Source organism: Bufo bufo, chromosome 6, assembly GCF_905171765.1.
Source record: "Bufo bufo chromosome 6, aBufBuf1.1, whole genome shotgun sequence".
Lineage (NCBI taxonomy): Eukaryota > Metazoa > Chordata > Amphibia > Anura > Bufonidae > Bufo > Bufo bufo.
In genome coordinates this window covers 106,182,945-106,471,302 of record NC_053394.1, presented here as the reverse complement: position 1 = coordinate 106,471,302, position 288,358 = coordinate 106,182,945, and the positions used below count along the sequence as shown (strand labels likewise).

Here is a 288,358-nt window from a genome sequence, read left to right as displayed (position 1 = left end):
CACAGTTCTGGTGAATTGTTTTCATCATGTTTTTTTTCACATAAAAGAAGAAAATTCCTCTTGTTATTACAAAATAATGGACATCCGAGACCTGAAATCCCAATGGTATAGAAAGCATGATGCTTGAGGTGGCCCACTTTCACACGGAGATATTTTACATCAGTATTTGCAAGCCAAAACCAGGAATCCGTCCAAAGGTAGAAAGATATGACATGATATTAGCAACACACTGTCCCCAATGGAGCTCACAATCTAAGTTCCCTATAAATACGTCTTTGGAGTGTGGGAGAAAACCAGAGTACCCGGAGGAAACCCACGCAGACGCGGGGAGAACATACAAACTCCATGCAGATGTTGTCCTTGGTCAGATTCAACCCAGGACCCCAGCTCTGCAAGGCCCTAGTGCTAACCACTGAGCCACCGTGCTGCCGATAGATCAATAGAACGGTAAATCAATTGATCGATTGATAGGATAGATAATAGATAGATAATTATTAGACAGATATACAGATATGAGATAGATAATAGATAGGAGATAGATAATGTACTGTTGTTTTATTGCTCTGTTCTCTCTGGCACCGGTGATGGGATGTGAATCATGACTATTATCATTGTGAGATGACAGGATTGATAAAAACGATTTTTTTTTTACAGAAAGGTAACATTAGTAAATCAGTCACATCAAGTGTCTTGGGTGAGCTCTTTTAATTCTGTGCCCCGTGTGTAACCTCCAGCGATGTGAGGGGTGTATTGGCCGGCACGCTCCGTGTTAGACACAAGGGATTAGTGGCTTCGGGGGGGTTTGCCTCTGATTAGTTCGGGTTTAATGTGACCCTCCATTGTTTGTGTATCTCTTTGCTCGTTCAGATCCCCTTTGTGTGTTGTGGGACTGCTGGCAGGTGTTAATGAGGCACTGACAGGGCCAGCATCTGTGGACCAGGCCACAATCCATTAACCCTCCAACTCCTGAGACAATGCCAACCTGGCCGTACCAGACTGGCATCATAACTACCCCACAAGATATATGGGTCATCATCACAATGATTATTAAGATACCATCACTCATTGCACTGGTATATCATTATGTGTGTACAACTAGTAAAAGTTATACATCGTTCTGTATATAGTGATATGGACCATGCTGGTATAACCTGGGCATCTTCTGTATATAATTATATATCTACAGCTGGTATAAGTTATACATCGTCCTGTATATAGTGATATGGACCATGCTGGAATAACCTGGGCATCTCTGGTATATTATTATATATGCACAGCTGATATAAGTTATACATTTTCTTGTATATAGTGATATGGACCATGCTGGTATAACTTGGGCATCTTCTGAATATAATTATATATGTACGGTATACGTTATACATCGTCCTGTATATAGTAATATGGACCATGCTGGTATAACCTGGGCATCTCTGGTATATAATTATATATGTACAGCTGGTATACGTTATACATCGTACTGTTTATAGTGATATGGACCATGCTGGTATAACCTGGGCATCTTCTGTATACATTATATATGTACAGCTGGTATAAGTTATACATCTTCTTGTATATAGTGATATGGACCATGCTGGTATAACCTGAGCATCTTTTGTATACATTATATATGTACAGCTGGTATAAGTTATACATCGTCCTGTATATAGTGATATGGACCATGCTGGTATAACCTGGGCATCTTCTGTATATAATTATATATGTACAGCTTGTATACGTTATACATCGTCCTGTATATAGTGATATGGACCATGCTGGTATAACCTGGGCATCTCTGGTATATAATTTTATATGTACAGCTGGTACAGGTTATACCATCTTCTAGTATACAGTATAGTGATATGGACCATGTTGGTATAACCTGGGCATCTTCTGTATATAATTATATATGTACAGCTGGTATAGGTTATACCATCTTCTAGTATATAGTGATATGGACCATGTTGGTATAACCTGGGCATCTTTTGTATATAATTATATACGTACAGCTGGTACAAGTTATACATCTGGTATATAGTGATACAGACCATGCTGGTATAACTTGGGCATCTTCTGTATATAAATATGTATGTACAGCTGGTATAAGTTCTACATCTTCTTGTATATAGTGATCTGGACCATGCTGGTATAACTTGGGCAACTTCTGTATATAATTATGTATGTCCAGCTGGTATAAGTGATACATCTTCTTGTATGTAGTGATTCGTACCATGCTGGTAGAACCTGGGCATCTTCTGTATATAATGATGTATGTACAGCTGGTATAAGTTCTACATCTTCTTGTATATAGTGATATGGACCATGCTGGTATAACCTGGGCATCTCTGGTATATTATTATATATGTACAGCTGATATAAGTTATACATCTTCATGTTTATAGTGATATATTTTGGCAGATAATATTCTATACAAGCTACCATAAAACATGTGCAGATTGACAGATGTCTCTGACCAACAGTCAATGAAACATCTGCTTGTCTGGAGACACTCTGTTCATCCTGAGATTATACAATACAAAAAAAGGTTAGATCTTCTGAGGTTTTGCAGCTTTTGAGCTACTACTCCCATTCTATCCAAGACATACATGGATGTACTGCATCCAATAAAGAGGGTATTTTCTCCTATCCATGCGCTTCTTACTCAAGCCCTGGCATCCAGTTTCCCAGTCAAGTCCTAATGCACTCGTCTTCTCAATTGGTTGTATGGCAGCCCTGCTTTGAAGGGGTTAACTGGCTCTTTTTTGACTTGTTCATGGCATTTGCCTCATGCCAATCAGGCGGAAGGAAACTAAGAATGTTACGCTGTGGCAAGCAGCCCGCTGATGGCACCATGCCAGTTTAGCATACTCCCCTCTTAATGGGCTTAGTAGCTGGCAGGGTGTCAAGCCAATCCCAGTTCCTTTAAGCAGGCTGTATCTCAAGTTCTTAGATGTCCTTGCAATGCAATGTGCCTTACCTGAGACATCATATACACATATAGAGCACGTGTCACGTCACACCAGCTGCTTCCAAGCTTCTCACCATAAGAACCAGATTCAATTCAGCTGTATGAGATCTATGGGGCATATCAACTCATTGGCGCTAATTGGTAACAATTTGGTTTTCCTCCAAGTTCCACCTTTAAGATTTCACCAAGGAAGAGGTGTCGGCTGCTTTTTAGCTCGACTTCATTACGACACAGCTATGATCAGTGCCTCTAGCTTAGCTCAGCTGCATTGTTTACTGGAGTTTGTGGTAGTCTAAGATCCACCTCATGAGAGGTTTGGGCTGCTGCTCATTCCTCCATGCTTTAATACTTGGCTTCCACTATGCCCTAGATCTGTGATGGCTAACCTCCGGCACGCCAGCTGTGATAAAACTATAACTCCCAAGATGCACACTTGCTTGGCTGTTCTCAGAACCCCACAGAAATGAATGGAGCATGCTGGGAGTCGTAGATTCACCACAGTTGGAGTGCCGGACGTTAGCCATCACTGCCCTATATTGTAGTATGGCTTTTTCAGATTGGCTGCTGTGTACAAGATGGGATGCCGGCAAATCACTTATCGGTTCAGGTATCGCAGTCTGATTCTGGAAGGGGGGAATTTTGGTAGCAGCATTCTCCCTGAGATGCCTGTCTATAGAACTGGACATCAGCAGAGCAATTAAATTTTTTTTCCAGATGCCTCAGATTTTTGTGAAAAAGGGCAGTATTATCGGGGTGCGAGTTGCCATGGCTGCTTGTTTTCTACCATTTTGCCTTCCTTAATGCTTTCTCTTGCTTCTGCATGAGACATATAGCAGTTACTCAGTGCAGAGGCTCTGCCTACATAGTGTACCAGCCAAAAATATGCAAGCCCCATCTGCCATCTCTGCTACGAGACCGTTCATAAACCCAACTCACTCAGATATTTCATCTCTCTTTTACCTCAAGTCATTATTACTTGTGTGTAGGCTTTATATCACATTATAGAACATCACTGACCAGGTGGGCTATCCTGGCTGCTACCTGCTAGTCCAGGTCTAGACTGGTCTTTAATGTGATATCATTTTAGGTGCGTTATCTCTTATGCATGTTTAGGACCACCCTGCTAAAAGACCTTGGTCATCTGAAAGTGGTTTCAATGGTCTGGGAAATTCTGGTGTAGATTAGTGGTTGCCTTCCAATAAGATGGCATCTAATAGCCTGAAATCGCTGATGGTTAAGTAGCTTATAATTGGTCTTCCAAGAATCTACATACTAAGTATAACACCATATAGTGCCAAAATAATCTACATTGTCAAAATAATGCCCCTTTAAATGGGTTTTCCATCTTTGTGCATTTATTTTTTAATTTTGAGCTCAGGCTGCTGTACCTGTTGAAAAAACCATACTTACCTGCTCCCTGGCTCCTTTCTGCTGTCTTTTGGTCCCCATTCTACAAGCTTCTGGATGGATAGGGTCACCTGTGCCGCTGTGGAGAACGACTGGCCTCAGCAGTGACGTGTCCCCAGATGGCACATCACTGCTGAGTCACGTGCCGCTTGGGACACCTTACTGCTGAGACAATTCATTGGCTACAGTGGCACAAGTGACCCCCATCTGTCTGGAAGTTTACAGGATGGGGACCAGAAGACTGCAGAAGGTTAGACAGGGACTTAGGGGGCGGCGGGGAAAAGGCACATTGCTGGAAAACCCCTTTAAAGAGCCCACAAGATACTATTATATATCTGAAACCAGGCCTAGCCAGACCCTCACCAATTATACGTTGATGTCCCATATTCCCTTTTATTGTACTGTGAGCCTTGAATGTAAATGCTACAGTATAGCTCTCCTACGTAATCCATCAAAGATTCTATACCTTGCACTCGGGTTATATGCAACTTTGCAAAAATAAAATGTCTATTATGACACCCTGGTGAGCCAGCTGCATAATGCGCCTACTAATTCAATATTACGTCTCTCAGAAGGCGAAAATGGAAGGGTGGACACTGCCCTCACACCTCCATCTCTCATCCCTCGCTGACATGCTCCCTGCATCCTCTCCCTGACATTCGATTAATGGCTCACACTTTGGCAAGTATAGTGAGTGGGGGGAAAAAAAAAGCTAAAAAGAAAAACTGGTTGCTAGGCAACCAGCCAATGGTTGCTATGGCATTTTAAGTAGAGCATTTTGGTCCAATCGTATGTAGCTGGCAGGGCCTGGCTGTGGAGTGAGCAGTGAGGATGATGTTAAGGCATGCATGATATGGAACGCGTGCAGCCCCCCGTACACTCGCAGCATCCCCTGAGCATGGACCAGCACGCATCAATATTCATTGGCCTGAGCAAAGCAATTACCTACTTGACTGCTCAGGTTTTCTTCTCCATTAACCCTTTGCGTGCACTGCTGGCAAGGTTGCTGCCTGCTCTGCCTACCGCACTGTGCCTCTCCCGACCAACCTAAGCGTTAACCGTTTTCCTTTTCGCTATCGTAGCTAATGAAATTTTCATCCCCTGCCTGTTACATCCCTATACTATCTATTGTTGTGTTAAACATGGCTACCTGGGAAATCCAATACGGTGGATTTACAGCTGGTGCTGTGTCAGTTCGAGAAGCAAAAAAAATTCTACCCTAAGTATAAAAGTCTGCAATTTCTTTGATGTCTAGATTAAATAAGTTTGGAAAGGGACCAGGTGACCGTATAAACACTGGGGTACTCGGTAGTGTAGCTTTAGTAGGTGCAAATGTAGCAGTGGCGTTGGCACCGAGGGACCGTATAAACAGTGAGGTACTCTGTAGTGTAGCTTTAATCGGTGCAAATGTAGAAATGGCGACTAGGTTTTGGTGCCTGAGGGAGCCAAAAGGCACCAATGCCATATAGAAAGACACTAGTGTTATAAATGGTGCATGGTAGTTCAGCATCCCTGTTAGGCCACGTTCATATTTCCGGTAAATGTTTCTCTGCCAGAACAGCCTACCGGAGTTCACCGGATCCAGCGTTGCCAGATTCTGCAGATCATCCCTATTGACTATAATGGGATCTGGTGGTGATCCGGACGCTTTCCAGCATACATATTGGATTTCGGCCAGATAAAAACCATTGCATGCCACAATGTTTAGTCTGGCCGGATCCTCTTGCTGCAGATGCAAATGCAACCAAGCCGATCTTGCATTGGGGCCCAGAAGTTTTGATCTTGCTTTTGGGTAGATTTATCAAACTCTGTGCAGATCTAGCTAGCCATGAAGTCAGGTATAGACAAAGTCTCCCAGGCTTCATAGAAATGGAGGCTTCTCTTGACTCTTCCCTTCTGCATTGGACTCCAGCATCTGTGAGGGGAAAACAACACCATGTTGGATTTCATCCCATGCTACAGTATGCGTTGAGGCCTAGGCTGGTCACAGACAGGTAAATATCTCCAAAACCCCAATGATATTGATGAAGTGAAAGGATCGTGGATCAAGGATCATAGTGAATATACAGGGAGTGCAGAATTATTAGGCAAGTTGTATTTTTGAGGATTAATTTTATTATTGAACAACAACCATGTTCTCAATGAACCCAAAAAACTCATTAATATCAAAGCTGAATATTTTTGGAAGTAGTTTTTTGTTTGTTTTTAGTTTTAGCTATTTTAGGGGGATATCTGTGTGTGCAGGTGACTATTACTGTGCATAATTATTAGGCAACTTAACAAAAAACAAATATATACCCATTTCAATTATTTATTTTTACCAGTGAAACCAATATAACATCTCAACATTCACAAATATACATTTCTGACATTCAAAAACAAAACAAAAACAAATCAGTGACCAATATAGCCACCTTTCTTTGCAAGGACACTCAAAAGCCTGCCATCCATGGATTCTGTCAGTGTTTTGATCTGTTCACCATCAACATTGCGTGCAGCAGCAACCACAGCCTCCCAGACACTGTTCAGAGAGGTGTACTGTTTTCCCTCCTTGTAAATCTCACATTTGATGATGGACCACAGGTTCTCAATGGGGTTCAGATCAGGTGAACAAGGAGGCCATGTCATTAGATTTTCTTCTTTTATACCCTTTCTTGCCAGCCACGCTGTGGAGTACTTGGACGCGTGTGATGGAGCATTGTCCTGCATGAAAATCATGTTTTTCTTGAAGGATACAGACTTCTTCCTGTACCACTGCTTGAAGAAGGTGTCTTCCAGAAACTGGCAGTAGGACTGGGAGTTGAGCTTGACTCCATCCTCAACCCGAAAAGGCCCCACAAGCTCATCTTTGATGATACCAGCCCAAACCAGTACTCCACCTCCACCTTGCTGGCGTCTGAGTCGGACTGGAGCTCTCTGCCCTTTACCAATCCAGCCACGGGCCCATCCATCTGGCCCATAAATACTCACTCTCATTTCATCAGTCCATAAAACATTAGAAAAATCAGTCTTGAGATATTTCTTGGCCCAGTCTTGACGTTTCAGCTTGTGTGTCTTGTTCAGAGGTGGTCGTCTTTCAGCCTTTCTTACCTTGGCCATGTCTCTGAGTATTGCACACCTTGTGCTTTTGGGCACTCCAGTGATGTTGCAGCTCTGAAATATGGCCAAACTGGTGGCAAGTGGCATCTTGGCAGCTGCACGCTTGACTTTCCTCAGTTCATGGGCAGTTATTTTGCGCCTTGGTTTTTCCACACGCTTCTTGCGACCCTGTTGACTATTTTGAATGAAACGCTTGATTGTTCAATGATCACGCTTCAGAAGCTTTGCAATTTTAAGAGTGCTGCATCCCTCTGCAAGATAGCTCACTATTTTTGATTTTTCTGAGCCTGTCAAGTCCTTCTTTTGACCCATTTTGCCAAAGGAAAGGAAGTTGCCTAATAATTATGCACACCTAATATAGGGTGTTGATGTCATTAGATCACACCCCTTCTCATTACAGAGATGCACATCACCTAATATGCTTAATTGGTAGTAGGCTTTCGAGCCTATACAGCTTGGAGTAAGACAACATGCATAAAGAGGATGATGTGGTCAAAATACTCATTTGCCTAATAATTCTGCACGCAGTGTATTTTGGGGAGATATTTTTGAAGCTCCTAGGATCTGAATCTTACACAGAAAAACATGTCTACGTTCTTCCAAATACAGCACCATTCCTTAGGTTGCATGTGGTATTGCATCTCAGTTTTATTCAGTTCATGGAGTTCAGCCACAATACCTGACACAGACCATGGATTGGTTTGGCCATATTTCTGAGGTAAAGCCACATTTTTCTAATTCTGAACAAAACCTTCAAATTGGAGTGGAATTGTATGCTATGGTTCAAGTACTAAAAAGTCACTTACCGAAGGTCATCTAAGCATCATAAAATAGTCTTAGCAAAGCTCATAAAAGCTTGGTGACAGGCAATAAAGCCTTATTGCGGCCCTCACGCAGAAAATCTGCCTAGATTGCATGAAGGCTTGGTAATAATCCCTGTGGGAGCAATAGTGATTGTCATCTACCTTCCCAGAAACAGATATAGCCAAGGAATGGCTCTCTAGATTTTCTTTAATATCTTGGAAGAAGACAACTTGAAGTTCAGAGTTAAGGATCTTTTGGGTCACATTGAGAGATCTGGGTTCATTAAACTGTTATACAAGGGAACCATCTGTGAAGAACAAGGGAACCATCTCCTTACACTGCCCTCCCTATATTTATATAAGAAGTGCAGGGTTTAAGACAGCTGTACAAGAGCCCAGTGGTCTGGAAGATGCTGTCCATCCATGCAAGATAAAACCCGTAGAGAAAACAATAATTTAGTAGGGATTCTGTGTGTGCAATCCCTGGTGAGGTCTGAGCTTCATAACACACACACCTTCACTGTAGACAAGGCTACCAAAATGAGAGCTACAGTAAGGGCATGTATACCATTGGGATAGCCAGGGGGCTCTTTAAGAGAGGCCATCCTTCATATAAGATAGGGCCAGGGGCTATTCATAGTATTCAGTATATTGGGTAAACTAGATGGGCCAAATGGTTCTTATCTGCCGACACATTCTATGTTTCTATGTACTATTATTGGAACACTATATACCCTGGATCTATATGTAAAAGTATATGTATCATAGGTAACATGCCATTATAACTGGTCTACTGAGGTCTACTTCAGTGGACATAGGTAAAAGTTAGGTAAGTCCTTGCAACTAGTCCTCTATAGAGATGGCCTTGCGGTTCGCCCGGCGGTCGTTTCGCGGCAAACTTTCCGCGTTCGAGATTCGCCGAACATGCAAACATATGGCGATGTCCGCCGGTGCCATATTCTTTTGCATTGCACCCAACTTTGACCCATGACACACACATCAGGTGGGACAGGACAGCCAATTGAGACGTTTCAGCACATGCACACACCCCCACCCTATAACAGAACCCGATCTGGCAACCATTTTACATTTTGTGTTTTGCCAGTGTAGGGAGAGGTTGCTTTGTGGAGCAGGGACAGACTGTTTGCAGACACCAAAACGCTAATAGGGCCACAAAAGGCCTTTTAAGGACTGGTATAGGTGTGCTATCGATAGGTGTTATATACTGAGGGGTGTGATATACTTATAATATACTTTCTAACATAGAAAGTATATTATAGAGCATTTGTATTGTGCAGCAGTTGTGTGCGGTTCTGCTGCGATACCGCAGCTATATAGAGGGACAAACGTTATTGGAGTAACTAATTGCAACTGGTGTGATATACCTGTTGCCCCCCAAAAAACTGATTGAGTAGTGCAATATACCTGCTTTCACAAAATACTGATTAAGGTGATTGATATATCTGCTTCCATCAAATATTTATTGAGGCCTGCGATACACCTGCTTCCACAAAATACTGATTAAAGGGATTGATATACCTGCTTCCACCAAATATTGATTGAGGCCTGCGATACACTTGCTTCCACAAAATACTGATTAAGGCTACTTTCACACTAGCGTTCGGGTGTCCGCTCGTGCGCTCCGTTTGAAGGGGCTCACGAGCGGCCCCGAACGCATCCGTCTGGCCCTAATGCATTCTCAGTGGAGGCGGATCCACTGAGAATGCATCCGCCTTCCAGCGCTCAGCCTCCGCTCCGCTCAGTGAGCGGACACCTGAACGCTGCTTGCAGCGTTCGGGTGTCCGCCTGGCCGTGCGGAGGCGAGCGGATCCGTCCACACTTACAATGTAAGTCAATGGGGACGGATACGCTTGAAGATGACACTATATGGCTCAATCTTCAAGCGGATCCGTTCCCCATTGACTTTCAATGTAAAGTCTGAACGGATCCGCTCGGGCTACTTTCAGACTTAGAAAATTTTCTAAGTAATAATGCAGACGGATCCGTTCTGAACGGATGCAAACGTCTGCATTATCGGAGCGGATCCGTCTGATGAAACATCAGACGGATCCGCTCCAAACGCTAGTGTGAAAGTAGCCTAAGGGGTTTGATATACCTGCTTCCACATAATACTGATTAAGGGGTTTGATATACCTGCTTCCACAAAATACTGATTGAGGGGTGCGATATACCTGCTTCCACCAAATATTGATTAAGGGGTTCTATATACCTGCTTCCACAAAAAACTAATTGAGGGGTGTGATATACCTGCTTCCACAAAATACTGATTAAGGGGTTTGATATACCTGCTTCCACCAAATACTAATTGAGGCCTACGATACACCTGCTTCCACAAAATACTGATTAAGGGGTTCTATATACCTGCTTCCACCAAATACTGATTGAGGCCTGCGATATACCTGCTTCCACAAAATACTGATTGAGGGGTGCGATATAACTGCTTCCACAAAATACTGATTAAGGGGTTTGATATACCTGCTTCCAGAAAATACTGATTGAGGGGTGCGATATACCTGCTTCCACCAAATATTGATTAAGGGGTTCTATATACCTGCTTGCACAAAATAGTGATTGAGGCCTGCGATACACCTGCTTCCACAAAATACTGATTAAGGGGATTGATATACCTGTTTCCACCAAATACTGCTCTTCTCTAGGGACTTTGGCACAGCGTCATTTTGAAAATGACAGGCAGAGGAAGAGGCAGGCCGTTCCGCAGGGGTGGTAGAGGTCGGGCAGGTGCACCAGGCCGGTGCCTAAGTGGGAAGTTGGAGAAGGTGAATGCAATTATGTCAAAGGACGCACCAGAGTTGGTTGAGTGGCTCACTCAGCCTTCTGCTTCTGCGCCCTCCTCATCCTCTGTATCTGCACCCTCCTCACTCTCTGCTGTGTGCACCCCCAAAAACACCACCACCACCATAGCCCCTCCACTCGAGTCAGAGGAATTATTTTCCAATCCATTCCCAGACCTTACCGATGCACAGCCATTCTTGGCATCGGATGAGGAAGAGGAGGTAGCAAAGGCGGCCACCCAGCGGTCTGACGACAGTACCCAGATGAGCCCAAGAAGGGTGGTCCCCACTTTTGCTGCCTACTCCAAGATCTCTAATGTCAGTGGTGGTGAAGGTGACGATGATGACGTGTCGATGGAAGTCACGTGGGTGCCCACAAAAGAGGAAGAGAGTTCAGAGGAAGAGACGGAGCAGCAGACAGGGAGGAGAAAGAGGAGAAGCAGGCAGAACTCGCAGTGCACAGGAGGCGAAGAGCAGACTGCAAATGTATCTGGAGCGAGCCATCCACCATGCACGGTCACATCTTGCGCTCCCAGGATGCCGGCTCCGCATTGTGGGCTTTTTTTTTAACGTGTCAGCTTCTGACAATAGTGTTGCCATCTGCAGCCTGTGCTGTCAACGCATAAGTCGCGGTAAGCCCAACACTCACCTAGGGATGAACGCCTTAAGAAGGCACCTGGCCTCCCATCACCGAGCCCAGTGGGAGCAATGCCGCCAGAACCCACAAAGCCACACTCCTGGTGTTCCACATCCTGCCTCTTCTCCCTCTCCTCCCATTTTTCCTCCTCTCCACCTTCCACCATGCTGTCGTTGCGTTCATCTGGCAGAAGGCAGGCTTCCGTGGCCCAAATGTTCGAGTGTAAAAAGTTGATGACGCCGGATAACCCTCTTGCCCAATGGCTGACCGCTGGCTTGTCGGAACTGCTAGCCCGCCAACTACTGCCATATAAACTGGTGGACTCGGAGGCCTTTAGAAAATTTGTGGCCATTGGCACACCGCAATGGAAGGTCCCCGGAAGGAAATATTTCTCCCAGAAGGGCATCCCAGAGCTATATGGCCATGTTCAGCGGCAAGTGAATATATCTCTGGCACACAGTGTCGGAGCCAAGATACATCTGACCACAGACACAGGGAAGGTACATATCTTTTACTGCCCACTAGGTGAACTTTTTGACGGCCGTCAAGCATGTAACCTGTGGATTTGGTGTTACCACCACGGATTGCATGCAGGCCTGCCTTTTCTTCTCCTCCTCCTCCATCCCCCGTCTCCTCCTTGGGTGACTCCTCCTTTTCCACTGCTACCGCCTCTTCCGCTGCACCCCCCAAGCTCCCCAGAACCTTTTTGACATGCCAGGTGAGACGTTGCCATGCTGTGCTGAGGCTGTTGTGCCTGGAAGCCAAGAGCCACACTGGTCCTGCACTGCTTTCAGCTCTGCAGTCACAGGCCGATTAGTGGCTAACCCCGCTCAATTTGACAGTTGGTAAAGTGGTGTGCGACAACGGTGCCAATCTGCTGAGCGCGCTGAAACAGGGCAAAATGACACATGTGCCTACATGGCAGACGTCCTGAACTTAGTCGTGCAGCGATTTGTTGCCAAATACCACAGGGTCCAGGACGTCTTGCGGCAGGCCAGGAAAATCTCTGGCCATTTTAGAAGATCTTACACGGCCATGGCTCGCCTTGCTGACGTTCAGCAGCGACACCACCTGCCTGTCAGACGTCTGATTTGTGACAGCCCGACGCGCTGGAACTCCACCTTGTATATGCTTGATAGCCTGCTCCAGCAGCAACGCGCCGTTAACGACTACCTGTAGGAACTCTGCAGCAGGACAGATTCTGGGGAGCTTGGCTTCTTTTCACCGCGCCAGTGGCTGCTCATGCACGACGCATGCAGACTTCTGCGGCCATTTGATGAGATCTTTATTAGCCTAGAGATTGTACCCTTTTAAAATGTAGCTTTTATTGGTTCAATTAAAAAGCAAAATATATCACCCTATGATAACTGGGTGACCGAAAAAATATATACACTCACCTAAAGAATTATTAGGAACACCTGTTCAATTTCTCATTAATGCAATTATCTAGTCAACCAATCACATGGCAGTTGCTTCAATGCATTTAGGGGGGTGCTCCTGGTCAAGACAATCTCCTGAACTCCAAACTGAATGTCAGAATGGGAAAGAAAGGTGATTTAAGCAATTTTGAGCGTGGCATGGTTGTTGGTGCCAGACGGGCCGGTCTGAGTATTTCACAATCTGCTCAGTTACTGGGATTTTCACGCACAACCATTTCTAGGGTTTACAAAGAATGGTGTGAAAAGGGAAAAACATCCAGTATGCGGCAGTCCTGTGGGCGAAAATGCCTTGTGGATGCTAGAGGTCAGAGGAGAATGGGCCGACTGATTCAAGCTGATAGAAGAGCAACGTTGACTGAAATAACCACTCGTTACAACCGAGGTATGCAGCAAAGCATTTGTGAAGCCACAACACGCACAACCTTGAGGCGGATGGGCTACAACAGCAGAAGACCCCACCGGGTACCACTCATCTCCACTACAAATAGGAAAAAGAGGCTACAATTTGCACGAGCTCACCAAAATTGGACTGTTGAAGACTGGAAAAATGTTGCCTGGTCTGATGAGTCTCGATTTCTGTTGAGACATTCAAATGGTAGAGTCCGAATTTGGCGTAAACAGAATGAGAACATGTATCCATCCTCTGATGGCTACTTCCAGCAGGATAATGCACCATGTCACAAAGCTCCAATCATTTCACATTGGTTTCTTGAACATGACAATGAGTTCACTGGACTAAAATGGCCCCCACAGTCACCAGATCTCAACCCAATAGAGCATCTTTGGGATGTGGTGGAACGGGAGCTTCGTGTCCTGGATGTGCATCCCTCAAATCTCCATCAACTGCAAGATGCTATCCTATCAATATGGGCCAACATTTCTAAAGAATGCGATCAGCACCTTGTTGAATCAATGCCACGTAGAATTAAGGCAGTTCTGAAGGCAAAAGGGGGTCCAACACCGTATTAGTATGGTGGTCCTAATAATTCTTTAGGTGAGTGTATATCAGGACAGGATATCGCCCAGCTACCACCGTGAATTGGTGAAAATAATAAATAAAATGTAAATAGTGCAAATTCCAAGGGCACTTATGACATTAATGAGAGGTGTGGGATTTGGGGAAAAGTTAGGGCACTTTTGATGGGTGCTGGGGATGATTCTCTCCCTCTACCCGCCCTAGGTTAACCCTTTGCCCAGGGATGATCCCTGATGGTGGGATCGCCCTGTCCCCGTAGCTACCCTGTCTGGCCCTGTACAACCCTGTACATTGGGAATTTCACATATATACTGATGTAAATTTTAACCCCATCAGTTAAAATTAACATCAGTATATATGAGAAATTCCCAATGTAGAAGCGAGGAACCCCTGGACTACTGGGTGTGCAGGCTTGACCTGTTGCTAGAGCTGGCACAATTTGCCATGGAACTCTTGGCTTGTTCCTCATTGAGTGTCCTGTCTGAAAGGACGTTCAGCGCAGCAGGGGGGATCGTGACCGATAAGCGCACTCGCCTAGCTCATATCAGTGTGGACTACCTCACATTTCTAAAAATGAATGAGGCATGGATCTCGGAGGAATTCAACACCTGTGACGACCACGTGTAATTAAATTTCCTCATGCCAGCCCACACATATCCGCCACCACCCAGAACAAAGAATGGTCCTTGTCTTATGTATATACAGCGGCATAAAAGGCCTTTTCTGTCAGGTGAATGCCTAATTTTTGGGGCCTCTACTGCAGTGGCCTACAGTAAAATTGTTATCCAGTGACCGCCTAATGTACCTCCAGCCACATAATCACATGTTCTTTTCTGTCAGGTGAATGCCTAATTTTTGGGGCCTTTACTGGCCTACAGTAAAATTGTTATCCAGTGTCCGTCTAATATACCTCCAGCCACATAATCACTTGTTCTTTTCTGTCCGGTGAATGCCTAATTTTTGGGGCCTGTGCTGGCCTACAGTAAAATAGTTATCCAGTGACCGTCTACTATACCTTCAGCCACATAATCACTTGTTATTTTCTGTCAGGTGAAGACCTAATTTTTGGGGCTTGTACTGGTCTACAGAAAAAATTGTATACAGTGACAGTCTAATGTACCTCCAGCCAGATAATCTTTCTTTTCTGTCCGGCGAAAGCCTAATTTATGGGGCCTGTACTCCACTTGCCTACAGTAAAACTGTTATTCAGTGACTTCCTAATGTACCTCCAGCCACATAATCACTTGTTCTTTTTTGTCAGGTGAATGCCTACTTTTTGGGGCCTGTACTGGCCTACAGTAAAATTGTTATCCAGTGATCGTCTAATATACCTCCACCGACATAATCACTTGTTCTTTTCTGTCAGGTGAATGCCTAATTTTTGCAGCCTGTACTCCACTGGCCTACAGTAAAATTGTTATCCAGTAACCGTCTAATATACCTCCAGCCACATAATCACTTGTTCTTTTCTGTCAGGTAAATGCCTAATTTTTGTGGCCTGTACTGGCCTACATTAAAATTGTTATCCAGTGACCGCTTAATGTACATCCAGCCACATAATCACTTGTTCTTTTCTGTCAGGTGAAGGCCTAATTTTTGGGGCCTGTACTTCACTGGCCTACAGTAAAATTTTTATCCAGTGACCGCCTAATGTACCTCCAGCCACATAATCACTTGTTCTTTTCTGTCAGGTGAATGCCTAATTTTTAGGGCCTGTACTGGCTGTGACACTTCGCGATTTCGGCAATACGAAGAAATCGCAAATGCATCATGTTCTAAAATCACAGAATCACCAGAGCCTTTTCCTACTATCTGAAGTCGATTAACATCACGACTGCCCGCTGGACACAGGCACACCGCCATCTTGGATTATTCCTTGCAAAGACTTTATATTTTACTGGACACTACCACGGTAATTCTGAACTTACAGACATTCTACTCCTTTCCATTTCTTACCTATTTCCATCCAACCAATCTGTTCGACTGGCAGGTATATTTATCTGTCAGTTTTAATATATATTTTTGTGTATAGTCTTTAAAATAAAACTAACGATTTAATCGTTCCAGTTTTGCCCTTGTTACCTGATTATCTGGTCTATGCTAAGAACTCTGTCCTCAGAGGAGACATACTACCGCATTTGTCTTATTTTTATACATTGTTAATTGGTTAGCTAGGTTGCAAATAACGCTTTCGTCCCTTTAGGATTAGCTAGCCGGGGTCTCTTCGCCCCGATTCAATACGAAGAGTGGTGGCAGCAAATTAATTTGTTTTCCAACGCGAAATCGATAATTTTATTTTACCGATTGTACCTACAATCGCGATTGTATCATGTATGGGCACATCAACCAATTTTAAACGTCTACTGTGCTCACAGTGGATTCGCCTCCAGAAGTCTCTAGTGGACGAGACCTGTATGGCAACTGTGGCATAGTACGATTGCCGGGTGGTTGTCACACTGGCGTACTGTAAAATTGTTATCCAGTGACCATCTAATATACCTCCAGCCACATAATCGCTTGTTCTTTTCTGTCAGGTGAATGCCTAATTTTTTGGGCCTATACTCCCGTGGCTTAAAATAAAAAATTTCTAGGCTCCAGCAGGGCACAATTTTGAGAGTTTCCCTTTAAGACGCATAAAAATGGCCCCTGATTAAAATACATATTTTTTGTGGGAATTTTTGCCATTGACCCCCCTCTGGTATGTCACTGTCCATGTTGTGGGACCATTTGTGCACTGAAAGTAAGTATTTGGTGGCTGGAAATATGACCTGAAGGTTTTTCATGTTTGCCTGCCATTAAAGTCTATGGGGTCTGCCGCAAACGCGAATATTTGATCGCAAACGCGTGTTTGCGTTTGTGAATCGTATGTTCGTCCATCACTAGTCCTCTATTGCATATTTAACTAAATCAGATGGGTCACACACTGGAGACTCCCCTTTATAAGCTAATAGCAAGAATCACTCATAGCACTGGAGGGAAGAAAAACTGGCATAGAAATCAGTGGGCATGATGGCTGATCCCCCTAGATGATCCCATAATTGATCATGAAACAATAGAATCCCTTGTGTTATCCCAATAGGGCTCACCATCATAGGTGGACATGTCAAAACTGAACCCTTTTAAAGTATATTGATGTTTCTATGCAGTGTAGTCCTTGTACTTAGAAACAAGGTAGCTCCGAAAAGGGAGATGCCCTTTAAGGCATTATATGTAGTCGTTATCAGACAGGTTCATTCTGGTTCGTCGGACAGCAGTACACGTGTCATGATGTCATTGGATTTGTCACCCAGTAGGTGACAAAGACGGAGCCCATATTTATACACCTCTTGTCCAGCTCGCAAAGAGATGCTTGTGCTACAGAAGGTCCTGCTAATCCCCCCCTCTCAGGAACAGATCAGATTAAGGTGGGAGTGGGGGACTTATAAACCATCTGTCACAGAAGGCTAGTGCGGGATACCCTGTGTCTTACTTACATAGAGGAGGGGGCATAAATCAGGCTTTACCCCAGACAATACGCAGAAGAATCTTCCTTTCTTAGTTATGCCACCTATAATGTTCTAAATGCAAAAATTCTCATTTGAAGAATAGTAGTACTTCAGTCGTTCTCTTCTTTCGAGTTAGATTTTAGTTCTGTCTGTACCTGGGAAAGCTGTGTGACAACCAATATGAGCAACATGACAGCCTCCATAGATGATAACTGCCAGCGTTCCAGGAGTTATGGATGGCAAAGCAGCTCTGTGATACTAGAACTGGAGATATATCACTGAATAACTAGACAGATTTGCCCTTCAGGATTCTAGGAAAGCTGTGACTGGGATATGTTTATAAGACCGGTGAGCTGCCTACCATTTCTACCTCTTCGACCAACTTGTTGCTGAACTTTAAGGGTTAAGTCCTTGCAAAGCAGATGAACTGGCCATTAAGGACATAAGCTGTCAGCTTTATACACTGAACTGGTTAGCTATAGGGAAGGTATTCCAGCTAATGTTGGGTGACGCGGGGACACAGCCTATCTCGTATGACCTCGTATATCCCAAGAACATAGAGATGGGATTGGAGCAGAGGCCTGTGATTGGCTGGCTTGAAATCCACCTCTCTGTGCTGTCCATGGTGCTAAAAGCAATAAGAGGTTTTCCAGAAGGGTTAGGATAAGACTCATGCTTAAGCTGACAGAGCTATTACCAGTTCTCCTGAATGTGAATCAAATAAGTGATGAAGTGCTGCATGAAGATATATGGGCACGCAGCCTTCTATGTGGTATTTAGGGTGCATGGGTAGGAGGTACATCACAGCCATGAAGAGTCAGCTGTCTCACCAGTGGGATAACTGTAGGATCTTTAGGATCTACAGAATTTCCTGTCACTGGTGAATAAGGGGACCCTCCATTGCGGTACATAGAAAAAAAAGGACTATATAAAAACCCATTATCATGACCACCCCTTACGTGCTAATAATGGCGTTCCTTTGGAGAGGGGAGTCCTGTGTAGGTTCTCACCACCCAAAAGGGTGGAATAACTAGAGCTGGGTCCCTACTAGCTAAGAGTAGTCATATGACTGCCTTTATGGTACATACATCCTTCGGCCCCACTGTCACACAGCAGTACTGTAATTGGGCAGTACACGTGTGCTGACAGATCAGGACATCTACACACTAATGTACCCTAAATCATCATGGCTGAATATTGAGGTGTCCCCAAGCTAAGCCAAAATGGTGTCCCTAACATCTACCCCGAATCCTCTCAGCCCTCCAGTATTTCTGGTCTGGAGTCCACAAAATCTCTTGACAAATCATTGTAAACTTTTTTTCCCTGGCGATTTTTCTCTTACATATCAATGTCTTTCACCTATTCTGTTCTCCAACACATGGTCAGTGTGGATTGTGCCTGCATCATGGGTCTCTGAAGGCTCTCCTCTTTACCAAAGGTTATTCAGTGGTTGAGTAGAGTTGACAATGTCATGAGAGGAGCTTACTACATGGCTGCTGAACTCTGAGGACAACTTCAACACCTCTTGGTTCCTCTGGATTCATCTTCAGACCTCAGGTGTATATACGTCAATGCTGATACCTGATAAAGACTCCACCACATAGTCCTTTAGTAAAATAATAACAGATATGGTCATCGCCCTTCCCACTTTTTTCTTCTACACCTAGTGCTGGTTATTGCCACCACACCTTTTTAGAGCTTGTTCTCTTCTTTGTGTTGAACTCAGCCTTGTTAACCTTGCTTGTGGAGAGTGGATCCTGCTCAGGTAAAATAGTCCATCTAGAAGAGGCCTACCTGAAAGAGGGCTGCTTCCTTCACCGGTATGTGAACTTATGAGCTTGTGACATTTGGAGAGGGACAGTGAGGTTCCTGCATAGGGTCCAGCTTTACCCAACATTCATGGCTGGAAAAAAAAACTATTCCAGATGTTCAGTAGAAATTAGTATGTTGTGAAAGACTAAGATTAGGATTACCATTTCAGAAGACCTAATAAGTTTTGATGGGTAAGGAGTTGGGGGTTTGTTAGAAAAACATCTAATATCTATGAACAAGTCAGTGGTTCCACATGGACTGCTTGTGACTGGCCAAGAGGGGTCCAAGGAAGGGCATGGAGCTGAATTATAATATAGGGGATCTTTGCCCCCCTCCCCAATGAGATACATGATTGGTTTATAACAGGGGATCAGAAAATGGATGGGAATTTATGGAAAATATAAGCTTTGAAACAATGCGAGAAAAGTTAGTTATTTAAGGAAAGGAACATTTGGAGACTGGGGGATGGGGGCTTAGATATATTCAGTGACAATTGATTCATGGGGATGATGACTGCATCTTAGTGCTGAAAAAAAAGCATCTTCTATAACCATGGAAACAGTCACATTACAGTGATTAACCCCTTAAGTACTGGAGAGACATTACGGACTGTGTGCTCAGGCACGACCTGGGTGAATCGTGACTTTGCGTCACACACAGTTCTCTGGATCTTTCTATTAAGCTCTGAATTGTGTTATTCGCTTCCCCAGATAGATCGATATATAATACTGTACATAATTAGGAAAATACATCTAATACATCTGTCTATATCTATCTATCTATCTATCTATCTGTCTATCTACTGTCTGTCTGTCTATCTATCTATCTCTCTCATATCTATTATCTATCTATCTATCTATCTATCTACTATCTCATATCTATCAAATTTAAATTTGATACTGCCAATTATATTATTGGCAGTACTAAATACACATTTGCAAAGCAATGAGAATAATTGGGTAGTAATGGGGAATGTTCAAAGGGACACATCCAGGGTGCGGATATAGAAGTCCATGGCATATCACGCTGCTCTCAGTTTATGGCTCCATTCACACGTCCGCAATTCTGTTCCGCATTTTGCGAAACGGAATTGCGGACCCATTCATTTCTATGGGGCCGCACTATGTGCTGCCCGGATCCGGAATTGCAGATCCGCACTTCCGGGTCCGCAATTCCAATAGGCATATTCTATTAGTGCCGGCGATGTGCGGTCCGCAAAATGCGGTGTCCGTGTTTTGCGGATCCTCAGATATGTGGATCCGCAAAACACACACGGACATGTGAATGGACCCTATGGCAGACACTGACATATCGTGCTGCTATGGCTACTGTGTTTTCCTCTCCCCCCAGCAATGTGGATAGTTTCTCTTCCTCCTCCATGGAGGTGAAGTCTGGGAAGAGATCAGGCAGTCTCCTGAAAAGACTCTCCCTCACAGCTGAGTATTTGGGACACAGGAAGTGGGTCTCACCCTCCACAACCTCCTGGTAGTACCACTGGCACAGTCTGCTTTCCTTGGGCTTGTACTTCTGATGCCACCCAGATTCAATGAGTAGGCTGTGGGTGTCGGCTTATCTTGTATCTATCTATCTATCTATCTATCTATCTATCGATCTTATATCTATCTTATATATATTTATTTATATATCTATCTCCTATCTATCTATCTATCTATCTATCTATCGTGTATCTATCTATCTATCTCATATCTATCTATCTATCTATCTACTATCTCATATCTATCAAATTCAAATTTAAATTTAAATTTGATACTGCCAATTATATTATTGGCAGTACTAAACACACATTTGCAAAGCAATGAGAATAATTGGGTAGTAATGGGGAATGTGCACATCCAGGGTGCGGATATAGAAGTACGTGGCATATCACACTGCTCTCAGTCTATGGCAGACACTGACATATCGTGCTGCTATGGCTACTGTGTTTTCCTCTCCCCCCAGCAATGTGGATAGTTTCTCTTCATCCTCCATGGAGGTGAAGTCTGGGAAGAGATCAGGCAGTCTCCTGAAATAACTCTCCGTCACAGTTGAGTATTTGGGGCACAGCAACAGGAAGTGTGTCTCACCCTCCACAACCTCCTGGTAGAACCGCTGGCACAGTCTGCTCCCCTTGGGCATGTACTTCTGACGATGCCACCCAGATTCAATGAGTAGGCTGTGGTTGTCGGCTTATCCTGTATCTATCTATCTATTATCTATCTATCTATCTATCTATCTATCTATCTATCTTATATATATTTATTTATATATATATCTATCTATCTATCTCCTATCTATCTATCTATCCATCTAGCATCTATCTATCTATATCTGTTTTCCCCTCTGCTTCGTCCACAGAAGAATTGCTGGTGTTTCGGGACAGGGGTGGAGCGGGGGGCTGTAGATTACACACAGTGCAGCAATTACACCTTCTCTGCTGGTGAATATCATACTGCTTTTCCAGCAGAACAACTCAGGTCAGGAAGCTGCAGGCTGCAATTTAATATAAACATTGTACTAATGAACCAGCTCTTTGCTCCGGTGGTCTAACATACATTCAACAGATGCATAGAACTAAAAGTCCCAGCACTTTCACATCCCACATATTGGTTTAGAAGCCGACAGAACTTGCATCAAACCAATAGTTCTGAAAGTTGACCTACAAGTTCCAGCTATCCTACCTGTTAGCAACAAATATATATCTGAAACAATCTAACATCTATGGTGGAAGGTACATCCAAAACCAGGTGTGAATCAAAAACATAGGACTGGTGCAAATCTTTCCATTATACCTTATCTCTGTGGAGGCTTCACTCCTGGTTTTGTTTCACAATCACTGATCAAACACTGATCAAATGCTGACTGTGTGAAAGTGGCCTAAGGCTACTTTCACACTTGCGGCAGAGAGATCCGGCAAGCAGTTCCGTCGCCGGAACTGCCTGCCGGATCAGGCAAAATGTATGCTAACTGATGGCATTAGTAAGACTGATCAGGATCCTGATCAGTCTTAAAAATGCCTGATCAGTCGAAAAAATGCATTGAAATGCCGGATCCGTCTTTCCGGTGTCATCCGGCAAAAACGGATCCGGCATTTATTTTTTCACCTTTTTTTCAGTCTGCGCATGCGCATACCGGAAGGACGGATCCGGCATTCCGGTATTCAGAATGCCGGATCCGGCACTAATACATTCCTATGGGAAAAAATGCCTGATCCGGCATTCAGGCAAGTCTTCAGTTTTTTTAGCCGGAGATCAAACCGTAGCATGCTACGGTTTTCTCTTTTGCCTGATCAGTCAAAACGACTGAACTGAAGACATACTGATGCAAACTGAACGGATTACTCTCCATTCAGAATGCATGGGGACATACCTGATCAGTTCTTTACCGGTATAGAGCCCCTGTGACGGAACTCTATGCCGGAAAAGAACAACGCAAGTGTGAAAGTAGCCTAAGTCCTATGAGTCTCCCCAAAACCCCAGGGCCCTCACCAGATGTAGCACTGCACAAAGTGACTGATACCCAAATTATTAACATCTGTAGACTGTTATCTGCAGTAGAGATGGCCTTGCGGTTCGCCTGGTGGTCATTTTGCAGCGAACTTTGCGTGTTCGCGATTCACCGAACATGCGAACATATGGCAATGTCCGCCGGCGCCATATTCCTTTGCATTGCACCCAACTTTGACCCATGACACACATATCAGGTGGGACAGGACAGCCAATTGAGACGTTTCAGCACATGGACATACCCCCACCCTATAACAGAACCCGATCTGGCAGCCATTTTACATTCTGTGTTTTGCCAGTGTAGGGAGAGGTTGCTTTGTGGAGCAGGGACAGACTGTTAGGGACATCAAACGCTAGCTAATAGGGCCACAAAAGTCCTTTTAAGGACTAGTATAGGGTGTGCTATCGATAGGTGTGATATACTGAGGGGTGTGATACTGTGATATACTTATAATATACTTTCTAACATAGAAAGTATATTATAGTGCATTTGTATTGTGCAGCAGTTGTGTGCGGTTCTGCTGTGATACCGCAGCTATAAAGAAGAACAAGCACTATTGGAACAACTATTTGCAACTGGTGTGATATGTCTGTTGCCCCCCAAAAAACTGATTGAGGGGTGTGATATACCTGCTTCCACAAAATGCTGATTGACGCCTGCGATATACACTGCGTGCAGAATTATTAGGCAAATGAGTATTTTGACCACATCATCCTCTTTATGCATGTTGTCTTACTCCAAGCTGTATAGGCTCGAAAGCCTACTACCAATTAAGCATATTAGGTGATGTGCATCTCTGTAATGAGAAGGGGTGTGATCTAATGACATCAACACCCTATATTAGGTGTGCATAATTATTAGGCAACTTCCTTTCCTTTGGCAAAATGGGTCAAAAGAAGGACTTGACAGGCTCAGAAAAGTCAAAAATAGTGAGATATCTTGCAGAGGGATGCAGCACTCTTAAAATTGCAAAGCTTCTGAAGCGTGATCATCGAACAATCAAGCGTTTCATTCAAAATAGTCAACAGGGTCGCAAGAAGCGTGTGGAAAAACCAAGGCGCAAAATAACTGCCCATGAACTGAGAAAAGTCAAGCGTGCAGCTGCCAAGATGCCACTTGCCACCAGTTTGGCCATATTTCAGAGCTGCAACATCACTGGAGTGCCCAAAAGCACAAGGTGTGCAATACTCAGAGACATGGCCAAGGTAAGAAAGGCTGAAAGACGACCACCACTGAACAAGACACACAAGCTGAAACGTCAAGACTGGGCCAAGAAATATCTCAAGACTGATTTTTCTAAGGTTTTATGGACTGATGAAATGAGAGTGAGTCTTGATGGGCCAGATGGATGGGCCCGTGGCTGGATTGGTAAAGGGCAGAGAGCTCCAGTCCGACTCAGACGCCAGCAAGGTGGAGGTGGAGTACTGGTTTGGGCTGGTATCATCAAAGATGAGCTTGTGGGGCCTTTTCGGGTTGAGGATGGAGTCAAGCTCAACTCCCAGTCCTACTGCCAGTTTCTGGAAGACACCTTCTTCAAGCAGTGGTACAGGAAGAAGTCTGCATCCTTCAAGAAAAACATGATTTTCATGCAGGACAATGCTCCATCACACGCGTCCAAGTACTCCACAGCGTGGCTGGCAAGAAAGGGTATAAAAGAAGAAAATCTAATGACATGGCCTCCTTGTTCACCTGATCTGAACCCCATTGAGAACCTGTGGTCCATCATCAAATGTGAGATTTACAAGGAGGGAAAACAGTACACCTCTCTGAACAGTGTCTGGGAGGCTGTGGTTGCTGCTGCACGCAATGTTGATGGTGAACAGATCAAAACACTGACAGAATCCATGGATGGCAGGCTTTTGAGTGTCCTTGCAAAGAAAGGTGGCTATATTGGTCACTGATTTGTTTTTGTTTTGTTTTTGAATGTCAGAAATGTATATTTGTGAATGTTGAGATGTTATATTGGTTTCACTGGTAAAAATAAATAATTGAAATGGGTATATATTAGTTTTTTGTTAAGTTGCCTAATAATTATGCACAGTAATAGTCACCTGCACACACAGATATCCCCCTAAAATAGCTAAAACTAAAAACAAACTAAAAACTACTTCCAAAAATATTCAGCTTTGATATTAATGAGTTTTTTGGGTTCATTGAGAACATGGTTGTTGTTCAATAATAAAATTAATCCTCAAAAATACAACTTGCCTAATAATTCTGCACTCCCTGTACCTGTAATCTGTTGCCCCAAATAAACAGGGTGGTGTGATAAAACTGTTGTGGCAAAAAAATAATTGAGGGGTGTGATACACCTGCTTCCACAAAATACTGATTAAGGGGTTTGATATACAAACCGGATTCCAAAAAAGTTGGGACACTATACAAATCGTGAATAAAAACTGAATGCAATGATGCGGAGGTGCCAACTTTTAATATTTTATTCAGAATAGAACATAAATCACGGAACAAAAGTTTAAACTGAGAAAATGTACCATTTTAAGGGAAAAATATGTTGAATCAGAATTTCATGGTGTCAACAAATCCCCAAAAAGTTGGGACAAGGCCATTTTCACCACTGTGTGGCATCTCCCCTTCTTCTTACAACACTCAACAGACGTCTGGGGACCGAGGAGACCAGTTTCTCAAGTTTAGAAATAGGAATGCTCTCCCATTCTTGTCTAATACAGGCCTCTAACTGTTCAATCGTCTTGGGCCTTCTTTGTTGCACCTTCCTCTTTATGATGCGCCAAATGTTCTCTATAGGTGAAAGATCTGGACTGCAGACTGGCCATTTCAGTACCCGGATCCTTCTCCTACGCAGCGATGATGTTGTGATTGATGCAGAATGTGGTCTGGCATTATCTTGTTGAAAAATGCAGGGTCTTCCCTGAAAGAGATGATGTCTGGATGGGAGCAAATGTTGTTCTAGAACCTGAATATATTTTTCTGCATTGATGGTGCCTTTCCAGACATGCAAGCTGCCCATGCCACACGCACTCATGCAACCCCATACCATCAGAGATGCAGGCTTCTGAACTGAGCGTTGATAACAACTTGGGTTGTCCTTGTCCTCTTTGGTCCGGATGACCTGGCGTCCCAGATTTCCAAAAAGAACTTCGAATCGTGACTCGTCTGACCACAGAACAGTCTTCCATTTTGCCACATTCCATTTTAAATGATCCCTGGCCCAGTGAAAACGCCTGAGCTTGTGGATCTTGCTTAGAAATGGCTTCTTCTTTGCACTGTAGAGTTTCAGCTGGCAACGGCGGATGGCACGGTGGATTGTGTTCACTGACAATGGTTTCTGAAAGTATTCCTGAGCCCGTTCTGTGATTTCCTTTACAGTAGCATTCCTGTTTGTGGTGCAGTGTCGTTTAAGGGCCCGGAGATCACGGGCATCCAGTATGGTTTTACGGCCTTGACCCTTATGCACAGAGATTGTTCCAGATTCTCTGAATCTTCGGATGTTGTTATGCACAGTTGATGATGATAGATGCAAAGTCTTTGCAATTTTTCGCTGGGTAACACCTTTCTGATATTGCTCCACTATCTTTCTGCGCAACATTGTGGGAATTGGTGATCCTCTACCCATCTTGGCTTCTGAGAGACACTGCCACTCTGAGAAGCTCTTTTTATACCCAATCATGTTGCCAATTGACCTAATTAGTGTTAATTGGTCTTCCAGCTCTTCGTTATGCTCAATTTTACTTTTTACAGCCTCTTATTGCTACTTGTCCCAACTTTTTGGGGATTTGTTGACACCGTGAAAATTGGAATCAACGTATTTTTCCTTTAAAATTATACATTTACTCGGATTAAACGTTTGATCTGTCATCTACGTTCTATTACAAATAAAATATTGACATTTGCCATCTCCACATCATTGCATTCAGTTTTTATTCACAATTTGTTTAGTGTCCCAACTTTTTTGGAATCCGGTTTGTACCTGTTTCCACCAAATATTGAGCATAAAAAGTTGATGACGCCGGATAACCCTCTTGCCCAAAGGCTGACCGCTGGCTTGTCGGTACTGCTAGCCCGCCAACTACTTCCATATAAACTGGTGGACTCGGAGGCCTTTAGAAAATTTGTGGCCATTGGCACACCGCAATGGAAGGTCCCCGGAAGGAAATATTTCTCGCAGAAGGGCATCTCTGAACTATATGGCCACTTTCAGCGGCAAGTGAATATATCTCTGGCACACAGTGTCGGTGCCAAGATACATCTGACCACAGACACATGGTCTAGCAAACATGGGCAGGGAAGGTACATAACTTTTACTGCCCACTGGGTGAACCTTCTGACGGCCGTCAAGCATGTAACCCGTGGCACCCGTGTGGATTTGGTGTTACCGCCACGGATTGCATACAGGCCAGCCTCTTCTTCTCCTCCTCCTACTTCATCCTCCGTCTCCTCCTTGGGTGACTCCTCCTTTTCCACTGCTACCGCCTCTTCCGCTGCACCCCCGAAGTTTCCCAGAACCTATTCAACGTGCCAGGTGAGACGTTGCCATGCTGTGCTGAAGCTGTTGTGCCTGGAAGCCAAGAGCCACACCGGTCCTGCACTGCTTTCAGCTCAGGCTGATCAGTGGCTAACCCCGCTCAATTTGACAGTTGGTAAAGTGGTGTGCGACAATGGTGCTAATCTGCTGAGTGCGCTGAAACAGGGCAAAATGACACACATGCCGTGCATGGCACACATCCTGAACTTAGTCGTGCAGCGATTCGTTGCCAAATACCCCGGGGTCCAGGACTTCTTGCGGCAGGCCAGGAAAATCTCTGGCCATTTTAGAAGATCTTACACGGCCATGGCTCGCCTTGCTGACGTTCAGCAGCGACACCACCTGCCCGTCAGACGTCTGATTTGTGACAGCCCGACGCGCTGGAACTCCACCTTGTAGATGCTTGATAGCCTGCTCCAGCAGCAACGTGCCGTTAACGACTACTTGTACAAACTCTGCGGCAGGACAGGTTCTGGGGAGCTTGGTTTATTTTTACCGCGCCAGTGGCTGCTCATGCGCGACACATGCAGACTTCTGTGGCCATTTGATGAGATCACCAAACTGGTCAGTCGCAGCCAGGGCACCATCAGCGATATCCTACCTTACACCTTCTTTCTGGAGCGTGCATTGCGTTGTGTCATTGATCAAGCCGTCGAGGAGCAGGAGCTGGAAGATGAGGAAGTCGCAATGCTGAATGAATTCCCAGGGGGTGCTACTCCATCTGAGACAAGTCAGCAGGAGTCTGAAGAGGAGTCAGAGGAGGATGGTGGCTGGGGGGAAGAGGAGGAGCAAGAAGAGCAGGCTTTGAGGGGGATTTTAAACTTTTCGGGGATCCCTGGTGTTGTCCGTGGCTGGGGGGAGGAGACCGAGGACGACATTCTCCTGGGCAATGAGCAGGAGCAAGGGCGATCCACCTCTTCCAATTTATTGCAAATGGGGGCCTTCATGCTCCAGTGTTTGAAGAGGGACCCACGTACAAAAAGCTTAAAGGGCAAGGACCAGTACTGGGTGGCAACATACTTAGACCCCCGTACAAACACAGAATGGCGGACATGTTACCAGCATCATAGATGGCTGTCAGAATGCAGCATTTTCATTCTGCTGTTGTGGGCGCTGGCAGAGGAATTTCCACCCACCGCGAAACAGGCGCGGGTACCAATCCTACCGCGCCTGCAAGAAGAGGGCGGTTTGAAGATGTGTTGGTCACTTCGCATATGAGATCATTCTTGCAGCCAACCCATCAACAGCCGCCCTCCGAATCCAGCCTCAGGGAACACCTAGACCGACAGATGTCCGACTTCATCGGGTTAACGGCCGATGTGGACACTCTGAGAAGCGAGGAACCCCTGGACTACTGGGTGTGCAGGCTTGACCTGTGGCCAGAGCTGGCACAATTTTCCGTGGAACTCTTGGCTTGCCCCTTGTCGAGTGTCCAGACCGAAAGGACGTTCAGCGCAGCAGGGGGGATAGTGCCCGATAAGCGCACTCGCCTAGCTTACAACAATGTGGACTACCTCAAATTTCTAAAAATTAATGAGGCATGGATCTCGGAGGAATTCAACACCTGTGACTACCAAGTGTAATTAAATTTCCTCATGACACATATCCGCCACCACCCAGAACAAAGAATGGTCCTTACAGTGGCATAAAAGGCCTTTTTCTGTCAGGTGAATGCTTAATTTTTTGGGCCTGTACTCCAGTGGCCTACAGTAAAATTGTTATCCAGTGACCGCCTAATGTACCTCCAGACACATAATCACTTGTTATTTTCTGTCAGGTGAATGCCTAATTTTTGGGGCCTGTACTCCCGTGGCCTAAAATAAAAAATTTCTAGGCACCAGCAGGGCACATTTTTGAGAGTTTCCCTTTACTGTCACACTCATGGACGGATCAATTCAGATAATACAACTGTTTGCATCCATCTTGAACACCATTAAAAGTCAATGGAGGACGGATCCGTTTTCTATTGTGCCAGATTGTGTCAGTGAAAACAGATCCGTTCCCATTGACTTACATTGTGTCCCAGGACGGATCCGTTTGGCTCAGTTTCATCAGACGGACAGCAAAACGCTGCAGGCAGCGTTTTGGTGTCCGTCTCCAAAGCGGAATGGAGACTGAACTGAGGCAAACTGATGCATTCTGAGTGGATCCTTTTCCATTCAGAATGCATTTGGGCAAAAACTGATCCGTTTTGGACCGCTTGTGAGAACCCTGAACGGATCTCACAAACGGAAAGCCAAAACGCGAGTGTGAAAGTAGACTAAGACGCATAAAAATGGCCCCTGATTAAAATACATATTTTTTGTGGGAATTTTTGCCAATGATCCCCCTCTGGTATGTCACTGTCCATGTTGTGGGACTATTTGTGCAATTCTAGTAAGTATTTGGTAGCTGCAATTAAAGTGAATGGGGCCCGCCGCGAATGCGCAGTTCACAAACATTTGATTGCGAACGCGCGTTTGCAAAACGTCCTGGCCGATGTTCGCCCATCATTAATCTGCAGCTTATACCTGACAGATCCCCTGTACATACTATCCAATGCAATGTGGGGATCATTACAGGGGGGCTTATTTGAGTGCAGGGTATCTATCTATCTAATATATCTCATATCTATCTATCTATCTATCTATCTATCCATCTCGTATTTATCTATCTATGGTTCTCATGTTTGTCTATCATCCTATTGCTATTAGCATACAGAGTATCTGCTGGTGCTACATCTATAATTATGTCCACCTCATCTATATACTACACAGATGTCTGCTATACTGTGCGGTCAGTATGTGGTTGTGTTCTCACAAATTACAGATGCTGAATGAGAATCTCAGAAAGAGAGAAGGGGAGGGGGCTGTGTGTGACCCTGTCATACGGGTGACTGAGCCCCAGGACCCCCGCTGGCTCTGCATGGACTTTCAGCATCATCTCAAAAATTGGTGTGATTTGCCTGGGAACCCAGCATTGCCTGTCCAACTGCCCAGCCTCATGATGAACAATGCGGAGATTGAAGGCTGGGGGAGGGTGCTAGAGCTGCACCCCTAAATCCATCTTTCCAAGGCTATACCACACTACATCCCATCCTAATGGATAGCTATGTAATTAGTAGTGTACAACCCAGATACATGATACACAAAGCAAAGACTAGGATAGGAGGCAACACCCCAAAATTTATCTTGTTGCCCACTATGTTACAGTTGGTTATTCCCATATAATACATATATATTAGATAGATAGATAGATAGATAGATAGATAGATAGATAGATAGAATATAGATAGGATATAGATAGGAGATAAATATTAGATAGATAGATAGATAGATAGATAGATAGATAGATAGATAGATAGATAAATAGATAGATAGATAGATAGATATGATAGATAGATAGATAGATAGATAGATAGATAGATAGATAGATAGATAGATAGATAGATAGATATGAGATAGATAGATAGATAGATAGATAGAATATAGATAGATAGATAGATAGATAGATAGATAGATAGATAGATAGATAGATATGAGATAGATAGATAGATAGAATATAGATAGGATATAGATAGGAGATAAATATTAGATAGATAGATAGATAGATAGATAGATAGATAGATAGATAGATAGATAGCAGGAGTTAAATGGATACTGTAGACAGGTTTGTGTGAGACAAATAATCTGGAATTGTGATTATTATATCATTATATAGGATATGGTGCAGAGTAATGTGACTGTGTATTGGGGGTGTCTTATTTGGGAAGCTCCATTGACTAATTAGAACATTGCTGGGGGTAGTCTGAGGTAAAGGAGTGGAGGGGGAACATCACCCTACATACACAGGAGAGGGTGCCCCACACAGTGTCCCGGTCAATGCAGAAAGGGGGGAGGGGACCTGTCAAGCTAAGGAGGGGGTGTACACTGGGGGATACCCTTCCAATGATGTATAAATAAACTTCACTATCTATCTACAGTGTATAACTATCTATCCATCCATCCTTCTAATTATCCATATATTTGTCTATATTGTATAGCACCAAAAATGCAAATATGGGAGACTGTGCCTCTCAAATTTCCACAGGGAAGCTCCTTAGTCTCCAAAGCTATTGAAAGGCTAAATAAGTTTAACAGCTATAGGCATGCTGAGGGTTATAGTACTAACACATGTGGAGTTTCATAGCTTGTTCTCGATAAGGCACTACCACCCCCATCCTCTGATATGCTATATTGGAGTGTTCTAGTAAGAATTAATATTTGCAATAATAGTAGAGGGGTTTGTGAATAATTATATGTTGATACCCCATTATACAAAGATCTGGTGTCACCTGGAGATGCCACCATAGTGACTAGAGCAAGAAATGTGGAGTCTGCTCTACAGAATTTAAGTTCCAGGATGGTACCTGCCCCTTAAATATCTCATACATCATACTATAACCCTCTGCATGCTAGCCCTCAGTTTCGCATGGGTAACAGAACCATGTTGCACTGTGGATATTAACCCCTTTGTTCCCCCACAGCAGGTTCCACTGGAGAAGAAGCTTTGAGGGCCCCATAGTTAGTTTCAGTCCTGGATGCATTCTTTGTGCGGCTTTAAGATTGGGGGCGTGAGTAGGGGGCTGCAGCCACCCCCTCCCCCTTCTTTAGGTTTGGTGTCCGTTGGAAGCAAGAATGAATGGGTATAAATCTGATTGCAAATCTACCCTCCTTCCCACTCCTCCCCTCCTCCTTCCCTGCCCCCTCCTCTTCTTGTCCTCTAGAAGATGTGGGGGCCAGGCCATACAGGACAAGGGGCACAAGCAGCTTACACACTGGTGATGCTGTTCTTACACCTTGTCTTCCACATCACTCAAGGTCTCCAGCACTAAGGAAGAGCAGGACTGGATACTATGGAGGCCTGTGGTCACCCTTCCTCTTGAAGACTGTAAGTTCTTGTCTTAGATGTTTCTTTGTACTAACAGGTGTAAAGGAGGGTACACGGTAGAAGCCTGTGGGGTCTGCTTGAAGGAACCTATGTTGATAAGGAGGGGGTATTTATAAACTTGTCTCCTCTGTATGAAATATGTAAATCCTTGACTAAAAGATGCTTCTTGAGTCTTGGGGGGGGCATCTTAGAAACGTGGAGATCTCAATTGAAATGGGGGGGGGGGGGGGCTTGTTTAATAAATGGATTTGCGTCCTGGCCAGGAGGAATGGGGATTCATGATGCTTCATGGATGCCCAGCAGAAGAGCCCACTTATAAACTTTGAAAGTTCTGGTTTCGAGGGGCACATTTAAGATGCATGAGAATATTCTTGTCAATATGGCCCTAATTGAACCATGGGCACTGTAAGAAGGAATTGGGTAAAGAAAGGGGGTAACCATCTTTGATGTTTGTATTTTTTTTGTATAGATTGTTGGTCAGTGTAGGAGGAGTACAAGTATTATAATAATCAGTATCTTCCTGATAGAAGCCTAAAGTAAAGGCATGTGTGTACGGGGGTCAACTTCTTCACACTATGCATCTTTGCACCCAGTTGGTTGGTCATGCCCATGTTTTTCGGTTTGGCCTTGGGATCCCAACAATTTCATTTGAATCAAACCAAGGCATTAGGGGTAACCTAATGGGACAAAAGACACCTCCTGGGCCTTTCCACATAAGCCGTTCATATCAATCTAAATGCAGAATGTGGGTTGGGGGTCCCACTGGCCCCCGTTTTTTAATTCACCCCCATTACAGCCATGATCCCCCACCTGCAGCTCCAGATGTCTATATATAATCCCACCCAGTGTCTGACTTCTTTGTTTCCCTATGTCTGCCATATCTTGCCGTTTCTGGGTGAATTCCGTTGGTGTGCAAGGCTATAGAACATGTTGGAGCGACTAGTACTTGGTGCAATGATTCCGTCTGTATCTGGTTATTAATTGTATTATTAATTATAAGATATAATGTAAAGGACCAGCGAAGCAGCGAATGATGGGGGGGGGGGGGGGGGGGCACTGTCAGACTCATAATAAATATGTATATATTTCATGTTATATATTCCTTTTATAAGTTATCAGACCCCTTAAAACAGGAAAGGTATAAGTAAAATATATAAGAGTAGCTACTAACAGCAAAGTATTTATAACCTGACAAAGTATTTGTATTAACTGTTATGCCATAAGACCCCCTTATAGCATTTGTATGCTTTTCTAAAAGCAGTGTTAATTTTCCACAATTCATAGGACAGCACAGCTACAACTCCATCACTTGTCTTTGGATGATTTATATCAGAAGCGACATTTCACCTGTGAATAGGCACATCAGACCAGCGACTTTACACCGCCAAGTCGCCTCGACCAGATATTGTACATACATGCTTGCCGGCCCTGACTATTGTGGTTCTGGTGTGATGGTGACGGTGGGAGGGGAGTTAATATTCCAATATTGCTCAGTTTCGTTTGGACATTTCCTAAACTAAATGTGACATTCAGTGTCCTGATATATAGAAGTGCATAGGGCAATCTGTGCTGAAAACTGTAGGCCTCTGCGGTCCTCTAAGTAAAATGAGGGATATGTTTACAGCTGTAGATACTCAACACTATGATAATATACAGTCATTGATACATGTGTGGATAGACAGATAGACAGATAGATAGATAGATAGATAGATAGATAGATAGATAGATAGATAGATAGATAATGATATGGATAGATAATGCCTGTAGTGCTCAGATCAATAATATTATAATTACTTGCAGATGTACTAGATGCTATAATACACAAAATTGACATACATGCACTCATAGAAACATAATGATACTGTTACATGAACATATATAGATATAGACAGATACATATGTACATAAATATAAACAGAAAAAAAATACTTAGCAGCACTTTGATAAGAAAGAAAAAAAAAGAAATCAATTGGGGTGACAGCCCAAAGGTGCTTGACTTGGTAGCACTTACCAAAAAATACCAAAATAAAGTTAATTTTTCACCCAGAATGGGAGCCTTTTGATAGATATGAGAGAGATAGATGGATGGATGGATAAATAGATAGATAGATAGATAGATAGATAGATAGATACTGGTACATGGTTACAGTATATATATATATATATATATATAAATATAGTTACAGACATACATATACCTATATATGAATACATAATAACATAAACACAAATATATAGCTATATACTGATAAATAGTTACTACGTAGACACACATATAGCTATACACTGATATATAGACACACAAATAAAATAATGATGCATGGCTGTCCCTCTTGCTTTGGTTATACAGTTACGGGGTTCAGCTGTTCTCTAGTAGGCTGAAAAAACACATGACATTTCTCTGCACTTTTGCAGTTTTATTAGCGTTTTCTGTACCTGCAGTTTTGACACCGACTCCAGATGTTGAAATGCAGGGCAGAAAAGTGCTTCTTGCCTAGTGGCGTTTTTTTTCTAACTGGTGGCATTTTTTGTCTCTCGTTTTTTTTTATAACACAGCATGTTGATGCTTTTTGCGTTCAAACATTGGTTTTGTTTGCAAAAATACACAACTGAAAAAACACCGTAAAAATTTTACGATATGATAAAAACCCAAGTGGCTTCTATGGCGTTTTTCAGTTATCAAAAAACGCCAGACCAAATTTGCGTGCGTAGGGGTCCTAACTAAGGACAGTAAGCTTATGACAGTGTGTATATGTATATATGTCTGTATGTGTGTGTGCCACATTATACACTAATCCTTTTACTGCAGGCCCCTCCTCAGAATGTACATGATATAATGATATTATGCACTATGTAGCATCTACTAGGTGCATTTTGACCCCCTGTGACTATATGTATGTATGTATGTATGTATGTATGTATATATATATATATATATATATATATATATATATATCCCTGTATATAGCTATAGTTATATCTGGTGTTGGTCTAGTCAGTGTGCAGGCATCCCCAAGCCTATACCTGCACACATTGTGTGGTCAGTCATTGTATAATCTACAGCCAGACAGATAGTTAATACAAATGAGAGGACAGCCATGTACTATGCAAAATCCTGGACAAAGTGATGATATATAGATGACAGGCAGCATGTTGAGAGAGGGTGCTGGGGTGGCCTGGACCATCACCAACCCCCCTCCCCTCCCTTCCAGTCTCAAGGACACATCTCACTGATGGGATTTGGGGAATGGTGGTGACGTCATTGGGTCTGGTGTAATCCTCTTGCAGGAGTCAATCAGTAGATGCTCAGGGGCTGGAAGGGTGGAAGGCTGGATGGGCAGAGAGAGCTGTAATCCCATAGACAGGATCAGATCAGGTCCAGGAACAAACCCCAGACCCCCACTGGAAGGGAGATCAGGAGCAGAAGGATAAATTCTCCCAGCCCCCATCCTAGTCTCTTTATAGAGGAGCTGCTTGGAAGACAGCAGTGAGGAGGAGGTGGAGGATGCTGAGGAGAGGATGAATAAGCCCAGACCCTGATCTGTCTCCTCAAGGATGAGCAAGGAACCTCCTGTGCTTCTCATTGGATTTATGTGCTGAATGTGGCCACCGTCCCTGATGGCTGAAGAAGGAAAAGATAAAGCAGTCAAGATCCTGACAACAAAGGATGAAGGTTCTCAACCCTCTTGTATTTCCCAGCCCTCTGTGCTCCATCTTTCTCCATCTGATGTCTGTTTAATGAATCTTTTGGAATATAGGACCCAGCCTTGTCTTATCTTCTTAAGAAACCTGGCCCCATGATGGTGTTCCTCTTATTGAAAACTCATCTTTGGTGGTCCTTTTCTCATTTTAGTTTGTTTATGATTCAGCCTCCAACATTAACCCTAGTGGTATGCGGGATCCCTTTTTATCCTACTTTTCCTTCTCGACCCTCAATAATACTAAGCTATCTATCTATCTATCTATCTATCTATCTATCTATCTATCTATCTATCAATCATCTATCCTTCTTCTGCTATAATTCTTGTAATTATAAGTTCTATAATCCAATAGGCTATAAATTACTCTGCAGTATATTCCAGTATGTATGTCTTCTGTTGCCTTATATATCACTATCCTGTCCTATCATTCTGCTTGTCATGTAACTGTACTGCCCTTTAGTTGTCCTCTCCTACCTAACGTGTCATTGTCTTATGATATATGCTCCTTTTCCTGACTTAAATGTTTCTATTCTGGCATTTGCTTGTCATCTCTTGTCTAATATGTCACTGTCCCAGCCTTTAGTTGCCATCTTTTGCCTAACATGTGACTATTCTTGCCTAATATGCCCCTATCTAGCCCTTTGGTTATCCTCACCTACCTAACATGTCATAATCCTGCAGTTTTACTTGTCATCTTCTGCATTACATATTACTATTCAGTCCTTTGCCCGCTCTCCTGCCGGGCATGACACCATCTTGCCCTTTGGTTGTCCTCTCCTGCCTAATGTGTCAATATACTTTCCTATGCAAGCCTTCTACTGTCTAACTTATTAACGCCATACCCTTTCCCGACCAATATGTCACTGTCTTGTCCTATGTGAGTCTTCTTCTGCCTGTCACTTTCTCCCTTTAGTTTTCATGGCCAGAGCTGTATCCTCTGTACTGCCTAATACTGCCTCATTCCTTGCTAACCCACTTTGTGTGCTCAATATATGCCTAGATAATGATTTATATTATCTGGACCTAAGATTTCTATCCTCGTCTTGCGCCTAATATGTTCCTAGTCCCTCTTCTACTTTACTGCCCTTTGTGTGTCTACCACTATTGAGCATTATCTTTCTGCATTGCGCCTAGTGTCTTCTACTGCCTAATATTTTCCTAAATTCCCAATATTTACTAAACTTTTCCCACTACTGCCTACTTTACTTCCTAACTTGTCCTGTATAAGGTCTTTCCTGCCTAATATGTGCCTTCCTTATAATATTCCTCCTAAGATATCTCTGCTCTGAACAATTAGCTTCCATCTTCTGTCCACATGCCTCCCACACTTACTGCTCAGTACAACCACAGCAATAAATAATTCAGGCCAGTATATAACAATCTTGTCAGTTTAGCCATTTACATTTAGCTTTTAAACCTTATACGTGTATGACTGGGCAGGGTTCTTTAAACTCCACTGTAATATGCGTATGCTGCTCATATGATGTGAGAATATGGTTATGTGTGCGTCTGGTGTCTTGTGTTCCTTAGAATGAGGTCTTAACCCATACGCCATGAGGCCTGCATTATATGCCCCTGTTGATCTATTTTAATATGTACTGCCCCCTTCTGCCTGATATGCGCATTTACTAGACTGCCCCCTTCTGCCTGATATGCGCATTTACTATACTGCCCCCTTCTGCCTGATATGTGCCTTTACTACACTGCCCTCTTCTGCCTGATATGTGCATTTACTGTACTGCCCTCTCCTGCCTTATACATCCCTACACTGCACTACTCCATTTTATGCTTGACATGTTCCTAATCTGCACTGCCCCTAAAATGAGCCTACTCTACACTGCCCCCTGCTGTATACTGACCCTCTATTGCCTGTCTACGAGTTCTTAACTTTTCTTGTGACATGTCTATCCCATACTCCTGATGACCTGCTGTCTACCCTTTTTCTGTAATAAGGATCTCCATTTTCGTTTCCATTTAATAGGTACATGCTTATAGATCGCAGTTCACTAGAGGGTTTCCTCTACTGCCTAAGCAGGCCATAAACTAATAATAGGCATGACTTCCTGCCTAGCATAATCCAAAGCTGCACTGCCTAATCTGCTCACAAATATCAATATGTCTTCATCCTTGTCTTGTATTCTACAAGTCCTTGAAATAGAGATTCTTCCTATTTATTACTCAAAGTCCTCCATAGATGCACAAATCTCATGTTATATTCCTTCTGGTACAAAATGGATATCCTTCCTCCTGGCAAACTCAATGCCTATACCAGTGGCTCCACCTGCCAAACACATTTTTGCCTAACACTCCTGCATAGCTTGTCTCTATCATATACTAATGTTCTCTCCTTCCAAACTTGCTGTCATACACTGTGTGTTCTCTCCTGCCTATCTTGTCTATATCATTTACTGTGTATTCACTCCTACCTTTCTTGTCCCTAGCATATATTGTGTGTCCTCTCCTGCCTATCTTGTCTTTATCATATACTTTTTTTTAACTCCTACCTATCTTGTCTCTATCATATACTGTGTGTCTTCCCCTGCCTATTTTGTCTCAATCATATACTGTGTATTCACTCCTACCTATCTTGTCCCTAGCATATACTGTGTGTTCTCTCCTGCCTATCTTGTCTCTTGCATATACTGTCCATTCATTCCTACCTTTCTTTACCCTAGCATATACTGTTCTATTTGTTTTCTCCTGCCTTTTTTGTCCCTAGCATATACTGTATGTCCTCTCTTGCTTATCTTGTCTCTCTCATATAGAGTGCATTTACCTCTACCTCTAAGACCATTCTTGTCTCTATCATTTATTATGTGTTCTCACCTTCTTATCTTATCTCTTTCATATACTATGTGTTCTCTTCTGCCTATTTTACCTTTGTTATATACTGTTTTCATTCCTGCCTATATTGCCTCTGTAATATACGGTGTATTCACCCCATTGTTGTGCCTTGCATATAGTGTGTCCTCTCTTGCTTCTCTTGTTTTTCCCATATATAGTGGATTTACTCCTACCTATCTTGTCTCTATCATTTACTATATGTTCTCATCTTCTTATCTTGTCTCTTTCTTTTACTCTTGTCATTTATGGTGTGTTTATTCCTAACTATCTTGCCTCTATGATATGTTGTGTGTTCTTTCCTATCCATTGCGTCTCTATCATATGCTTTGTGTCTCTATCATATACTCCTTTATAACCTGTAGTATGTGCACTACAGTAGGGAGATATTCAGAGTGTTTTTTTTTGTGGGTATTATATTTTTGGTGCATTTTTGTCTGCAGTTTTGCTGTGTTTTTAGGCAAACAGAATTATCACCTCCAGATGTTGGCTGCGTGAAAAAAACCAAAGTGTTAATGTTTGTTACATTTTTTTTTATTGCTTTCTTTAACTGTACATTTACATATTGATCTACAGAGGAACTGATATCAGAGGGGGTACATTCCTATAGAAAAAAATGCATGGCTTGAAAAACACACTATTTGTAAAAAAAAACTGACTCAAAATGGCTACAAAGCACCATTAAATATGGCAAAAAAAAAATGCAGCACAAGGTTGGTGATTTTGGGTGCATTTTTTTTTACAAAAAATGCAAACCAAAATAATGTAGTGTGGCAGCAGCTATATGATGAATTATTTTCTATCTGTGCTTCAGCTTTGACTACAAATGCTTATACCGCTTGCTCTATCCTGTCTAACCTATCTCTTTAACTGTCCTACATTTTATCTCCTGGCAATCACATCTCTGTCTTCTACAGATTGCATACTGCTCTACAAACCTATATTCCTCTGAGAGCCTACACAACATACATCTGTCTGGCCTTACATGTATCTATCAGAATATTTTCTCTACAGCCAAGCAAGTCTACACTTCATGTTCTGTCCTCCCTAAGATAACTTTTATATTCTTTTGCATATTCCCTCCTACCTAACATACTATTCTACTACATGCTCCCTCCTACCTAACATACTATTCTACTACATGCTCCCTCCTACCTAACATACTATTCTACTGCATGCTCCCTCCTACCTAACATACTATTCTACTGCATGCTCCCTCCTACCTAACATACTATTTTACTGCATGCTCCCTCCTACCTAACATACTATTCTACTGCATGTTCCCTCCTACCTAACATACTATTCTACTGCATGTTCCCTCCTACCTAACATACTATTCTACTGCATGTTCCCTCCTACCTAACATACTATTCTACTGCATGTTCCCTCCTACCTAACATACTATTCTACTGCATGCTCCCTCCTACCTAACATACTATTCTACTGCATGCTCCCTCCTACCTAACATACTATTCTACTGCATGCTCCCTCCTACCTAACATACTATTCTACTGCATGCTCCCTCCTACCTAACATACTATTCTACTGCATGTTCCCTCCTACCTAACATACTATTCTACTGCATGCTCCCTCCTACCTAACATACTATTCTACTGCATGTTCCCTCCTACCTAACATACTATTCTTCTGCATGTTCCCTCCTACCTAACATACTATTCTACTGCATGTTCCCTCCTACCTAACATACTATTCTTCTGCATGTTCCCTCCTACCTAACATACTATTCTACTGCATGCTCCCTCCTACCTAACATACTATTCTACTGCATGCTCCCTCCTACCTAACATACTATTCTACTGCATGCTCCCTCCTACCTAACATACTATTCTACTGCATGCTCCCTCCTACCTAACATACTATTCTACTGCATGTTCCCTCCTACCTAACATACTATTCTACTGCATGCTCCCTCCTACCTAACATACTATTCTACTGCATGTTCCCTCCTACCTAACATACTATTCTACTGCATGCTCCCTCCTACCTAACATACTATTCTACTGCATGCTCCCTCCTACCTAACATACTATTCTACTGCATGTTCCCTCCTACCTAACATACTATTCTACTGCATGCTCCCTCCTACCTAACATACTATTCTACTGCATGTTCCCTCCTACCTAACATACTATTCTTCTGCATGTTCCCTCCTACCTAACATACTATTCTTCTGCATGTTCCCTCCTACCTAACATACTATTCTACTGCATGCTCTCCCTTCCTAGCATGCCTATATACTCAACTGCCTCTATACCACATGCTAAACCCTGTAAAACATGCCTCTATAGTACATGCCCCCACCTAGAATGTCTCTGTACTGCACGATACTCCTATTTCTTCTGCCTAATATGTCCCCACATCTACTGCTTCTATATTCTACTGCACATTACTCCTTTCTAATATGTCTATATACTGTATGTTTTCTCCTGCATAGCATAATTCTGTATTGCATATTCTCCCCTGTCTAACATGCCTGCCTCTATACTATATGTTCTCCCCTGCCTAACATACCTCTATACTATATCTTTTCCTCTGTCTTATATACCTCTATACTATAAGTACTCCCCTGCCTAATATACCTCTATACTATATGTTATCCTCTGCCTAACATACCTCTATACTATATGTTCTCCCCTGCCTAACATACCTCTATACTATATGTTGCCCCTGCCTAACATGCCTCTATACTGTATGTTCTCTCCTAACATGCCTCTATACTGCATGTTCTCCCATCTAACATACCTTTACACTATATGCTCTCTACTACCTAACATGCCTTTATACTTTATGTTCTCTCCTGCCTTTATCATACACTGCATATTTGTACTGACTAACATGACTCCATAGGAGAGATCTAGAGCCGTGAGCCATGAGGATCACATTAATCCTCATACACAAAGTATTTCCATTAAGGACAGACTCCTACACCTATGTATTGTTGCAGAGCTCAGATTATCTCTAGTCAGGGTTATAATGAACCACCAGGAAAGCCTGGGGCAGGGCTTGGCACCTCAGTGCATTGGCCTCTAGACTACCTACCTGCCTTCCCTCCCTGTGCACATCTCACATTGTATGTTTCCTGCCTAACTTCACTCTAAGTAGTTTTGCTCTAACTCTTATGTCTATATGATCATATATTCTCTATGACTGTGAAATCTGGGCCCTGTCCTGCCTCTTACACCATCATTTACAATCAACCCTAACTCTGTTCTATAGCCCTATACCTAATCATAGCCCTTTCCCTGGTACCTCTGCTTTCCATCTATTCCTATCCTCCTCACAAGCACTGGTGGCCAAACGAAATCCACTGGTATCTTGTACTCTTCCCCATATTACCCATCCACTTATTCCCCCTAGACGTCACATAGTACCTCCATACCCTAACAATGTTACCAGGTGACCCTCCATGCTCCTGGTTTCTTCTCCAGTTGGCAGAGATGTCCACCAGTACAATCCTTGTAGACTGGCCTTGAAGGGCCCATGATGTCATTGTCCAATTGTGTTGTAATATCTTTAGTGTCAATAGTTCTAGAGCCCTTATTTTAATGGGAGGCAAGATAAGTCATGGTGCTGTAGCTACAGTAGAACTATAAGTGTCAGCGTGCCCTTAAAGCAAAGGGTTCTCTATACTGTAATATAGTCAGGATATAATAGCAGGACTTAATTTGTCGTTTGGTACTTTGTGTTACATGTGGACGGAGAATAAAGCACAAACAATGTAGAGTTGGTTTAACCTGACATGAAGAATTACATGAATACAAACGATATTTGGATTTGATCTGCACATGGAAAAATCTATAGAAAATTGGTCTTAGAGCAAAAAAAATACGATACAACTAAGTGGATACCTTGTAATCTATGGTAAACCTTGTCTTACAAATTCAGCTCTGCTACATCATTGCTGTACGCCCCCTCTCCCATCATGACATGGATCTGCACTCTGCGTGTTCACAGCGGACCTTGATTTAATGTCTATACAATTAAGGCACGCGGTGAATGCCAAGAGACGGGTCTAAGAGCTACCAAGGATGTGTGTACCCCAAGCTGAGGTATATATGGAGATGCATGTTATTTAGAGTCTGTTATCTGATTGACTTCACAAAATGGCCGTATCACCTCATTGTGACACAGGCTTCTGGGTAATGTGAAGGCCATGTTCTTATTTATATCCATACAGTTCACAAAATGGCTGCTTTACTTCCAGCGTCAGTGAAAGACTCATTTTCTAGTGAATGAAAGGATTGCATTTCTCGCCTTTATCAGTACAGCTCTCAGAATGGCTGCCTCTCCTCATCAGCGGCTGTAAGTCTATCGTGCTTTAGGCTTTAGAGGACACGGTCTCAATCATACTAGTTCAGCTCACAAAATGGCAGCTTTCACGTCACGTGTCACTGACTGCTTCAGTTTCTAGTATAAGGGGAAGACCCTGGTCTCATCAGCAACAATTCATATCACAAAATGGCTGTCTTCCTCATGCTTCAGCGACTGCTACCGGCTGCTCTATCGAAGCTACAAAGTGTGCACTCTCAAAATGGCTGCCGACAGCACACTGTGCATAGGAATAGTCACAGCTAATGAGGCACTGTGCTGTGATACTGTCTACTGAGCTGTATATCTAAGCCTGTCATGTGTGATACTGTCTACTAAGCTGTATATCTAAGCCTATCATGTGTAAAACTGTCTTCTAAGCTGTATATCTAAGCCTGTCATGTGTGATACTGTCTACTAAACTCTATATCTAAGCCTGTCATGTGTGATACTGTCTACTATCATGTGTGATACTGTCTACTATCATGTGTGATACTGTCTACTATCATGTGTGATACTGTCTTCTAAGCTGTATATCTAATCCTGTCATGTGTGATACTGTCTTCTAAGCTGTATATCTAAGCCTGTCATGTGTGATACTGTCTACTAAACTCTATATCTAAGCCTATCATGTGTGAATCTGTCTACTAAGCTGTGTATCTAAGCTGACCATGTGAGATACCCTCTGCTGCGTGCTGTAAATAAATCTACCATGGTTGAAACAGTCTGCTGAGACTGTGCATCTAACCCTACCATATGTGATACCGTCTGCTGAGCTGATGTATCTAAGCTGAGCATGTGTTATATGGTCCACTGAGCTTGTGTATCTAAGACTATCACATGTGATACTGTCTGCTCAGCTGTTGTAGCTATACCTCCCATGCATTATACTTTATGCTGAGCCTGTGTATCTAAGCCTCTCATGTGTGATACTGCTTGCAGAGCCTCTGTATCTGTCTATCATGTCTGATACTGTCTGATAAGCTTATTTATCTAATCCAATCATGTGTGATACTGTCTGCTCAGTTGGTGTATCTAGGTCTATCATACATGATATTGTCTGCTAATAATGTATGTCATGCGTGATACAGCCTGCTGAGCTAGTGTATCCAAAGCTGGCCATACACATTAGATCTATGTTGGCCGATCCCACTGGTTTTGGGGGAGATAAGGGCACATTAGATCTGATCTGCCCTATCCTTTTCTTCTCAGGAGATACGGTACTGTCAGAGGTGTCTAGCACCCTATTCACTCCCTCTGCATGCTCGGCTAAGTCAAGCATGCATGTGTGTGTGTGTGTGTGTGTGTGTGTGTGGAAGGCTAGGGAGAGATAGCAGTCGGCCCAGTGGATTCCCAGCCTATAGCTACACTACCTGATACTGTCTGCTGAGTCTGTGTGTCTAGGTGTCTAAGCATATCATGTGTGATACTGTGCCATAAAAACTAGTCTATTGGAACAGGGGCATAAATATTATATACCATTTATAGGGTCTCATAGCACCACCACCACCTAATGTAATAAAATTATAGCAGCATAGGTAGCATAATAGCATCATATATCAGAAAACCAATAGTACAGCAAAAATTCACCCTATTGTTATTCCCCGCAGAAACCTACATGTTCTTAAACCTAACAGGGCCCCCCAACCTCTGGCCCCTATAGCAAACGCTGTGGCCGCTATGGCTATAGTTACGCTCATGCACTGGAGGAAGGGGTTAAGGAGCTGCCATTTTATTGGTTGGTTTGGGTAATACCTCCATGTTATGTGCGAGCCTTGACAGAACACGGTAAGGGCGATTAAAGACGCCCCAGACGCCTGCCTCTGAGACCAACAAATTAATTCTGACATTTTAAAATGTAGAGTTTCCACTCGAATAAAGATGCAAAAAGTGAAAAATAAAATTCTACCTGTCTCTCGTAACTAGCAATTATGACATATTTATTACATAGTTGGAGTTCATGATCAATTCCTATTTAAATTTGTTTCGCATCAATATACTTATGATACTAAATAGAAAGCATAAGGTTAGCCCCTGCTCCAGATAGTTTCAGATGTAGCTGTGTGGTACTTGTAGTCCCACAATTCCTGGGATTTATTTATTGCTTCAGTGTCCAATCAGCAAAAAAAATATTCTAGTTGAGACTTATTATTTTAAGTAATTTATACCGGGGAGGGCCAGGAACCCCTCAAAACATGTAACGGCATTGTATTTATTGATTTTATTGTTTGTACTATATAGGACCCTATATAATTATTACTTTATTATATTTAAATCTTATAGTAATATAGTATATATTATTAAAAATGGTATTTATGATAAAATATCTTAATATCTATCATCTGTCACGTTGTATACATAATTGTTTAATTTTCTAATGTATTTTTATTTGTTTATAATTAAATTATCATTATTTTAAAAAAACATACATATATTGTTTAGTAATATATTTATATATATATATATATATAATTTTCTGTCAATATTGTGCATATTGCACAATATTTATAAAATAAGAAATCTAAAAAAAAAATAGGATATATATATATATATATATATTATAATTTATTTTCTTTTTTTTTTTTAGATTTCTTATAGTCTAATCATAGCAGTGGTGTATAATAGTAGTAGTAGAAGTAGTAGTGTATATACTGTATGTATAAATCACCCTTTGCTAATATTACAAACCAATAACATGATCTGGATTTCTCAGTAAATCAAAAACTCAGCAAAATAGAATTAGATAAATGAGAAGCTGCGTACATTGAGGATTAAGGCGAGTAGCTTCAAGACTGGGGAGCTTTTAACCTGCTTATTTGTACAGTACAGCCTTGTACATAACCACCCCATAACATTATTTTCTTCATGTCATCTAATAAATCCAAAATTCTGTCCTGTTTGATTTCTTAATATATCTTCATAGGGATCACGGCTCCAAATCCCCTACTAACAAACTGGGTTAGGTTACTGTATACTGTTGATACATTGAACTAAATAATAAACCAGTATACAGTAAGCTCCTGAGCCCCCCCTTGTGGTGGCTACAGGAGGACAATTTCATCCTATAACTTTATGTCTATGCGGGGGATTTAGAGTTCTGTATCAGAAAGTTCCACCCGTATAACGATATAGAGTGTTGAACCCATAAATGACACGGCATTATGCAGCAGATATTGATTTTTTATACCGTAGTTCCAACATATTCCAGTGTACATGTTAAATACATGGAAACTGCAGCAGTTGTTTCAAAGGTTTTACGATTTCCTTACATGTGTTTCTTTACACTTGCAGTACCGCTCTGCTGTGGCCGATTCCTTCCATGAGCATAAATGGAACAGTTTCCTCTGCCCAAGCTGTGCCCAAACCCGAGTGTGTTGGATTTTTGGAGTGAAAGCACCTGATTTAATGAGCGCGAGGAGATTAACAACACATCTGTGTGACAGTATGATCCTACAACTCTTTGAAATGGTAATTATATGTTCTGCCTTGACCAGTTCTTTATCTATCATCACCACTTTCTCAGACCATATTAGAATATGCAAATTACTGTAAGGAGACAAAGGAAACAGTACGCTAATAATCTATCTATCTATCTAATGTATACACAGATCCCATAGGGCACCATAGCTAAACTTAGTATGCCCCCCCCCACCCAATGAGTTGTATGACAAATTACTATTTGTTTTTAGAACTAAATGGAAGTAGTAAAAATCGGTATGTGCTGAATCCCCCCTAGTGGAGAAGTTCAGTGCCTGACCCATCTCCCCCCCCCCCCTTCCCTTTAAGCCCCAGAGCAGTCTTATGGTCTGCCTCCATTGTAGCTTCACCATTGTATCATCTATCCATCCATCTCTGACAGATCCTCTGTACATACTAACTAATGCAATGTGGGGATCACTCCAGGGGGGTTATTTAAGTGCAGAGTATCCATCCATCTATCTATCTATCTATCTATCTATCTCATATCTATCGATCTATCTCTATAATTTATCGTTGGACGGAATTTTCTTGGGTCCACCAGAGGAAATTATTCTGGAGGCCCATCCTCTGCTAGACCTTAGCAGCCCTGCTTTATAAGGGGCTCTGTTTTATAAAGGGCCCATTATTGTGTCAGATCTTGGGCCCACGAGAGGATCCTCTGGTGGGCCAGCCCAACCCTCTATCTATCTATCTATCTATCTATCTATCTATCTATCTATCTATCTATCTATCTATCTACCGTATCTATCTATCCATTATTCTAATGTATATTTTCAGAAAATGTTTTGCATTGTAATTTAAATAAAGATAATTATACCAGTCTCTGTTCTTTTGTCTTTTATGTTTCATTGGATATTTAAATAAAGGTGACATTTGTTCAAATTCTAGAAAAAAAATTCTTATGACAGCATTTTTGCAGTTATGGTAGTGGATGACACCCAAAATTGTCACTAGAGAGGAGCGAACCCATTCCTAACAAATCACTTTATAAATTTCACAAAAAATGGCTAACAAATCGGAAACTTTAGCGATTCGTTTGAATCCCTCAAAATGGCGCCTGCCATTTTATACACGAGATGACAGCACAGCAAGGAAGATGAACAAGGAGGATCACATGACCAAGGGCAGTGTCCTAGCTGGTGGTCTTGCCCATATTGCCTTGCAGTCAGCCTTAGCCAGTCAGGATGAACTAATACTAATATGTCTCATAGGCACTAACCCAACCAGGAAATGCATGTGTTTTCTGGGGTTAAATATTGCTGTGGTAGGACTTCTGACAGAGAGAAAAAATAAATCATATCTTTAAACACAGAATACTGCTAGTTTGTTATCAGGAAGAGTTTAGTTAGACAACAGATAGTTAGATTTAATTAAAAGACAATTGGTTTAAACTAGGGACAGGAAAGGAGTCAGTGTAGTGTGTTCAGTGAGTGCTGTAGCAGCATTTAAAGCTATACCACTCTTTTTTTATTAATATGTATCACCTCAAAAATGTACATCACATAATTCACAATCAGAGACACAATTCTTTTTCACAGTTTGTTATGTTGCGGCCTTGTGCTAAAATAAAAGTTTTCCCAATCAATCTGCATTCAATATCCCATAATAGCAAAGTAAAAAAGGAATTTTAGAAATATTTAAAAATTTATTAAAAAGGATATTTTGCATAGACATAAGAATTCAGACCCTTTGTCACAACACTTGAAATTTAAATCTGGGGGCCTCCCATTTTTCTTGATCATCTATGAGATATTTCTATATTTTGATTAGAGTCCACCTGTGGTAAATTCAGTTGATTGGACATGATTTTAAAAGACACATACTTGTCTATAAAAGGTCTCACAGCTGATTGCATATCAGAGCAAAAACCAAGCCACGAGAAGGAAAGAACTGCCTGTAGAACTCAGATACAGGATTGAGTGGAGGCATAAATCTGGAGAAGGATACAAAAATTTCTGCTCCACTGAAAGTACCCAATGCCTCCATAATTCTTAAATGGAAGCTGTTTGGAACAACCTTCCTATATAGCGGGCTGCCCCCACCAAACTAAGTAATCGGAGGAGAACGGCCTTGGTAAAAGAGGTGTCCAAGAACCCAATGGTTACTTTGGCTGAGCTTCAAAGATCCTGTGTGCAGATGGAAGAAAATTCCAGAAGGTCAACCATCACTGCAGCATTTCACCAATCTGTGGCCAGAAGGAAGCCTCTCCTCAGTAAAAGACACATGAAAATTTGCAAAAGAGCACCTAAAGGACTCTTAAAAAAAAAAAATTCTCTGGCCTGTTGAAAACAAGATTGAACTTTTTGGCCTCAAATCTAAGCGTCATGTCTGGAAGAAACCAGGCACTATGGGCAAGACCACCTAGCTGGTGGTCTTGCCCATATTGCCTTGCAGTCAGCCTTAGCCAGTCAGGATGAACTAATACTAATATGTCTCATAGGCACTAACCCAACCAGGAAATGCATGTGTTAAATATTGCTGTGGTAGGACTTCTGACAGAGAGAAAAAATAAATCATATCTTTAAACACAGAATACTGCTAGTTTGTTATCAGGAAGAGTTTAGTTAGACAACAGATAGTTAGATTTAATTAAAAGACAATTGGTTTAAACTAGGGACAGGAAAGGAGTCAGTGTAGTGTGTTCAGTGAGTGCTGTAGCAGCATTTAAAGATATATACCACTCATTTTCTATTAATATGTATCACCTCAAAAAATGTACATCACATAATTCACAATCAGAGACACAATTCTTTTTAACAGTTTGTTATGTTGCGGCCTTGTGCTAAAATAAAAGTTTTCCCCATCAATCTGCATTCAATATCCCATAATAGCAAAGTAAAAAAGGAATTTTAGAAATATTTTAAAATTTATTAAAAAGGAAAAACTAATATTTTGCATAGACATAAGAATTCAGACCCTTTGTTTGGCTGAGCTTCAAAGATCCTGTGTGCAGATGGAAGAAAATTCCAGAAGGTCAACAATCACTGCAGCATTTCACCAATCTGTGGCCAGAAAGAAGCCTCTCCTCAGTAAAAGACACATGAAAGTTTGCAAAAGAGCACCTAAAGGACGGGAAAAAATTTAAAAAAAAAATATATATATTCTCTGGCCTGTTGAAAACAAGATTGAACTTTTTGGCCTCAAATCTAAGCGTCATGTCTGGAAGAAACCAGGCACTGCTCATCAACTGCCCAATATCATCCCTCCCTACAGTAAAGCATGGTGGCGGCAGCATCATGCATCAGGAAGATTGGTCAGGGTTGAGGGAAAGCTGAATAAAGCAAAGTACAAGATATATTCTTAGTAAAAACCTGAACCAGAGTCCTCTGGACCTAAGATTGGGCAAAAGGTTTACCATCCAACAAGACAGTGATCCTACACACACAGGAGTGGCTTAGGGACAACTGTGAAAATGTCCTTGAGTGCCCCAGCCACAGCCCTGACTTGAACTCAATCGAACATCTCTAGAGAGACCTGAAAATGGCTGTCCACCAACGGTCCCCATCTAACCTGACAGAGTTTGAGAGTATCTGCAGAGAAGAATGGCAGAAAATCCCCAAATCCAGGTGTGCAAACCTTGTGGCATCATACCCAAGAAGACTGGAGGCTGTAGTTACTGCCAAAGTTGCTTCAATTAAGTCCTGAGTAAAAGGTCTGAATACTTATGTCAGTAAGAACACAGCCTCGGATCAACAAAAAAAGCGCGAAACAGCATTTTGATCAGGTGAACCACATCTCTGTGTCTATGCAAACAGTTTGATAGGGAGGTTGCTGGTGACAGAGCTTGGTTGGATACACCACTAGGAGACCTCAGAGTGGCTTTTCAGGGCAATCGGGGCACTTTCCATTCAGGATGAATTTATTTGAACTCAAATCAAATGTGATGACCAATTTGTGCGAATAAGACTTGGAACAAATTTCAAGAAATGTGCTTGTCTCTAGTGGTCACCGATCGTTTAGAGGACCCAGTGTGACATATATGTCTTGTTATGCAGAAATATGAGCAGTGGTATGTAGCACTGTACGATTAAAGGAACACAGAGATTTATGCTGCTGGAATTTTGGCGCGGACACAGTAGCAAAATTTATTTGATGGCCATGTAATGCCTGCCTCCCATTGTTTTCAATTGGGGGGCAGCACTGTAGTTTGCCGACAGACATTTTAAAGCTGCAACTGTGCCAAGAAGGGACACGTTCTATCTTGGTGTAGTGTCTGGACAGATGCTGCTTGAACTAAGCTGAGAGTAGGTCCACAGCATCCAAAAAGAACAACCATGGCAGAAACCACAGCATCAAAATCAGATGATTTTTAATCTCTGCCCCTGCTGATCATCACAAGAGGTTTTGCTATCTTCTGTATAGGTTGTCATCCACATATACATACTATACAAAGATTTATAGGGCAACTCCACTCGTGACCGATATTACCATGAGGGGCCCAATAAAGTTCCATGGTGCCCCAGGATGCAGCATAGATTTCGTATTCTTTATACATTAGGAGGTGGTTCTGCTGTGCTCATTATCGCCCCCTGCTGTCACTTTTCAAGTCCATTCAGACATAAACTAAGGGGATCTTATCAGTGCTGAGTGCTTCGTGAAGTCATCAGTTCATGTCTTGTGTAACGTAAAGTTGTATTTTTATTTATGTTGCAGATTTTCACCATGGATTTCACCCTTTGCAATGTAATGGGTGAAATCTGTTGTAAAATCCGCATCATAATCTATGACAAATCCACAAAGGAGAACTTTCCTTAGTTCTGTCATACCCCTGTACCTAAGGAAAAGAAATTGTAAATAGATAATGGCGGTCATTTACGAACGGAGCTACACCTATATTAGGCATTAAAAAAACCTGCAAGGGTTTGTGACTTTATAAACGCCATTGGGACAGTCTTGTGTTGCACAGGTGTTTTTATGCCGTGTTCAGCACTTGGAAGTGTTCAGGGAGTGGTGAGGGTGTGGCTGGCAGTGATGGCCAGTTCGCAGTGTTCGCCGACGAACACATGCGATCTGCCATCTTTATTCCCAAGTCTGGCGATGCAGAGGTAAGTCCTTCTCGGAACTGCCTGCTCCCGGTGACCGCATGTGTTTCAGAGCGGCTCGCGGCGCCGGCATAGGTAAGGACTTACCTTTGCATCGCCGGGCTTGGGAATAAAGATGGCAGATCGCATGTGTTCGTCGGTGAACACTGCGAACTGGCCATCACTGGTGGCTGGGGCCGGGACATTGGCCCAGACAGATTTACCAACATTTACGCGTAAGTGGAAACAGGCGTAAGTGTTGGCGAAAAACTACGGTACTCCAGTGACTGGAGTATTTTTAACTCCTGGCACATGGACTGCGGGAGACATGCCTTAAATTAGGCGAATCCTCCGGCAGCGCAAGTCTTTGTAAATGACCGCCACATGACATCCCCTGTGAAATATAGACCAGGAATTGCACAGAACCACAAAAAATAATAATCCGGTGAAAAAATCGTCCTCCTTCATTCAAATATTAAATCACCAGGACTGATAGTTATTGTGAACAGACAAGAACACATTATAAGAGAATTCCTGTGACTTACAAACAGGCTTACTACCACTGCGCATAGCAACAATTGGGAATTGCCTTTAAGCAATTTTACAAATACCATTCTAAAGTCTGTATTACACTGCCCAATTTTTCGGCAGATAATCACTAGCGCTCGTTAGCAATCATCTGGCAGTGTTATATTGACACTGATTACCCGATGAACGAACAAACACTCGATCATAGGGCAATCCAAATCTTTTGACATGTTAAAAAATTATCATTTGCAGGCGGCAGATGGTGGTGTCTAATCAATCTGATGCCGGCAAACCACTAGACAGCATGGGGACGAGCGATGGCATAGCGATCGCTCCTCTCCATATACTGTGGAGGAGATCGCTGCGTGTAATAGCAGAGGTCTCCTCCCAACAATCGTCTGCCACATCGGGCTGTGTAATGCAGCCTTTAGTGTATGAGTCAAAGACAAAGGATTTAATGGGCAGAAACTGTGACAAAGATGACACATTTGGGTTATGGGCAGCTGTCCAGGGCTCTAGTTGAACAGAGGGGCAGATATGCAGCGTTAAAGTGGATGTCATTACACTACGTGATCACCCAGCTTTCCCAAGCCCCTGAATAGCAACTATGCCAAACGATTTGCTACAGAAATCACAACCACACAGTCATATTTATCCCCTAAACCTCTATGATCTTCCAGATCACTACATATTACAGAGAGAGAGAGAGAGAGAGAGAGAGAGAGAGAGAGAGAGAGAGAGAGAAGAGAGAGAGAGAGAGAACACAAGGTTTTTAACCCCTTCAGATTTACAGAACATCAGGGATGTTGCTATTGACCCCTCTACTACACTAGTTGGCCATGGGTGCTAATATCAGACTCTTCACATCCATGAACACCAGGGGTTATGCCATCGATGTGAAAAAAGAAAACCAGACATCATATAGTACATGACAATCTATTTATAACAAAGCTAGAACCAGCCCTGTACCTCACATGGACCCAGAGATCTTCTCATTCATTGCTCCAATTGCTCTGCTAGATTCTTTTCAGGCTGGCCGCTCATGGAGTGTGTCCATTCTCAGGGTGTGTGTCCTTTCTGTTACAGTTGTCTCCTATCATAGCCCAGGAGGCGTGTCCTTTCTGAAGAAGCATATCTCTCGCCCTGTAACTGTTACAGCTTCTAACAGTAGATATGGCTCAGTTGAACTGAGGAAGTAAACTTCAATAGGTGGACATGCACATTACTATACAGATTAAACACCAGGGGGCGCCATTAGAAGGCCGTAAAAATAATATCTCACAACTGGAGCATTTTTGTAATAGAAAGTAAATTAGTAACTAGTCTTTCATGCTGCATTATATTAAAATAACATTAAGTAGAGTATTACATCCTCGGAGTGCTCCTAACCATATTTCTTACTTACCCTCACAGAAGGTCACAAAGTCCATAACCCATGTCAAATTGATAATATGTTCGAATCCTACTATTCCTCTCTTTATAATATCAGGGGACAGTATGAACCTGGATCTGATGCTAAGTACTTAGAGGAAACAGCCATACCCAGGATACCACCCAAACTAAGAGAAAACTTAGATGCTCTGTTTACAGAGAAGAAAATTTTGATAGTTCTCTCCTCTCTCAAGGGTATGAAGAGTCCTGGCCACAATGGTTTAATGGTTTCCTCTTTTAAGTCTCAACTCCTTCCCTCCTACAAAGTATTTCTCCCACTTACCTATTCCTACAATATGCACTAGAGACCCATGTAGTGGTTCTGCCCAAGTCCAACAAAGATGTTACGTAACAACTTGGAAGTCCAAGGAATTGGGGATGGGCAGACTTGCTCTTTTGGTAGATCATTTGTTACTCTACGTTTCCTCTCCTAGAGTATCTTTCCCTTCGATTCTCAAAGAATTCGACCGATTTGATACACTTAGCAACTTTAAAGAACCGAGGCCCTAAAAATCTCTTCAGCCAGTTCCTGAACTGCAATCACTATGCCAGGGTTTTGGGTTTAAATGGCACATGAAAAGCATCACTTATCTTGGCGTAGAGATCCCAACGAAGTTGCATCATTTGCACTTTTTTTTTATTATATTCCCTTACAGCAGAAAACCCTGGCAGATTTACAACAATATAGAAATAGTTTCCTCTTTGTAGTTTGGACGTATGAATGTGGTAAAAATGGATATACTTCCTAGTTTTTTTTAAAACTGTTCTTATCTGCGTACCGGACAGCTATTTTAGAACACATCATCGAGCCTTAACTCAATTCGTTTTGGACACTAGCAGACCAAGACTTAGTAGAAGTGTGCTGACCAAATCCAAAAGCATGGGAAGGAGGGGGGGCAGGACTGACAGATTTAAAGGTCTACCACGAGGTGACATCCATCTCTAGGATTTTGGATTGGGTTCATACCACGTTGGTCAAATTATGGGTGGAGCTGGAATTCAGTATCGCCTCCCAGTTATAGGTGGCTGCTATCTTTTATGACTGCTCATTCCTTGTTGTCCAAATATCTCTGCTTGACCTGGCCCAATGTCCCCATTGTTTCATAATCAGTTTTTCCAGCCCGAGCTGGAGAAGTGCAGCTTTTGGATTTGGGAGCTGGACTCTGCGCCTCATTTCCATCATGTCATTTCAAAATTAGAAGTGAGATCTTACATTTTCATTGTAGTTTTTACCATACAGGTAATATAGTTTTTCCTTGGCATCACAGGTAAAGGAGAAAAACTTCAGATTTCTTGCTGGTACTACTGCCGAGTTGTTGTGCATCATATGTATGTACGCTTCTCTCTCTAATCCCTGGGACTCTAGCTCAGAATAAAAAGAGCCTCCACTCAGCGGCTAGAATGGTGATTCCTAGGTGTTGGAAATTGGTGAAGATGCCCTTTCTCTGTGAGTGGGCTACAGAGGTTTGTCACATTAGGAGAATGGAGGAGCTGGTTGCAGAGGCCCACGATCGTTCCTCTGCGTTCTTGACTCTATGGACACCATGGATGGATTTCATGAACTCCTCAGAGTTTGAAAGTCTGCTAGGTTAGCTGTAGGGGGTGCCTACCGGTTGGCTAGACCCTCTCCTGAAACACATAGAAATGAAGGCTAGCCCCATAATTTGGAGTGACCATGTAATTTTTCCCTATTTTTTTTATTTATCCTCCTTTCTCATCCTACCTATTTTTCTAGCCCCCTCTTGTTTTTAGGAATAGCGTTGAGGAAGAGCATATTGCCATGACACCAAAAAATAAATGGTACCACTCAAATGATATTCAAAGTTTTCATCTCATATTGCAGGAGGGGGTTGGGGCAAGGGTCTAAGGATTATATTCACAAGGTCGTTCGGAACATCCTTGACTGTTTTATACCTTGGCTTCTAACATTTATCTTGTAATGTCTAATGGTTGTCTATACCTTACTTTATGTCTTATACCAATGGCTTTATTGTCTTGGCTTTGTATAATGCTTGCTTTATGAAAATAAAGTCAGATTAAACAAAAAATAACAATTAAAAGTGGCACAACCCCTTTAACTGCCATACATCTATCCATTAATCCCTCCCCAAGACCACAAGGGATGCTGGCATTAACCTTTTTCACTACTCCAGACTACCAGGAATCGTATACTTCTGAAGATTACAATACTGCCACAAAGTCCTTCTTGCCAAAGAAAAAAAGAGGAGGCTGACATCACTTTTCTACACCACCAGATGCTGCCATTAAAGAGGTATTCCCATCTGAACATTTATGGCATATCCTGAGGATTGGACAACCCTTCTAACCCCATCAGGATGCTGCCATAAACCCCCTCACCAACATGGATGTTGAAATGAGCACCTCCGCTAGCCTAAACTATCAAGAACCCATTGTTGCAAAACAGCCTTGAAGCCAGTATAGCTCCATAAGATACCAGAATGTATCATGTGACTTGCAGGTGAACAGCAGCCAAAATTACTACTGTAGATTCACTTTAAAGGGGTTGTGTGAGATTAGAAAAACATGGCTGCTTTCATACATCAGTGCCATACCTGTCCATGGGCTGTGTTTGGGAATGTTAATGAGCTGAGATGCAGTACCACATACCTTGTAGACAGATCATGTTTCTGGAACAAACAGGTCCTTTAAAGGAAATGTGTCACCACATGCCTGCCAACAAAACTTTCTCCCTGTATAGATGTGCACTTCTCCACTGGTTCCAGTACACGCTGTGCCCTCTTGATCCGTGACCCCTATTCAGAGAAATATCCCTCTTTAGTTTAGGCTAATGAGCCCCTTGGTGCAATAAGAGCACTGCCGTTGCATCTCGTGGCACCTAGAGACTCTGCCACTTTTCCCTGCTGGCCGCGCCGCCACTTCTTTGACTGACAGAGCCAGGCATTGTGGATGTGATGGTTCCTGGTCCTGCAATCTCGTGGCAGTGCGTTCGGCGTATGTGCAGTACAGGGCTGGAGATCACAGTGCGGACAAAACATCATAAAAAATAATGTTTCTAATATGTTTACCATTTTATAACTTTGACAAATTCTTATTGTGTTGATGCTACACACTTATTTCCACACCAGTAGTAAGTCTGTGAAATGGAATATAAGTAGTAATAAGCTACAGCAACTGGACTCGTATTTTCTCTTGAAGATGTTTTGCTAATCATCCAACTGGCTTTCTCTATTAGAATGACTTGTACAAGAAATATCTGGCATTAAATACTGGTGACCCATGCTTCAATCATCATAATCTGTTTATCATAATCAACATGAGGTCAAGGACCTCATGGACATAAGATGTTGATTATAATTTGCATGACCAAAGCTATTAGGTATGAAACTGTCTCGGAAGAGGTGTTAGAACAGAAATGTGAGTGGCATACAATAGATATTGCACCCGTCTACCTATTCAAGCTCTGTTTTTCAATTTCACCTAAATAGCTTTTTTCTCACCTCCTTTGAAGCAGCCCTCCTCTGTATCTAAGATGTGAACCTCGCTGTCATCAAATAAGTATCATTTGATCTTAAGATATAGCTACACAGTTGAGTCCTGACTGCAGGTTGGTTCTTCTGTTTTGGGGCATACACTGGTGTAGCTGCCATCTTGTTTCCCCAAAGTACAAGGCTTGCTTGGATCACAGTATTTAATGCTGGAGATTTCTTCTACAAGTCATTCTAAATGATAAAACCAGTCAGATGACTAGCAAAACATATTCAATAGAATATTTAGCAAGTCAGTTGTCTGACTTACTATCACTGATATTCCAGATGTCCCCCGCCCTGAGTAGTTACTGCACCTATCAAAAAATTTGAAGCAAACTGAAATATTTTAAAGTAGTCTATTTTTATCCTGTACTTCAGAAGTTCATTTTACAATTATTCTTTGTCTTATGTATTTCCTGTTGAAATCTGATATAGATATGTATGAGATATGGTAGGTTCTCTCTGATACCAAAAACGTAACCTGCAGATTTGATCCATAGAATGGGTATACAAATAAAAATATTATCTATAATGCAACCGTGGACACTGGATCCTAAGATTATTTTTTAGTATAAAGATTAAAGGAACACTAAACCCTAAAAAAAAATTAAATAGCATAAAAACAACCTGCTAAGGAAAGTTTATCTTTAGTTTTTTATGCATGGACATCTGCAACCTCCTGCAGAAAACAGTTAAACAGATATCCTGCAGTCAGAGAAGTGTCATCTTCCTCCCTGCCTCTCCATCTTCAGCTGGGGACCGGCTCTTTGCACTTGCATGAGCTCACAGACAGAAAGTTCAGGAAAAGGGTGGGACTTAACAATGCATTCAGTTCTAAAGGGTTGTCCGGGTTCAGAGCTGAAACTGGGCATATCCCCTTCTTCACCCAGGCAGCTCCTCTGAGATGAGAATTTCATGCTACGATGCTTTCCCTTGCTCATCTCAGACCGGCTGCCTGGGTGAAGAAGGGGATATGACCGGGTTCAGTCTTAGTACATACATTTTGTATAAATACAATATCAGGATAACTGTGAGTATATACCAGGGGCGTTGCTAAAGTCTCAAAAGATCCGGGGCCCAAGCCCCAATGAATATGGCCCAGTTCTCTAAGTCTCCTCCCCCCTCCCCCCACACACCACATTTTGCTGTACTTGCTATACAGCAGCACATACCTGTCACATCCAGTGCCTTCTGGTGACGTCTCCTCTGATGTAGATCTTCTATGTCATCATTTTCTCCTCATTAGGTTCGTATAACTTCTCTCAGCCGCGCCTCATCTCTGCAGAGTGTGACACACAGACATCTTAGTTTCCTCACATTTCTATCATCATCCCCCAACCTGGAGTCCCAACAGTGTTATCCTGCTGCTCGCTGTGCTCCCCAATACCCCCAAATAGTATCCTGAAGAAATATGAGTGCCCCCATAGTAATAGTGCTCCTCATAGTCCCACCAATAGTAATTCACTTCTAAAATGCCCCCATTAGTAATACTGCCCCCTTCAGTGCCAACAGTGATAATGCTCCCCAAGAGTGCCCCCATTAGTAGAAGAGCCCTCCAGTATTAATAATACCCTATTTTCCCCCCAGTGGTAATAAAGCTCTCTACAGACCCCTCAGTAGTAATAAGGCCCCCATAGTGCTCTTAGTAGAAATAAGGCAGATCTATATGTCCCTCCTATAAAGCCCCCAGTAGTAATAAGAATGCCTATAATGTCCCCTGGATTTAAAATGCCCCTACAGTGCTCCCAGTATTTATACTGCCCCCTACTGTTATAATGGTCACCCTGAAGTGCCCCAGTATTTATAATGCTCCCTGCAGTGAGCATTATAACATCACTCCCTCCCACAGCCACCATCAACATACAGTCCCATGTAAATAACATGACCCCCTCGCAAGACACCTCCAATACACAGTCCCATGTAAATAACATCTGTCCCTTCAGCCCTAACATACAGTCCCAGTTAAATAACCATACTCCCAGCATTGCTCTGCCTCTCCCTTCACTTACCTCTCCTCATGTAGCAGATCTCACCACAGCTTCTTCCCCCAGGTCTTCTCCTCTTCACTGCCGTCCTCTCCTGCACTGGTAACATGATGGTGACATCATCACAGGTACTTCTCAACCACTGCCTGTTTTGCTGGTCACATGACCTATGATGTTACCACAGGACCTTCAGGCCCCAAATGTTTTAACCTAGCAACGCCCCTGGTATATACTGTATATGTAGTTTGGTCTCGAGCATACCTCCACATGTTACCCAGCTTTCTGAAGCTGCGGAAAGACAAATCTGCACAATTATGCAGAGCAGGGAGGAATTATCACCGCATAACTAGGCAGATTAGATATTCAGCTGTATGTTCTGTGACTACTATGTACGGTACATACTACAGCTGATACTACTGGTGCTGTTACCAAATCTATTTTGTAGTATTAGTAGCTAGGTGATTCCTACCAACTTAAAAAGGACATGTTCATTGTGTAGAGAAAAATTATGCAGCCTAAACCCAGCCCCCTCCTCCTAAACTTCCTGGCTCACATGCACCAGCATCAGAGGGGAAGAAGACATGGCTGCAGCATGAGAAAACAATGCAATGCTTTTCATTTTATTTTTTAAGGTCTACAGTCAGAGCCGTATTTAATATTGATTGGACCCTGGGCAAAAATTTTACTTGGGCCCCCTGGATCCCGCCTTTCCACACCCTAGCATGCAATCACGCCCTCCACCACAACACACACCCAAAAAAAATCCACACACCTGGTAGAGTACAGTGAATGACTGTAAATACTTACAGTTTTGAAGACTCCAGCGGCTCAGGATCAGTGCTCTGGGCTGGAAGTGGGCACCGCTCTGCAGGAAGGAGACCAGGGCTCGGCTCACCCTAGCGTTACAGTGCACCCCAGCACCCCACAGTATGCAGTATAGCACCCTATAGTATACAGCTCCCCACAGTATGCAAGTAGTATAGCACCCTATAGTATACAGCACCCCACAGTATGCAGTATAGCACCCTATAGTATACAGCACTCCACAGTATGCAGTATAGCACCCTATAGTATATAGCAACCCACAGCATGAGGTATAGAACCCTATAGTGTACAGCACCCCACACTATACAGCAACCCACAGTATACAGCAGCCCACAGTATACAGCACCCCATACTATACAGTATATAGAACCCCAGAGTATATAGTAGAGCAGTATAGCACCCCACAGTATACAGTAGGGCAGTATAGCACACTGCAGTATACAGCACTCCTCAGTATACAGCACCCCATACTATACCGTATACAGTACCTCACAGTATACAGTAGAGCAGTATAGCACCCCACAATATACAGCACCTCACAGTATACAGAACCCCAAACTATACAGTATACAGCACCTCACAGTATACAGTAGAGCAGTATAGCACCCCACAGTATACAGCACCCCATACTATACAGTATACAACACCTCCCAGTATACAGTAGAGCAGTAGAGCACCCCACAATATACAGCACCCCACAAAATACAGCACGTCACAGTATACAGCACCTCACAGTATACAGCACCCCACAGTATACAGCACCCCAAACTATACAATATACAGCACCCCACAGTATACAGCCCCCCACAGTATTCAGCACCCCACAGTATACAGCACCCACAATATACAGCCCCCCACAGTATACAGCACCCCAGAGTATACAGTAGAGCAGTATAGCACTCCACAATATATAGCACCCCACAGTATACAGCACCCCAAACTATACAGTATACAGCACCCCACAGTATACAGCCGCCCACAGTATTCAGCACCCCACAGTATACAGCCCCCCACAATATACAGCCCCCCACAGTTTACAGCACCACAGAGTATACAGTAGAGCAGTATAGCACCCCACAGTATACAGTAGAGCAGTATAGCACCCCACAGTATACAATAAAGCAGTATAGCACCCCACAGTATACAGTAGAGCACTATAGCACCCCACAGTATACATCCCCCCACAGTATACAGTAGAGCAGTATAGCACCCCACAGTATACAGCACCCCACCGTATACAGTAGAGCAGTATAGCACCCCACAGTATACAGTAGCTTACAGTATATTAGCATAACAGCCCCTGTCACCTTTTCCTGATGTAATCTTCACAAAAAAAAGGTCCACAGTTAAGGCAAACTTCTCCTGCAGCAACACTCCTGGTAGAAAGGACCTTTGATTACCTCATAGCCATGTGACCAGTAATATTGCTAGGTTACTGGTCACATGGTGATGATGTCATCTAAGGTCCTTTCTCCTAAGAGAATCACAGCTCTCACAGTTCGCTGCCTGGAGTGCCGGCAGGCAGGCATGGCATGGCAGCACCCCCCTGTGTAGCTGACAGCCTGACACCCAGGGCAGTGGCTAGCAGGGCTCAAGAGGGAGCTGCCTTGGGCCCCCCAGGAGCAACTGGGCCCGAGGCAGCTGCCCCTTATTAAAGATGGCCCTGTCTACAGTTGTGATATCTTATGAAAATAGAGCAAATAAAAACAAATAAGGAGATTTTAGGTTTCCCTGGTTGCTCTTTCTTTGTTTGAATTCTGGGTTTAGTGACCCTTTAATTAACCGTTTCATGACTAAGGTTCATTGATGCCCCAGTGTCCAGGTCAAAATTTTCAAATCTGACATGTGTCACTTTATGTGGTAAAAGCTTTGGAACACTTTTATTTATCCAAGCCATTCTGAGATTGTTTTCTTGTGACACATTGTACTTCATGACGGTCATAAATTTGAGTCAATATATTTCACCTTTATTTATGAAAAAATCCCAAATTTACCAAAATTTTTTAAAAATTCACAATTTTAAAAATTTCTATTTCCCTGCTTTTAAAACAGAAAGTGATACCTCAAAATATTTATTACTTAACATTTCCCGTATGTCTACTTTATGTTTGCATCATTTCGTAAATGTCATTTTATATTTTGAGGACGTTAGAAGTAGGGATCGACCGATGATCGGTTTTACCGATATTATCGGCCTATATTCAGGATTTTGAACGTTATCGGCATCTATTTTGCCGATATATCGATAACGTATGGGGAACAAGGATTGTGCTCCTGACAGCGCTCTCCGTGTTCCCTCAGCAGCACAGGGGAGAAGGAAGCAGTGTCTCCCTCCCCTCTGTGCCGCTGCTGCATAATTAAACATCACAGTAATGCAAAAGACATGTTAACCCTTGTGTAGTGCCCACCTTTACCTAGTGGGACACTACATACCCCCATGCTATGACGTTGCCCGTCCTCGGCGCAACATAAGGGGTCCGCCCAGCTGTAAACTGCAACCTGAAAGACAAAATGGAGAACATGCATATACAGTAACCACCACATTAGCAATATAAATATGACAAACAGTTTCACTGGAAAATGCGGTGAAAAGGGGCGTCGTTCTCTTCTCTCAGGATAATATAAGGGAACAGGGGGCGCTGACCTGGCGCAGCGTATCAATAATACCAGGATAAAACACAGTAGTCCATAGAAAATGCAGAACAAATAACAATTCTTGGAGGCTCAAAGAATAAAAATTAGTCCGTGCCCAGGTTTCCTTCTTGTCATTAGTTAATGCAAGTGTTAAATATAGTTACCCTCAAGCCATGAATATAGTGCAGAAGAACAGAATCTCAGAGTCTCACATACATTGGAGTCCATCTCTGGGAGCATTTCACATAAAAGTCCACATTATAAAAAATGGCGTATAAAATAAGTGCTGTAATATCCCTTAATCAACCTGAAAAGGGGGTTAAAAAGGGTTAAAGGTGCAAACAAGAATGAGCACAACTTGGCTTTTTAGTTCTGGAAGCAGGCAGGTAATCCTGTTTACAATATGGCCTTGATGCCTTTGGTATTTTCAGTGGCTGACCACTACCACTGAGCCGTGGAAAAACTGGCAGCAGCAACATAGGACCAAAACAAAGGACTCCTGTCCTGAAAGGGTTAATCCACTTTGATAGGGTCCCTTGACAAAAAGTAATCACGTAGTGGCCTGGCAGGCCTACTCACAGGGGCATGTCAAATCCACTTGGCATAACAGTGGTATTCCCTGGTTCCATTTGCAAATTGGGCCTGTATTGGGATTCGACAGACGGATGGGCCCACAAAACGGTATTGGGGGGCAACTGCAGCATAAAAGGACCCCTAATTGGTATTGGCCCCATAGGCCTAGGGGTAATCACAGTTGGTGACCGCATCGGTCCAGGCATAATAATCGTGGGCTGCTGCACTGGTCTGGGCACCGCCGCTCAGGGCTGTGGAGTCGGTAGATAAATGTTCCGACTCCGACTCCTCAGTTTTATGTACTTCCGACTCCGACTCCCCGACTCCGACTCCTCTGTATTAATATGCGAATGTATTTTATACATTCCTTGAAGGAAAGAAACGCAACCTACCACAGGACTACTGGCTGGGAAGCCAACAGTCTACTGTATTGCACAGTTTAAGCAAAAGACAAACACAAGTTCTTCTAAGCTCTTCTAGCAGAGAGGTAGTTGGGCTGCTGCTTTCTCCTTTGTGTGCTTATCTGCTGCTGAAGATCGGGCAGTGGGAGGATCCAGGACGGGGCATTTATTCTAAAACATGATTTTCCTAGGAGAATCCCATAGTCATGTTTAAAGTTTAAGCTAACAATCGGAGTTTACAAGTTTTTATAGCCTTAGCTAAATGACAGCAGTTTTTCCAATGGTTTACAGCTTCAGTCTTGAACTATTGGCCCTCCATTCCCTTCACTTATACAAGTGTCTCACTCTCTAGTCCTGCAAAAAACATATTTATTTAATCCCTTATCATTGAGAGGCTAGGTTACACATGGATGCTGCGTTCCCTGTAAAAGCAGAACACAACACTATGGAAAGTATAAGTATTGCAGCTCCTAATTGTGCGTTGCGTGCCATATAGTGAAACACATGAAAAGCATGCTTCTTCACGGTCACTTAACGTGTTCGTTTTGCGGTTACGTGAGGCACTGCATGCATTGGTCTTTATTCTTACAGTAGAGAAGTCATTAATTATAACTTTTTGTGAATTGGGACATTTAAACTTGTTTTTTTTATTTTTATTCCAATCTAAATTTAGTAGGAGTCGGAGTCGGTGCATTGTTTGCCGACTCCGACTCCAGGTACCCAAAATTTCCCCCGACTCCGACTCCACAGCCCTGCCGCCGCTGCAAGCGGTTCTGTAGGTTCAGGGATGACTGACTCTGCGCGGCGGTGTACGGTATAAGAGGGCCTTCTTGGGGGCCTTACTGCAGCTGCAGACAATATGGGTGGCCGACTGGCAGGGACAGGTACCCTTATCTCAGACGCAGCGATGTCCGAGTACTGGAGTCTACTTTCCTCTTTCCTTGGTGGAGTCCGGATCCTGGCGGTAGCAAGCCGGCGCAGGCCTCGCAGCTGTTCCTCTAATCGGACGATTTGGTCATCCAGGCTCTCGGGCTCAGCGTCGCTGTCTTCTGATGACGCTGTCGGCACAGGTGGAGTAGTTGGCGCATCCGGCGCAGCCGCTGCAGTCTCAGGTGGGGCGTCTGGTCTTTTCCCTTTTCGGATGTAATCCAGGGTAGCATGGAATCGCTCCAAGTTTTCTAACTCCTTTAGAGTCTTCTCCCGGCGGGGCAGCTCAGGGGACGGATGGGCTCACCCACTTTTCCACCACTGTTGGTTGCCAGAAGACGTTCGGGCTAATCAAGGAGCCCCGCTCTTGAAAGGCATTATGGGCAGGTTCTGGAGAGCGCTCAGGTCCGCGCTCGCAGCCAGTATAGTCCTCGTCTTCTTCCCAGTCCTCCGGCTTCTTTTTGGGACGGGTCACAGCAGTGGCGTAAGGGCCTCGCAGGCCCTCGGCAGGGGTAAATTCCACCTCCTCTCCCTCGCGGAGGTTATGCATGTGTTCCGGGAGGTAGCTCCGCTTGACGGACCTCCGGTAAACATAGAGTTCCCTGCCGGTAGTATAATCCTTTATTAAGCCGAAGCCTCTGTCTTTATCAAAGGCCACTACCAACCCCTTTCTCCTTTCCAGGTGGGGTTGGTTGTCGGTGTGGCGCTCGTGCACGGTCTTGGCCAGTTATTCAAAATAGATCTTGGTTCTGGTCGTCTTTTATATCGCGGCCTCCCGTATCTCTGCCATTAATGCTGACCACTTAAATGAGGGCTGGTAAAAGTCTCTCCATGAGCCATAGTAGGTCTCAGGCTGCGTCCTCGGTGGCGGGCAGGTGGGTCTCTCCGGTCCCGGAGAGTAGGCCGGTGGAGCGTCCTCTTGCTCCAAATCAGTAGGATTCATTTTTAATCCACCCAGTGCTGACATTTCTTCAGAGCAGTCTTCACTCTTCAACATGCTCGATCCTTCTCTGGAGAGCGACAGGGCGACACCAATAATTATAGACAGATCCTCCCATTGCTCCGGGAGGCCGCCCCCCAGGTACTCCAGCATGGGGGAGGCGGAGTCCATTATAGCAGACATGCAAATGTCCAGACAGGGCGGTGGCCCGGACATATAGCCTTTCCCGCACTTTTCAGCAGAAGGCGCCAATTTTTCCCGCCAGCAAAGTATGAAGATGACGCAGCAATAAATCCAGTCAGGTTAAGCCGCAATCTTTGAGCAAAACGCTGTCTATTCACTGACAGCAAGCGGTGGCTTAAATAAACGGCAAACAGTCCGTGCAATATACAGTTCTTCACACCGCAAATTTTACAGTCCTTTGGCCCAGCAATTTCAAATAAACAAGTCGGGCTTAGTCACTTTAGAGGCATATAATGGCACACAGTTTTGTAATCCACAATGGCGCGGAATAATCGTATCCTGTTCGTGACGCCAATTTATGCAGCACGCCAGACCTGCAGGGTATTGCGATAGTGAGGTCACGGTTATGGGCAATCGAGGGTTACTCACTGTTCATAGGAGAACCCTGGGCAGGCATGCGACAGTGAAGGAGAGGCTGACACAAAGTTCCTCTGGGGCACATTCTGTATGTAGGGACCAGGCCTGATGGTGGATGAGGTGCCCTGGATGTTGCAGGTGTTTTGAGTGCCTGGGGCAAGGTCCCTTTAAGGATCGTGACGCCAGTGCCTGTAACGGTGGCACACCGGTTTTCAATAGCAATAAGTGAGGTACACAGGTGGTATAGTGAACCAAACGTTGCTTTACTTTAAACAGTCCAACTTTGTACATACAGTTGATAATGATGCAGTCGCTTTTAGCATATGTTCCACAAGCAGGCTTACATTCAATAATGGCAGGTAATAATCTTGCAAGATACTTGGAGGGTAAAACAATTAATGCTTCACAGACCAGGCTGCACTATCTCCACAGCTATTCTGGCTGGCTGTATCCCAAGGCCCGGATGCCTAAATGTTGGCTTTTAATCCTTGGTAATAAATCTTCCTCCCGTATTGACCCTTGCTCTCACTTTATAGTACCTCTGCCCATCAGCTTACTTATCTGAGCTGGTTGTACTGGCACTGCTTGGTTGGAGGGTGTCTACAGGTTTCTCCCAGGAGGCACATCTCTTCTTCTGGGGTAATCTTCTGAGCTAACTGTGGCTCACTTTATCAACAGGCAGGCTATCATTCTTTACTAGCCTCCTGGTAGCAACTAGCAGCCTGGACTATCTAGCTGCATGTCAGGAGGAGGCCCTCAGCATATCTCTGGCTAAGCTGTCCTCTCACTTCTGTGTCCACAGACTCCTGACTACAGACTAACTCCTCCCTGTCTGGGCCTGAACATTTATACTAGGGGCTCCCTATCTCCCTCTAATGTCTAGGAGGCTAAACTACACCCTAACAGGCCTGACACCCAGATAACACAGGGAAATGCATAATTAAACATCACAGTAATGCAAAAGACATGTTAACCCTTGTGTAGTGCCCACCTTTACCTAGTGGGACACTACACTGCCACCAATGAGAGGAGGGAGGACAAGAGGAAGGGAGGGGCTGTGGCCACTGCACCACCAATGAAGATACCTCTCTCATTAATTCATATACAGGAGGCGGGAGCTGGCTGCAGAATCACATAGCCAGCTCCCGACCTCTATGACAAGTAGCTGCGATCTGCGGTAGTTAACCCCTTAGGTGCCGCGGATCGCAGCTAACGCTGCGATCCGCTGATTCTGCAGCCAGCTCCCGCCTCCTGTATATGAATGAATGAGAGTTATCTTCATTGGTGGCGCAGTGCGCCCCCCCAAACCCCAGTATTAAAACATTGGTGGCGCAGTGCGCCCCCCCCCCACCACCCAAGCCCAGTATTAAAACATTGGTGGTGCAGTGCGCCCCCTCTCCCCCAACCCCAGTATTAAAGACATTGGTGGCGCAGTGCGCCCCCTCTCCCCCCAACACCAGTATTAGTCATTGGTGGCGCAGTGCACCCCCTCTCCCCCCAACCCCAGTATTAATCATTGGTGGCACAGTGCGCCCCCCCAACCCCAGTATTAAAGACATTAGTGGCGCAGTGCGCCCCCCACCCAAGCACCCCAGTATTAATCATTGGTGGCAGTGGCCACAGGGTCCCCTCCTCCTCAGTGGAAGTTCTGATCGGAGCCCAAGCAGTGTAAGCCTGGGGCTCCGATCAGTTACCATGGCAGCCAGGACGCTATTGAAGCCCTGGCTGCCATAGTCAGCTCCCTGCTGCTGTGTGCACAAAGCACAGAGCAGCAGGGAGAGTGTGAAGTCCTATTCACCCTGATAGAGCTCTATCAGGGTGAATAGGACAAGGGTTCTAGTCCCTAAGGCCCCTTTCACACGAGCGTGACAGATTAGGTCTGGATGCGTTCAGGGTGCGTTCAGTGAAACTCACACTATTTTGCAAGCAAGTTCAGTTAGTTTTGTCTGCGATTGCGTTCAGTTTTTTCCGCGCGGGTGCAATGCGTTTTTCACGCGCGTGATAAAAAAACTGAAGGTTTACAAACAACATCTCTTAGCAACCATCAGTGAAAAACGCATAGCACCCGCACTTGCTTGCGGATGCAATGCGTTTTTCACGCAGCCCCATTCACTTCTATGGGGCCAGGGCTGCGTGAAAAACGCAGAATATAGAACATGCTGCGATTTTCACGCAACGCAGAACTGATTACGGGAAAAACAACGCTCATGTACACAGATCCATTGAAATGAATGGGTCAGGATTCAGTGCGGGTGCAATGCGTTCACGTCACTCATTGCACCCGCGCGGAAAACTCGCTTGTGTGAATGGGGCCTAAGGGAGCTAATAGTTAAAAAAAAAAAATTATAACACACCAAAATATTAATTATAAATGAAAAAGAAAGATTTACAAGAAAAAAACCTACACGTTAACAATAAACATATTCATTTTCAGCAGATTTGTGTAGGAAATTTTTTTTTTTTTCAAAAATGAAAATTCACAGAATATCGGTATAAATTATTGGCTATCGGCCTGAAAGTTCATAGATTATCGGTATCGGCCCTAAAAAATCTATATCGGTCGATCCCTAGTTAGAAGGCTTGGAAGCAATTCTTAAAATATTTAAGAAAATTTCCAAAACCCACTTTTTAAAGGGATTCTGTCACCAGGTTTCACCCCCTCCAGATAAAAATATGGTTATGTTCAGGGAGCTTTCACGATTCCTAATGTGGTCTTATAAATGTAATCTGTAGGCTCATTTTGCTAAAAAAAAACGCTATTATTAACCTGTCATTCAACAAAATAAGGTGCCCAAGGGGATGTAAATGGACCGAAGCTGCCGCCCGCACCCGCCGCCGTTCGTGCCCAGCTCCGCCTTTCCCGACCTCAGCGCCGCCTCATAATCCTGTGTGACGCCTCCGGCTCTCCCTCCCTCCCTCCCCCCTCCTTCTGCTCTAACATCTCGCGCGTGCGCACAGGGCTCTGCCAGTGTGCAGGTCATCGAGAGGTTGAGCGAAGTGTCGGCGCATGCGCACTTCGCTCTATGAAGCTGAACGGAGAAGTCCGCACGGGCGCATCAGGCAGAGCCCTGTGCACACGCGCGAGATGTTAGAGCAGAAGGAGGGGGGAGGGGAGGGAGAGCCAGAGGCGTCACACAGGATTATGAGGCGGCGCTGAGGTCGGGAAAGGTGGAGCTGGGCATGAACGGCGGCGGGTGCGGGCGGCAGCTTCGGTCCATTTACATCCCCTTGGGCACCTTATTTTGTTGAATGACAGGTTAGTAATAGTGTTTTTTTTTAGCAAAATGAGCCTACAGATTACATTTATAAGACCACATTAGGAATCGTGAAAGCTCCCTGAACATAACCATATTTTTATCTGGAGGGGGTGAAACCTGGTGACAGAATCCCTTTAAGGACCAGTTCAGGTCTGAAGTCACTTTGCAGGGCTTACATAGTGGAAACCCCCCCATAAATGACCCCATTGTAGAAACGACACCCCTTAAGTTACTCAAAACTGATTTTACAAACTTTGTTAACCCTTTAGGTGTTCCACAAGAATTAAAGGAAAATGGAGATTAAATTTCAAAATTTCACTTTTTTGGCAGATTTTAATAAAAAAAAATCTTTAACACTCAATATTTATTACCCTGATTCTGCGGTTTACAGAAACACCCCACATGTGGTCGTAAACTGATGTAAGGGCACATGGCATGGCGCAGAAGAAAAGGAGATTTTGCTGGACTGCTTTTTAGATGCCATGTCCCATTTAAAGCCCCCCTGATGCACCCTTACAGTAGAAACTCCCAAAAAGTGACCACATTTTGGAAACTAGGGGATAAGGTGCCAGTTTTATTGTTACTATTTTGGGGTACATATGATTTTTAATTGCTATATATTACTCTTTTTGTGAGGCAAGGTAACCAAAAAATGGCTGTTTTGGCACAATCTTTTTTATTTTTTACAAGATTCATCTGACAGGTCATGTGCTATTTTTATAGAGCAGGTTGTTATGGACACGGTGATATCAAATATGTCTACTTTCTTTGTTTGTTTCAGTTTTACATAATAAAGCTTTTTTGAAAAAAGAAATTATGTTTTTGTGTCTCCATTTTCTGAACGCCATATTTTTTTTATTTTTCTGCCGATCATCTTGTGCAGGGGCTTGTTTTTTGCAGAAAGTTTTGAGGTTTTTATTGGTACCATTTTTGGGTACATAGGATTTTTTGATCATTCATTATTACACTTTATGGGGCAAGGTGACCAAAAAATTGGTTGTTTTGAACATTTTTATAATTTTCTTTTTACAGCGTTTATCTGAGGGGTTGGGTCATGTGACAGAGCAGATCGTTACGGATGTGGCAATACCTAACATGTATACTTTTTCTTATTTATTTAAGTTTTACACAATAATAGCATTTTTTAAACCATAGAGCCATAGCTTTTTTGTTTTTTGGGCGATTGTCTTAAGTAGGGTATCATTTTTTGCGGGATTGGTACTATTTTGGGGGCATACACCTTTTTGATAGCTTGGTGTTGCACCTTTTGTGATGTAAGGTGACAAAAATGGCTTTATTGGCACTGTTTAAATTTTTTTTTTACAGTGTTCACCTGAGGGGTTAGGTTATGTGATATTTTTATCGAGCATGTTGTTACGGACGCGGTGATAACTAATATGTACACTTACACTTTTTTTTTATTTCACTTTAACACAATAATAGCATATTTGAAATAAAAAAATGATGTTTTAGTGTCTCCATGTTGAGAGCTATAGTTTTTGGGTTTTTTTGAGCGATTTTCTTATGTAGGGTCTAATTTTTTGCGGGATGAGGGGACGGTTTTATTGGTACCATTTTGTTTGAAATACGCCTTTCTGATCACTCGGTGTTGCACTTTTTGTGATGTAAGGTGACAAAAATGGCTTTTTGACAGTTTACTTTTTTTTTTTTAATGGTGTTTATCGGACGGGGTGGGATATGTGATATATTTATAGAGCTGGTCGTTACCGACGCGGTGATACCTGATATGTCTGGTTTTATTTTTTCATTTTTTATAGGAAAAGGCAATTTATTTTATTTTTAATTTACATTTTTATTTATTTATTTTTACTTTTATTATTTTCACTTTTTTTTAAAATCAAGTCTCACTTGGATCTTGAACATCCAGTGGGGCTGATGGCTGTACTATACTTTGCAATGCTCTTGCTGCATTGCAAAGTATAATATTATAAGATTTACCTGTAGGCAGCCCCAATGGTTGAGAGAGGGAGCCCCCTCCCTCTATTAACCCCATGGATGTGAGCTGACACTCACTGCTGATGGCGGCGGCGGCTCAGGAACTGAGCCGCCGCCATCACACACAGCAGGGGGACCGCATCAGGCACACAGTTGGCGGCCGGATACATAGGGGGAGGGGGGGGGGGGCCGCATCAGGGGCAGATGGCAGCAAAGAGGCAGGGCTCACGGGGGGAAGGGTTGGAGGTGCACAGGGGAAGCACAGATCGGGGTGCATGAGCATACACTACCTGATTTCAGGCTCTTATCTGCAGAGTGCAGATCATAGCCTGGAACAGGCATTTTTACAGACTAACCAATCGGATCGATTGCCGGCAAGGGACCACTCTGATTGGACCCTTGCCGGCATTACTGGACTGTATGCCCGTGACAGCAGCAGTCCAGGGGCAGAAGCTTTAATCCAAGTGTTTTGCAGCGCTTGGATTAAAGAACTGCCATGACGTCTATACACATGCTAGCTGCACGGGGTATGTGTAGTTAGCACGTATATAGCCGTATGGCAGTCGGTAAGGGATTAACATGAAATATTATCAAATTAAAGTAAATAGTCTTCCAAGATTGCCCTCTGCTGGACATACAAACAATTGCAATGAGGTGCCAGACACCTGTCTTCTCCTCCACGTTTATTTCAAAACACATTTACCTTGCCTTAAAGGGGTTATCCCATGATTAATGTAAAAATGAAAACCAGACATCATATAGCACATGGCAACCTCTTTCTAACAAAGCTAGAACCAGCCCTGTACCTCACATGGATCCGGAGATCTCCCCATTCATTGCTCTGCTGGATTTATATCAAGCTGGCAGGAGGCGGTTGAAGGATGAAACTGAGCATGTGTGGCCGTGTCAGTAAGCAGCACAAAGAAATAGGAAAAACAGCAGGTGGCACTATACAGAGTTTATCAAATAACTCAGTGACTATGCTACATTTTTAATTACATAAGTTTTCAGTTTGAAAACCATAGAACATGTTTTGTGGGACAACCCCTTTAACAACATGTCAAAAATGTTTAGTCAGTCACTGTCCAGGTGCAAAGACCCCCACCCATCCCTAAAACATGTAGGGTGAGACACTCAGCTGAGCACTGCATCTCTCTAGCTGAAGACGGCTTTACAGAAAGTCTAGCACTATCTGGGTGCCGACACCCCCACCGATTAAAACCTTTGACATGTCACTATAACATATCAAAAGAATTATTGATGTCACACATAGGTTTTTCCACCCTTGAGATGTATTTTTTTCAGGCCAACAGCATTTATTTTATTTTTTTAGAACTGCAACATACTCTTGGTGTGGAGTTCTTTTCAGGCAATTTCTCATAGACTTATCTATATTTTAAAAAAAAATAATAAAAAAAATAAAATAAAATGTGGTGTGACGGAAAAAAACAACAGAATTTTCTATTGGTTTTCACAAGCAAAAACAAAAGAAACCCAAAATGTGTGTGGCAGAACTCCAATTAATCATCCAGACTCAATTAATCATTTTCCATAGAGTTAGGGAGCCTTCACACACGGAAGATTTTTCTGCAGAAATTTGTAACTGAAAATCAGTTCAACTCATTTTTTTCTGATTTTCAGTTGCAGAAGTTTTTGTAACAAATCTGTCGCATTGGAAGGCATCCTTATGGTCTCAAGTTACAATGGTTATGGGGGAACTTGAGGGACCACTTACACCTCACTGGTCTCTTATCCTCCATGTACAGAGATAGCTACTCCTTATAGATCTCTCCTACATATTTACGGTTACTTTACATGAAGACATTTATATAGAGCTATTGACTGTCAGGTTCCAAGACTGGATTCCACACAAGTAAAACTGTGTTGATGAACATCAGTTAATGATGGAAGATTTCAGCTCTGGAAGCATAATTGAGACCAACTCAGAATCAGTAGTGGATAGGAAATACATGTACAAAATGATTCCACCAGCAGAACAGTGAGTGCAGCTCTGGGGAATAATACAGGTTGTAACTCAGGATCAGTAATGTAACTTGTGTACACAGTAAATCAACCAGCAGAATAGTGAGTGCAGCTCTGGAGAATAATACAGGTGCTAACCCAGGATCAGTAATGTGTGCATACATTGACTCCACTAGCAAAATAGCGAGTACAGAACACAGGATGTAACTCAGGATCAGTCCAAGGAAAGGCTTCGTTCACATCACCGTTCAGCCTTTCCGTTCTCCTGCTCCGTTCAGGAGTAGGAGAACGGAGAAGGCACATAACTGAGCCAAAGGACCCCATAGACTATAATGGGGTCAGTTATCTTTCCGCTCAGATGATGATTTTGGAGCGGAGACAAAAGTTATGCATGCAGGACTTTTGTCTCTGCTTCAAAATCATCTTATGAGCAGAAACATAACATACCCCATTATAGTCTATGGGGTCCTAAGGGCTCAGTTATGTGCCTTCTCTGTTCTCCTACTCCTAAACGGAGCAGAACGGAAAGGCTGAACGGTGATGTGAACAAAGCCTAAGTTATGTATGTACACAATGATTCCACCAACAGAATGGGGAGTTCAGCTCTAGAGTACAGGATAGAGGATGTAACTCAGGATCAGTACAAGGTAAGGTAGGTATGTATGCACACAGGGACTGCAGATCAGCATAGCACAGGATAAGTAATGTGTGTTAACTTACTATTGTGGCTGTGCCTGAATTTTGGCTTATTTAGTGCCAAAAATCTAGCATATTTTTGGCACAAAGAGGGAGATTTACCAAAACTGGTTTAAAGGAAAACTGGCTTAGGGCTCTTTCACACTTGCGTTCTTTTCTTCCGGCATAGAGTTCCGTCGTCGGGGCTCTATGCCAGAAGAATCCTGATCAGGATTATCCCCATGCATTCTGAATGGAGTGAAATCCGTTCAGGATGTCTTCAGTTCCGGAACGGAACGTTTTTTGGCCGGAGAAAATACCGCAGCATGCTGCGCTTTTTGCTCCGGCCAAAAATCCTGAAGACTTGCCACAAGGCCGGATCCGGAATTAATGCCCATTGAAAGGCATTGATCCGGATCCGGCCTTAAGCTAAACGTCGTTTCGGCGCATTGCCGGACCCGACGTTTAGCTTTTTCTGAATGGTTACCATGGCTGCCGGGACGCTAAAGTCCTGGCAGCCATGGTAAAGTGTAGCGGGGAGCAGCATACTTACCGTCCGTGCGGCTCCCGGGGCGCTACAGAGTGACGTCAGGGCGCCCCACGCTCATGGATGACGTCATCCATGCGCGTGGGGCGCTCTGACGTCATTCTGGAGCCACACGGACTGTAAGTATACTGCTCCCCCACTACTACTATGGCAGCCAGGACTTTAATAGCGTCCTGGCTGCCATAGTAACACTGAACGCATTTTGAAGACGGCTCAGTCTTCAAATGCTTTCAGTACACTTGCGTTTTTCCGGATCCGGCGTGTAATTCCGGCAAGTGGAGTACACGTCGGATCCGGGCAATGCAAGTTTGAAAGAGCCCTTAGTTGCCCATAGCAGAAAATCTGATTCTACCTTTCATTTCGCAAACGAGCGCTGAAAAGCAAACATTAGACGCTGATTGGTTATGCATAATTTCCTTTACACCAGTTTCGATAAATCTCCCATCTCGTTTAAGACATTTTTGTGGCCCATAAGAAAAATCCACAGCACTTCACTCAGCAAGTGGCATGACTTAAAATGCCACATACACCGAAACTGGGTTAAAATTTTGGCACAAACTAAGCCAACCAACAGGTGGTAAAGACAACCGTGTACTAAATTACCCTGCCTCAGCCACTGCGATAAATTTGGGGAATCTTTAGACTGCATACATTTATGCCAGCTACTTTTTGGATGAGTAAACCTGTCCCAGGGATTCAACTTTATATGTAAATTCTGTATGTTGTGAATAAATTGAGTTTTGGTGGCACCTGCTGGTGAAAACAGAGTCCTACAGCACGAGTGTGGGTTGAAAATAAAATGTCATGCTTTTTGTCAACTTTTAAGAAAAAAAAAAAACCTGCATACAGATGTTACATTCTGGACAATAGAAAATTATAAAATGTTCTACAAACACTGCATATTTTGAAGTGACATTTTAAGAACATTTTCTTGCTCTCTTCAGTTCATTCATGCTTTGGGTGTGACATTTTCCCAGCCTTTTCTATAGGGAAGAAAATAGTTAGAAAATAAAGCAAGAAAAATGCTGTTTTTTCTTTTCAGCTCCCGACAAAAAAAATGTGAAAACACCAATTGTCTTTCCCCCCCCCCCCCAAAACGGTCATTTTGGCCCCCAACATACCATATATAAAACAGTAATAAAGTAGCAGGAGTCATAACATTATTGAATCTTTATTAGTCTAGACAAGCAAAGCAGAGTGGCCAGTGCATGGGGCCGGCTGAAAAAATGCATGATGAAGGGGGGAAACCATATACAAGGAAAAAGATGCTCATTGGCTACATTCAGAGTCAAACTAAACCCCTGGCCTGACCATAGAGAGAACGCATGGGAGGAACCTCGGTGCATGCAACAACTGGATTTCCAAATGCGGCCCGGGGGATGGTCATGATGAAGAAAACAAGTACGTGTCAGAAAAGGGGTTAACCATGACATAGGCATCCATTGTAGCAAAAAAGCAGCAGTTCCCATTCCTATACTTTTCTATGAATTTATAGGACAGGGTCACTTACAGATGTTTTTGGGTCAAGAGAACATTTCATTCCCTATGCAAGGAACCATGAGCGGTGATGGGACTACAAATGGCAGGAGACGTATTGGCACCCTTGCAACATGGCTGCGTAGAAGGTAAAAGCCCCCCGTTTTGGTTTTCCCCATTCCCTAGGGTGACATAGGACTGGTTAATGGGTAGATACTGTAGACCCTTTACACAACTATCCCCAACTTACTTAAAAAGGACCATTTAGACTGAAACATGCCTCTGTATGGGCAAGTTAGATGAATGCAGTTAGGCTACCTGCACACTGGATTTCCACACGGATTTCTCTGCATTTCAGCACCAAAATCCACATGTTACTTGCATATGTTGCTGCAGCTTGTCCCAATCTCCTCCGTTGCAATGCAAAGGGTGAAATCCACACTAAGGCCTCTTTCACACTTGCGTTGTTGGGATCCGGCATGCACTTCCGTTGCCGGAGGTGCCTGCCGGATCCGTAACAACGCAAGTGTACTGAAAGCATTTGAAGACGGAACAGTCTTCCAAATGCTTTCAGTGTTACTATGGCAATCAGGACGCTATTAAAGTCCTGGTTGCCATAGTAGGAGCGGGGGAGCGGTATACTTACAGTCCGTGCGGCTCCCGGGGCGCTCCAGAATGACGTCAGAGCGCCCCATGCGCATGGATGACGTGATCCATGTGATCACGTGATCCATGCGCTTGGGGCGCCCTGACGTCACTCTGGAGCGCCCGGGGAGCCGCACGGACGGTAAGTATGCCGCTCCCCGCTACACTTACCATGGCTGTCAGGACTTTAGCGTCCCGGCAGCCATGGTGACCACTCTGAAAAAGCTAAATGTCGGCTCCGGCAATGCGCCGAAACGACGTTTAGCTTAAAGCCGGATCCGGATCAATGCCTTTCAATGGGCATTAATCCCGGATCCGGCCTTGCGGCAAGTCTTCAGGATTTTTGGCCGGAGCAAAAAGCGCAGCATGCTGCGGTATTTTCTCCGGCCAAAAAACGTTCCGTACCGGAACTGAAGACATCCTGATGCATCCTGAACGGATTTCACTCCATTCAGAATGCATTAGGATAATCCTGATCAGGATTCTTCCGGCATAGAGCCCCGACGACGGAACTCTATGCCAGAAGACAATAACGCAGGTGTGAAAGAGCCCTAAGACTCCACAGAAACAATTGATACACTGTGGATTTCAAAATCCGCACAGCAGGTTCATTTCCATATAGAAATGATACGCAAAGCGTACATGAGATTTGCCAAATATCGTTCACTTTGGGACTGGATTACGTTGTGGTTTTTTTTTCCTGCAAAAAATCTGCACAGGAAAACCGAGACTAATCGGCAACAGGTGCAAGTAGCCTTTTATAGTGGGTTACGCAGCAGAAAACATAAAACCAGAGGATATGAACACTGAAAGCATTCATCAGCCAAGACATCTATAACATAAAATAAAGCAAAACTGAGTGTAGATTTAAAATCAGCCATTTTGTGGATGCAGCTCCTACGTTGATCTCCAGGCTTTCATGGACTGCGCAGGTGTTACCCCTTCCCACATACTCCAGGTAGTGGAGCAACACGAAGGTAGCCCTGGGAGCTGTATACACAAAAAGGCACCTATATGCAAAGTTTCTTAAAGTGGTTGTCAAAAGATTCAACATTTTTAATTATCAGACAAAGGGCTCATGCACACGGCCATGTCGTTTTTTGCGGTCCGCAAATTAAAAAACGGATGCCGCCTGTGTGCCTTCCGCAATTTGCGGAACGGAACAGGAGGCCCATTATAGAGATGCCTATTCTTGTCCGCAAAACGTACATGTCTCAATTTTTGCGGCGTCACGGAACGGAGCAACAGATGCGGACGGCACACACAGTGCTGTCCGCATCTTTTGCGGACCCACTGAAATGAATGGTTCTGTATAGGGAATCAAAATACGGTCCGTATACGGAACGCAAAATACGTGTGCATGAGCCCAAACCCTTTATTTTTATAATTTGGATAGATTTCAGCATTAAAAAGGTTCTCGAACAAAGGCAACCCCTGTCCATATGCCATATTGTTGGTGGGTGGGTGTAATATATACACACATTCTCTTATAATCTCAGAGGGAGGTCCACAACTCGAGGCCCCTCTTGATGAGCCAGAACAGAAAGCCAGTCTGTAGAACACTCCCAAGCTGGTGGACTCAAGCCATCCTTGCACTACATGGACAATCATTCATCTGATTGACCTGCAGAGGAAAATTCCTGGCTGGCCACGGCTTTCACCGATGGCTTGCCAGGTACTGAGCGAGTTGTAAGCGAGGAACTTTCAGTGCGCGCCAGTGAGAGCTACCTTTTGACCTCCTCTCCTCTGACAGGATTGCACAGCATTAGGCCTCATGCACACAAACGTGTGCCGGCCGTTCTGTGCGTTGGGGACCGCAATTTGCAGTCCCCATTGCACAGGCACCATCTGTGCGGTAGCCGCAGACTGATCCAGACCAATTCAACTTGAATGGGTCCGTGATTCGCCCGCACCGGAAAAAAATAGACCACCACTCCTTCCGGACCCATTCGAGTGAAAGGATCCACCTCTGTGAAACAGTGTTGACACGGCCGGAACCTGTACATTGCAGAATCGTGGTTTGCGGGCAGCAATACGGGCACGGTTGTGTGCATGAGGCCTTATACTGATTGATAATGCTGTGTAACCCTGAAGGTCCTGGAATCTACTGAATTACATTGAGACACGCTGCAAGTTTCTCACATTCAACAGTCTCGTGTGTCATGCCTAAGGGATGCATTTTGATAGGGGTTGCCTCTGATGAGAAAAGGTTGCAAAAGTATACATACCATTTAATTTGGGCAAAGACTAAACCTACACAACGCCCATGTACCGATAGGTCTACGATCTGAATATCACATAAGACCTAGAAGGGCAAGTAAACATTTGCATTCTTCCCTTCTAAAAATTATGGGCAAATATTGCAGTTAATGGAAAAAACTTCTTGCGCCTCTGCCGCTTGCCTGCAGTCTCAGAAGGCAAAGAGAACGGATGCAGTTTCAGTGACTGGACAACACGGTCATATGATATCTCAATAGGGACAAAGTCACCGAGACCTAATGTATACACAGCCCCAATGAGTACTGGATTAGTCTGATGGGTCTTTTTGCAGGTCTGAACTAGGTAATGCTTTTCGCTCCCAAATGTAATAGAATATTCACAAATGCCCCATAATCTTTATTCCTATGAAGTCAGCTAACCGGCTCCCTCTAGTGGGGAGAAGTAACATCACAAGTGACATTGATGACCAGAGCAGGAACTGCAGCTTTTCTACACAGACACCAAAGGATCGATTTAGATTTGTGTTTCCATTGTTTAATCAAGAGAAGGTTTGATTTAGAGGAGGGAAGTACAGATCCCCTGGAAATTCTGCTGAAGGGGAATGGAGAAATGGCATCAACCCTCCTTCCATCCCCCACCCCCAATAACAGACACACACACACTGATCTTTCGAGGAATAACATGCATGATGAGGTTATAATGTAACAGGCCAGCCGGTGCAGGCAGACGATAAAAGACAACACAGATGAATATGGTGAAAAGTCTAGTTTTGCAAAAAAAATAAAAAATTAAATTGTCACAGGACACAGCAACCTGTGTATGAACGCCACATTAAGATGCATGATCACTAGATATAAGAATGGGGAAACTGATATGTCAATCACAAAGAGTATTACTGGGTTGAGGGAGTGTCCTTCAAAAGGGTGCGTTGCCCACCAGGGTTTGCATGCAAACATCCCATAGACAGACAACTGGTATAGTGAAGGGATGGCCGTGTATGCGGTTTTCCAGTACTTAAGTGCAGGTTCACAACGGTGACTATGGCCCATGGATAACTTCCATGAAAATGGGAATCCAATGACCACACAGGGATATCACTGGTAACTAGTGAACGGGCAGGCTGCTTGATTTCATGATATGGATCCCTCCATAGGGTATACGCAATACATAGATAAATGTATTAACAGGCAGGGACCGTCCTGACCAATGACTTCCATGAAGACCACCCCCCACCCACCCCATGCCATACATGTCCTGCAAGTTCTTGATGGTAGCCCTATAGGAACTCGCCTCTAAGAATGTGCAAAGCAGTAAAAAACAGCAAAAAGGAAGGGTGGCATCGCTTCCATGCGCAAAATAAGATGCCAAAAATGAATGGACACAAGTGAGCGGTGGATGTGGTAAAAATGACAGACCAGAGGATTGCGGACAGGGATGGGATGTTGGCACTGCCCATATCAACTAATCCCATGCCAGTAGAAAAGAGCAGGTTCCTGGTTGATTGCTGTGGGCTAGGCTGCCATTTTCACAGATCACCTCAAGTTGGATTGTCGCACTGATTGGGGTGGGGTTGGAGGGTGGAGTTGGCCCTTTATCATAATCATCATACAGGGGCAGTTTGACGTACAATAAACTCTTTCATTATTGTTTCAGGGCAAATACAGAGCAGATAGTGGGCCAGAGGGGGAGGGTTCAGAGTACACTTATAAACTACAGGTATATAATGATACAGGGATACAGTGGACTGGCCAAAAAAAATGAAAAAGAAAATGAAATTTAGGAGGAGCGGGTGGAAGTTACGTTGTAGCTCGCGTTAGAAGATACAGATACTGAAAGATTCATCTCAGTCCCAAGCCTACAGGCGGCACCACAAAGTCTATTCAGTTTTTTTTTAACGTGTTTTAAAGTTACTTTTAGGATTTGTTTTTCTTTTTCCTTTTTTTTTTTTTTTAAGATCAGTTCTAGTCAAAGTTGAAGTGACGTCCTTACTGTTTGCTTCGGGTCTGGCGTTCCTGTAAGACATTAGAAAAGTGATAAGAGCCAAGATTAACTGAAAAAAAGAGCAGCAGCACAAATCTCCAATGGTTTGGGACACAGTGGACAGGCGACTGATAAGAGGGACAGGACAAAGTCTACACCTTTAGGCTACAGTCACACAGCTGTGGCGCCACCGTGCCAGTGTTGCGGACAGCAAGTCTTGGGAACGCAAAACACAGACACTGATCTGTGAACATCGCAGTGCGGACCCATTGACTACAATTCAATGCGTCAGCGATCCTTAGCTGCGAGGAGGCCCAGACCCGGAAGGCTTTCGTGTCTGTGCCTCCACATTGCAAAAGATAGGACACATCCCATCTTTCGCGGTATCTTGCGGATCGTGGACCCATTGAATGGAAGTCAATGGGTCTTTACTGTGATGCGGAGTTCACGCGGCTGGAGGCAGTTTGCGGTCCGCAACACGGGCACAGCAGTACTATAGCAGTGTGAACGTAGCCTTCTACAGCATTCGGTACTGAGTCACAGGAGACTGAGAATCAAATTGCCTACACAGACAAAATTCTGCCACTAGGGGGAGCTTGCTACACAGATTAAGGCTGAGTTCACATCAGCGCTCAGCCTTTCAGTTCTCCTGCTCCGTTATAGGAGCAGAAGAACGGAAAGGACGGATTCGGCACATAACTGAGCCGAACAGAGCATAAGGACCCCATAGACTATAATGGTGTCCGTTAAGTTTCCGCTCAGAAGATTATTTTGGAGTGGAGATAAAACTTGTGCGTGCAGGAATTTTGTCTCCACTCCAACATCATCTTCTGAGCGGAAACCTAACAGGTCCGTAGGCTCCATTATGTGCCGAATCAGTCCTTTCCGCTCTCCTGCTCCTATAACGGAGCAGGAGAACGAAAAGGCTGAACGCTGATGTGAACTCAGCCTTCTACTGCTTCCATCAAAGTCAATAATTAACCTGTTCAGCATCCTCAAGTGGTGGAAATAGACAGTGGGACCATCTGGAAAACCCCTCTCAAAAAGCAGAACTGCTTGTGATCAACTAAGGCTACTTTCACACTTGCGTTAATTCCGGTATTGAGATCCGGCAGAGGATCTCAATACCGGAATTAAACGGATCCGTTTTGATTTTGCACCTCAGGATGCATCCTTTCCATTAGGGTGTGGTTGTGTGAAATCAAAACGGAAAAAAAAAAAAAAAAAACGGGCCACTAAATGCATTCAAAGTCAACAGGTGCGATCCATATTTTTTGGACTCCTTACAATGTTTTCAGTGACAGATTTGTTTTTTTCTGTTTTTATGACTGGACACAAAACCGCAGCTTGCAGTGGTTTTGTGTCCTGTCACAAAACAAACAGAATGCTGCCAGAATGGAAGACATCCTGATGGGATCTCTTTCCATTCAGAATGCATGGGCACTAAACAAAAAGTTATTTTTTTTCCGGTATTGAGATCCTCTGCCGGATCTCAATAACGGAAAACAACTACGCAAGTGTGAAAGTCCTAATCTCCTGGGGAGCATCAGTTAAAAGGCATTAAATCCTGCCATGATGTTTAAAGGTCATCTATCCGCATTTTTGTACCTATGACACTGTCTGACCTGTTACATGTGCGCTTGGCAGCTGAAGGCATCTGTGTTGGTCCCATGTTTATACAGGTGAAACTCGAAAAATTTGAATATTGTGCAAAAGTCCATTTATTTCAGTAATGCAAATTAAAAGGAATTGCATTACTGCAGCTTAAAAGTAGAATTTTGTGAAAAGGTTCAATATTCTAGGCTCAAAGTGTCACACTAGTCAGCTAATTAATTCATACCCCCTGAGCAAAGGGTACCTCAAAATCGTGACTTTGGGGTTTCATAAGCTGTAAGCCGTAATCATCCACATTATAAATATTAAAGGCTTGAAATATCTCGCTTTGCATGTAATGAGTCTATGTCATATATTAGTTTCACCTTTTAAGTTGCATTACTGAAATAAATGAACTTTGCACAATATTCAAATTTTTCGAGTTTCACCTGTAGGTGCCTGAATTGCTGAGAAAAACTGTTTTTATGCAATTTTTATATGCAAATGAGCCTCTAGGGGCTTATCTCTCTGCAATGATAACGACCTAGGTCAGTGATGTCGAACATTTTAGAGGCCGAGTGCCCAAACTGCAACCCAAAACCCACTTATTTATCGTAAAGTGCCAACACGGCAATTTAATCTGAATACTATAGTTCAATATAGTATATATTCCATGTACTTTATCATTTAGCTATAATATCCTGTCTACATTCAGTGCCCTGCCTGTGCTGTTCATAGTGTGTTCTGTGCTGATGAATGGCAGAAAAAGTCTAAGGCATATTGGTACACCACTTTTTTCACAGTGAGGGTGCCCACAGAGAGGGCTCTGAGTGCCGCCTCTGGCACCCGTGCCATAGGTTCGCCATCACTGACCTAGGTGCTCCTAGAGGCTCATTTGCATATAAAATTGCATAAAAACTGTTTTTCTCAGCAATATGGGCACATATTAACATGGGACCAACACAGATGCTTTCAGCTGCCAAGCGCACATGTAACAGGTCAGCCGGTGTCATAGGTACAAAACTGCTGATAGATGCCCTTTTAAAGGAACACTAAGCGAAAGTCACAAAAAAAGTGAAAAGGATTTTTCCACTAACAACTCACCACCAGCAATTCAGAGAATGGAGCAGCGGGACACGTGCGACCACTGCTCTATTCCCGCCTATGGGACTGCAGAGTACAGGGCTCAGCGCACTCTCTAGAATTGAACAGAGCAGTGGTCTCCATCCTGTGGGAAAACCCCTTAAAAGGGTTGTTCCACTAGAAGAACTTATCACCTAGGTCCTAGGAGTTACTAACATTTAATACTCATTTTGTTTTACCCAGAGCTTTGCAGGCGCATTCCCCTAGGACAAAATCTGAGCAAGACTGATGCAAAAGGGGTATTCCCATCACAGACAATAGGGGCATATCGCTAGGAAACAACCCCATTGTCTGATAGGTGCGGGTCCCACCTCTGGGACCTGCACCTACAACAAGAATGGAGCGAGGAGAGTTGTGGCTGGAGGCCACCACCAAGCGCTGCTCCCATACAACTGAATGGGAGCGCACCCCGCATGCGCAGCCCCCGATCCAACTCATTTCTACGGGGCCGACGAAAATAGCCAAGCCTTCGCTCGGCTATTTTCGGCGCCCTCCACTACTTTCCCCGCTCTGTTCACCTATCAGACAATGGGGTATATCCTAGTGACATGCCCCCATTGTCTGTGATGGCAAAACCCCTTTAAAAGGATTTTTCAGCCTGTAGATATTGGTCCGACACCCACACCAATCAGATGTGCATAGCAGTCGTCACTGTGTAATGGCTGTGCCGCATACTGAAGCTCAGCTCCCATGTCACTACACAGAAGGTGAAGCCTTCTGCTCCTAGCTCCATCCACTGTATTGTTTGTAGCACCTGCCGATCAGGGCGTCTGACTGACACTAGCCAGAGAATAGGTTATCAATCTACAGGCCAGAAACCCCCTTTAAGTGTAAGCAATGAACCAATGACCTCCTTTAAAATCGCATATGGCACCAGACTGGACCGTGCAGTCCCCTTCCCACAGTCCCAGGTCCATCTGGAGAAGACGTTTGGATAACTTACCTTCTGTACACGTCTTCTCCCTCTTTTGCTAGCAGTTTCTCTCTCTGATGCCACTGCCATTCTATGCAAATAAAGGGGGAGAAGACAGATTGAGCAAATCATCTAGCATTGTAAAAAGACAGCCCCCTCCCCCTGTGAGGAGGGGGTCACAGTTACATAGATCTGTGTTACATAGGAACAGACCTGACACAGTAAAATTCCAATAAATCAGCACCCTCAGATGTATATACACACAAAGCACTATACTTAAAGGCTATGTACAGCTTCAGGGGCAATTTTTTATGACTGCATTTTACTCATTTTGGGCCAAATCATTTTTTTCAATGGGTCTTTATTAGGCCTCGTTCACATCACAGTTTCTCCTTTCCGTTCTCCGGCTCCGTTGAGGAGCAGGAGAACGGAAAGGAGAAACTGTGATGTGAAGGTGGCCTTAGAAATATTAAGCCGTTCTGTCAAAGAGTTAACTGTTTGTCTAGCTGTGTGAATCGTACTTTTTACTTTCACATTGTGCCGGTCATCTAACACTTATTTGAGCCACAATCTTATCAGTAATAAGAACTGAGCTATAATGAGTGCCGGAACATAGTGAAAATACAGATCCTGTTACTAGATAAACTCAGCCCTGTACAAAGAAAATGGCTTTAAATTTTAAATAAAGACCAATTGAAAAAAATGATTTTCATCAGTACAATGCAATAAAAAAATAAAATTAAAAAGATTGCCGCCAAAAGGTGTACACTTTGTTGGTCATCTGTTCCTTTGGGGCTACATATCTGTCAGCATAGATTAAAGGGGTTTTTCCGAGATTTCTATACTGATGACCTATCCTCTACTACGGTTCCCCTTAGTTTGGGGGTTGCCTTCTGAGAAGTTCCTAGGCACTAGCTTGCTCACTCAGATTGTGCTGGCACCTGATCCATGAATACACCGGGGAGCACAGAGCCAGCAAAGTAGGAATATTTTCAACATTAACTGTTAAAGTGCTTAATCACATGGGGGAAAGATCATTAAAAATAGGGATGTCCCGATAATTTTATTTAAGTACTCACCGATACCAATTATAACAATGAAATAACTTAACATTTATTTTGTGAGCACTGACCAACCAAAAGTCCAAAAAACATTGGACAAGATGCAGTGCATCAACTATATATTACAGTGTTTCCCAACCAGTGTGTCTCCAGCTGTTGCAAAACTACAACTCCCAGCATGTCCGGACAGCCTTTGGCTGTAGTTTTGCAACAGCTGGAGGCACACTGGTTGGGAATCACTATTATTTGCTTATTCCCCCCCCCCCCCCCCCCCCACCTTATTTTATATTCACTGTTTGAACATGAAATTGAGAGAAATTAACTGAATTTCTCCTCCATTTCATGCACCATGCCAACCTGGCCTGCTGTAATCCTTCCCATGTGCACCAGAGTACTGGGAGGAAGTGGCTTTAACTTCCTCCCAGTGCTAGGCAACCGCATGGGACTTAGGAGCAGCCGCACAAAAGTCCCGCCCCCACGCCGGTCAGCTGGGAGCACCGCCGCACGGAAGCTGACACGGGACCCGCCGCTGCACGGCCATCAGGTATCGGCGACACTTGCACGAGTACAAGTACTTGTGCAAATGTCCGGTATCGGTCCAGATACAGATACTGGTATCGGGACATCCCCAATTAAAAATAAGAATTATGGATAACTCCTTTAATTGTTCACAGAAAACAATGACTATGGATACTAGGTGTGGGGCCACTACATGGGAATGTTGCAATATTCTTAAATTATATCGCCTACAACCAGGGTTGTGAAACTATGACCCAACATGTTTTATTCACTTTTACAGTAGTACTGAGAACAGTCAAGAAAGTATGCATGCTGAGAGGTGCAGTTTCACATCATCGTTGCTACAGCTTGGTATCAAGGCTTTAAAAAGGGGTTACCCGGGGCAAATCAAAACTCAGGCGTCCCCCCATAAATGGTCTAAAACATCAAATGAAAAAACACCCAACTCCTTTTTCCATCCGCTTCTACCGATGCTGCACTCCAGACCCCCTTCCTGGCTGCAGCAGTGAAATTCTGTGCAGCCAATTAGTGCATGGAACGTCACGGCTGCAGCCAGGAAAACAAACCATGCCAGGGAGGACCAGAGCGCAGCACAGGAAGCGGCAGCGGAGAAAAGGAGCGAGCGAGGATTATTTTGTCATTTTAGATCATTTACAGAGGCTGCCCGAGTTTTGTATTACAGAGCTGCTTATTCAAATGATATAAACTGCATTATAGGTGAAGTGTTTGTACCAAAACCTGCTGGTGCGAGATCCTACTTGTTAGGCTCCCTCACATAGTCTTTTGGCAAAGTTTTAAAATACACATAAGAAGGTATTTTTAATGCATTTTTCATGATGTTCTTCAAGCAGATTTTTCATATCATATAGAACTCATTACACACCTCCAAAGTATGTCCAGAGTGCCTCACCGCATAGGAGACCTAAGCCATTTGCTTTGGAAGTGGTCTAAACTATGACGTAATTGGCATCGGAAAGACTTGTATAACCCCTTGAAGCGCACCTAACCTTTCAACAAACGTCATTACTCAGTAGGACAGTGTGTGCAGACGAGGAACACCACCATTTCTGGCCATTTTAGGAGTTTGCCTTTGCTCATGCTGAACATCTAGTTTGCAGATCTTTCAGACATGGTGGGTGGATATAGGTGCTATCCAGTACAAAAAAAGAGAAGCCGCTTCCTACAATTCTCACCGAAGTATGCTCCAGGATCATGAAGGACATTACAGAAGTAGCTGTGCAGTCTCTTTAGTGTCAGAGTCCTATCTCCCTCATGCTGCTGCTGCTGCTCACTCCTCCCCTACCCCTCTCCATACACTTATATTGGCACGTGTAAAATTAAGCTTTTTTTTTTGCGAGGCAAGTTGTATTTTTGAAAAGGTACCACTTAATTTACCATATTTTGTATTGAAAAACTGGAAACAATTGTCAGATGAAACTTTTTTGAAAAAAATAAAATATGCATTTCCACCATGGTTTTTTGGGTATTGTTTTGATGATGTATGTAAAAAACAAACAAAACATGAGACGCTTATTCTGTGGGTCAGTATTAATATATTTTTTTTCTGTTATGGCATTCACTATGCATGAAAAAAACTTACCGTATTTTTCGCTGTATAAGACGCACTTTTTTCCCCCCAAAAGTGAGGGGGAAATAGCAGTGCGTCTTATACGGCGAATGCTGCTTATTTTGCCGAGTTTTCAATGATACACCCGCCGTATCAGCTGTGAGGGAGGAGGGGCTGGGGGCCGGCGCCTGCTTTTATAATGACAGCGGGCCCGTGCAGTGACTGTATTCTACTACACGGGCCCCGCTCACTGTATATTATTGTATCTCTAATAGTAAATTGTTATGCATATAATCCCATAATGAGCGCTGTGTATTACTTACAACTACAGTACAAACGCTCGCCGCTCGGTAGGTAGCAGAGAGGAGGGAGGCCGGGAGGACGGACGCTGGCAGCGTGAGTCATACGTCACGCGCCTGCTTCATTCATAAAGTAGGCGGCGCAGGCGCGTGACGTATGACTCACTCTGCCAGCGCCCGTCCTCCCGGCCTGCCTCCTCCCTCCTCTCTGCTACCTACCGAGCGGCGAGCGCTTGTACTGTAGTTGTAAGTAATACACAGCGCTCATTATGGGATTATATGCATAACAATTTACTATTAGAGATACAATAATATACAGTGAGCGGGCCCCGTGTAGTAGAATACAGTCACTGCACGGGCCCCGCTGTCATTATAAAAGCAGATGCCGGCCCCCAGCGTGTATTGAGGGTCATTCACTACAGAGACACTTATGGAGGGGATCTGTGGATGACACATAGCATAAGATGCTATATGTCATGTGTCATCCACAGATCCCCCCCATAACTGTCATACACAGATCCTCATAACAGTGCCATCCAGATCCCCCAATAAGAGCCACCCACAGATCCCCCATAAGTGTCATCCACAGATCCCCCCCCCATAACTGTCATACACAGATCCTCATAACAGTGCCATCCAGATCCCCCAATAAGAGCCACCCACAGATCCCCCAATAAGAGCCACCCACAGATCCCCCAATAAGAGCCACCCACAGATCCCCCAATAAGAGCCACCCACAGATCCCCCAATAAGAGCCACCCACAGATCCCCCATAAGTGTCACCCACAGATCCCCCATAAGTGTCACCCACAGATCCCCCATAAGTGTCACCCACAGATCCCCCATAAGTGTCACCCACAGATCCCCCATAAGTGTCACCCACAGATCCCCCATAAGTGTCACCCACAGATCCCCCATAAGTGTCACCCACAGATCCCCCATAAGTGTCACCCACAGATCCCCCATAAGTGTCACCCACAGATCCCCCATAAGTGTCACCCACAGATCCCCCATAAGTGTCACCCACAGATCCCCCATAAGTGTCACCCACAGATCCCCCATAAGTGTCACCCACAGATCCCCCATAAGTGTCACCCACAGATCCCCCATAAGTGTCACCCACAGATCCCCCATAAGTGTCACCCACAGATCCCCCATAAGTGTCACCCACAGACCACAATTAGTTCAAAACCCACCAAAAGCACACCTTTTGGTTCAAAATATATTTTTTCTTATTTTCCTCCTCAAAAACCTAGGTGCGTCTTATGTGCCGGTGCGTCTTATAGGGCGAAAAATACAGTAAGTAGTTCACACATTTTCGGATGAGGTGATACGTTTGAATATCTATTTTTTTTTATATATGTTAATCTGGAAAAGGGGAAGATTTACACTAACCATTTCACGCCCAGCGCTGTACATGTACGGCGCTGGGCGGGTGTTTAAAGATGGCACCTGCTTCTGCCCGCTGCGGGCGCCATAGCCCTGGGTGACCGCCTGTTTCTTTTAGCAAACACCTGTGGCTCATGCCCACAACCAGCAGTAATGCCGATCCCGGACATAAAGCCCCTCAGATGCCATGGTCAATCCTGACCACGGCATCTGAGCGCACAAACCGAAAGTGCGCACTTCCGGTTGCGCTCTGCTCCCCCGTGTGGCAATCGGAGGAGCCAGAGAGTGTATGCAAAAGCCCCTGTGTTTATGAATGACAGGAAATACTATGCAGCAGCCTCCTATGAAGCCCTTGCCTGTAATAGGAGTCCATAGATAACTAGTAGAATCATCATAGATTCAAAAGCAAGTGCATATTGGAGTCTATGATAATAGCCATCATATGATTCCCTATGTGAACTCAAAAAAAAAAAAATAATAATAAATAATAATATTTAAAATCACCCCCTTTTCCCACTCCAAAAAAAAAACACACATCATGAGTGTCACAATGTGCGAAACCGCCCATAGTAAAAAATATATTCCCAATACGGCAAATCGCAAATAAAATTAAAAAATAAAGCTTCATTTTCTACTAAAATGTAATAAAATCACTTAATAAAAAAAGTGATCAAAAAAGTCACACACACCCCAGAATGGTATCAATGAAAAGTTCAGATCGTCCCGCAAAAAATGAGCCCCCCATACTGCTCCGTACACATAATTACAAAAAAAAGTTATAGGGGGTCAAAATATGGTGACAAATTTTTTTTATCACTATTAAAATGCAAGAAAAACTATACATATAAGAAAGGTATCGCCGGATTCGTACTGACCTGTAGAATAAAAGTAACCGGTCAGTTTTATCGCACATTGTAAATAAAAAAATAAAAAACGCAAAACTGTGGTGGAATAGTTTTTTTTCCTCGCAATTTTACCCCATTTGGCATTTTTTCCCCACTGCCCACTACAGGATATGCAAAATTAAATGGTGCCGTTGGAAAGTACATATAACCTCCGGGCCCTAAGGTGTTAATATTTGCAGTTTTTTGCAACAAAAAAAAAAAAAGAAAAGAAGATTTTCTTTTTCCCCTTTGGTGACCTGTGCATGCAGTCATCAGATTGCTTGTCCCATATACTGCAAAAAAAATAAAAAAAATATTTCAGTTAGGGTCCATTCACACGTCCGTAATTTGGATCCGCATTCGTTCCGCAATTTGCGGACCCATTCACTTTCAATGGGGCTGGAACGGATGCAAATCCACATTTTCTGGATCCGCATCTTCGGGATCCACATCCGTTTTTTCGGGATCCGCATCCGTTTTTTCAGGATCCGCAATTTCTTTCCTGAAAAAAATAGAACATGTCCTATTCTTGTCCGCAATTGCGGACCAGAAAAGGCATTTTCTATTATAGTGTCTGTGATGTGCGGATCCGCAAAACACTTACGGACGTGTGAATGGACCCTGAACAGGATTTTCATAGACTGTACCTCGGGTATGGCTTTTCAGGCAGCTCGCTATGACAGCACCTTCATGGCATCCGAATTCCCCCCCAGTCTAACCATACTGACCACAGCATCCGAGGAGGTTAAATGACCGGCATCAATCATGGGGCACAAAGGGTTTAAGCTAAGCAATAAATATGATCTTGCTATTTTTCTCCTTGGAGACAGCTCAAAATTGCAAGGAGACACCTCCCGATGATGCACATAACCACAGAAATATGGAAGAAAATTATATAAAGCCACGGCACTCCAATAGAACTTGTTCTTTTCCTTATTTTATTGCACCTAACACAGCAACGTTTTGACCTTGTGGTCTTTATCAAGCTCAGAAATATGGAGATCTCAGTCTGACCATCTAATTAATGCGAATGAGGGCCCCCCCTCCCCCAATAGAAGAAAGGATAAGGATTGGAACATGTCCTATCCCTTTGTTCTTGGGGAGATTATCTGTCGTCAGAGATGTCGTTAGGGAGGAGTTTTATATTCCACTGACTACTAGGGTTGTTGCAATACCAAAATTTTGATTTTATTTCGATACCATAAAAAAGTATTGCGATACTCGATACCACGCGAAAAAAATAAGACAGGAAAAAGGTCATGTGCATTCCGCATTTTATGGAACGTCCGGCCCATACTCGAACAGTCCGATCCTATCTTTTGGGGAAACGAGGTGAATAAAAAAATGGCGAATTGCGCAGATTATTATTCTTTTTCTGTTATGTCATTCACCACAAAGGAGATATTTTTTACATTTTAATAGTTCGCACTTTTTTGGGCGTGGCGATATGTAATATATTTATTGTTTATATATTTTATATGTAAAATTGGGAAAGGGGGTGATTTATACTTAATATTTTGGTGTGTTTGTTTTTTTACTTTTTATTTAACAACTATTAGCCCCCTTAGGGGCTGGAACCCGAGATCTTTTCATCCCTTGTCCTATTCACCCTAATAGAGCTCCATTAGTGTGAATAGGATATTACACTCTCCCTGCTGCGCTGTGCATAGTACACACAGCAGCAGGGAGATTGCCAGGGCTTCAGTAGCGCCCTGGCTGCCATGGTAACCGATCAGAGCCCCGCGACTTCACTGCTGGGGCTCTGATCAGAAGCTGCCACTGCCACCAATGAGGAGGAGGAGGGGACCCTGTGGCCACTGCCACCAACGACTAATACTAGGGGGTGCGCACTGCGCCACCAATGTTTTTAGTACTGGGGGAAGGGGGGGGGGGCGGTACACTGCACCACCAATGAAGATGAGTAACTTTTTAATACAAATACAGGAGGCGGGTGACGGCAGCAGAATAGCATAGCCGGCACCCGCCGCCTATATTTGTATTAATGGGTGAGTTATCATTGGTGGCGCAGTGGCCACAGCCCCTCCCCTCCTCCGGCCCCCTCTCCTCTTATTGGCGGCAGCAGCGGCACTGGGGGGAGGGAGACTCCTCCCCTGTGCTGCTGAGCGTGCGCCATGTTCTCTGACACTGATACCGGGATAAAAGTATAGATTGGGTATCAATAATTCAATACCCGCTACAACCCTACTGACAATCTTTACCTCATTGCAACCAAGGACTCTGGTGTCTAAATGTCCAAGTTTTCTCATCTTTTCAAAACACTGCATTCCAAAAAGTGAATATATTTTATATATTTTTTTGTTGTAGCACAGATTCTGCTTGTATATGGGACTAAAACAAGATCGGGATAACTTACTTTTCCATGTTATGTACCGTATTTTTCGCCCTAAAAGACACACCTAGGTCTTAGAGGAGGACAATAAGAAAAAAATATTTTTAATTAGACCTCAGGTTAGACCACCTATCAGTCCTCAGCTCAGACCCCAATCAGACCCCAATCAGACCTCAGATAAGAGCCCCATATTGCCCTTATGTTTTATAAAATAAAAAACCCACTTACCTCTCCCGCACGCTGCCGCTCCTCAGTGCCCGCGGTCTTCTTCCTCCTGCTGTCGGCTGTGCTGTGAACTGGCGCGCACAGCGTGAGGTCACAGAGCACCCTCACGCTGTGTGCAGCCACTGCACAGCCGAGGACCAGGAAGCAGCGAGTACTGAGCCTTCACCGCTTCCTGGTCCTCCGGTACTAATCGCTTCAATAAGTATAAAATTCTAATTCTCCCTCTATTTGTAATTCAAGGTAATAAATTTCATATAAAAAACTAATTTACTCTCCAGTACGTAAAGATAAATACGTATACCTTAGTTCGTCTACTTTCACACCTCCAGTTTTAATTTCGGCAAAGTACAGCCTGCTGGAATTCTCCGGATCCGTCGCTGCTGGACACGCGCGATGATAGGGAGGCTCATGCCCGTCCCCACCCGCCATTGGCTACTCCCCCCCCCCCCCCCCCCCCCCCCTACACCGGATGTTTTCATCCATGTACAGGATGAAGCAGGAGCGCCAATGCGGGGACCAGGAGCGGCGTAAGTATATTCTGTGTTAGGGTCCTGGGGGGGGGGGGTTGGGGGGTGCTGTTTATGACATTGGCCCCTTTAATGAAAGTAAATATACTCATAGGGTATATGCACACGGCAGTGTAACGGATGTGAATTTTTTTTATGCGCTTTCGTACCACAACTAACGTGTTGTGGATTTCAAAATCTGCACCACAGGTCAATTTTTTTCATCATGTAGATAAGATTTTGAAAATCTCATCTAAAATTAGTTGGTAGTGTATTACGGTACTGATTTTCATGGAGAAACCTGCACGTTATATGCAGTGTGCATATACCCTTAATGTGCTTCATACGGCTCCTACCATGCAGTGTACAGTAAACCTGTCCTTACCTAGTCCTGCTCACACAGGTACAGGATCCATTACACTTGTGCGTGCAGTGTGATATAGGGATGACTGCCCCGGCTCCTACCATGCAGTGTACAGTAAACCTGTCCTTACCTAGTCCTGCTCACACAGGTACAGGATCCATTACACTTGTGCCTGCGGTGTGATATAGGGATGACTGCCCCAGCTCCTACCATGCAGTGTACAGTAGGGATCGACCGATTATCGGTTTGGCCGATATTATCGGCCGATAGAGGATTTTGAACGTTATCGGTATCTATTTTGCCGATATACCGATAACGTATTGGGAACACAGAACGCGCTGCTCTCAGCGCGTTCTGTGTTCCCTCCGCAGCACAGGGGAGAAGGAAGCAGTGTCTCCTCCCCCTGTGATGCTGCTGCCGCTGCCTCCAATGACAGGACGGAAGACAAGAGGAGGGGAGGGGCTGTGGCCGCTGCGCCACCAATGAAGATGAGTCTTTCATTAATTCACATACAGGAGGCGGGAGCTGGGTGCAGAATCACATAGCCGGCTCCCGACCTCTATGAACGGCAGCTGCGGTCCGCGGTAGTTAACCTCTTAGGTGCCGCGGATCGCAGCTACCGCTCATAGAGGTCGGGAGCCGGCTATGTGATTCTGCAGCCAGCTCCCGCCTCCTGTATGTGAAAGAGAGGTATCTTCATTGGTGGCGCAGTGCGCCCCCCCCCCCCCCCCCTCAAGCAGTGCGCCCCCCACCCCAATAGTAAAAACATTGGTGGCGCAGTGCGCCCCCCCCCCCCCTCAAGCCCCCTAGTATTAGTCATTGGTGGCGCAGTGCGCCCCCCACCCCCATAGTAAAAACCTTGGTGGCGCAGTGCGCCCCCCCCCCCCCAGTTCTAATCATTGGTGGCAGTGGCCACAGGATCCCCTCTCCCCTGCTCCTCCGATCGGAGCCCCAGCAGTGTAAGCCTGGGGCTCCGATCGGTTACCATGGCAGCCAGGACGCTATTGAAGCCCTGGCTGCCATAGTCAGCTCCATGCTGCTGTGTGCACAGAGCACAGGGCAGCAGGGAGAGTGCGAGATCCTATTCACTCTGATAGAGATCTATCAGGGTGAATGGGACAAGGGTTCTAGTCCCTAAGGGGGCTAAAAGTTAGTAAAAAAAAAAAAAAAAATATTAAGTATAAATGAAAAAGATTTACAAAAAAAATAAAATAATACACGTTAACAATAAACATTAATTTTCAGCAGATTTGTGTAGGAAATTTTTTTTTTCCTCAAAAATAAAAATACCCAGAATATCGGTATAAATTATCGGCTATCGGCCTGAAAGTTGACAATTTATCGGTATCGGCCCTTAAAAATTAATATCGGTCGATCCCTAGTGTACAGTAAACCTGTCCTTACCTAGTCCTGCTCACACAGGTACAGGATCCATTACACTTGTGCGTGCGGTGTGATATAGGGATGACTGCCCCAGCTCCTACCATGCAGTGTACAGTAAACCTGTCCTGCCTTCAGTTTCTGGGACTCGACCTAGCACCTATCACTATCAGGCATATTCGTCTTATGGGGCTATGGAAGGAAGAAGTCTTGTCTCTTCTGAGACAAGACCTTTCAACATGTAGCCGCCAGGGCATCAGCTTATTGCATTAGGCCCTGTTCCAGACACCCTAGTCAAGCATCTGATTTTGCCAGGGGAAGCCATGGCCGGCCAAGCATTCTGCCAATTCAGATAAATGTCCATCTTTGCAAAAGCAGGATGATGCTAGTCTGCTAGAACGGATGCTGCTTGTGCAGAGTGTTTCTTTATTTTGGCACAGAGGGGCAGTCTACAGCAGAGGTGCACAACCTGCTGCCCGGGGGCCACATGCAGCCCTCAGTACTATTCTGCGCAGCCCCCAACCATCTGGTGACAGGCATGTTTGTGTATCTCCTGTGGCTGCTCACACGTACTTTTCATGCATTCTCCCATTAGATGGGAATCCTGGACAGACATATCTATATATGTACAATATGCCATAAATACAATATTTCTGTTGGTAATACACCTTTAACTTTTATTTTCGGCCCTTGGGATTCCTTCAGTCTGACAATGTAGACCCCAACCAAAAAAAAGGTCGTGCACCCCTGCTCTACAGCATACTCAATTCTTTCCTCTATAAATCTACAGAAATATATCTTTTAAGGGTGCATACATATGACGGTGTAGTTTATGCTGTTTGTGTGTGGATTTTTACTCACGGATTTCATCAAGGATTTGCCCAGATCTAATTTGTTATGCATTTTGAAGGGTTTAATCTGCACTGAAACCCCACACAAACCACTGAGATACTGCAGATTTCCAAATCCACACCACAGATCAATGTAGATGAGATTCTGATAATCTTATCAATTTAGCTGGTATTGTATTACACTGTGGATTTTCCAGCTTCACTGTGTGAATGCTGCCTGAGGGGTAAAGGTATCCTCTCCCTCCTTCCCGTGTCTGCTGTGATAAAAGTGAATAAAAAAAAGACCGGGGGGGGATGCAGCTGCAGATTACTGGTTTCTGTGGGGTAGATTTATGAACACTGTCACCCATAGCATCCAGTAGCAAACAATATAACAGCTGATGTGATAGGTTGCAATGTGCAGAGTATTTCCAATACATACTGTGGACGTAATGGACACTGCACCATGAGAAGTCTGGGCAACAGGATAGATGACCACAGAGCGGTAGTGAATTGAAGAAGCTTCTCACTCACCGCTCCGTGGCCTCCCAACTCTGCACTGTGTTGTGCCTTTTCATGGCCAGGGCCTTGTGTGCACACCACGTCAGCGCGCTGGCTGACGCTGTGTGTGACGTCAGGTCCCTCCCCGTGCATGCTGGGAAGAAGACGCGGTCCGTCTCCTGCGGACTCCATCAGCCAGCCGAGCACCCTACCGGAAAGGTAAGTATATTAGCAGGGACCCGAATCTACCGGGGGGTGGGTGGCTATGGCATGGGGCTGATGGCGCTGGCTGGGGGACATCGATGATGGTGGCAATGGCATGGGGTTGATGGCGCTGGCTTGGGGACATCGATGATGGTGGCAATGTAATTTGTATACACACAGAAGAAAATACACTGCTCAAAAAAATAAAGGGAACACTTAAACAACACAATGTAACTCCAAGTCAATCACACTTCTGTGAAATCAAACTGTCAACTTAGGAAGCAACACTGAGTGACAATTTCACATGCTGTTGTGCAAATGGGATAGACAACAGGTGGAAATTATAGGCAATTAGCAAGACACCCCCAATAAAGGAGTGGTTCTGCAGGTGGTGACCACAGATCACTTCTCAGTTCCTATGCTTCCTGGCTGATGTTTTGGTCACTTTTGAATGCTGGCGGTGCTTTCACTCTAGTGGTAGCATGAGACGGAGTCTACAACCCACACAAGTGGCTCAGGTAGTGCAGCTTATCCAGGATGGCACATCAATGCGAGCTGTGGCAAGAAGGTTTGCTGTGTCTGTCAGCGTAGTGTCCAGAGCATGGAGGCGCTACCAGGAGACAGGCCAGTACATCAGGAGACGTGGAGGAGGCCGTAGGAGGGCAACAACCCAGCAGCAGGACCGCTACCTCCGCCTTTGTGCAAGGAGGAACAGGAGGAGCACTGCCAGAGCCCTGCAAAATGACCTCCAGCAGGCCACAAATGTGCATGTGTCTGCTCAAACGGTCAGAAACAGACTCCATGAGGGTGATATGAGGGCCCGACGTCCACAGGTGGGGGTTGTGCTTACAGCCCAACACCGTGCAGGACGTTTGGCATTTGCCAAAGAACACCAAGATTGGCAAATTCGCCACTGGCGCCCTGTGCTCTTCACAGATGAAAGCAGGTTCACACTGAGCACATGTGACAGACGTGACAGAGTCTTGAGACGCCGTGGAGAACGTTCTGCTGCCTGCAACATCCTCCAGCATGACCGGTTTGGCATTGGGTCAGTAATGGTGTGGGGTGGCATTTCTTTGGAGGGCCGCACAGCCCTCCATGTGCTCGCCAGAGGTAGCCTGACTGCCATTAGGTACCGAGATGAGATCCTCAGACCCCTCGTGAGACCATATGCTGGTGCGGTTGGCCCTGGGTTCCTCCTAATGCAAGACAATGCTAGACCTCATGTGGCTGGAGTGTGTCAGAAGTTCCTGCAAGACGAAGGCATTGATGCTATGGACTGGCCCGCCCGTTCCCCAGACCTGAATCCAATTGAGCACATCTGGGACATCATGTCTCGCTCTATCCACCAACATCACGTTGCACCACAGACTGTCCAGGAGTTGGCAGATGCTTTAGTCCAGTTCTGGGAGGAGATCCCTCAGGAGACCGTCCGCCACCTCATCAGGAGCATGCACAGGCGTTGTAGGGAGGTCATACAGGCACGTGGAGGCCACACACACTACTGAGCCTCATTTTGACTTGTTTTAAGGACATTACATCAAAGTTGGATCAGCCTGTAGTGTGTTTTTCCACTTTAATTTTGAGTGTGACTCCAAATCCAGACCTCCATGGGTTGAAAAATTTGATTTCCATTTGTTTATTTTTTGTGTGATTTTGTTGTCAGCACATTCAACTATGTAAAGAACAAAGTATTTCAGAAGAATATTAAATTAATTCAGATCTAGGATGTGTTATTTTTGTGTTCCCTTTATTTTTTTGAGCAGTGTATATCGCGATATAGACTTTAGGCCATATCGCCCAGCCCTAAGAGACACCTTGTCCTAAAGAACATTTACAGGGACCTTTCAGGAGCTTCGTGCTAAAAATTTTGAACTCAGCCAGCGGAGCCCAAGCAGAGCGGAGGATAAGGGCGTGCAACTGAGCAACTGCCACACAAGTTCTTCTTCGTTAGTTCTCATTCACTTTAAAGGGATTGTCCAGGCATATTTTTCCATCAGATCATGTACTGGTCACATCAAAAGGGGTTAGTGCCAGGTTTTGAAGATATCCCCAGGATAGGGGATAACGGAGGGTTCAACCGCTGGGACCTCCACCTATCCAGAGAATGGGGGGGGGTCCTCATTTTCCCTATCTGATGGAGCTGTAGGTCCGGCATGTACACTGCCATCCCATTCAATCTCTATAGGATAGCCAGAAATAGCAGAGTACAGCGTTTGGCTATTTCCAGTGGTCTCAAAGAGAATGGATAGGGGATCACTTCTTAACTTTGCACAACCCCTTCAATTAGTATGGGACCCATGTATGATACTCAATGGGTTATGAACGTTCATACCTTCGCAAATATCACACGTGTGTCTTATAACATACATTAATGGATCAGGCAGGAGAGGATGTCATTTAATGGAGTCACAAATGCACAGCCACATTCCTACTGGGAACTGGGCACCTTCCTTCTCATGATCAGTGGAGATCCCAGCGCACTGATGCGATTGAACAAACGCAAATCCCTCATTCAGATATATCCTAACCCACATTCTCATATCAACTGGATATGTTTATTCTGGAATTTTTATAAGGCCTCACATACATGACCGTGTCCATTTTGCTGTCTGCAAACTGTGGCTCCGTAAAATATGGATGCGGCCTAGGTGCCGACCGAGTTTTTCTGCAGACCCATTGACTTCGATAGGTCTATGGTCAGCATTTTGCGGAACGAACATACGGATCCCTGCAGCCCTCTGTGTTTTTGTGCCTGCAGGCAGTGCGGGAGGCGGGTGCGCGATCTCTCCGATTCAAACGGCAGACATCTGTGCAGATGTCCGCCGTTATAACCCCTTCCATGCCGCGGTCCGTAGGGATCAATGTATGGAAGAGGTGAAGAGGGAGTGAGCTCCCTCCCTCTCCCATCGGGGGGCTGCTGTGCCTTTGCAGCCCCCGGGCAGGATGGGGTGACAGAGGGAGGGAGCCCTCCTCCATCTCCTCAGTTGTGGCAGACGGGGAAGGTTCCCATGGCAACAGGACGCCTTCTCAGGCATCATGCTGTCCATGGTGCTGAACAGATCTGTGCTAAAGGCAGAGATTTGTTCAGACAAAGTGTGAGTGAAATACAGTGCAGTACACTATATATACAGACATCAGACCCACTGGATCTTCAAGAACCAAGTGGGTCTGGGTAAAAATACAAAAAACATTTATCCCTGATTAAAAAAATACAATTCCCTACACGTTATATATCACCGCGTCCGTAACGATCCGATCTATAAAACGGTCATGTTACATTTCCCACACGGTGAACGCCATAAAAAATAAAAACTATGAAATTAAATTGAAATTTTGCTCAACTTACTTCAAAAAAAAAAAAGGTAATAAAAGTGATCAAAAAAGTCGTATGTACGCCAAAATAGTACCAAACAGTCGTCTCATCCCGCAAAAAATTAGAAAAAAAAAACTATGGCTCTCAGAATATGGAGACAAACATGATTATTATTTTTTTCTTTCAAAAATGAAAGTGTAAAACTTACATAAATAAAAAAAAAAGTATACAAATTAGGTATCGCTGCATCCGTATCGACCAGCTCTATAAAAATATCACATGACCTAACCCCTCAGATGAACACCGTAAAAAATAAAAACTGCTAAATATACCATTTTTTGTCACCTTACATCACAAAAAGTGTAATAGCAAGCGATCAAAAAGTCACACGCACCCCAAAATAGTGCCAATAAAACAGTCATCTCATCCCACAAAAATCATACCCTACCCCAAGGTAATCGCCCAAAAACTGAAAAAAATTATGGCTCTCGGACTATGGAAACACTAAAACATGATTTTTTTTGGCTTCAAAAAAGAAATCATTGTGTAAAACTTACATAAATAAAAAAAAAAGTATACATATTAGGTATCTCCGCATCCGTGACAACCTGGTCTATAAAAATATCACATGATCTAACCTGTCAGATGAATGTTGTGAATAACAAAAAATAAAACCGGTGCCAAAACAGCTATTTCTTGTTATCTTGCATCACAAAAAGTGTAATATAGAGCAACCAAAAATCATATGTACCCTAAACTAGTACTAACAAAACTGACACCCTATACGGTAGTTTCTAAAATGGGGCCACTTTTTTGGAGTTTCTACTGTAGGGGTGCATCAAGGGGGCTTCAAATGGGACATGGTGTAAAAAAAAAAAAAAACAATCCAGCAAAATCTGCCTTCCAAAAACCGTATGGCATTCCTTTCCTTCTGCGCCCTGCCGTGTGCCCGTACAGTAGTTTATGACCACATATGGGGTGTTTCTGTAAACTACAGAATCAGGGCCATAAATATTGAGTTTGGTTTGGCTGTTAACCCTTGATTTGTAACTGGAAAAAAAATATTAAAATGGAAAATCTCTATTTTCCATTAATTCTTGTGGAACACCTAAAGGGTTAATGACGTTTGTAAAATCAGTTTTGAATACCTTGAGGGGTGTAGTTTCTAGAATGGGGTCATTTTTGGGTGGTTATTATGTAAGCCTCGCAAAGTGACTTCAGACCTGAACTGGTCCCTAAAAATTGGGTTTTTGAAAATTTCTGAAAAATTTCAAGATTTGCTTCTAAACTTCTAAGCCTTGTAACATCCCCAAAAAATAAAATATAATTCCCAAAATGATCCAAACATGAAGTAGACATATGGGGAATGTAAAGTAATAACTATTTTTGGAAGTATTACTATGCATTATAGAAGTAGAGAAATTGAAACTTGGAAATTTGCAATTTTTAAAAAAGTTTTGGTAAATTTGGTATTTTTTTTATAAATAAAAATGATTTTTTTTTACCCAATTTTAGCAGTGTCAGGAAGTACAATATGTGACGAAAAAACTGTCTCAGAACAGCCTGGGTAAGTCAAAGCGTTTTAAAGTTATCAGCAGTTAAAGTGACACTGGTCAGATTTGCAAAAAATGGCCAAGTCCTTAAGGTGAAATAGGGCTGAGTCCTTAAGGGGTTAAGGGATGTTACTGCTCGACAAATCCCAGGCACCGGGTCGCCATGGCGACCAGGAATTTGGTCCTGGCGCTTGGGTATTTGTCAGCCCGTTTTCAATGATGCGCTCTCGGCGTGCACCATGGTTTCCTGAGCCCACACAGTGGAGAAGGAGAGGAGTCCCTCCCTCCCCACTGTGCGCGGCTGCCGCTGACCACCAATAAGAACAGAGTAGGAGGAGGAGGGGAGGGACTGTGGCCACTGCGCCACCAGTGAAGGCCTGAATACCAATGTGCCGGCCATATCCCGGCCCCTATGACTGCACGCTGTGACCCGCGCGATAACTCAGTTGAGGGGTTAATCGCGCGGATCACAGCGTCCTGTCAGAGGTCAGGTGCCGGGAATGTTTGTCTGCATTGGTGGCAGTGGGCAGTTCCAATCGGAGTCCCAGCAGTGTAATGCTGGGGCTCCGATCAGTAGCGTGACTCCTGGCTGCCATGGTAACCGAAGTCCTGGCTGCCATGGTATGTTAGTGAGCAGCATTATACTCACGTGCACCGTGGCCGCCCGTTCTGTCTGTGCGGCTCATTGCTAATGCTTATAGCATTAGCAATGCGCCGCACAGACCTATGAGAAGAAGGAGCTCCCGGCGATCACGGCGCACGTGAGTATAATGCTGCTCACTAACATACCATGGCAGCCAGGACTTCAGTAGCGTCCTGGCTGCCATGGTAACCGATCGGAACCCCAGCATTACACTGCTGGAACTGCGATCGGAACTGCCCACTGCCACCTATGATGGGGGGGAGGAGGGGGACCCTGTGGCCACTGCCACCAATGATTAATACTGGGGAGGGAGGGGGGGTGGGTTTGTTACCAGAGGGGGCTGATAAGAGGGAGAGGCTGGGGGGCTGATCAGAGGCTGGGGGGCACATTAGGCTGGCTGCCATGGTCAGCTCCCTGCTGTTGTGTGCACAAAGCACAGGGCAGCAGGGAGAGTGTAAAGTCCTATTCACCCTAATATAGCTCTATTAGGGTGAATATGACAAGGGTTCTAGCCCTTAAGGAAGCTAATAGTTATTAAATAAAAAGTAAAAAAAACGTTTAAACACCCCCCCCCCCCCCCCCAATATAGAAAACAATATATCTCGATATATATCACATATGCTTAAAATTATATCGCAATATAGATTTTATGATGCGGCTCCGCCTGGCTCCTAACTTTTTTAGCTGGCTCCTAGATTCCAAGGAAATTTGTCAAGCCCTGTGTTAGTGACTTCACGCACCAATCACTGCAGGGGTTTTATAAGAATTGGTATTTATAGCAAAATCAGAACAAAAAGTCAATCAAAGTCAGACCCCCTGATATCAGTGTGAAGTGGTCTCTTCCAGCTGGAATGAAAGGCACCGATAGCGGAGGAACAGTCCACTGCACATGAAAGTGGGGGTCAACAATAGGGGGCTGGTTAGCTAATGGTTTCTTATGTTGCCTGTTACTGCTCTAAAGTGCAACCAATGATACAGTATTTGGTTTCCATAAGGATCTAGTGTTATAAAGGAGTACCTAGAAAACTAAATAGGAGTCTTGATTTCACTAGCATTACACTCTGATCCTTGTACTGCAGCCCATTAAAAGGGAATAAATTCCTGATGACCATATACTTGTATGAATTTCCACAACTTTCTTTTTTATACAGTCTTCGAATAATCCACACATTTCATGTTTGCTGTCAGTGAATGAAAACCCTTTTCATCTTGTCCTAATCATGTCCAACTGACAAAGCCTTGTACCAGAAAGTATTTTGATACACTGCGACAACCCTGCAGCTGTAAAAGTTGGATGTGATCAGCACAAATATGCATTTGCAAGATTCCATTTAATGACTGCAGGAAGAACTCTAGAAAACGGTGAGGGACTGAAATAGAAATTGCATTAGAAACATTTCATGGTTAAACAATAATGACAAAACCATCGGCTACACGGTAAGGTCAGAAGGGTTAACAAGTCTGGCGTATTACCTTGCGCACGACCTCTTCCTCCTCCTGGCGCTTCTCATAATGAGAAAAGTCATCAAAGATGGAGGTCGTGTGCTTGTAAGTGGCAATGATTTTAAGCACTAGTTTTGCTTTTTCTAAGGGCACCTCCTGCGTGTCTCGGGAGTTTGTGACCGGTTTATTGTCGTTGTTCTCCAGACGGATATGCCTCAGCTGGTTGTTGGGGACGTCCTTGACAAAGAGCCACTTGACATCAAACTTGCCCTTCCACTTGTCCTGTGACCAGACACCGGCACTGGTGCCGTAATCGACAGGTGACCGCATCTCGGCCACACCACAGAAATGTCCACTGCCGTTGACGCTGAAGAGCAGGTAGACGGGGCCTTTGCCGTTCATGGAGCGGAAAGCGCTGTCCAGTCGCTTATTGCCATGCTCTGTGCTACACCAGATAGAGTACTTGATGGAACGGTGAATATCGTCCTCTGAATAACTCTTGATGATAAACACTCGGCCGTTTTTCAGATTCCAGTCAAAGTCCTTGGGGTTGTAGCTGTGAGAGGCTTTAAGCTTCTCCAACACTGGATGGGAGTCACTACCAGGGACAGCATGAGGGGGAGCTCCACCCAAGGGATTACCATCAGGGCCCCCACCTTGCCCATAGGCAGCGTTCCTGTTACGGGGGGCCACCCAGCGGTTCTGCGGGGCTTGCTGCTGCTGTGGTGGCGCTGGGGGATTTTGGTAAGGGGCTTGGGACAGAGGCGGCGGTTGAGCTGGGATTGGTTGCAGCAGCTGCTGTTGGGGTTGGGGCTGAGGGATGGACTGAGGAGATGGGATCTGCGGAGGCATTGGGGGCTTGGTGACAGGACCCTTATTGTCCCAGGTGCCAATGTCCATGTTATGTTTGATGGGTGGTGGAGGCAGTGCCCCACCAATGATGGTCACTGGTTTAGTTTTCGTTTTAGGCTGTGGTTTGGCAGGTTTGCTGGCTATGGCTGCCCATGAGGTCGGCTTGGAAGGTGGCATGCTTATACTGTTGCCACCATTGCCAGAGAGAGCACTTGGCATTCCTACGCTGTTCACCACAGAACCAACCGTCTTCACTGCTGATGCAGTCACGTTGCTGCCTATCTTAAGCCCCACCATGCCCTGCTCAATGCTGTTCATGCCGGGTGCTTTATTTAGAGTCTCATTATGAAACCCGGTCTGTCCATCCACAATTGTCCCACCCAAGGAGCTGGGAGGGTAGCTGTAGCTGCCTCCATAGGCAGAGTTTTGAGTCTGCTGACCCTGAGAGCCGCTGGTGCCCCAAGCGGAAAAAGCAGGGTTTTCAGGGAAAAAGTTGAAGCGATGTTGGTAGATGTTATTCCCCAGACCCCCTGGTTGTCCAAACACTGCATCATGCATGAAGTGATGGTCTCCGTTGCTGAGTTGTCCATATGGGGTAAGATATGGGATGGGAGGATCCCCACCAGTGGACCATGGTGCTTCACTCAGGGAGTACGGGAAGATAGATGGTGGATAATAGCTGGAGAGGTATGGGTCTGTCATTGAAGGGTAGCTGTTACTCTGTCAGGAAAAAAGAAAATGTAGAAAATTAGAACCGTTTAGCCCGCTGAAAAGATCAGCGCAAAAGGATATAAATATAAGACACTTAAAAGTTAGAAATCATATACCTAAACCTATAGAATCTTCACTCACTCCTTTCCAGGATTACACACTGACAGTATATCCTTAGGATAGGCAATCAATATGTGATCAGAGATCCGACCCCAGAACACACACCGGCAATGACAAGGATGGGGAAGCAGCAGCACACTGCCCCTTCTAACTTTATACTGCTGGATGGACCCTCACGGAAAAAAACATGGGGTGTTAAAGGGGTTTACGAGGAATACACATCAATAGCAGGAATCCATCCAGCAGCGAATGAAGGGAAAGTAACTGCTGATCTTCCGTTATATTGGTCAGTAGGTGAGACTCCCAAGGATTATGTTGATTGCCTATCCTAAGGCAATTGTAAATTATTTTCTTGTGCAGATTTCCCCTTTTTCAATGGAAGAGTGAGATCTGTGGAAAATCTGCATCAATTCCGCACCAAAAAAGCAAAATAGTGCAGATTTATGTGTGGTTTCAGTGCAGATTTCATGCACGGTGTACAGCCACCCTAAAGCTAGCCACAAACGTTCAATAGCTCTCTCTCCCGACTCCCCTATACACATTCGGTTCAGCTAAGCCTATGTGTTGCCAGTGAGGAAAGGGAAGAATGTCACACTAGCACCATAGCACGATACCGGAAGCTACTTCAGGACCGGATCGTGGCGCAACCCGGATAATCCCTTTTATTATTGTATAACAAAAGAAACCTTGCTTGCTGTAAGTGAATTGCATCCAATCCTCTGTATAAAACCTCTCAGCCATAAAAAGTATTAGAAACGTGCTGTTTTTCAGTCCCTGGATGTTCCCATACAGAATGTTTCTATCCAATGACAGAAAGCAGATATCTTAAAGAGGACTTATCACCATAAAATACAGTACTATCGGCAGGCAGCATGTTATACAGCAAGTGGAGCTGAGCAGACTGGTATATCGTTTTGTGGGAAAAGATTCAGGGAAGCCTGTAATTTATATATTTATCACTCCCCTTATGACTACAGCTGTACATGGGACAAACGCTCGTTCATCGGGCAATCTAGATTTTTGCGCTTGCTTAAAATCTTTGTTTGGGGGGTGGCAGATCGTGCTGTGTAATCACAACCTGCTGCCGGCAAACAACTAGACAGCACTGGTTCGAGCGCAGGATAACGATCGCTCCTTCCCATACAGTTGAGGAGATCGCTGCTATTACATGCAGCAGTCTTCTCCGCTGACAAGCAGGTGATTGTCGGGAAGGAACGCTTCCTTCCCAACAATCACCTGCAAGCAAAATTTCTTAGTGTATACAGAGATAGCTGTCAGTCACTGATAACACCTGCCCTGTGAATAATTGGATCAGAAAGAGCAGAGATATAAATGCATAAATTACAAATTTCACTGAATCTTTTCCCATAAAACTACATATCAATCTGCTCAGCTCCTCCTGCTCTATAACCTGCTGCCTGCAGATTGCACAGCATTTTGTGGTTACAGGTTCCCTTTAAACAGTGAGGAATTGCTACACTAAGTACATGACAAAGCTGCAGAAACATAAATGTTAGTTAATTAAAGAAATTGTCTCAAGGGATTACAATTTATCACCTAATTCACAGGATAGACAATAAGGGTCCATTCACACGTCCGTAAGTGTTTTGCGGATCTGCAAAAGATGGACACTGGCAATGTACATTCCGCAATTTGCGGTCAGCACATCGCCGGCACTATAATAGAAAATGCCTAATTTTGTCCGCAATTGCGGACAAGAATAGGACATGTTCTATTTTTTGTGGAAACCGAAGCACACACCCGCAAATGCGGACAGCACATTCCAGCTCCATTAAAAATTAATGGGCCTGCACCCATTCCGCAAAATTGCGGAACGGATGCGGACCCATTTTGTGGACGTGTGAATGGACCCCAAGAGCCTGATCAATGGAGGCCCAACTGCTGGGCTCCCCGCCAATCACAAGAATAGTGTCCGGACAATAATCAAGTACAGCACTCAGCTATCGCTGCCAGTCCCATTCAAATGGGAGACACTGGACCCCTGTAGGTCCCAGTGGTTGGACCTCCACCAATTAGACACTTACAACCTATTCTGGATAGGTGAGAAGTTGCAATCTTGGGACAGCCTTCAACACTGAAAACCCCCCTGCAATTCAGGACAGAGGAAAGCACCAGGGCTATATTTTTCACAAAACAGACAACCACACCACCTAGTGGAGACATTGTGTTACACACAAAACATTGTAATGTAATGACCACACTGACCTGATTTGACTGCCCGGACAGATACTGCTCAAAGTCGTTGTCGTGAACGCTGTCCTTCTGGTGCAAGGATCCATTTTGAACTGAAATAAGATCATTGTTTGAGCGCCCTAGTGGAAAAACTTTGGGGAGAAATTGAGTTTGCAAACTAACCTGACAAGAGGGGGCCTTACAGAGCCTAAGCAAAAGCTTTGAGGGGCTCACACTGCAACCATCTATGTGAATGGTACAAGATACAGGGGGTTCTAGTTTAAAGGGGTTCGGCAGTTTTTTTTTTTTTAAAACCGATGATTTATCCTCTGGATAGATCATCAGCATCTGATCGGCGGGGGTCCGACAGCCGGGACCCCCGCCGATCAGCTGTTTGAGAAGGCAGCGGCGCTGGCAGTAGCGCAGCGGCCTTCTCACTGTTTACCGCAGGCCCAGTGACGTCACAACTAGTATCAACGGCCTAGGTGGGGCTAAGTTCCATTCAAGTGAATAGAGCTTAGCCCAGCCCAGGCCATTGCAACTAGTCGTGACGTCACTAGGCCTGCGGTAAACAGCGAGAAGGCAGCGGCGATACTGCCAGCGCCGCTGCCTTCTTAAACAGCTGATCGGCGGGGGTCCCAGGTGTCGGACCCCCGCCGATCAGATGCTGATGATCTATCCAGAGGATAGATCAGTTTAAAAAAACTGCAGAACCCCTTTAAGTAAAAATGTGTTCCTTCACTAGTCCTGATGGTGGGGAGGAGTATCGGCTGTCTGCCTGTATAGAAGACACCAGGATTCACAGCATTCACTTAATGCCGCTAAACCCTTCGAACAATATATGACGGCAAAAGTCTACATGGAAAGTTGAGAAACCCTGCAGTACTTTGTTCTTGTATCATTTCAGGTCATTTTCTGCTAACCGCCCTTGGAAACAAATTACGGACAGCATGCAGATGTCATCCGTGTGCTGTCAGCAAATTATAGAACATGTCCTATTCTGGTCCATATCGTGGACGAGAATAGTCATTTCTAGTGGCGGGAGGGAGAAAAAGCAGAGTGCTCACGGAAGGTGCCCATATATTTGTGGATCACAATATAGACATGGTCGTGTGCATGGGGCACTAGATGGGAACAGAGAAACATGTTTTTTGCAGTATTTAACTGAGGAATGGGGGTTAGGGAGGGGGACTAAAAACGAAGCAGCTTTGTCAAAATGGTGATACCAGTTCCAACAAGAACAGATCTATACATCTATCTATATATATAGAAATTATAAAGGGAGTCTTTCACGCCGATTGACCCTATTAACCTATTAACAGACTTATGTCCACAGCATCCCCCCTATTAAAACTGTTCTTACCGTTAGTTCCCTGCTAGCATCGTTCGTCCGAAAAACACTTTTATTCCGTACGCAAATGAGGCAATGAAGGTGCCCAGGGGCGGCCTTACAACGGCTGGTGCCCTGGCACCTGGGTCATTTTCATACGAATCCACTCCCCCTTCGCTGCTTCTGCCCGCCCATCCACCGCGTCTGCGCGCTCTTGGTCTCTTTATCTTTCCTCCTACTGTCCGTAATCCCGCGCATGCACCGATGACCGCGATATTGGTGCGTGTGCATTGAATGACCACAGTCTGGCCGGGGCCTAACTTACGTTCTTGCCGCGATGCTGTGATCACGGCAAGAACGTAAGTTAGGCCGAAGCCTGCGCATGGTAAACTGATGCCCCGGCCAGACTGTGGTCATTCAATGCGCACGCGCCGATATCACGGTCATCGGCGCATGCGCGGGATTGCGGACAGTAGGAGGAAAGATAGAGAAGAGACCAAGGGCGGGCAGAAGCGGAGGAGGGGGAGTGAATTGGTATGAAAATGACCCAGGGGCCTGGGCACCAGCCGTTGTAAGGCCGCCCCTGGGCACCTTCACAGCCTCATTTGCATACGGAATAAAAGTGTTTTTTTGGACGAACGATGCTAGCAGGGAACTAACGGTAAGAACAGTTTTAATAGGGGGGATGCTGTGGACATAAGTCTGTTAATAGGGTCAATCGGCGTGAAAGACTCCCTTTAAATCATTACAGGATAATTCTACATATGGGCAAAAAAAACAACAACTGTTCATCAGACTTCTTGAGCAGAAAGAGGCTGGGCCCACTGCTCAAGGGTCTCCCCTTGATTGACAGGGCTGGCTCGCCCGGCCCTTCGGTTTTGTGACTGCACCGTCGGTTAGCGCAATGGCGGAGGCGCTGCTATTGGAACAGACCCTCCGCACTTGTGCTGCTTCTTGGAGCAACAGCGCTGTCGCAAGATGGAGCCAGCAGTGAGGCCAGCCCCTCTCTGCTCAAGAAGCCCGTCTGATGTTCTAATCAATTAGGGTACTTTCACACTAGCGTTTTTCTTTTCCGGCATAGAGTTCCGTCACAGGGGCTCTATACTGGAAAATAACTGATCAGTTTTATGCCCATGCATTCTGAATAGAGTAATCCGTTCAGTTTGCATCATGATGTCTTCAGTTCAGTTGTTTTGACTGATCAGGCAAAAGAAAAAACCTGGCTGCCAGGACTTTAGCGTCCCGGCAGCCATGGTAACCACTCTGAAAAAGCTAAATGTCGGCTCCGGCAATGCACCGAAACAACGTTTAGCTTAAGGCCGGATCCGGATCAATGCCTTCCAATGGGCATTAATTCCGGATCCGGCCTTGCGGCAAGTGTTCCGGATTTTTGGCCGGAGCAAAAAGCGCAGCATGCTGCGGTATTTTCTCCGGCCGAAAAACGTTCCGTTACTGAAGACATCCTGATGCATCCTGAACGGATTTCTCTCCATTCAGAATGCATTAGGATAATCCTGATCAGGATTCTTCCGGCATAGAGCCCCGACGACGGAACTCTATGCCGGAAGACAATAACGCAGGTGTGAAAGAGCCCTAAGAATGTGAAAAAAAAATACAAGACGGATCTGTCTGTCCGCATGACAAGCCGAGAGATGGATCCGTTCTTGCAATGCATTTGTGAGGTGGATCTGCATCCGTCTCACAAATGCTTTCAGTCACATCAAAATCAGCGGATCCGGCGGGCAGTTCCGACGAAGGAACTGCCCGCCGGATCACACTGCCGCAAGTGTGAAAGTAGCCTTAGCTCCTCTTTAGTGAATTCCCATCTTATAAACTGATGGCAGATCTCTGAGGGTGGGCCTAAGACATTGTGTGCACCCATGCTCCTCCCCTCTAGACTGACAGGACCAGTGTGCTGCAGTTATTTTGCACCCAAGTGAACAGTGAATTTCCTAGTGAGAGACTCCTTTCCATATATTAGGACAGGGGAATGAATGTAATGAGTGAGAAATCCATACTTTTTTTTTGTTGCTATATCTGCTGCTAGATTTTACATTTAACCTTACAGCTCAATTTACTGAAGACTTAAGAAATTTCCAAATAGGATTGGGGTCTTAAATGTCTATTTACGGGATGTCTCAGCATTTGGCTTATCATTATGTAGATATTCGGAGGAGATTAAGGGTTGATGTAGAATATTAGATTACCTTTACTGTCCTGTCCTTTTGGTCTCTGTTGTACATTCCAGGGGAGCAGGTTAAAGGGAAAGAAACAAAAAAAGACATTAGACTGCTATTTGCAGACACGCAGTATACAACACGTTACCAATATGTGGCAGTAATAGCATCGTGTGCGTTTTAGTCAGGGATGATAATTGCACGGATTTTGAGGAATTTCCCTTCTGCCCCTTTTGGTTGCATTTCGGGGTTTCTGTTAGGCAGAGCAGCAGGGCTGATCTCTTGATCTTGAAGGATTTTCAGCCCTCCCAGTTGTCATGCAGCAGTGGCAGACACTGATGATGATGTTTGTGCAGGTCCTACCGACTGCAGTATGATCATTACAGGCTACAAAAATCACAACCCAGAGCCCGATGATGCACTACAGCTCGGTTCTTGTGACAACACTTCCTGGTCTGATGTGTAACGTGGGGGGGGGGGGGGGGGGGGTGTGCCTTTACGCCTCACTCTTAGCCCCTCACTGCATCCCCCAGAAACTGGCATAAATGATAGCTCACAGCTGGGGGAGAACAAACTTTTTGGCCAGAACAGAGGTTTACTGAGACAGGCCTCACCAGATCAAGACTCCGATATGTAACACAAAACCCCCCCATGTGTGTACATTGATGTGGATGGTGAACGGATGCAGCATGAAGTTCGCAATGGGAAACCGCTTGCTTTGGGCTGCCGTCGAGAACTGTTAAAGGGGTTCTCTCACTTCATCAAGTGACATTTATCATGTAAAGAAAGTTAATACAAGGCATTTACTAATGCATTGTGATTGTCCATATTGCTTCCTTCACAGACACTTCTCATTTCCATGGTTACGACCACCCTGATATCCAGCATCGGTGGTCGTGCTTGCACACTATAGGAAAGCAGGCAATATGGGCAATCACAATACATTAGTAAGTGCCTTGCATTAACTTTCTCTACATAATAAATGCTGTTTGCTAAAGTGAGACAACCCCTTTAAAGGGGTTGAGCAAGAATGGGGTTTTTTGACATGGCTGCAGCGACGCCCAGCTCCCCTTATGTCATGGCAAATGGTCACATGGACACTGCCGCGGCCAGTGATTGGCTGGAGGGAGGTCAAGCCGGATGTCGACATTGACTGAGCCCAGGGGAGCATCTCAGGCTGTGGGGCCAGCACCAGGAAGCAGGTAAGTCATCTTTCCTTTGCAGGGGTGGGAAAATGCAGAAGTTTACCAAGAACTCCCCCATTCTTGCACAACCCCTTTAAGTACAGTAAGAGGCCCGCTGGCCACATGTTCTGACATCAATAACATCCATGTAGCATAGACAAGCAGGGTACGCCCGAGCAACCTCTGATCCATAGAACCTGCCTCCCACACCCTTCCCTCAAGCAGTACAATTTAGCCATCGGGAAGGGACTGTAGAAGATGTGACCACAGGGCACGTGGTCCATATGGATCAGAGGGTAGAACTGATACTGAACAAGTGGGAATAGGAAGCTGGAGAGATAAGAAACCCAGGAGCCGACTGCAGAAATCATGGACCTCAAAAGGTACAGAGCCCAAAAAGCCAGAGACCCCCAACAGCACAGGTGAAAAGAGACAGCAAGCATGTGATGAGAAAGAAGGAACACTCTGCGGTATAAGGCTTTGTTCACAGCGGCGCTGGAGCCACGTTCATAAATTTCGTTACAACGCAGCCTGCAGACCCCATTACAATAATCAATGGGGTCTGTCAGGTAACGGTCAACACTGGGCTTCCGTTATTTCGTCGTTCTGCTCCTATAATGGGGCAGAATGGAAATAAAAAGGCAGTGACATGAATGGTGGTCTTCCAACTGCTGTGCAACTACAACTCCCAGCCATATGATTATCGATGCAGACTGGGAGTAGTAGTTCTGCAATAACCACTCGTTAGAGGCCACTAGTGTAACGAGAGTGCTTAGAGGAGGGGGGCACTTAGAAATGGATGCTGCAGATTAGCAACACATAATGAGAGGGTGCAGAGACCTGGGGGGGGTGCACTACTGCATCCAGTGTTTGATGGATGAACACAGATGCAGCAGAGCTGAACACGCAGTTCCTGCAGTGGGCTTTGATGAAAAACTGGGTTAACCAGAAATCACGCTCTGCTTCCTCTAAGGAAAGAGACACACAGGGCGCTGACAGAAATGGTGGACTGTCCGGTAGAGTGGAGCTGAATGTGTGATCTGCGTCGTCTGCGATAATTCCGTGGAGACGTGAAGATCTCCTTTCCGTTTCTAAATACCAGTTCTGGGCATAAAAAGTGGCAAACCCTGTGTTTGTGACTTTTTAAAGGGCTCTTCAGACCAGGCTGTCACTCCGCCTTAGACACTTTCCAAGAAGGGGGTGTGGTGAGGGCAGCACATTCATCTTCATTTACACCAGGTTTCTAGGGTAAGTGAAGACTGAAGTATATGGCAGCTGACTTGCCGTGGATTCCTGTTCAGGCGCACAGGCTGCACCTTATGGTAACCTAGGCGCATGCGCCGGCAGCTTAGCGGACACAGATCCATGTAAGAAGCCGGTCTGATAAATCCCCTTCTAGGTTTCAATTCCTCCCTATTTCCTACAGCAGGGATCGGCAAACTGCGGCTCTCTGGATGTTGTAAAACTACAACTCCCAGTCTGCCTACAGCTATCAGCAGGCCATGATGGGATTTGTAGTTCTACAACAGCTGGAGAGCCCCAGTTGGCCCATCCCTGTCCTAGAGCACTACTTAAAGCTAAAGACCCAACTTAAGTCTAATTTGTCACAGCTGAGAATTTGCTACAATTGTATCCAATTCTCTAAGTGAAACTTGGTGAACGCCAGACGGATATGTTTTACATGCAGATGGAATAACAAACCCCCAGCTGTGAGCAGCACAATTTTTCTGCATATGGATGAAAGAATGGTCCTATTCCCTGACAAGCAGAGATCTTGTAAATTGTGAGGAATGGAAAGGTTACTACAAAGCTGCAGGGCTCCAGTCCCTGAGCCAGGTGACATGCTCAGCTCTGCTACATCCGCACACAGGTAGAGAGTAGGGAAGGCTCGGCGGGGGAGCCGTGATGAGGGGGCGGGAGAGGATACAGCGGGGATGGAGGGAGGAGGCCTGGGACATATGACTGGGGACGAGGCCGCAGCAGGCGGCGTGGAGCGGGGCCCAACCTCCCATCCTGCTCACCTGCGGGTCCACGCTTGTGGCAGACATCATTCATGAAGAGCGGATACGGAGAATCCACAAGGTCCGGAGGGGGAGGGGACGGGCGGCTCACTACAGGCCGGGGTCCGAACAGCGGATACAGGCCGCAGGCGGTCACTCGGTGAATGCTTCAGTCCGGAAGCACCGGGCTCGCTATGTCAGTTCCAGGCCTGGTCGGGAAGGTTCGCGAACGTTTAGAAGCCGGGGCCCACTCGGTGTCTCGGTTCAGGCCTGGCCCGTGAGTTACAGGCTCCACACTCACCAATGGCGGCGGGGACTGGGCAGAGTGCGGCTGACGTCAGCACCAGCGCGTTGCATGCCGGGAACGGAAGTCACTGCGCAGGCGCTTCTCGGGCCAGTGGCAGTCAGCGCGGCTTCCCTACGGAAGTGACGTCTGGCGTGAGAACGGAAGTGAGTGTGGGAACGGCCCACCACGTGATTGTCAGCCATTCTAAATGCCTTTTTCACCGTTCTAAAATTCTTTTCTTGTCTCAAAGAACGCCTGAGATTCAGTGGTTGCTTCGGTTGTGACGTCAACCACTTCACTGGACTAGCCCTTAAAATAAAATGGTAACTAAGGGCTCGTGCACACGACCGCATGTATTTTGCGGAACGGAAGAGCTGGCCCTTCATAGAACAGTACTATCCTTGTCCGTAATGCGGACAATAATAGGACATGTTCTATTTGATTTTTTTTGCGGAACGGACATACGGAAACGGAATGCACATGGAGTAACTAGTTTTTTTTAGGACCCATTGAAGTGAATGGTTCCACATATGATCCGCAAAAAAAACAGGACGGACACGGAAAGAAAATATGTTCGTATGCATGAGCCCTAAACATGTTTCACATACGAAGGGGTACAGACCCCTGAGCTGCGCTTCTGTCCCTTCGTTTTTCAACAAGGGTTTAGTCACCCTCTAATCATTTAAAGGGGTTGTTCAAGATTTGGAAATGTTCACTTATGTAAGAAATAAAAGAACACAAATCATTTCAATATTCTAATTGGTAAAACATGCTTTCAATCTGCTGTGCCCCAAAGTGGAAACTGGGCTGCAGTAAAATTGGCCCCAGCATTACGAATGTGCCTGCTCCAAAAATCTGGCTAAAAAGTGGTGCAGTTTGGCGCATCTAGGGTTTCTACGGGTTTTTGACATGGGGCGGAGCCTAAATTGCACCACAATTCTGGAATAAAATTCTCAAACTAAGGCCTCATGCACACGACCATTGCCCGGCCGTGGCCGTATTGTGGGTCAGCAATACACGGGCACCGGCCGTGTGCACCCCACATCACGGATGCGCGGACCTATTCACTAGAATGGGTCCACAATGCCAGAGATACGGTGCAGAACGGAGGCACAGATCAGAAGCACTATGGAGTGCTTCCATGGTGTTTCTGTCCGAGCCTCCGCACCTCAAAAAAATAGAATATGCGGTCCCCAATGCACGGAACGGGTGTGTCCAGTGATGTGTGGTCAGGTGACAGCGTCGTCCATTTACTGCAGGATGTTACATCACTATATGGATGCAGAAATAAGAATGAAGAAAAGGAAAAAAACAATAGAATATAAAGAGGTGTTTCCCACGCCTGCTAGACATGATGTGAACAGATAATAAAGGAATGAACACAATTTACATATAAATAGACATATACGGAATTCCCGGTGCTTTTTAGGCTGGGACTACACAGAGATCTTTGCGCGGCCAAGGATTGCTGTGTAGCACTGCAGCCGCTGAACTGAATGGGGTCACAAAGCAACTCGCAAGTTGCTGCGACCATGACCCCGGAATTGCAAAATATCCAGAGGTACTAGAGCGTTTTGTAATAATGGAGTCGTGGCAAGTCACGCTGCGACCCCATTCAGTTCAATGGCTTCACTTCTACACAGGCCTTGGCCGCGCAAAGGGTGTCACAGCCAAGATCGGAGTGTAGACCCAGCACAAGGCCTTATTCCCACATCAGTGATTCACGTACGTGTGCTGTCCGTGTTCTCCACAGACAGCACATGTACCCATTCATTTTAATGTGTGTATCGGTCTGTTCTTTTAGCACGGAAGCATGCTCTATTTTATCCATGTGTACAGATCCATCACGCCCATTATAGTCTATGGGTCTGTGAAAAACATGGACCCAACACAGACGCCATCCGTGTTTTGTCTGTGACCATTTATAGGAGATGCTCTGAAAATTAATTTTCAGCTGTGCAGTGTCAGTGGAACATGGATGGCACACGGACGGTAAAAAACGGACACGCAGACCCCACACGGATCCTTCACAGATGAATCGCTGACCATCTTATCACAGATTTCATCACAGACACGGATGTGTGAATAAGGGTTCAATCACACGGTATGTATTTAGCGGTCTGCGAAAAACGGATCCGCAAAAAATACGGATGACTGTGTGCATTCCATATTTTGCGTAACGGAACAGCTGGCCCCTAATAGAACAGTACTATCCTTTTCCGTAATGCAGACAATAATAGGACATGTTCTAATCTTTTACGGAACGGACATACGGAAACGGAATGCACACGGAGTAACTTCTGATTTTTGTGGACCCATTGAAATGAATAGTTGCGCATACGGTCCGCAAAAAAAGAACGGACACGGAAAGAAAATGCGTTAGTGTGCATGAGCCCTAAGGCCTAAATGGAATGAGCAGGATGTACAGGGAATTTAGTATACACTTGCATATGTGGAATATATGTTCATTCCACTGTAAGGCTACTTTCACATCTTCATTTTCAATTTGGGTTTTGAGAACCGGCAGAGGATCTCAAAACTGTAATTAACCCCTTGGCTACCGGAGGTTTTTTCGTTTTTGCGTTTTTATTTTTCTTCCCTATTTTCTGTGAGCCATTACTTTTTTATATTTCCAGTCACATAGCTGTATGAGGGCTTATTTTTTGCGGGACAAGTTGTACTTTCTAGTGCCTCCATTAATTATGGCGTAAAATGTAGTGGGAAGCGGGGAAAAAAATCCAAATTGGGTGGAATTGGAAAAAACCCGCAATCCCTCCACCGTTTTATGGGTTTTGTTCCCACGGCATTTCGTTTATGGCAAAACTGATCCATGCCTTTCATTCTCTGGGTCAGTACGATTACAACGATTCCCCATATGTATAGGTTTTTCATGTCTAAATAGTGTAAAAATAAATTTAAAGTGAACCTGTCACCTAAAAAACGCCTCCCAAACCACCAGCATTACCTTAAAGTAGCCAGCAGTATGTTCCTAAAGATCCTTTTCTTCCTCCGGCCAGATGCACCAAAATCTTGAAAAACAAACTTTAATCCGCTGCACGCGCTATGTAACAGCAGAGTTTTAAGTCAAGGGGGCAGCGGCCTCCTCGATTCAAGTCAAGATAACCACGCCCCCTTTCCAGCCAATAGCTTTCGGCTATTCAGCAAAGCCAGCCGATTGTGAGTGCGCGTCAGACGTTCACGTGCGTGGCTGTCAATCAGAGGTAAAGGGAAAGGGGGCGTGGTTATCCTGATTGATACCATTGTGACTGTTTGATCGCATTTTTAATTTTTTTTGGGGTAAGAGTAGCAATGAAAAAATGGCAAATTAGCCATTTTGACCCTTTTTTCCATTACGACATTCTGTGTATTGGAATTTTTTTTCTATTTTAATAATATGGGCGTTTTTGGTCGCGGTGATACCCATGATGTTTATATTTATTGTTATTTAGGTATTTATTTTTTAATTATACGGAAAGTGGGGTGATTTAAACTTTCATTTCCTTTTATTTTTTATTTAAAAAATGATTTTTTTTTTTTTTGTGATCATTTTGTGGCTCATATATGAGCTTATTAATTATGTTTTTAAATTTTTCATTTTGTTCTTTCAGGGATTTTATATTTGCCATTGAAAGTCAATTTTGCTCATTTCTTATCCTGGTCTTATCCTGGCCATATCAGCGAGGCTGAAGGTGTTCAGCGCAAGTACCGATGTCCCATTTGGCCACACAGGGCATCGGTAGGAAGCACAGGGCATCGGTTTTTGCGCATTTAGATGTCGTGACCTTACTTGGTCACAGCATCTAAAGCATTTAATTACCGCGATCTGCATTATTGCCGGTCACGGTAATTAGCCGCAGGTCTCTGCTGTATGAAACAGTAGAGATCTGCCGGCCATGACGCCCGCTGCACGTGCGTTTTATTGGTACCATTTTGGGGTGCATACAGCTTTTTGATCACATTATTATATTTTTTAGGGAGTGCAAGGTGGTGAAGAAAACAGCAAATGGGCCAACCCCTTTAATAAAAAAAAAAAAAAAGGAAGAGCAATGCTAATGAAATTAAAGGGAACCTGTCATGTTGAACATGGTGTCTGAGGTGCAGGCTGTATGTTAGCATAGAGCAGGAAAAGCTGAGCAGATTGATGTGTAGTTTTTTTGGAAAAGATTCAGTATAAGGCCCCTTTCACACGGGCGAGTTTTCCGCACGGGTGCAATGCGTGAGTTGAACGCATTGCACCCGCACTGAATCAGGACCCATTCATTTCTATGGGGCTGTTCACATGAGCGGTGATTTTCACGCATCACTTGGGCGTTGCGTGAAAATCGCAGCATGCTCTATTTTGTGCGTTTTTCACACAACGCAGGCCCCATAGAAGTGAATGGGGCTGCGTAAAAATCGCAAGCATCCGCAAGCAAGTGCGGATGTGGTGCGATTTTCACGCACGGTTGCTAGGAGACGATCGGGATGGAGACCCGATAATTATTATTTTCCCTTATAACATGGTTATAAGGCAAAATAATAGCATTCTGAATACAGAATGCATAGTAAACTAGCGCTGGAGGGGTTAAAAAAATAATAATAATTTAACTCGCCTTAATCCACTTGCTCGCGCAGCCCGGCTTCTCTTCTGTCTTCATCTTAGCTGTGTACAGGAAAAGGACCTTTGATGACGTCACTCCGGTCATCACATGATCCATCACATGATCTTTTACCATGGTGATGGATCATGTGATGGACCATGTGATGACCGGAGTGACGTCACCACAGGTCCTTTTCCTGCAATCAGCAAAGAAGGAGACAGAAGAGATGCCAGCTGCGCGATCAAGTGGCCTAAGGTGAGTTTAATTATTATAATTTTTTTTTTAACCCCTCCAGCGCTATTTTACTATGCATTCTGTATTCAGAATGCTATTATTTTCCCTTATAACCATGTTATAAGGGAAAATAATACAATCTACAGAACACCAATCCCAAGCACGAACTTCTGTGAAGAAGTTCGGGTTTGGGTACCAAACATGCACGATTTTTCTCACGTGAGTGCAAAACGCATTACAATGTTTTGCACTCGCGCGGAAAAATCGCGCATGTTGCCGCAACGCACCCGGACCTCTTCCCGCAACGCCCGTGTGAAAGAGGCCTAAGGGCTCATTCACGCAAACGTAAGGGCTCCGTGCTGCGGGGCGCATACGGCGGTTCCTCAATACACAGGTCACCAGCCGTGTGTATTCCGCATCACGGATGCGGACCTGTTCACTTGAATGGGTCCGCAAATCCGGAGATGCGGAACAAAACCCCACGGAAGCCCTACGGAGTGCTTCCGTGGGGTTCCAATCTGTGCTTCCGTTCCGCAAAAAGATAGAACTTGTTCTATCTTTTTGCGGAACGGACGGATCACGGACCCTATTCAAGTGAATGGGTCTGCAATCCGCATGCGGCTGCTCCACGGTCTGTGCCCATGCATTGCGGACCACAGCACGGGCACGGAGCCCTTAGGTTCGTGTGAATAAGCCCTAACTTGTATTTCATTAATTTAAGTTCCTGATCATTCAGAACTTTGGAGTCAACGAGTAGGTCCTATCAGTGATTGACAGCCTTGCCTCTATGATGATGTATGCAGAGATAGCTGTCAATCACTTTTAGGACCACCTCCTGGACTTCAAAGATCATCAATATCTGATTCATGGGGGTCCGATTTCCGGCACCCCCACTGATCAGCTGTATGAAGAGGCCACTACGCCCCATGAGCACTTATGCCACTTCTTAGGCCATGTCCACATGTCCTAGGTGCAGTTCAGTCCCATGAAGTGATTTTGTCGGTGGCATATTTGCATCATTTTTAAGGCTACTTTCACACCTGCGTTCAGGTGTCCGCTCGTGAGCTCCGTTTGAAGGAGCTCACGAGCGGTCCCGAACGCAGCCGTCCAGCCCTGATGCATTCTCAATGGAGGCGGATCCACTGAGAATGCATCCGCCTGCCAGCGCTCAGCCTCCGCTCCGCTCAGTGAGCGGACACCTGAACGCTGCTTGCAGCGTTCGGGTGTCCGCCTGGCCGTGCGGAGGCGAGCGGATCCGTCCAGACTTATAATGGAAGTCAATGGGGACGGATCCGTTTGAAGATGACACAGTATGGCTCAATTTTCAAACGGATCCGTCCCCCATTGACTTTCAATGTAAAGTCTGAACGGATCCGTTTGCATTATCATGAAAAAAAAAAAATATTTTTTTTGTTCATGGTTATGCAAACGGATCCGTTCTGAACGGATGCAAGCGTTTGCATTATAGGAGCGGATCCGTCTGTGCAGACACCAGACGGATCCGCTCCTAACGCAAGTGTGAAAGTAGCCTAAGTTTGCTTTGTGCCATGCCCAGCAGTTGGATTTACTAAGGGACAACCAGATATTTTGTGGGCGAATCAATGAAGTTTGCACTGAAGATCCATCTGGTTGTTAACAGTTGGAGGTGTGTTCCTGCAGTCTGACACTATCCAGTCAGTGCTGCCAGTGTCACACTGTGCGGGGACACCCCCCCACCCCCCAAACTGGTAACACCCAGCTGGACCTCCATTACAAACTGCTAGCAATTTATTCATAATAGCAGGAATAATAAAGAATTGGCACACCATAGAGTCATAAGAATAGATGTTCCAGAATTATTACAAGGGGATGCAAGTAGTTACTAAAACAGACATGTCAGGAGAGGTGACAGGTCCTCTTTAACTTGGTGAGTTGTCAGCTGATCTGTTCCCACTCTTTGACTCTCCAGCCAGAGAATGGGGGATAGTTATTAAAGGCTATGTACATCTTCGGAGGCTATTTTTTGTTTATGGTTGCATTTTACTCATTTTTGGCTAAAAATCGTATTTTTGATTAGCCTTTATTAAAAATATTGAGCCATTCCGTCCCAGAGGGTTAACCGTTTTTCTAGATGTGTGACTGGTACTTTCACTTTGTGCCAGTCATCTAATAAACCTTATCTCTAAACTACTGAGAGGTCATAAACACTTATTTAAACCACATTCTTATCAGTAAGATAAGGATTGAGCTTTAATGAGTGTTTAGAAGGTCAGAGAGCAGAGATAAGGAGCCCGTCAACTCCTGGTCTGACTGAAAAGACAGAAAATCCAAACGGTGCTACTAGAGCATGTCAGCTGCCACCATATTTTTAATAAAGTAATAAAATTGAAAAAATTATTTTTAGCTCAAAATAAGTACAGTACAATAATAAAAGGTGTACATAGAAAATATAGGAAGACTGAGCACTCACCAACTGGACCAAATAGAGACTAAGAACAAATAATATGTAGCAATAATATTTAATAGTAAATGGCCCTATATTAAACCTAAATGAGTAAAATCTATAATACAGTAATAATATAACACCTGAATAAATAAGACAATTTATATATGTTCAAATGTAAAAGGACAAAGTCTATAAATACACCTATTATATATGCAATAGTAAAAATGTGACAGGGACAATTCTGAAAAGGGCAAATATTATCGATGAATAAAAATGTATAAATAGTTGAAATATTCGATGGATATTCGATAGATCACTATTAAGTTCAATGGGAAATGCGCCAGATAGAATGTTCGATAGTCAGAACAGGTAAGTATATCTGTGTTTGAAAAAATCAGTTCACTTATACAGGATCAGTTCGATCAAAAAGACCAGATAAGCGTACAGTCAGTGGATGTATTACACAATCTGATACAGTGAGCCACGTGGGACGCCACGGTTATACTCACATCAGACGGCAAAACGAACAGGTGTAATACATCCACTGACTGTACGCTTATCTGGTCTTTTTGATCGAACTGATCCTGTATAAGTGAACTGATTTTTTCAAACACAGATATACTTATCTGTTCTGACTATCGAACATTCTATCTGGCGCATTTCCCATTGAACTTAATAGTGATCTATCGAATATCCATCGAATATTTCAACTATTTATACATTTTTATTCATCGATAATATTTGCCCTTTTCAGAATTGTCCCTGTCACATTTTTACTATTGCATATATAATAGGTGTATTTATAGACTTTGTCCTTTTACATTTGAACATATATAAATTGTCTTATTTATTCAGGTGTTATATTATTACTGTATTATAGATTTTACTCATTTAGGTTTAATATAGGGCCATTTACTATTAAATATTATTGCTACATATTATTTGTTCTTAGTCTCTATTTGGTCCAGTTGGTGAGTGCTCAGTCTTCCTATATTTTCTACATTCATTCTCATTTATGACTGGGTGAGTCATTCCAGACTTAGGCTACTTTCACACTAGCGTTCGGAGCGGATCCGCCTTATGTTTCATCAGACGGATCCGCTCCGATAATGCAGACGTTCGCATCCGTTCAGAACGGATCCGTCTGCATTAAAACTTAGAAAATTTTCTAAGTGTGAAAGTAGCCTGAGCGGATCCGTTCAGACTTTACATTGAAAGTCAATGGGGAACGGATCCGCTTGAAGATTGAGCCATATTGTGTCATCTTCAAGCGGATCCGTCCCCATTGACTTCCATTATAAGTCTGGACGGATCTGCTCGCCTCCGCACGGCCAGGCGGACACCCGAACGCTGCAAGCAGCGTTCAGGTGTCCGCTCACTGAGCGGAGCGGAGGCTGAGCGCTGGCAGGCGGATGCATTCTCAGTGGATCCGCCTCCACTGAGAATGCGTTCGGGGCCGCTCGTGAGCCCCTTCAAACGGTGCGCACGAGCGGACACCCGAACGCTAGTGTGAAAGTAGCCTAAGTAGCACCCATTCCATAACCATATACAGAGTGAGCCACCATATTTCTACTATAAAAGGTGTACATGGCCTTTAATATCAGTGCACCAGTCTTTCACCTGCGATAGATACATCACTGGGACGCTCTCCATGTTGCTGAATTTTCCACAGTCAGGTCACACTTATTAATGTTTTCCAACACTTTTCTTACATCTGAGACATGATTTCAGTATTTTCAGAAACTATACAGTGGGGGAGAATTATCACCTCCCACAGGCCAGAAAAGACTTTTAACACTGTCATTGCCACTTTATGAAAATAGGGCGCGGCAAGGGTGTGGTGTAGATTTATTGTAATTTACTCCAGTTTGCCGGCCTCATGGATGACTGAAATCTACGCCGGCCATGAGCTGGCATAGAGTTCATTCTAGGCGCATGGACTGCCAGAGGATGAGCTTAATATATGACGAGACATGAGCCTCATCATAACTTAAAGGGGTTGTCTCACTTCAGCAAGTGGCATTTATCATGTAGAGGATGTTACTACCAGGCACTTACTAATGTATTGTGATTGTCCATATTGCCTGCTTTTATGGCTGGATTCCATGGTTACAACCACCCTGCAAATCATCAGTGGTGCTTGTACACTATAGGAAAAAGTGTCGGCCTCTCTTCTGACCAGGACCGTGGGAGCACGCATAGGCTGGTGCTTTTTTATAGTGTGCAAGCACAGCCGCGCTGATGGATTGCAGGGTGGTCGTAACCATGGAAACAAGCAGTGTATAATGTGATGGAAAAATGAATCCAGCCTGAAAAGGAAGCAATATGGACAATCACAGTACATTAGTAAGTGGCATGCAGTAACTTTCGCTACATGATAAATGCTATTTGCTGAAGTGACAAATCCCCGTTAAGGGCATCCTCTAGTGGTGCAGTGGAGATCAAGACTGCCATTGAAAACTCCAGTCTTTAGAAATCTCCCTTACCATCTGTGTGTGTACGTTTTAAAGGCTCAGTCACACTCAGGCCTCATTTACACGTCAGTGATTTCCATCAGTGATTGTGAGACAAAACCAGGAGTGGAGGTATAATGGAAAGATTTGCACTCTTTCTATGTTTTTGACCCTCGCCTAATTTTTTTTTAATTTTTTTTTTATTTTTCACGTTTATTTAGCACAAATAACCACAGAGATAATTATTCATTCTCTTCGCTGCGCAGTCTGGCATTGGGGTTCGTGACTTTGATGGCGAGCTGTGCCGCTCTCTCCACAATGGTCTTTCGGTTCTTTGAGGAGACATTGTGGGCGATTTCTGCACAGAAGGACTTCTTGCTCATTATCAGAACCTCTAGCTCCTTGACATTGTGGACCAGGAATTTGCGGAACCCGGTGGGCAGCATGTGTTTGGTCTTCTTGTTGCTACCATAACCAATGTTGGGCATCAGGTTCTGCCCCTTGAATTTCCTGCGGGCTCTGTTGTCAATACCTCTGGGTTTACGCCAGTTACGCTTAATCTTTACATAACAGTCTGACTGGTGGCGGATGAACTTCTTCGTCCGCTTCTTGACGATCTTAGGCTTTTTGAGGGGTCGGAGAGCCACCATGATATCGGTTGGGAGCGTCCGCCTTCTCCGCAGACAGCCAGAGGAAGAGAGAGCCTCGCCTAATTTTTGAGTCACAACTTCTGATGGAAATCACAGACCAAACACGGAGGTCTGAATAAGGCTATTTTCACACTTGCGTTCGGGGTTCCGCTTGTGAGATCCGTTTGAAGGCTCTCACAAGCGGCCCCGAAGGGATCCATACAGCCCCAATGCTGTATGGATCCGCTCAGAATGCATCAGGGATCCGCTCAGAATGCATCAGTTTGGCTCCGTTTCGCCTCCGTTCCGCTCAGCAGGCGGACACCCGAACGCTGCTTGCAGCGTTTTCGTGTCCGCCTGGCCGTGCGGAGCCAAACGGATCCGTCCAGACTTACAATGTAAGTCAATGGGGACGGATCCGTTTGACGTTGACACAATACGGTGCAATTTCAAACGGATCCGTCCCCCATTGACTTTCAATGCAAAGTCAGAACGGATCCGTCTGACTAACTTTTAGACTTAGATTTTTTTCTGATCCGTTCTGAATGGATACCATCGTTTGCATTATAGGAGCGGATCCGTCTGTGCAGATACTAGACGGATCCGCTCCGAACGCAAGTGTGAAAGTAGCCTTAAGCCAAAGTTCACATCTGCATTCTCTTTTCTGCTGTTCTATTCTGTCAGATGAACAGAAAGCAAAGAAGCAAAAATTGATCAGTTAAGCGGATTGAACACTCGGAACACTTTTCGCTTCTATCCATCGTTCATCATGTTTCCATTATTTTGGATGAAAGAAAATGAATATAGCCAGTACTTTTTCTCCTGTCAAAAATAACAGAAGCTTGACGAAATGGAGTCAAACTGAGCAGAACTGATGCTTATAATACACCATTGAAATCAATGGTGTTAATTGCAGACATTCTTATTTTAGGAAACAAAACAAAAGAAACAATTAGTGAACCATATCTGAACTTAGCCTTAGCGTCCATATATTGATAGTGGTAGTCCATAAATGTAAACCAGCTCACCTTACAATCCACAGCCCTGTGCGCGGAATGAGCCAAGCCGATCGCTCTTGTAGAATATAAGAAGAAAAGATGGTTCCAGCACTTGTAATAACTCAGTTGCTTTTATTTATTTCTTGTAGCATGTAACTCACATGGACACAAACCTTCACCCCAGCATGGTTGACGCGTTTGGAACACAGGTGTGTTCTTAGTCGTTTCTTCTTATATTGATAGTGGTGGTCAAATTCTGTCTGGGCTCAACATTGAAACTGGAACACTAAGGCCCCTTTCACACGAGCGAGTATTCCGCGCGGGTGCAATGCGTGATGCGAATGCATTGCGCCCGCACGGAATCCGGACCCATTTATTTCAATGGGTCTGTGTATATGAGCGTTGGTTTTCACGCATCACTTGTGCATTGCGTGAAAATCGCAGCATGTTCTATATTCTGCGATTTTCACGCAACGATGGCCCCATAGAGGTGAATGGGGCTGCGTGAAAATTGCATCTGCAAGCTAGTGCGGAAGCGATGCGTTTTTCACGGATGGTTGCTGAGATGTTGTTTGTAAACATTCTGTTTTTTTTATCCCGCGAGTGCAAAACGCATTAAATCACATTGCACCCGCGCGATAAAAACTTAACGCGATCGCAAACAAAACTGAATGGACTTGCTTGGGAAATCGCACAGTTTTCACTGAACTCATCCACAACGCATCTGGACCTAATCCGGAAGGTTATGCAAATCGAGGAAGTAGCAGGTGTTGCTGAGTTCTGCAGATGACCACATTTTTAAGCACCTAGCTCCAATCTGTGGTATGTGGGAGGGGCATAAAAACCTGGCTGAAAGCAGTTTTTGGGCCACATGAAACCTCAAAAATCAGATAAAGACGTATGGGATGATTGTGCAATGACCCCTGTTCATCAACGTGCCAGTTATCCCAAACTGAGAGGGATAGAATCCTAGAACTGGTAGATCTTTGATTATCACTTCGGCAGATTGCTAAACTACCATGGCCTGCAATGTTTCTGCACTTGTCTCCTATAGAGCAGAACTGGGACATCATTGGTTGGCAATTGCAAAGGTAGCTGCCAGCAGCGGATCTTTATGATTTGCGTGCAAAAGAGCATTCAGCGTGGCAGAACATATCTCAGACAACCGTTAAGAGTAATTTCAGACGAGAGTGTCCAGTGCGGAAAACACATTGGTGTGGCAGCGTGAGTTCCCGTTATGAACACTGCTCTTTCACAGGACCGCACAGCATTATAATGATTTATAATGTGGTGTGTCTCTGGCCAACCTAGCATCTACTGAATTAGGGCTCATGCACGCAAATTGCGGGCCGCAATGCCACGGCAGCGACCGTGGGGCCGCCACATGCGGATCGCGCACCCATTCACTTGAATGGGGTCCACGATCCGCATCCGACTGAATGCACCACAAAAAATTAGTGCATGCACTAGTTTTTTGCGGTGCGGAAGCATGGACAGAAAACCCACAGAAGCACTCAGTAGTGCTCATGTGGGCTTACGATCCGTGCCTCCATTCTGCACCGCATCTCCCGAATTGCAGACCCATTCAAGTGAATGGGTCCGCCTCCGTGATGCAGGGTGCACACAGCCGGTGCCCATGTTTTACTGGCCGCGATGCAAGGTCGACTTGAGACACACAGTATTATACAGTACAGACCAAAAGTTTGGACACACCTTCTCATTCAAAGAGTTTTCTTTATTTTCATGACTATGAAGGCATCAAAACTATGAATTAACACATGTGGAATTATATACATAACAAACAAGTGTGAAACAACTGAAAATATGTCATATTCTAGGTTCTTCAAAGTAGCCACATTTTGCTTTGATTACTGCTTTGCACACTCTTGGCATTCTCTTGATGAGCTTCAAGAGGTAGTCCCCTGAAATGGTCTTCCAACAGTTTTGAAGGAGTTCCCAGAGATGCTTAGCACTTGTTGGCCCTTTTGCCTTCACTCTGCGGTCCAGCTCACCCCAAACCATCTCGATTGGGTTCAGGTCCGGTGACTGTGGAGGCCAGGTCATCTGGCGCAGCACCCCATCACTCTCCTTCATGGTCAAATAGCCCTTACTTTCAAAGTTTTCCAAATTTTTCAGCTGACTGACTGACCTTTATTTCTTAAAGTAACGATGGCCACTCGTTTTTCTTTACTTAGCTGCTTTTTTCTTGCCATAATACAAATTCTAACAGTCTATTCAGTAGGACTATCAGCTGTGTATCCACCTGACTACTCCTCAACGCAACTGATGGTCCCAACCCCATTTATAAGGCAAGAAATTCCACTTATTAAACCTGACAGGGCACACCTGTGAAGTGAAAACCATTTCAGGGGACTACCTCTTGAAGCTCATCAAGAGAATGCCAAGAGTGTGCAAAGCAGTAATCAAAGCAAAAGGTGGCTACTTTGAAGAACCTAGAATATGACATATTTTCAGTTGTTTCACACTTGTTTGTTATGTATATAATTCCACATGTGTTAATTCATAGTTTTGATGCCTTCAGTGTGAATCTACAATTTTCATAGTCACGAAAATAAAGAAAACTCTTTGAATGAGAAGGTGTATCCAAACTTTTGGTCTGTACTGTAAATCATTATAATGCTGTGCTGTCATGTGAAAGTGTCCATAACAGAAAAATCACACTTCCACACAGATCGTGATTTCCGCTCAGGACACTTATCTGAAATTACCCCAATAACCTAACTGATAGCATGCTAAGCCGTGTAAGTGCATTTTATTTGTGTGACTGAATAAACTGAGATGTTTTTCATATTTTGCTTCAATTTTTATCATTTGCATGTCTCCCGATCATGTGATTTCCATAATTCCATGGCTTTTTCTTCTTGGTGTTGCAATTTTAGTGTTGAGTGTAGGTTAAACCAGTGTGTCAGGCTACTTTCACATTGGCGTTTTGGTTTCCGTTTGTGAGATCCGTTCAGGGCTCTCACAAGCGGTCCAAAACGGATCAGTTTTGCTCTAATGCATTCTGAATGGATAAGGATCGGTTCAGAATGCATCAGTTCAGTCTCCATTTTGCATCCATTCCGCTCTGGAGGCGGACACCAAAACGCTGCATGCAGCGTTTTGGTGTCCGCCTCTCGATGCGGAGGCAAACGTTTTCACTGACACAATATGGCACAATAGAAAACGGATCAGTACCCCATCGACTTTCAATGGTGTTCAAGACGTATCCGTTTTGACAATGTTAAAAGATAATACAAACGGATCCGTTCTGAATGGATGCATGACGGATCCGCACCAAACGCTAGATCCATCATCAGTTATGCATGCAGTACTTTTTTCCGTCAAAAAACCCCCATCTCAGACAGAAATGGTTCAAATGGATGCCAAATGTGCATAACTGATGCACAGGACAGTTTTTTCTTTTCCTGTTCTTCTGACGGATCAGGAAAACTGAAAAATAACGGTTATGTGAACGCTCTCTAATTTGACCATAGCAAAATAATCAGATTCCACCTTTCATTTTCCAAAGGAGCTGTGAAAAATGAAAGGTGGAATCTGATTGGTTGCTATGGGCAACTAGGCCAGATCTACTTTACACCAGTTTTAATAAATCTCCCCCACTATGTAAAATAGTGACAGGCTAATCCAATATGCCGGTCTAATCATACTCTAGAAAACAGACGGGCATGATAAATGATCTGCAAAAAAAACGGATGCAGCACAGATGCCTTCCATAGTTTGCGGATCTGCGTTTTGTTGCATGAGTCCTGCACACGTTTCGGATTACATGCAGGTTTTTCCACATGGATTTTCATGCAGAAAAAATGGAGCATTATACAGTAAGGCTGGGTTCACACTTGAGCGTATTTGATATGCGCGTTTAACGCGCGTTTTGGCGCACGTTTTTGTGCGCGTTTTTGTCCATAGTCAAGGTGCGTATTACGCGCGTTTGTGTGATTGACAGCAGTGTCCTATGGCCGCAAACGCGCGACAAAACGCCCCAAAGAAGCTCAAGAACTTTTTTGAGCGTAGAGCGTTCAAACGCGCTGTAAAACGCTCAAGTGAGAACCAGGGCTATAGGGAAGCATTGGTTTTCATGTGTTGAGCGTTTTACAGCGCGTTTGAACGCGCTGTAAAACGCTCAAGTGTGAACCCAGCCTAACAGAAAAGTGAATGAGATTTGAAAAATCTCATATACTTTTTACATATTTTTATGAGCAGAAAATGACCTGCTGCGCGGAATTTAAAATCCGCGGTATGTCAGTTGTGTGGTTCCGCACCTTATTTAGAAATGTTTTACCCATAGACTTCAATGGGGTTGTTAACATAGAGAGAATATCTTCACCCAAAAATACGCACCAAAACCACAATAAATAGTGTGGATTTATGTGTGGATACTCTTAGAATCCTACCACGAATAAAGTTGAATAAAAATACCCCCCGTATGCAAATTAGACGCATATTTAATCAGAACAAAATGGGGTAGATTTATCTAAATTGGTGCAAAGGAAAACTGGCCCAAAGCATCCAATCAGATTCCACCTTAGAGCTCCTTAGGAAAATGAAAGGCGGAATCTGATTGGTTGCTATGGGCAACTGAGCCAATTTTCATTTGCACCATTTTTGATAAATCTCCTCCAATGTATGTTGACTGTGAACCATATATTTATAATAGTATTGAGTGGAGACTACTGCACTATACCTCCACTTCATCATCCATACCAGTGGTCACCAACCTGCGGTTCTCCAGCTTGAGGGGAACTACAACTCCCTGCATGCCCTGACAGTTCACAGCTGATCCACGTTTTCCTTTGCACCAGTTTTGATTTAAAAAAAATGAATGCAACTGTGGAAATGATTTGTTTCCCTGCATTTGGAGGGGTTAATAGGATCATGTGATCCCCTCCAGCTGGGAGAGCAGCTCTATAAAAGCCTCCGCCAGGTCCTCTTCTATGTGATTAGGAGCACAGTGTGTAGTGAGTATGGACGGGCTTGTGTATTGGGGAGGAGGAAACTATTGTAATACCATTGCAGAAGTTACCTGATGGTTAAGATGTGTGGTGCACTGTAAGTAGGGGGGCTCCTGCTGTTAGGATGGCGGCGGTGGGAATTAGTGAATTACTAAAGTTCCAGCTGTAGTTGACTGAACAGTGATGTGGTAATGCTGATTTCTAGAAGTTGGCAGCTGGCTGGTACACTTTGGTTGTTACGGTCCATTCGCACGTCCGTGTGTGTTTTGTGGATCCACGGATCTGCAAAACACGGACATCAGCGATGTGCGTTCTGCAATTGCGGACAAGAATAGGACATGTTCTATTTTTTTTTTTTTGGGAATGGAATTGTGGATCTGCAATTCTGGATCCGGGCAGCAGAAAGATAGAAATGAATGGGTCCACATTTCTATTCCGCAAAATGCGGAACGAAATTGTGGATGTGTGAATGGACCCTTGCCTGACATATTATTTGTGTTGCTTCCTGTATAAAAGACTAAGCTATAATACTGTCTCTATGTACAAGAATATTATTTATTTTATGCACTTATATAGCGCTGCTATATTCTGCAGTGCTGTAGACCTTCACATCAATGGGGCTCACAATCTAAGCTCCCCAGCACTGCAAGGCACCAGTGCTAACCACTGAGCCACCATGCTGCTGCTTCTATAATACTACCTTCTATGTACATTAATATAACTACTATAATCCTGACCCCCCCTCCCCTTTCCCTTATGTACAAGAATATTACTGCCAGTTTACTGTCCTCTGTGTGCAAGACTATTACTGCCACTATACTGCTGTCTATACAGTAACTAGTAATACTACCCCCTATGTTCAAGAATTATAACTGCCATACTGTCCTCCTTGCACTAGAATACAACTACTATAATACTGGACCTATGTATGATATTATAAAACTTTAGATGGTCTATGTGGACCTTTAGGGTACATGCACACGTTCAGGATTCATGTGCAGAGAATCCGCAGTGAAATCCGCAGGTGTTCGCAGGCAAATCTGTGCGGTCAATCCGCATTAATTGGTGCGGATTTGCGTGCGGATTTGGTGCGGATTCGGTGCGGATTTTCCGCATGCGGATTTCACTAAGTGAATGAAGAAAATCCGGTCAGGAAAAAAAAATTAATTGACATGTCGCGGATTTTAAAATCCGCACCGCAGGTCAAAATCCGCGCGGAAAAAATCCGCATCGTGTGCATTGAGAATTTCAAATTCTCATAGAATACAATGGACATGACCTACGGTGCGGATTTTCCGCACGCAAATCCGCGCGGAAAATCCGCACGCAATCCTGATCGTGTGCAGGGGGCCTTATGGTTCTCAGGGCTGAGGGATTGTTACATTGTTGGTATTAAAGCAGTTTGTCTCTGACTGGATATAATTGTAACAAATCCTCAGCTGTGAAAAGTCTTGCGTCCCCTTTAGTTACTTGCACTTTGTAGCTGTGCAGTGCAGTATGGGTATGTTCTGGGTACAGCAGCTGAATCAGCTCTGTGAACTGTACAGAGCAGGCGGGCTGCGTACACAAGCATGGATTATAGAGGGCAACATGGCTTTACTCCGAGCTTGATGTGAGGGTCACTGCTGGTTTTCAGGAGGGGAAGCTGGGTGACAACCCACTAATGTGAAGCATGGGCAGATTCTACTGCGGAGTGCTTTCTGCTCCCCCCTACCCAATAACCTGACAGGAGGTAAGCCATGCTCCCACGTGACTCGTGCTGTTCAGTTCCACCCCTTCCCTTATGTCTGTACAGGTGGATGCCACCCTCTATGCCTTGTGACTGCCCTGTGTACAGGTGAGCGGCCCCTGCCTCATGTGATGCTGACTAGTTTCCCTCTCTTCCAGAAGATCATCTGCTGCAATGAGTCGTTGGCACTGGGATTCCAGCCCTCTGGTCGGGCACAGGGCACGCTGCAGAAGAGGAATGGATCTGTCAATGGAGGACGAGGTGATCAGCCACATCCTGGGCTCCTGGAGACCACCCTCCACAATGGTGTCGCAGTCCCCTGTGGTGGTGAAGCCCAGTATGCGCTGTGAAGCGAGCAGATTACGGACCTTTACAATGTGGCCTGGACCCAGCACGATGTCCCCCAGGGACCTTGCCAAGGCTGGTTTTTACTACCTTGGCCCTGGGGACAGAGTACGGTGCTTCTGCTGTGGAGGAGTCCTTAGGTGTTGGGAACCTGGGGACCATCCTCAAGGAGAGCACCGTAAATTCTTTCCCTCGTGCCCCTTTATGCTGGGCAGAGAGGTGGGCAATATTCCTTGTTCAAGTGGTAGGGACTCTGTGGATGGGCAAATTCTTGGACAGTTGCAACGGTTCCCTGGTGAGGAGGAAGAGGAGACCTGGCAAGCAGTGTACCCTGAAATGATGGAGGAAAGGGAGCGCCTAGGAACTTACCACAACTGGCCTCCATATGCAGAGGTGACCCCTGATGTCCTGGCCCGGGCAGGCTTTTTCTACACTGGTAAGTGTATAATATCAGATAATCGGTTTCCAGAAAAGCTGGGTGTCTTTACAACAGTACCTGATGAGCAGAGAGTTGAAGCAAAGGGCTTCTGTATTAAATGGGTGCCCATTGACTACTGGGCACCATGTTGTTTTTTTTTTTTTTTTCTCCACATGTAGTGACACTTGAAAAAAGCCCACTTTGGTGCATTGAGCACAAACCCCACATTACCAGCAGACTGCCTCAACTGAAAAAGGGGCTGTCAAAACGGACCTGTCCCAGCAATAGTTAAGTGACTGATCGGGCTCTGCTACATCTAGCTTCCAAATTGACCCGGCAAAACAGCTTTCAGGTGACATCTGAAGCAAAGGAGACTTAAGCATCAAAACTGAGGTTCCTGCTGACTTCTGGACATGAGACAGGGCACCCAAGTTCTTGTTGCCCCATCTCCATGGTGGAGAGAAGGGCAGCATTGCTGTGGATGTGGGGGTGCTCTGCATGGTTCCGTCCATAGGGAAGAGAGGTCTAGTATTAGCTGGGCCCCTTAGCATCGGTCTGAGTGGCCTCTATAGTATGTATGACCTTACTATCGTCACATGATCTTTGTACCAAAAGGCCTATTATCTGTCAAGACAATCCTCTGCAGCACAAATCCGTCCTGTCCTAGTAGTTTGCTGCACTGTATCGGTGAAGGTGGAGTGTATCCGAGTGCTTTCTATGGTGCTCAGCTGCCAGAGGATTGTCCAGACTGGATGTAACATCAGATCACCAGTGACGTACTTGGTCTGTACAGGATTTTAGCCTCTGCCTGTTTAGTGAGCTGGGACATATGTTTGCATCCAGAGAGCTCAGAAATGGTGAGGAATTAAGATAAGGTATTAGAAAGCCCTCAAACATTTCCCATAAAACTATAGACTGAAGGGTCCTGCGTGGGGAGCAGGTGATGGGTGTCAGGCATGTGATGGTCACTGGTAGGAACCCACTAGTAGGTCATCGGGCCTGCAGCAAACAAAGGGGTTAATGGTCGTGTGACTGGGGAGGGGGGCAAAAATCAATATCTCGTATGACCCAAAAAAGCTGCATCTGTTGTGATCCCTTGACTATTACTGATTTTCTCCCATCTTTTGCAGGACACAGAGATAACGTCAAGTGTTTTCACTGTGATGGGGGGCTCAGCAATTGGGAGAGGGGGGATGACCCCTGGAGAGAGCATGCTAAGTGGTTTCCAAGGTAAGCCTCGGGAACCTACAGGATATGTTGAGGATATAAAGGGTAAGATCATGTAATCCCAAGGCTTCCACCATGAGATGCATGAATCTGTAATTATCAACAAAAAATGGAGTTTAGTTCAGTTCCTTTTTAAAATCATCAATATTTATTAGGATTACCTATAACACATTGGATATCATGATCGTGGTAGCTGAACCAAATATAAAAACAATCTAAAAAACACTTTAATATACCGTACTCTGTATACCAGAACCAATATGAATATTTCACATTAATCCCTGCCAGTGCAATTACAGGTGATTGTTATAAGTAGTGGGACTCTCCTCCCGAGGACACATCACACGACACTTGTGTTGAGGGGGGTGGTGGTGGTAGGGGCGCCATCTTGACTCTTCACTTGGTATAGTTTACATTTTTAGGTCACGGCCTGTATGTCCAACTACTAGGGTAATGATGATCAGTAGTTATCACAAGTATTATACACTGCTCAAAAAAATTAAGAACACAAAAATAACACATCCTAGATCTGAATTGATTAAATATTCTTCTGAAATTTGTTCTTTACATAGATGAATTTGCTGATAACAAAATCACACAAATGTAAAAAAGGAAATCAAATTTTTCAACCCATGGAGGTCTGGATTTGGAGTCACACTCAAAATGAAAGTGGAAAAATACACTACAGGCTGATCCAACTTTGATGTAATGTCCTTAAAACAAGTCAAAATGAGGCTCAGTAGTGTGTGTGTGTGGCCTCCACGTGCCTGTATGACCTCCCTACAACGCCTGTGCATGCTCCTGATGAGGTGGCGGACGGTCTCCTGAGGGATCTCCTCCCAGACCTGGACTAAAGCATCTGCCAACTCCTGGACAGTCTGTGGTGCAACGTGACGTTGGTGGATAGAGCGAGACATGATGTCCCAGATGTGCTCAATTGGATTCAGGTCTAGGGAACGGGCGGGCCAGTCCATAGCATCAATGCCTTCGTCTTGCAGGAACTGCTGACACACTCGAGCCACATGAGGTCTAGCATTGTCTTGCATTATGAAGAACCCAGGGCCAACCGCACCAGCATATGGTCTCACAAGGGGTCTGAGGATCTCATCTCGGTACCTAATGGCTGTCAGGCTACCTCTGGCGAGCACATGGAGGGCTGTGCGGCCCTCCAAAGAAATGCCACCCCACACCATTACTGACCCAATGCCAAACCGGTCATGCTGGAGGATGTTGCAGGCAGCAGAACGTTCTCCACGGCGTCTCCAGACTGTCACATGTGCTCAGTGTGAACCTGCTTTCATCTGTGAAGAGCACAGGGCTCCAGTGGCGAATTTGCCAATCTTGGTGTTCTCTGGCAAATGCCAAACGTCCTGCACGGTGTTGGGCTGTAAGCACAACCCCCACCTGTGGACGTCGGGCCCTCATATCACCCTCGTGGAGTCTGTTTCTGACCGTTTAAGCAGACACATGCACATTTGTGGCCTGCTGGAGGTCATTTTGCAGGGGTCTGGCAGTGTTCCTCCTGTTCCTCCTTGCACAAAGGCGGAGGTAGCGGTCCTGCTGCTGGGTTGTTGCCCTCCTACGGCCTCCTCCACGTCTCCTGATGTACTGGCCTGTCTCCTGGTAGCGCCTCCCTGCTCTGGACACTACGCTGACACACAGCAAGCCTTCTTGCCACAGCTCATATTGATGTACCATCCTGGATAAGCTGCACTACCTGAGCCACTTGTGTGGGTTGTAGACTCCGTCTCATGCTACCACTAGAGTGAAAGCACCGCCAGCATTCAAAAGTGACCAAAACATCAGCCAGGAAGCATAGGAACTGAGAAGTGGTCTGTGGTCACCACCTGCAGAGCCACTCCTTTATTGGGGGTGTCTTGCTAATTGCCTATAATTTCCGCCTGTTGTCTATCCCATTGGCACAACAGCATGTGAAATTGATTGTCCCTCAGTGTTGCTTCCTAAGTGGACAGTTTGATTTCACAGAAGTGTGATTGACTTGGAGTTACGTTGTGGTGTTTAAGTGTTCCCTTTTATTTTTTTGAGCAGTGTATTTAGGGGACTAGTGGTTACATAGCCCTGAGGTAGTATTATCAGGGTATTTTCTTCTTACAATCGCCTATAGTTGGACTGTCGGGGATTAATGTTGAATATTTATATTGGTTCTGGTATACAGAGTATATTGAAGTGTGGGGTTTGTTTTTGGGATGTTTTTATATTCGCTTTAGCTACTACAATCCTGATATGTAATGTGCTTCAGCTAGTCCTAATAAATATTGATGCCTTTTAAAAGGAACTGAATTATGCGCAATTATTTTTGCTTGATTATTAATTGCCGTAGTTCCACTAGGTCATGTTGTCATTCTATAGAGGATATAATTAAGTATTGATTAATCTAATTGCAGCTGTTGCGTCCATAACCTTACCCCAGACTGTCATTGCAGGTGTGAATTCCTCATCCAGTCCATGGGTTTGGCCTACATCCGTGGAGTGCAGGATGCTTTATTCAGTAGTCCAGAAAGTATGGTGAGTTCACACAAGCAGTTGCCATGTCTCCTCTGGTATCATTCATGGTTTTTCGCATAGGAATTTAAATGTTTTGGTTGGAGGTCTAAAACTTTTCATGTCTTTTGGTTTCCACAGCCTGAATCTCAGAGGTCGTTGGACAGGAGCCCAGACAGCCCCATCAGTGAGTGTGTGCTTTGTCTTTACCACAGAGGTCAACAGTTTGAAGGCCAGAGCTATGTAAGGTCTTTCACACAATGAGTGATTGTGAGCCAAAACCAGGAGTTGCGGTTATAGAGATGAGGTATAATAGAAAGATGTGCTCCTGTTCTTTGTTTTTTGACCCGCACCTGGTTTTGGCTCACAATAACTGAAGGAGATCACTGATCAAACACTAACTGTGTAAAAGTGGTCTAACCACTGAGATTGGACATCTTGCAAACAGTTCTTCAGTCTGTGGCTCCCCAGTAGTTGAATGCTGAGAGAAACACCATCACAAAACAATATTTTAATCTTGCATGTGAATTTGGTGACCAAGTAAAACCCTATAACACATACATACATACATACATACATACATACATACATACATACTGTAGCCTTCAAAGTAAATACAATAGTTCATCTAGGATGTGATTGTGGGGGTCCAGCCCCTGCCACTGAGCTGGTTGATGGGATTGCTGGAATTCCCCTTTAATATTTACCCAGGCACAGTAGCTTGTTCATATGGGCACCTGGTACTTCAGCTTGGCTCCACTTAGGTAAATGCACCTGGGTAAACACTGAGGGCTGGCAGCGCTCTAGCTGATTGGCACTCCCACCATTCAAAACCTATGGATAGACATCAATATTTAGTCCCAAAAAACACTTTTCCATATGAGTGTGATCTGGCCACTTGGACCCCTAAAAATGAGGGGGCCCATGTTGAGTGGTGGCCCCATGTGCGTACATTTAGCTGTATCTCCAGTTCATTTCATTGCTACCAGCACCTCCTCCCAGTGACCATGTGTTTATGGCTAGTGCCAGATGCCAAGTTACACGCTCCCTTATGCCACACCCTGGCCATCTGCTCCAGTTATAGAATAGGCATATGTATAGTGCTGTTGAACGCCGCATCTCCTCTCCCGAAGCACCATGATGTCTCCTCGGGGACGGACTTAGAAATTTCACCCCATTCTAATTTGGTCCTTTTTTTTTGTAAATGATCATACTGGCATAGCACCCCCATGAAAAAGGCAACGCGGCCCCCATCTATATATATATATATATATATATATATATATCTCAAAGGGATTTGTGCTTGAATGTGACAGCACCCTTCAGCTGGGGTGGAGAATGTGAAGGCACTAACATAGCCCATGGGCACTGAGTTTCTGGAGGTGAACACACCAGTATATTGGTGTTTGAGTAACTGGATTAACCCCCTCCCTTGCAGATTCTCGTGGTGATTGTCAGGCCTTCCTTCAGTCATCTGTAGCCCAGAGTGCTCTGCAGATGGGTTTCGATGAAAACTTGGTGGTCAGTCTGGTTCAAAGCCGGTTCCTGATGGTTGGGGCTCCTTACAGCTCTGTTTCTGACCTGGTCCATGCTCTAATCCAGGCAGAAGAGGAGAAACAGGCACATACAACAGGTATATACATAGCTTAGGCAAAGCAAAATGTTGGCCTGTGTGGATGGTGGGTGTTGTAGTGTCTTGTTTTACTTGTATGTTTCTACGTGTGAGTAACTTTGCAGATGCTTCTGTTGCACTTGATTGAGTTTATACTTTTGCACTCTAGCCTCTTCCAGAGATGTGTTCAAAATGTTTGGCTTTCTGCTGCCCCAATATCGTTTCAGCAAAGTGCAGTCCATTATATGGGCTTAGCTAAAGCTGGACTGAGTCCCAATATTTTTGTTTTCCTCAATGTGAGCTTTTAAGTGGTGCTCAAGAAGTCACAGATCTCTAGCCCCCCTTCACATATGTCTGGTGATCCAATTCAGTTCTCCTCCATTGTGAATTGGAAAACGCTGGAGGGGAATTGAAGCCAGAACGGATACCATAGTTTTCTATGGAATAACGCTCTCCTATCTGGCACGTCAGTTGTGATGCAGGATGCCAAAATATGATGTTATCTGAAGGGCAGAGCACTAGTCAGAAATCAAAGACAATTGTACTCCATTCACATCCAGAGCTACGTTTAGGCCCACTTCACACATCCGTTGTGTCCGACCAGCTATTTTAGGCCGGGAGCTGAACTGATATATGTGACCTGTACAGATGTGGCGTCTATCCACTGATTGCAGTGGATAGAAAAAACCGAGCATGCAGCGTTTTTTTTTTTTTTTTTTTTTTTTTTTCCAACTCAAAACCGACATTAACCATAGTCCATGGCATTGTGTGCAGTGCTGCTGTGTATTCCTATGACCTTTGTTATCCCTCCAGACTATGTAAGGGTCCATGAAGCTCCAGCACAAAGGGCAAGTTCTGAGCCCCAACCACCAAAAGAACCAGGTAATCAAGTTCTTGCCTATAGAGGGCAGTATTATAGAAGTTATATTCTTGTACATAGGAGGCTATATTATAGTAGTTATAATATTGTTCATTCAGGGCAGATTTATATTTGTATTAAGTAATATTCTTTTACACAGGAAGGCGGCATTATAGCGTTACAGTATATTCTTGTACATAGAGGGCAGTATTATAGTAGTTAGTCCTGTCCCTAGATAGAGGGTAGAATTACAGTAGTTACTGTCTTGTCCACATGGGGCAGTGTTTGTTAAACCTACCCCCCCTTCCCAAATAGAACATGTTGACAGCAGAAATGGACTTGGCAATTCTGGGGCCCAAGCAGACTTGTCTGGGGGTGCTTATCAGAAAAATGGCTGCTTTCCCCAAAAGTTATTTTCAAGACACGAAGAGGCCCATTTATTAAGACGCCAATTTTAAACACCAGTCTTAAGAACCCCTATAACTGTCAGGGAATACATCGGAGTTAGGCCTCCTGCACACGAACGCTCCATGGCCGTATTCACTTCAATCTGTCTGCAAATCCAGAGATGCAGAAGCACTACGGAGTGCTTCTGTAGGGTTTCGTCCCGTACTTCCGTTCCGCAAAAAGAGAACATGTCCTATCTTTTTGCGGAACGGCCGGATTGTGGACCTATTAAAGTGAATGGGTCCGCAATCCGTTGCGGCTGCCCCACGGACAGTGTTTGTGCATGGCGGACTGCAATTTGTGGGCCGCAGCACTACCATGGGGAGCATGCGTTTGTGTGCAGGAGGCCTTATGAAGAGGCGCTAGCCTCTACATAACTTCAGCGGATCCTCCACCACTTCTAAGGGTCCATTCACACTTGCGTTTTTTCTTTCCTGATCTGTTCCGTTTTTTCAGGAACAGATCTGGACCCATTCATTTTCAATGGGTCCTGAAAAAAATCAGACATTGAGCTGTCCGTTTTTTTCCAGGACCCATTGAAAATGAATGGGTCCAGATCTGTTCAGCAAAAAACGGAACAGATCAGGAAAGAAAAAACGGACGTGTGAATGGACCCTTAATGTAAGAGAGCTTCCTAGATGTCTTACATTTAGATCATTTTCTATGCCTAAAACAGGGGTAGAAAATTATGAATGAGACAGGCCTGCCGATCAATTCCCTTCCCACTTTTTTTAGATCTGGTGTGAGCAGGGAAAAGTCAAATTGTGGCGCAGGGATCTGCGCCAGAAATACAGGCCATGGTAGTCTTTTCTTACAGACAGTGACTTAACTGCCATTGTCTCTCTGGTGGTTGCACGACTGGCGCTAAAGTCGCTGACTGCACAGAGCTGCCCAGACAATAAATGCTGAACATCAGTGACGTAATGTGCTGCTCTGGCGCAGAGACCCAGGCTGGTGGTAGAGTACCACTGGATGACTATAGTTCAGATTTAAGGGACTAGACCAGGTGGGCTTTATGGCCCCCAGATGTTTTATGGGTTTTGGTTGACTATGATAACTACATGACTGCTTCTTTCTTCAGAGACTGTGCTTAGTACTGAAGAGCAGCTCCGGAGGCTGAAAGAAGAGAGATTGTGTAAAGTGTGCATGGACAAGGATGTTTCAATGGTCTTTGTGCCATGTGGCCATCTGGTGGTCTGCATGGATTGCGCCCCGAATCTTAGACACTGCCCAATCTGCAGGGCATCGATCAGAGGCAGCGTACGGGCTTTCATGTCCTGATGCCTTGAACAAGGTAAGTACCAATTTGCAGAAGGCTCATGGAAAGTGTGTTATATATAAATTCTATATCTTTCAGCCCAGTGGAATACTCCAAGTAACTCTGTCGTCCTACTACAGGTACCATGGAAGGACCCTATTTGATGTCCCCCCCTGGACAATAGGCTGGTCTCATCCAGTCTCTGTGTTTGACGGCGGTCTGTAGTGACCAACTATAAGAAGGGTTTTTATATATAATATGTGGATATTATAAAGAGTGAGAAGTTAATATGATGATGTGGGATATTTTGCAATAAAGTATATAATATTTTATAAAAGTGGTGGTCTGTTTCCTCCCCCCCCCAAATCAAAGGTTCTCCATTATTACAATGTGGGAACTGCTGGGCCCCTTTATTGCCCCCAGTATCTGTAGATATGAAATTATAGTGCTCATATGGAGGTAATTTATTTCATCAAATAAGACAAACTTGCAAATATTGGTGCACATCTTATTGTATAAAAAAAAAAATTTGACTTTAAAATTCAATTTTAAAAAAAAAATTTTTTACACTGCACTCACCACTTTTGAAAAATGTATGATTTTCTATCATTAGGTGTACAAAAGTTTTCACCTGTGGCCTAAAAAAAAGTGCAGTCTTCCGTGTGTGTGGGGGGGGGAAATTATCTAAAAAAAAAAAAAAAAAAAATTTGAATTTAAGAAATGTATCATTCATGCAACACTTGATAAACTTGGCACTGATTTACAGCAACAGAGTCAAGGAAAACTGACTTGGTGCTGTAGAGCGTGTATGTCCACAAGGGGGCAGTGTTGACTCAACAGCTGGATATTGCAACCGCAAACAACCAGATCCATTATGGTCTAAGATCCCGATACATTCCTATGGTTTTATATGGTTCAGATAGCCTGAGGCTACAAAGCTCCTGTTTCTGGTCAGGTAAAACGTAACGTTTATTTCTATCAATAAAACTAATACAGAACAGGAGAAAGAAAAGAAAGAAAATGCTTTTTAAAATGTAAAGGTGCTATGATGATACTATCGGCAGTAAACTGGGATATGATTCCCATAAGTGCGTCCTGAATTGCTTTTGGATGATTCCCTCTAACGCTGCCGCCACATAGAGTGTTCAGGGATAGCCTTATATATATCGCTGGGGAAGAAGTCCCTATTAGCGCCACTCTGAGTGCAGCTGCTGCCGCTAGTGCGTCCAAGTATAGTGAGTCTGCAGATCTCACCACTCAGACGCAGTATCTATCACACACCTAATTTAAAAGATCAAGCTAGAGCTCCCCCAACATGTTTCGCCACTAGATGTGGCTTCATCAGGGGATGGAGCTACTGTCAACACGAGTGCTTCGTAAGTAGATGCTTATAACTGCTAGGGGTGGGCTGTTAGACATCCTCTGCCCAATCCCTGCTCAGAACTCGTGTGGCAGCATGATCATCCTATCCGGTATCTTAGAAGCCTCTCTTCCGTCATATATTCGCGTCACCCCTTCAAGTGCGCATGCGTCAGGACTTAGAAGATTTTTCCTCCCTTATTCCTCCATATACCTTTTGCGCATGCGTCAATACTTCTATTCAAGTCCTATTCGGCAACATCTACTGCGCATGCCCCCATACTTAGAGATTTTTTTGTGTGTCTCTTGCTCTCCGGTATAGTTCCAGATGTCTATTGGGCATGCGTGAGTACTCTACCTCCAGGTCTTTTTCTTAGGTCACTAGTGCGCATGTCTTGGGACATAGATTATTAACATTGCCTTTGCAGTTCGTCCCACATTCTTTAACATACCCTCTCTGTGTGTAAGATTGCGCTTGCTCTCTGCTTTTTAATCTAGGTAGGGTATCCACGCATGCTCCGGCACTTTGAAATTTATATCTCTATTATATTTGCAGCAAGACTTGCCTGGCAGTTTGATTTTTGCCACCTTGTTCTTCTTCATATATCCCTGTTTATTTTAAAAAGATGCACGGTCAAGGTGTAATAGATCTTTATATGCATACTATTTATGATATTCTTCATGTATAGCTATACATCTTTTCTATGGATTATTTTTACAACATTTCTAGTGCTAAATCGGGTCATAATTCACGGGTCATATGGTTTGGTATAGTGTAAACCTGCAGTCCCTTTATGGGCATCCCAAACAGACAATTGGGTGCATGTAAAACCCTGATCACTGTCTTCCTTATTGTGCCTACAGGGGCAGGAGCGCCACGTATATACACTGCAGCAGATATCACAAGTGAATTTTAGACCATAGGGTACCTGCACACAGTACAGATTTGTATGAAGAAAATCCTCATGAAATATGCACCGAAACATATAAAGCTGCAAGTTTTTTTTTGTGGTTTTTGGGTCTAGATTTTGTTTCACATAATCAACCTGGTGCAGATTTGAAAATCTGCATGGAAGGAAAGTGTACATGAGATTTGTTAGATCTCGGTCATTTTGGTGGTACTGTATTGTACTGCAGTTTTACAGTGTGAAATTAACTCATGTAATTTCACAACTTGAGCAGAAACTCCAACTCCAGTAGATCTGTCAAACTGGGGTCGCTGATCAATTATGTGCCCATATTGGCACTAAGCCCTGTCACCCATCCATGATGACTTTTCTATTCCCCCCCCCCCCCCCCCCTTGTAAATGAAATTCCAGAGCATATCCTAGCAACGATGTCTTGTCAGTGATTTTCACGGATCTAAAGCCTATAATGGATATGAGGCGTACTTTCTTGGTGTCGCCAGACACCAAGTCCATGGAAAACCACTGAGTATACACACATTAAAGTCCATGGAGACCACAGTTACAACAGGTCTGTGCTTCACTGACATGTGAAAGAGGCCTAAAGAAAATAAATGGCAAGAGTAGTGACGTTAATAGAATTAAGTTCACAACTGGATATCAATTTAATTAAATCTTAAATCAGCCTTAGCTTTCAGGGAGAGAAAAAATGTAATTGCCTATTGAGAGGGGGGAAAAAAAGTAGAAATCTAACCATGTCTGTGGAGAAGTGTCTTGGCTACCCCGGCATGCCTGGGCACTGAGGACTACTGGGTCTTAGTCTGTGCCACCATTGTCCACATACTGTACTATTCCTGGGACGAACCTTTCGTAATTGCATTTCTAATGGAGAAGATGTTGGGCTGAGGCAGATGAGATCACAGCTGGACAAGTCTTGACCTCCCACTTTTAGTATGGCATGAGTCAGAGCTCGGCTGTACCGTTGTGCGTTGTCTCTGTATTCCACGATGGTTGTGTCCCGAAGTTTCTGTTGGTGCCATGTGGCAGCTCCAGTAGTCAGGTGTTATCCGATCGGTCTATACCTGATTCCAGTAAATAAGGAGCCTTATGCTGAAGGTCCCTGTGCCACTGGTGTCCTGCAGACGGTCAACCTCCCTGCACGTGGTGCTGCAGCATCTCATTTACGACGGGCTGGAGCAGAGAAAGATGTCAAATACGAATCAGACAAAACCCTAATATTCTGAATATGCTGCACTGTTAGTTCTTTGAAAACAGTACTACCGTAGTAATATATTACATAGGAAGCAGTATTATAGTAGTTATATTCTCTACATAAAGGGCAGTATTATAGTAGTTATATTATTGTGCATAGGAGGCAGTACTATAGTAAAAAAAATATACAATGCAACAGCTTTCTGCAAACCAAGTACAAAAAAAGTATTCTAATGCTACGCTTATTAAGTAAATTTGATATTCTTAACAAATACATTTTGTACAAAATTATTTGGGGCCCGTTTGCCACACGTCAAGTCGATATCTGTAAGACAGGAACCCAACACTAAATTCTACCTGTTATGTGCCATAATGGCTATCATAAAATTCAGGGAGTGCAGGTTCCACATGCATGTTGGGCCCACTCTGATTTGTCATTTTTGGTGCCAAAATGGCTTCCATTAAATACAAGAAATGCAGGTACCAACATGCATGCCGCGCCCACTCCATACCTCTCCTGGTGCCAAATGGCCTCCAATGAATGCAATGAAAGTCCACCCTATACCTCTCCTGGTGCCAAAAGGCTTCCAGGGAGAGCAGGCTACAGCTTTATACTTCCATTAATTAAAATCAGCCTATGGGTCAGATGGTTCAAACTGCAAAGAAGTCAGTACATCCCAATACGCAGGTGCACGTTGCCATAATTAGTGTAAGGCCTCATGCACACGACCATTCCGTTTTTTGCGGTCCGCAAATTGCCGCCCGTGTGCCTTCTGCAATTTGCAGAACAGAACAGGCGGCCCATTGTAGAAATGCCTATTCTTGTCGGACAAGAATAGGACATTTTTTTATTTTTTTTTTGCGGGGCCACGGAACGGAGCAACGGATGCGGACAGCACACGGAGTGCTGTCCGCATCTTTCACGGCCCCATTGAAGTGAATGGGTCCGCATCCAAGCCGCAAATACTGCGGCTTGGATGTGGACCAGAACAACGGTCCTGTGCATGAGGCCTAAATATAAAGCTTAGCCTGCACTCACTGGAAGCCACAGGAGAAGTATAGAGTGGACTCTCACTGCATTCATTGGAGGCCATTTGGCACCAGGAGAGGTATGGAGTGGGCTCGGCATGCATGTTGGTACCTGCATTTCTTGTATTTAATGGAGGCCATTTTGGCACCAAAAATGACAAATCAGAGTGGGCCCAACATGCATGTGGAACCTGCACTCCCTGAATTTTATGATAGCCATTATGGCACATAACAGGTAGAATTTAGTGTTGGGTTCCTGCCTTACAGATATCGCCTTGACATGTGGCAGACGGGCCCAAATAATTTTGTACAAAATGTACTTGTTAAGAATATCAAATTTACTTAATAAGCGCAGCATTAGCATCAGAATACTTTTTTTGTACTTTATTTGGTTTACAGAGAGCTGTTGCATTGTATTTCTTTTTCTTTGTGATTCTAGACATGGCAGCGTGCACATGCGCATTGGGATGTGCTGACTGACCCCCTTTTTTCTTTGCAGTACTATAGTAGTTATATTCTCTACATAAAGGACAGTATTATAGTAGTTATATTATTGTACATAGGAAGCAGTATTATAGTAGGTATAATCTTGTACATGGGAGGCAGTAATATAGTAGTTATATTCTTGTACAAAATGGGCAGTAATATAGTAGTTGTACTCTTGTGCATAGGAGCAGTATTATAGTTATTGTATTCCGCTACATAAGAGGCAGTATTATAGTAGTTATATTCTTGTACAAAATGGGCAGTAATATAGTAGTTATACTTGTGTGGATAGGAGCAGTATTATAGTAGTTAGCAGTGAATCATTCATGCTGATCAGCTGTCCCCCACTGGATTTAGCAGTGAAAACAGCCCTGCACATCCTAAACTTGTGACTGTAAGGCTCCTTTCATACGGGCGAGTTTTCTGCGCGGGTGCAATGTGTGAGGTGAACGCATTGCACCCGCACTGAATCCAGACCCATTCATTTCTATGGGGCTGTGCACATGAGCGGTGATTTTTTGTGCTGCGTGAAAATCGAAAGCATCCGCAAGCAAGTGCAGATGCGGTGTGATTTTCACGCATGGTTTCTAGGTGACTATCGGGATGGGAACCCGATCATTATTATTTTCCCTTTATAACATGGTTATAAGGGAAAATAATAGCATTCTTAATACAGAATGCTAAGTAAATTAGGGATGGAGGGGTTAAAAAAATTAAAATTAAACTCACCTCATCCACTTGTTCGCACTGCCCGGCTCGTCTTCTTTCTTTCTTCTTTGATGACCTGGGAGGAAAAGGACCTTTGGTGACTTCACTGCGCTCATCACATGGTCTATCACCATGGTAATGGACCATGTGATGAGCGCAGTGATGTCACCAAAGGTCCTTTTCCTCCCAGGTCATTAAAGAAGAAGAAAGAAGACGAGCCAGGCAGCGCGAACAAGTGGATGAGGTGAGTTAATTAATTTATTTTTTTAACCCCTCCATCCCTAATTTACTTAGTATTCTGTATTCAGAATGCTATTATTTTCCCTTATAACCATGTTATAAGGGAAAATATTAAAATCTACAGAATACCTAACCCAAACCCGAACTTCAATGAAGAAGTCCGGGTTTGAGTCTGTGTACCACATTCAGTTTTTTCTCACGCGCGTGCAAAAAGGCATTGCACTCGCGCGGAAAAACTGAAGAACGCAAAGCAATCGCATACAAAACTAACCCGCATCCTATCTGGCCCTATCCAGTTCTCACAATGTCTATAACCTGAATTGTTTGCTTGCAATTACACTAATGAGACCACCACTCCCCATACAGCCACACAACAAAATCATTGTTTTACTCCTGAAAAGGCCCATTTCCTCTATACGTGATGAATTATCTGGAGAAGGGGTATGGTCCTGGAATGTGGATTATTATTTCTCATTTTCCCATGTCAAATTAATACAATGATGAGTGTAGAGCAGAGGATAGGACATCCATATTCTGAGCCTAGAAACCCCTTTATGAAACTTTCCATCCCCTGCGCTGCCCTTCTAGAATTGTATTCATGAATGAGGAGCTCATGATGGACAGTACAATAGGACTCAGCCGGCTGTGGTGGCTCTGTAATAAAGTATTCTGAGGTTGTATGGACCTGTGATACTACCATGTGCATGCTCTTATACAAAACCTGTATTTAACCACTTGAATTCACACTGTACCATCCACTGGATTCACTCTTACTAAGCAGATTAACTGTGTGTGTATTCCCATTAATCATACCCATGAGTCAAGACATCGATGGCACATCTTAGCATGGCAGCAGTGGTACCAGCCATTTATCAAGCTTTCCCTAGATGAGGATGACATGATCGATATTTAATCTCCGGCATGGAAAGGTATAATGAAGCCCTTACCAAGTGTTATCATTCTCCGGGAATGACAGGAATCATATTCGCAGCCTATTAATCATTGCCTAAGTGCTCCCCCATGAAATGCAGCTCCTGATTTGCACATTTAAGAGTATGTCTACCTGTAACCGCCATCTTACAGCTACACAAAAAGATGTTACTGCAGCTGACTTACTAATTCTGTATGTGGTGTAAACGTAGACTATCATAAGGCCATATCCTGGATGCGGGATTCTGTATTGGGCTCCATATAAAGGAGAGCCATTAAGGGTTCAGAGATGGGGGGAGCATTATTAAATGGCATACAAGGTTTCTGTTATAAGGAGAGGCCTAAAAATTTGGTCTTGTTTATTATATAAAAAAAGACGCCTTAGAGGTAATCTCATTTAGGCCTCATGCACACGAACGTTGTTTTGATCCGCATCTGAGCCGCAGTTTTTGCGGCTTGGATGCGGACCCATTCACTTCAATGGGGCCGCAAAAGATGTGGACAGCACTCCGTGTGCTGTCCGCATCCGTTGCTCCGTTCCGTGGCCTGCAAAAAAAATATAACCTGTCCTATTCTTGTCCGTTTTGCGGAAAAGAAAAGGCAGTTATATTAATGGCTGTCCGTGCAGTTCCGCAAATTGCGGAACGCACGCGGTCGCCATCCGTGTTTTGTGGATCCGCAATTTGCAGACGGCAAAACACACAACGGTTGTGTGCATGAGGCCTTACATAGATAAATACATGTATGGTCGGTACAAAGAACTGGCACAGAATTTATTCATGCCAAGGACTTTACAAAGGACCAGGGGGACATATATTACATGTGGGCAAAAGGCGATTAAGGGTACTTTCACACTTGCGTTTTTCTTTTCCGGCATAGAGTTCTGTCCTAGGGGCTCTATACCGGAAAAGAACTGATCAGGTATATCCCCATGCATTCTGAATGGAGAGAAATACGTTCAGGATGCATCAGGATGTCTTCGGTTCAGTCTTTTTGACTTTTCAGGACGGAGATAATACGGCAGCATCCGGAATACATTGAAATGTATTAGTGCCGGATCCGGCATTAAAAATACCGCAACGCCGGATCCGTCCTTCCGGTCTGCGCATGCGCAGATCTTAAAAAATTTGAAAAAAAAATATAGAAACGGATCCGTTTGTCCGTATGACAAACGGATCCGCTCTTGCAATGCATTTGTGAGATGAATCCGAATCCGTCTACAAATGCTGTCCGTTGTAAGGAGATTGCCGGATCACTCTGCCGCAAATGTGAAAGTAGCCAAGTAGCCTTAGACGTCAGTACAGGAAGGGATTCTTTAGGCCCCTTTCACATGACTGAGTTTTCCACGTGGGTGCAATGCGTGACGTGAACGCATAGCACCCGCACCGAGTCCTGACCCATTCATTTTAATGGGTCTGTGTACATGAGCGGTTTTTTTCACATGTTCTATATTCTGCGTTTTTCACGCAGCCCTGGCCCCATAGGACCCTCTCACACTGGCGAGTATTCCGCACGGGTGCAATGCGTGAGGTGAACGCATTGCATCAGCAGTGAATTTTGACCCATTCATTTCAAAGGGGCTGTGTACATTAGCGATGTTTTTCACGCATCACTTGTGCTTTGCGTGAAAATCGCAGCATGTTCTATATTCAGCGTTTTTCACGCAACGCAGGCCCCATAGAAATGAATGGGGCTGCGTGAAAAACTTGCTTGCGGATACGATTTTCACGCATGGTTGCTAAAGAGACGAGGGATGAGCGACCCGGGACCCCATTCACTTTATTATTTTCCATTATAACATGGTTATAATGGAAAATAATAGCATTCTTTAGTACAGAAGTCCAATGTCAATTGAGGGTTAAAAAATAATAAAAACATTACTCACCTCATCCACTTGATCGCGCAGCAGGGATCCTCTTCTTTGTTCTTCTTGAAGGACCTGCAAAAGGACCTTCGCTGATGTCATTGCGCTCACCACGTGGTGAGCGCGGTGACGTCAGCGCAGGTCCTGCAGAATGAAGATAGAAGGATTTTCTATCTTCATTCAGCAGGATCTGCGCTGACGTCACCACGTTATGAGCGCAATTACGTCATCAAAGGTCCTTTTGCAGGTCCTGAAAGAAGAAGAAAAAAGACGATGCCGGCTGTGCGAACAAGAGGATGAGGCGAGTTAATTTTTTATTTTTTTTTAACCCCTCAATCGACATTTTAGTAAGCATTCTCTATTAAGAATGCCATTATTTTCCTTTATAACCATGTTATAAGGGAAAATAATACAGTAAATTGACTTTTATCAATGTACTAACATCATCTCCTAGCAACCGTGCGTGAAAATCGCATTGAATCCGCACTTGCTTGCGGATGCTATGCGGTTTTCACGCATCCCCATTCATTTCTATGGGGCCTGCGTTGCGTGAAAAACGCAGAATATAGAGCTTGCTGCGATTTTCACGCACCGCACAAGTGATGCGTGAAAATCACCGCTCATGTGCACAGCCCCATTGAAGTGAATGGGTCCGGATTCAGTGCGGGTGCAATGCGTTCACCTCACACATTGCACCCGCGCGGAATTCTCGCCCGTGTGAAAGGGGCCTTAGATTTCTCAAACTGTGGAATGCCCCAAGAAGTAGTAATTGCAGATACAATGGCAGCATTTAAAATAGGGCTAGATGCTCATCTAATAAACTGCATTGAGGGTTATAATTAATGTAACAATAAATAATTAATCTGAGAAATGCTAGGCCTAAATCTTTTTTTTTATTTGTTTATCTATGTCAGTATGTAGACAAGTGCATGTCAGTTGCTCATGCCCGATGATAAATCTGGTACCTGGTTAAACATTTTTGTCCAACTGTATGCCGACTATTGGTTGTCGTACTCTGCGACAGACTTTTTCACCCAAATTGTGGAGCAATTCTGCAGCAAACCGAGGCATCTTAAGCTACACCGCTGTCAAATATGTCCTCAGGATTTCTCTACAACTAGATTTGCCAAATTGTGGCAATTTATGTCAAACTTTGGAGCAACGTCTAGGTGCACTCACTATTCTGCTGATGTAGTCACTGTGTACATACATTACTTATCCTGTACTGATCCTGAGTTACATCTTGTATTATACTCCAGAGCCGAACTCACTTTTCTGCTGGTGGAGTCACTGCGTCTATACATTGCATTACTTATCCTCAGTTACATCCTGTATTATACTCCAGAGCTGCACTCACTATTCTGCTGGTGGAGTCACTGTTTACATACATTGTCTGGTCTGATGAAACTAATATTGAACTTTTTGACCTCAATTCTAAGCATCATGTCTAGAGGAAACAAGGCACTGCTCATCACCTGCCCAATCCTATCCCTACAGTGAAGAATGGTTGTGGTATGGGGTGTTTTTCAGTGGCTGCGACAGAGAGACTTGTCAGAGTTGAGGGAACGCTGATTATAGCAAAGTATAGTGATATTCTTAATGAAAACCAAATCCAGAGTGCTTTGGACCTCAGACTGGGCAGAAGGTTCATTTTCCAACAAGACAACACAGGAGTGGGTTAGGGACAACTCTGTGAATGTCTTTGAGTGGCCCTGCCAGAGCCCTGACTTGAACCCAATCGGGCATCTCTGGAGAGACCTGAAAATGGCTGTCCACTGACGGTCCCCAACCAACCTAACAGAGCTTGAGAAGATCTGCGGAGAAGAATGGCAGAAAATTCCCAAATCCAGGCATACAAACCTTGTGGCATCACACCCAAGAAGACTGGAGGCTGTAACCGCACTAAGTACTTAGTAAAAGGTAGGGATTGACAGATATAGATTTTTTAGAGCTGATACCGATACCAATAACCTGTGAACTTTCAGGCCGATAGCCGATAATTTATACCGATATTTTATATCTTATAATATATATTATATTAGTTGGTAGTCACTGAGGTGGTGGAAATTAGCATTTGGCACTAGTATATTATAAATGTAAATTATAAATTAATAAAGCCCTTAGTTGGTAGTTAATTTATCATTTACATTTATAATATATTAGTGGCAAATGCCAATTTCCACACCATCCCCCCCTTCCCCCCTCCTCACTGACTTTATTAACCCCTATCAGACCTCAGATCATCGCTTTATTAACCCCTATCAGACCTCAGATCATCCCTTTATTAACCCCTATCAGACCTCAGATCAGCCATTTATTAACCCCTATCAGACCTCAGATCAGCCCTTTATTTACCCCTATCAGACCTCAGATCAGACCTTTATAACCCTATCAGACCTCAGATCAGACCTTTATTAACTCCTATCAGACCTCAGGTGAATAAAATAAAAAAACTCCTTACCTCTCCTGCGCCGCGGCTCCTCTTCATCTCCAGGTCTGGCGTCTCGCTCCCCTGTGTTCTCCGGCCCGCGCTGCACTGTCACCTGACAGTGTGCAGCGTCAGGTCATAGTGCACGCACTAGGTCCTGATGCTGTACGGGGTCAGGACAGTGCATCGCTCACTCACCATAATGGAAGCACTCACTAGTATTCGCTTTTTACGCATTATCGGCATATCGGCAAGGTTAGATGCCGATACCGATAACATACAAAATCCTGAATATCGGCCGATAATATCGGTACTTCCGATAATCGGTCGATCCCTAGTAAAGGGTCTGAATATTTATGTCAAGATTTTCGTTTTTCCTTTTTAATAAATTAGCTAAGATTTTGAACATTCTCTTCTCACCTTCTCATTATGGGGTATTGAGTTTATTTTAGCAGATGGCCACAACATAACAAGATGTGAAAAAAGTGAAAGGGTCTGAAGACTTTCCGAATGCACTGTATACTCCAGAGCTGTTGAAAATCACTAATGCAAATGAAGGGGAAAGACTCGCCCTCATCCAACATGTCTCAATGACACATTTGGGCACAATCAAAGGTGTGCATATCCTTTAAAGTAATTTCCATGTGTGCTCTGCGATCAACCGTTTGGTTTTTCTTGACAAAAATTCTATAAAAACTATCAGAATTTTTAAAAAAAAGTAATTTCCATGCCAGGCTAGAGAACCAATGACCATACACAGTAGAGGACCATGCTGGGCATTTGTCATATTACTGATATGGCAAGATCCTAGAACATAAAGTTACCAGGCCTACAGAAGACTGAAGTCATCTTCTAACCCCATACATTATTATCAATTAAAGTGACACTGATGGGACCATATATATTGCAGCTTCTTTGTTCCTCACACTTTACTGATTTTTCTTGTTCACATTGGAATATTGACTGACTATTGGAAGCTGGCAAAACAGCCATGGACCCCAGTAGGGTAGTAGTGCAGGATGTCCACCAGGTCATCTGCTTCTCACTGACATACTTACAGGTAACTGTGTTTGAACAGCAGGTGACTGGATTTTTCATTGACATGGTAGAGAGGGAATGGATCAAATCCAGCAATGAAATCAACTGAAAGAAATAAATGCTCAAAATAAAATAAAAACCAATGAGATGGACATGCAGGGTAAAGGTAGGAGGGAAGATGGAGTAGATGAGAGACCAAGGACTAGGAGATGGGGCGGGAGAAGAAGGAGGTGAATCAGTGAGGAAGAATGCAAACTATGGAGCACTCTAGGTAATTGAGAGGGCATCTCCAGACTATGGATGACAGAATACAGGGAGACCAATGAAAGCTTGTTATGATGAAGTGGGGCCCATTACAATGTTTTGCTACTTGTTACTCCTTGTTACTACTCTAGGCATCAGCATGAGGGCCTGATGTATACTAGATGGGCTCTACAAGATGCTCTTCTTCTGTCTGAAGTGCTGACTGGAGAAAGGGTTTAGCTAGAACACATCCCAACACTTTCAGTCATCTCATGGTAGGTAGACCCAAAGATTTGTTTGAAGGGCTACCCGTTACAAATAAGTCCATGGAGAGGGTAAGGACTTACAGGTAAGCCCTACTGCTTCAGCTTGACCAAATGGTCTTGGTGGTGTGTGGTATTTGAATATAGTGAATACTAGGTTTTGCACCTCTCCAAAACTGATTGGCAGTGTGGGATGTACATAGGATTCAAATGTACGTACTAGTTCACCTCTATATAAATGTTCTCAATAGTCTACTCTAGTGAAAGACGCCGCTTTAAATGCTCAAGTATGGGCTGGTAACATCACATCTCTGTAAGAGGCCTGGGAATACAAATCACATCTGTACAATATATTAGATGGGGCAACTCTGTCACTGTCAGTCCTTAATGATGCCGTTGCTGCCTGGTGCTGGCAGGGAGGTGGAGAGTCATTAGAGGTTTGCGCCTACACACAACACCTCTGCAGGGATCAGTATTGATAGGATTTGTCAGACTACAGAAAAATGTATGCAGAGGAAGTTTATTAACCTGGATTGCTACACGGTCCAAGGCAACAAATGGTTAATAGCTTGTGTCACCCAAATGACCTAGATTTCGTCTAATGATCAGTCCCAGTGTATGAGAGGATGGGGGGGTCCTGACCAGCAGTGAGGGAGGCGGAGTGCACAGTAGTACACTAGACAGCGGGTAGGATTAATATGTGAACTGAAGTACTAGTATTTCAGAAGGGCCAAAATATGGCAGCTACAGTATTATAGTAGCTATATTATTGTACATAGGAGGCAAATTGTAGTAGGTATATTCTTGTACATAGAGAGCAGTGTTATAGTAGTTACATTCTTGTACATAGAAGGCAGTATTATATTAGTTATATTCTTGTACATAGGAGGCAGTATTATAGTAGTTATATTCTTGTACATAGGAGCAGTATTATAGTAGTTATATTCTTGTACATAGGAGGCAGTAATATAGTAGTTATATTCTTGTACATAGGAGGCAGTATTATAGTAGTTATATTCTTGTACATAGGAGCAGTATTATAGTAGTTATATTCTTGTAAATAGAGGGCAGTATTATATTAGTTATATTCTTGTACATAGGAGGCAGTATCATAGTAGTTATATTATTGTACATAGGAGGGAAATTGTAGTAGGTATATTCTTGTACATAGGGAACAGTATTATAGTAGTTATATTTGTGTACATAAGAGGCAGTATTATAATAGCTAGATTCTTGTACATAGGGAACAGTATTATAGTAGTTATATTCTTGTACATAGGAGGCAGTATTACAGTAGTTACATTCTTGTATATAGGGAGCAATATTGTAGAAGTTATAATCTTGCACATAGGATTTAGTATTATAATAGTTATAGTCTAGTACATAAGGGTAATATTTTAGTAGTTATAATCTTGTACATATGAGGCAAGATTATAGCAGTGCTTGTAAATAGGGACCAGTATCATAGTAGTTACCGGTATATTCTTGTATAAAGATGGCAGTATTATAGTAGTTATATTCTTGCACTTAGGGGGCAGTATTATAGCAGTTATATACTTGTACATAAGAGGCACTACTATAGTAGTTATAGTCTTGTGAATAGGAGGTAGTATTACAGTAATTATATTCTTGTACACATGGGGCAGAATTATATTCGTTATGTCCTTGTACATAGGGGCAGTATTATAGTAATTATATTCTTGTACACAGGAAGCAGTATTATAGTAGTTATATTCTTGTACATAGGGGACAGTATTATAGTAATTATATTCTTGTACATAAGAGCAGTATTATAGTAGTTATATTCTTGTACACAGGAAGCAGTATTATAGTAGTTATATTCTTGTACATAGGGACAGTATTATAGTAATTATATACTTGTACATAAGAGCAGTATTATAGTAGTTATATTCTTGTACACAGGAAGCAGTATTATAGTAGCTATATTCTTGTACATAGGAGGCAGTATTATAGTAATTATATTCTTGTACATAAGAGCAGTATTATAGTAGTTATATTCTTGTACATAGGGGACTGTATTGAAGTAGTTATATTCTTGCACATGGGAATCAGTATTATAGTAGTTATACTCTTGCACACTGGGACAGTATTATATTAGTATAATATTATAATATGATATTATATATATATTATATCAGTACTTTAGTAGTTATATTCCTTCTCACTGATGTTTACTGTATTATTTATGTTGATATAATTTGTGACTGGAGAGATGGTCAATATTTTCGTGCAAGAGGGTTACAATGGCTGCTGAGGGTGGGGGGAGGGGGTTACACTGCAGCTGGGGGACCTTTGGTACACTTCTGACCAGGTCACCATCTGCAAACAGTTTACATGTTCTAATTGTGTCTGTATGAATTTCCCTTGGGTTCTTCAGCTACCCCTGCAACCCAACAACATACTGACAAGATAATTGGCTTTCCTTTTTGGGTAACATCATTTAGGTAAGGCCTCATGCACACGAATGTATTTTGTTTCTGTGTCTGTTCCGTTTTTCTTGCGGATAGGATGCAGACCCGTTCATTTCAATGGGTCCGCAAAATGCGGTGCTGTCCGCATCAGTATGTCTGTTCCGTAGCCCCGGAAAAAAAAAATAGAACATCTCCTATTCTTGTCCCGTTAGGCATTGTTACAATGGATCCGCAAAAAAAAAAACGGATAGCATACGGATGTCATCCGTTTTTTTGGCGGATCCGCAATTTGCGGACTGCAAAACACATACGGTCGTGTGCATGTAGCCTAAGACAGTAATACTATAAGTTCTGGTGAGGAAGATATGAATGTGCATGGTGTTACAGTAGAATATGTAGGATAATGCAGGATAGTATGATCCTGCATCATTTAAGAATAATGGTGGGCCAGTGGCTGTGTTGTTAGCTAGCACCACTGGGCATGTGGATTGAAACAAAGCACTGAATTGCACATTTTGGGTTTTCCCACTATTCAAAAGCATACCTGGTGTCTGGTGCCTGAGATGCAGAAATAAGATGGCATGGCCCACTAGGTGGCAATAGCCACTGTAAATTAAAGGGATATTCCCATTTGACTATTTCTGTAACTTAGGGCACCCTGGCTTCAGCATAAGATGGGTATTGCAATCTCAGGTATCCTGGTAGTACCATAAAATATGAATGGAGCAGCGGCGTGTGTAGTATCATGTCTCTTATCGTGATCTGAAGTGGTCCCAGAGGTCGAATCCCCACCATTATCCCCTATTCCCTAGATAGAAGATAATTGTGTATCTTGGGACAAGTGCTGTTGCTCCAGTTATCTCAGTTGGTCTGTGTTTACTTGGCTGCAGCGGTTACGTAGCTGTATACCCCGTGTGGCCGCTGCAGCCGATCACTGGCCCCAGGGATATATGGCATGGTATCACTGAGGCAAGTGAACACAGACCAGAGGTAAGGAATGGATTGGCATGCACTGGAATGGCAGGAGATTTAACGGTTGAGTATATGTTCTTTTCCTATTTTATAACACCCCTGTCCCCCCGGGCAAACTTTTGAACAACTCAGAAAACCTCTTTAATTGGGGGAGATAAGGCGAATAATGTTAACAGAAAGATACATGGAATGTAAATGGACAGGAGAGGAGGTGTTCTTTTAGAGGCGAATCAGAGGCAAGGGGGCATCATACAACAGATATATTGGCCCCACAGCCATCACTTACACCCATAGCTTTATTGGTAAAAATGATTTGTAGATATACTCACAGCTGTCCTCCTCTTCTGTGAACACGCTGGTGACGTAACAGGCGTACACAAATCCAAGGAGCTGCAAAAGATAACAACGCTCATGATGGAGAGACTTCAGCATTCCAACAATGCAGAACAATTATAATCCTGTAAACAGTTGGCAGTACTATTGTAGCTATATTCTTGTACATAGGGGCAGTATTAGGGCTCATTTACCGTAGACCATCCAGGCCCATATTGCAGACCGCAAATGGTGGTTCCGCAATATACGGGCACCGGCCATTTGAATCGCTGATGCGGACCCATTGACCTGAATGGGTCCACAATCTGAAAGATATGGCGGAGTGCGGAGCAGAGACACGGATCGGAAGTGCTTCCGTGGGCTTTTTGGTCGATGCCTCCGCACCACAAAAGATAGGACATGTCCTATCTTTTGGCGTATATTGCGGATCGTGGACCCATTCAAGTCATTGGGTCTGCATCCTTGATACGGGATTCACAAGGCTGGTGCCCATGCATTGCAGACTGCAGCGTGGGCACCCACGGCTTATGGTCATGTGAATGCGCCCTTATAGTAGTTATATTTTTGTACATAGAGGCAGTATTATAGTATTATATTCTTGTACATATAGGCAGTGTTATAGTATTATATTCTTGTACATAGAGGCAGTAATATAGTATTATATTCTTGTACATAGGAGGCAGTATTATAGTAGTTATATTCTTGTACATGGGGCAGTATTATAGTAGTTATATTCTTGTACATAGGGGCACTATTATAGTAGTTATATTTATTTTTTACTAAGGTGGCAGTATTATAGCAGTTACCTTTATGTATACCTACATATTTCCCAAGGGTTGGACTGGACCACCATTGAATCCTTCAGTGTGCTCAGGCTCTGGTACCATAATGGGCCCAAAGATTCAGGTTAAAATAAAACAACATTTGGCTGCCTTTGGAGTCAGTCACTTGCCACTTGAGTCTATTTCTTTGATTTAAAACCTATTAAAGGGAATCAGTCACAAGGGACCTCCCTATTAAATTGTTGGCATAGACACATAGCTGTGGTTCGCCTTATAAAGTACTGTTTTTCTTGTGCTGATCCGAGGCTCTGTTCCCAAGTTATGATACTTTTTCTTAATATGCAAATTAGGCCTTTGGTGCAATAAGGGCATCACCATTGCTCTTGTTGCACTCACACTTCATTCATTTTTGTGGCCAGCCCCTCCCTCTCTGCTTTGCTATTGCCTGGCCCTGCCAATCAAAGCAACCAGGGAGGGGGCTGGACACAGAAATGAGTGGAGCTTGGGTGCAACAAGAACATGTCTTCTTCTCGTCTGTTTTGCGGACAAGAAAAGGCATTTTTACAAATGGAGAATATGTCCTCTTCTTCTCTGTATTTTGCAGATCCGCGATTTGCGGTCGTGTGCAGGAGGACTAGAGCCCATACCCACCAAAAGCCATGATATAGGTCTGTACACTGTCCAGTACCCCTAAACAGGATTTATAGCTTTTCTATAGGGGGAAGTAGCAAGGTAGCAAGGTACATGTACATCCAGAAGGGATGTATACACTACCAATTGTGTGGATATTGTGGCGTACGAGCTGTGGGTTTGCTGTAAATTTCATTCTCTGATTGGAAAGGGTGAAATCTGCAGTGAAAATCCGCCACAAAAAGTTACACGGCTGCGGATTTCAAATCTGCCCTGCAAGTTTTCAAGGATTCTATTGCAGACATCCACAGATTTTTATTACATGTCATGCATTTCGCTGCCGAGATTTTCGCATACAATTTTGTTGGGGAAAATCTGTGCTAAATCTGCCCAGTGCAGACGTACCCTTAGTACAGCAGTCCTGCAACTAGAAATGACTGGGCCCCGCAGCAAATTTTTGAACGGGCGAAAAAAATCATCGCCAGATGTTAGCTGACATAATATAGGGAATATGAAATGCGAGTTGCACAAGCGCCATTTTTTTCAGTTTGGCGGTGTTTGTATCTCTGCTTTTCTCTTTTTAAAATACATCACTTTGAAGAAGTAATGCGTTTTCTATTGCCTGAAAAAAATTTTTTTTTTAAAGAAACGCCATAAAAGTGCACGCAGTGTGCAAAAAAAAAACCCGTAAACAGCTTTAACGTCGTTTTTTTAGTGCTTCAACAAATTTTTGTGTGAAGAAGCCCTAGGTCAGCGGAAAAGAAATCAGGAAAGTCTGTCCCGCTGATTGCTTTCCAAGAGGTTTTCCTGATCTCATAGGATAGGATCTGAGCTTTCTTGGCTCTACATATACAGCTACCCTGCAGCAATCCTGAAACCTGTGTTTCATCCTGAGCAAAGCCCCTTGTACAGAAAGTTATTACCATGTAACTTAGGAATGTGCACTGACCCCTTTAGGTTCCCTGTGACTGATATTGGCCCTGCCATATATTTCCTTCTTGCTGATGCCTGTAGACGAAACCTAATACGTTGTCATTAGAAGAAGCAGGGAACATGGCAGAAATATGCAGGGAAAGTCAGTTCTGGCAGCGGGAATTCCTGACCCTACACAGCTGGACGTGGGATGATAGGGGATGGGCTGAGGAATGTTTTGGAGGCAGGAGGTGTCAGGGAGGGGTGCGGGTGGGAGTCCTCTGCAGTGCACAGCACACATATGAAAGGTCACAAGCACCAGGGGTTGTTTGCAGTGCAGGGCAGAATAGCTATTACAGTAATAAAGAAGGTCAAACAGGACCGGCCTGGGCGTCCCCTCTGTAAATGGTAGTATGACAGAATTTCTTCTGGGCTCTCGCGATTTGTCTATAGCAACCGGTATCCGCCTTTATCATTATTTTCACGTTCATGGTATATTCTATAGGTTCAGGGCGCATCTTACTGTTACTTGGAAAATCACTTTATGGGAAATGACATTGTACAATGTGCAATTAAAGGTTTACCTACTACATGGGGGTGTCACAAGAACACCTGTTCTCCTGAAAGGTGAGGGTCGGGGGGTGGACTGGCTATATACCCAGCAGTGAAATTTCCCAGTGGGCCAATGCCTCAAGGGGCCGCACCAGCCCCCCTCATGGCCACCGCCAGGTACATAATAATCGGACACTCTCAGTATTAGGCCTCATGCACACAACCGTAATTCGCGTCTGCATCAGAGCCGCAGTTTTTGGCATGTCCTATTCTTGTCCATTTTGCGGACAAGAATAGGCATTTCTACAATGGGCCACCCGTTCTGTCAGGTGGTGGCATGGAACAGGACAGATGGTGGCATGGAACAGGACTCATGTATTTTATTTCTCTTTCCTTGGTCACTTGAGGAGCATACCACTAGGAGCATTTTTAATACTGGAGAAACTATGGGGAATTACTACTGGGGCTGCAGTAGGGGGGATTATTATTGCTGGAGGCACTTTCGGGGCATTATTTTTTTACTGGGGCATTATTACTACTGGGGAAACTATAGTGGGGCATTATCACTATTGGGGGCACTATTTTTTCAGCAGTATAGTATTTGGGGGAACTGGGGAGAACAGCAGGATAACACAGTTGGGGGACCAGGATGGTAAGGATGATGGAAAATGGGGAATCCAAGATATCTATATGGCAAACAAGACGTGCCTGAAAGACATTGTCTTGGTGGTCTGGTTCGAATGAGAAAGAGGAGGAAACATCACTGGATGTAACAAGTATGTAGTGCTGTATTCTCCTGTATGTTTGGTAGCACTGAAAGACCAGGCAGCAAGCTGAAGATAGGGCTGGCTTAGTGCTGTAGCCAGGTCCTAAGCCCCCTTCTTCATATCACTTAGGCTACATGCACACGACAATATGTGTTTTGCGGTCCGCAAAAAAAACGGATGACGTTCCGTATGGCATCCGTTTTATTTTTGGCAGCTCCGTTTTTTTGGGTGGATCCATTGCGGACACGGTGTGCTGTCCCGTTTTTTTTGCGGATAGGATGCGGACCCATTCATTTAAAATGGGTCTGCAAAAAACGCGAACGGACACGGAAACAAACAACGTTCGTGTGCATGTAGCCGTAGAGATATCTTGAGGCGGAACACAGAATGTGGGAGCTGGTGCTTCTGGCAACGTATTTTGTGTTGTACTGTGGTATTTGGTTCTGCTGGGATGGTATTTTGTGCTGCAGCATGGTATTGATGACCCCCCTCCTCCTTGTGTTGCCCATCTTCTGTCAATTTGGACCTGCCTACAACATCAGGCCACTTTTAGTTTTTAAGTTCCTAGTCTGCCCATTGTGGGGCTCTGACGTACTGGGAGAATGAGGGTTCACATGACCCCAGTAATGTAATGGGTGGCAGCCATTTTTGTGGCTCTCTCCTTTAACTATAGTCTATGTCAGTTGCTGAAATGGCCAAAGACGATAATTCTGCTGCAAAATGGGAGTTGAGGGCGCTTTCAGAAGTTTCCATAACTACAACAGACTGTATTATAATGGACAGAACCGCTCTAAAAGTAAAAGAAGCGGATCAAGAGTTAACTTAGGTGGTGCCATATCTGCATGCGATGATTCATTGCAACCAACCCAATAATTGCCTGTGCGTTGGCCGATGTAAAAGAGCCTTTAGGCCAAGTTCAAAATCTGTGGCAGAAAAATCAGTAGCAGATTACTAGCAAAAAAGTGGTCCCTTTTGGTGGCTTGGTTGAGGTTTCAGAGGAGTTTTTACAAGAGTATTAGAAGAGTATTTGGTTGACATTTCTCTGCTTCCCCATTGATTTCTATTATATTCTCAATCAAATCTGCTCCCAGGAAGTAACAAGCCAAGCATTTTTCAAAATAGGCTACTGAAAAAACTTCTACCATTTTACACTGTGTGCACAAGGTGGAGTTTTTAGCACTCCACAAACATTTTGTGACCTGTTAGAAAGGTACATGATGTAAACAGTGAAGGTAATCTTCTTACCGGCGGTGAGGTAACCCTTCCCTTCTGATCCAGTAAGGGGTTTTCTGAGATTTTGATCCTCAGGATAGGTCATCAGTATCGGATCGGTAGGGACCCCACACCCGCTCACTTCAATTTGGCCGAGTGCGATTCTAAGCACAGTCACTATACAATGTACGGCGCTGTGTTTGGTAAGCACGGAAAAGGCTGAGGCCCTCATGGGAGCGCCAGTGCCTTCTCAAGCAGCTGATCGACAGGGGTCCCAGGTGTTAATTCCTATGAGACTGACATTGAGGCTCCCATAGAAATACATCCAGAAACTGCCTTCCTGTCCACACATAAGATGCTGTTATTTGGAGAGGCAGAGTGTTGATCAAATGACACAGCTGAGGATCAGAAGGGAGGTTGTAACTCACAAATACAGTCACCGGTAAGAAGATTACCTTCACCACAGTTTACATCGTGCACCTTTCTAACAGGTCAGAGAACAACATTTTTTGTGGCAGTGCTTCTTTAAAGTCAATGGGAAAACTGTTGGCGAGTTCCGAATGTGGATTTAGCAGTTAAAAAACTGGCTCGTTTTCCGCTGCTGAATAAGTAGCAGATTAGTTGCAGATTCGGTCGGGTTCACATCACCATTTCGTTTTCCGTTATTTTAGACGGGGAAAAAAAAAGCCCTGCGTGTACACAAACCCATTGTAATGAATGTGGGTTGGCTTACTTTGCAACAGAATTTTCTGCCAAAATTCGCTGCAAAATGTTGCATCTTAGACCACTCCCCTTCTTACAAACCACACCCCTTTCCCTTTAAGTCACATCCACTTGGTGAGCTAGGCGCAGTGGATTTTTGTAAAACTAGACACGCCATATTGTGACAGATTTTGGTGCACTGTATCACAAGACTTAGGTGTACTGTGGGCCACAGTTTTTTCGGATCATAATCTATATTACTGTACTGATCATAGATAAAATTATCAGTCGAATTCAATTATTTGGAATGGATCTTTAGGCCCCATATACACGATCATATTTTTGGTCCACATCCGATGCACATTTTTTGCAGATAGGATGCGGACCCATTCATTTCAATAGACGCACAAAAAATGTGGTAAGCACACCATGTGCTGTCCACATCCGTATGCCCGTTCCGTAGCCCCCAAAAAAAGATAGAACATGTCCTATTCTTGTCTGTTTTGCAGACAAGGATAGGCATTGTTACAATGGATCCGCAAAAAAAAAAACGGATGCAACACGGATGTCACACGGACGCCATCCGTATTTTTTGTGGATCCACATTTTGTAGAAATTATACTATGTGCAATCGGCCACAAGTAGCTGTACCCCAAAAGTAGTTGGGGCGCTCTCATAATGAGATATCGGTGCTGTTAGTGTCACTCCTCTAGGACAAAAATTTGCTGTGTTTCCATCAACGGACGTGAGCTCCATTATGTACAGTCCAGCAATAGCATTAGCATTGCTGCTGAGCTTGCAATCCAAGCTGCCGCTGATATGAATGACATGTGGCAGGGTTCTCATTTGTTCCCATTTATTATGCAGCATGCTAGCCCGGGGCGGTGTCCCCAGCAGAGGTGCAGAATGGCAGTCATCTGAAACAAAGGCAAGGGAGGGGGAGGGGCGGCATCTTATACGGAGAGGAATTTATAGGTCATTAGTCTGTGAATAATTCATTAGGGCGAGTAGCGACTATAGTAGAAGAGATTTGGGATGGAAAGATGTGAAAGAAAATGTCTACTGACTAGAAACAAAGCAAGAAGTAAATATAAACACTAAGAGATTTCTTTAATTTAATATCTGATAATCTGGCATATGTTTCCAGCACAGCACTGGAAACACAGCAATATAATATGGAATCTTACCCAACCACAAGCAGAAGGCATTTTTGTGGCCATCCGATAATCCCGAATATCAGTCCCATGGATGTTGCATGAAAGAAATTTTACTACACATGTAATACTCTACACTCAGTTTCCCTTGCGATCGCCCATTAACAGTGGGGTAGCTAGAGGTGCGTTAAGGAGTCCAAAGGGACTGCAGTAAAACAAATGGGCAGAGCAGAGGTGTGACAGGATATGTAGTATGTATAATAGTGTGTAATTCCATGTGATACAGTTAGGAGGAGCACTAGTCCTCATCTGCATCAGGTCCCAACAGCTTCCCTATGGCTAGAAGGCTAGAGATTACTATGATTAAAGGGAGATCCAGCACAGCCACTCCGGTTCTTCTGGCCGGTTGCAGCTGTGACGTCATATCAACAACATGACCACTGCAGCCAATCACTGGCCTCAGTGGTGCACCGAAGAAGCCAGTGATTGACTACAGTGGTCACATGTTTTTCAAGTGACTTCACCGCTGTAGTCCGATTAGAGTCTTGGCAGAGAGAACATGAGCATGGGCGCTGGGTCTGCCAGGTAAGTACCGTAGTTCTTTATTGCAGGCTGATCCCGAGGATTGTCCAGTTTTACCCACAAACCGGACACCCCCTTCAAACATAAGACGATACAAGAAAACGTCAGTTAAAGAGGTTGTCCAAGGTCACAATATTGATGGCCTACCCTTAGGCTTCATTCTCCATCAATATCACATTGGTGGGGGTCTGACCCAACCCCCCATCCTCATCACCTGCCGAAAGCCTCTGTATTGTTTCCATTGCACCGTACATCATACATATAATATTAGCGGCTGTTCTGTGTATTGCAGCATTTGCCTGTTCACTTTGAATGGGACTACACTGCAATACACAGAAAAGCTGCTATCAAGTATACAGCATTCTAGTGTGTAAATCTTGATGAGGCTGTAGCGCTTGCATGAGCACTGCGGCCCTTTCAAACAGCCGATTGACGAGGGAGTCTAGAGTTGGGCCCCCACCATATTTTCGGCTGATCCTAAGGTTAGGTCATCAGTTTGGTGATCCCCGACAACCCCCTTAAGCAACAGCTAATTCAATAACTACTATGTGCCCCTCTTCTAGGGTGGGGAAGAATATGTTACCCAGTCCTTTCTGAGTTGTCTTGGCTTTCCACATGGGTGGGGTGTCAACCCTCAATGGCAGCCATGACAGTAGACATAAGGGTTGTCACCCAGCTTTTCAAATCTCCTGAAGGGTAGGTAAATCTGTATTGTTAGTCTCATATCTCGCTGGATCCCTATCCTCAGTCTAGTGCAGACATTCTGTATATGAACCGGAAGGCTCAGGATGAACCAAGCTATAGGCCCTGCTCTTAAAGATTGTTTGAACCTGAGCTGCACTGCATGAAACTGTAGGTACAAAAGTTGAAAATTGAATTAACTTTAAAAGCTGCAAATATTAACAAAAACAAAACTGGCCTTACCGACAGCAGTATCTGTGTGGTACTGTGTAACAACTCAATGTACTGGTATTCTATGGCACATCCAACCACTGATACATAAGAGTGACTTTCCAACCCGGGCATGCCGGTAACTGGCGACTCGTTCCTCACACATCCTGGACCATGCTCACTCCACCAAGACTGATGCTGAGACACGTTAAACGTGAGGAGGTCGCTGTCCTGTAAATGGGAAACGACAGGTAGATTACGGTATATTCAGGTTCATAGCAGTCATCCTGCTGCTGGACGGGCACCAAATCTGTCAATTTATTCATCCAGCAAACCAATGGTGATTAGTAAAGCAACTCGCATTGTAATGATATCTGGGTGCACAACACTGGGAACAATGAAATAGGGACGTTTTCATGGTCCCCAAAATCACAGCATATGGCCCTCAGAGTGAATAAGCCTGACCCAGATTTGCAGGAACACTGCCTAAAATCTGAATTGTACAATTGCCTTTTAATATACTCAACAAATTGGCTCCAATAGGTCAGTTTTAGAATTTTGTGGGGGGAAGGGGGCAGTTGCAATTTACAACTTGACCCTCGAGGCACAAGTTTTTGAAAGGCATAGAGGGACATATAGTTGTGTAGTGTCCCCAGTGCCTGACAAATTTTTCTTAATCAGTCACAATTCCCTCAGTCAACCGCAATGCCCCAGTCAGCCACATTTCCCCTTGTTCGCCGCAGTGCCCCCGGTCAGCTCCCCTGGTCAGCCCTAGTGCCCTCAGCCAGCCACAGCTTCCCTGGTCAGCTCTAGTGCCCCTGGTCAGACACAGTGCCCCTGGTCAGCCCTAGTGCCCTCAGCCAGCCACAGCTTCCCTGGTCAGCCCTAGTGCCCTCAGCCAGCCACAGCTTCCCTGGTCAGCCCTAGTGCCCTCAGCCAGCCACAGCTTCCCTGGTCAGCTCTAGTGCCCCTGGTCAGCCACAGTGCCCCTGGTCAGCCCTAGTGCCCTCAGCCAGCCACAGCTTTCCTGGTCAGCCCTAGTGCCCTCAGCCAGCCACAGCTTCCCTGGTCAGCTCTAGTGCCCCTGGTCAGCCACAGTGCCCCTGGTCAGTTCTCCAGGTCAATTTCAATGGCCTCAGTCAGCTACGGTTATCTGTACCAGTTCATGGCTCTTCTTGTTGCCATGATGTACACCAACTGGTATTTAATCATCAAGGGTAACATTCAAACAAATCCAGCGTCTTTTGTTAGTAAATGTCCGGCATATCCTAGAAGCATCCTAGTTCCATGGTTCAGGCGCAGTGAATGCGGTGAAGGCATGCTTAATGACAGCTGGAGAAATACTGGCGTTCCAGGAGCAACAGATGGGGGAACGCGTGTGGCAGTGTGAATGCATGGCAGTCACTATATCCTTCCTGATCAAGCCTGTAATAGATACTAAAATGTTTCCCCATTCCAATAAGTGCTCTGCATTCACTAGATTATTACTGTTTGGAGTCAGTACTGCCAGTGTAATGGCGCTACCCATAAAAAATGTCATTCCCATTTCTCACATAAAATATCAGGCTTATTACCACTGGCATCTTCGGTAAATACTGTTCCAGCAGGTTTGATATCTTTCTATTGGATTTCAATTTTACATACATTTTAAAGGGATGTTTCATAAGGGTGGAATTTATATTTAGATGAGGGCTTTAGTAGGAGGCCCTGTAAATGTTTAACTAAAACACATCCACTAAATACTGCCCAAAAGTGCCAATCTGAGGTCTAGAAAAAGGGCGCCCTTAGTAAAAGGGATTTTTTTTTCTGTTTCTTGGAAATCAAAGCCGCACAAGGGAATGGTGTCCTGTGACCTCTGTCTGGGTTCTGGGAGCTGGAGTGCCGGAGGTTTCTGATCCCTGTTCTAGATCAATGATATTAGGATGTTTGTAAGGCATCTTAACATGAGGGCCTGTAGAGGGGACTGGCCATAGACCCTACAGGGAAATGTCAAGGTGGGCCGATGCCCAAGGGGCCGCCCCTCCTCACAGCTGCCGACTGGGTACAAAACAATCTAAAGCTCTCAGCATTAATTAATGCTAGAAGCTTCAGGTACTTATGCACCTGGCTGGCGGCCATAAGTCCTCTTCTGACTTCATCCATATCGACATCCTCACAACAGCGAAACAGTTGAATACTGCAGTGGGGGCGGCAGGATTTTGTGCTGCACTGTGGAATTGTGTTCTGTTGGAGCGGAATTGTGTGCTGCATTATATTGCCCCCCCCTTCTGTCAATTGGAACCCGCCTACAACATGGGGCCACTTTTAAGTTTTTTTCCCAGAATCACAATAAGTTCCCAGTCCGCCCCTGAAATGACCTATTGTGGTGACAGATTACCTTTGAGGATGCATAGAAATTGACCCACTAACTAGGTTATATGCCACATGTTTGTACGTCTTACCTTGGACAGATCTCCCACTTCCATATAAAAGCAGATAAGGAAAACATTCCAGGTCACCCAAACGGCTGCCCAGATGGCATACTGGCAGAGGGAGAGAGCGGAAAGGATTATTAGAATGGGCAGCTTTTGAATTGTGTATGAATGCAAGAATCACAGCCTTGTAGAAAAATACCTAAAAACTATAAAAAAAAATGTATACAGTGATCCCTCAAGATACAATGGCCGCAGGATACAATATTTTCAACATACAATGGTCTTTTCTGACCCATCATAAGTTGAAACCAGACTCAACATACAAAGATCTGACCAATCAAGGTCACTTCTCTGGTAAAATAACTGTATGAGTTGCTAGTTAGGAGTTATCCCTGACTGTTATATGTAAGGACGTTTTATCTGTCAATTATCTGCTTATTTTTCTTAAATCTTCATTTTCTCTTATCTTAGATGACATTTTTGGGCTTTGGAACCAATTACTCAACTTACAATGGTTGTACTAGAACCAATTAATATTGTAACTTGAGGGACCACTGTACTTCATTTTATATAAAATAAATACTAAAAATCAAGACAGTCCTAGGGTATGTTCAGAACTGTGTCAGAGGTTCGGGGTAAAGTACTGGCCTCCCTGACAGACCCATTATAGTCAATGCGGTTAATCAGGCGCCACTTGTTTCTGCCATTTTCCTGGTTTGCTCCTAAAATAGAGAACAGAAATGAAAACACCAATGTGAAACCTGCCTAGGCTACCTTCACATATACGTTTAGGTTTCAGGTTTTGGGATCCGGCAGAGTATCTCAAAACCTGACCAAAACCATTCAGTTTTGATTACACATCAGGACGCAATCGTTCCGTTAGGATGCAGTTGTGTGAAATCTAAACGGAAAAAAATTGGGTCACTAAATACACTGAGGATCCTAAAAAACCGGATCCGTCACCATTGACTTACATTGTTTTTAGTGACAGTTTCGGTTTGTTACGTTTTGATGACCAGACACAAAACCGCAACTTGCAACGCTTTTGTGTCCTGAACGGGAGGCATCCTGATGCATCCTGAACGGCTCTCTTTCCATTCAGAATGCATGGGGACAAAACGGTAATGTTCTGGCCTGGTTTGGAGATCCTCTGCTGGGTCTCAAAACTGGAATGCCACAACGCATATGTGAAAGTAGCCTTAGATGTTGGATGTCAAGTTCTGTTCATGTTACTAAGGAAGTAGAGCCAAGACGTGTGACTCGGCTCCTTATAATCCTCTTTTCTTACTGAATGGACAACAGAAAATAAAGTTCTTATTCTGCTGATGCCAGGAAAGCTGCTTTACACGCAACGTAAAAGGAACATAGGTCAGTTATGAATTTAAAGCGCAGTTCAAGTCACAACGCAACATCAATGAATGTCACTGATATTGCAGAATGGAACGGGAAAGTAGTTACTACTGCTGAAAAGTACTAACAGTAATTCCCTTACTAAGAATGTAACTACTATAATACTGTTCCTATGTGCAAGACAATGGGGCAGATTTTTTTTAAAATCATTGTAAAGAAAAACTGGCTTAGTTGCCCATAGGAACCAATCAGCTTCCACCTTTGTAAAATGGAAGGTGAAATCTGATGGGTTGATAAATCTCCTCCTATAATTGCTACACTACAGTATGTACAGGCATATAACCACCTCAATGTTTACCTTATATAAAACAAATATAACTACTATAATACTGCCCTTATTTACAAGAATATAACTACAATAATCGCATAGTAGATATAGAAAAGGGGGTGGCACTCACCACTGGTGGAGCGTCATTGGAGTTCCTTCATGTCTTGGTGACGGTGAGAGAGGGCACCTTGATTACAAGGGGGCACCGAAAACTCACCGCTACCAACTCATTACTACAACACCATGATAGTTTATATCCTCCTAGTGTAAAACTGTCCGTCCCCTACGGTCAATTCGTTAGACTGAGAAGAATTAACAACACAGATGAGGGATATGAAGAACAAGCGTTAGATTTAAAGGGGAGGTTGTTGAGGAGAGGATATCCGGAAAGTGTGTTAGAAACAGCTATGACGAAAGTAAAATCATTTGCACAGGTTAGCAAAGTAGGGAGACGAAGTGGAAAAAACAAAGGAAGATTTGCGTTCTCGTTCAAATTCAGTCCCGCTGCAAATATAATCACACAAGTGATTCACAATATTTGGGATATTTTAAGAAATGAAGAAGGTCTAAAGGAATACGTGGAAACTAGGCCACTAGTAGCTTTCAAAAAGTGTCATACGCTGAACGATAAACTAGTTAGGAGTCACTTTAGAGAAAAGAAGTCTAACAATTGGCTAATAATAGAGGGAAAACCGGTAGAGAACTACAAGTGCGGCAATTGTTCGTTTTGTAAACAGAACAGTCAAAAAAAGTTCCTGTCATTTGGAGGCATTTGTCATAAAGTGACCCAGTTCATTACATGTAAAAGTAGTTACGTAGTGTATTTAGTACTGTGTAAGTGTGGTGCTTTTTATATAGGTAACACCATCAGACCGTTGTTTGAAAGATTTAGGGAACACGTTAACTCCATAAGAACAGGAAAAGGATGCCCTAGACTCATTAGTCATGTTCGCTATATTCATGGAGGTAATCTGAGTTGTCTTAGTTTTGGAGGCATTGAATTGATCCCAAATATGCCACATGGAGGTGATAGGCACCGCCTACTTTTACAAAAAGAGGCAAAATGGATCATTCGGACGGCAGCCGTGGGACCTTTGGGTTTAAATGAAAGGAATGACCTAAGTGTTTTTGTATAATTTAATGGTTTGTATGGGTATCCAGTGTTTATCCACATGTTTGTTTTTGATGAACAAAAGTAGGTTGTTATGACAACCAGGTGCAGTGACGCTTAAAAGTGTGCGCGTATCGGCGCGATGATGTCAGTGGCCGAGGAAGCGCACGAGCGCGAAACGGCCCCAGCCCTACTTTATCTGTACTATTATGCAAGAATAAACAGTGCTACAACAGTGGTGAGTGCCACCCCCTTTTCTTTATCTACTATGCGATGATTGGATGTATTTCTAGCACTGGGTTGAGCACCACTAACGCTGTATGAAGAACAAGGGCACCTGAAAATCCATCCAGTATTAGACGGACATTAGCGGTGCCTCCCCTTTCATTTGACTCTATTTGGATATAACTACTACAATACTGCTCCCTATGTACAAGAATATAACTACTATGGTACTGCCTCCTATGCACAAAATATAACTACTATAATACTGCCTCCTATGTACAAGAATATAACTACTACAATACTGATCTTTATGTACAAGAATATAACTACTATAATAATATTCTTGTACATAGAAGCAGTATTATAGTAGTTATATTCTTGTACATAAAGAGCAGTATTCTAATAGTTATATTCTTGCACATAGGGGCAGTATTATAGTAATAATATTCTTTTACATAGAAGCATTATTATAATACTGCCCCCTATGTACAAGAATATAACTATTATAATGTTGCCCTCTATAACTACTATAATACTGCACCTAAGTACAAGAATATAACTACTTTAATACTGCCCTATAAACAAGAATAGAACTACTATAATACAGCCCCTATGTACAAGAACAGAATTACTATAAGGGCTCATGCACACGACCGTGCCGTTTTTTGCAGTCCGCAAATTGTTCGCACAGCCGGCATCTTTTCTGTCTTCTTTTGTGAAGAATAGGACCTTTGATGACGTCACTACGTTCATCACATGGTCCGTCACATGATCCATCACCATAGTGATGGATCATGTGACGGACCATGTCATGAGCGTAGTGACGTTATCAAAGGTCCTATTCCTCACAGAACAAGACAGAAGAGATGCCGGCTGCGCGAACAAGTGGATTAAGGTGAGTTAAATTATTATTATTATTTTTTTTAACCCCTCCAGCCCTATTGTACTTTGCATTCTGTATTCAGAATGCTATTATTTTCCCTTATAACCATGTTATAAGGGGAAAGAATACAATCTACACTACAACTAACCCAAACCTGAACTTTTGTGAAGAAGTCCGGGTCTGGGTACCACAGTCAGTTTTTTATCACGCGCGTGCAAAACACATTGCACACGCTCGATAAAAACTGAACATCGGAACGCAATCGCAGTCAAAACTGACTGCAATTGCGTTCCTACTCACGCGGGTTTGCCGCAATGCACCGAGACGCATCCGGACACGCTCGTCTGCAAGGGGCCTAATACTGCCCTCTATATACAAGAATATAACTACTACAGGATTGCCCAAGAAAAAGTAGCCCGTCTCCAGCGATAGTATGACAAGATGAATGAGCAAGTGGATTGCTTTGAAAGTGGTCCCCGTTCAGGTCTATGCATCTTTGGGCACGCGTCGTTCGTGATACACCAACTTGCTGATACAGTCTTCAAGTTGATTTTTGGGGGCTCCTTGCAATCCGCTGCTCAATTTCATGCGCAACTTCAGCCGTCCTGATCGATGGAGGCCTTGGTTTCTTCATGTTTGCAACAGAGTCAGTTTGAAGCAGTTTCTGAACCAGACTCTGAATACAACTTTTAGCTGGTGGTTTTGTTCCTGGGTACTTGTTGGCAAAGGTCTCTTGGGTTTCCTTAAAGGATCTGCTTCACACATATCCTTTGACAATCACTATTCGCCGTTTTTGAGAGAACACCATCTTTCTGACACAATAGGCCACTTCTATCAAACTGAATAATAAACCTGTCTTAGTTGCCCAGAGCAACCAATCAGAGCTCAGCTTTCAATTCCTACCGGGCTCTGAAAAAAATGAAAGCTGAGCTTTAATTGGTTGCTATGGACAACTAAGACAGGTTTACAGTTTGAGTAAGATATTGGAGGTGGGCTTCTTTTTCGTGGGCCTACCTGTATAATACTGCTTTCTATGTATAGGAGTAAAACCAATATATTAAATTTGTCAATCACTGAGTGGCACCGGCCACATGACTCCTAAGCATAAAAAAGCAGAGGTTTAAATGAATAAAGTTATACTGAATCTTTTCTCATAAATCTACATATAAATTCCATAACCTGCTGTCTGCAGACTGAACTGCATTTTCATGGTGATGGGCAGTGATGGCCAGTTAGCAGTGTTCGCCTGCGAACACATGTGGGCTGCCATCTTGACGCACAAGTCCGGCGATGCACAGGTAAGCCCTTACCTGTGCCTGTGCGCGAGCCGGGCGTACCAGTGCATCGCCGGGCTTGTGCATCAAGATGGCAGTCCGCATGTGTTCGCAGGCGAACACTGCGAACTGGCCATCACTGGTGACGGGTTCCCTTTAAGATTCTTATGACATAACAGAGAATTTTCTTATCATCTTGTAAATGGTGACATTAGGAAAATTTCTAAATTTTGGCAATGCTTTGTGCCTTATAGATACAGTAGATATAAAGTAAAGAGGACACCCTCAGGGTATTTACTTACAGCAACCACATAGCGAGGTCTGTATTGTAGAGTCCCAAAGAGACCTAATATGATGACTACAATCTGCAGGAAGTTTGCCAGGATCGGGGCCCATTGATATCCCAGGAAGTCAAATACCTGACGCTCTAATGCCGCTATCTAAAAAAGACCAAAAAAGAAGAGATTAGAATAAAAGCAGAAACATAATAACATAAGATCAAGTAACCTAAGAGAAGAAATGCAATTCTATCTTAAAGGGATTGCCTAGGATTTGAAAAACATGGCTTATTTCTTCGTAAAAAATGATGCCGCACCTGTCCGCAGATCGTGGGTGTGCGTGATATTGCAGCTCAATCCCACTTGCTTTAATATAGAACAGAGCTGCAGTACCACACATAACCAGTGCACAGGTGTGGCACTGTTACAGGAAGAAAGAAGCCATGTTGTTACAAACATGGACAACCCCTTTAAATTCCAATCAATCCTTTTATAGTCGGTATGCTGGGCAACAACCAATATGGCTGTCATTACACCTCTCACAGAGATGGTCACCTGGCTCCTGAATGCTACGTCTGACTAGTTTTGCAGCAATATGGGAGCAGAGTACAGTATGTATGACTATATAGAAATAAAACAGGATGTCCAGCTTCCAAAAAAGACGTAGTTCTTTATTCCAGTGTCACACAGAATAAAAAGATCCAACACAGCAAGCAAGTCTACATGTTTCGGAGGCTCTAATACTGATTCTTAGTCATGAATAAGGATCAGTATTAGAGCATCCCAAACATGTAGACTTGCTTGCTGTGTTGGATCTTTTTATTCTGTGTGACACTGGAATAAAGAACTACGTCTTTTTTGGAAGCTGGACATCCCGTTTTATTTCTATATAGTCCTAAACTGGTGCCTTTTCCAAGCACAGTCCTTGCTTCCATCTCAAGATTGATCAGGTGAGCGCAGCCCACAGAACTTTTTACCAGTATGTATCACTAGTTACATAAAAATATATAATAAAATAAAAAATGTTTAATAATGTAACATGTGTAAAAATATAAAATGTTTCCATAATGAATTAATTAAAAAAAGTAGTAAGAAAATGGATAAAAATATAAAATTAGAAATGATAAAATACATGTAAAAAAAAAAAAGAAATAATAAAGGGGGAAAAAAATTATATAAAATGTAAAAAATTAGGGCGGATTCTCCATTCTAGGTGATCATCACCCTTCTAAAATTTTAGAATATAAGCGGGTGACACAAGGGCTGGCAAGTTTGGGGAGCAAATGCTATGATCAAGCAGGGTGCTGACGTGAGTACACTGAGCGGCTTGCCTGCCTCGGGGGCACATATTTTTGATTGTTCTTATTATCAGGTTTGCCCTTGCTTAGCAGTGGCCACTGTGTATGCCAATTACTCCATGCAGAGCAATGCCCTTGGGAGCTAGTCACCGCTTGTGTACCCAGCCGGTCAAGACCTCTCATTGCGCATGATGGATGTGTGCGTCCGCTTTCCTTGTAATGGATCCATCATCCTGTCTTGGTGCCCTTGTGCATTAATACAAGATAGATTCATCACCCCGCTATCTGATACCTTCCTTAAAATATCCGCCAACAATGCCTCCAAAATCTCTGCAATCAGGACAGGATTGGCTGGCACTGCCAGGGCTTGCTTTCTGCATGTCAATGGTAAGAGTGACTAGGAGGGGGTGTTGTCTACCTCTGTAGCGTACCTGCAGCGTAACCGCTTTTGTTTTAATTGGTTTGTCCCCCGCTGGGGTTGCTATGGTAACATTCCTTTGGGGGTCCTGCAATTTGCGATTTGTTTTCCAGTATCCATTGCACTAAACCAAAGGTCATGTGTGACAGACGCTTTAACTCAATGCCGTGGTTAACCCCTTGCTGCGGGACAACTAAATGTTTGCATGAACATAAAGTAGGATGGCGCAGAGAGGCGATATATCTACCTGTACATAATCACCATAATATATTCAGGACTCATTAACCTTTACTCTGCGGGCAGAGAATCTGAACCCTGTCACTCATCTCCGTATGCCACTCGTGTAGCGGGTATTTTATGGACCAATCTATATAAATTTACTGGTTGAAAATGAACAATTCAGAAACAATTTCAGTCATAGGAGAAAATTCTACTACAAGTACAGGTTCAAATTCCACTTCATAGGAGACAATACTAAGGTAGTTATATTCTTGTACATAGGAGGCAGTATTATAGTACTTATATTCTTGTCCATAGGAGCAGTATTATAGTATTTATATTCTTGTGCATAAAGGACAGTATTATAGTAGTTACAGCATATTCTTGTAGCTAGTGGGCCCAGTGGCGTAGGGATCGCCATAGCAACTATAGCAGTGGCTATGGGGCCCTACGCCACTGGGGGCCCGTCCGGGCCTCCTTCTGTTGATTTTATTTTATTTTTTTAACACACACACACTACAAACAGCAGCCAGGCCCGAGCCGCGGACCGCCCGCCCACTACACTAGTGTAGTGGGCGGGGCGTGGGCGGTCCTCGGCTCAGGCTTGGCTGGGGAGGAGTCAGGACACGCAGGGCCGGGCCGACATAGAGGCTGGGGAGGCTCCAGCCAGGCCACTGAGTAAGGAAGATCCGATCATATTCTAACCCCCAGGCGTTCCCATGGTGACGGGGACGCTTGCCTGGGGGTTAGAATATACCATCGGATCTGAGTTTTCACGCTCTCAGTGGGGAGGCTCCAGCCAGGCCACTGAGTAAGGAAGATCCGATCATATTCTAACCCCCAGGCGTTCCCATGGTGACGGGGACGCTTGCCTGGGGGTTAGAATATACCATCGGATCTGAGTTTTCACGCTCTCAGTGAGAGCGTGAAAACTCAAATCCGATGGTATATTCTAACCCCCAGGCGTTCACATGGTGACAGGGACGCTTGCCTGGGGGTTAGAATATACAGGGCCACGCCGCTCACAGGAGCACATTTATAAACTAATTAGTAACTTGAACTTTAATCATTGACAGTGCTGAATGCTGATCTTTTTACTTGCATTGGATACCTTACTCTGTCTTAGCTCCGGTAACGGTAACAGCAGGCAGTGCGGGGGGTGGCGTTCACTCACTGACGTCACACGCCTGCTCCTCCCACTAGGCGGCGCAGGTGCGTGACGTCAGTGAGTGAGCGCCGCCCGCCCGCACTGCCTGCTGTTACCGTTACCGGAGCTAAGGTATCCAATGCAAGTAAAGAGATCAGCATTCAGCACTGTCAATGATTAAAGTTCAAGTTACTAATTAGTTTATAAATGTGCTCCTGTGAGCGTCGGGGAGGGGGATCTGTGGATGGCACTATTTAGGGGAGGGGGATCTGTGGATGGCACTGTTTAGGGGAGGGGGATCTGTGGATGGCACTGTTTAGGGGAGGGGGATCTGTGGATGGCACTATTTAGGGGAGGGGGATCTGTGGATGGCACTGTTTAGGGGAGGGGGATCTGTGGATGGCACTATTTAGGGGAGGGGGATCTGTGGATGGCACTGGGGGGGATCTGTGGATGGCACTGTTTAGGGGAGGGGGATCTGTGGATGGCACTGTTTAGGGGAGGGGGATCTGTGGATGGCACTATTTAGGGGAGGGGGATCTGTGAATGGCACTGTTTAGGGGAGGGGGATCTGTGGATGGCACTGGGGGGGGGGGGCCCATAAAATTATTTTTGCTATGGGGCCCATGCATTTCTAGCTACGCCCCTGCTAGTGGCAGTATTAAAGTAGTTATATTCTCATACATAAGGGACAGTATTGTAGTAGTTATATTCTTTAGAGATGGCCTTGCGGTTCGCCCGGCGGTGGAACTTTGCTTGTTCGCGGTGCTCACAAGAGAGGAAGAGGAGGGGAGTTCAGAGGGAGAGATGGAGCAGCAGATAGGGAGGAGAAGGAGGAGAAGCAGGCAGAACTTACAGTGCACAGGAGGGAAAAAGCAGACTGCTAATGTATCTGGAACGAGCCATTCAGAATGCACGGTCACATCTGGCACTCCTAGGACGCCGGCACATGGCTCCGCACAGTGTGGGCTTTTTTTTAACGTGTCCGCTGCTGACATTAGTGTTGCCATCTGCAGCCTGTGCTGGTAACACATAAGTCGCGGTAAGCCCAACACTCACCTAGGGACGACCGCCTTAAGAAGGCACCTGGCCTCTCATCACCGAGCCCAGTGGGAGCAACACCGTCAGAACCCACAAAGTCACACTCCCGGTGCTCCACGTCCGGCCTCTTCTCCTTCTTCTCCTCTCTCCTCCCCATTGTCCTCCACGTGCCGTCGTCGCGTTCATCTGGCAAAAGGCAGGCTTCCGTGGCACAAATGTTCGAGCGTAAAAAGATGATGACGCCGGATAACCCTCTCTTGCCCAACGGCTGATCACTGGCTTGTCAGAACTGCTAGCCCACCAACTACTGCCATATAAGCTGGTGGACTCGGAGGCCTTTAGAAAATTTGTGGCCATTTCTCCCAGAAGGGCATCCCGAAGCTGTATGGTCATGTTCAGCGGCAAGTGAATGTATCTCTGGCACACAGTGTCGGTGCCAAGATACATCTGACCACAGACATGTGGTCTAGCAAACACAGGCAGGGAAGGTACATAACTTTTACTGCCCACTGGGTTAACCTTCTGACGGCCGTCAAGCATGCAACACGTGGCACCCGTTTGGATTTGGTGTTACCGCCACAGATTGCATGCAGGCCTGCCTCTTCTTCTCCGTCTCCTACTCCATCCTCCATCTCCTCCTCGGCTGACTCCTCCTTTTCCACTGCTACCGCCTCTTCCGCTGCGCCCCCCAAACTCCCCAGAACCTATTCGACGTGCCAGGTGAGACGTTGCTATGCTGTGCCGTGGCTGTTGTGCCTGGAAGCCAAGAGCCACACCGGTCCTACACTCCTTTCAGCTTTGCGTTCACAGGCCGATCAGTGGCTAACCCCGCTCAATTTCACAGTTGGTAAAGTGGTGTGCGACAACGGTGCCAATCTGCTGAGCGTGCTGAAACAGGGCAAAATTACACACGTGCCGTGCATGGCCCACATGCAGAACTTAGTCGTGCAGCGATTCTTTGCCAAATACCCTGGGGTCAAGGACATCTTGCGGCAGGCCAGGAAAATCTCTGGCCATCTTACACCACCTGCCCGTCAGACGTCCGATTTGTGACTGCCCGAAGCGCTGGAACTCCACCTTGTATATGCTTGATAGGCTGCTCCTGCAGAAATGTGCAGTTAACGACTACCTGTACAAACTCTTCGGCAGGACAGTTTCTGGGGAGCTTGTTTTTTTTCACCGCGCCAGTGGCTGCTCATGCGCAACACATGCAGACTTTTGTGGCCATTTGATGAGATCACAAAACTGGTCAGTCGCAGCCAGGGCGTCATCAGTGACATCATACATTAAGCCTTCTTTCTGGAGCGTGTATTGTGTCATGTCATTGATCAAGCCGTCGAGGAGCAGGAAGATGAGGAAGTCGCAATGCTGGATGAATTCCCAAGGGGGGCTACTCCATCTGAGACAAGTCAACAGGAGTCTGAAGAGGAGTCAGAGGAGGATGGTGCCAGGGAAGAGGAGGAGCAAGAAGAGCATGCTTTAAACTTTTCTGGGATCCCTGGTATTGTCCGTGGCTGGGGGGAGGAGACCGAGGACGACATTATCCTGGACGAAGAGCAGGAGCCAGGACACTCCACTGCTTCCAGTTTAGTGCAAATAGGGGCCTTCATGCTCCAGTGTTTGAGGAGGGACCCCCGTATAAAAAGCATAAAGAGCAAGGACCAGTACGGGGTGGCTACATACTTAGACCCCCGGTACAAACACAAAATGGCGGACATGTTACCAGCATCACATAGGGCTGTCAGAATGCAGCACTTCCAGGCTTTTCTTCGAGAAATGCTGCATTCTGCTTTTGCGGGCGCTGGCAGAGGAATTTCCGCTCACAGAGAAACAGTTGCGGGTACCAATCCAACAGCGCATGCAAGAAGAGGGCGGTTTGAAGATGTATTGGTCACTTCGGATATGAGATCATTCTTGCAGCCAACCCATCGACAGCTGCCCTCCGGATCCAGCCTCAGGGAACGCCTAGACCAACAGATGTCTGACTACATCGCGTTAACGGCCGATGTGGACGCTCTGAGAAGCGAGGAACCCCTGGACTACTGGGTGTGCAGGCTTGACCTATGGCCAGAGTTGGCACAATTTGCTATGGAACTCTTGGCTTGCCCCTCGTCCAGTGTCCTGTCCGAAAGGACGTTCAGCGCAGCAGGGGGGATCATGACCGATAAGCGCACTCGCCTAGCTCACGACAGTGTGGACTACCTCACATTTCTAAAAATGAATGAGGCATGGATCTCGGAGGAATTCAACACATGTGACGAGTCGACCACGTTTAACTGAATTTACTCATAACAGCCTACAAATATCTGCCACCACCCAGAACAAATAATGGTCCCTGTCTTAGGTAAATACAGCCGCATAAAAGGCCTCTTCTGTCTGTTGAATGCCTAATGTTTTGGGCCTCGGAGGAATTCAACACCTGTAACGACCACGTGTTTCAACTATTATCATTAGGATTTTTTTCAAGAGAGGGGATTTCGTTAGCCATGTTTTTAATCCAATTTTATATTTTTAGTTCTTTTAAACATATTTATTTGACCTGTATTTGTACTAGCCTTCAGTAAAATTGATATCCATTAACCATCTAATAGACCTGCAGCCACATAATCACTTTCATTTTTTCTGTACGCTGAATGCATAATTTTTGGGGCCTGTAGTCCACTGGCCTGCTGTAAAATTGATATCCAATGACCGTGTAATCTACCTCCAGCCATATACTTACTTGTTCTTTTCATTCTGCTGAATGCATAATTTTTGGGGCCTGTAGTCCACTGGCCTGCTGTAAAATTGATATTCAATAAACGTGTAATCTACCTCCAGCCACATACTTACTTGTTCTTTTCTGTACGCTAAATGCATAATTTTTGGGGCCTGTAGTCCACTGGCCTGCTGTAAAATTGATATCCAATGACCGTATAATCTACCTCCAGCCACATACTTACTTGTTCTTTTCTGTACGGTGAATGAATATTTGTTGGGGCCTCGGAAGAATTCAACACCAGTGACGACCACGTGTTATCGAATTTCAACTATTATCATTAGGGTTTTTTTCAAGAGGGAGGATTTCGTTAGCCATGTTTTTAATCCAATTTTATATTTTTAGTTTTTTTAAACATATGTATTTGACCTGTATTTGTACTGGCCTGCAGTAAAATTGATATCCATTGACCATGTAATATACCTCCGGCCACATAATCACTTGATCTTTTCTGTTCGGTGAATGCCTAATGTTTAGGTTAAGTGGCCTACAGTGAATTTTTTATCCATTGACCGCATAATGTACCTCGAGCCACATAATCAGAATTTCTTTTATGTCAGGTGAATGCCTAATTTTTAAGGCCCGTACTCCCGTGGCCTAAAATAAAAAATTTCTAGTCTCCAACAGGGCACAATTTCCCTTTAAGACGCATAAAAATGTCCCCTGATTAAGATACATATTTTTTGTTGGAATTTTTGTCATTGATCACCCTCTAATATGTCACTGTCCATGTTGTGGGACTATTTGTGCACTTCTACTAAGTATTTAGTGGCTGCACATATGAGCTGAAGGTTTTTCAGGTTGGCCTGCCATTAAAGTGAATGGGGCCCGCAGCGAACTTGCGGTTCGCGAACATTTGATCGCGTTTGCGAACCGTCCCGGCCGATGTTCATCCATCACTATTCTTGTACATAGAAGCCAGCATTATAGTAAGTATATTCTTGTGTATAAGGGTAGTATTATAGTAGTTATATTCTTATACAGCAGAGGCAGTATTATAATTAGTTATATTCTTGTACATAGGGGAAAGTATTATATTAGTAATAATCTTGTACATAGGGGCAGCATTATTTTAGTTATACTATTTTACACAGGGGCTGCATTGTAGTAGTTCTATTCTTGTACATAGGAGGCAGTATTAACGTACTAATATATCCAGTATTTTAAATTTTTATTTCACCGTACAGCGGATTTACACCACAATTGTCGGACCAATTAGCGGGAACAAACGTTAGTACCAATTTGCCTGTGTAAGGGTGCCACTGACCACCTGATGAATGAGCAAAATGCTCGTTCATAGGGTGAATTAAAGGGGTTCTCCGGGCTTTTAATATTTATGACCTATCCTCGGGATAGGTCATCAATATCAGATCGTCGGGGGTAGACACCCGGCACCCCTACCGATCAGCTGTATAAGGAGACGGCGTGTGCACTGTGCACTGTGCACGTGCCGTCTCTCTTCCTGGTCACTGCTGCTTTGCCATAGACATAGCAGCAGGAAGAGATACAGGACACCGTGCAAGCCATCTCCTCATACAGCTGATCCTGAGCATAGCTCATCAATATTAAAAGCCCAGAGAACCCCTTTAATCTTTTATGCAGCACATTAAATAATCGTTTATTGGCCGCAGATCGTGCTGTGTAAATCTGTAAGGGATTGTGCTGTGTGAAACACTGAATCTGTAAGGCCCCTTTCACACGGGCAAGTTTTCCGCGCGGGTGCAATGCATGAGGTGAACGCATTGCACCCGCACTGAATCTGGACCCATTTATTTCTATGGGGCTGTGCACATGAGCGGTGATTTTCACGCATCACTTGTGCGTTGCGTGAAAATCGCAGCAAGCTCTATATTGTGCGTTTTTCACGCAACACAGGCCCCATAGAAGTGAATGGGGCTGCGTGAAAATCGCAAGCATCCGCAAGCAAGTGCGGATGTAGTGCGATTTTCACGCATGGTTGCTAGGTGACGATCGGGATGGGGACCCGATCTTTATTATTTTCCCTTATAACATGGTTATAAGGGAAAATAATAGCATTCTTATACAGAATGCTAAATAAATGAGGGATGGAGAGGTTAAAAATAAAAATGATTAAACTCACCTCATCCACTTGTTCGCGAAGCCCGGCTTGTTTTCATTAATCTTCTTTGATGACCTGGGAGCAAAAGGACCTTTGATGATGTCACTGTGCTCATCACATGATGCATCACATCATGTGATGGACCATGTGATGAGCGCAGTGACGTCACTAAAGGTCCTTTTCCTCCCAGGTCATCAAAGAAGAAGAATGAAGACAAGCCGGGCTTCGCGAACAAGTGGATGAGGTGAGTTTAATTATAATTTTTTTTAACCCCTCCATTGCACCCGCAAGTTTTTCACACTGAATCCTGACCCATTCATTTCAATGGGTCTGTGTACATGAGCGTTGTTTTTCACGCATCACTTCTGCGTTGCGTGAAAATCGATGCATGTTCTATATTCTGCGTTTTTCACGCAACCCTGGCCCCATAGAAGTAAATGGGGCTGCGTGAAAAACACATTGCATCCGCAAGCAAGTGCGGGTGCGATAAGTTTTTCACTGATGGTTGCTAAGAGATGTTGTTTGTAAACCTCTGAATGCAATCGCAGACAAAACTGACTGAACTTGCTTGCAAAATGGTGCGAGTTTCACTGAACGGTGATGGATCATGTGATTGGACCATGTGATATGACATCACCACAGGTCCTTTAGCCGGCAGCTCATGATTAAAGTAGTAAGAAGAGACCGGCAGCTACGCGATCAAGAGGAGAAGGTGAGTTAATTATTATTATTTTTTTAACCCTCAATTGACCACCTACTAAGCATTCTGTATTAAAGAATGCTATTATTTTCCCTTATAACCATGTTATAAGGGAAAATAATACAGTGAATAGACTGTCATCTTAACAACCATGCGTGAAAAATCGCACTGCATCCGCACTTTATTGCGGATGCTTGCGATTTTCACTCAGCCCCATTCACTTCTATGGGGCCTGCGTTGCGTGATAAACGCACAATATAGAGCATGCTGCGATTTTCACGCAACGCATAAGTGATGCACGAAAATCACAGCTCATGTGCACAGCCCCATAGAAATGAATGGGTCAGGATTCAGTGCGGGTGCAATGCGTTCTCCTCCCGCATTGCACCCGCACGGAAATCTCGCCCGTGTGAACTCAGCCTTACTCTTCTCCTGTTGAGGATTGTAAAAAAAAAAAAAAATTCTAAATTTTAGGCAACTCTTCCATGATCAGTCTCTGAGTGACAACACACAACACTGAATTAATAGGGTCCCTTAGCAATAATATGTCACACCTAGCCTACACATTCCCTCAAGAGTGGGAGAAAATGCTTACAGAGCAATATATACCAATTTGTCAAAACATGAAAGGTGGCTGCACACTGTGCAGATCTGTATGCAGAAAATCCAGAAGAAATCCACACAAAAAACTCACATAAACCCGCACAATTTTTATAATTTTTGGTGAATTTTTTATCCATTTTTTGTTGCGGATTTGATGCATATTTTCCGCAGATCCCCCCTTCTATTGCATAGGATGAAATCCGCATAAGAAAAATCCACGCAGCAGGTCAATTTCTGCACCTAAGAAAAAAAGCAACGTGTACATGAGATTTGTTTAATCACATACACATTGCTGGTACTGTATTAGGCTACATGCACACGACCGTGCCGTTTTTTGCGGTCCGCAAACCGCGTATCCGCAAAAAACAGAAGCCGCCCGTGTGCCTTCCGCGATTTGCGGAACGGAACGGGCGGCCATTGATATAAGTGCCTATTCTTGCCCGTTTTGCGGACAAGAATAGGACAGGTTATATTTTTTCGCGGGGCCGCGGAATGGAGCAACGGATGCGGACAGCATGCGGAGTGCTGTCCGCATCTTTTTGCGGCCCCATTGAAGTGCATGGGTCCGTCAAAACGGCGGCTCGGATGCGGACCCAAACAACGGCCGTGTGCATGAGGCCTTACGCTGTGTTTTTTCTGTGCAAGAATCAACACGATTAAAACGGCATGTAATCCGCATCGTGTGCAGGCACCCTAAAACCGCCTGTCCATTACTGTGTAGGTCAAGCATGCCACTATAGACCTACACATCCTCCTGCCTTCCTCTACTCCTCTCCCACCCAGCCATTGCTTCCAAAAACTTTATGCCAATCGATAGATGTTAACAAGGATTGACAAAAGCTCCCTATTCCTCCTTTAAAGAGGTTCTGCAACAGATAGTATGTACAGAAGGAATAATATACCCTCTGCTGTAACCTATTAAGAATATGAGAAAGCTGTGACGTCTTGATCTTGTGAAGTTATTTTAGGTGGCATGTAGAGATTGATGCTTGTGGGTGTAGAGAGAGGGTGATACCTCAGACCACCGGCACAGAACAAATCCATTTAGTAACACAAAGCTTCATGCATTTCTCACGGTCTGTGTGAATATCCATCGATGAGTAAAGAAAACCCTGGGGCCTTCCTGCGTCAGGCAGGAATTTAGACATATCCACGCCACAAGCCAAGTACCTGCTCAAAATACACAAAGAGAAGAGGGCCCATGTGAAGATGCCCGTCGCTGCAGTGAAACAGACATTGGACCTTGTGGGGTTTCGCTCTGGCGCAGTACAGAGGCAAAATACAAGTTCTTAACTCAAAACATCAGTGTTTATTTACCCTTGAGGCAATTGCAAAAAACAGCATGTAACTTTGCAGTCTTGTTGTTAATTCACACACAATGGGAAGTTCATATAACACAAGTCACCTTGCTGGCAGTTCTGCCTCCAGTAGTCCACAGCAGGCTTTAGGGGGCCTGTTTCCCCAGCGTGCAGCTCTCAGCCCTCCAGCACGGCACAAAGCCTCAGATCCCAAACAGAGACATCTCTGCTGAGCCCAGCTGCCTATTTAAGGACAGCCAGGTGCTGCCAAAACCTGGATCGGCACTTAAACTCCGGTCTGGTATCTGACCTCACTTGGCTGGAAACCAGCCCAGCCACACATGCTGGGAGGAAAATACCTGCCTTGTCAGACACAACCCCTCACTGTGTCACAACCTGTTGTATTGCCTAAAACTTCACGTGTTTCAGGGTCCAGGTTCTTTATGGTAGTACTAGACTGCTACCAGTTGACCACACTTCTGGTCTGCTGTACCCACTAGTTGGAATTATCGTACGGCATAGTTTACATTATTGTTTCTATAACTGGTGGCGGTTAGTACTTAAATGTTCCCTACAAAAACTCTGACAGCAGCATGTATAAGGGCCCGTTCACACAACACTTCTAAAAAGTTCTAACTTCATTTCAATGGGTAAAAAAACTGTGTGGAAAAAAGAAGCACCATGCTCTATCTTAGAACGGAATCTTCGCCGGTTCTCCGTTTGAAATGAATGGGAAGCCGAAAAAATTGGAAGCTGAAAAAAAAAGGTGGGCTAAAAACCACACTTAAACCATGCAGAAAATCAGCGTGTTTTCAAAATCCGTTGTGTGAATATCCCCTAATGGTTGAAAATCTCCTTGTTCCTCTTACAGCAAAAGTCATATTCTTTAGTTACAACTTGTTGCGATGGATCGACGTTTACCCTGTTGTGTTGGCAATGCCACCTAAACTAAAAAGTTATGTAAATGTTATCGATGTGAGACACCAGCGAGTAAAGGGTAAAGTGTAATTGCACTATTGTGTATAAAATGCCCTGTGTACTTTGGCCATGGTACTGAGATGTATATTTCTGCGTGCTGACATCACAAGTAGCCTGTGACTGGGTTCTGTCACTACTAGTTGTATAAGACAGGAGGTTGATGGCCGCTGAATAATAAATTAATGTGAACCATACTGTTTATTGTGAGAGATATTTTAAGATTAATGTGTATTGTACTGTGTATTGAGGAGAAATTGCACTGTGAACTGTGGCAGCAAGGGGTTAACTGCCAGAGACACCACAATAGCTGAGCTGAGTTAGAGGTCAGTGGAGTGGTCATGAAAGCTCTGACATACATGGCAATGCAGTCACAGCCTCGTAGTCAGAGATGCAGGCAGATTAAACAGTAAGCCAGCAATACTTCTGTCAGCTAGCAAGTGGAGGTGTCAGGCACTAGTCAAAAGGGCAAGGAAAGAGCAACACAGCTGCTAAGCACCACAGTTGAGAATGGTAGCCTGCTGCCAGAATAGCAGACTTATGCTTCCTAACTCCTGCACCTTATTTACAGGTAAAGACATGTAGAGAAGCCAGGTCAGGACCATAAAGACCAGTAATTCTGCCATAGTGTTAGCCACAATGTCTGTGTCACAAGGGGAGAGATAACACAACTAGTGGGAGACTTATAAATTGCAAGGATAGAGAGATCACAGGCTAGGAGTCCCTTTCCATATTATGCAGTGGTACGGCACAAGAAGAGATTGCCATAGCCTGTAAGGCAGCTAGAGACATTTACCTGCTACCAAGCTAGAGGAGACTCCATCTAGAGTGAGGGCACCCTAGGAGATTGGGTGCAACGTATCCGTTAGTTGGGAATTATGCGAACCACTCACAGACCGAACAGGTCCTTCTGTAAGATCTGACCCCTTTACAAGCACATAACTGGCAGTGTTGTCATAGGGACAAGTGTTTTTTTTACAAGGCAACTACAGTTAATCCCCCTGAGGAAGCGACACAAAACACGTGTTGGGAAATACGTGTGCACTATATTTGGTCTGTATTCTTTAACTATATGTGGATTGGACTTTATCAATTGTTTACTATATTTTGCACCATTTATTCATGCGTTGTCTATTTCCCCATGTGATATATATGACTCTTGCCCGATACAGCATCCACTTTGTGGATTGTGTGTCCTACGGATTATATGTATTTTAACTAATATTTTTCCAATAAAGATGTTACTACTTTTTAAGACTTGACAGCAGTTGCTATTTTGATTGGTGTTCTCAGCTGTAGGTTTGCGCCTGCACTTAACCACCTCAGCTCCCCTAGCTTAAACACCCTTAATGACCAGGCCACTTTTTACAATTCTGCACTACACTACTTTCACCGTTTATTGCTCGGTCATGCAACTTACCACCCAAATGAATTTTACCTCCTTTTCTTCTCACTAATAGAGATTTCATTTGGTGGTATTTCATTGTTGCTGACATTTTTACTTTTTTTTGTTATTAATCGAAATTTAACCAAATTTTTGCAAAAAAATGACATTTTTCACTTTTAGTTGTAAATTTTTTTTTTTTAAAACGACATCTATATATACATTTTTCTCAAAATTTATTGTTCTACATGTCTTTGATAAAAAAAAAAATGTTTGGGTAAAAAAAAAAATGGTTTGGGTAAAGGTTATAGCGTTTACAAACTATGGTACAAAAATGTGAATTTCCGCTTTTTGAAGTAGCTCTGACTTTCTGAGCACCTGTCATGTTTCCTGAGGTTCTACAATGCCCAGACAGTAGAAAAACCCCACAAATAACCCCATTTCGGAAAGTAGACACCCTAAGGTATTCGCTGATGGGCATAGTGAGTTCATAGAACTTTTTATTTTTTGTCACAAGTTAGCGGAAAATGATGATTTTATTTTTCTTACAAAGTCTCATATTCCACTAACTTGTGACAAAAAATAAAAACTTCCATGAACTCACTATGCCCATCACTAAATACCTTGGGGTGTCTTCTTTCCAAAATGGGGTCACTTGTGGGGTAGTTATACTGCCCTGGTATTTTAGGGGCCCTAATGTGTGGGAAGTAGTTTGAAATCAAAATGTGTAAAAAATGCCCTGTGAAATCCTAAAGGTGCTCTTTGGAATGTGGGCCCCTTTGCCCACCTAGGCTGCAAAAAAGTGTCACACATGTGGTATCGCCGTACTCAGGAGAAGTTGGGCAATGTGTTTTGGGGTGTCATTTTACATATACCCATGCTGGGTGAGATAAATATCTCGGTCAAATGCCAACTTTGTATAAAAAAATGGGAAAAGTTGTCTTTTGCCGAGATATTTCTCTCACCCAGCATGGGTATATGTAAAAAGACACCCCAAAACACATTGCCCTACTTCTTCTAAGTACGGCGATACCAGATGTGTGACACTTTTTTGCAGCCTAGGTGGGCAAATGGGCCCACATTCCAAAGATCACATTTCGGATTTCACAGGGCATTTTTTACACATTTTGATTTTAAACTACTTCTCACACATTAGGGCCCCTAAAATGCCAGGGCAGTATAACTACCCCACAAGTGACCCCATTTTGGAAAGAAGACACCCCAAGGTATTTCGTGGGCGCAAAGGGGCCCAAATTCCTTTTAGGAGGGCATTTTTAGACATTTGGATCCCAGACTTCTTCTCACGCTTTAGGGCCCCTAAAATGCCAGGGCAGTATAAATACCACACATGTGACCCCATTTTGGAAAGAAGACACCCCAAGGTATTCAATGAGGGGCATGGCGAGTTCATAGAAGATTTTTTTTTTTTGGCACAAGTTAGCGGAAATAGATTTTTTTTCTTTCTCACAAAGTCTCCCTTTCTGCTAACTTGGGACAAAAAGTTCAATCTTTCATGGACTCAATATGCCCCTCAGCGAAAACCTTGGGGTGTCTTCTTTCCGAAATGGGGTCACATGTGGGGTATTTATACTGCCCTGGCATTTTAGGGGCCCTAAAGCGTGAGAAGAAGTCTGGAATATAAATGTCTAAAATTTTTTACACATTTGGATTCCGTGAGGGGTATGGTGAGTTCATGTGAGATTTTATTTTTTGTCACAAGTTAGTGGAATATGAGACTTTGTAAGAAAAAAAATAAATCTATTTCCACTAACTTGCGCCCAAAAAAATGTCTGAATGGAGCCTTACAGGGGGGTGATCAATGACAGGGGGGTGATCAGGGAGTCTATATGGGGTGATCACCCCCCTGTCATTGATCATCCCCCTGTAAGGCTCCATTCAGACGTCCGTATGTGTTTTGCGGATCTGATCCATGGATCCGTGGATCCGTAAAACACATACGGACGTCTGAATGGAGCCTTACAGGGGGGTGATCAATGACAGGGAGGTGATCAATGACAGGGGGGTGATCAGGGAGTCTATATGGGGTGATCACCCCCCTGTCATTGATCACCCCCCTGTAAGGCTCCATTCAGACGTCCGTATGTGTTTTGCGGATCCGATCCATGGATCCGTGGATCCGTAAAACACATACGGACATCTGAATGGAGCCTTACAGGGGGGTGATCAATGACAGGGGGGTGATCAATGACGGGGGGTGATCAGGGAGTCTATATGGGGTGATCAGGGGTTAATAAGGGGTTAATAAGTGACAGGGGGGGGGGTGTAGTGTAGTGTGGTGCTTGGTGCTACTTATTACAGAGCTGCCTGTGTCCTCTGGTGGTCGATCCAAGCAAAAGGAACCACCAGAGGACCAGGTAGCAGGTATATTAGACGCTGTTATCAAAACAGCATCTAATATACCTGTTAGGGGTTAAAAAAAATCGCATCTACAGCCTGCCAGCGAACGATCGCCGCTGGCAGGCTGTAGATCCACTCGCTTACCTGCAGTTCCTGTGTGCGCGCGTTCACAGGAAATCTCGCGTCTCGCAAGATGACGCGTATATGCGTGACTCTGCCTGAGACTGCCGCCTCCGGAACGCGATCCTGCGTTAGGCGGTCCGGAGGTGGTTAAAGGGCATCTGTCAACATATTTGTACCTATGACACTGGCTGACCTGTTACATGTGCGCTTGGCAACTGAAGGCATCTGTGTTGGTCCCATGTTCATATGTGCCCGCACTGCTGAGAAAACTGATGTTTTAATATATGCAAATGAGCCTCTAGGAGCAATGAGCTCAGCTCTCTCTGCCATGGCAATGCCCCTTTGCTCCTAGATGCTTATTTGCATATATTTAAACATAATTTTTCTCAGCAATGCAGGCACATATGAACATGGGACCAGCACAGATGCCTTCAGCTGCCATGTGGACATGCAACAGGTCAGCCGGTGTCATAGGTAACATTCTGCTGAGAGATGCCCTTTAAAAAAAAAAATTATGTGCCCAATGTGAATAGGGATAATAAGTGTTGTCATAGGGACAAGTGTTTCTACAAGGCAAACACAGTTGACTGAGGAATGACATTGCCCCCAATCTGGAGTGGAGACGCTTATCTTTGGCTTAGTACAGCATATAGAAAGGGATTGCCTATTACAGCCCTGTTTTGACCTGCTGTGGTATGGGCAGTACTATAGTCATGAAGACTGGTCTGTCTCCAGGTGATTGTGCCTGTAGTTATTTCGATGCCAGTGTAGCTTTCCGAGTGGAGGGATAAGCAGGTGGTAATGCCATGTGATACAAGGGATCAACAGCAAAGACCTCTTCAAGCCTCATTAATCTCTTCATATAGGGATCTTCTGGCAACGTGCTGGATACCTGAGTCAGACCCCTCCTCTCCTGTGCCCAGGCATAGAGCTGGACAAATCCTATTACATAAGGCTTAGCATTGTCAGAAGAGAACATTTGTATCCCGATGGAAAATTAAAACTCATTAACGTGGTTGGAGTGATCAGGGATCGCTGAACGTCTTTATCCCACATTCCAATACACAGAAGGGCTCCTGCTCCGACCTGGAACTGAAATGCGTTTCACATCATGGGAGGGATTGGCAGGATACTTGATATCGGTGCCAGGAGTAGTGCCCTCCTAACCAGGAACAGTGCCCCTATAATACACCAGCTATAGTGCCCCATAATACAACCTGCCACGGTGCCTCCATAATATAACTAGCCAGCCTCCTCATAGCACACCAGCTTCATTATCCATCACATAACCAGACAGTGTCCTCCTAACACACCAGTCACAGTGCCCCATAACACTACCAGCCCGTCAGTCACTCACAATTCACCCATAAAACACATAGGGGGTCATTTATCAAACTGCTGTCAAGTAGCCCATAGCAACCAATCAGATTCCACCTTTCATTTTGGACAGCGCCTTTGGAAAATGAAAGGAAAAATCTGATTGGTTGCTATGGGCAACTAAGCCAGTGTAATAAATGACCCCCTTAGTCTCGATAATACATCGTCTACACTGTTTTTATGATACAAGCAGCCGCAGTTCCCCTCAGAAATTAGTAAGCCACCTTTCCAAAGTCAACCAGTATCCCCAAAACAGTCCACAGTGCCCCCTAAGGCCGCCTGCACACGGGTGGGGGTGAACACATAAGATCAGCACGAATTTATGTGCATTTCTGCAGCATATTCGCACCAAAATTCAGAAATTACGGATTTTGGTGTCGATTTGCCACAGATCTCACCCTTCATTGGAAAAGGATGAAATCCGCTGCTAGAACCGCCAACATAATTGACATGCTGTGGATTTGGAAATCCGCACGGCAGCACAATTTCCAGACAGAAACAATTCACAAAATGTACGTGAGATTTGTGCGGTCTCATACACTTTGCTGGTACTGTACTACGCTGGGTTTTTTCCTGCATGGGAATCTGCGCTCAAAAAAACGCAAGTATTCAGCAACTTGTGCATGTGGCCTAAGGCTCATATCACACGAGCGATATGGATTGTGTCAGGGTCTGTTCAGGAAAAAAACGGATGGTTTTACATACAAGTTCAAGTCTGTTGTTTCTGCTATTGTGTTCAGTGTGTGCGTTTTGTTTCCCATCTGGATTGTATCCGAATTGCATGCGCTTTTCACGCGCCTGATAAAAAAAATGGAAGAATAACAATCTACATCTTCTAGCAACCATCAGTGAAAAACGCATTTTATCCGGATGTCTTCCATTTTTTCACCCAAGCCCCATCCACTTCTATGGGGCCAGGGCTGCGTGAAAAAGGCACAATATAGAACATGCTGCGATGTTTCCTGAATGCGATGATGATGTGTGAAAAAACGAAATTGAAGATTGAAACGAATGGGTCAGGATTCAGTCTGGACGCTATGCGTTTACTACATGTATCGTATCCGGACGGAAAACCTGCTTGTGTGAAAGAGGCCTTACACAACCCCATACAGTGCCGAAACAGAGGCAACCGTCGCCCCTAGCTGGAGTACGAATAGTCAGGATGTTTACCTGCACTGATACATTGCGACAAACTATCAGGCCAGGAAAAAGATTTGTGCTATTGATTGTCTAGACTGGATACAATTGTAGCAACCCCTCAGCTGTGAAAACTAATATGTCTATACAAAAACTGCTGAATTTTTGTAAGGCTCTAAAGACAACAAGATCCAATCTGGAAAGGTCAGATGGGGAGGGTGGCCTAAAATGGCTGAGGCAGCAGTGACCTCGTGAGGAGTAAAATCCCAGACTTAATTATAAAAGAGGGGAATATGAAAAAGCATCTGGCCCATGCTGCACGGGTGAGAATGGAGGGGGAGCAGATGGGGGAGTCCCAGGTGACACCTCCGCGAATCTTCTCATGGCAGGCGGTCCGGGATGCAGGTTGTTCCAGTGATGCCATTCTCTCTCTCAGCCTTTGTTTTAGCCGTACCTGGAAATGAGCCTGATTTGTCAGGATGGACTGAAGCGAGGGATGGGCTGTGTAATAAGACCATCTGGTGGTGCGGCCATTGGAGGGACCACGTGGGATAGTCTGGAAGCTGCTAGCCATGCAGAGGACTGTATGCATATAGATGAATAGTGGTGATCTCACCCAACACAGCCCGATTCCCAGTGGTACCTGAACGGTCATCCAGTGGGTGCTACTGTGATACTGACTGCTGGGCTGATGTATCTAAGCCAGTCATGCATGATGCTGTCTGCTGAGCTAATGTATCTAAGTCTATTACGTGCGATTCTGGTTGCTGAGCTGTTGTATCTAATCCTATCATGTGTGATACTGTACTGTCTGCTGAGCTAATGTATCTAAGGCTACTTTCACACTGGCGTTTCTGGGTCAGCTTGTGAGATCCGTTTCAGGGCTCTTACAAGCGGCCCAAAACGGATCAGTTCAGCCCCAATGCATTCTGAATAGATAAGGATCCGCTCAGAATGCATCAGTTTGCCTCCATTCCGCTCTGGAGGCGGACACCAAAACGCTGCTTGCAGCGTTTTGATGTCCGCCTGACGATGCGGAACCAAACGGATCCGTCCTGACTTAGGCTACATGCACACGACCGTGCAGTTTTTTTGCGGTCTGCAAACCACGGATTCGCTAAAAACGGAAGCCGCCCGTGTGCCTTCCGCAATTTGCGGAACGGAACGGGCGGCCCATTGTAGACATGCCTATTCTTGTCCGCAAAACGGACAAGAATAGGACATGCTATATTTTTTTTGCGGGGCCACGGAAAGTTGCAACGACTGCGGACAGCACACGGAGTGCTGTCCGCATCTTTTGCGCCCCCATTGAAGTGAATGGGTCCGCATCCGAGCCGCAAAAACGACGGCTCGAATGCGGACCCAAACAATGGCCGTGTGCAAGAGGCCTTACAATGTAATTCAATGGGGACGGATCCGTTTTTACTGACACAATATGGTGCAATTGAAAACGGATCCACCTCCCATTGACTTTCAGTGTAAGTCAAAACGGATCCGTTTCCATTATCATGAACAAAAAAAACAAGGGAAAATAATAGCATTCTGAATACAGAATGCATAGTAAAATAGCGCTGGAGGGGTTAAAAAAATAAAATAAAAATTAAACTCACCTTAGTCCACTTGATCGCGCAGCCCGGCTTCTCTTCTGTCTCCTTCTTTGCTGATTGCAGGAAAAGGACCTGTGGTGACGTCACTCCGGTCATCACATGATCCATCACATGATCTTTTACGATTTTAACCCCTCCAGCGCTATTGTACTATGCATTCTGTATTCAGAATGCTATTATTTTCCCTTATAACCATGTTATAAGGGAAAATACAATCTACAGAACACCGTTCCCAAGCCCGAACATCTGCGATTTTTCTCACGCGAGTGCAAAACGCATTACAATGTTTTACACTCGCGCGGAAAAATCGCGCATGTTCCCGCAATGCACCTTTTCCCGCAACGCCCGTGTGAAAGAGGCCTAAGTCTCCCATGTGTACTGTCTGTTAGCTGTTGTATTTAATCCTATATTTGATACTGACTGCTGAGCGGTGTATCTAAGCTTATCATGTGTGATACTGTCTGCTGCGTTGATGTATCAAAGCCTATCATGCCTGCTGAATCTTTGTATCTAAGCCCATCAGGTATTAGATACTGTCTTCTCAGCTCATGTATCTAAGTCTACGCTATGTGGTACGTCTGCTGAGCTGCTGTATCTAAGCCTAGAGTAAATCTGAGCACACCACAATGTTTGGTTAGACCTTTGCACACAATTTGGTTATAATAACAAGGGGCAATGGTGGAGGAGGGTGACATGGGTGGGGGCATGGAGACGTGGCGTAGATCGCCATGGCAACCTCAATCATCATTTGCACTAGAAAAAAACACTGACAGCAATCAAATCAAGCATTTCATTAGTGGGAAATTCCACTTCTCACTGTGACAAAGATATAGCACTCGCATTCCTGGCCCTGGAGTGAACGCTGCGCCTACGTCCAAGTCCCAATGGATTCCAATAATCCACAGATACACATTCATACGTGTCCCATCCTCTTCCATTCCTGTGTATTGCTGCACATAGAGGTGGTCACTTTGTAAGCTCTGGAAAATTTTAAGGGCAATTTTTTAAAAAAAATCCCCCGAAATTATTCATTAAGTCCGTCAGAATCTCCAATGAATATTTTTTGTTTGTTTATTTCCTGAAATATTTGGGCAATTGCTTAGTAACAGAAGATGCAACAATGGTAACAACAAACATCTCCACCCTCTTGTGTGGGGGAGGGGAGTCTTTTGACATAACGATCATTGTTATTGACATCCCTACTCCCTTCAGGTTGCTGCTAGGAGAGGTTTTTATGATATTAGGTTACAAAGGCAACAGTACGGCAATTAAAGGGTTAACACCAATCCCATTTCCGTGCTCTTCAATGCTCTGGATTCCACAAAAACCTAGTATTCCTGTACTTGGAAACAGGTCTCCCAAGAGGCTCCTGCCCAACCCCCAACCACAGAGACCACCTTGACTCTGCGCTTCCATTTATGCAGACAATAGATGTCTGTACACGGTCACTGTGCTGGAGGTTCCTCTGCTATGTAGATCCCACAGACCCATTTATCCCTGGTAATCTGGCCTACACATTAGATATATGTTGGGCAAATATGCTGATTTTGGCAGGATTGGCCGACTAGCTAATGTCTATGGGGGCCTTCTGACTCCCCAACAGCAGAGAAGGGTTGGGCAGTTGGATTTCAACATGCCCAATCCTTTTGCTCTCAGTGAGATAAGATTTCCACCAGAGGTCTCTGGCAGTGGCTTTCTTCCCTCGCTCATTCATAACACATGCATTCTTGGCCCTGCTGAGCATGCGTGTGGCATCAGGACAGATAGCTGCCAGCCAAACTAGCATTCAGTTGACCGTCATACAACGCAACCCCTGTCAGTGGTATTGGGATTAGCCACAATTTGCTATTATACTTTGTGCTTAAATTTCTTACCATTTTCAAGATCACTGCTTGCTGTCAGTCAATGAGAATATTTTTGTTTGTATCAAGAAAATTTTTGCTTATATCAGTACTTCTCAGAGCTGAGGGTCTGTTACAATTTAATCTGGTGTAGACAATTCTCTGTGAGGTAAAGATATCTAGCAGCACAAATCTCTCTCTTGTTCTGATAGTTTGCTACATTGTATCAGTGCAGGTAAAGCATATCAGACTGGAGATGCTGTTTCTCACCGAAAAACTGTATAAACTACAGAAGTATTAGGCCTCACCCGCGAGCTTTCCGCGTGGGTGCAATGCGTGACGTGAACGCATAGCACCCGCACTGAATCCTGACCCATTCATTTCAATGGGTCTGTGTACATGAGCGGTTTTTTTTCACGCATCAGTTCTGCGTTGCGTGAAAAACGCAGCATGTTCTATATTCTGCTTTTATCACGCAGCCCCGGCCCCATAGGCCTCTCTCACACGGGCGTCCCGGATTTGCTCCGGATACGTCGTGTGTGCATTGCGGGAAACCCGTGCGAGTAGGCACGCAATTGCAGTCAGTATTAAGAATGCTATTATTTTCGCTTATAACCATGTTATAAGGGAAAATAATACAGTGATTAGACTTTAATGGGGTTGCTCATCCCTATCATCTCCTAGCAACCATACGTGAAAATCACACCGCATCCGCACTTGTTTGCGGATGATTGTGATTTTCACCCAGACCCATTCATTTCTATGGGGCCTGCGTTGCGTGAAAAACGTATATAGCAGACTATATAACATGCTGCGATTTTCACGCAACGCACAAGTGATGCGTGAAAATCACTGCTCATCTGAACAGCCCCATTGAAGTGAATGAGTCCGGATTCAGTGCGGGTGCAATGCCCTCACCTCACGCATTGCACCCGCGCGGAATTGTCGCTCGTGTGAAAGGGGCCATAAAAGTGTGTTGAGGATGGGTTGAGACGTATGCATATACTGTATATATATGCATGCAGACACGTGCATGCATGTATAATATATATGCATACATTAATAGCCACCTTGTAGGATGATGTGCGCAGATGTGCCCAGCATCTGCGCACATCTACCCTTAGTGGTCCACAGGGACCCATTGCGGCCCCTGTGGGAAATATGTGCCCCCTAATAGGTATATAATATATATATATGTCCCCTCATAGATATATACCCCAATATCAGTGTATACATGTGTATGGATGTGCCCCAAGTATCAATATACATGTATATTATATATATATATATATATATATATATCCATATATATCCCCCTCCATAGGCCCCTTTACTTGTCCACCTGAAACCAGGTGCATCGGTGTGAATGTGTCCCAAGCATTCACATTGTTGCAATCTGGCTGATTGCATCAGAATGACCGGACAAGGGTCCGGTCATCCTGATGGTTACAAAGAACTCAGGTTCAACAGAATCTGAGTCCTTTGTTTTAATTATCTCCAGATAATTATGCATGATAGAAGGAAGGGAGAAACCTCCCCTCCTTCTATTGCGCGCATTCCGGAAGCGCGATTACCATCGCGCTGCCCGGAATGCAAAGTGCTACAGGCGGGAGATCAAAGGCTTCTCCCGCCTGTTAGCAAGTGGCGCGGCCCCGACGCGCTCGTCCGGGGACGCGCGGGCTGGCGCAGTGACGTCATTTCACTGCGCCGACCCACGTGTCCCTGATGGTGGCGGTGCAGTGTGGGCGGTGCGGCAGTGCGGGCCGCCGGATATAAATAGGTGGGGTGGGCTGCTAATATATGTGTGTGTGTGTGTATTGTGCATTGTAGGTTGATAATAAATATGTTGTATTATTTGTCTTATACCTACTGTGTAACGTGTTGTTATTAGCGGTAGCTAGCTCAGTTAGGCGCTTGCAGCTAGTTTAGTGATTAGCGTAAGGCAAAGTGAAAGTGTTATTATTATAATGGTATAAAAAGGCAGAGTCATCACTAGACGACTCCTCCTATTTATGAATATTAATTATTGATATTTGCATAAATATTGGTAATTAATATTCCCCCTTTACAAAGTGAATGGGGCTTCAGTGAAAAACGCATTGCATCCTCAAGCAAGTGCGGATGCAGTGCGTTTTTCACTGATGGTTGCTAAGAGATGTTGTTTGTAAACCTTCAGTTTTTTATCACGCGCGTGAAAAACGCATCAAAACGCATTGCACCCATGCGGAAAAAAATTAACGCGATCGCAGACAAAACTGATTGAACTTGCTTGCAAAATGGTGCAAGTTTCACTGAACGCACGCTAAAGTGTTTGCAACTTCCCACATTCACATAAAGGTTGCACTGACCCATGACTTTACTTTATCTGTGTATGTATGGTTTTCAGGCTCTTAAAGGTAAGAATGTTTCCATTCACTGACAGCAAGTAGATGGCTGTACTATGGCTGCTCTGGTATGGGAGCGCTTTGGATCTTCAGAGCTTGGTAGATAAATGTACAGAATGCCACAGTTTAGATCTGGTAACAACTATAAGATGTCCCTCAGTAAGACATGGTGTGGGGTGGGTGCACAGGTAATTGACACTGGAATGCGCCCCTCTTGCAGGTGTCACCCACGTTCCAGTAGCATTGACAAAAATCTGCACAAATCCAGGCTGCTTCACTGTACTTAACATCGCAACTACAACAGAATTTTCCAACATTTTGATGCATTTTTGGCCTTTTGGAGACATTTCAGTTGATCACAAACCCAATACCGAGGACATAAAATTCCCAAGGTCAGCAATAAATCACAGCAAGTCACTGCAGATCACTGGGTGAGTTGCTTGTCCAAGCTCATAAATAAATTCAATCATAAAGGGAAGGGGGAGATGACAGGCTGCATACACACAACCAGGGGCGTAGCTAAAGGCTCACGGGCCCTGGTGCAAGAGTTCAGCTTGGGCCCCTGTCCCTCAGTGCTTGTTGGCAAGGGGCAGGGTAGCACATAGCCTTCCTGCTGCCAGAGGCAAACATTGAAAGGGCACCTCCTCATGCCAAATTCTTGACCTAACACCTTCCCTCCAGCCAGAGGTGTAACTTGACCAGCATGCACCTTCTATAAAACAGGTGTCTTCTCATGTGGTATAAGGGTCTTTGGGGCCCCTGAAGCTCCTGGAACCGGCAGCGACTGCTACCTCTGCACCCCCTATAGCTAGGCCCCTGCACACAACGTGGTATATAGTAAAAGTATGATACCCTATCTAAGGCTACTCTCACACTTGCGGCAGTGTGATCCGGCGGGCAGTTCCTTCCTCGGAACTGCCCGCCGCATCCGCCGATCTGCCGCTGACTGAAAGCATTTGTGAGACAGATCCGGATCCGGATCCGTCGCACAAATGCATTGCAAGGACGGATCCGTCTCTCCGCTTGTCATGCGGACCGACGGATCCGTCTTGTACATTTTTTTACATTTTTACCGATCTGCGCATGCGCATGCCGGAACGACGGATCCGGCATTCCGGTATTCTGAATGCCGGATCCGGCGCTAATACATTCCTATGGGAAAAAATGCTGGATCCGGCGTTCAGGCAAGTCTTCAGTTTTTTTCGCCGGAGAGAAAACCGTAGCATGCTGCGGTTTTCTCTTTTGCCTGATCAGTCAAAACGACTGAACTGAAGACATCCTGATGCAAACTGAACGGATTACTCTCCATTCAGAATGCATGGGGATAAAACTGATCAGTTCTTTTCCGGTATTGAGCCCCTAGGACGGAACTCTATGCCGGAAAAGAAAAACGCAAGTGTGAAAGTAGCCTTACACTACTACTGAGATCAGGACATTCCAGCAACAGCTGCCTAACATCTCCAGCTCAGTACTCTGAGAATATAACTTCCGTAATACTAACCCATATGTTCAAGAAATAAATAATAAATAATTATTAATAAATAATAAATACTATAATACTGCCTCATGTACCAAAGCTGCGCGTAGCTACTAGCCTCCCAATATATATCAGTAGCAACATAGTATTGTACATCACTGTGATACTAACTAACATAGAGGGAACACAACTGAGAGTTTTAATATTACTAACAATGGTCCAAGAAGATACTTTTAGTGACTAATAATAAAAGTTATGTTTTATACATTATTAACATATGTTAAAAGAAGGCAACTAGTAGTCGCTGACAAATTGTAAAATGTTAACTCTTGAGCCTCTACATGTGTTAGGGTCAATTGTGTTAAAAACTGATGTGATGGTGAGCAGTGATGGCCAGTTAGCCACGTTCGCCCACGAACACATGTGGGCTACTATCTTAAATCACAAGTCCGGCGAGGCACAGGTAAGTCCTTACCTGTGCCTGCGCCGCAACCGATCTGAAACAATTGCGGTCTCCGGAAGCAGGCAGTTCTGAGAACAGCCGCCGGGGGCCTTCATCGGGCTGTTCTCGGTGACCGCATTTGTTTCAGACCGGCTTGCGGCGCAGGCACAGGTAAGGACTTGCAGCAGGTGAGCAGCTCCCCCCTCCTGCACACAGAGACAGACATCTCTGGAGAAACAGACTTTGGCCTGCCAAGGCCGCACAAGATCTTCAGCAATGCCGCTAAAGGTTGCCAAGCGTGCCATGTCTGCAAACACTGCAAAATGTGAACTGGCCTCAACAGATACAACTGCAGGTACAAGCAGCAAACTTGGAAAGGGAAAGCTGCAGGAGAAAAGTGAATCCACATAGCCTGGAACCCTGCCCCAGCCAGGACAGCAGGTGAAGGAGACCATACAAGCACCTGAGCTGCAGATGGCGGAGGAGATCCCGACACTAGTAAGAAGAATGAGGGAGTTAAAGCACCACAAACAACTGCTGCAGATGCAGATAGACTGTGTATATAACCTGAAACCTGCGCACCCTGACAGTAACACCTTGTATGATACCAAGCTGCACTTACTGAGCATAGAGCTGGTGGTAAAGGAGATGGACTGTGTCCTGGAGAAGATGGGACCCCTGGCCGAGTCCTACAGAAACCAGGAACATTTCTCACAGCAGAGACAGAACAGTGACTCTGGATCCTGCTCCTCTAGAGCACAATCAGGGTCTGTGTCCCCAGATGAGCCCCGGCGTGTGTGACACAACCAATCCTTAAGCATGCAAGTTTCTCTTTCCAGAAAGGAGGTGGGCAAGAGCAGCCGCAAACACCTTCAGCTGCTGTCCCTGAGAAATATCATGGAGCTGTGGCACAAGTCCCAGCAGAGACGGTCCATCAGCAGGACAGTGGACATGCATCCATGGGTCAGGGTGATGCATGAGAGCTCTATTACTGGGGCACAGACTGGGGACAGTGATAATGTACCTGAGGGGTTGGGGGCTGGTGATGACATACGGTCTGTGTGGGATATGCAGCCATCTGAGGAGGATATAGAGGTGGAAAGGGGAAGGGAAAGTGTACGGATCGATGTGTGTAATTCCCTTCCCCCCCCTATCAAAATCCACACCGGATGAGACGAGCCCCTGTAGTGCAGACACGCACCCCAATACTCAGGGTAGTGAGCCTCCGTCAGGCCCCTCTAGTGCAGACACTGACCCCAATAAGTGAGCGCCATCAGGGTCCTCCCAGAAACGTCTGGAGCCGCGGCGCTCCATCCTTCACCTCCAGTGCAGGCTATACAGGCTAAGCGTTTAAGAGGAGGAACGTGGTGAGGTTTAAACACTGAGGCACCAAAGAAGAGGGAGCTCCTTTGCCACCAGATGGGGCTTGCTCCAGAGACATCCTGGCAGTGATAAATCTACCAGACAGGCAAGGCTATGATGTCAGCTTTAAGCTCATGTCTAGTCTGGATAGGTTCTGGGCAAACTTTGCCAGGTTTAGGGACACAAAGTGTTGGAATAAATTAATTTTCCTTCCGATTTCCAAGCCAAAAGTTATTGTCAATGTCATCTTCTGGAATGAATCTGTTCCTCCCAGGACATTGTGATGTGGCTCTGAAGGCACTGTGACCTCATGTCTGACCTCACCAAGAACAGGGACGATGATGGTGTCTTGACTGGAGGGTGGAAGGTGCTGGAGAAGCTGCGCCAGCACAATAACATCACCTTTCATCTTCCTAACTCCTTCTTCTTTATTGGTAGAGAAAAAGGCATCTGCTTTTATCCTGGGCAACCTAGGAAGTGCTTCAAATGTGGCAAAGTCGGTCATGTGGCAAATGTGTGCACCGTGGTCAAGTGCAACCTGTGCGGTGAGCTTGGCCATCTAAGTGCAACGTGCAAGAATGTTAGATGCAATCTCTGCAGACAGATCACATAAGGATTGCCCAGATGCCTGGCATAACGTATGCAGGAAGCTTCCAGATGAAGAATTAGTGGAGGTCGCAGACGCTATAGAGGAGGAGGCTTTGATGTCAGGGACCATACTGACAAGGCAAGAGTTACAACAGGGGTCACGTGAGACAACACCCGAACCTTTCAGAGAACACTCAGGGCACCATGGAGGTGGTCACTCAGGACCAGCCTCAGGCAGCCGCCTCTGTATCACCTTCTGTATATGAAGAGGCCAAGAGGAACAAAAGCAGAAAAAAAGATAAGTCTTCCCGTAAGTCTGAGTTAGAACATAACATGGGCCAAAACATCAGGAAAAAAGCCATATCAAATAGATATGAGGCTTTATCAGAGTCTGATGGTGATTATTAGCAAGAGCTGCAAAAAATAGATAACGAATGTGAAGCAGACACAGGGGACCCCCCAATAAAGAAGCCCCCTCCTGTAGAAGCCCCTATATAATCAGATATGGAGACTGGTGGTAGCCAGGGAAGCTCTGATTCTGACTTATGATGATGGGAGTCACTTATCTGCTCTTTTTCTGTTGTCTTATGATGGCTGGGTTTTCTCTAAAATTTGCTTCAAGCAATGTAAACAGCATCAAAGTAAGAAGAACGAGACACGCGGTATACAATCACCTCAGATATCTAGATGCAGATGTCATCTTTATACAGGAGATGCGTTTGACCACCTTAGGGCATCTACGTGAGGCTGAGAGTGAATGGCGGTCTGGTCCTCCTTACTGGTCACTGGCTGTGGAGCCTTATGCCGGAGTGGCCATATTGTTTAATACCAATGACGTGACTGTGCAAAGGTTAACGGAGGTAGCTATGGGAAGGTGCCTGGTGCTGGAAATGACCATCCATGGTAGACGGCTCCGCTTCATTAACATCTGCGGCCCACAGACAGTGGCTGAGAGAATCCAGCTATTTAATGATTTGAAGCAATATCTTTTTACCTTTATACCTGTGGTAGTGGCTGGGGACTTGAATGTTACTTTGTCACCAGGTGGCCAGAGACTCCAGAGTCTTACGTAACATAATACTGCAGGCTGGCCTAAGTGATGTCTTCGCACGGGATGGTAGGAAGCCAAATTTCACATATTCTTGTGCTGACAGGAGCAGTAGAATAGACATGGCGTTTGTGAATCCTACATAGACTGTTAGCTGGATGAGTGAGAAGGTCGTCCCCTACTCTGACCACCTGGCTTTGGTTTTCTGCTTGGGAGCCACTAAACGCTCTGATATTGGTAGAGGACTATGGAGGATTAATTCCAGCATCCTGGATGATGTCTATGTCCAGGATTGTGTCCGCTCCCTTTTTCAGGTTCAGCTACAGAGAGTGGACTTTTATAACAACATGGCTGACTGGTGGGAGGACGTCATGGAGGAGATCAGATCTCTCTTAAAGAGACTGTCAGTTAAAAGAGGGAAGAGTAAGTATAGCCAGTATCTCAAGCTGTGGAAAGAACTGGAGTCACTCTATTCGGCGGGTGGGGATGACAAACAAAAGATTGACCGACTGAAATCTGAGATATCATCAGTACAGCAGGTACACCTCCCTGGTTCTTGAACAGGATTATGGGTCCTTGGGGGCTCCTGATCCCTTTGAGAATTGCAGGGAACGTGTGACTAATAAATCGATTGCAGGTCTCACTGACTCCCAAGGTGTTGTCACTACCAGAGCTTTGGGACGTTCTCACAGCTCTGTTTCTCCTCCCCTGTGATGATGTCACTACTAGAGCTGGGAGGAGTTCTCACTGCTCTGTTTACTTTTGGTTTCCTTCCTCCCAGCTGTTCCTCATGCGTTTGATTTCCCTCTCTTTATATCACCCCTCCTCCTATTGTAGGGCGTGGATTATAGTTCTCATTTCAGTTGTAGCTCTTGCTTTAGTATCTTCACTTGTAGCTATCAGTTCACTGGACCTGTGTTCTGCTGCAGCAAGCACTCCGGATATTGCCAGCTGTCCTTGGATCCGTCTTCTCTGCGGCTGCAACACCTTCAGCTAAGTGTACAGACATTGTTGTGTACCTGATTATTTTCTGACTGGATCTGAGGTGGCCACGGTTCCCTCCATATACTGAGTAGGGCACCGGTGGCCGTGCCCCTTCCACTATTGTAGGGGTTACAGTGGTCATCAGTCTTAGGCACGTGGGCATGCCTCGTTCCGCCATTTGGATCCGGGCATGTGCTTTAGCAGAATAGGGAGAGCTTTGAGGGTCTGACAGGGGTCACCCTTTATCCTCCCTAGTTTGGGTCCGGTCAGTAGCTCTTTTACTGTGTATACTATTGTTGCTCACATACAGCCGTGACAGGTGTTTTGCAGGAATCTCGGGAGGGTATCCTGGGGGTGGTGAGATCTTACTATGCTGACTTGTTTCAGAAAAAGTATTTGGATAAGGAAAAAATGGCTCAATTCTTGGAGGCAACTCCAGGCCCTGATACTAATGATGTGGATTTTTATCATTTGACAGCAGAATTAACAGTGGAGGAGGTTAAATAGGCTATTGATCAGTTACATCTGAAGAAGGCACCATGTCCATACGGCATTACCGCAGAATTTTATAAGAAATTTAGGGACCTCTTGGCTCCAATCCTCATGGATGTGTACAAAACCTGTCTAGAAAATCATCTGATGTCTCCGTCCATGAGGGTGTCCTCGTTAATTCTGCTGTCTAAAGGTAAGGAGCCTAGTGACATCAAGAACTGGAGGCAAATTGCCCTCTTCAATGTCAACAGGAAGATTCTGGCAAAAATTCTGTTCTCTAGGTTAATCTGTTTGTCCTGGGCACTATTGGCAGGCTGTCAGTTCGGCACAGTAAAAGGGCGGAACATCTCTGGAGCAGTCATCTCGATAAGAGAAATGTTTGAGAGATATAAAGCTTTTAGGTGTGGGAAATATGTTGTTGGTCTTGACCAGGCTAAAGCCTTCGACAGAGTAGACCATGAGTATCTATGGGCCACTTTGTCAAAGAACGGTATTCCGGGACAATTTATTGATTGGCTAAAAACTTTATATTGTGAGGCGAAGAGCTTTCCTCTGATCAATGGTTGGCAAGGGGACACTTTTGAAGAAGAGGCAGGGGTGAGACAGGGTTGCCCGTTGAGTCCACTGCTGTATGTCTTTGCCTTAGACCCGTTCCTGAGGTCGCTGCAGGAGTGTGATTTTCAGGGTGTGCCGGTCCCCCACTGCTTGCCTTTGAAAGTAGTTGCCTACGGGGATGATGTGACTGTGGTGATATCTGAGCCTCGTGAGGTGCAGATGTCAGCAGCCAACAGAAGCTACTCAGAGGCCTCCGGGTTTCTAGTCAACCTTGAGAAGAGTCAAGCTTTCTGGACTTTAAGTACTGATCCTGGCTTTGATCTGCCACAATTTTCAAAGGCCTCCACCTATTTTAAAATCCTTGGGGTCAAATTTGGGAGGGATGATAATGCCAAACTAAATTGGGAAGAAAAGTTGGAATCCGGAAATGCAAAGGTTCAGCGATGGAAGAACTGGAGGCTGACCTTTAGAGAAAGGGTTACTATGTTGAAGACTTACCTGGTCCCTATCTTCTTATACATCTCTGTTGTCTTTCCTTTGCCAGAATCTTTCTTGGCTAGGCTCTTTAGCCTGTTCTTCCAACTTTTGTGGGGGAACAGGTTGAACCCAATAAAAAGAGGGATTACCTATCTACAGAGGAGAGAGGGTGGTTTGGATATGTTAAATCCAATGGTTTTCTTTGACTCCATGTTTCTAAAAGTTAATTTTGGTATCCTGGACTCAAACAACAGTCCCCTGTGGGTGAATAGTGTCAGGGACTGGATATTGCCTTTTGCAGATTCTTGGTTGTGAGGCGGCAGTCTCAAGAGGGGTCGATTGACTTGTGACTACCTAAATATATCAGGGGGCAGTACAGAGATCTCTTCCCATCATCTATTTATCCCCAGGACTGTGACGAGGGAACACCCTCTGCGTCTGGAGGAAAGAAAGTTTGTACCCAACATAGAAAAGGATTCTTCACGATAAGAGCAGTGAGACTATGGAACTCTCTGCCTGAGGAGGTGGTGATGGTGAGTACAATAAAATAATTCAAGAGGGGCTTGGATGAATTTCTGGAGTGTAATAATATCACAGGCTATAACAACTAGAGATGGGTTGTTGATCCAGGGAGTTATTCTATTGCCTTATTGGAGACGGGAAGGAATTTTTCCCCCCTTAAGTGGGAAAATTGGCTTGAACCTCACAGTTTTTTTTTTGCCTTCCTCTGGATTAACTTGCAGGATAACAGGCTGAACTGGATGGACAGATGTCTTTTTTCGGCCTTATATACTATGTTACTATGTTACCTCCCCCAGTACCTGGAATATGGTCTTAGGTGCATGAAGAAGTGGGGAATAGAGAAGGTTTATCTGGAGACTAAAACCAGGATCTCTATATCAGGATCTGTAGGACGTTCTATTACTTGCAGCCAGCACTAAGAGACTGCACAACGGCCACCTTGCAGAAGAGTCTAAAGTTCCCCAATGGACCGAGGCTCCCTGCTAAGTTTTTTTTACATCGCCTGGCTGTCGTTGCATCGGAAGCTTTTGGTCAGAGGCAATTTAAAATTTCTGAGTGTCTCAGATCGCATTTGCCCCTTGGGTTGCCAGCAGGAGGAGACTATCGCACATTTTATAACCGAGTGCTGGGGAGGGCGACAGATATGGCAGGAGATAACCAGCAAGCTAAAAATCCCAAGGCTGCAGTCTCTAACCTACCCAGACATCATCTATGGTGTAACATCACAGGTAGCTAACATTGACCGGGGAACCATGCATCTGATTATTACCACTGGCATACAAGAACGAGAGTGTACATCCACAGTGAGCCCTTCAATCATGTAAAATCCGTAAACCTCATCCTGTCAGAGCTAAGGTGGATCAGATCGATAGAGGTTAGGAAAAAGGGTGAGAATGAAAAATTATGGAGGAATGTATATTTGGAGTAATTTTGGCTCAAGTATCCTGAAATGATGTTAATTTGTTAACTTTTTTTCTCCCCATTAATTTGTGATGGACTATTAAGTTAAAGTTAATATACATTTATTCTTTAGGCAATATCTACGATTTTGGTTGGTTGTTCATTTTGTTTCTGAAATGTATTACTGTATTTTTGCTTGTTTTTACTAATAAAAATTGCCTCCTAGGTACAAGAATATGACTACTATAATACTGTCCCAAAGTACAATAATATAACTACTATAATACTACCTTCCATGTACAACAATGTAACTACTATAATACTGCTCCGTATGTACAAAAATATAACTACTATAATACTTCCCCTGTGTACAATAATATAGCTACTATAAACTGCCCTTTGTACAAGAATATAACTACTATAATACTGCCCCCTATGTACAATAATATATAACTACTATAATACTGCTCCCTATGTACAAGAATATAACTACTATAATACTGACTCATATGTATAAAAATATACTGTAACTACTATAATATTGCCCATAAGTACAAAAATAAATCTTCTATAATTCTGCCCCTATGTACAAGAATATAACTACTAGAATAATGCAGAAATCAAAGTCGTCAGCTCTAGCGGGTCATCCGGGTCATGGGAATGTTGTGGAATTACTTAAGAGCCATAGGTTTGGGACACACAATGTACAGACATTGTGTGTCCTGCACTCATGAATCTTAAAAATAATCAATAAAAGAGTCTTATGTTTTTATCTGGTGGCTGGAACTTGTATTCCTTCTACTATAATACTGCTTCCTATGTATCAGAATACAACTACTATAATACTGCCCTATGTACAAGAATATAACTATTATAATACTGCCTCCTATGTACAGGAATATAACTACTATAACACTGACTCCTATATACAAGATTATAACTGTTATAATGCTACCCCTATATACAAAAATATAACTACCATAATACTAACTTCTATACACAAGAATGTACTGCAACTACTATAATACTGCCAAAAAATAATCACGGCCAGCTCCAAAGCAGAGGTCCAAGGCACGCAAAGCGTGGCACTCCAACAAATGCAAACTTGAAAAGAAAGTTCATTCCAGCCTCTGGATAAAACAATGGAATCCTCTATTGAGCAATAGTCATAAAATCCAGGTATGCCAAACACAAATAGTGCACAGAAAATCGCACCTCCTGTGACGCGTTTAGGATGTATATAACACCCTTAGGGCTCGTTCACACGACCGTGTGTGGACCCATTCATTTCTATTGGGCCGCAAAAGATGCGGACAGCACTCCGTGTGCTGTCCACATCCGTTGCTCCGTTCCGTGGCCCCGCAAAAGTTATGAGTCATGTCCTATTCTTGTCAGTTTCGCAGACAAGAATAGGCATTTCTGTAAAGGGCCGTCTGTTCCGTAAATTGCGGAAAGCACACAGGTGGCATCCATGTTTTGCGGATCCGCAATTTACGGACCGCAAAACATGGCACGGTCGTGTGAACAAGCCCTTAGTCGTAGCAAGGTGGTGTGAATACTGGTATCTGAGGTTAGTGGGGGTCATTCACTGTGAGCTGTTGTCACACATGTATTACATTTTTTTATTAATTGAATTCAGCTCCGCCCCAACCTCTGATATAAACAGCACCAGTATTCACACCACCCTGCTACGACTAAGGGTGTTATAGACATCCGAAATGCGTCACAGGAGGTGCGTTTTTCTGTGCACTATATGTTTGGCATACCTGGATTTTATTACTATTTCTCAATGAAGGATTCCATTGTTTTATACGGAGGCTGGAATGAACTTTCTTTTCAAGCTTGTACTATAATACTGCCTCCTATGCACAAGATTATCACTACAATTATGCTCCCTATGTACAAGAATAAACTACTATAATACTGCTCTTATGTACAAGAATATAACTACTATAATACTGCTCCCTATGTACAAGAATAAACTACTATAATACTGTCTCCTATGTATAAGAATATAACTACTATAATACTGCCTCCTATGTACAAGAATAAACTACTATAATACTGTCTCCTATGTATAAGAATATAACTACTATAATACTGCCTCCTATGTACAAGAATAAACTACTATAATACTGTCTCCTATGTATAAGAATATAACTACTATAATACTGTCTCCTATGTACAAGAATATAACTACTATAATACTGCTCTTATGTACAAGAATATAACTACTATAATACTGCCCTTATGTACAAGAATATAACTACTATAATACTGTCTCCAATGTACAAGAATATAACTACTATAATACTGCTCTTATGTACAAGAATATAACTACTATAATACCTTACTTTATGTCCCCTATGCACATGAATATAACTACCTCCCATGATACTGGCTCTCATTTCTGAGAATGATGAGGATGTACCAGTCAGTGATGTGCCCAAACCCTAGTGCTTACAATCCCTGACGCTGTTCTTTTTTATTTCAGTGTTGCTTTTTTTTGCATTTCTTTGAGGTTTAATCGCTTTTCCCTTGCTCTTTATTGAGGAAAACTGTGACATTAAGCATCATGCGGTATCTTCATGCGATTTCCATAGAGGCGGTATCATTATACGATTTCCACAGTTCAGTTACGATTTTGCCAACACTGTAATAAATATGAGTGGCATTCGCTTTTTTTTTTTTTTTTAAACAATAGTGGGGATGGTAGTGCCGTGCAACTAAAGATTCATGTGGACTGTCCTTGGAGAAGGATCTAAATAATGACCACCTGACCAGCAGCTAATTTTTTTTAGCCCCATCCCATGAACCCCCTAGATCGCAGAAAGTGGAATTACCCTTTAAGCTTTTGTTGCTACTGTGTAAAATATACATCCCAGCAAAGCTGTAGTAGGAAGCAGTGTCCTGGTGTGCAAGTCCTTATTTTAAAGTGATAATGTGATAGTAGAAAGTCAATAGGAACTTACCAGCTGGACGGTGCAGAGGAGAATTAAGGTGCATCTTCCCGTGCAGCATCCCATCCTCTTGCTGGGTTTTTTGGGGGGGGGGGGCACACAGTCCCTAAGCAGACCCCCTGATCAGCGACTCGCCTGCAGTTATGTGGCTCTGCTTCCAGGGACCATGGTCAGGACAGGGCCAGCGAGTAGCTGCCTTCACCACACTGATATTTAGGAACAGATGCTTTTCTCACAATGTGATCAACTGATGCTCAGCCTCTCCCCCTTAATCTCCCTTTCTCACAATTGCAAGGAGGAGGGAGGGTGCTTGTCTTAAAGGAGCCACGCAGAACTAATCCCAGACAAAAGAGCCTGACAATGGTCAGAGCATCGGAGTCGATTATGAATGCATGTCATAATGTCAACTGCGGAGAGTTCATAGACATCAGGAAGAGTTTCAGTATATAAAATACATAATTATTTAGTATTATATTAAAGTGTAAAGCAATTCCCTAATATACTGCTGGGAGGGTATATTGAAAATGGAGCCCTGTGAACCAATGAAGTACAGCCCCCTTGTTCAACATTTTTAGATGTGTAATTTCCAAAAAGCTGTACATTTAAAATAATGACACCCAGTTTCTAAATAATAGCCTCTTTACGTAATACAAATAATACTACCATATAGTCCACATATAAAGCTGCCATATATTGCACACAAAATACTGCTATTCATTACCCAGAGAAAATTGCCATTCAGAGCCCAAATAGTACTGCCATGTAGTGCTTAAATAATACTCCTAGACAATGTCTAAATATGTCTCCACATAAGACTGCCATATACTTTCTACATTATACTACAAATTAACTGCTATATAATACCTCCATACACTGCTAAATAGCACTGGTCAGTTTAGGGTTAAATTTAATCTAATGAAGTCCTCTAAAAAACTTGAAGCCTTGGGCAGCTGTTACTCCTGAGCCTCTGTCAGCATGATCAACCCTACTAAACCAGGCATACTGCCTGGTGGGGTTGATCTGGCTGATTAAAATGATACCTTTCTTTTGTCCATATATTAAACAGATGCAGAGATATGTATGAACCAAGGGGCGGTGATGAATCCTTGGAGCACTGCTTTTGTAACACTCCCGTGCTTTGAACACCCCCCCTCCCCTTGATTGACAGGGCTAGTCATCAGCATGCTGAGGACAGAGCTGTGTGCTAGTATGTACATTTCATATACACTATTTACTATATTCTTACCATGTTGAGAATAGAGGTTTTTCTATACGTAGAAAGCTAATATATCTCACTGGTTTATTCACAGGCACCAGTAATATACATTAGCTTTCTAAGTATAATAAACCGCTATTCTCAATATAGTAAGGCTGTAGCCTTTTATTATGGGTTAAATGAGGGAGAAAAAAAAAATCTACAAGTCCCTCCTGTGATTTGAACCTGGAACATCTACACACAAGGCTGACCACTTACAGTACCTCCAGGCTATAGCCTTATCAGCTGTGTATAGCCCTTATCTCTGATTTCCTGACAGTTCATAAAAACTATTAATTGCTGCATATGGACCAGGACTGCTTGCCATCATAGAGGGAACAATGAATTCTGAATCAGTCCACTCTGACATCACCGTTTCGTTTTCCCATAAGAAGAACATAGATTTTTTTTTGAACATCCGTTGTGCTCATGTTTTTATCAGTTCTGTCACAGATCCATTATTTTACATAGGAGAAAAGGTTCCGCGTGGAACAACAAACCCAGCAACGTAACACAGTTGAAGCTGTTGTGCACAGAGGAATGGGCTAAAACTTCTCTAAGCTGATTTGCAGGACTAATCAACAATTACTGGAAATGTTTAGTTGCAGTTATTCTTGCAGGGGCGGATTAGCCATAAACCCTACAGGGAAATTTCCTGGTGGGTGGATTCCCCCAGGGGTCCAACCAAGTTCTCGTCTCTGCTGCTGACCGCGTAATGAGCTCTCAATAGTATAACGCTGGGAGATTCAGGTACTTATATACCCAGCCAGCATCCGCACATGCCCTCCTGAATTCAACTGCTGTGGTCGGCATCTCACCTCCTAAGTCCCCTGTTCCATAGACAACTGGAGGAGAAGGACAGAAGATGGTAGCTATTGATGGCCACCACAGAGGGACACCTTTTGGGGCAGAATATTGTGCTTCACTGTTAGTTGGTTCTGCTAGGACGGTATTTTGCACTATGGTATTGTTGATCCCGCCTACTTGTGTTGACCCACCTTCTGTTAATTTGGACCTGCCTACAAAATGGGGCCACTTTTAGTCTTTTTTTCCAGGGCCACTTTAACCCCTTAAGGACCCCCGCCGTACATGTACGGCGCTGGTGGGCGTCACTTAACGACCAGCATCATACATGTACGCGTGGGTGCAGGAGCTGCGTCCGCCCGATCAGCTGCACGGACCCGGCAGTCACTGACAGCCGGGCCCCTGCTGCATACGCCGCCATTGGTGAAAACACTGATGCCGGCGTTTTAACTCCTTGTATGCTACGGGTGCCCTCCGCATCGCCATCGGGTCCCCACGCTGCAGTGGCAGGGACCCGATGGCAGAGAAGGCAAGCCTAATGACTTCCATAGGCATCGGGGCTTGCCTTCTATGGAAGCCTGTGAGATTCAACCCTTAGGCTGGGTCTCACAGGCAGGCTGTCAGCATACAAGCTGACATGCAATGTATTACAATACAGTATGTATTGTAATACATTGTAGAGGGGCTCAGACCCCAGAAATTGAAGTCTCATAGTGGGACAAAAATAAAAAGTAAAAAAAAGTGTTTTTAAAGTAAATATATTAGTATCGCCATTTCTGTAACAACCAGATCTATTAAAATATCACATGACCTAACCACTCATGGGATTTTTTTTGTCACCTTACATCACAAAAGTGTAATACCAAGCGATCAAAAAGTCACATGCACCCTAAAATAGTACTAATCAAACCGTCATCTCATACCGAAAAAAAATTAGCCCCTACATAAGACAGCCGCCAAAAAAACAAAAAACAAAAACTATGGCTTTCAGATAATGGAGACACAAAAAAAATCTTTTCTTTTTCAAAAATGCTTTATTATGTAAAACTGAAACAACCCAAAAAAGTCATATTTGGTATTGTCGAGTCCGTAACAACCTGCTCTATAAAAATAGCACATTATCTAACCTGTCAGATGAACACTGTAAAAAACCAAAAATAAAAATGGTGCCAAAACAGCTATTTTTTTTTTACCTTACCTCACAAAAAGTGTAATATAGAGCAACCAAAAATCATATGAACCCTAAAATAGTACCAACAAAACTGCCACCTTATCCTGTAGCTTCCAAAATGGGGTCAGTTTTTTGGAGTTTCTACTCTAGGGGTGCATCAGTGTAATGCATCAAATGTGATATTATAATTATCCCAGTGAAATATGCCCTCCAAAAACCACATGGCACTCCTTTCCTTCTGCGCCCTGCCATGTGCCCGTACAGCAGTTTACGACCACATATGGGGTGTTTCTGTAAACTACAGAATCAGGGTAATAAATATTGAGTCTTGTTTGGCTGCTAACGCTTGCTTTGTTAGCAGAAAAAAATGGATAAAAATGGAAAATGTGCCAAAAAAGTGAAATTCTGAAATTTCATCTACATTTTTCTTTAATTCTTGTTTAACACCTAAAGGGTTAACAAAGTTTGTAAAATCAGTTTTGAATACCTTAAAGGGTGTAGTTTCCAAAATGGAGTCACTTTTTGGAGTTTCTACTCTAGAAGGAAAGGAGCACCATGTGGTTTTTGGATGGCAGATTTCACTGGGATAATTTTAAGTTGTCATGTCACATTTCAAGACCCCCGAATGCACCCCGCATTAGGGGGTCTTGAAATGTGACATGACAACTTAAAATTATCCCAGTGAAATCTGCCGTCCAAAAACCACATGGTGCTCCTTTCCTTCTGCGCCCTGCCATGTGCCCGTACAGCAGTTTACGATCACAAAGGGGTGTTTCTGTAAACTACAGAATCAGGGTAATAAATATTGAGTTTTATTTGGCTGTTAACCCTTGCTTTGCTAGCGGGAAAAAAATTGATTAAAATGGAAAATTTGCCAAAAAGTGCAATTCTGAAATGTCATCTACATTTTCCTTTAATTCTTGTGGAACACTTAAAGGGTTAACAAAGTATGTAAAATCAGTTTTGAATACCTTGAGGGGGGTAGTTTCTAAAATGGGGCCATTTATGGGTGGTTTCTATTATGTAAGCCCCACAAAGTGACTTCAGAACTGAACTGGTCCTTAAACATTGGGTTTTGGAAATTTTCTTAAAAATGTTAAGATTTTCTTCTAAACTTCTAAGCCTTCTAACGTCCCAAAAAAAGTAATGTCAAAATGATCCAAACATGAAGTAGACATATGGGAAATGTAAAGTAATAACTATTTTAGGAGGTATCACTATCTGTTTTAAAAGCAGAAAAATTTAAATTTAGAAAATTGCAAATTTTTCGACATTTCTGGTATTTCTGGTCTTTTTTATAAATAAAAATGAAATATTTTGACTCAAATTTACCACTGTCATGAAGTACAATATGTGACGAAAAAACAATCTCAGAATGGCTTAGATAAGTAAAAGCAGTTTGAAGTTATCACCACATAAAGTGACACATTTCAGATTTGCCAAAAATGGCCTGGTCCTTAAGGTGAAAAATGGCAGGGTCCTGAAGGGGTTAAGTTCCCAGTCCACCCTTGCAGAAAGCAAAGGTTCACATACTTTTACCACTTACAGACATGCGATATTGGATCATGTTCCTCAATCAAAATAGGACCGAATCTAATATTTTTTACTACTTTATTTAATTGATTAGGACTAGTTTTAGGTCAGATTTATGCAGTAATCTAGAAACTTCTGAAGGGTTCACAAACTTTTAATCAACACTGTATTAGTGTCAGTGTATTAGTTGTAGTTTTCATATAGCTCTTTACACACACAGGGGGTCATTTATCAAATCCACTACGCCAGTTTTGTGGTGTTAAAAAAGTGATGACCATGTGTGACATTTGGTGCATATTTTATGCAACATTTGGTAAGCCTCGCCACTTTTAGAAGTGGATTGAAAAATAGGTCAGATTAGAACACCTTTAAATTCTTATTGTGCAATTTTTTAAAAAGTTGCATCACCACACCAGGGAACCCCCTTATGTACTTTTACAGACATAGGGCTCATGCTCACGAGCGTAAGGGCTGCGTGCCTGTATTGCAGACTGTAAATGGCCTGTCCACAATATACGGGCAGCAGCTGTATCCACTCTGTGGTGCAGATGTGGCCCTATCGACTTGAATGGGAACGACATCCACCAGATTTGACCAAAGATTGGTAATATCCTACCTTTTGCAGAGCGGAGGCACGGATCGGAAGCGCTTCCGTGGGATTTTGGGTCTATGCCTCCGCACCGCCAAATATAAGATATGTCCTTTTTTTTGTCGCATTTTGCGGATTGTGGACCCATTCAACTCCATGGGTCTGCATCTGCACCAGAAATGCCCATGCATTGCAGATTGCTATTTGTGGTCCGCAGCACGCGCACAGAGATCTTTCTTTTGTGGGTATGAGCCCATACGCAAACACCACATTGCACTTGCACCAAATACATTATTACTGTGCGCCATTTAAAAATTTTTACACAGTCTCACAAAGCAAAGACAGACACCTTCGGGGGCAATTTTTTATGATTGCATTATACTCATCTTGGGCTAAAAATTATTTTTTTCAATTAGTCTTTATTAAAAAAAATACTTAGCCATTCTGTCACAATGGGTTAACTGTCTGTGTGAATAGTACTTTCACTTTCTGCTGGTCATCTAACAAACCTTATCTCTAAATCACTAAGAGCTCATAAACACTTATTTAACTAACCTTCTTATCAGTAAGATAAGAACTGAGCCATAATGAGTGTTTAGATAAGGAGGCTGCAGTGGAGCTGTTTGACAGAACAGAGTAAAAATACAGAGCGGCTCCTAGAGAATCTTAAGGCTGTACAGAGAAAGGAGCTCAAATTTAATAAAGACCAATTTAAAAAATATGATTTTTAGCTCAAAATGAGTAAAATGCAATAATAAAAAAATTGTCCCCAAAGGTGTACATAGCCTTTAAAACTGACACCAAAACCTCTGCAAATGATACATTCCCCCCACAATTCTTATATAATAGACCAGTTCTCATATAATAGCGGCAGCCGTAGTACAAATATACGGCACATGGACTAAAGGTGGTCAGTCAGATGAAGACAGGAGTGTCTCCCTGATTACTGCTCTTGGAACAAGACAGGTAAACTAAGGGGGCAGTAACTACTAAAATATGACTTTTAATGAATAAGGAGTAAAAAACGGCCCCTACAGACACACAACAATTAAGATACATACAAACATATACTGGTACAAAAATACGACCAGTAAGTAGAGAAAATGTCAGGTATGAGTGATGGACTGGACCGATATTGCAGGCTGAGCACCTTTCCACCTGTGAGGGCCTTATCAGGGTCATCTATATAGGTTAAGAGTTCCTGTCTGGGCCACCCCTTGCGGGGCTTTTTGGACCCCGTCCAGAGGATTTTGGTTATAGGGCGGACCAGGTCAAGCAGGGAGTTACTAGGGCTTACTCATTTACATGTGATATAGCCGTGCTCAGCCTGCAATATCGGTCCAGTCCATCACTCATACCTGCCATTTTCTCTACTTACTGGTCGTATTTTTGTACCAGTATATGTTTGTATGTATCTTAATTGTTGTGTGTCTGTAGGGGCCGTTTTTTACTCCTTATTCATTAAAAGTCATATTTTAGTAGTTACTGCCCCCTTAGTTTACCCACCCAAATATACGGCACACCTACCACCAGCCACAGTGCCAATGATGTGTCAAATAACAAGAATTGTACTGATTGTCCCTGTAGCATGCTGACTTGTTAACTGGAGTCTTAGGTTAGGACGCCATCTATGGTGGACGTTCCAGCAGAAACCTCAGTCACAGATTCCAGAAAAAGTCCCGGTATTTTTTTCTGGTAAAATACTGTGTTCATGGCGGAAACACATTATAATAAAAGGAATCCTTTGGGTGCCAGAAGTGTCCAGCATATGCCAGATCCTACGCCGGAACAGAAAAGGGAAATTTTACAGCAGATTTGAACCTAGCCTTAGTTAGAAGTGCCAGGCCCTACCAATGGGAACACATACCAGAGAGTGGCACACCCTGCTGCCACAATAGGTGTGCCACTGTAAAAAAAAAAGTCATTCTTTTGTGCTTTTCTTCACAAACAATGCAACATCTGACCATGATTGTAAAGACTGAAGAATGGACAGCGCTCCTTAGAACAAATCAGAATCCAATGAATATTCAGTGATGCAACGTTTAGCCATTTACAAGCCTTTTTCAAGCAAAGGGTTGTGCCAATTTAGATAAACATGGCAAAAACAGCGCCACACCTGCCCACAGGTTGGGTATGGAACTGCTGCTCAGTTCATTTCACTTCAATGCAAATGCAATACCAGACACGGCCTGTTGACATGTGTGGTGCTGTTTCTGGAGGAAAGTAGAGTACACCATAGGGTTCTCTTACACAAGCCGAGGCCAGGCAGTAAATGAGCGCTGACTGTCGATACACAGGTTGATTGGCAGTAGTTTAAAGGGCCATTCACATGGCCTGATGCTTTGTGAAAAGGGGGTGAATAATTGTTAGTACAAGCATTCCTCCTCCATTCACTTTGCATTTTGTCGTTGGCACATCTCCTGTCTGTACAGGGTGATCTGCTCCTGACAAACGACGATTTTGGGTGGCACTTGAAATGTGATCTCTCCCGACACGCAAGACTTTCAATCATTTGTGGATGATTGACGGCACATTTACATGAGCCAATTATTGGGAAGAGCATTAGTTGGAGTGTTTGCCCCATCCGGTGAAAAAGGGCGGTCTTTATAGTAGGGTCACATGGTGAATTTTTTATAAGGTTTTCAGCCCTATTTTCCATGCCGGCATTCAGGCCTCATAAACACGTCTGTGTGCATACTGCCATTTTCTTTTTCACTTTAATAGTCCTATCCTTGTCCGCAAAACAGACACGAATAGGACTTGGTTTTTTGGGGGGGGGGTTTTGCGGGAACCGATGTGTGGATGTGGCTGGAATGCCTGTGTGATGTCCGCATCTTTTTTAGCCCCATTGAAATGAATGGGTCGGTATCCAATCTGCAAAAAATGTGGATTGGATGCGGACTAAACATACGGTTGTGTGCATGAGCCCTTACAGACATAAAACAAACATAAGCAAACATAATCCTATTCATTCTATAAGTCGCAGATAAAAAAAACAAGGAATATGTCCATTTCTTCTGTTGGAAAATCCGCCATGTCAACGTACTGAGGAAAATAATGACTTGTGTTCAGGTAGCTGCTGCCATCTAGTGTCTGAATGGGTGAATGGCAGCTACAACTATCAGGAAGAAACATGAACGCTGTACAAAGTAGTTCCTTTGGAGTACGTCCACACGTTATGTTTCCGCTACGGCTCAGGAGTAAAACTACCGCTACAAAAATCTTCTGAAATGGGCAGATTTTTGCAGCAGGATGGCTTATGGGATTGCAGCAGGTCCGCCACTGCTTTCAACCTTTTTACTGTAAAGGCTGAAAGCCATAGGTAAAACCCAAATTCACCTACTGACATGCTGCAGATTAACCCCTTAGGGACCGGGCTCATTTTCGCCATAAGGACCAGGCCATTTTTTGCAAATCTGACCAGTGTCACTTTATGTGGTGATAACTTTAAAACGCTTTGACTTTCCAGGCCGTTCTGAGACAGTTTTTTCGTCACATATTGTACTTCATGACACTGGTAAAATGAAGTAAAAAAATTAATTAATTTTTATTTCTAAAAAAAAATACCAAATTTACCAAAATTTGGGAAAAATTAGCAAATTTCCAAGTTTCAATTTCTCTACTTCTATAATACATAGTAATACCTACACAAATAGTTATTACTTTACATTCCCCATATGTCTACTTCATGTTTGGATCATTTTGGGAATGCCAGTTTAGTTACAAAGCTTAGAAGTTTAGAAGCAAATCTTGAAATTTTTCCGAAATTTTCAAAAAACCAATTTTTAGGGACCAGTTCAGGTCTGAAAGTCACTTTGTGAGGCTTACATAATAGAAACCACCCAAAAATGACCCTATTCTAGAAACTACACCCCTCAAGGTATTGAAAACTGATTTTACAAACGTCGTTAACTCTTTAGGTGTTTGGAGTTTGCTATCTATGCTCCCTGGTTCCATTCAAACTCTAAAGAAAGGTCTTCTGAGGTTTTTTTGTGCAGGTCGCACGTTTGATTGTACCTAGACATTGGAAGTCTCAGGAAGCTCCAAGCATAAAAGAGTGGTTAGACACTTTTGAAAGCATACGTAGAATGGAGGAACTAATAGCTGAAGGTTCCGATAGGAAGTATCTTAAGACTTGGACCCCCTGGCTCTTGTTCAGGGACACTCCAGCGTTCTTTAGTTGGCTAGATCAGGCAAACAGTAGCGGGTAAATTTGTCAGTTATCCACCTTAACATAGTGTTACCTCTCCTCTTGTGTCTCCCTTCCCTTGTCGTCTTGTTTTTGTCACCGTCTTCAGTGTTATTGTTTTATGGGATAGTTATCTTTTCATTATCTACTTCATAAGAAGTTACTGCGGAGTCATGCTGTACAATTTCTATGTCATATACAGTAGCCTATAATGTATTCTGCTATCAATATGTCAGTAATATTGTATGTCAGATTTGATACTGCTTTATTTACGACTTCCGTAATAAAAATAATTGAACAACTCTTTAGGTGTTCCACAAGAGTTAATGGCAAATGGAGATGAAATTTTCCATTTTAATCAATTTTTTCCAGTAACAAAGCAAGGGTTAACAGCCAAACAAAATGCTATATTTATTGCCGCGATTCTGTAGTTTGCAGAAACACCCCATATGTGGCCGTAAACTACTGTTGGGGGCACACAGTAGGGCGTAGAGGGAAAGGTGCGTGGTGTGGTTATTGGAGGGCTGATTTTGCTGGACTGGTTTATTTACACCATGTCCCATTTGAAGCCCCCCTGATGCACCCCTAGAGTAGAAACTCCATATTTAGGGTGATGTAATCCAAAACAGTTTTTTTTTTTTTTCTCCACTAACTTTCCCTGAATATCCCTAACCTGTCCCTAACCTTTCCCTAAATACCTTAGTGAAGGTGGTGCACAGATGGGGGTGCTGGGCACAGATGGGGGTGCTGGCTGATGATCCCTGCAGCTATTGAGATCCACACGCAGCGCTCCTCTCTTCCTCCTTTTGTGTCCGGGAGCCGAGGAGAGAGGAGCGCTGCAGTAATTTGAATGGCCCGCCCGCCCCAGCCGACCAATCACAGCCGATCCTGAGAGGTGATGTCATAAGACAAAAAAACGGACCAAACACGGACATCTTCATGGATGAAACACGGACTGATTTTTTCACAGTGGTCAAACGGACACAGAAATGTGAACAAGGCCTAAAGTGACAATCAGAACCTAAATCTGCAGCCTGTCAATTAATGTTGCAGTTATACCAGTTTTCTGGCGCAAATGAAGCCAGAAATCTACGGCAGCTCAGAGCTTAGGCACACGGACTGCCGGAGGATGCACCTAATTTATGACAAAGCCTGCACCTCATCTTAAATTATGGGCATCCTCTGGCAGAGCAGGATATATCAAGACTGGAGCAGAAAGCGCTGGTCTTGATACATCTTCCCCTATATGTCCATGTAGATACAGGTCATTGGGAAAGTCTTCAGACCCTTTCACTTAGTTCATATTTTGTCATTCTAGTTTTTCCCCAAAAGTTTGCACTCAATACCCCATAATGAGAAAGTGAAAACAGAATTTTTGAATTTTTTGCAGACTTGTTAAAAAGGAAAACCTAAGAATTCAGACACTTTGCTATGACACTTGAAATATTGCTCTATAAACCTCCCATTTCTCCTGATCATCAGTGAGATGTTTCTACACTTGGATAGGAGTCACCTGTGGTAAATTCAGTTGATTGGACATGATTTGGAGAGACATATCCCTGTCTGTATAAGATGTCACAGCTGACAATGCAAACCAGAGCAAAAATCAAGCCATGAAAAGGAAAGAACTGCCTGTAGAGCTCAGAGACGAGATTGTGTGGAGGAGGAGATCTGGAGATGGGTACAAAAAATGTTCTGCTGCATTGAAAATTCCCAAGAGCGCAGTGGACTTTATAATTCTTAAATGGAAGAAGTTTGAAGTAGTCAGGAGAAAAGGACCTTGGTAAGAGAGGTGACCAAGAACCCAATGTTTACTCTGGCCATAAAGAAGCCTCTCCTCAGTAAAAGAAACTTAAAAGCCCTCCTGGAATTTACAAAAAAGCATCTAAAGGATTCTCAGACTGTGAGGAACAAAATTCTCTAGTCTGATAAAATAAAGATTGAACTTTTTGGCCTCAATTCTAAGGCTTCATGCACACAAACATTGTTTGGGTCCGTGTCCGAGCTGCATTTTTTTTGGCTCGGATGCGAACCCATTCACTTCAATGGAGCCGCAAAAGATGCAGACAGCACTCCGCGTTAAGGGTGAGCGAAATGGCCTAAAATCTATATTGCGATATAATTTTAAGCATGTGCGATAAGCGATATATATCACGATATATTGTTTTCTATATTTGGGGGGGGTGTTTAAACTTTTTTTTTTACTTTTTATTTAATAACTATTAGCCTCCTTAAGGGCTAGAACCCTTGTCATATTCACCCTAATAGAGCTCTATTAGGGTGAATAGGACTTTACACTCTCCCTGCTGCCCTGTGCTTTGTGCACACAACAGCAGGGAGCTGACCATGGCAGCCAGCCTCTCATGTGTCCCCCAGCCTCTGATCCGCCCCCCCAGCCTCTTGTGCCTCCCAGCCTCTAATCCACCCCCCAGCCTCTCATGTGCCCCCCCAGCCTCTGATCCGCCCCCCCAGCCTCTCATGTGCCCCCCCAGCCTCTCATGTGCCCCCCCCAGCCGCTCATGTGCCCCCCCAGCCTTTTATCCGCCCCCCCAGCCTCTGATCCGCCCCCCCCCCAGCCTCTCCCTCTTATCAGCCCCCTCTGGTAACTAAACCCACCCCCCCTCCCTCCCCAGTATTAATCATTGGTGGCAGTGGCCACAGGGTCCCCCTCCTCCCCTCCATCATTGGTGTCAGTGGGCAGTTCCGATCGGAGTCCCAGCAGTGTAATGCTGGGGCTCCGATCGGTTACCATGGCAGCCAGGAGTCACGCTACTGAAGTCCTGGCTGCGATGGTATGTTAGTGAGCAGAATTATACTCACGTGCACCGTGGCCGCCGGTCGCTCCTTCTTCTCATAGGTCTGTGCGGCGCATTGCTAATGCTATAAGCATAGCATTAGCAATGCGCCGCACAGACAGAAGAAGGAGCGACCGGCGGCCACGGCGCACGTGAGTATAATGCTGCTCACTAACATACCATGGCAGCCAGGACTTCAGTAGCGTGACTCCTGGCTGCCATGGTAACCGATCGGAGTCCCAGCATTACATTGCTGGGACTCCGATCGGAACTGCCCACTGCCACCTATGATGGGGGGGAGGAGGGGGACCCTGTGGGATATGGCCGGCACATTCATTGGTGGCGCAGTGGCCACAGTCCCTCCCCTCCTCCTCCTACTCTGTCCTCATTGGTGTTCAGCGGCAGCCGTGCACAGTGGGGAGGGAGGGACTCCCTCCTTCTCCACTGTGTCGGCTCAGGAGAAAATGGTGCGCGCAGAGAGCGCGATCATATCGCGGTACGGCGATATGGCAAAAATCCATATCGTGGCCCAAATTTATATCGCATATCGCCTATATTGCCCACCCCTACTCCGCGTGTTGTCCGCATACATTTCTCCATTCCGTGGCCCTGCAAAAAAAATAGAACATGTCCTATTCTTGTCAGTTTTGTGGACAAGAACAGGTATTTCTATTATGGGCGTCCCTTTCTGTAAATTGCGGAATGCACAAGGGCGGCATCACTCTGCGGAAAGTGATCCTGGAAGAGGTAGTGATGTCTCAGTTACAGCCAGCCCTGGGCCTGCAAGGACAATGTATACAAGAGACAGGTGCAACTATGCAATTAAAGACGTTGTCCAATTTCATGATATTGATGATAGGCCATCAATATCAGATTTGTGGGGTCTAACTTCTGGCAACTCTGCCTATCAAGTGTTTGAAGGGGTAGTGGCGTTCGTGCAAGTGCTGCCTAACCTTCAGTTTATAAATGCCCACCAGAGACATTGTAGCAAAGACGCAGTGTAATTACAGCTGTTCGTCCGATTCACTTGAATGGGAGAGGAAACCGGACAAGCCCTTTAATTCCATGCAGGTGGTGGCCTTAGATTCATAGTGGCACAGAGAGTTCGGCCAATTGACATCAGCCATCTTGGGTGCGAACTGACCCCAGGTCTTACCAGAGATTTTACATGTAATCAGCAACTGTTCTGCTGTTCCAGTGCTAGACAGACTGTGGTGGTGTCCACTGAATGTGAGTGAAACCATCAAGCTGTGTACCTCTCCTAGGGACTGTAACCATCATGTTTATGTATGATTTAGAGTGACTGAAACTTGTGTTTCTAAAGCCGGCCATACACATTACACTTTTGTTGGCCGAACCCGCTGAGACTGGGGGGTTCAGCCGACACACTAATGTGTTTGGGGAGCTCCCGACTCTCCCCCAACAAATGATGTTGAGGGAGACAAAGATCGGGGAAATTATTACTTTCACCCGATCCTTTTGTTCCCCGTGAGATAAGCTGCCGCCGGTGTGTCTGACAGCAGCTTTCTTGGCTCTACACACAGCATACGCAGACACGTTCGGCCAAGACAAATGTGTAAGTGTATGGGGAAGCCGGGAAAGTGATGGCTATTGAATGTGTATGGCCGGCAAAAGGAAACCTGTCATATTGAATTCTCCATTCCGTGGCCCTGCAAAAAAAATAGAACATGTCCTATTCTTGTCAGTTTTGTGGAAAAGAACAGGTATTTCTATTATGGGCGTCCCTTTCTGTAAATTGTGGAACGCACAAGGGCGGCATCCGTGTTTTGCGGATCCGCCATTTAAAGACTGCAAAACATGGCGCAGTCATGTGCATGACACCTAAGCATCATGTTTGGAGGGCACCAGGCAAAACTCATTACCGATCCAATACCATCTCTACAGTGAAGCACGGATCCGCAAAACACGGACACCGGCAATGTGCATTCCGCATTTTGAGGACAGCACATCGCCGGCACTCTCATAGAAAATGCCTTTTCTTGTCGGCAATTGCCGACAAGAATAGGACATGTTTTATTTTTTTGCGGAACAGCATATTCCGGCCCAATTGAAAATAAATGGGTCCGCACCTGTTCCGCAAAATTGCGGATAGATGCGGACCCATTTTGTGGACGTGTGAATGGACCCTTAATGGAAACCTGATCCAGAGAGCTGTGGACCTCAGACTTGCAACTGGACAATGACCCTAAGCACACAGCCAAGACAACACAGGAGTGGCTTAGGCTATTTTCAGACTAGCTGTTTTTGCAGATCTGTCATTGATTTGCAAAAATACTTCCTTTACAATAATACAACCGCATGAATCCGTCATGAACGGATCCGGTTGTATTATGTCTTCTTTAGCCATGACGGATCTGTCATGAACACCATTGAAAGTCAATAAGGGAAGGATCAGTTTTCTATTGTGTCAGAGAAAACTGAACTGTCCCCATTGACTTACTTTGTGTCAGAATGGATCCGTCTTGCTCCGCACCACGGACAGAAAAACGCTTCTTGCAGCGTTATTCTGTCCGCAATAGGGACGCAGCCAAACGGAACGGAATGCATTCTGGCACACTCTGTTTCATTCAGTTCAGTTTTGTCCCCATTGACAATGGATGGGGACAAAACGGAAGCGTTTTTCTTCCGCTATTGAGATCCTATGACGAATCTAAATAGCGGAGTTGAAAACGCTAGTGTCAGAAGTAGCCTTAGGGACAACTGTGTGACTGTCCTTGAATGGCCCAGACGGAGCCCTGTACCGAACAGACCATCTCTAGAGAGAACTAAAAATGCCTGTCCACTGAATGTCCACATCCAACCTGGCACAGCTTGAGAAGATCTACAGAGAAGGATGGCAGAAAATCCCCAAATCCAGGTGTGCAAACCTTGTGGCATCATACCCAAGAAGACTGGAGACTGTAGTTACTTCCAAAAGTGCTTCAACTATAAGTACTGAATAAAGGGTGTGAATACTTATGTCAATGCAAGATTTTAGTTTTTCCTTTTCAATAAATTAGCAAAGATTTCGAATATTCTGTTTTTCGCTTTCTCTTTATGGGGTATTGACTGCAAAATGATGGGGATTTTTTTTTTTTTTTTAGCAGTATAGGCTGCAATATAACAAAATGTGAAAAAAGTGATAGGGTGTGAAGACTTTCTGAATGTACTGTATACTGTGTTGGTACTGTGGATGCACAACTGAAATTATTCTCTGGAAGTACAAAACTGATGGTCTATCCCTAGGATAAGCCATTAATATATTTTTGGGGTTCTGGCTTTTGGGACCGCCGATGAACAGATGACTGAAACAAAGGCTGTAAGAGGGTGACCTGCAAGTGAAATATACACTGCCTGTCCAAAAAAAAAGTCACCACCTGGATTTAACTAAGCAAATAGTTATGAGCCTCCTATTAGATAATTACTGCATGGGCGATTATCTTTCAGCTGGCAACAAGTTATTTAACCCCAACTGGTGCAATGAGTTTCTTCTCATTTCTTAAACAACCATGTTGAAAGACACATCTCTGTCACGCCCATGGTTATGGTCATGACTCCTTGGGAGCCGCATGCAGTTGCCCGTGGTCTGGGTGTTGTGTCAACCGCAGCTGGGGGCACTTAGTAGTTGTGCCTCAAGTGCGGTTGCCGCGGACAACAGGTATGCGTGCGGTTGCCTTTGGTTTTGTGTGTGTGTTTGTGTGCACTTTCCTTGTTTGGTGTGCACTGTGTCATTTCCCTTCACTGGTGGCTGTCCGTGGCAGCGTGTGGTGTGTTACATGTGGTGGCAGTGTCTCGGCCTTCTGGCTGTTTTCCAAGACATAGTTGCCACGCATGTCGTTGCCTGCGGTAACAGCTGCAGTGTAAGGTTTGTTTGGACATTTCTCCTTTAAGTGGCAGTCTTTCAGTGCCTGGTGTAGGAAGGGTTAACTTCCTTCTTTGTGTGTGTACACTGGGTGTGTCTGTGTGTGGGTGTGGCCATTTCGGGCTATAAAGCCTCAGTAATGACCTGAAGTCTGAGGGGTACTCCAGCCTTGTTTGTAAGCTGGAGTCATCCTCCTGGTTATTACCATCTGCCAGTGAGGGCCACCCTTGTGGTCATAAGTTTTTACGTGATGTCAAATGTTTATATGTGATGTTAAGTTGATGTTGTTTTCCTTTCATGTTTAATGCAGCTAATGATCTGGGTTCCTGTGTGTGTATGTGTGTTTGCTGTGTCCATTTATGTATAGTGTGGACATCAGCTGTGAGCACGGGATCCAGTCAGCAAGGCTGTGGCAGGTAGGTGTGAACTAGTGTAGTTCTCCTGCCATATCCATAGGCTGTTCTTGTTCCTATCCCCTTGCAGCTTGGCCACTTTAGACTCCTGTTTCTCCGCGTCCAGGAGGAACGGGCTGTCTACCCAGCTCCTAGCTCAGGGATCTGCGGAGGGTTAGTAGGGATCCGAGGTTCCGGAGCATGAGCCCTCCTACCATCAAGGTCGGCTCATGCAGCTAGGAGTCAGGGTCAGATTAGGGATGCGATAGGAGGTGACCTGCTCCCTAATTCTGTGGTCCTGGCCAAGTAGCGACCTACCATCTCCTGGCATCGCACGGCTGAGGGTTTCCCCCATCCTCAGCCGTGACAATCTCGTGGTCGTGGAAAAGATGTTAGTCTGTTTGAGAAGGGTCAAATCATTGGCATGCATCAAGCAGAGAAAACTTCTAATGAGATTGCAGAAACTACTAAAATTAGGTTAAGAACTGTCCAACGCATTATTAAAAACTGGAAGGATAGTGGGGACCCATCATATTCGAGGAAGAAATGTGGCGGGAAAAAACTCCTGAATGATCGTGATCAGCGATCACTTAAACGTTTGGTGAAATCAAATCGGAGAAAAACAACAGTAGAACTCAGGGCTATGTTTAAGGGTACATTCACACGACCGTATGTGTTTTCCGGTCCGCAAATTGCGGATCTGCAAAACACGGATACCGGCCGTGTGAATGTAGCCGGCCCATGATAGAAATGCCTATTCTTGTCCGCAATCGGAATAGGACATGATCTATCTTTTTTGCGGGCCGCGGAACGGATCTACATTGTGTGCTGTCCGCATCTTTTGCGGCCCCATTGAAATGAATGGGTCCGCACCCGTTCTGCAAAATTGTAGAACGGATGCAGAGCCAAAAATACGGTCGTGTGAATGTACCCTAATAGTGAAAGTAAGAGCATATCTACACGCACAATGCAAAGGGAACTCAAGGGATTGGGAGTAAACAGCTGTGTAGCCGTAAGAAAACCACTAATCAGTGAGGCAAACCAGAAAAAAGCTAAATCAGCTGCAGGGAGGAGCATGAGTGCGGACATCTGACGTGGCGCGCTGTGCCTCCTTCCCAGGCTACGAACCTCCGCCGGCGCAGCGGGAACTATGAGTGAGGAGCCCTAGGTCGATACGGGGATTCGGTGAGGATTTACCGGACCTCCATGGTGGTTTGCCCCCCGAAAGAGAGCTGATGAGGTGCGGCTATACATACGATTGACGCGGTGTGAATATCGGGGAGAGGCGCGTCGGAGACATCTGGGGAGACAGAGGACGCAGTAAGATCCAGAGCCTCAAACAACGCTAAACAGTGGAAGCCGATCTCTGGGAACATCCTTGAAAGTGACACGTGAGAAGTGTGTGCATGATATAATACAACTGCTTGCACAATTATCAAAAGATTAGAAATGCTTGGATCGATACTTGCAAACAGCTGATAGTAGCAGTAGATCCACGGACTGATTGTCGGAGGAAAAGGGAAAACTATAAGAGGGGATGCTGTATGTGAGTGGCTATACTGGAGTGAGATACTAATATTAGCAGTAATAATCAACTAACCTGATTTACTGGTACAGGTTGGCCTGGACTGAGTGGCTATATTGGAGTGAGATACTAATATTAGCAGTAATAACCAAATAACCGGACTTACTGCCTATTTACTGCTACATGTTGTCCTGGACTGTATGGCTATATTGGAGTGAGATACTAATATCAGCAGTAATAACCAACTAACCGGTCTTACTGGTACATGTTGTCCTGGATTGAATGGAATATAATACTACTACAGAATAAGTGCTGGTAGTTTAACTGTCTCCAATGTGTGGATTAGTGGATGCCAACGTGATACCCTTTTTGAGAAATGATGACTACATATTGGAGGCATATTATCTGGGTGTGATATCAAACAGTGCTACTACAAGCACGGTCTATATCACTATACAGATTGTGTCCTATTTGGCATTCACTCTTTCAGTAAAATCTGGGAAGTACATGAGATTAGTGCACAGGCTATAATAGCTTAACCCCAGTCACCAAAATATCGCCGGTATTGGGGCTAACTTTTGCAGAAGAATCAAGCATTAAAGGGTTTCTATCACTTGGGATCACATAATTTGATGTCAGACACTAGCGATTTGCTAGTGTCTGCTCTTGCCAACCATCCTAATATAACAGCTTTTGGCCCTGCGGTTTTGATAGAAAACGAACTTTTATAAATATGCTAATGAGCCTCTAGGTGCTATGTGGGCGTCATTAGCACCTAGAGGCTCCGTCTACCTTCATACACAGCCGCCGCCCAGCTCGTCCCTCCAGCCCGCCCATGTCTTCCTGAATGCGATCCTCCGTGTGACGCGGCGTACGAATTCCCGCGCATGCGCCGTGCGCGGCTGTATTCGGCGCATGCGCATTGAATGTCTGACCGCTCCCAGCTCAGACATCTCAAATGCGCATGTGCCGATGACGTCACAGTGCTCCGAGGGACAGAGGACGGCCGGCAGCAAGCAGAGGAGGAAGCATTGTGTACGATCGTCGCTGGATCTTTGGATTAGGTAACTATTTAGTGATAATTTCCACTTATACCACCAACGATTGAATGACAGATATTATAAATATTAATAAAGCAATTATAAAGAAAATAAAAGAAATGAAATCTTTGAAATTTTTTTTTTTTTATAAACCACTTTACCACCAACGATCCAAATAGGGGCATATATATAAAAATAGATATATATTAATGATATATTAGGAGTATTTATAAATACATAGATTTAGATAATATCTATCTATGTATATTTATATAAAATCTTCTATATATTTATATAGCAGTTAATTTAATATATAAATTTATAAATACTTACATAAAATTACTGTTATAAATCAATATATAAACTCCGGCATAAATTTTGCAACAGTTGTGTTTTGTATAAAATACATTCACATCTGTGTATTAAATTTTTAGTGTAACAAATGGGTATGTGTGTATATATATATATATATATATATATATATATATATATATATATGTATATATTAATATATTTATATATCAATATATATATATATATATATATATCAATATATTTTTATACTTTACTTTTTAAAAGTAAACATAAAAATTAATATTCGATTTATATAAGCTGACCAAAATGTTAATTTTTTATTAACAATTTAAAAACTGAATATTTAATGATCTTTATAAATTTAGTAATTTATTTTTTATAATATATATTTTAATATTACATAAAAAATTTAATTTTTTTTTTTAGTAATTATTTTAAATTTTATTTATTAATATTATATTTTTAGTATGTATTATAATTTTTTTAAATATAATATATTTAATAAATTATAATTATATATTTAAGTAAAAAAATAAATCACTTTTTAATACTTTTATATACTAATATTTTGTTTAAAAAAAATTAGTATTTTTTACATTAAAAAAAAATATATATTTAAACATTTTTATTTATAAACTTGTTTATTTTCTAATAATGTTAATCTTTAAATAAAAAACAAATTGTAAAAATAAATCAAATTAATTTTTGATTGAATAGAAAATATTTAATAATTATTAATTTTACTTGAATAAATATTTTAAAATATTATCAATAAAAATAAATCCAAACAATATTTTATACACATCAAGTAATTTTGATTTAGATTATAAAAAAAAAATATTGATATATATATATATATATATATATATATATAAAATGTATATATATATATAATTTAAAAAAATATATGAAACTTTCATAATAATAATATTAAATAAATAATTTAGATGTAATAAATTTGCTAAAAATAATTTAACTAAGATAATTACAAAAAATTATATTTATAATTTTATTTGAATAATTTTTAATATTCAATTACTATAATAAACATATTTATTCGATAAAAAATAATTATAAGAAAATTATAAATTTTCAAAAATTTGTCTGGAAACAGACAAGGAGGGTGCTATGTCCAGGGATACAGCTGCTTAGCCCAGATGAACAAGGACGAAAGAAGGACAGCACTCCAAAGTAAAAAGTAGTGGTGTTTAATCACTGATGTGGATGGCAACGTTTCAGCTCAAACAAGAGCCTTTTTCAAGCTTGACAAAGGCTCTTGTTTGAGCTGAAACGTTGCCATCCACATGGGTTATTAAACACAACTACTTTTTACTTTGAATGCTGTCCTTCTTTTGTCTATATATATATATATATATATATATATATATTTATTTATTTAATTTTATATAACAATATTTATATATAATTTTATTTTAATATAGTCATATATTTATATATAAATATATTTATATATATATATATTTATATATACTCCTAATATATCATTAATATATATCTATTTTTATATATATGCCCCTATTTGGATCGTTGGTGGTAAAGTGGTTTATAAAAAAAAAAAAAATTCAAAGATTTCATTTCTTTTATTTTCTTTATAATTGCTTTATTAATATTTATAATATCTGTCATTCAATCGTTGGTGGTATAAGTGGAAATTAGCACTAAATAGTTACCTAATCCAAAGATCCAGCGACGATCGTACACAATGCTTCCTCCTCTGCTTGCTGCCGGCCGTCCTCTGTCCCTCGGAGCACTGTGACGTCATCGGCACATGCGCATTTGAGATGTCTGAGCTGGGAGCGGTCAGACATTCAATGCGCATGCGCCGAATACAGCCGCGCACGGCGCATGCGCGGGAATTCGTACGCCGCGTCACACGGAGGATCGCATTCAGGAAGACATGGGCGGGCTGGAGGGACGAGCTGGGCGGCGGCTGTGTATGAAGGTAGACGGAGCCTCTAGGTGCTAATGACGCCCACATAGCACCTAGAGGCTCATTAGCATATTTATAAAAGTTCGTTTTCTATCAAAACCGCAGGGCCAAAAGCTGTTATATTAGGATGGTTGGCAAGAGCAGACACTAGCAAATCGCTAGTGTCTGACATCAAATTATGTGATCCCAAGTGATAGAAACCCTTTAAGTCTCTCACCGTGGCAATTGTTACTACTTGATCGAGGTACCAGGTCAAATAAACCAGTGGTGATTGGATTGGACTCTGTGCGGAAGGCGATACTAATATCACTAATATTGATAAACGAACATGATATAACTGTGGTGCAATATGATCTGTCAAGTACTGGTTGAGATGGCATGGATTGATGGACGATAAAGTGATATTTGCTATTTGAAAGTGACAACGGCACTATTGTGTAATATCAGGGTGCATTACTAATTGGTGTATTGACTTGTACCGATTGCATTGCCTGTATTTCTATTTGGACCCTTCTCCCCTTTTCTTAATAAAACGGGCATAAGGCCCCTTCTTTTTCTTACGGGGAAGGAAAGGGGGAAAGAAAAGGGGATAATGGCCAAACATATTGGGGGTAAACGGGGAAAAGCACAAATTGTCCTGGATACCTCTATCTCTCCGGGGAATAGAAAAGTCAAGCGCTCCAGATAACAATTAATAACTTCTATGACCAGACACTCTATGTCCCCTCAAAATCCCTCAAATAAAAAGGATAGATCGCAACAAGATAAGGTGGAGCCGATGTCTCAGGGTGAGGAGGAGACTTACTGGTTTGATGGAGCTGAAGGGAGGGAGGAAGTTCCGCCTTACGGGGGAGATCCAAAAGAAAGACCTCTGATGATAGAAGAAGAAAAAGAAGCAGAGGAGGGGCAACACCCCAGTCTGCAAGACATATACTTGGAAATAAAAAAATTTCATTTAGCAATATCTGATCTCTCTCTCCAGGTGGGAAATGTACAAGAGTCAGTAGGACTTCTCCGGGTGGATATGCAGAAATATAAAAATAGATTGGAAGAAGCTGAAAAAAGGATATCTGTAGTAGAAGGTCAGACACCAAAAATCATAGGGGAACAGGTTAAAATATCGACAGAAAAGAAAGAAATTAAAAAGAAAATACTGGACATAGAAAATAGATCTAGGAGGCCTAATTTAAGATGTTTGGGATTCCCGGTGGGAGTGGAGGGTCAGGACATTGTGCTCTTTGTGCAAAAATGGTTGACAGAACAATTTGGGCAGGATATAACAAAACTTCCAGATCTGGTAGAACGGGCACATAGAATTCCAAACAAACTCCCCCCTCCAGGCACGAGACCACGACCTATTATGGTTAAATGTCTGCCAAAGATAGGGATCATAACCTTCGAAGGGCCAGGAATAAGGGGAATTTATTGTGCTCGGGGGCTACGGTGTTCATTTTCCCAGATTATGCAAGGGAGACAATACAAGAAAGAAGTTGATATATAGAAATCAAAAAGGAACTTCGTATAAGAGGGATAAAGTATTCCATGATGTTCCCAGCAAAGTTGCGGATTGAGTGGAATGGGAGAGCACAATTCTTTACCACCCCGGAAGAGGTTAGAGAATGGATCAGGGACGAATGATAAGGAACAGGATATGCGCCGGGGGAGGGGCCTGGGTGGGAGGGTATGCTAGTTAGGGAGTCAGGGGCCATATTGGTCCCCTGGGTCAAGTTGGTAGGGGCTACAATGGGGGGTAGCCGGGTGGGATATTGCCTCCGTGGGAAAGCAGAAAGGGTTCCCTTTTTTTTTTTTTCTCCTCTCCTTCCTCTTTTTACTTCTCTCTTTTGCCGCCTCCTCGGTCTCCTTTCCTCCGCCCGCCTCCTCGTCAGATATGGTGACATCCTACAAATCATTATTTGGTAGTTAAGAGAAGTAATGCGAATAGTTTCATGGAATGTTAGAGGATTGGGAAAAGGATCAAAGAGAATAGCAGTGTGTGATGTGATTAACAAATTCCTACCTGCTATAATATGTTTACAAGAGACGCATCTAATAAAAGAAAATAGTGGGAATATTGTGAAAAAATGGATACATAAGGCATACCACTCAGTATTCTCCTCATACTCAAGAGGAGTGAGTATATTGCTGCACAAGGATATTAGAGTACAGGTTAAAGGGACACTGACAGGCCCAAAAAGCATATTTAGGTATATATATGACAGTACAGGTCTTATAAAGTGTATTAGAATCATCTAAGTATCCCCCCTGTCCACCTTATAAATACAGTAAAATGAAGTTTTAGAACCTGCTTGAATCGTCTTCAATCTGCCCAAGGGGCGGTGTTTCATCTCAACTTGCGCCCAGCCAGCTGCCCCCAACTGCCGTTTGAAGCGCCGCCCAGCTCATCAATATTCACTTCGCGGGGCGGCTACTAGTGTCCCCGACGCAAGATCCGGCGCATGCCCAATACAATCCTATGGGCATCGGCCTCCGGCTCATCTTCGGCGCATGTGCATAAAGCAGAAGCTGCATCGGCCTCTGAGATGCAGACTGTGCGCAGGCGCGATGCGATCCCGGCCAGTGAGGGTGCCGGGCGCATGCGCTGAAGATAAGCCGGCGGCTGATGCCCATAGGATTGTATTGGGCATGTGCCGGATCTTGCGTCGGGGACACTAGTAGCCGCCCAGCGAAGTGAATATTGATGAGCTGGGCGGCGCTTCAAACGGCAGTTGGGGGCGGCTGGCTGGGCGCACGTTGAGATGAAACACCGCCCCTTGGGCAGATTGAAGACGATTCAAGCAGGTTCTAAAACTTCATTTTACTGTATTTATAAGGTGGACAGGGGGGATACTTAGATGATTCTAATACACTTTATAAGACCTGTACTGTCATATACACTGCTCAAAAAAATAAAGGGAACACTTAAACAACACAATGTAACTCCAAGTCAATCACACTTCTGTGAAATCCAACTGTCCACTTAGGAAGCAACACTGAGTGACAATTGAGGATTTTACTAATATATGACGTAAAGTCATGATTTTATGAAAGACACGGAGGCGAGTATTTGCTTAACTCTTTCTTTACTGAAATTTAGCAGCAAAGACAATTAAAGAAAAAACCATCAGAGTAACCATGGTAACAACTCCACCCCTTCAGTCCCTATATAAGGAGTATCACTGGCCGGACACTTCCTCTTTCTTTGCGGTCTTCAAACAGCGAAACCTGAAACGGAGAATAGCAGCCGGAACCTCAGCCACGGAACAACTAAAACGGCACCTCTGGAAGGTGAGAATCTGAAGACAATCAAGGGATCAACCTGGAAGGGAGAAAAAAGAACACAACATGGTGGTAAACTATAAAAGTTTTGTTTTCTTGTACAATTACAGCTAACCAACTCGCAGTGCATCAGGAAACAACAGATAAATAATATCATACATTAACACAAGAGAAAAAACAACACCACAGACCAGATGGGAGGGCGAACACCAAGTAGCGGAAGGGAAATACTCGCCTCCGTGTCTTTCATAAAATCATGACTTTACGTCATATATTAGTAAAATCCTCAATTTTATATCAAGACACGGAGGCTCATATTTGCAAGTTTAAAGCTGAGCAATGACTGAGGTAAAAAGGTGAAGATCAGGTCTGAAATAGAATTCCCAAAAGGTAGAGACCCGGGACCAATCTGCCAACTTCATGACATCCTCCAAACGAGCACCGGCCACCGTTAATGAGGTAGCCGCTGCTCCACGCACAGAATGCGCGGTAAAAATGGAAGTGTCAACTCCAGAGAGAGAAAGAATCCACTTCACCCACCGGGAAAGCGTAACACTGGTTACCGGAGCAAATGGGCGCCGAAAGGAAATGAACAACTGAGGGGAATCCCCGGAGCGAACAGATAGGGTGCGAGACTCGTATTCCCTCAAGCAAGCAACGGGGCACAGTTGCAGGGAAGAAGGAAACGACGGAAAGGTAACCGACTTAATACCCGTTTTAGTGCGCCGAGAAATGTTGAACATAACGCCTTGCGGAGTAAAATAACGCGCGTCAATGTCCAAAGCTCGGACGTCCGAGACGCGCTTACAAGACACCAAACAAAGAAGGGTCACTAACTTGGCTGAAAGCTGCCGAAGAGACAGAAGAGAGTTGATGGGCCAGCCCTCCAGAAATCGAAGAACTGTAGCGACATCCCAAGTGGTAGAGAAACGAGGCCTAGGAGGGCGCGACAAACGAGACCCACGTAACAACCTACAAACCAAAGGGTGTTGACCGGCGGGACAACCGTCAAAACCGGAATGTCTAGATGAAATAGCGGAGCGGTATACGTTTAAGGTACGGTAAGCCTTACTTGCCTCAAATAGTGAAGTGAGGAACTGAAGAATAGCGGCTACAGGGGCATGAATGGGATCCAAGTCCCGTGAATCGCACCAACGAACCCAGACGTCCCACGCAGATTGATAGGCTCGTCTAGTGCCTGGAGCCGAAGCTGACTCCAACAGTTGCCTGGTTGCTGCCGAAAATTCAGAGGTATCCCAGGAACCCCTGAAACCCGGCAAGCTAGGATCTGCAGAGATCCGTCCAGCAGGAGTGGATGCTGGTAACCATAAGGGTCGAGTAATAGCTGCGGAAAAAACGGTAGAAGACGAGGAACCTCCGTGAGAAGATTCAGTAACTGAGGAAACCACGATTGTGTCTGCCAGAAGGGTACCAATAGTATTAACTGCGCCTGCTGGCGACGAACCTGAGCGAGTACGCGAGGAATAAGTGCGAATGGGGGAAACGCATAGTGGAGAGAGTTGCCCCAGTCCTGGAGAAAGGCATCTACAGCCTCCGCTTGCGGATCCGGACGCCAACTGAAGAACCTGGGTAGTTGTGTGTTCAGGCGTGATGCGAACAGATCGATGTAAAACGGGCCCCAAAGAGATAAAATATCTCGGAAGACCCTCGGATCCAACCTCCAGTCGCTGGAGTCCGAAATGTAACGAGAACTCCAGTCGGCTAAGGTGTTGTGGAGGCCTGGAATGTATTCCGCCACCACCGAAATTCTGTTGGAAAGACAAAACTCCCAAAAATCCTTGGCCAGACAAGACAAAACCCTGGACCGAGTTCCCCCCAGGCAGTTCACTTACCGGACAGCAGAGACATTGTCCATACGCAGGCGAATACATGCCCGAACTGAACCCTGAGCGAAACTGCGGATCGCAAAAGAACCCGCTAAGAGCTCGAGGGCATTGATGTGAAGATGAGACTCCTCCGGAGACCACGCTCCACCTGTGGAGATTCCCTGACAGTGTGCTCCCCACCCCAACAGACTGGCGTCGGATTCGATGACCATATCCGGCTGTGGGCCGAATATAGCCCGGCCATTCCATACCGACAAATTGTGTATCCACCACACTAACTCGTCTCTGGTCTCTGTATCCAGGACCAGCGTATCTGAGTATGAGGCTCCTGCTCTCAGGTGAGCAATTTTTAGTCTCTGCAGAGCACGATAATGGAGGGGAGCCGGCAATAACGCATGATGAATCTCCTTGCGGATCGTTTTGACTTTGGATAAGGGGAGACTGAGAGATTGATCCAACGAGTTTATGGCAAAACCTAGGAACTCTACAGTGGTAGCTGGTACGAGGCAAGACTTCTCGAGATTGAGAATAAAACCTAACCCTTGAAGAAGGGATTTGGCCATCTCCAAATGATTCAACAGAAGAGGAGGATTCTGGGCCATGATCAGGATGTCGTCTAAATAGATGATTAGACGTACTCCTCTTGCTCTGAGCCAAGCCACCACCGGTTTCATGAGTTTTGTAAAACACCATGGGGCGGAAGATAGGCCAAATGGGAGGCAGGTAAACCGCCATGTCTGGCCGTGCCATAAAAACTGAAGGAGATTTCGAGACGAAGGAGCTACTGGGACTGTAAGGTACGCATCCTTCAGATCCAACTTGACGAACCAGTCTCCTGGAAGAAGCAAATCTCTTAGGAGATGAATGCCCTCCATTTTGAAATGTCTGTAACGAACGAAGACATTCAAATGTTTGAGAATTATGACTGGACGGAATTGGCCACCCTTCTTCTGTACCAGGAAGATACTGCTCAGTACCCCCAGGTGGGGGTCGGGAGACAATTCTATGGCCCCTTTGAATAGAAGGGACGAGAGTTCTGAATGCAGGAGCGTTTGGTCTGACACTGGACCCCATAGAATAGTGGGAAGGTCCTTTGGGGTAGATATCAGTTCGATGGTGAAACCCCGGACCGTAGAAAGCACCCACTGGTCTGAGGTGATGCTTGACCACACATGGGAAAAGAGACGGAGTCTTCCCCCAACTCTCTGGGGAATCAGAGACGACACACAAAGACGACTTACCATATGGGCGTCTTGATCCCGAAGCGCCTCGGAAACCTCTGAAGCGAGAATGACCTCCGCGGGACGGGAAGAAAGTAGGTTGGTACTTGGAGTCCTGCAGCGACTGGCGGTAATTAAAGGAGCCACGGCCCGTACCTCTGGGCTGGAAATTGGATCGGCCGGACAGACGGCCCCTAAGACTGCCGGCCCTGTAGGAAAAACGTGTTTGGAAAACGCGGCGCATGGAGCTTTGCGCCTTATCAAGGGCCGTAAAAGCACCCACATACTTCCCCAATTCTTTTATGAATGGGTCACCAAAGAGAAGGCCTTGCCCCTCTTTCCCAGATTCTGATAGGGATAAATTGGCCAATTTGGGGTCAATTTTCATTAAAATGGCCTTTCTCCTTTCTATGGCAATTGAAGTGTTCACATTGCCCGTCAAACAAATAGCCCTTTGGGCCCAGCCACTGAGGGCCTCAGGGTCAACTTGTGTGCCAGCTGCTCTAGCGGCTTCAGCAAGATCAAAGATTTTGGCCAGAGGGCCAGTCAAATCAAGCAGCTTGTCCTGGCAAGCCTTCAGAGCTGAGTCCAACCCCTTGCGCGGGTTGAACCCTGTCTTAGCAAGAAATTGAACCACCTTAGGGTCCACGCTTGGGGTTTCACATATCTTGTGAGGAATCAGGGGTCGCGGACATTCGGCCCGTAGCTTACTGCGCGCCTCTTTGGAGAAAGGAGTACGGATCCTTGCTTCCAGGTACTGAGCCACATGAGTGGCCGGAAGCCACTCTGAGGATCTCGGGTGGTGCAATTGGTCAGGGTTGAATAATGGGTCACCCATGGGATCTAGTATTGCGTCTTTGTCAGACTCTAGAGGGTTCAAACCCATTCCCGTTACATTAGACGGGTCATCCTCAATAGCAGGATCAACTGCCACATCAACCAAATCATCCTCACCAGACTGGTGGGCACCATCATTATAGGCCATCAGTATGAGATCAGTGGGGTCCAACTCACTGCACAGTGCTGCAGCCTCTTCCTAGGCCTGTAACTTCATGTCCATCCGTCACATGGCCTAGGCGCATCTTAGTCCCATTCGAGTGAATGGGTCTGTGCTGCAAAACCAAGTACAGCAGCTATACAACGTATGGTGCTTGGCAGGCTGTGAGGAGGCTCTCCAAACAGCTGATCAGCAGGAGTGCCGAGAGTCAGACCCCCAGCGATCACATATGGATGACCTATGCTGAGGATAGGCTATAAATATCAAAATCTCAGACAACCCCTTTAATAGTATCACCATTCCTTTGTTGGTTGATGACACCTAGAATGCAGTTCTTTTCTGCCATTCAGGAGGTGTTGGATGGTGCAGGACAATTCCTGGTGCCCTGCACATGACTTGACGGTAGATGTTGTGGCTCTAGAAGTGTTGTGTCCACAGCATCTCTTGGTGGGGCTGAGGTGCGTCCTCTTAAACATGTAATGGACCCCTGGAGTGAGTGAGCAGTGAGACTTGCTGCGAGACGGAGCTGGCTCAGACAGCCACCAAGGAGCTCACTGGTCCTTAGAGAGAGGCTAAGAGATAGTGAATGAAGCTGGAGGAGGAGTGGCGCCAATGAAGATGTCATGTGAGGACAGTTAGATAGGTCCTCATACTGGAAGCCCGAACATGGTGTGAGATTGTGAGAAAGCCGAAGATACTGGATGTGACGGACTGAACCATCACTGGGGCTGCTGGAGAAGCCTGAGGGCCAGCCTCATTCCTATAGACTATGGACTGAGAACTATGGAGACCCCCTAAGACCTTTTGAGGTTACAAGGAACTATGAACCCTGATTTATGTGTGTAATTTATATGCCACATATTTCCTATTGCCCATTAAAAAGGCATGGTGTGGATTCAGCAACACAAAAAGGGTTAACTCTGCACTGAGACTCCCACTGATTGTGTTAGTGATGGGATTAAAATAGTTGATTATAATAGCAGCCGACAAAAATCCTTTTCTTCTTTCAAGCCCTTCCGGTCCATATTCCTAGGCTCTTTTTTCACAACCTTTTAAAAATGTTGACTCACTTTATTTGGGCTGGCAAACCGTCCAGAATAGCCAGGTCGACACTCTTTCGCCCCAAATTAGAAGGGGGTCTAGGGCTTCCAGACTTCCTGTCATACCACAGAGCATCACATCTCCTTAGAATTGTAGACTGGTGCCGTCACAAAGCAATGGATCTCGGTCGAACAGTCCTTTCTGCCTACTCCTTTGCCTGCTACTCCGTGGTTGGCTGATCACATACCGTTGGAGGCTCGACTTCATCCGACCATAGGCCCTTCCCTAAAGGTCTTCTCTACTATTCAAAATCTCCCCAATATCTCACCATCTCCCTCTCCTATGTTCCCTCTCCTTGGTAATCCACAATTCCCCCCTGGGATGGAACATGGACCTTTTCGTGTTCTGGTGAATTGCAATAAATTCAGGGCCCATCATCTGATCGCCTCGAATTTATGGCTCACCCCCCAACAAATCTCAGAGATGGATATTTCCCCTAAAATTAATTCTTGGCAATCACTCCAACTTAAGCACTACATGGCCACTTTTCCTCCAGCACAATCTTTAGTCCGTGATAAGACGGATTTGGAGTTTCTTTGCGATCAACCAGGGGTGTCGAGGCATACCATTTCTCGAATATATAACTTACTACTCAATCCTCCCAACCAACCTCCTCCCAACTATATCCCTCAGTGGGAAGCAGACCTAGATATTGTACTCTCACCAGAACAAAGATTAAGATTGTTCACGTGCATTCACAAAACATCTATTGCCAGCAATGTCCAAGAAGCTGGATTCAAACTTATGTCCCGTTGGTATAGGGTCCCTACTAGACTTAATTCCATTTTTCCTCAAATTTCCCCTTTGTGCTGACGTTGTGGCTCCGAGAGAGGCACTATCCTACATACATTCTGGAGCTGTCCACATCTGTCGAATTCTGGGATTCGGTGTGGTTGATTTCATCTAAATTCACCTCATATACCCTTCCTAAGACCCCTGCTTTCTTCCTGCTTCATCAGTGCGAGATTCCCCTCTCCACTTATAAAAAATCTGTGGTGAGACATCTGGTGAACGCTGCAAGAGCTTGTATCCCGTGCCTTTGGAGGCAACCGTCTGTTCCCTCTGTAGCCATGTGGATCAACAAAATCCAGGAGACCATGAGAATGGAAGACCTCACCTCGTCAATAAGACATACTGAGAAGATTTTTACTAAAACATGGAGTCATTGGTTGGAATTCTATGACTCTGCTGAATGTAGGTCTCTTTTATCCCAGTCGTGAGAGCGAGGTTTGTTGTCTATCCTTCCCTTCCCTCTTCCTCTTTTTCCCAAATGTATCCCTCCCCCCTCTTTCTATCCTTTCCTTTATACGTCTGCTGACGCTCCAGTTTTTTCAAACTATTCCACATATGTCTATGTGATATCTCATTGGATATTGTGTTTATTTGACTTAACAAATTGCCACTGCGAGACTATTCACTTTACTTTGTGTAACCTGTTCGATAACTGATTCATGTCTTGTCTTGAATTGAAAAATTGAAAAATTCTAAATAAAGAATTTATAAAAAATAATAGCAGCCGACTCCTAGAGGAGTAGATCACCATATGATACACTCAGGAGATAATCCCATCACATGTGTCTCCGCTGTCCCTATTCATTCATTATGGAGGGGGTGAAGATGTCTGTTTGCATGTTGTGTTTGTTAATAGCGTCACAGACAATGCCATTGTGTTTGTTGAATAGGGTTAGTTTTTGTGTTTAAACTGTAAAGGATTGGCTGCTATGTCATGTCCTCAGTTCCCAACCAGGTCCACGGCGGTGGTACCCTTGTTGAAAAATGTGTATATAAGTCAATGCTTGTGTGTTCAATAAAGAGTTCTTGTTTTACATTCAACATAGAGCCTTGTCTCATGTGTATGGGGATTGCTATACGTTGTATACTCCCCTGGCTATAACTCCTAGCTCTTGTAAGAGCTGTTCCTGCTATCTGGATTTCGGAGAGGTTCACCCACTGGAGCCTGGAGCCTTGTCGTAGGTCCAGGGTGGGTAGGAGACAGTGAGACCTCAACCAAGCTTCGGCGGTTCGTGGGGTCTGCAGTGCTTACGGTGTCAAGTGGAGTGCTTGGAGTCCTCGGGAAGCACTAGGAGCACCCATCGACAGAGGTACCCGGTCGGGGTGCCAGGAGATCCGTTACACTGGAGTAAGAGAGCCAGTGGTTTGATATTGTCCCAGAGATATGTTTAAGCCCCAGTGAGGTCCACATTGCACTAAGACTGCTAACCCCACGCCCTAGTCGAGGCCAAGAGACTCAGACCGTGGGGAAAGTGTACTGTGAGTGAAAGCCAGGGAACATGTATACCAGCTGTTGTAAAACTACAACTCCCACCATGCCCTGCCGTAGGCTGATAGCTGTAAGCCGTCCAGGCATGCTGGGAGGGCCGCATGTTGAGCATCCCTGATGTATACAGTAAAAGAGACTGATACAAGGTCAACATAGAGACACCCTCCTGTAGGTGCAGATTGGTGCAAGAGGCACTAAAGAGTTTAGTGGTCAAAGTGCCAAAGTCACTGTCAAGATGGACTCTGTACCACATTAGGAGCTAAAGCTAAAGTGGTCCTCCCTGTGAAAGACAGTGCGAACTGTCGACTAATAGTGTGCCAAAGGGATATCACTCTGCGGAAAGTGATTCTGGAAGAGGTAGTGATGGAAGAGGACAATGTATACAAGAGACAGGTGCAACTATGCAATTAAAGTGGTTGTCCAGTTTAATGAGATTGATGATAGGCCATCAATATCAGATTGGTGGGGTCTAACTTCTGGCACCTCTGCTTATCAACTGTTTGAAGAAGCAGCGGCGGTCGTGCAAGTGCTGCCTAACCTTCAGTTTTTACCTGCCCACCAGGGACATTGTAGCAAAGACGCAGTGTAATTACAGCTGTTCGTCGCATTCACTTGAAAGGGAGAGGAAACTGGACAAGCCCTTTAATTCCATGCAACCCATATGGTAGGTGGTGGCCTTAGATCCATAGTGGCACAGAGAGTTTGGCCAATTGACATCAGCCATCTTTGGTGCGAACTGACCCCAAGGTCTTACCAGAGATTTTACAAGTAATCAGCAACTGTTCTGCTGTTCCAGTGCTAGACAGACTGTGGTGGTGTCCACCGAATGTGAGTGAAACCATCAAGCTGTGTACCTCTCCTAGGGACTGTGGCGAAACCAACCTCGCCACTGGGTTTTGGAGAGGACTGGCTGCTGGCCTCTTGCCCCAGGATTATGGGCCATATACTAACTTTTAAACCCCTGAACCGATTCAAGTGAATTTTGGATAGGTTTGTCCCCACGTTATACTGTTTGAATTAATGTAAGTTATATGTATGGCCAATGTAAACTCACAAAGTTGTAACAATCTATAATAATTGTAACTTGTCAGCTTGGGAGGAAAATGCTGGGTGTGTTTCTATTGTGCCATTGTCCCATTGTGTGTTTAAATGGTGATGTCTGTCCTGTTGTATCTACATGTGTATTGGCGATCTCCCTTTGTTCTGAGAGATAATTGGATTGCTCCTCAGGTTGTCTCCAGACAGAGGGGAGGAGACCATGATGCATTGTGGGGATATGTTGTCCTATGTCCCAGTCTTCATTCTGGTCCTCTGGGGGCGTGAACGATTGGTTGCTGTAGTTGCATTGTATGTGTTGTTAATTACTGATTGGTTGTATTTCAAACCCCTGTGGGCAGTACTATGTTTTTGGTTTGTGAATAAAAGAGGCTGTACGTGAAGTACAGTCAGTTCCTGTTTCACCTTCAACATAGAGCCTCGTCTCATGTGTGTGGGGATTGCTATACGTGTATACTCCCCTGGCTATAACTACTAGCTCTTTTAAGGGCTGTTCCTGATCTCTGGTTTTAGGAGAGGTCCACCCACTGGAGCCTGGAGCCTTGTCGTAGGTCCAGGGTGGGTAGGAGACGGTGAGACCTCAACCAAGCTTCGGCGGTTCGTGGGGTCTGCAGTGCGTACGGCGTCAAGTGGAGTGCTTGGAGTCCTCGGAAAGCACTAGGAGCATTCATTCAACGGAGGTACCCGGTCGGTGTACCAGGTGATCCGTTACATTGGTGGCAAGCAGTGGGATGGCGTCCTAGTGTGAGGAGAAGCAGCTCGGAGACACCGTTCGTGGAGTTACAAATTGAGGGCAACGCTAGTATCCGTACAGCGCCCCTGGGAGCAGAGGTATCCAGCGACTTGGAGCAGACAAGTATGGAAGGCTCTGAAGATGACTGGCTGGCCGAGGTGAGGCAGCGAGTGGCCCAGTATGGAGGTAATGTGTCCATGGATATATACCAGGCCATCTGGAACCAGGTCACAGCCAAGCGACATGCAAGGATGGAACGAGAATTCCGACTGGCGAAAGAGAGCGAAATTGCCCAGCGGAAGGAGTGTTACAGCAGCCGAGCAGAGGCTGCATCCGAGGAGGTTAGCAGTCTCCCCCTGAGGCGGCCAGAGGAACCCGAAGTAGGGGTCCTCATAGACTGGTCCTGTGAGGAACCACAACAGGCAGGTGGAGACGGGACCGAGGTCTCTCCACCGGGATGCTGGGCAGCTGGCCCAGACGCTCAACAGCAGCCGGAGTTGCCAGGTGTGGACGCAGATGGTTCTTACTCGCAACTGTTGAGGGACCTCACAGACTGGTCCTGGGAGGACCCACAGATGGCAGGTGGAGATGGGACCGAGGTCTCTCTACCAGTCCTACAGGGATGCTGGACGGTTGGTCCAGATCTCCAGCCATCTCCGCAGGGATACCAGGAGGAGGAGGTAAGCGAGCCCTCCCCTTCCCAGGTACTTCCCAACCGAGTTCTGGGGGCAGGGGATGAGCCTGCGATATCCACTGATCTCTCTCCCCAACCACAGGGGGACAGCACCCCTAACTCCGATGGTGCAGATGGGACCACGGTCTCTGCACCAGACCTACCGAGATACTGGACGGCCGGTTCAGATCCCCCACCAACCCTGCAGGAATGCCAGGAGGAGGAGGTAAGCGATTCCTCCTCTCCACAGCCGATCTGCAACAAGGTCCTGGGGATAGGATTCCCTGACCACATCCCAGCGGAAGAGCTGGCATCTGGGCAGAGCGCAGTCGGCCTCTGCCCTCCCCTATCCTCTTCTCCAGAGCCGGACTTCCCACAGGCTACCCCAGCAGAAGAGCTGGCATCTGGGCAGAGCGCAGTCGGCCTCTGCCCACCAAGTACCTACAGCTCCAAGCTGGAGAACCACAAAGAGGCGAGGAGTAGCAGATGCCCACTCAACAGCTGGGGACATACAGAACAGAGCCAGGCCCCAAGATTCAACAGGTCCAGTATTGGGTTGTGGTTGGACTGCCAGACTAACTCCGGTACTGACCGTGAGGTCAGGTATCTGGTTAGTCTTCCCTGGGAGGGGGAGATGTGTGGCGAAACCAACCTCGCCACTGGGTTTTGGAGAGGACTGGCTGCTGGCCTCTTGCCCCAGGATTATGGGCCATATACTAACTTTTAAACCCCTGAACCGATTCAAGTGAATTTTGGATAGGTTTGTCCCCACGTTATACTGTTTGAATTAATGTAAGTTATATGTATGGCCAATGTAAACTCACAAAGTTGTAACAATCTATAATAATTGTAACTTGTCAGCTTGGGAGGAAAATGCTGGGTGTGTTTCTATTGTGCCATTGTCCCATTGTGTGTTTAAATGGTGATGTCTGTCCTGTTGTATCTACATGTGTATTGGCGATCTCCCTTTGTTCTGAGAGATAATTGGATTGCTCCTCAGGTTGTCTCCAGACAGAGGGGAGGAGACCATGATGCATTGTGGGGATATGTTGTCCTATGTCCCAGTCTTCATTCTGGTCCTCTGGGGGCGTGAACGATTGGTTGCTGTAGTTGCATTGTATGTGTTGTTAATTACTGATTGGTTGTATTTCAAACCCCTGTGGGCAGTACTATGTTTTTGGTTTGTGAATAAAAGAGGCTGTACGTGAAGTACAGTCAGTTCCTGTTTCACCTTCAACATAGAGCCTCGTCTCATGTGTGTGGGGATTGCTATACGTGTATACTCCCCTGGCTATAACTACTAGCTCTTTTAAGGGCTGTTCCTGATCTCTGGTTTTAGGAGAGGTCCACCCACTGGAGCCTGGAGCCTTGTCGTAGGTCCAGGGTGGGTAGGAGACGGTGAGACCTCAACCAAGCTTCGGCGGTTCGTGGGGTCTGCAGTGCGTACGGCGTCAAGTGGAGTGCTTGGAGTCCTCGGAAAGCACTAGGAGCATTCATTCAACGGAGGTACCCGGTCGGTGTACCAGGTGATCCGTTACAGGGACTGTAACCATCATGTTTATGTATGATTTAGAGTGACCGAAACTTGTGTTTCTAAAGCCGGCCATACACATTACACTTTTGTCGGCCGAACCCGCTGAGACTGGGGGGGGTTCAGCCGACACACGAATGTGTTTGGGGAGCTCCCGACTCTCCCCCAACAAATGTTGTCGAGGGAGACGAAGATCGGGGAAGTTAATACTTTCACCCGATCCTTTTGTTCCCCGTGAGATAAGCTGCCGCCAGTGTGTCTGACAGCAGCTTTCTCCGCTCTACCCACAGCATACGCAGACACGTTCGGCCAAGACAAATGTGTAAGTGTATGGGGAAGCCGGGAAAGTGATGGCTATTGAATGTGTATGGCCGGCAAAAGGAAACCTGTCATATTGAACAGTGTGAACATCATGTTATAGCGCAGGAGGAGCTGAGCAGATTGACGGTTTATGGGAAAAGATTCAGTAAAACTTGTAATTTATTCATTTACATTCCTGCTCATTCTAGGCTGTGAAGTCCAGGAGGCGGTCCTGTCAGTGATTGGCAGCCCTCCCCCTATGACTGTATACAGAGATAGCTGTCAATCACTGATAGGACCGCCTCCTGGACTTCAAAGCCCAGAATGAGCAGGAATGTAAATGAATAAATTACACTCAGCTCCTCCTGCGCTATATCATGCTGCCTGTAACGTACATTGCAGTTTCATAGTGACAGGTTCACACAGTCAGTGTTTGATCAGTGATTTCCATCAGTGATTGTGAGCCAAAACCAGGTGAGGGTCAAAAATACAGAACAGGTACAAATGTTCCCATTATACCTTATCTGTGTGGAGGCTTCACTCCTAGATTTGTGTTACAAGCACTGATGGAAATCACTGACAATGATTGTGTGAAAGCGGAATAACTAGCGCTACATGGTGACATGTGTCGTGTGACATCTTTTGTAATGACAGTCAATGGTGTTGCAATGTGACCTGCTGTGGCGGCGATTTTTTTTTTTTGTGTGACTGTCGCATCACAGTTGCAGCATGTCACATATTGCACTGCAACATCATTGACTCATCATTACAAAAAAGGTTGCGTGACTTTTCAGCAACACGTCACCTTGTAGATCTACCCTTTATTGCCGCGTGACACGTGAGCAATAAAATACTTACTGTTTTCACCAAGTGTGTGCGTGGAGCTTCAAGTACTGAGCTGTGCCTGGTAAACAACGAAGGGGACAAGGGCTCGCCTGCAGTGCCGCGGCCCCATCCATCATGGCAAGAGACAGACCTGACAGATATGGCAGTATATTTGGGCTTTGTGTTTGGGGGCTGCATATGGCAATATTATTTAGGCTCAGTATTTGGACTGTGCATGGTGGTATTATTTAGGGCCCTTGCACGTGACCGTATGCCCTCCGAGACATACGGTCCGTGAGCGGGCCATATGTCCCGGAGCGGCATTGATCGTGCACACGGGAGCACACAGCATTATAGATTACAATGATGTTGTGCACGTCGGGCCGCCCGTGGGGCTATTGTCCCGCACTCATAAGATCATATAAGTGCGGGACAATAGCCCCGCAGGCGGCCCGACCTGCACAGCATCATTGTAATCTATAATGCTGTGTGCTCCCGTGTGCACGATCAATGCCGCTCCGGGATATATGGCCAGCTCATGGACCATATGTCTCGGAGGGCATACGGTCGTGTGCAAGGGCCCTTAGGCTCAGTATTTGGATTGTGTATGGTGGTATGATTTAGGCCTCCTCATGCACACGACCGTAGTTTTGGTCCGCATCCGACCTGCAGTTTTTGAGGCTCGGATGCGGACCCATTCACTTCAATGAAGCCGCAAAAGATGCAGACAGCACTCCGTGTGCTGTCCGCATCCGTTGCTCCGTTCCGTGGCCCCGCAAAAAAAATATACCATGTCCTATTCTTGTCCGTTTTGCAGACAAGAATAGGCATTTGATAAAGACGCCCTAAATTAGGGCATTTTAGATACACTCTGGTGTTCCAGATCAATGTACCCCCCAGGGGTTAATATCCACACGTGACTGAGAGACTGAACACTGACACAGAAGTTGGTCAAAGCAATCTCTAACTTTTATTACATGGGGTAAGCCGTATTATACATCTTCAAAAGAGGGCAGTCCTCTCTGAGGCTTAAACATTGTTTCATTGGTCAAAAAGGAAGAGATAAGAGAGAGGAGATAATACACCTGCATCTGCGCAATGGGCCCTACTTTGGAATGTGAACTAATGTAAACATCTGGTTACCATCGCCATTTTGTAATGGCTTCTATCCTAACACTAATACTGCATACGTCATATGTGACACTTCAAAGAGGTGCTTCTCTATAGGCAGTGAATAATATATATATCACCAAGCCATATGATTGGCTTACGCATCTCCACCACACTCTATTGGACACCTGCAGAAAGATGAGAAATCAGACACTGCCTGCAGCACTTTGACCCCCCCTCCTCTCCTGCTTGAGACAAAGAGAAGGGTGGGGGGGAGGCACTTGGAGAAGAAAAAGTTTAACTCATTACAGTCCTAGATATACAAAAAATATAGAATAAAATTCACACATCTTTAACAGTCCCACCTTGAATTTCATTCTCTCCCTAAACCTAAACATCTGTCCCAATGCTCCGCCTCCTCTTCACCAGCTTCCACGACAAGCCATACCTAGCGAACAGCCTCCCGTGACACTGGATTTGAGCACGGGGAAGTCAGATGATCTTTCCCTAACTGGCGTTGACATTATATGGGGGGACTGGAGGTTATCAGTGCTTCTGATTTTCTGGATCGATGTTTTCATACAATTTTCCATATTCTTTTGAGTCAAGATCAACAGTCACACAAGGGAAAACCAGTCTCAACACTTCCTTGAAATCAATCCAATTTTCCTTTTCTTTGAGCTTCACTGTGCTTGTGGTCAACAACACTCGGAATGGACCATCAAACCAGGGTTTTAGGACTTTTCTAATGTGTCTTTTATTACCACCCAATCTCCAGACACAAGTGGGTGGGTTCCTGGTACTTTATCAAAACCTGGAAGTGAAGCAAAAAACTTGAAAATGTACTTTAGTCAAATGCTTGTACAAACTGATCACATAATCTGCCAGACAACCATGTTGCATCTGAAGCTGCTGTGGGAAATAAAATCCTATCCTAGGGGCTGACCCAAAAAGGACCTTATAGGGACAAAGGCCTGTCTCACGGTTAGGCGTATACCTTACTAAAAGAGGGCTACCAGCAGGCACACTAAGGCTTTTGAATCTTTAACTTAGTGTCCCGTTCAGTTCCTTTTCCCTACTCTACTGCTGCTTTGTGGATGGTACGAAGCATGTAAGGCCTGTCCTACACCCAAAACCTTCATCATCTCTTGCATCACTTCACCTGTGAAGTGAACACCTGTGTCACTTTCAATGATCTAAGGTACCCCATACCTGCGCACAACTTCGGCCATAATCTTTTTTACTTCTTTGGGTACGGTTTTGGCCACCCTGAAAACAAGTCACATATCAATACATACTCATACATGCCCACCTTGTGTAGTTGAAGGTAGTCTGCAAACGTTGAAACAGATACAAAAAGCAAGACGTGTTTCTTGGGTACCTTAACCACCTTGTCCACGTTGTTCTGGACACGACCGTTTATCCTTGAGTATGTCTGACTGTTACAGTGCTGAACCCTGGGGCGTACCATATGCTACGTACTAAATCACACATAGCAGTTTTTGTCTGGTGCGTCACTCTATGGGTTGCCTGTGCCATCGTGGATTAGAGGGACCTGGGAATGCAAAGTTTCCCTTCTTATTTGTAGTCCCCCCTTTTTCATCCACCAGTCCCTTTCCTCCTTCCCCATGTGGTTCTGTAAGGTCTTAAGAACTTTCGGGAGACAGGAGGAGTTATTTCAGGGACCTGAACTGTGGCCACTTAAGACAGGGGTCTGCTTAGGTAATTTGGCAGCCATTTTTGCCGCCTGATTTGCCGTGGTTTTCCCCTTTGCCTCCTCTGCATCTGTTTACAGTGGCCTTTCGTTGCTATCATCACCTCTCATGTTAGTGACAAGAGGGCTTCCATCAGAGACCTCACTGCTTCCCCATTTTCGATGGGTTTACCTGAAGCGATCAAGGAGTCTCTGGCTTTCCATATGGGCCCATAGTCATGGGCTATCCCAAAAGCACACCTGGAATCAGTGTAAATGTTGGCTGTTTTTCCATCTGCATGTCTGCAAGCCATCTTCAGAGTCTTTTAGCTCCACTTCTTGAGCAGACATGTGTGGTAGTTCACGTTTAATCACCACTGCCCAACCTGTGTAGTACCTGCCATCCTGGCCATACCTCGATCCATCCACAAAGAGCACATGATCTAGATTACCTAATGGCTGATTTACCAAATCCCACTACCTCTTGTGACATCATCTGCAAACAGTCAGGAGCCTCTTCCTTTGAATCTGGAAGAAAAGTTTAAAGTGCGGTGCCCTAACTCTTCCCTCCCCCCTTGGTCCAGAGGCAACAGGGTGGCTGGGTCCAAAGTATTACACCTTTGGAGAGCAACATTGTCAGGCAACAAAATGGAACACTGCATTCTCAAATAACGGGCAACAAAACAATCATTTGGATTGTACGTTCATGAGGATAGATGTAATATCACCATCACTTTGTGGTTCAGAGCTATCTCAGAGCTTTCATCAAGCACAGCTAGTACAACTACTACAGCTCTGATGCAGAAAGGGGCACCTCTGGCCACGGGATCAAGTCTGACTGAATAATATGCTACGGGGCGTTATTGCTGGCCATGCAGTTGGGTGAGGACAGCTGAGTCATGGCCACTCACTTCATAACAATACAATCTAAATGTAATAATCTGATAGTACATTGTGGGGGAACCCAGAATTGCCAGTTCTAGGCATAAAAAGCATCTACCACCTCATCTGTGAGGCGGTAGGGACTAAAGGACAAATCAATCACAGTGGAGTGAGTAGAGGTAATGGGAACCTGAGCCAACAAGGTGTGTGTATTGGGCACGATGTGGGTGTTAGAAACTGTGGCTTCATTAATGGCATGTAGGTCATGTACCATCCAATGGTGAGTTGTTTTGCTTTTCTCAGCTACTGGGAGTACTGATACAAACATGGACCAGGGAATTTTATCACTAATGGCCAACAAACAAAGTTCCTGGTCGTTGAGGGCACCTGTAAGCTTCACAGTGCCATCCTCCTGATGTGAGATACCAGCATGTACTTTTGCAAGCAAATCTGCACCTAGGAGGCAACAAGGGGCGTTACCACTGACCAGCAAACGGGCAAGCGCATCTTGGTTAGGGGCAAATCTAATATGGATGGTTTCGTTTGAAAAGGGAGCGTACTACTTTCCCATCCACTTCTACCCAAAGACTGGTGTGCTTGGAGAGTAAATCAGGGGAGGCCATGTTTGCTGTGCACAACTGTCTTGGCTGCTCCAGTATCAATCAAAAACGGGACTACTTCTTTATCACCCAGAGTGAGGGATATCATTGGGCCAGACTGAATCTGCTTAAAATGTTTAAAAGTAGAGCCGATACTGGATTTCCTGTTTCCTAATCTTGATCTAACTCCCCCCCTCCCTGTCTTTGTGTTCTCCTTATAACAAAAAAACATGGGTGTCTGTGGGGACGGACAGTGATCCAGGCATGGTCAACATAGAATACAATCCTCTCGTGTGGTGTGGACGAGGAGTACCACACACAGCACAACACTCTCTCTTCTGGGATCTGGGTCCCACAGACTCTGCAGGCCCATCACAGGGTGGCAGACTTACTTTTTCCTCACTTCAATGAGGCGTTTGGCATCAGGGCTGAAGCAATGCCAAAGGAACACTACCTATGGTTGGCACCACTGAACCACCCAATGCCGATTGATGTTACTCTGCATTTTGGCTTACAGAAGTATCCAACTTTCCCTATCGCGGAATTAATAGACTGGAAAACAAAACAGGACTTCTCATCTTCCATGGGAGTGTCTTATAACTAGGGGATGGGCACAAGGGCTGTCGTTGTCTGTAACGTCCACCCCTATCCTCCTCCCTCCGCTCTGAGTCATCTAAGTCCACCCCCTTCAGTCGGACGCTGTGGTCCTCCTTTTGTCCATCAGTAATGTGGCAGCTATCCATTAGAACAGAGCTCAGATGTTTAGCACAACACTTAACATGTAACACTTAACTTCAAACATTGAAACAAACAGATCTGACAATACAGACATGAACACACAAAGGGCCCATAAAAACTTTTTATTGACTTCGATATAAAAAAAATGTACAGCTTGATCAATGCTGTTGGCACCAATAAAAACCAAAACTTCCAAGAAAAATAAAATAAAATCCTCAATGCGCATATTATTTAAAAAACAAATACCGTACTCCATACGCATTCATATACATTTCCATGTACTCATTTTCATTAACAGCTCATAATCAGTTTTCACACATATTCATCTCAATTACAACTCAAAGCCACACCCATTCACATTCCACTGAATCATTTATGTCTTCCGACCCACATTGTTTCATCCCAAAACTTGCAGCACAGACAAACACAGCTTTCCTGGAAACAGATAGCCACACCACACCCAGAATTGCTGATGGTCTGTCACTGTAAGACAATATACATGTTATAATCATACAGTCATTTTGTTAAAAGCTGGATTCCCACAGTACACTGCTTGGGAAAGAAGAAAGAAGATTATTGAACAATTCTTTATCTTCTATAATAATATTACACATATAACATCACTTACTCTGCATGATTCCCTGCCCCCATTTTTCCCTGCTCCTCTTATCTCAGGAATGTTTCTGTGTGAAGGCGGGGGGAAAGTGAATCTCTCTATTTCACAGTTCCTGACCATCTTTTTTTTTTTTTTTTTTTTGGATCTTCCCTATTTAACCAGTTCATTTCTGAACATTTAACACAAGCGCCTTTCTGATTGCAGACACTGGGGCACTTTCTTTCTTGCTAATGCCATCAACTATCATCCTGACACTGCTCTGTTTTCTCACTCGTTAAAACTACCCCTTCAACATCACCGGAGTTCTGATGCCCTCAGTCTGTAAGCTCTAACTTCACAGTTTCTTACAGATTTTCATCCCTGTTGCCAGCCGGGCGACCTTCTGTCCGGGGCCACACTTTCTCTAACATTCTTTGTCACATTTTAACTTTCAATTCTCCATATCACATCCTATAATCTCCCTCTTTCCTCGCTACTAGCGAGGGGCTGTATTTTCTAATACTGGGACTGGCCCCTCTTAAAACAACAGTATTTCAAACTGACACACACACAAAACAGAGAAGTGATCAGCACCTTTAGCCCTTTCTTCCGCAGACAAAGGATTTCCCCTCCCCACTGGTTTGCTCAAATCTGACTATCACGTCTGACTAGTCAGCCGGGACTCCCCGCACGTCTTCCCCAAAACCAGGGGTCAGGCGGGCTCCGTCGCGTCTTCCTGGGGTCAGGTCAGGTAGAGAATATCACCGCAGTCTTCCCCTAGATCAAAAGGTCATGAGAGGTTCTACCATCTTCCTAGGGTCAGGTCAGGTAGTCTCTGCAGTCTTCCATTAGATCAAAAGGTCATACGGCTCTACGCGCGTCTTCCTGGTCAGGTCAGCCGGAGTTTCTTTGTCCCACACCTCGGCGCTACAGCGCCCCCTTCCAAACCAGGAGGTTACTGTCCCCTCGCTTTGTCTGTGGTTTTACCGTCTGTGCTCAACTCACTCCTCACATAAATCACAGACACACACAAAACATATACACACCAGAGTGAGCTATGATTTCAGACTATTGGTTCAATAGACTCTAAGCTTTCAGCATTACAGCCGACTACTATACTTACATCAGTACCACCCCACAGCAGACTGAGCTATCTGAGCATGACGAAGGAAATAGCAGAAAGGCAGATGAGATAAAAACTTTTCTCACCTTTCTTTGAGGTTGCAATCCTCTCCCCTCTGCCGTTCGTCAAGCTCAGGGGCCCATCTTGTCAGCTGTTTGATGCTACATTCGCTCAGAGTGCCTTCGTGGTCGCCATTTTGATAAAGACGCCCTAAATTAGGGCATTTTAGATACACTCTGGTGTTCCAGATCAATGTACCCCCCCAGGGGTTAATATCCACGCGTGGCTGAGAGACTGAACACTGACACAGAAGTTGGTCAAAGCAATCTCTAACTTTTATTACATGGGGTAAGCGTATATATATCTTCAGAAGAGGGCAGTCCTCTCTGAGGCTAAAACATTGTTTCATTGGTCAAAAAGGAAGAAGAGATAAGAGAGAGGAGATAATACACCTGCATCTGCGCAATGGGCCCTACTTTGGAATGTGAACTAATGTAAACATCTGGTTACCATCGCCATTTTGTAATGGCTTCTATCCTAACACTAATACTGCATACGTCATATGTGACACTTCAAAGACGTGCTTCTCTATAGGCAGTGAATAATATATATATCACCAAGCCATATGATTGGCTTACGCATCTCCACCACACTCTATGGGACACCTGTAGAAAGATGAGAAATCAGACACTGCCCACAGCACTTTGCCCCCCCCACCTCCTCTCCTGCTTGAGACAAAGAGAAGGGTGGGGGGGAGGCACTTGGAGAAGAAAAAGTTTAACTCATTACAGTCAGGGCCGATCCTACACGGGGTGCAGTGGGTGCCCCGCACCCCAGCGCTGCGGCCCTGGTGACAAGTGGGGGCGGCCGCGGCCGGCGGCAGGGCAGAGCAGGAGATGAGCGCCTCCATTGCGGAAGCGCTCATCTCCATAGTCATCTGTATTGCCGTCCTCAGGACGGCAATACAGATGCCTGTCTGTGCTGCGGCAGAGGAGGGAGAGGTGTGTCCCCTCCTGTTCCTCTGATAGGCTGCCGGCTTAGTGCTGGCAGCCTATCAGAGGCCGGTGATGGCGCGATGACGTCATCGCGTCGCCTGAGCCGTATAGCGAGGGACACAGACGGAAGAGGCGGCCTGCATCGCATCGCATTGCTGGAGGTAAGTATAAGTGTATTATTTTTTTTTATTTTTTTATATAGGTACAATACTGGGCTGGCACATGATAAGGGGGGCTACTGGGCTGGCACATAAGGGGGGCTACTGGGCTGGCACATAAGGGGGGACTACTGGGCTGGGCTGGCACATGATAAGGGGGGCTACTGGGCTGGCACATGATAAGGGGGGACTACTGGGCTGGCACATGATAAGGGGGGACTACTGGGCTGGCACATGATAAGGGGGGCTACTGGCACATGATATGGGGGGCTACTGGCACATGATATGGGGGCACTCTGGCTACTGGCACATGATAATGGGGGGGATCTGGCTACTGGCACATGACATGGGGGGGGGGCTCTGGCTACTGGCACATGATAAGGGGGGGGCTCTGGCTACTGGCACATGATATGGGGGGCTACTGGCACATGATAAGGGGGGCTACTGGCACATGATAAGGGGGCTACTGGCACATGATAAGGGGGTCTACTGGCACATGATAAGGGGGGCTACTGGCACATAGGGGGGCTACTGGCACATAAGGGGGGCTACTGGCACATGATATGGGGGGCTCTGGCTACTGGCACATGATATGGGGGGGCTCTGGCTACTGGCACATGATGGTGGGGGGGCTCTTATTTCTGGCACATGATTGGGGGCACTCTGGCTACTGGCACATGATATGGGGGCACTCTGGCTACTGGCACATGATATGGGGGCACTCTGGCTACTGGCACATGATATGGGGGGCTCTGGCTACTGACACATGATATGGGGGGGCTCTGGCTACTGACATGATATGGGGGGGCTCTGGCTACTGGCACATGATGGTGGGGGGGCTCTTATTACTGGCACATGATTGGGGGCATCTATGGGGGCACATCTTACTGCAGATTATTGGGGGGCACTATAGGGGCATCTACTGAGGCTAAAAAAGAAGATATTTTATATGGGGGCTCTGTATAGGGGCATTTTATACTGGGACACATTATGGTGGGTACTATGGGGAAGGGGGGGGGCACTATGGGGGTCATCTACGGGGGCACTGAGAAGGGGTATTTTATATTGGCACATTATGGGAGCATTAGCTCAACTGGGGGCATTACAAATGTTTTGCATATTATAAGGAGAATTATTACTACTGGGGGGGCATTATGGTGGGCTTTATTACTCCCCCATGGTATGACCCCCTAGTAGCAGCACCAGCCTCTCCCTGCTCTGCTATCCCGCTGCCCTTTCTCCAAATCCTTATTATGAAATCTTTCTCATTAGGTTAAAGCACAACATCAGCTCCGCCGAGCCCCCGGCCAAAGTGTTGAAGTGGCGTCCGAGATCCCCAAGGGCCAAGTCAAGTAACTGTAAGTTTTTATGGGGGTTCTACAAAAGAGCTATCGTGGGGCAAAGTTCATATTCGTGTTTACACACGTGTTTTAAAATGAATGCTTTCTCCTATTATAAACAAGTAAATAATGACGCAATGCTGTGGGGCTGGTGTGCAACTTTTTCCAGGGCTGGTTTTTATCCCCAGTCCGGCCCTGGCCGAGCGAGCCGCCGGGACTTTTTTTTTTTTGACTTTTTTTTTTTTTTAAGCCGAGCAGCCGAGCCGCCGATTCGTGGGGCTGAAGTTGTTGCCATAGAAACATTATAAAGGGGAGGAGTTAGTAAGATAACCACGCCCATGTGGGGGCGCCAGAAATATTTCTGCACCCAGGCGCCTGTGACCCTAGGATCGGCCCTGATTACAGTCCTAGATATACAAAAAATATAGAATAAAATTCACACATCTTTAACACATTTCTACAATGGGCCGCCCGTTCGGCAAATTTGTTTTTTTGCAGACCGCAAAAAAACGGCACAGTCGTGTGCATGAGGCCTTAGGCTCAGTGTTTGGACCATGTATGGTGGTACTATTTAGGGTCCATTCACACGTCCGTAGTGTATTGCAATGGATCGGAAGATCGGGGGCGCGCTCCGGAAATGCGGATGTGGACAGCACACTGTGTGCTGTCCGCATCCATTCCTGCCCCATAGAGAATGAATGGGTCCGCACCCGTTCCGCAATTTACGGAACGGATGTGGACCCATTCTACGGACGTGTGAATGGACCCTTGAGGGCTCATGCACACAAACTTATTTTCTTTCCTTGTCTGTTCCGTTTTTTTTGCAGACTGTATGCGGAACCATTCATTTCAATGGGTCCGCAAAAAAACGGAAGTTTCTCCGTGTGCATTCCATTTCCATATGTCCGTGTTTCCGTTCCGCAAAAAAATAGAACATGTCCTAATATTGTCCGCATAATGGACAAGAATAGGACTGTTCTATTAGGAGCCAGCTGTACCGTTCTGCAAAATACGGAATGCACAGGGATGTCATCCGTATTTTTTGCGGATCGCAAAATATATACGGTCGTGTGCATGAGCCCTTAGGCTCAGTATTTGGACCGTGCATGGTGGTATTATTTAGGCTCAGTATTTGGACCGTGCATGGTGGTATTATTTAGTAGGGATCGACCGATTATCGGTTTGGCCGATATTATCGGCCGATATTGAGGATTTTGAACGTTATCGGTATCGGCATCTATTTTGCCGATATACCGATAACGTTTTGGGAACACAGAACGCGCTGCTCTCAGCGCTCTCTGTGTTCCCTCCGCAGCACAGGGGAGAAGGAAGCAGTGTCTCCCTCCCCCTGTGATGCTGCTGCCGCTGCCGCCAATGAGGGGATAGAACATAAGAGGAGGGGAGGGGCTGTGGCCGCTGTGCCACCAATGAAGATAAGCCTTTCATTCATTCATATACAGGAGGCGGGAGCTGGCTGCAGAATCACATAGCCGGCTCCCGACCTCTATGAGCAATAGCTGCGGTCCGCGGTAGTTAACTCCTCAGGTGCCGCGGATCGCAGCTACCGCTGATAGAGGTCGGGAGCCGGCTATGTGATTCTACAGCCAGCTCCCGCCTCCTGTATATGAATGATCGATAGACTTATCTTCATTGGTGGCGCAGTGCGCCCCCCCAAGCCCCCCAGTATTAATCATTGGTGGCGCAGTGCGCCCCCCACCCCCATCCCGGCCAATAGTAAAAACATTGGTGGCGCAGTGCGCCCCCCCCCCCCCCCCAGTATTAATCATTGGTGGCAGTGGCCACAGGATCCCCTCTCCCCTGCTCCTCCTATCGGAGCCCCAGCAGTGTAAGCCTGGGGCTCCGATCGGTTACCATTGCAGCCAGGACGCTATTGAAGCCCTGGCTGCCATGTTCAGCTCCATGCTGCTGTGTGCACTATGCACAGAGCAGCAGGGACAGTGTGAGATCCTATTCACCCTGATAGAGATCTATCAGGGGGAATAGGACAAGGGTTCTAGTCCCTAAGGGGGTTAAAAGTTAGTAAAAAAAAAAAACACAAAAATATTAAGTATAAATGAAAAAGATTTATTAAAAAAAAATACACATTAACAATAAACATATTAATTTTCAGCAGATTTGTGTAGGAATTTTTTTTTTTTCTCAAAAATGAAAATTCACAGAATATCGGTATAAATTATCGGCTATCGGCCTGAAAGTTCACAAATTATCGGTATCGGTCCTAAAAAATCAATATCGGTCGATCCCTATTATTTAGGCTCAGTATTTGGACCGTGCATGGTGGTATTATCTGGGCAGTGTATTTGGGCTGTCTACAGAGGTATTAGTTGGACTGTATTTTACTGTGTATTGCAGCATTGTTTGGACTGTGAATTGCTGTGTTTTGGCTCTGTATGGTGGTATATGGAGGCATTATTTGGGCTGTGCATGGTAGAAGTATTAGACCCTAGGTGTTCAGACTGTGCACTGCAGTATTATCTGGGCACTCGATGCTCTGTATATTTGTGCCCATGTACCCCCTCATTTCCTGCCGCCATGATTACCTCCTTCACACACTCGGACCTTCCCACCATATTCCACACTGCGAAGCAGCACACAGGGGGTTAACCCGCGGCCGTCCCACAATCCTCTGCGAAGCTGCAACGTAGCCGGAAGATGGCGGCAGTATAGTGAAGATTAAATCCCGTCCACCGGCGGCCGCACAGTGACAGAGAGGCAGCGCTCCTCCGTGATCCGGCCCGGATATAGCAGGTACACCCGAGAGCGGACAGCCAGCCCTCACCCGTCCGGTCACCCTATTCATTCTACCTGCCACGTCCACCGTTAGCAGTACCTATCGCGATATCTGACAGGGATGTCGTGACATGGTGTGGAGCTGTTGTCTTGCTGGGGACGTGGCGAGGAGTCTCCTGTCCTTCAGTCATGATTATTACAGTACTTTGCACTGAGGGTCTCCAGTGACAGAGACCCCCAGCTGTAAGTATTGGTTCAGCCAGGACTCTAATATGTGGGGGCTGTTGCCTAGCCACAGGGATTCCAGCAACTGGGTGACCACTCTAAACCTCTGTCCTCCTGTGACCCCAGGTGAGGACCACCCATAGGACTGCCAGGGGTCCCACCACAGATTGATATAGCTGAGTGGCCCCCATCTTGGTTGGGTTCTTTATGTTTGCAGTATGGCTTCTTGCTGCCGCCCGCGGTCCATTCATCATCGTCCAGATAATCTCATTGATGACATCGCCAGGCAGCATTGTTATTGTTTGTGCATTGTTAATAAAGTTTATTGATTGTATGATTTAAAAAAAACAAGCAAAACAAAACTGGTCGACTTTCTACTTTATCTTTTAATGCAGCACCATTTCAAGTTCTCTGCTTGCTGTCAGTGAATGGTCACATTCTTGGAAGCTGCAAACCTGTACAGACCTAATACCTTTTATGGCTGAGGGTTTATTACACTGGGTTCCCTTCTAGACAATCCTTTATCAGATTAAAGGGATTGTCCAGTGGGTTTATAGTGATGACCTGCCCTCAGGCTAGGTCATCACTATCAAATCGGCGGGGGTCTGACACCCAGCACCCCTGTGTGAAGAGGAGGCGGCGGCGCTCATACGAGCACTGCTTTCTCTCCAAGATTGCTTGCGCATCATCTGGTTTGCAGCGGCGGAGCAGTGTAATTACAAGTGAATGGAACCCTGAGGATAGGTCCTCTGTATAAACCCAATGCACTACCCCTTTAATACGTCGGTAGCACAACTCTGCCTCCCATCCAGACTGTTTGAAATCAGAAGATTGTATAGACTGGATCCAATTGTAACAAACCCTCAGATGTACCGGGTATCTGACTATAAATAAGATTGGTGGTCTTCACTGACAGCAACCAGAGATCTTAAAGTGAGGAATTTGAGCACACAGTAGATTTGCATTTCATACTCCTTATGGTTAATAAAGGGGTTGTCCTCTTTGTAATAAGGGTCCCCTGATGGGAGGCTGAGCACAGAGGGTCCTGCGCCCCCAGTGATCGGCTGTCGTTTGAGGGTTCCCTGCAGCGCCACCTCAGGGGAAATGAAAATTTACACAGTTCTCATTGAAATTAAAGGGTTGTCACATCACAAACACTTATCCCCTATCCACAGGATGTCCACGATCCGTGGGGGTCCCCTCCGATCACAAGAATGGGGGTCCTCCGGGAGGTGGTCAGACATCCAGCTCCTGGACTGCTGCTTCTACTTGGCTATCTCTGGTAGTCCTGTAAAAGTGAATGGAACAGCAGCACATATACGTGACCCCCACTCCAAACGGTGAAACACAGGACCCCCGTTCAGCTGGTCTTACACTTATCCCCTGTCCTGTAGGTTTGTAATGGGACCACCCCTTTTAATGGTCCTCCAGAGAGCGGTGCTCTGTGTAGCTGCCCTCCACTCTGGATCAGTTCATAGAGGGGAAGGGGTCCCTGTTCAGGACCCTCATGTATTAGCTGGATAACCTATTTACATAGGACTGACTACGTAAGACGGTAACAATGATGCTTTCTGTTGTAGAGTCATGGCAAGTCCTCGGACAAGGAAGGTGCTGAAGGAGGTCAGAGCGGAGGATGAAAACAATGTGAGTCCTCGCGGTATCTGCATGTCACATAGACTCGGGGATCTGATCCTTCAGAGCAGCCCCCCCAGTGATCAGCTGATGTCCCGGGGGGGCTTCTGGTGCCTACACCTCCTATATTACACAGTGGGAGATCATTAGGGCACAATCCTTATACTGGGGGGGGATCTAGTCTATGGTGCCCATATACAAGGCGGGGAGCCTAGTGTATGTTCATATTGGATTTCTTTCCTCTTGCAGACTTGCTTTGAATGTGGAGCCTTTAACCCTCAGTGGGTCAGCGTCACTTATGGCATCTGGGTGTGTCTGGAGTGCTCAGGAAAGCATCGGGGGCTCGGAGTCCACCTCAGGTAGTATCCCTAGCATTCCCCTATAAATGACATCCCTGCATAACCTGGACCACTGTCCCTATAAGGGCCTGTTCAAGTAATTGGGGGGGATATTGGGATAGGCTAGAAAACCTCCCTGCTAAACACCAGATGTTACACTACGTTCACATCAGCATTTTCAAATCCAGCAGATTTCACTGCTGTTCTGGCAGATTTCAGGTGCTGCCAGATCCCTATTGACTACACTGAGATCCGAAAGGAATCCGGCCACTTTCCAGTATAATGCTGGCTTTTGGCTGGACAAAAAAAGTTGTGAATGAAGGACCTTTTGTTCAGCTGAAAAGTGGCCATTGGATCCCATTGTAGATAAGGGGTGTCCTCTGCTGGATTTCGAAACACTGATGTGAATGTGGCCTAACTGAGCGCTCTGTTCTGCAGCTTTGTCCGCTCAGTCACGATGGACAAGTGGAAGGACGTGGAGCTGGAGAAGATGAAGGTCGGGGGTAACGGCAAGTTCCGTCAGTTCTTGGAGTTCCAGGAGGACCATGACTCCTGCTGGAGTCTGCAGGAGAAGTACAACAGCAAAGCAGCGGCTCTTTACCGGGACAAGGTGAGGGCTTGAGTGTCCTGCCACTTGTCATGTTTGTTCTGATATACAGTCCTGATCAAAAGTTTAAGACCACTTGAAAAATGGCAAAAAATGATATTTAGCATGGCTGGATCTTAACAAGGTTCCAAGTAGAGCTTCAACATGCAACAAGAAGAAATGGGAGTGAGACAAAACATTTTTTGAGCATTCAATTTAATGAAAACAACGAATAAACTGAAACAGGCTGTTTTTCCGCTGATCAAAAGTTTAGGACCACACCTCCCAAAAAAAACTAAACCCCCCCCAAACAGAAATCCAACTTCCAAACATGAACTCAGTAATGAGTAGCTCCGCCGTTATTGTTTATCACTTCCAAAATTCGTTTCGGCATGCTTGATGCAAGCGTTTCCGTGAGGTGAGTGGGAACATTTCTCCAAGTGGTGAATACGGCCGCACGAAGGCCATCTACTGTCTGGAACTGTTGTCCTTTTTTGTAAACTTCCCTTGCCCTCCATCCCCAAAGGTTCTCAATTGGATTTAGATCAGGGGAACACACAGGATGGGCCAAAAGAGTGATGTTATTCTCCTGGAAGAAGTCCCTTGTCCTGCGGGTATTGTGTACTGTAGTGTTGTCCTGTTGAAAAACCCAGTCGTTACCACACAGACGAGAGCCGTCAGTCATGAGGAATGCTCTCTGCAACATCTGGACATAGCCAGCGCCCGTTTGACGCCCCTGCACTTCCTGAAGCTCCATTGTTCCACTGAAGGAAAAAGCACCCCAGACCATTATGGCGCCCCCTGCACTGTGGCGCGTAGAAAACATCTCAGGTGGGATCTGCTTGTCATGCCAGTAACGTTGAAAACCGTCAGGACCATCAAGGTTAAAAAAAAAATTCTCATCAGAGAATAAAACTTTCTTCCACCTTTGAATGTCCCATGTTTGGTGCTCTCTTGCAAAGTCCAAACGAGCAGTTCTGTGGCGTTCAAGGAGACGAAGTCTTTGAAGACGTTTTTTGTTTTTGAAGCCCTTCAGTCTCAGATGCCGTCTGATGGTTATGGGGCTGCAGTCAGCCCCAGTAAGGGCCTTAATTTGGGTCGAGGATCGTCCAGTGTCTTGATGGACAGCCAATTGGATCCTCCGGCTCAGTGCTGGTGAAATTTTTTGGGGTCTTCCACTTGACTTTTTTGTTCCATAACCCTCCGGATCATTTAAGAATTTCCAAATGACTGTCTTACTGCGTCCCACCTCAGCAGCGATGGCGCGCTGTGAGAGACCCTGCTTATGCAGTTCAACAACCCAACCACGTTCAAAAAGGGAGAGTTTTTTTTGCCTTTGCCATCACAACGTGTGACTACCTGACAGCAAATGACAATGAATCCACATCTTTGCACAGATTTGGCCTTTTAAAGGCATGTGGTCCTAAAATTTGGATCAGCTGAAAAACAGACGGTTTCAGTTTAATCGTTATTTTCAATTGAATGCTCAAAAAATGTTTTGTCTCGCTCTCATTTCTTCTTGTTGCATGTTGAAGCTCTACTTGGAACCTTGTTAAGATCCAACAATGTAAAATGATTTTTTTGCCATTTTTCAAGTGGTCTTAAACTTTTGATCAGGACTGTATATGAGGTCATTGTCCCTACTGTCAGTGATAAGAATATTAATACATATATATACAATGCCATCTGTAGAACTCCCTATATAGTAAGAAGGTAAAATATAAATAAAATACGGGGGCACTCAGATATGTTTCTACAAGGACCACCAAAACGTACATATAATTGAAAATATGAACTAATTTATTATTAAAAGTGGCAAGTACAATGTAGATAAATGGTAGTTATATCACCCGGGTGTTGGCTATATCACATGTACATATACCATAAAGCATAAAATATGAGGTAAAATGATCAGGACAGCAGACAAGACAAATAAGAAAAGTAATAATACATTTATATATTCTTCTCCACTTTTTAACTATTACTATTATCACTTTTCTTATTTGTCTTGTCTACTGTCCTGATCATTTTACCTCATATTTTATGCTTTATGGTATATGTGCATGTGATTTTAACCACCATTTATCTACATTGTACTTGCCACTTTTAATAATAAATTAGTTCATATTTTCAATTCTATGTACGTTTTGGTGGTCCTTGTAGAAACGGATATCTGAGTGACCCCCCCTATTTTATTTATATTTTACGTTCTTTCTATACACGACAAAGGGTGAGTCGTGGGGTGTGCACCGATCCATTTTTGGTGGAACTAGTTTTGAGTCACTATTCCTATATTGCTCCCTATATAGAACCATCCCTCAAATATCCCCTACAAAGTGCCTGCTATACTGCTCCATATATAGTACCATCCACAGATAATCCCCCCATACATTGCCTGCTATACTGCGCCATATTTAGTACCATTCACAGATAATCCCTCCGTACAGTGCCTGCTATACTGCGCCATATATAGTACCATCCACAGATAATCCCCTGTACATTGCCTGCTATACTGCGCCATATATAGTACCATCCACAGATAATCCCCCGTACATTGCCTGCTATACTGCGCCATATATAGTACCATGCACAGATAATCCCCCGTACATTGCCTGTTATACTGCTCCATATATAGTACCATGCACAGATAATCCCCCGTACAGTGCCTGCTATACTGCGCCATATATAGTACCATCCACAGATAATCCCCCGTACATTGCCTGCTATACTGCGCCATATATAGTACCATCCACAGATAATCCCCCGTACAGTGCCTGCTATACTGTGCCATATATAGTACCATCCACAGATAATCCCCTGTACATTGCCTGCTATACTGCGCCATATATAGTACCATCCACAGATAATCCCCCGTACATTGCCTGCTATACTGCGCCATATATAGTACCATGCACAGATAATCCCCCGTACATTGCCTGCTATACTGCGCCATATATAGTACCATCCACAGATAATCCCCCGTACATTGCCTGCTATACTGCGCCATATATAGTACCATCCACAGATAATCCCCCGTACATTGCCTGCTATACTGCGCCATATATAGTACCATGCACAGATAATCCCCCGTACATTGCCTGCTATACTGCGCCATATATAGTACCATGCACAGATAATCCCCCGTACATTGCCTGCTATACTGCTCCATATATAGTACCATCCACAGATAATCCCCCGTACATTGCCTGCTATACTGCGCCATATATAGTACCATCCACAGATAATCCCCCGTACATTGCCTGCTATACTGCGCCATATATAGTACCATCCACAGATAATCCCCCGTACATTGCCTGCTATACTGCGCCATATATAGTACCATCCACAGATAATCCCCCCGTACAGTGCCTGCTATACTGCTCCATATATAGTACCATCCACAGATAATCCCCCCGTACAGTGCCTGCTATACTGCGCCATATATAGTACCATCCACAGATAATCCCCCCGTACAGTGCCTGCTATACTGCTCCATATATAGTACCATCCACAGATAATCCCCCGTACATTGCCTGCTATACTGCGCCATATATAGTACCATCCACAGATAATAAGCATACTGCACCAAGAAGGAGTTGTTGGAATTGACTGAAGCCTTATTATATGTGAATGTAATGATGATCTGTAGGCCTGTAGATCCTGCACACTCATAGGTTTCTGAAGCTGCTGTTTCAGCTGGTCCTATAAATGCTTGGTTGATGATAAATTTGGCGACTGGGCAGGCCAAGGAGGTGGTACAATCTGGTGGAGACATTCTGGGAAACCTACTGTGTGAGGGCTGGCATTATGCTGCTGAATAATGCCAGTTTGAAGCTCTGCCGTAAGAGGCAACACGTGGCTGCAGGATGTCCTGCACATGTCGCTGAGCTGTTAGTGTCCCTTGTATCTCTACCAGGGGTGACCTGGCTCCCCACATCATCACACCAACAGTTGGGGCAGTGTTGCTCCACAGCAAAGGCAGAATTGAAGTGTTTGCCATGAGGCCTCCATACTCACGCCTGACCATCGTGGGAACCTGGATTTACAGCTAAAGACAATCCAGTATCAGTCTGAAGCAGACCAGGTTTCTAATTTATGACACCAGTACAAGGGAAGGGGATGGTGGCTGTCAATGGCAGGACATGTAATGGGCTCCATGATGCCAAATTTCCTTCTGCTAAGGGCCTGGAAATGGTTTGGGCAGAGACAGCGGTGTGCAATGAAGATGCCCACCTGTCTGTATGGTGGTCAATAAAACTGTGGCAGCCACTCGTGCTTGTCAGCAGAATAAACCATCCTCTCTGCAGGTGGTCTGTCTGGGCCGTCCAGAGCCTGTTCGCCCCATTTGTAACCACTGCTCCCAACACCTAGTCAGAATGGCCCAGATAGTGAGCTGTTTCTTGAAATCTCCATCCTGCATCTCTCAGTCCAGTGATGTGCCCCCTCTCAAAATTTGTCAGCTGAGTGCGTCGCAGCGGCATGTCTAGCAGTCTCTCCCCAAGAGGTACACAACCCAAAAGTAACCTCTGAGAGCCTTTTAGTAGGGCAGTACTTTAAGCCCCCTTGTGGCAGACCATCCTGTAATCATTGACATACAGTTGCAAGAAAAAGTATGTGAACCCTTTGGAATGATATGGATTTCTGCACAAATTGGTCATAAAATGTGATCTGATCTTCATCTAAGTCACAACAATAGACAATCACAGTCTGCTTAAACTAATAACACACACAGAATTAAATGTTACCATGTTTTTATTGAACACACCATGTAAACATTCACAGTGCAGGTGGGAAAAGTATGTGAACCCTTGGATTTAATAACTGGTTGAACCTCCTTTGGGAGCAATAACTTCAACCAAACGTTTCCTGTAGTTGCAGATCAGACGTGCACAACGGTCAGGAGTAATTCTTGACCATTCCTCTTTACAGAACTGTTTCAGTTCAGCAATATTTTTGGGATGTCTGGTGTGAATCACTTTCTTGAGGTCATGCCACAGCATCTCAATCGGGTTGAGGTCAGGACTCTGACTGGGCCACTCCAGAAGGCGTATTTTCTTCTGTTTAAAGGGAACCTGTCACCGGGATTTTGTGTATAGAGCTGAGGACATGGGTTGCTAGATGGCCGCTAGCACATCCGCAATACCCAGTCCCCATAGCTCTGTGTGCTTTTATTGTGTAAAAAAAACGATTTGATACATATGCAAATTAACATAAGAGTTATATCTTATTTGTGTGACCAGAGAAGAGTCATATTTTCAAGCTCTGACTCATCTCAGGTTAATTTGCATATGTATCAAATCGGTTTTTATACACAATAAAAGCACACAGAGCTATGGGGACTGGGTATTGCAGATGTGCTCGTGGCCATCTAGCAACCCATGTCCTCAGCTCTAAACCCAAAATCCCGGTGACAGGTTCCCTTTAAGCCATTCTGTTGTTGATTTACTTCTATGCTTTGGGTCGTTGTCCTGTTGCAACACCCATCTTCTGTTGAGCTTCAGCTGGTGGACAGATGGCCTTAAGTTCTCCTGCAAAATGTATTGATGAACTTGGGAATTCATTTTTCCTTCGATGATGGTAATCCGTCCAGGCCCTGACGCAGCAAAGCAGCCCCAAACCATGATGCCCACACCACCATACTTCACAGTTGGGATGAGGTTTTGATGTTGGTGTGCTGTGCCTCTTTATCCACACATAGTGTTGTGTGTTTCTTCCAAACAACTCAACTTTGGTTTCATCTGTCCACAGAATATTTTGCCAGTACTGCTGTGGAACATCCAGGTGCTCTTGTGCAAACTGTAAACGTGCAGCAATGTTTTTTTGGACAGCAGTGGCTTCCTCTGTGGTATCCTCCCATGAAATCCATTCTTGTTTAGTGTTTTACGTATCGTAGATTCGCTAACAGGGATGTTACCATATGCCAGAGACTTTTGTAAGTCTTTAGCTGACAGTCTAGGATTCTTCTTCACCTCATTGAGCAGTCTGCGCTGTGCTCTTGCAGTCATCTTTACAGGACGGCCACTTCTAGGGAGAGTAGCAGCAGTGCTGAACTTTCTCCATTTATAGACAATTTGTCTTACCGTGGACTGATGAACAGCAAGGCTTTTGGAGATACTTTTATAACCCTTTCCAGCTTTATGAAGGTCAACAATTCTTAATCTGAGAGCTCTTTTGTGCGATGCATCATTCACATCAGGCAATGCTTCTTGTGAAAAGCAAACCCAGATCTGGTGTGTGTTTTTTTTATAGGGCAGGGCAGCTGTAACCAACACCTCCAATCTCATCTCATTGATTGGACTCCAGTTGGCTGACACCTCACTCCAATTAGCTCTTGGAGATGTCATTAGTCTAGGGGTTCACATACTTTTCCCACCTGCACTGTGAATGTTTACATGGTGGGTTCAATAAAAAATATGGTAGCATTTAATTCTTTGTGTGTTATTAGTTTAAGCAGACTGTGATTGTCTATTGTTGTGACTTAGATGAAGTTCAGATCACATTTTATGACCAATTTGTGCAGAAATCCATATCATTCCAAAGGGTTCACATACTTTTTCTTGCAACTGTATCTGCCTGAGACATAGCTGCATGCAGAGTTATGCAGCAATCTGACATTTCCATCTGGGTACTTTATTTTATTTATTTTTTTTGTCAATGAGTGTAGTACCATCTGTTGATATCCCTATACACTGCACATAGTATCATCCCCTGTGTAGTGCCAGCTATAGTGCTTCCATAATAGTACTGTCCGTTAATGACCTCCATAGTGCCAACCATGGGGACCGTAAGAAATCCTTCCAAACTGCCAGCCACAGTACTCCCTATATAATAGCAAATGCCTCTCGTAATGTAAATCAGTGTATCTCTGTATAGTGCCTACCACAGTGTCCCCTATACAGTACTTTACCACATTGTGCCTGCTGTATACCACACATTCTCCACTTTCCCTAAGTTCTGAAACTCTGGGACCAATCCCTGCTGCTGGGGGAGATTCTTGGTACTGTGCCCGCTTGTGTGGCAGGAGCAATGATTATAAATGACATGTGATGTCATCCCTCTATACATCCCTTATAAGACCCCATGTGTCTCGGTCTCTTTGTTTGCTGTGACACGATTGCCGTACATGCTGGCTGCCCGGGGCAACGTGTAGTTTATGCAGCATGTGTGTACACTTCTCCTTTAAGGTTTGTTTCCCTTCCCTGTCTGGTGCTTGTGGGGTTAACTACCTGGCTGGGTGCTTATATTGCCTGTAACTGGTAGCCTGGAGTTTGAGTTGTCCTCCAGCCTCTTGGTGCTGGAGCTATGCTCCTGTCCTGGGTATTCCATCTGCCCAGTTATTGAGGGCTACCTAGTGAGACATCAATGCCCACCCAGTTGCTGCTCACTGTCTTCCCTCACCTTTGCTGCTTGGCCTGTGAGACTCCTGTTCATCCGCGTTCTGGAGGAACAGGTCGTCTCTAGCTCCTAACCTTTATTCAGGGATCATCAGGGCGACTCTGGGTCCGAGGTTCCTGTGTATGAGCCCACCTACCATCTGGGTCTGCTCATACGGTCAGAGCCAGGATTAGAGCGGCTTAGGAGATGACCACCTCCCTTTTCCTGGTGTCTAGCTGCTTCCCTGTTTATCCATGTTATATGGTTTTCCCCCACTTCCCATCGTGACCCCCATGTCCAGTACTGGATTGAGTTTTGGGGTCCTCCTTGCGACTTAACGTAGCTTGAAATACATGCTGACCTTGTAGCTGCCATTGCTACCTATTGGGGTAGGACATTCTATAGTTTGACTACCTTGACGGTGGCCATTCACACCAGATAGCTGTCGATTGGGCGCTCATTGATCTAAATACTGTCCCTCCTAACCCTCCATACACTCAGCTCGGCCCAGCGTGCATGTTGTCTTGATGGCACAGGGGAGTAAGCCGCCGCCAGACCCCTCCCTTGTGTATGCAGTTAGAGGTTTATATGACGTTTCTGTCTGATCCTCTTTCGGCAGATTGCCACATTGGCTGAAGGTCGGGAATGGTCTGAGGAGACCTCGCCTGCCAACAACTGGACACCTCCTCAGCCTAAGATGATGGGCAGCACATCTCACCGGTAAGGAGCAGCCTGAACTCGCTCATGTCTTTGTGGATTATGTCTGATATTTGGTTCTCATAACTTTTGTTCTCCATTCACAGCTTAAACACCAGCGGCCACACCGGAGCCTCCTCTGGGGACAAAGCCTTTGATGACTGGCTGAACGACGACGTCAATTCCTATCAGGGGTAAGTTCTGTGTGGACACTCTGCCTGAGTTCTCACTCTTTTTGGGGGTTTCGTCTCCAGGAGATCCAAAAGATTGCAGCTCTACATGTTTTCTTTGAAATATTGATGTTGCCAGGCACATTACTTTTCCTGTTCAGCCTGATCTTCCTGGCTCATGCTTCCTTTACAGACAGGGGCTCTGTAGCAGAGACAAGTGTGCTTAAAGGAATATGACACAGATGTATATGCGGTTCTGGGTCTGTAAACAGCTGGGTAATGACTTCATTGGATCCACTAGACTGAAACATACCCTAAAATATTGGTATGTTAAAGCAGGGATGCCCAACCTGTGGCCCTCCAGCGGTTGCCCCACTACAACTCCCAGCATGCTCAGCCTACAGCTATCAGCCTACAACAGGGCATGGTTGGAGCTGTAGTTTTACAACAGCTGGAGGGCCGCGGGTTGGGCATCACTGTGTGATTACCATCGCATTTTTCTCAGACATGATATCACTTTGATTAGTCTGACCTTGGGGACCCCCACTAATACTGAGAGTGAAGGAGCCTAAGAGATGGTGTAGCACTATATCTTCTTCTTCCTTTTTTTTTTTTTCCTTCTCCTCCCCTTGTGCTTAGCAGGGCTCGCCAACAGCGTTTACAGTCAGGTGGGCAGGAGCGCCAGTGTTCAGCTCAACACTAGCACTGCAGCTCTTTCATGATCGGGATCAGTGGGGGTCCCAAGGGTCAGACCCTTACATAACCATTGGTATGTCTTCACTTTATAGTACAGGAATATCCCTTTCAATAGAAAAATGACCTGAAATTGGAACCTGCAAATCTGCAGTCGCCATGTGCCTGCTAATTACCTCTTGCCTTTCAGTGGTGGGGGTGCTGGAAACCAGGAGAACAGATATGTCGGCTTTGGCAACACTGTCAATCCTCCGAAGAAAGAAGATGATTTTCTGAACAACGCAATGACCTCACTGTACTCGGTATGTCAGGAAGATAAGTTGACAGCAGAATTATTTCCCTCTGTTGCTTTTCTGCTCCCATGTCCTGCAGCGAATATATATGTTTACTTTCTTGTTTTGCCTCATAGGGCTGGAGCAGCTTCACTGTTGGAGCCAGTAAATTTGCTTCTGCTGCAAAGGAAAGTGTGAGTAAATTTGTATTCATGCACTTCTGCCATTTAGTGTGCAAACATGGTACTGCGCATATCTCGCTTATAAGAAACAATTCAAGGGTCTGAACCTAACCCGTATGGGACAGAAATCCCAGCGCCGTACAGCTACGGCGCTCTGATAAGCTGCAGGGGTCCGGCAGTCACTGATAGCCGGACCCCTGCTGTATCTGCCGGCGCATTAACCCCTGCACTGCCGCTGTCATCTCTGATCGTGGCACGTGAGGTATCCTGCCTGGTGCGGGGTGTCCACTGGGTCCCCACGCTGCTGTGACGGGGACCCGATAGCAGGGAAGGCAGCCTGATGCCCCCTGGATCTCACAGGCAGGATGCTGTAATACACTTACAGCCAATGCATCACAATACAGAAGTATTGTGATGCGTTGTAAAGGGGATCAAACCCCTAAAAGTTGAAGTCCCAGAGTGGGACAAAAAATAAAGTGGAAAAAGTCAAAGTTTCAAGTAAAAAAAAATCGTCATTTTCCCAAAATAAAGTAAAAACAAAAAATAGGGAAAAATAGAAAAGTAGACCTATTAGGTATCGCCGCGTCCGTATCGACCGACTCTTTAAAAATATCACATGATCCACCCGGTCTGGTGAAGGCGGAAGAAAAAAAAAAAAAAAAAAAAAAAAAAAAAACTGTGTCAAAAAAGCAATTTTCTGGTCTCCTTGCCTCCCAAAAAGTTTAATACCAAGTGATCAAAAAGGTATAATGGTACCATTTAAACCGTCATCTCATCCTGCAAAAAATGAACCCCTACCAAAGATAATCACTTAAAAAATAAAAGAAAATAGGGCTCAGAAAATGGCAACACAAAAACAAGATTTTATTCTGTTCAAAAATTATTTCACTGTGTAAAACTTAACAAAAATAAAATGATAGACATATCACTTCATAACTGAATTGGTGCTTAAAAAAAATGGTTTTGGAAATTTTGGTGAAAATTTTAAAAATGACTTCTAAGCCTTCTAATGTCCTAAAAAAATAAAATGACATTTACAAAATTATGCCAATGTAAAGCAGACATATGGGGAACGTTGATTGATAACCATTTCATGAGGTATTACTATCTGTCTTAAAAGTAGAGAAATTAAAATTTTGGATTATTTTATAAATAAAGGTGAAATATATCGACTCAAATTTACCACTGTCATGAAGTACAATGTGTGACGAGAAAACAATCTCAGAATGGTTTGGAGAAGTAAAAGCATTCCACAGTTATTACCACATAAATTGACACATGTCATATTTGCAAAAATCGGCCTGGGATTTAAGGTGAAAAGTGGCCCGGTACTGAAAGGGTTAAAGGGGTTATCCAATCTCTAAAACAGCCCCCCATGTGTCGGGCCCCTCACATGGAATATACTTACCCCGTTCCTGGTCCCCGCACGGCCACTGCTGCTTCTCCCTGTACACGGATGAAAACAACTGGTGTTGGGGGTGGCGGGTGGGGATAGGCAATGGCAAACGGGGATGAGCCTCCCTAGCATCTCCCGCGATGCTAAGGAGGCTCGTGTCCCCTTCCCCCCCCCCCGACATAGTATATTCTGTGTGAGGGGCCTGGCACATGGAGGGGGGCTGTTTATGACATTGGATAACCCCTTTAATCCAGCCAGTCATGAAATACTAGTTTAAGTGTTGGGCTGCTGCCACATGTGTCAGAGATCCGTGCGGCCGTTCTCTGGATCTGGCATAGCTGGATAGTGCAGCGTTCTCCCTGGTCCCCATTAACTATAATGGGATGCAGCTGGGATCCGGCCTCTTCCCGTCATATTAGTTAAGATTTGGCCAGCCGAATCATGGCGTTTATGCTGGCGGCTGGATCACCGCAGCATCCGATTATAGTCAACTAGGGACCAGTGGGCATGCGGCACTATCCAGCTATGGCGGATCCAGAGAACTCCAGCAGACTGTGACATTCTAAAAGGTGACATTTTTCAGTGCACCTTCAGACATTCACTCACCTTCTAGATGTAATGCCTGGTGGTTGCATCATTTGGTGGAACAGGGGTCCCCCTTTGTCCTGATAAGGGTGGTCTCACAAACACCCCTATCAGATGATGTGGTAAACCCCTTTTAATGTCCTTTTGATATAGTATTCATTATTATTATTTTTCCTCCTTTCTTTTTCAGGCTTCCAAGCTGGGATCCCAAGCTACACAGAAGGTTGGTACTTACAGGGTTAAAATATATAGTGGATTTACATAGGGCCACAGATTAATAATTGGTGCTACCTGAGGGCAGGTATGTCCACGTACAGGTTGCATCAGTGGTCCGGTCTCTGTGTCTCTTCCGAGAATCTGCCTTCTGTATGGAGACTTTGCCGTGATGGGTTTTGTAGGGTGTATACAGAATATTGGCGGTATATACCACTGTCTAGTAGTATATGAGATTAGAATAACATGGCTGCCTTCCAGAAACACCTCCACTCCTGTCTGCTGTCACAGTTGAGTCTCATTCAAATGATTGGAACATCGCTGTAATACCTAACCTAGCCTGTGGGTAAGAGTGGCGCTGTTTTGGGACGTAATCTCATCTCTTAAAGAGTACTTTTTCTTTCTGTAACTTACCTTTCTGTGAAATGTCCCTAACTCTTTATCCTGCATAAAATACTGTCCTGCGTCCTGTTTGTTCTCACTTATATGATGCAGGTGTCTCTTTATGCGAATAAGAGGGAAGAGATAAGATAGGGAAGAAGGATTTGTTTTAGTAGGGAAATGTTCACATTTTTGCTGTTCTTACTTATTTTCAGGTTCTTTTTATACAGTGATACATGGAAACCATCAACAAGTTGCGATTGAGGCATCTAAAGTCCTCATATGTTTTAATTTTAGTGATTTGCAGAAAAAATAGTGTCTTGACCATCAACATGTATGCTATCTGCTGCTGATAGATCTTTATGATGGCTTTTGTTTTATTCTGTAACTCCCTGGGGCATTTTACCTTTGAGCACATGATTATATACGTAGTCTCAGTAACAGGATAGGTCATCAATATCAGATCAGAGGGGTCCGACACCCGGCACTCACGCCGATCACCTGTATGAGGAGACGGCAAGCGCACTATGCACGTGCCACCTCCCTTCTCTCTTCCTATGTCTATGGCAATGCAGCAGCGATCAGGAAGAGAGACGGCACGTGCACACTGCGTGTGCCGTCTCCTCGTACAGCTGATTGGTGGGGGTGTCGGACCCCCTCTGATCTGATATTGGTGACCTATCCTGAGGATAGGTAATTAATATAGAAGCCCAGAGAACCCCTTTAAAGGGGCCGCCCCACAAGAAACATATTTATCACCTATTCACAGGATAGGTGATTAAATTTACGATTGCTGGCGTCTGGCCAATGGGACTCCCTCTGATCACAAAAATGGGGGTCCCCAAGTTCCCAGTGTGGTCAGAACGGTGGTGTACACTACACCTTCCACTTCTGTGGGACTGCCTATTTGTCTGCCCCTGGCAGTGAATGGAGCGGTGGTCACGCATGCCTAGCACTGCGCTATTCACACAGCGAGTCATACATTTATCGCCTCTCCTGTTATTTGTGGGCTAACCCCTATACCAAGCTTGGCTGTGGGGGCAATTTTGACTAAACTGAATCGGTCAGGCCCACCGTCCATTCATAGCAGGACATTGTTAGGCACTGAAACCTCTGAGTAGAGAAACATACTAAAGGATCCATCAGTGTCAACTTGCTGATGGTTTCCAGATATCACTGTGAACGTTGCTCACATTTAACCTACTTGAATATTCCACTTCCAGCTTTTGATGAGGGTAGCTGGGCAGTGCCCTATAAAATGCACCCACTAAATGGTAGCCCCCCACCTGAAGTGCCGCTCAGGGGTTGAGAAGTCAGGCCCTCCTTCCCTGGCTGGTCTCAGGGGGATGTAACATGTGACCCTTTTTAGCTCCGCTGAGGACTTGCATAAGGGGACGCTTTTCTAGCCCCCACTTAGAGCGACTGTTTTGTGGGTGCAGCATTATTAGGGTACCAGTAAGATGCCAGATTTAACAAATGAGAAGCTTAGGGGGTCTCTGTATGATTACTAAAGTTAGTCTCTTCTCTCCCTCCCCTGCCATCACTGCCCATGTGCAGTTTTGGGGAGGGAACAAGCATCCACCGGACTCGGTAATCCAGGCATCATATGTTATGTGTGCATGGTCCGTGTGTGGCAGTCCGGTGCCGTGTGTCTGTATGTTCTGTCTATGTCCAGCCAGGTCCTTAGGCCTCTTATTCCTTCATTCGCTCCCTTCTTTCCATAGCTCAGGCCTGGTTCTGACAGCAAGTATTGTAATCTCCGAGGTCATTTTTTTTAGTCTCTCCCCTGTCTCCTCCAAACCCTGCTAAACCTTTTCTCCTCGTGTTACATTTCAGTCTGCCTGTGCCTTCTTCTGCCGGTCATGTCCATGGAGCCAGCCGGTCATTGTGCCTAATGACGACATGTGGAGTTTCATCATCATTTTACAGGCTGTATCCACATATAATGTTGAGTAACTTGGAATCAATCCCATCCCTTCTCATCCGGAGCTGCGTTCAGAATTCTGCTGGCTTCCTCTGTCTGCACAGATTATGCTCAGGCATGTTGCCATGTAGGAGACGTAGTCAGTGCCACCAATACAGGAACCTGATGAATGTAAATCACAAGTTCAAAAATGCACAGGGTTGTTGGAGGTTGTTAATCAGGTAACTCATTGGGATAGCGAGGATACCTATTTGATTATTGATGGATTTCCAGCAGAATCCATAGTGCAGCTTTGGATGTGATTGGAGTACACGTCATGTAACTGCAGATGGTTAGATTACTTGAACATTATATGGATATGAAACCTTTCAGAACTCCACAGCGTTGTGTTGGTCCCCCTGGCTCCTAGATGTGACCCCCATCTTTAATTCTCCCTGGCCTCTGACTGGCTGTGTCTGTTCTCACCTCCCTCTGCATGTCTTGACTCCATGGGTCCAGTTTGCATGTCTTGTCCTTCACACACATGGTCTGTGCACGTCGTCCATGCCATGGGAGCCTCGCCCTCCGCCCTGACGTCTGTCCTCTTCTTTCTCTCCTGGATAGGCCTCTGAGCTAGGCCAGACCATTAATGAATCTGTTGTCAAACCAGCCCAGGAGAAGGTAACTTCCTGTTGTCTTAATTATGTGCTAAGATGATGGCTGCAGGTTGTGGGGCTCAGCGTGGTGACTTACTCATGTAAAGCGACGTCGCAATGTCTCAAGTGCCGTCCACTGCTGCTTTGTAACCCAGTCTTCCTTTCAGATCTCTTTCTCTTCTTCCAGTTTTTGGGCAGTCTGCTGGAATTTCTCGATTTGTGAAAACATTAATTTTGGCACGCCTTCTGATCACGCCTGCTATATTTCTTTCATACCTGCTTAAAGAGTATGTCCACCAGATGCTCACAATAGCATACTCTAATAGAGACTATAGCTCTGGACCAGGACAGGATAAGTAATATGTGTTCACAGTGACTCCACCAGAAGAATATCGAGTGCAGCTCTGGAGTATAATACAGGATGGAACTCAGAATCAGTACAGGATAAGTAATGTACATACACAGTGACTCCACCAGCAGAATAGCGAGTGCAGCTCTGGAGTATAATATAGGATGGAACTCAGGATAAGTAATGACTCCACCAGTAGAATAAAGAATGGACCGCTGGAGTGTAATACAGAATATAACTCAGGATTAGTCCAGGATAAGTAATGTATGTAGAAAGTGACCCCAAAAGCAGAATAGTGAGTGCAGCTCTGGCGTATAATATAAGATGTAACTCAGGACTAGTAAAGTATAAGTAATGCATGTACAAAGTGACTCCTCCAGCAGAATAGTGAGTGCAGCTCTGGAGTATAATACAGGATGGAACTCTGGATCAGTACAGGATAAGTAATGTACATACACAGTGACTCCACCAGCAGAATAGCGAGTGCAGCTCTGGAGTATAATACAGGATGGAACTCAGAATCAGTATAGGATATGTAATGTATGTACACAGTGACTCCTCCAGCAGAATAGTGAGTTCAGCTCTGGAGTATAATACAGGATGGAACTCAGAATCAGTATAGGATATGTAATGTATGTACACAGTGACTCCACCGGCAGAATAGTGAGTGCAGCTCTGGAGCATAAGGACTTATTCACACAGTCAGTGTTTGGTCATGATTTTCATTAGTGATTGTGGGCCAAAAACTGACCAACACTGATGTGTGAATAAAGACTAATACAGGATGTAACTCCTGTATAAGCAATGTTTAGTCTAAGTGACTACTTTTTATATACATTACTGAGTAAAATGCTATTTCAAGGTGGGCATACTCTTTAATGTGGCACTACCTGCATGCTGCACTGCTCTCACACCAAAGCTTTCCTTTTAAGCATCATCTTATAGTTTGCCTGCATTTAATGTTGGATGATTTTGCTAATACCTAGAGTATACAAGTTACTATTATAAAAAAATATATATATTCTCTATCCAGAGCTGCGATGCACTATTCCTACATCTGTCATTGTAGCCTGAATCTGGAGGAAAGCTACCAATGTTTTAAAGCAACTTATGGTATGACTGGAGTATAAGATATGTCACAAATCAAGAAAGTATTTGCAAAGTCACTCTACCTGGGCACAAGATGATATTTAAAAGTGGAGCGGCGCTTTAAATGGTGCTGTTCTCCATCGTCATCCTCACCTCTCCTTTAGCTCATGTTCCTTGTCCTCCCCTTCTCCAACCCGACAGGTAAAAGATGGAAAAATCTTGGAAGATGTCTCCAGTTCAGTGTCTAGTCTAGCAGCCAAGGTAGGAGGTATTGCACTGGCACAGAACAGGCATCTGCAGCCCAAAAGTGCATTCTTGGTAATCCCCTTCCCCCCTACGCTCTATGCACATGTGTTGAGACAGGCAGGGGGCTTCATGTCTTTTGCTGGGTTTAAGAATGTACTAATTTTCACAGTGTACCTAATCCTCCACATGCTTTATTAAACCTGTTTTAAATGGGATTTATTTGTGAATTATTTTTGTAATGTACGTTCATTTTTTATCTTTGACTTTTCCTGGCGAAATAGGGACCTGAAGTTGAGGTGTCTATCACACCGCTGTGTATGGGCGTACGGATTCCCCTGGAGTCCCGTTCTGTACACTGCTCCTGTCTGTACCAGCACTGCTGTGCTAATGCCTGGCATAGATGGGCCTGGAAGTGTATTCAGACCAGATAGCTAACATGTATCTTAGTCTATGACTATAACCTCTGAAGGTGTTTGACCTGTCACCTCTGCAGACTCCCTGGTGAAATCCTTAGCGGGCACAGGCAGAGCAGCGATGTGCTGTGTGAGCTATTGCCCTGCTTATACCCTGCATACCACATCGGTACAGGCTATCGGCAGCAGCTCACCTAGCACGTTGCTCATCTGCTTGTGTCTGCACTGCTAAGGCCTAAAGTACTATGGATTTCACTAGGGAGCCGGCAAAGGTGACTGCTCAAACACCTCTAGCCTTCCGGTCACTGACTAAAATACACATTAGGCTACTTTCACACTCCGTCAGATAATACAACCGTCTGCATCCGTTCACAACAGACCCGTTTGTATTATCTTTAACATAGCCAAGACGGATTCGTCTTGAACACCATTGAAAGTCAATGGAGGACGGATCCGTTTTCTATTGTGCCAGATTGTGTCAGTGAAAACGGATCTGTCCCCATTGACTTACATTGTGTGTCAGGACGGATCCGTTTGGCTCAGTTTCATCAGACGGACACCAAAACACTGCAAGCAGCGTTTTGGTGTCCGCCTCCAGAGTGGAACGGAGACTGATTGGAGGCAAACTGATGCATTCTGAGCAGATCCTTTTCCATTCAGAATGCATTAGGGTAAAACTGATCTGTTTTGGACCGCTTGTGAGAGCCCTGAACGGATCTCACAGACGGAAATCCAAGACGCTAGTGTGAAAATAGACTTAGCTGTTTGGTCTAAATCAGGGGGGCACAACCTTTTCTGGTTGGGGGCCACATTGGCAGCCTGAACCAATTACCAACTAAAATACTATATTTATGGAATATTGAACATACAGCATATATCATCAATGTCTAGTTACACTTCTAGTACTCCCATCTAAAGTTACATGTGAGCAGCCACAAGACATAGACATACAGGTCTGTTACCAGAAGGTTGGGGGCCGCACAGAATGGTATCGAGGGCCGCGGGTTGTGCACCCCTGGTCTAAATGTACTGCCAGACCCATGTATGCCAGCCAGGCTTTAGCAGAGCAGCGCTGGTACAGGCAGGGGCAGTAATGCTGTGGCCTGTACAGCTCTCAGTGCAGCTCCAAGTTCTCCGTACTCCCATACACAGCAGTGCATGGGGGTCTGTTTCATTAGGAAATTTGGAAAAATCTGAATACATTCCACAATTCTGTTCCATCACATTTGGAGTAGGTTTTAATGCAATATGCATGAAGGTTTTGGTACACTTTAAATTACTACCTGCCAACTGTATGGAAAGCAATCCTCTTACAAGCTTGTGCACCCCTTTAAATCCCCGGGGGTCATTATTCCTTACAATGCCTTTTGAATGCAGAGATGCCTGCTGTGCCTTATTGTTCATGTCCAAATCTTTCTCTAATCTGTGTTTGTCCCTTACCGTCCATGCTGCCCTCCTGTGGATGTGACGCTGGTGAGTACACACTGGTATTGGTAATATGCCCAGCCCCTGCCAGGCCACCAGCAGAATGCTGTCTACATGTACAGTAGCTGCTCTTCTGTCTATGAAGGAGGAGGCACACTTACACTTATATATAATTATAGAATATTCCAGCAGCAGTCTTGTCCATGGCTGTGTCTGGTATCAATCCATTTTAATTTGAAGCTTATTGCTGCAGCTCATATATTTCTGAACCCAATAACTGAAACGCGTAGCGCAGGCCTCATTAAGATGGCTGTTTAACGGGCATATTTTTGCGTCAGAGTTACAGGCACAAGGTCCTGGAGTCTATACATTTTGGGGGAACAAGACGTAGGGTTCTAAAGTAATCTATGTTGGGTTCACTTCAACCGTGGGGATTCCTGGTCTTTTGTCCGTCTGCACGAGGCCTTTGTCACATAGATGGGTCATGAGTTAAGATGTACATTGTCCCTCTCCGGTCCTAAATGAGTAGCTAGTTCTCTATGGTTGTCCCACGGTAAATAACAGTCATTGTATAGACCTCAAAAAATGAACGGTGTTTGCCGTGTACATCCTGCTAAAAAACTTAAAATTCTTTGAAGTTAGGATTTTTTGACAAAGTATGGCTCCACCTAGTGGTCATAATGTACATCAACATGCATGCTCACCTCTGCCCCAGTCACTGCACCCACAGCCATAGAGATCCTCATCTCATTGCTGAGCATTCCATTGAAATAGCTTGGCAGGGAAGGAGCAGAGCCTCCGCAGTAGCATAGCGGTATAGCTCAGAAGACTTTCTGTAGTGGATGTAAAACCACAGGGACCACTGCCAGAGTGGGAAGGAGACTGATTCTGTCCAGAGCCCATTTCCAGCATACATTATAGAAGTCTCACCAAGGAGGACAGATGGAAAATACATTTTTTTAGGATAGAAACACTGCAGATTAGTTTAGACCAGTTATTAACAGTATTTAAAGGGGTTTTTGTCACTTCAAGTGGCATTTATCATGTACAAAGTTAATACAAGGCTCTTACTACTGTATTGTGATTTTCCATATTGCTTCCTTTGCTGGCTGGAGTCATTTTTCCATCACATTATACACTGTTAGTTTCCATGGTTACAACCACCCTATAATCTATCAGTGGCGGTCATGTTTGCACACTCTAGAAAAAAATGTTGGTCTCTCTGGTGGCCGGGACCATGGAAGTGCACTTAGGGTGGCTTTTTTTAATTTTTATATATATATATTTTTTACTACTATGCAAGCAAAGCCACACTAATGGATTGCAGGGTGGTCGTAAGCATGGAAATAAAAAGTGTATAATGTGATGGAAAAATGAATCCAGCCAGCAAAGGAGGCAATATGGGCAATCACAATACATTAGTAAGTGTCTTGTATTAACTTCCTCTACATAATAAATGCTTTTTGCTGAAGTGAGACAACCCCTTTAAGGACTTTTGGTATGAAAATGATTACTCCTTTAAAGGGGTTGGCTCATCTTGGACATTGATAGCGTATCGCTAAAATATGACAGTAGTATCAGATAGGAGCGGGTCCCATTCAAAATGAAGAAGAGTACACTGTGCTCTCCATTCATCGCTATGGGAGTTTCAAAAACATTTTGGAAGTCCCATGGTGGGGAATGGCTAGGGCCCCACGCAAACACGGCCACCACTCCATTTACTGCTATGGGACTGCCGGAAATCGCAGCGCTGGCTCTATTTTCAGAGCTTCCATAGCGGTGAGTGGCTGCACATGCGCGGCTGCTCGCTGTTCACTTAGGTGACCCTGTTCCCCACCTCTGGGACCCGCTAGGATATGTCTGAAATGAAGGGGTTGTCTCCTCTGACATTGGTGGTGTATCGTTAGGATAGGCTACCAATGTTACATAGGTGTAGGTCCCATTTCCGGAACCCCCAAAGTGAATGACCGCCTTTACGCAGACACCATCCATTCATTTCTTGAGTGCTGGCTCGGCTGTTTCTGGCACAATCCATTTATTTCTATTTTTATTTTCTGAACTCCCATAGAAGTGAATGGAGAGCACACTGCACATGTGTGGTGTGCTCTCGTTCACTTTGGGGGGGATTCTAGAGAGAGGTTGTGGAGGTGGAACTCACAACCTATCTGACATTGGTGGCCTATCCTTGGTGGAACATGTTATCCAGAGCTGAGAAGTACGTTGTAATAGGGTCCTGCATTACCCGGATGCCATTGTGAATGCCTTTACTCCAGGGGACTCTCGGCCACATAAGTGAGCACTTATACTGAAGTATTTTGCAGGTTCAGGGTGTTGGTTCCAAAAGCTGGAGAGACGTCACCACCTTTTTTTCGGCCAAGAGTGAGGACGGCACCGAAAAGTAAGTGATGTCCCAATAGAGTGGTTGATGCATAGTGTATGCAGATGAAGCCTATGGATTATATACCGTACACATTTCTACAGCTAATACTTCAAGCACAGAGCTGAGAATTTTAGTCGTATACAATTTCGACAATCCTCTGTGACCTAAAGGCCTGATACATTTTCCTTGCTCTGATACACTAAAGCAAACTATGGGTGCTGTCACATAAATCTGGTGATCCACAAGCAATGCAGAATGTCAGAAACTGGACGCATTGCGCCAGGCTCAGATGGGGCGCTTTCAACTGCTGGATCTCAAAAACCCTGTAGTCCAGACTTTTTGATCTGGCGGTTACGTCAGAGGACAGGAGAGAGATTTATGCTGATACAATTGTAACAACCCCTCAGTTGTGAGAAGAGTTTGTACAGGTTTTCTGATTCTGTAAAGTGTAATGCTAGTGCTTGCAGCAAGCAGAGATCTTGGAAATGATGATAATTGAAACACAAGTATGTTGGGCCTGTTTCACATCTGGTATCTGCACAGACGGATCCGCACCTATAATGCAAACGCTTGTATCCGTTCAGAATGGATCTGTTTGCATTATAAAAAATAAGTCTAAGTCAAAACTGATCCGTCCTGACTTACATTAAAAGTCAATGGGGACGGATCCGTTTTCAACTGCACCATATTGTGTCAGTGAAAACGGATCTGTCCCCATTGACTTACAATGTAAGTCAGGACGGATCCGTTTGGCTCCGCATCGCCAGGCGGACACCAAAGCGTTTTGGTGTCAACATCCAGAGCGGAATGGAGGCGGAACGTAGGCAAACTGATGCATTCTGAGCGGATCCTTATCCATTCAGAATGCATAGGGGCTGAACTGATCCGTTTTGAACCGTTTGTGAGATCCTTGAAACAGATCTCAGAAACGGAATTCAAAACGCCAGTGTGAAAGTAGCCAATGGGTAGTGGATCTGTTTTGACTTGCATTGATTTTGCTGCCGGATCCGGTTTGTTCGGTTTTGCAGACCGGAGATAAAACTGCAGCTTGCAGGGGTTTGTCTGGTCAAAAAAACGTAACGTAACGGAATGCAACCTGACCAGCTTTGTCCCCATTGACAATGAATGGGGAGAAAACAGAACTGTTTTGGCCCGGTTTTAAGATCCTCTGCCACATCTCAAAACCTAAATGCCTCAACACAAGTGTGAAACAGGCCTTAGAAAGTTGGATCTTACCCCCAGAGCTGTGGCTGCATGCCTGCATAGACCAAGTGTGACGACAATAATAACGGAAGGTAATGCACTTTATCTTATGATGTTCATGGTTATTCTCTTCTCGCAGCTCCTATTCAGAAGAGGGCTACCAGCAGGGCGGCAGTGGTGGCGATGGCTATCAGAATGCTGCCCAAGGAAAATCCTTTTGGGAGACATTTGGCAGCTCGGAAGATATAAAGAAGCCAACAAAATCTCCCAGCGGGGACAGCTGGACCTTCCCTGAAAACGGCACCGAACGGAAGAGCTCTGACAGCTGGGAGGTTTGGGGGTCCGGAACCACCTCTAACAACAAGAACAGCAACAGTGACAGCTGGGAGAACTGGGACAGCCATTGGGAAAGTGAAGGAAAGAGCAAGAAGGGTGGCAAGAGTGCGGCACCCGCTACAGATGAGGGGTGGGACAACTCCAACTGGTAGAGTAATGCAGGAGGGGTATCAGATGGGTTATATAGAGCAGAGGGGAACCCAATTTCCAATTATTTCATCATAAGTTGTGGATGGGACTTGATGGCTTCTGCTGTCATTCTGAACTAGCGTAATACATAATCAGTGTTCACCTCCATCTCCTGATAATTGGAAATCTGGGGCTCACTGGGTCTCTTCAGCATTGGTGCCCCCCAAGTGGTCCTTCCAGGAAGCAAGTCATCTGTGGTTTGTGCACATTATATTCAGCCTCCCAGTCGAACATCACCCCCCTCTGCTGACCGTCCTCTCGATCCCCTGCCTTAGTATTTAAATTGCTGGAAAGTGCCCTCACGTGTGCTCCGTTTCCTCTCTGACCATATGTAGCCCCCTTGATGTGTGATAACGCGCAGGGAACATTGTGGCTGCGCTCTGTGCATCCAGTGGACATTGTGCTTTCTCCTAAGTAGCTTGGATGACGTCAGTCCCAATTGCAGAAAGATGTGACATTTTACATCCCTGTGCCCCGTTCCCCTCGTATACCTCATAACAGCCTTTAATCCATTGTGCTGCTGTATTCTCTCGTATCCTGCTGTGTACCCTGAGATATGGCGTTGGCCATTTTAAGTGCCACCCATCAGGGCCCAGCTATAGCCAGTGACTCCAGCTTAATTACATTGTCTGCTGGAGTCAGAAGTAGTCTGAATTTTGCTTCATCAGAGGCTCAGGCTACTTCCTTCTCCTTACACCATGCTTTACATTGCAGTTTTGCTTCTCCTGATTGGTTGCTGTGTATAGCTACACACATACCAGTGCATGGAGAGTTCATTTATATTGCAGAAAGTGAGTGAAAAAGGGGGTCATTACAGAGCTGAAGGTTCAAAACATGAACATCTTGCCCCTTGGTTGTATCTTCAGATCTCCACTAGTAGCAGTGGTGGGAGCTAGTTTTCAGTAGTGCCCCCTTCTGGTACTTATCTGTATAGGAAGAGCTAGACTTTATCATTATACATAGGTATTAGATTTATTAATGCAATTCAGCTAGGATTTGGTGAAGTTTCACTTACTATTACCCCTCCTTTCCCCCCCAAACATCAGCTTAGAACAGAGATGGCCAGTTTTCTTTGCCAGTGCATGTCCCATGGTCAGCTTTGTTGGGTTTGCATGGTGTATTGTGGTCACAGCAGCAGGAGAGAACTTTTAGTCATTTTGCTGTTTTATTCTATGTCGGGAATCCCGTCTTCTTAAAAATTTATCAATGGCTCTACAAATGGATATTTTAATAAAATTGTGTGTAATAAAGTATTAAATAAACCTGTGGGTACCCTGGGGCTGCCCAACTGGATCTTGACTACAACTCCCAACATGCTCTGGTAGCCAAAAAAAAGACTTTGCTGTAGAATGGCACTCTGTAAGCTTTGGCTTTCCAGCGGCTGCGCAGTTACAACTCCCAGCTTGTGGTGATGGGTTGCAGGAGTTGTAGTTTCATAGCCGCTGCAGAGCGCCATCTACTGGTCCACACAACATTCCATTACTTTATGTGCTCATGAGCCAGCAGGCATTTTACCTTTTCATATCTCACTTGTTGCATTGCTATTAAACTTTATGGAAATGTTCCATCCCTCGTCTAACGGGAGAGGACTGTCGCTGTGCAATATGTCGTTTGTCTCTCAGTGAGGGGTTCAAATGTCATATATATATTTATTATCGAATGGAATCATTCACGAATAAAATGTGACTGGCCTACCCCTGAACATTCTGCTTTTTTTTTTATTTTATTAAAAAAAATTTTGGGGTGTTAGATTTTAAGGGTTGGCCCATCTGGATGCTTATGGCATATCAATAGAAAATGCCATTTATATCTGATAGGTGCAGGTTCCACCTTGGGACCTGCTCCTTTCTCAAGAACAAGGCTCCGGCCGTGGAAGAACAGGATGTCAGACAGGCGCAGCTTTCTCCATTCACTGCTATGGGTCTTCCGAAAATGGCTGAGCATGCTCCCTCTATTTTTGGGAGTTCCATATCGGTGAATGGAGAAAGGACACTAGGCACGCGTGGCTATCTCTTCACACCAAGGGCCCATCCTTGAGATAGAAGCAGGTCCCTGAGATCAGATATTTGTCATTATCCTATAGATATGCCATAGAGGTCCAGATGGGACAACCTCTTTATAAACGTGTGGGAATCAGTCCCAGCTATGGGAGTAAATGTAATCCATGCTGGAGGTATGTGACAAAGTAGTGATCATGGAGGGAAGAGAGTTTCTATACTTTGTTATTCAGTCATCCAATGAAGAACACTATGGCTGATAACAGGGAGAGAAATACAGTAATGTTGGTGTCACATTAAAGAGTCACTATATTTTCTGACAATTTTATTTCTTTTAATAGAAAATGGTGTAACTAGCAAATTTGTGGACCACTTCATTTAAAAAAAAAAATCTGTTTGCATCCACCTGGAAAAAAAGTCATGACCACTAGGGGTCTCATCACCACCTAACATTAAGTCCACTGCTGGTAATCAGGCAAGATCTGTCTCTGGTAAGGGTGGGTTCACATCACCGTTATGGATTTCGTTTTCTGTCGACAGGACTTTTTTTTCGTTCTGCATAACAGGAACCAGACGGATCCGTTATGATTCCCATAGACTTTTATTATGAAGGTTAAAAACAGAATGCTGCTTAAAGGCTTCCGTTTTGATTTCCGTCTTATTGATTACGTTATTTTCCGTTATAACTGAGAACAGAAAACGGAATCCATAACGGTGATGTGTACCCACCCTAACAGAGAATCCGAAGACAGCAGAGGTCATGGGGCTGTGTAATTGCTAGCTGAGATCCTGAGCATGATAAAACTGCTTCTAAACATTACAGGAGCCTTTCTGTAAGTGTGATGTCTCCCTCCTTATCCACTTTGAGCTCCCTAGAAGAAAACAAACATAGTGGGACGTAAGGGATGTGAAGTCACTGAATACAGAGAAGCACCCACTGCTTGTGAGAGAAATGCATCTAGCTGTACAGCTGAAATGGAATAATATGTCTGAAAGTAACTTTTAGGAAGCCCAAACATCACTGTTCCTTCACAGTTATGATTGTACAAAGAAGCACAACCATTATGCAAACTTCTTTTTCAAAACTCAGGTATGCTTTAACCCCTTAAGGACGCAGGGCGTACCGGTACGCCCTATTTCCCGAGTCCTTAAGGACCAAGGGCGTACAGGTACGTCCTGACTTAAATTCGGAATTCCGGCGCCGCAGGGGTTAATCGGAACGGGACGCCGGCTGAAATCATTCAGCCGGCATCCCGTAACAACGCAGGGGGGGGGTCATTTGACCCCCCCCGTATCGGCGATCGCAGCAAACCGCAGGTCAATTCAGACCTGCGGTTTGCTGCGCTTTTTGCAGTTCCTGACCGCGGGGATCAGAAACTTTAGAGTGGCTAAAATCATTATTTTTCACCCCCCCCTGCACCCCTGCACGATTTTATGCCGGAGGGTGGTGCGGGGGGGGTGTCGCAGGCGGTGGGGGCGTTGCGGGAGGCGGGCGGTGCGGCAGGCGGGATCGCGATCCCCCGCCCGCCTCCCCATGAACGATCGTTGGCTTCTAGTGGGTATACCAGGGTGCCAGCACATTGCTGGCACCCTGGTATAAACGGCTGACATCTGTGAAGATGTCAGCCGTTTAACCCTTTCCATACCGCGGTCCGTACGGACCGCTGTATGGAAAAAGTTAACTGTCATTGGTCAGGGAGCTCCCTCCCTCTCCATCGGGGGGCTGCTGTGCCTTTGCAGCCCCCCGATGGAGAGGGAGAGAGCCCCCAGAGAGCCCCCCTCAGCCCCGTCCTTACCCTTCCCCGTCTGCGAAGTTCTGAGCAGACGGGGAGGGTTCCCATGGCAACAGGACGCCTGCTCAGGCGTCCTGCTGTCCATGGTGCTGAACAGATCTGTGCTAAAAGCACAGATCTGTTCAGTGTAAGTAAAATACAGTACAGAACAATATATATTGTTCTGTACTGTATTATACAGACACCAGACCCACTGGATCTTCAAGAACCAAGTGGGTCTGGGTCACAAAAATGTAAAAAAAAGTGAAAAAAGTTAAGATAAAAAAAAAAACATTTATCACTGAATAAAAATTAAAAAAATAAAATAAA

General features: G+C 44.5%; 5 protein-coding genes and 1 long non-coding RNA gene across 11 annotated transcripts; 2 read left to right on the top strand and 4 right to left on the bottom strand.

Annotated features, from left to right (window-relative positions):
• Nucleotides 1-75,650: 75,650 nt before the first annotated feature.
• On the bottom strand, nucleotides 75,651-77,709 carry LOC121005986. The gene is made up of 2 exons (XR_005779998.1): nucleotides 77,172-77,709; nucleotides 75,651-76,416 (listed from the first exon to the last, which is right to left on the bottom strand). It is a non-coding gene; the product is annotated as an uncharacterized LOC121005986 (long non-coding RNA).
• Nucleotides 77,710-80,727: 3,018 nt separating this feature from the next.
• Nucleotides 80,728-114,435, bottom strand: YTHDF1 (YTH N6-methyladenosine RNA binding protein 1). 2 transcript variants are annotated; one of them, XM_040438846.1, is made up of 6 exons: nucleotides 114,085-114,435; nucleotides 110,910-110,934; nucleotides 107,406-107,524; nucleotides 103,527-105,068; nucleotides 84,493-84,553; nucleotides 80,728-80,845 (listed from the first exon to the last, which is right to left on the bottom strand). In XM_040438846.1, the coding sequence occupies exons 1-5, from the start codon at nucleotides 114,112-114,114 to the stop codon at nucleotides 84,521-84,523; spliced, it is 1,749 nt and encodes a 582-aa protein (XP_040294780.1). In that variant the 5' UTR covers nucleotides 114,115-114,435; the 3' UTR covers nucleotides 80,728-80,845; nucleotides 84,493-84,520. The 2 variants fall into 2 exon arrangements, with proteins under 2 accessions (XP_040294780.1, XP_040294781.1); XM_040438847.1 differs by having other exon boundaries at nucleotides 107,406-107,485; nucleotides 114,085-114,434.
• A 9,798-nt stretch (nucleotides 114,436-124,233) lies between these two features.
• On the bottom strand, nucleotides 124,234-124,744 carry LOC121004651 (60S ribosomal protein L32-like). Its single transcript, XM_040436898.1, has one exon. It carries the CDS (start codon nucleotides 124,689-124,691, stop codon nucleotides 124,284-124,286), a length of 408 nt encoding a protein of 135 aa, XP_040292832.1. The 5' UTR covers nucleotides 124,692-124,744; the 3' UTR covers nucleotides 124,234-124,283.
• A 7,547-nt stretch (nucleotides 124,745-132,291) lies between these two features.
• BIRC7 (baculoviral IAP repeat containing 7) lies at nucleotides 132,292-141,334 on the top strand. 3 transcript variants are annotated; one of them, XM_040435578.1, is made up of 9 exons: nucleotides 132,292-132,373; nucleotides 132,529-133,151; nucleotides 134,264-134,363; nucleotides 136,805-136,886; nucleotides 137,004-137,049; nucleotides 138,301-138,495; nucleotides 139,288-139,356; nucleotides 140,862-141,074; nucleotides 141,179-141,334. In XM_040435578.1, the coding sequence occupies exons 2-8, from the start codon at nucleotides 132,545-132,547 to the stop codon at nucleotides 141,059-141,061; spliced, it is 1,299 nt and encodes a 432-aa protein (XP_040291512.1). In that variant the 5' UTR covers nucleotides 132,292-132,373; nucleotides 132,529-132,544; the 3' UTR covers nucleotides 141,062-141,074; nucleotides 141,179-141,334. The 3 variants fall into 3 exon arrangements, with proteins under 3 accessions (XP_040291512.1, XP_040291511.1, XP_040291513.1); XM_040435577.1 differs by lacking the exon at nucleotides 132,292-132,373 and having other exon boundaries at nucleotides 132,451-133,151; XM_040435579.1 differs by lacking the exons at nucleotides 132,292-132,373; nucleotides 138,301-138,495 and having other exon boundaries at nucleotides 132,451-133,151.
• Nucleotides 141,335-143,924: 2,590 nt separating this feature from the next.
• NKAIN4 (sodium/potassium transporting ATPase interacting 4) lies at nucleotides 143,925-210,300 on the bottom strand. Its single transcript, XM_040435961.1, has 7 exons — nucleotides 210,095-210,300; nucleotides 173,552-173,689; nucleotides 168,106-168,186; nucleotides 165,698-165,895; nucleotides 157,477-157,537; nucleotides 153,258-153,342; nucleotides 143,925-144,493 (listed from the first exon to the last, which is right to left on the bottom strand). The coding sequence occupies exons 1-7, from the start codon at nucleotides 210,146-210,148 to the stop codon at nucleotides 144,484-144,486; spliced, it is 627 nt and encodes a 208-aa protein (XP_040291895.1). The 5' UTR covers nucleotides 210,149-210,300; the 3' UTR covers nucleotides 143,925-144,483.
• A 48,894-nt stretch (nucleotides 210,301-259,194) lies between these two features.
• On the top strand, nucleotides 259,195-285,050 carry ARFGAP1 (ADP ribosylation factor GTPase activating protein 1). Of its 3 annotated transcripts, XM_040436017.1 has the most exons (13): nucleotides 259,195-259,345; nucleotides 261,133-261,196; nucleotides 261,434-261,543; nucleotides 261,961-262,132; nucleotides 270,102-270,202; nucleotides 270,286-270,372; nucleotides 271,232-271,343; nucleotides 271,451-271,507; nucleotides 273,667-273,699; nucleotides 276,598-276,654; nucleotides 278,269-278,328; nucleotides 282,473-282,549; nucleotides 283,874-285,050. In XM_040436017.1, exons 2-13 carry the CDS (start codon nucleotides 261,137-261,139, stop codon nucleotides 284,220-284,222), a joined length of 1,275 nt encoding a protein of 424 aa, XP_040291951.1. In that variant the 5' UTR covers nucleotides 259,195-259,345; nucleotides 261,133-261,136; the 3' UTR covers nucleotides 284,223-285,050. The 3 variants fall into 3 exon arrangements, with proteins under 3 accessions (XP_040291951.1, XP_040291952.1, XP_040291954.1); XM_040436018.1 differs by lacking the exon at nucleotides 276,598-276,654; XM_040436020.1 differs by lacking the exon at nucleotides 261,434-261,543 and having other exon boundaries at nucleotides 259,218-259,345.
• Nucleotides 285,051-288,358: the final 3,308 nt, after the last annotated feature.

Bases quoted from the DNA above. Each gene is read 5' to 3' on its own strand.
- YTHDF1 (XM_040438846.1), bottom strand. From the start codon at position 114,114: ATGATGTCTGCCACAAGCGTGGACCCGCAG. The intron at 107,525-110,909 runs GTAATCTAATAT...TTCTCCCCAAAG, and splicing joins AAAAGGACAGGACAGTAAAG to TTTTTCCACTAGGGCGCTCA. The intron at 105,069-107,405 runs GTCAGTGTGGTC...TTTTCCTGACAG, and splicing joins TGTCCGGGCAGTCAAATCAG to AGTAACAGCTACCCTTCAAT.
- LOC121004651 (XM_040436898.1), bottom strand. From the start codon at position 124,691: ATGGTGGCTCTCCGACCCCTCAAAAAGCCTAAGATCGTCAAGAAGCGG.
- BIRC7 (XM_040435578.1), top strand. From the start codon at position 132,545: ATGAGTCGTTGGCACTGGGATTCCAGCCCTCTGGTCGGGCACAGGGCA. The intron at 133,152-134,263 runs GTAAGTGTATAA...CATCTTTTGCAG, and splicing joins GGCAGGCTTTTTCTACACTG to GACACAGAGATAACGTCAAG. The intron at 136,887-137,003 runs GTGAGTTCACAC...TGGTTTCCACAG, and splicing joins TCAGTAGTCCAGAAAGTATG to CCTGAATCTCAGAGGTCGTT.
- NKAIN4 (XM_040435961.1), bottom strand. From the start codon at position 210,148: ATGGGATGCTGCACGGGAAGATGCACCTTAATTCTCCTCTGCACCGTC. The intron at 168,187-173,551 runs GTAAGTAAATAC...TCCCTCTGCCAG, and splicing joins GACCTCGCTATGTGGTTGCT to TATGCCATCTGGGCAGCCGT. The intron at 153,343-157,476 runs GTGAGTATATCT...TATTTCTTTCAG, and splicing joins CACAGAAGAGGAGGACAGCT to TTGATTTCATTGCTGGATTT.
- ARFGAP1 (XM_040436017.1), top strand. From the start codon at position 261,137: ATGGCAAGTCCTCGGACAAGGAAGGTGCTGAAGGAGGTCAGAGCGGAG. The intron at 261,197-261,433 runs GTGAGTCCTCGC...TTCCTCTTGCAG, and splicing joins GAGCGGAGGATGAAAACAAT to ACTTGCTTTGAATGTGGAGC. The intron at 278,329-282,472 runs GTAGGAGGTATT...AGTATTTTGCAG, and splicing joins TGTCTAGTCTAGCAGCCAAG to GTTCAGGGTGTTGGTTCCAA.